This window comes from Ailuropoda melanoleuca, chromosome 3, assembly GCF_002007445.2.
Source record: "Ailuropoda melanoleuca isolate Jingjing chromosome 3, ASM200744v2, whole genome shotgun sequence".
In the NCBI taxonomy this organism is placed as follows: Eukaryota; Metazoa; Chordata; class Mammalia; order Carnivora; family Ursidae; genus Ailuropoda; species Ailuropoda melanoleuca.
In genome coordinates, this window is record NC_048220.1 from 44,441,460 (window position 1) to 44,729,817 (window position 288,358).

The 288,358-nt window shown below is 38.1% G+C and overlaps 2 protein-coding genes across 18 annotated transcripts; both read left to right on the plus strand.

Annotated features, from left to right (window-relative positions):
- Positions 1-14,666: 14,666 nt before the first annotated feature.
- On the plus strand, positions 14,667-139,030 carry ERBIN (erbb2 interacting protein). 11 transcript variants are annotated; one of them, XM_019799719.2, is made up of 28 exons: positions 14,667-14,989; positions 27,335-27,424; positions 56,608-56,655; positions 60,468-60,665; positions 63,696-63,813; positions 76,767-76,845; positions 78,398-78,487; positions 80,212-80,268; positions 84,065-84,128; positions 88,756-88,830; positions 89,452-89,596; positions 90,619-90,691; positions 91,024-91,153; positions 91,466-91,581; positions 92,966-93,035; positions 103,557-103,656; positions 110,432-110,553; positions 111,396-111,569; positions 112,689-112,874; positions 118,793-118,907; positions 120,886-121,069; positions 123,277-124,822; positions 128,742-128,885; positions 131,451-131,570; positions 134,059-134,268; positions 135,321-135,413; positions 136,099-136,173; positions 136,973-139,030. In XM_019799719.2, the coding sequence occupies exons 4-28, from the start codon at positions 60,477-60,479 to the stop codon at positions 137,078-137,080; spliced, it is 4,383 nt and encodes a 1,460-aa protein (XP_019655278.1). In that variant the 5' UTR covers positions 14,667-14,989; positions 27,335-27,424; positions 56,608-56,655; positions 60,468-60,476; the 3' UTR covers positions 137,081-139,030. The 11 variants fall into 11 exon arrangements, with proteins under 11 accessions (XP_019655278.1, XP_011223381.1, XP_011223382.1 ...); XM_011225079.3 differs by lacking the exon at positions 27,335-27,424; XM_011225080.3 differs by lacking the exon at positions 27,335-27,424 and having other exon boundaries at positions 134,140-134,268.
- Positions 139,031-166,515: 27,485 nt separating this feature from the next.
- On the plus strand, positions 166,516-208,254 carry SREK1 (splicing regulatory glutamic acid and lysine rich protein 1). Of its 7 annotated transcripts, none has more exons than XM_011225082.3 (12): positions 166,517-166,849; positions 175,994-176,127; positions 181,817-181,932; positions 186,500-186,664; positions 186,807-186,985; positions 188,179-188,309; positions 189,185-189,299; positions 193,889-194,008; positions 194,369-194,743; positions 198,367-198,462; positions 204,831-204,972; positions 206,074-208,254. In XM_011225082.3, exons 1-12 carry the CDS (start codon positions 166,689-166,691, stop codon positions 206,221-206,223), a joined length of 1,884 nt encoding a protein of 627 aa, XP_011223384.1. In that variant the 5' UTR covers positions 166,517-166,688; the 3' UTR covers positions 206,224-208,254. The 7 variants fall into 7 exon arrangements, with proteins under 7 accessions (XP_034512189.1, XP_011223384.1, XP_034512188.1 ...); XM_002919297.4 differs by having other exon boundaries at positions 166,518-166,849; positions 204,828-204,972; XM_034656298.1 differs by lacking the exon at positions 194,369-194,743 and having other exon boundaries at positions 166,516-166,849.
- The last annotated feature ends 80,104 nt before the right edge of the window (positions 208,255-288,358 follow it).

Genomic DNA, 288,358 nt, shown 5'->3' on the forward strand with positions numbered 1-288,358 from the left:
TTTTCAACACATGAAACATTTTTGTTTCAATACAAAAACAATTTTTAAGTAAAAAAAACGGTATCTGTTCTGGTTACTATTGCTGTGTAACACAATACTCCAACATTTATTGGCTTAAATGCAATAAATATTATATCTCTCATTTTCTCTGGATCAGAAATGTGGGGAGGGCTTGACTAGGCGGTTCCAGCCCTTGTAATTTCTCGTGTGATTGTGGCTGGAACTGTGACAGATGTGGGGAGGGGCAGGCTGGAAGGGGAAGGGAGGCTGGAAGAACTTGAGACTGGCAGGTCAGCAATCTCAATTTCTATTTATAGTCACAGGGCCTCTCTGTGTGATCTTGACATGTGGGCTAATTTGACCTTTCGCATACATGATGGCCTCAGGGAAGACAGAATGTTGAGTTGGTAGCTGATGTCTTCAAAAGCTAGTATTTCAGTGAACAAGGTAGAAGCATATCGCCTTTTAAGCCCTCATCTAGGGAATCACATAGTGTCATTTGCTCTGTTTTTTATTGGTTGAAACTGAATCAAAACTAGCCCATTTACAAGGACAGAGTTCATAGGCTGCACTTTTGGTGAGAGGGATATCAAAGAATTTGTAGATATATATTTTTTACTTTATTTTATTTAAAGATTTATTTATTTATTTTAGAGAAGGGGGAGGGGCAGAGTGAGAGGGAGGCAGTCCCAAGCAGACTCCGTGCTGAGCAGAAATCCTGACATGGGGCTCGATCTCACAATCCCGAGGTCACAACCCCAGCAGAAACCAAGCTTTGGTCACTTAACCAACTGTGCCACCCAGGCACCCCAAAGAATTTGTAGATATATTTTAAAACTACCATCCCATATATCTGAAGAACAGTCCCCAACTCAAAAGACCACAAAAGAATTGATGGTCTGTTTGTAATGGTAGCTCCTAAGTGGGGAGTCTTCTGATTTCTAGGACCACAGAACAGCTGATTCCTCTTGAAATTCTGAAATTGCCATATAAATCATAGATTTCTTTCAAACTTCTTAACTTGGTATCTCTTAAATTACTTTGTGAGCTATAACTTGTGAAATGCCTAGCCTCATACTGGATCCGTAACAGATATTCCACAAATGCTGTTGATATCTAACGTCTGTATGAATTCCTAAAGAAGTTTTTACTGTGTGAGTGCACCATTAATAAATAGCAGTTGCTGCAACTTTGTGATTTTCTGAAAGGCCTGACACAGTTACAATTTGAAGGAGGAGTGAACCTCTGTAGAAATTTATTCTAGGGGCACCTGGCTGGTTCGGTCAGTGGAGCATGCGACTCTTGATCTTAGGATTGTAGGTTCAAGCTCCACACTAGGTGTAGAGATTACTTAAAAATAAAATTAAAAAAACAACAAAGGAAGAAATGTCGAAGTTGGGCAATGGTTGGACATAACATGGAGTGAGTTGTTACATAGGCCAAAGTGCCTATTTTGTTTTTACCTTCTATCAGCTGTCTTTGTCCCCAGATTGCCTTTTTAAAAACTTTCCCGAGCAACAGAAAAATAAGAGCGTCTCCCTTACATGAAGTATGAATGTGTCATGCCAAAGCTTTTTATAGAATACTAATGATGTTTAGAATCCAATCTGTTTTAAAATATTTCTGAAGATTAAGCAAAACATGCACCAGATTTTCAAGTCTATAAGAAACGGCAGATTTTCTTCTTAAATCTTAAAAGTCAAAGATATTATGATATTAGACACCAGTTAATTTGTAATGTAAATTAATGTCTCATTTTAGAAGCTGATAGAAGTGGTAACCAGATAATTACTATAGTTATTCAAAGAAAAATACCGAATATTTTGCTTTCCTTAAAAGGAATTTAATATTTTACTATTCTAATATTTTCCTTTTCCTGAAAATTATAAGTCACATAAACAATGGGTTGATTATAAATTATGCATATTCATTTGTTGAAGTAGCTTATTAATTAATTTTTATTGATGTTACTGTATTACTTAAGAACAATAAAATTACATTGCAGTGTTCAAACTCTTCACTAATATAGATTGTCTACCCTTACAACATTACATAAAATTCAGTGTCTTCACTTTTCCTGTTTAGCAGTCTTTACTTACCTAGGGATATTTGTGGAATTGATATTTATTTAGTTCCACATACCTTAGTCTAATAGCTTAAGAACTCCATGTTCCCAATCAGTCAATTATGATATATCATAGGGCATAAAATTTCATTGGGTCAAAGGCTGTTGACTGAATTCATTTGTGATGTTTACATCACAGGCCAAAAAAAGCCCAAAAAACAAAACAAAAAAACCCTCAAAAACTGTAAACAAATGAGCCTGGATTGATTGACACGTCTCTTTACATTCTCTGTACTGGCTTGTTTACCTTCTAAATCACGTTCTATAAAAAAATGCTTTTTTGGGAGATGATATGTTATTGAAATCAAGAGTAGGGATAAAAAAAGAGAGAGGTACTACGTATATTTTCTTTATTACATTCTTTGTGGAATATGTTCTGGCAAAATAGAAGGCATTACAGAAATCATTTGACTGAGGAAGAAATTCTGCACTGCACAAAACTCTCATTGATGTCAGTGGGAAATCTGTGAATGGAACAAACGTTGAACTTGACCCTGTAATGTTGAAACTGCAATCCTCCCTGCTCTTGGCAGAGCCTGGCTTCCCACCAAAAGGCGTTGTAGTCTGTGCGGGGATTACACAGCGGGTTAAATAGTCTAGTTTTTTGCTTCTTTTGGAGCAACGGATGAAACACATAATACCTTCCTTTAGGGCTATTACATACTTTAAACACAAAAGACTTTAAATGAGTTGGTGAGAAAGTAAAAAGTAGAGTCTATGGATGGAAATTTCTGTTGGTAATGATTTTTAAACTACCTTCTCTGCCAGTGACTCAGAAGCATCAATGAGTCATATATACATTAAAGGAAGAGAAGACTATTGAGATATTAGACACCACCCAGTATGTTGGTATTGAAGCCGTGCGCACTCGGGTTTCATCATACTCCATCAGGCATGCATAAAGAATAATTATCAGCAAGGTTCCAATGGAAATGGTTTTTGGTAAAATGAGATGTGAGGATTACAGATGAGGTTAAGAGAAAACATAGAATCAACACTTCCAAGTAAACTACTGCAGTACCAAATTGGAATGGCTTATTTTTTCTTCAATCCCACCAATAAAGATGTAACTCTAGTTGTCAGTCTAGCACGATCATGGCTGCTACACAAAAATCAGCATTATGTTATGAGGAAAAGGCCTTAAAACCACAGAGTCTTTACAGATATGCTCGGGCACTTTAATAACGTCATTACCAGGGTCCTCTTTTTAATTGTTTGTATTTGGTGGAATATTTTTTTCTTGCGATGTATACTTCGTAAGCCCTTTATTTTCTACAATGTATACACATGGTTTTTATAACAAAGAGAGAAACAAGAAGAAAAGAAAGGGGCAAGCTTTTGTTTTAAATGAGCAGAGGAAGAAGACTAAGAAAACAGGAAGTATTTCAAGATGAAATTAAAACTGCTTTTGTTTTTATTCTACGGAAGGTTGTGAATTATGAAAAAAATCCCCAATGATTGAAAGTGAGAATGTCGGCTTACAAGTGGGTCTGGAAAAGCTACTGGTACAGGCAAGCAAGGTAGTTACAGGACAGCACAGAATTTAATGGTTGGCCTTGACGCTCTGGCTTCAGGTTGCTGGGTTCATATTCCAGCTCTACGAATTCCTACCTAGGTGATCTTGTATAGGCAGGTTATCTATTAACTGGCAATATAACTTACTATGCTGATAAGAAGAGGAGGGAAGTCAGGGCTTGGGAGAAGTTCGTGCAGACCAGGGAGTGCTGCCTGAATCAGCTGTAGAAGTCAGGTATTTGCTTCCACAGGCCCAGGGTGCCTTCAGAGGAGTCCTCTGCCCCATTAGCCTTAGGAGGTCCTGGTACAGCGGGCCCCTGCTTCCCAGAGATGTCAGACTTATTCAGAAACCGAATGGCCTCTAGCAGTTTTCTTTCATTCTTTTTACGTATTCACAAGTACTATGGTTTTGTTATTTTTTTAATGTTATAGATTTGGGGGGTTTCTTTGTTTTGTCTTGAGTTTGTCCGTCATTCTTTTGTTTTTTAATTTTCCCCCTTACATATATATACTCTGTTGCAATCAATCTCATTTTCTGGGTTTTAGGAGGGTTTAAATGTAATTTTTTTGTTTAAGAATTTATTTATTTATTTGTCAGAAAGAGAGAGCACAGTGTGGGGGGGAGCTGCAGAGGGAGAGAGAGAAGCAGGCTCCCCAATGAGTAGATATGGGGCTCAATCCCAGGATCCTGGGATCATGACATGAGCTGAAGGTAGACCCTTAACCGACTGAGCCACCCAGGTGTCTCTTAAATGTAATTTTTTTTCTACTTGCTCTTTTTAGTGATTTCTGACACTTGTTTTCTCTCTCCCTTCATCCATTGTGTTTTCTACAAATTGATTTCAATCTTTTAAAAATATTTTGCTTCGCTTTCTGGTTGTAGGTTTGGTCTATTTTTAAAAATCGTTTTAAGGCTACTTTTTTCTCTTTTTGTCCTACCTGATCCCATTTTTTCCCTGTTGTCTTTGGAACACTTGCCAGGAAGCAAGTCCAAGGAGGTGTGAAGACTGGAGAGAGTTCACATTACAAATAGAGGCCGACTTTCTTCTGCCTCTTCCCCACCCCTATGGTTACTCCAGTACCTGACACCTTGGATCCTTTCACAGGATTCCCCAAGCCCTAACAGAACCTCAGTCTGTAACCCTGACGGAATCTGGGAATTAATTTCAGGGCCTTAAACTCATTACATAAACACAATTTTGATTTGCTAGAACAATTTGCTACCATCTCACACTGTCAGGACTTATTTAAGAACCCCAGTATCTTACAATCCGTGGTTTCCAAGTATATAACCTTACTTTGAGCACAATGTGGCAAATGCATTTGTAGAAGCCTGGTGGCCTGGCCTAGGGAAATATGCCCAAACAGGGGCCCACTAGTGTATGCCCAGCCCTGACCCTTTCCAGTTGGTGCTGTTGAGCTTCCTTATAGACATTCACGGAGAGCAGCAGCACCAGAAAGACCAGTTTCTGGGACCATATTTAAGTTAAGTTATTTTTTTAATTAGTTTATTTATTTGAGAGAGAAAGTGTGCCCATGTGAATGGGGAGAGGGGCAGAGGGAGAGGAAGAGAAGCAGACACAGGGTCCATCTCATGACCCCAGATCATGAGCTGATCTGAAATCAAGAGTGGCCTCTTAACCAACTGAGCCACCGAGGTGCCCCATAAGTTAATTTAATTGCAATTTAGTTGTCATCAGAATGGCCCACTTCCCTTTCTATCAAAGTCATAGGATCACCTTTTGATATAGCCCACTGGGGTTCCTTTTGCTCACTGAGACAGTTGAAAAGGAGCTCTCACCCTAACTATAATAACAATAGCAAAAGCTCACTAGACTTTCAGTTATCTTGTTTTGTTTTATAACAAAGTTTATTTATTTATTTTTGTAACCTCCACACCCAATGTGGGGCTTGAACTCACAAGCCTTAGATCAAGAGTCACATGATCTTGCAACTGAGCCAGCCAGGTGCTCCAAGTATCTTGGTTTTTAAATGAGATTGCTCTCTACCTGCTTTTTTTTTTTTTAATTATGTTATGTTAGTCACCATACAGTGCTTCATTAGTGTTTGATGTAGTGTTCCACAATTCATTGTTTGCATATAACACCCAGTGCTCATTGCAAAATGTGCCCTCCTTAATACCCATCACCAGGCTAACCCATCCCCTCCACTCTAAGACCCTCAGTTTGTTTCCTGGAGTCCATAGTCTCTCATGGTTCATCTCCCCCTCTGATTTTCCCCTTCCTTCTCCTAATGTCCTCCATGCTATTCCTTATGTTCCACATATGAGTGAAACTATAGGATAATTATCTTTCTTTGCTTGACTCATTTCACTTAGCATAATCTCCTCCAGTTCCATCTATGTCGATGCAAATGATGGCTATTCATCTTTTCTGATGGCTGAGTAATATTCCATTGTATATATGAACCACATCTTCTTTATCCATTCATCTGTTGAAGGGCATCTTGGCTCCTTCCACAGTTTGGATATTGTGGACATTGCTGCTATGAACTTTGGGGTGCATGTGCCCCTTCTTTTCACTACATCTGTGTCTTTAGGGTAAATACCCAGTAGTGCAATTGCTGGGTCATAGGGTATCTCTATTTTTAACTTTTGAGGAACCTCCATACTGTTTTCCAACTTGCATTCCCACCAACAGTGTAAGAGGGTTCCCCTTTCTCCACATTATCCTCAACATTTATTGTTTCCTGCCTTGTTAATTTTTGCCATTCTAACTGGTGTAAGGTTGTATCTCAATGTGGTTTTGATTTGAATTTCCCTGATGGCTAATGATATTGAACATTTTTTTCATGTGTTTGTTAGCCATTTGTATGTCTTCATTGGAAAAGTGTCCGTTCATGTCTTCTGCCCATTTTTTGACTTGATTCTTTGTTTTTTGGGTGTTGAGTTTGAGAAGTTCTTTATAGATTTTGGATATCAGACCTTTATGTGTAATGTCATTTGCAAATATCTTCTCCCATTCCGTGGGGCGCCTCTTTGTTTTGTTGACTGTTTCCTTTGCTGTGCAGATGCTTTTTATCTTGATGAAGTCCCAAAAGTTCATTTTTGCTTTTGTTTCTCTTGCCTTTGGAGACATGTCATGAAAGCAGTTACTGTGGCTGATGTCGAAGAGGTTACTGCCTATGTTCTCCTTTAGGATTCTGATGGATTCCTGTCTCACATCGAGGTCTTTCATCCATTTGGAGTTTATCTTTGTGTATGGTGTAAGGGAATGGTCGAGTTTCATTCTTCTGCATATAGCTGTCCAATTTTCCCAGCACGATTTATTGAAGAGACTGTCTTTTTCCCATTGGATATTTTTTCCTGCATTGTCGAAGATTAGTAAACCATAGAGTTAAGGGTCCATATCTGGGCTCTATATTCTGTTCCATTGATCTGTGTGTCTGTTTTTGTGCCAATACCATGCTGTCTTGGTGATCACAGCTTTGTAATAGAGCTTGAAATCAGGCAACATGATGCCCCAGCTTTGTTTTTCTTTTTCTTTTCTTTTCTTTTCTTTTTTCAACATTTCCTTGGCGATTCAGGGTCTTTTCTGGTTCTATACAAATTTGAGGATTGTTCGTTCCAGCTTTTTGAAAAATGTGCTTGGTATTTTGATAGTTGAAAGTATAGATTGCTCTGGGCAGCATAGACATTAGGGAATTGATTCCCTTTACAATAGCACCAAAAACCATACGATACCTAGAAATAAACCTAACCAAAGAGGTAAAGGATCTATACTCTAGAAACTACAGAACACTTATGAAAGAAATTGAAGAAAACACAAAAAGATGGAAAGCATTCCATGCTCACGGATTGGAAGAATAAACATTGTTAAAATCTCTACCTGCTTTTTAAGGCCTTACATATTTCAAATGTTTATCGGCTCTTTGTATTATGTATGTGTGTGTGTATGAACTGTTGATTTATGTCTTTTGTAAATACTTCTATTGGATTATTATTTTGTTCTGGATTTATAAAAGCCTTTTATATATTATAAATATTAGCTATTGTTCCTTATATATGTTGTATTTTTTCTCCAACTGTCATTTGTCTTTTTAACTTTGTTTATAGTGGCTTTTGCCAACAGAAGTTCTATAAATTTATGCAGTTCTGTCAAACTTTTCTTTGGTCGTTTCTGGTTGTTTCATGTTTGGATTACTATGTGGTGGCAGTATGGTATAAAAGAACACATACAGAAATGAGGGAGAACTGTGTTCTAATTATGGTTCTGCCTCTAACCAGTACTATGACTTTGGTCAAGTTTCAAATCTAAGTTCTCTCACCTATAAAATGCAGCTCAACTAGAAACCAGATAACCCACCTCTTAATGCTTAACCCACCCTTCATGCTTATTCAAACACTACTAAAAATGTTCAGATTCTAGAGTTTTAAAAGCTTATTATCTTTAAGTGGGCCAAAGATTCTCCCTAAAATTAACACTTCTAATTTGCCTAGCAACATTTCATGGTGTAAAATCTAGCCAGTGTCTGAATAATAAAGCTTCTGAATTTTGGACAGCTGAATTAGTGACTTGAATTTTTATATAAAACTTGATGAGTTTATACCTACCTTGTCTTTTAGATTATGGACTTTATAGAAAATAGACCCTGCATTTAATATGTAATCTATAGAGCCACTAAGTCAATGGACATAGAATATGGCTTATGATATTTTATTGATGAAAATAATGAAAAGTATTACTACTGAAGTAATAGAAAAAAGACAATTTTTATTTATGTAATATTTATAGTGTGCTTTCATGTACCTCATCTCGTTTGCTGCCCACAATAACCCTATGAGATAGATAAGGAAGGCCTTATCTTTACATTTTATAGATCATGAATAATTGTACAGAGATTAAATCATTTGTCCAAGGTCATCAGCTAGTAAATGCTAATGTCAGTGCCAGAACTTTTCTGAAAGATGACAAGATTGATGACAAAGAACGTATTAGCTAAGGTTTCATTATGACAGAAGACAAACTAGAAATATCAGTTATCTATGAGGTAAAGTGGCTTGAAATCAGGTAAATGAAATAAAATATCAAGAATGAAAAAGAAAAATTACGTCGAAATTATCAAATAAAATATTTGAAAACTATTTCTTCTCTACATATTTATTTCTATGTAAAGAATCACAAATCCTTTGAAAGGAAAGTGACATTTCTTTTTTTTTTTTTTAAGATTTTAGTTACTTATTTGATAGAGAGAGAGAGAGCACAAGTAAGGGAAGCAGCAGGCAGAGGGAGAGGAGAAGCACCTGCTGAGCAGGGAGCCCAACGTGGGGCTTGCAGGGCTCCATCCCAGGGCCCTGGGATCATGACCTGAGCCAAAGGCAGCCACTGAACGACTGAGCCACCCAGGCGCCCCCAGAAAGTGACATTTCTATTAATAGTTTGGCATGACGTATAGCAAGAAATATGAAAAATATACAATAAAAAGTTTTGTTTAAGAAAACATAAACCCTTGGAGGGAGTTTCCAAGGGTAGAATGAAGACAAATTTAGTATCTATTTTAGAGGAAAACTGTAAGATTTAAAAACTAAGAAAACTAAAATACTTCATGACTGATCTGATGGTTGACATTAATTTGATGACAGAAAAACAAAGGGATTGGGCTAGGGAGAACAGAAGATAGAGGAAACATTTTAAAATATGCTATTATTTAGGTCAATATTTTTTAAGGAAAATTTGCACTCAATTCCCAGAAAATACACTTTTTTTCCAATGGAAGAAAGTATGAGTGTTAAAGTATATCCAGAATTATTTCAGAAAATCCAATTCAGAAGTTTCATTTTCCGAATACTGATGAAACAAGATTTAAGTGAGATCTCTCCAGTATTCTGATGATATTGTTGTCATCAACAACAAAGAGATGATTTACTTTGAAATAGGAATGGTATGAAGCTTAGCTAACGAAGTTTTTATGTTACATAGTTGCCATTTAGAGCAGTGCATTTAGCCTCACACTACATCTCAAATTATGCTTCACACTCATGTATTGGCTATTTTCATTCATATTTGATGCTCAACAATTAAAAAAAATACTATAGAAAAATGTAAAGTTCAGTGTGCATTTAAGTAGGAAAACAGCAGTTTTGTTACCTAAGAAAGTTGGTATTTTTTTTTTAAGATTTTATTTATTTATTCGACAGAGATAGAGACAGCCAGCGAGAGAGGGAACACAAGCAGGGGGAGTGGGAGAGGACGAAGCAGGCTCATAGCGGAAGAGCCTGATGTGGGGCTCGATCCCATAACGCCAGGATCACGCCCTGAGCCGAAGGCAGACGCTTAACCGCTGTGCCACCCAGGCGCCCCAAGAAAGATGGTATTCTTAAGTAAAAGCCTCCATTGAAAGGCAAAAAGCAGCAGTATTTAAACTTTTTTGTTGATTAATACTGTTATGATTTAGAAGGAAGCGTGCATGTTGTAATATGATTGACATAGATTATGATTCATACCAGGGAAGATATGAGAGGGGAAGTGATCAGAAGGAAGTAGGAAAGTTGGAAATGATTACGGTGACTATTCGTTTTAGTTGGTCCAGGACAGCCGTGGTTTTACTTTTGTTGTCTCTGTGTAATTGTTATTAATGTGTGCTTTTCCTCTCAAAAGTATTCTAGTTTTAATGATACACTATATGGCCATCTTTGAAATGATGGAAGCATGGTACATGTTATCAGTACATTTTATTTATTTATTTATTTTTAAGATTTTATTTATTTATTTGACAGAGATAGAGACAGCAGCGAGAGAGGGAGCACACGCAGGGGGAGTGGGAGAGGACGAAGCAGGCTCATAGAGGAAGAGCCTGATGTGGGGCTCGATCCCATGACGCCGGGATTACGCCCTGAGCCGAAGGCAGACGCTTAACCGCTGTGCCACCCAGGCGCCCCTATCAGTACATTTTAAAGTGAACTAATAATAGCTAACACTTTTATGTGCCAAACATTGTGCTAAGCAGTTTATGAGCATTGTCCTACGTCATCCTCCAATAATCTATAAGGCAGTTGGTATTATAGTCCCCATTCTAGAGATGAGGAAGCTCAAGTTTATGTTTATAGATGTTCAGGAACTTGCCCAAGGTCACTCAGTAGCCATGTTTCTAGTTCAAGCTGTCTTGTTTCAGAGGACACATAATCACCACACATTATTTATTTTCTCTCCACCTTAAAAAAAAATTCGTAAGACATCTGAAAGAAACTTAATTCTGATAGGCTACAAAATGTATAGGATGGGAAAAAATTATTGAGCATAAACTAAGGCAAAAAATTTGCAAGCTTTTCATAAAGCTTTTCACAAGAGGCAGACTTACCTCTGTTTCAAAAAATATTATTGAAAATATGTCAGAAAGGCGTGCTACGGGAGGGATAATTCCATTCCCAAAGCATTATAAAATCCTTAATTTTGGTTCCTGCATGTACTGCCTCTTTTGAACCCAAGTGTCCTTTTCCCACGCACTTGCTACCCTAACCTCCTGCCCTCTCCCTATCAAGGGGTAAGATGAAGTGAAAATAGGGAAGTCAGTCCTTATTAAAAATACATGTTATAATGCATTTTGATCTAATTGGTCTAATGCTTCTAGACTTAAAAAAAAATCTAACTCTATTCTAGCCCGCAGATTAATTTTCCCCTAATACTACCGTGATAAAGACTTTGGTTTTAGGTAACCAACTTTTCACTTGGTGTTGAGAAAGAAAGATAAGAAGAATGATCACCCTGAGCTTCCCTTTGCCCTCTGCTTTACTTTCTTTTCACAGTGCTTCTGCATAGCTGCCTGGATGGTGCAGGGAAATAACAGGGGGACATTTTTTTAAAACAGTAGATAGGCTCTTTGCTGAGACTTTTTTTTTTTCCCTGATGGATGCTGTGTGCATTCCCTGGAATGCTTAAGACCTTAAGACTTTCCTTCAGATAGGTGGCTTATCTCTAGCAGACAGCAATTCCTCTCCTGGGTGCAGCCATTGGGAAGGGGAATCCCAAAGAAAGAATTCCCTGCCTTTCACAGAGAATTATTTAGGGAATCACAATAGGGAAGATGAAGCTAGGGTATCAAACAAAGTTATTAGCTTTCTCTCTCAGGTGGTCCTGGAGTTCAGTTAATCATTACAGAATCACAGTTAGGTAGGCTTGTTGAAGGTGGGGCTTTAGTTCTCCTTTTAATCATAATTGAAATGTTAAGTCCATCTTAGTTGAACTGTGGGAGGATTTTCAAAGGAAACTAATCTGTAAAGCACAGAACAAGAATGCCTTATAATAAGAGAACAAATGGAAGATTTGGCTATATCTGTATGTGCTGCTCATGTGAGTTAGAACTAAGTAGTCAGTGATGAATAACAAAGATGAATCATTATTTCTGATTACTGAATACCCTGATCATATATCTGTCATTTCACCCTTCTGTATGAGCACAGGCACAGAATTCCTGCTGAAGATACTTTACAAAGGCACCATTAAAGAAATATTTGTCAAAATCGGTAATATTGGTAAGTGTATCCTGGCTTCTAACCTCTTAAGGTCAGTGCTTTGGGGCTCATTCTTGGAGTATACGTAGGACTTATTTAACAATCAAATGGGAGGCACTTCATTGTCTATACTTCTCTTAATATATTTCCCCAAAGGATGGAACCACGTTTCCCTCTCCTACCTTTTCAGCATCAGCATATGCTATCTCTATATTCCCTCCCATCAAAAGCTGCTTTGGGGAAGCAATCTGATGAATTAGGTATAAATGACTAATAAGGCTTAAATATTACCTTTCCCAGGATTATGGCTTTGTGCTAGAGAAATAAACGACTCAAAGGGATTAAGCTCCAGCAGCAAAATTTTAGGTGAGTTGGAGGAGGGTTTTGGTTATAGAAACTTTTCCAGCCTAAATGGTAATCAGCCAGATTGGACCCCAGTAGGAGTTTAAGCAGGGATGGAAAAAGAGGCTGGGGCCAGGTCAGGTCCTAACTTAGGGACTGGTCTGGTCCTATTATTTAGGTTTGGGAGGGGGTGGTGGTGGTGGTTAGGCTTACCTGAATCTATGATGCCGCATTTAAAGGGGTCTTGAACCAACTGAGACTAAAAGAACATTGAAATTCCAGATTCCAGCTGGTCTCATGCTGCTATGGGAGTTACTGCCTCCTGGGATGCTTTAGTAGAGTGACCAATTCAGTTCAGGGCTATGCTACTGAGTCTGGTCAGACCCAAGCCAGTTTTTGAAAGGGGAGCAGGAAATCCTTGTGAGATTAAAAATAGCATAAACAATATACCAACTTTAGATTTTACACAATGGCTAAGATTCGTATTCGCATAAGATGGCTTAACTAGCTTGGTGTTACTATTACACCTGGCTGTCATTTCATTTCCTAGCTGTAGCTATTCTCTCTTACCTCCAGTCCAGCAGAGTAAACCTGAACACTTTGGTACTATTTGGGAACGTTCAGCTTCTGCTCTACCCGAAAGAACTACCTGTGTTAATTCCAGCAGTTCTGGAAGTAGTTAAAATGCTGTCACACTAATAGAATGTCTTGAACACCTTTGGAGTTATTTCAAGTGTTTTCACTAGCGCACAACTCACTTTGGTAAACAATTCTTTGATGGACTTTATGAACTCCTTCCTTTGGGTGCAAGCCAAAAATTATCTATAGGGCATACAGTTCTTTATTCAAACTTGGTAATAATTATCTCTGGAACACAGACGGAAGAACCGAACCAATGACTTCGGGGACACTGAGCTAATTACCATCATTGTACAGGGTTAAGTATAGCAGAGACTGGGGGCGGGGAATGGTTTGTTCCGTATCTGTTACGTTCCTTCTCCGGTAAAACAAGGCCGTCTTGTCTGTTAACATATTTAAAGCAGTAACTGCAAAAACTGTGCAATGTTATGGTTGAAGCGTTTTATGCCATATGTGTTGATGGAATGCTTATGAGTCTCTCTCCGCAATAAACGCAAACCCTGCCAGACTGAATTATTAGGGCCAGCGCAATTCAAGACTGCACCACCGAAACCGCTGGGGTTGGAAGCCTGCGTCGCATTCGGAGTGTGTCCAATGCTTGCTTCTAACAAAGGCACTATCTTGAGGCAATTTCGCGGGCCATTTTCCCCCTCCCAGCGCCAGCTTTGTCTCCTCGCCGGTGTGAGGCTGAGACTTGGAGGAGCCCCAGCGGCTTTGCTGTGCGAGCAAGCTCCGAGCTAGGGCCCGCGTGGGAAGCTCCACCGAGCCACCGCTGTGGTTTCCTGCAAACCGAGCGTGCCATTAGAGGAAGTTGGAGTGCTGCAGTTGAAAGAGATACCTGCAGCCTTAAAATTGGGGCTGGACTTGAACCCTTCGCACCGATTACTGTATTATAAAGAAACTCAATCGGCCGGGACGTAGGAGGCTTGGGGGCTCTTAGTTTCCCCGGCTGGGCGCAGAGGAGTCGGGGTCCGCGTAGTCAGCGTCCCCCACCTCGGGCGGCTGGGGGTGGCAGGCAGGCCTCCCCCGGCCTGGGCCTGAGAGCGGCGAGGTCGTGAGGAGACCCAGCCGCCGCCTGCCCCCACCCCCTGCGCTTCCCGGGGGAGCCACCGCCGCCAGGGAAGAAGAACGAGGAGCGGAGCGAAGGGACGGCGGCGGGAAAACGGGAGAGGGAGGAGAGGAGGGTTCGAGGGCAAGTAGGAAAGGCGGAGAGGGACGGACGGAAGAACGGACGGCCCGACGGACTGCCCGGGGAGGGGGCCGCCATCGAGCTTGCCCGGCCCCTCGGCTCCGGCCCGGGGCGGCGGCGGCGGCGGCGCGGGCGAAGGGCGCGGCAGGCGCTATCGAGACAATAACCCCGCCGCCCGGCTCTGGGGGCGGCGGCGAGGAGGAGCTGGCGGCCTAGCGCGGCCGAGGCTAGCCCAGCGGCCCCGGCGGCATCTTGGTCCCCGCCGGCCGGGTTCCGCCGCCGTCGGGTGTGCGGGGCGCGCCGGGCGCCCGGAGCCCGAGGCTCTCCGCGGACGCCCGCTGCCCTCCCCCTCCCCGGCGCGCGCGGAGCTGGTTTTCCGGGTTCCCCTGGACCGAGCTGGATCCTGCTTCTGCGCCAAGGCAGGAAGTGAGTTTCGCACGGTAATTCCGGGCGGTGTCACGAGTGAAAAGTTTTTTTTCGGCGGAGATCCTAGTTGGGGCTGGGAAACTCCTGTATAACTTGAGACCAGGAAGCCAGCCCGCTTCCCAACCCCCTCCAAAGCCACCTACTCGTCCTACTGCGGGAGGCCACTCCACATCCGCTCTCACCGGAGAGAGAAATTCGGCTGGATCCAAAGTGACTAATGAGGGGAAGGAAATCATGTCAGGCGAAGCCTTGAAAAAGCTGCCCTGAGACACTGCCCGACCGAAAGGTAATTTTCACCAAAAGTGTGTCTAGAAGTTACAAAGGTGTTGGGCCGGGAAAGAGAGGGTACTTTAGGGTTTCTCATTTTTCCCCCAGTTGCCCTAAATTAATATTTTGTAGTGTCGAAGTGGATAGTATGTCAGTTGCTAATTAGTAGAACTGATTCCACCCCCCCTTCTACCATCTGGACTCTGGTTACATTAGAAGAGATTGTAAGAATGCGGTGAGACGAAAAGTTTTAAGCAATAGGAAGAAAGAGTGCCTTTGTTCATCACTAGGTCCAGAAGTCTTAGTTTCCTAAAACATATACAATGTGTATTTTTTATTTATTAATTCCTGAACCTGGCAACTTCTGTTTTGGAAAAAAGTTAGGTCGCTGCAGCGAGGGATTTACTGTTGTTGAGATGGCTGCCACATTTGTTTATACGGTTACCGATTATTTGACTTTTGCTTTAATTGTATATAGAGTTTTTTCTTTCCTTTTTTTTTTTTAAGTTGCAACCCTTAGAAACGTATTTGGTTGGATTTTATAAACAAATAAACTTCAGTAATTGGCTCCTTTCAGACGTTTACAATCTTATGATGCTTGTTTGGTTAATTAATCGAAAGGAAGTATCTGCTTAATTTTTCTTGTGACTGACCTAGGAAGGAGAAGGAGAGAGTATTATGGATAAACAGTTTTAATTAAAAAACAAAAACAAAAGTACACCCGTAAGTAGTCTGATGTGTTTGTTAGGACTTCTCTATAGTTAAGACAGAATATATAGAGAAAGGGAAGTAAAACCCTTAAAATGATTTTTATGGGAGTCTTACTGATTATAATAAATATCAGTCCTTTTAGAATAGTACTTTATTTACATTTTTGTGTTGATGCAAGTGTTTTGGCCGGTTCTGTCTAATAAGTGATAAGGTACCTACTGTGGTGGCAGGAATTAGTGAAGCATGGGAGACATTCCACCAGTCAGAGTTACAAACACTTCTGAACCAATCGGTAGTCCTTAAAGGAAAAACCAGTTTGTTCATAACAAACACAAACGGCTTTTTTGTTGGTGTTTTAGTGTCTTTAATTTTTTTCTCAGTATTCTTGTGGTAGAGGAGGTGCAACATAATACTGTGCTTTTTAATAAATATTAAATAAGTATGGCATCCTGTTGGTAGGTATATCTTAACTATGAATTAATACTGAGTTTGCTCATGCTACCCTATGAAAAATAGTTGGCATTCTTTACTTCAAAGAAAAGATAGCTTTTGAAGAGCGGAATCAAATTATTTCACAGCTTGTTTGTTATGTTAAGTACATTTCAAAATGAGACTCTTCTAGCTATTACTATATATTGTTTTGATTTTTTTCCCTCGGAGAGTACTCTCTGGAGATCCTTTTTAAAAAATTCATTGTTTATTTATTTGTGTTGGTAAGATTGTGAACCATTAAGTCATTCCTATTAAGTCAAAATAGCTTTATGAAGGAATTTAAAGTGTGTAAGTGATCTGCTTTATGATTTGGGGACGTAATATTAAGCATCGAAAGAGGTTATTCTTGGGCATCTGAAAGAGCAGAACAAAATAAATGGCATTGAACTTCAGTTTCCTTATATGGCTTATACTTGGCCTCAGAGCAACAGAGCCTTAATAGAGCAAGTCTTTTATAGAGAATTATCACTTTGTGAAGATGTTTCTTTGCATTAGTAAAGTTTACACGTGAAAAGTATTGTAGCACTTGAAAATGACTCTTTAAATCCGTTTTTAGATAAAGGTTTTGTGGGTTCTTTTTTTTTTTTTTTGCACATCAGTAGTATAAGTTTAGATGCAGAGAGCACACTTTAAAAATGTGAAATGTTCACGTTTGTAGAACGTTTGATTCCTTTTGTACCATCAAGGCAAAATTTACCTTGTGGTTTACTTAGAATTTTGTTACTTCAGTACTAAATTAATTTAATGAATTTTAGGCCTTATACTATTGTCAAACTATACATATAGTCAAGCTTTGTTTAAAATGTGACCATGGGGTTTGAAAAGAGGTTAAAGAAAGGAAAAAATCAGGAAAAATCAGTTGAAATATTCAAATGGCTTTACATTTTGGATTCTTTTTAGTATTCGTCTTCTCTACTTCTTAGTATTGTATGGGTTTTCTTAGATTAAATTGGCAAATGTAGAATACTTGCAAAGCTTTTGTTTACATTGCACAAAATACATATTTAATGCACTATTTGTGGAACGTACTTAGTACTTAGGAGTTTTCAATAGTGATAAACTTAATCCTTCAACTAATTGATTCAAATATTATATTATGAAGTCCTCCTGTTGTTTCAGATCAAGACTTTTCATGTCTGAAAAGCTTACAGTGGTTCAAATATTGAAACCAAATTTTTATTGCCATGCTGTTTCTTAATGAAGCGTTAACTATAGTTAGAGACATTTTATGTATATCATTGGTAAATCTCTAAATTCACTTCTTTTGTAGGTGTTGATACTGAACTCTTGGTAGGAAATGATACCTTTTTTAAGAAACACTTAAAAATTTCAGAAAATTAGGTGCATCTTTCAGCATTTAAGTAATTGTTTATAGGTAACAATTTAGACTTTAAGCTGTTTTGGCTAGGAATAGATTATGGCAGTGTTTATAAAGTATTTGAATTTATGCAGAATTTTAGTGATGATGGATAGCAAAGTAATTCTTCCTCTTGTGAGTGCTTAGCTAGATTCTTTTTAAATACACTTTGTTGCTTGCACTTTTTGTTTTGACGCTTTCACTTGCCTATTTCTCTCTTAGCTGCTTTGTTTTTTTGGGGGGGAACACGTGTGTTGTAAATGCTAAAGAGGTCTTTATCTTTTCCTTTCTTGACAACAATAAATTGTACTTGTGCTTTGTTGGTCAAAATAGGTTATTCAGTTTTTGCATGCAGGCTGTTTGCTCTTGCCATGGAAATGAGTACGTGAATTATGCTTTACAGTACATACTTCTGAATTTTGTAAGGAAAGAGCTCAGCACGTCTGCCTCCAAGTTTTCTTTGATTGACTACACATTTTTTGTTTCTTTCTGGGTGCTTCTCATCACTAACTCTTGAACCGTACTACACCCATTTTTCAGGTTTACCTTTAGTTTTCTCCTCTTAGGTTTTCTAATTGTAAAAGAAGAAATCTAGCTATTATTAGGCTTTATCTTCTAATTTCTTTAGTTTCCTATTTTTATAGTTTGCTTCATTTACTTCCTCTATTTTCTCCATGGTCAGCTGTTGTTTCTTGATTATATGTTGCCCTTCCCCTCTTTTCTAAACTTTGAGTCCATGTTCATCCCCTAAAAAAACTGTTTACAGCATGAATAGAAAAAATTTATTTGCCCCACTTAATTGTAAATATCCCTTTTGCATTTCCACTTAGTTTACATGCCAGTATTGTAACCTGGTACTCATTAATAGATTTTTTATTTATGTTTCCTGAACTTTTTTTTTTTTTAATAGCCCCAGAATTACCTCTGTTAAGTAAGATCAGGTTGTTATGTACTGTTTTGTTAAGACACTACAAACCCCTACACCTCTTTGTTTCATTATGCTTTTGGTTTTTTAAAACACACAAGCTTATATCTCTGTATTTTTCTTCTCCATTTTGTCCCTATCCTTTCTGTCCTGCTCCTCAAGTTAGATGTCTTTTCTCTCAGTGTCCCAAAAATTTTGAAATCACCTTCCTTTGTCTGTTTTTATGAGATAAGCACAGTGGAATTCTGTTACTCACTTTATTCTTGTCACTGGAATTTTTGTTTCAGGTACCGTTGGATGATGGCCTTGCCAGGCTTTATAAATGGTAGTATGTAAGACAGTAGAAAAGATTGTCTAAAAATTAAGTTAATAAAAGAACACTGTTAATCTGGAGAATATCTATGATTTTAGGTATATAGAATGTAGTAGAAAAAGTAGAAAATAATGAAAAAGACAAGTAATCAAAATGGGTGTAATAACATCTGGGCACATCAGTTCTGTGGCCGTCCTTGTTCAGAGCCCATTTACTTTTGTGTACTTAGTGAGTGGTTTCCTGGCTTGTTGCTTTGCTAGAAGGGGTGAGAAAGGTGCTGTAGCAGCATCCTTAAGTTCCCCGGAGGCAATAGGAAAATGGAAAGAAGATTGAATAACTTAGGAAATAGAGTAGTCCTGGACAACTTGCTTTGGGACAGTGTGCCTTATACATTTCATTTGTCCTTAGGAGAATTCACTTTATTATAGCGTAGTATAATTGCAAGTAATAGTTGTAGACCTAAGGCAACTATTCGAAATTTTTTGGTCTTAGGATCCCTTTATACTCTTAAAATTATTAAAAACCCCACAGAGCTTTGTTTTATGTGGGTTATGTTTATTTCCCATATTAGAAATTCTTAAATATCAATTAATTTGTTTAAAAAGCTATAAATCTGGGGTGCCTGGGTGGCTCAGTCAGTTAAGCGTCTGCTTTTGGCTCAGGTCATGATCCCAGGGTCCTGGGATAGAGCCAGAGTTGGGCTCTCTCTCCTTCTGCCCCTTGCCCTGCTTTTGTAAGCTCACGCGTGCTCTCTCTCTCTCTCAAATAAATAAATAATTAATTAAATAAATAAAACCGTAAGTCATTGTATGTTATGACACATGTAATGAAACAACAACTTTTCAAAACAAATCTTTAGCAAAAAGAGGGACATTGTTAAATATTTTTGCAAGTCTCCTATGTCTGCTTAAATAGAAACAGCTTGATTTTCACATCTATTTTTATACTCAGTCTTGTAGTATGTTGTTTTGGTTGAAGTATATGAGGAAAATCCAGGATTATACAGGTAGGTGGTTGGAAAAGGGAGTATTTCCGTCGCTTTTTTATTTTAAAGATAATTGTGGATATTCCTTGATACATCACCAAAGTTTTTTTTTAATAAAGATTTTATTTATTTGTCAGATAGAGAGTGGGCACAAGCATGGGGAGCAGCAGGAAGAGGGAGGAGCAGACTCCCTAGTGAGCAAGGAGCCAATGATCCCACATGACCTGAACCGAAAGCAGACGCTTAACCAACTGAGCCACCGAGGCGTCCCCACACCAAAATTTCTTAAAGGATAGCTGCAGTGTCAAATCTGACACTGTATCAGTGAATGTTTCATTCTTGTTACCTGAAAATCCATTAGTTTATCTTGCACTTTGAATCTTTTACCTGTTTGTGATTTCGTTACATCATGTAATGGTTGTTTGAGAAATACTGGTTCATTGGGTTGTACATTTTCCAAAATTCGATGCATTTCATTAGGTAGTAGCAAATAAAAGAAAAAATTGTTAATATCACCACTAATTTCATCAAAAATTTTTAATATTGTGAAGCTGTCAAATTCAGGGTGGCAGGTAAACATTGTCCACATTTCTAAATTTCACTTGGAAGTTTGAGTATTAATCATTGATAACAAATACTGTTAGTGTTTTTCCCTTGAAGTTGCAGATGTACTTGATTTTTGAGAAACTGTCTGCCAAATTCCTAAGTCTACAAGCATAGTTTGTCATCTCTTCTTTTAGACCGAAATGGTGTTTCATGAGAAAAAGGCTAATTTAGCTCATAATTTGAAGTAATTATACAAGTGCTTTTCCTCAACATTGCCATTCTTTCACATAAAATGTTAAAAAGGCATGTATTAAAGAGTTGACTTTGACTAAAACTATTTTTTACTGCTTTATTAAAGATATTAAGTGAAAGTGGCATTTACAAAGAAATCTGGGAATTAACTATAAAGAACAAACTAGTGGTTGCTGGAGGGGAGGTGGGCAGGGGATGGGGTTAAACAAGTGATGGGGATTAAGGAGGGCACTTAAAATGAGCCCCGATGTTGTAAGTGATGAATCACCGAATTCACCTGAAACTAATCTTGTGCTGTATGTTAACGAGCTGAACTTAAGTAAAAACTTCAGGGGAAAAAAAAAGAAAGAAATCTGGGAATATGCAGTGGTGCTCATATAGCTTGATGCCAGTGCTTTTGCACTAAGGCGCTAGCAGTTTTACCCACTGTATTTTTGCACCATTGCTGTTAATATAATAGGAAAAGGCAAATGATGTTTCAGTATAATTGTGAAAATCGTTTTGATCTGGAAGACTCAGAAAGTATCTGAAGACTTCTAAGGCCCAAGGAGTGCATTTTGCAATTTATGAAGCTTTCATTACTTCCTTTGATTTTGTGTGTGCGCGCGTGTGTTGTGTGTCTGTCTGTCTCTCTCTCTCTTCTGGTGTTATACCTTGAAAGAATCCTGAGGCTTGATATTTTAGCTCATCAATTTGGTCTTCACTTCTTTTCAGTTACTTTATTTAGTGGGGAGGATAGAGTTTCTGGGAACTCTTGCTTTTTCATGGGAGTTTTTTGTGTTTTTGTTTTTGAGAGAGAGAGAGGGATCGAGAGCATGTGTGCGATGGCAGAGGGTGGGTACAGAGCTGAAGAGGGAGAGAGAATCTTAAGCAGGTTCCACGCTCAGTGCAGAGCCAGATGTGGGGCTGGATCTCACAATCCTAAGATCATGACCGGATCTGAAATCGAGAGTCGGATGCTTAACCAACTGAGCTACCCAGGCATCCCAAAGGAGTTAATTTTTAATTTTTAGTTGTATTTTTTATTTACTTGTAACCTTTTGAATCTCTGAGATAAGACTTTTACATTGTCTTCTGTTTCCTCTATTAGCAGTATAGGAGATTTGCTCTTACTGTACTTGGTGTATCCATCACGCTTCTAGTTTCTCCTCAAATGTTAGATTTTCCATTGTGGTTAAAGCTTTGTATTATGGTCCAGATTGTATGGTATTGGTCATTTCATGGTATTCTCCCAGCCCATATGGATCCCTGTTCTTCTGGCTTTAGTATATTTAGTTAGCTGATGGCTTTCTCCTTTAGGGTATGTGGGCAGCTTGTCCTCTTACACGTGTTTCCTGTCCCTCAGGGGATAATATTCCCCTGTTTTCACAGTTATACTGGCCAAGTGTTAGAAATCCCACAGTACAGAGTTGCTTGCTGGAGGCCTTAACTGTGCAGCTGTTCTACTATGGTTTCATTACCTGGCTGACTGCCCAGGGCACACTTCTCCCAATCCTTCTTGCTAAGAAAACGTATTCTTTTTGGAGATTCCACTTTGATTGTTTTGTATATTTGGTTCCTCAGATGTGTTGTATTTTGTTGTCATCCCATCCCTTCCCCCCATTCACTTTGGATTCTCAACAAATTCCGTTCTGTGTTGTCTGTAGATATACTCCTCTCTGGTACTGTTAAAGATTTTTTGTAATTTTTCTTTTATATTAAAAAGTTTAGAATGATAACAAGTATACAGAAAAATTGAAAGCATAGTACAAAAAACTTTTTTGTCCTTGACATATATGGCACTGTGTTGCCCACCTGATCGATACTCCATTACCCCCAAATACTTTAATGTTTATTTCCTACAAACGGGTACATTAAACTGCGTAATGACATCATAACTTTCAAAATTAGGAAGTTAACAAAGACTACATTACCAACACCCAAATTTTAGCAGTGTCCCCCACGTCTTTTAGAGCAAAAAGATCCACATGACAATCTTGCATTACATTTAGTTGTCATGTCTTTCAGTCTCTTAATCTGGAACAGTTTCTGTGTTTACTTTCAAGGACTTGACTCTTTTGAAGATTATAGATCAAGTTATTTTGTAGAATATCCCTTAATTGTATTTCCGTGACGTTGTTATGATTAGATCTTTGATTAGATTTTCATGATTAGATTTACATTTTTATGATTAGATCTTTGGCAAGGTTATCATGGGAGTGATGTTGCATTCTTTTCATTGCTTCTTATCAGGTTGTAGGCGATTTCAGTTGTCCCATTATTGATGGTAGTCATTGATTATGCGATTATGGTTGTAACTACCAGATACCTCCTATGTCAAGGTATTCTTTCCTCACTTGTAAAATTAATAAATATTTGGGGGGTAGGTACTTTGGAACTATGTAAACATTTTGTTCTTTGTTTTTAATTTATTCATTTATTTACATCACCATAAACTATTACATTCACTGGGTTATAATCCATTATCATTTGTTTTGATACTCAGATTGTTCTGGATGTGGCTAGTGAGAACCCCTTCTAGCTGGCTTAATTTCTTTTCTCTTTTTTCTTTTTTTTTTTAAGATTTTTTTATTCATTTATTTGACACAGAGATAGCCAGTGAGAGAGGGAACACAAGCAGGGGGAGTGGGAGAGGAAGAAGCAGGCTCCCAGTGGAGGAGCCTGATGTGGGGCTCGATCCCAGGACCCCGGGATCACGCCCTGAGCCGAAGGCAGACGCTTAACGACTGAGCCACCCAGGCGCCCCAATTTTTTTTTTTTTCTTTTTGATACAGTTCTTCCTCCTTGAGCAATTCTTGTATCCAGAACAATACGGTATTCTAGAGTTACCATTAAACTCACTCCAGTAATTTTTAGTGGAGAATGGTACTTAGAAGCCAAGATCTGGGCACTTCTTGTCTTTGTTGCACTTGGGGTATTGCTGCTCCCAGGCCTTCTTAAGTGCATAAAGCGATGGGATATTTTTATTTGCACACATGTACACGTTCACATTTTTAAGTATATTTCAATAAATATAGAATGGTTTCTCATGATACATCTAATTCTAATTCAGTACCACAGGGTTCATTTTCATGTTTTTCCTTTCCACAGTTGTAATTTATCTCTGATAGTGAGAACTAGTTTTGTTTTTATACTTTTTTTTGGTGAGGGAGATTAGATAAACATTTGTTCCGATATTTTCATACAGAAGTCAAATCCCTGTAGTCAAATTAATTTTCAAAGTATTTCTAAAAGGATACAGTTCTAAAATGTAATATTTGGTACAATACATTTACGTGAAATATTTCATTCCTAATAATCCCAGGTTACTATGTGAAAGGTGGATGGAAAGAATCAGTACTCTTATTGCCTATGTTGGATACGTCCTTGTGGAGGTAATGTTGGAGCTCAGTTTTAGTTGAGTGCAGTAATTTTGATGTAACTGTGTTTTCCACATTGAGGTTATATTGTTAGGATGATTCCAAAGTTTGGCCTGTGTATCTATCCTTGTGATAATGATGTCCTTGGAATTTCAAATCTTAGACTAAATTTAGAATCTGGATTAGATGGGTGGGGATGAAATTATTTCATTTGTATTAGGACCAGTGTAAGAAACCTATAATCTCCCTGCCAGGGCTGTCACTTAGCCTAGAAAAAATTGGTTTGACTTCCCCATCCTTGGAGATTTTGAAGTGATTTAAGAAGTATACGGGCGTGGCTTCCGGGTGTCTCAAGTCAGTTAAGCATCTGCCGGCAGCTCAGGTCATGATCCCAGGGACCTGGGATTGAGCCCTGCATCTGGCTCCCTGCTCAGCGGGAAGCCTGCTTCTCGCTCACCTCTGTCTGCTGCCCTGCCTACTTGTGGTCTCACCCTCTCTCTCTGTCAAATAAATAAATACAATCTTAAAAAAAAAAAGTATACTGGCATTTCTTTTTGTGAATAGAATTAAGATTTGCTTTTAGTCTTCTAGGAAAAGATAAGGATCCTGGCAGCAGCAAATGGATTTTTTGGTTGCCCTGTTAATCTCTGGGGACTTCAAAAGATTTTGTTAATTATCCTGGGACTAACTGCAGAATAACAGAGACTGTGTATAGTAGATGCACTTTGATTAGTCAGAGATACTTGGTATCAACAGAGTGTCTTGTCTGCTCTTGAGAAAACCCTCCCCATGCCAGAAACCCTGGGAGTCTTCTTCCTGACTTTAGTTACTGAAATCAGTACTACTTCTATCAGTTCTTTCTTTGAGGTATCTATAGACTGAGTTATTTTAGGGTAGGCTAGAAAGGCTGGATAAAGTATAAGCAGTGAGAGGCTTTCATAGGCAAAGGGCTGAAACAATTATGTTAATTTTTTTTCTGATATAAAAATTCAAATACAGAAATATATAGCAAATGAAAAATTTCCATAATCCCATCTCCCAGGGATACTTTTATCAGTGCGTTGTGTATTTTTCTGAACACTTCAGTGTGTATTCCATCTTTTCACTGTGCATGTATATGTATGTGTAAGTATTTTTAAATAGAAATGGGAGATATATTTTAATTATATTTAAGGAGATCTAGTAGGTATGTATATGTATTAATTAGCATTATGGTTGTTATACGTGTAATTCTATACAGAGTGTATGTTTATTCTCGACTCTTTGCACATAAATGTTTGCACTTTTATATGATTTTTTTCTGTTGGATAAGTACCCGAAGTGCATTTGCTCTGTATGTAATTCAAATTGATTGATAGAAGCCGACTCCCTCTGAAGATTTTGTATCAATTTATACTTCCACAAATTAGTATGGAAGAGTACTTTTCTAAATGCATTCTTGAACAAATTGGATATTAGCTGTCTTAAAATACTTGTGCATATCTGAGATAGATAATGAAGTATGATAGGTAAGAACATAAGCTTTGGAGTCAGATTGCCTAGATTTAAATCTACTGCTTACTAACTGACGTTGGCAAGTTCATTGTAAGAATTCTTTTAGGAATATTACATTTTTGTGTGCCTTTTGTGTTTCACATGGATTTAATTGGTTTGTTACTTATATGCTGTTTGGTTATATAGTAGTTTAAAATTTGATATAGTCAAATTAATCAATCTTTATGCATTTTGGGGTTTAATGATATTCTTGGAAAGGATTTGTGCCAAGATTATAAATATAATAATGTAAGTTTTTGGCTTAAGGAGTGAAATAATCATCTGGATTTATTCTTAAAATATTTTTATCTAGTTGTATCACCATTTGTTGGGTAAATCACCTATAAAATTCTGTCTTTATCAATGGTAAATTCCCAAATATACTTAATGTCAAGATTTTTGTTTTTTTGTTTTGATAATACTATGCAGTCTTGATTTTTTCCCCTTTATTATAGTATGCTTAATACCTGAAAGTTTCAGCTTATCACTCTATTTTTGTTTTCAAAGATTTATTTATTTGGGAGAGAGAGAGCATGCAGGCACACGCATGCAGGGGGGAAGGTCAGAAGGAGAGGGAGAGAGAAACCCCAGCAGACACTGAGCTGAACATGGAGCCTGGCTGGGGCTTGACCTAACTACCCTAAGATCATGACCTGAGCCAAAATTAAGAGTCAGATGCTTAGCCAACTGAGCCACCCAGGCACCCCTATCACTTTACTTTAAAAAGAATTTTCCAGATGAACTTGAATCATTCTTACTAAATTCTAAATGCTTGTTGGTGTGTTGATTGAGAATCACTTCTCGGCCTTTTGGCTAAGATCAAGTGTGGTGTGTTGGTTGAGAGTGCTTTGAGTTCATAGATTAACTTAGGAAGTAATTGATACCTCTAAAATAGCATATGTCTTTATATAAGGAGGGTAAGTTTTCCATTTATTTAATAGTTTATGCCTTTCAGTGGCTTTTATGATTTTCTTTTTGTCATATCCATGTTTCTTACTAGTATGCTTTTTTTTTTTTAAGATTTTATTTATTTGACAGAGCACAAGTAAGGGGAGCGGTAGACAGAGGTAGAGGGAGAAGCAGGGAGCCCGATGCGGGGCTTGATCCCAGGACCCTGGGCAGACACTTAACTGACTGAGTCACCCAAGTGCCCCTCTAGTAGGCATATTTCTTGTAATTATGAAGAAATGTGTATATTTTTTTCTGTGTTTATTTCCACGAAATTAATGGAGGGAGGGCGAAAGCTGTTGCTGTTGTGAATGAGGCTGTTTCATTAATTGTATTCTTATCTGGATGTTTAATAGAGGAGGGAGATTGATTTTTCATTTGTATCACCCACTGTATTCTGAAGACTTGAAAAAAATTGCTAATAGATTTTTAGTTATGTGCTTAGATCTAGGTATATAATTTGTTGCACTAGTCAAAGTACTTTTTTAATTGAATCATAAATATATTAATTAAATTATATATTCTAATATTTTTGTTATTTAATGTGCATACTAACAAGTAATTAATAACCCATCTTTTTAACTACAAAAATTTTTTGAAGTTTTTCTTTAAATACCAGTTAGTTAACATACAGTGTACTATTAGTTTTAGGTGTACAATATAGGGACTCAGCATTTACATACATCACCCTGTGCTTATCACAAGTGTACTCCTTAATCCCCATCACCTGTTTCACCCATCCCCTCACCCACCTCCCTTCTGGTAACTATTAGTTGTTCTCTGTTAACTGCGAAATTCTTGCCTCAATTTCCTTACATTGTTTGAGACCATCTGCCACTGTTAGGGTAGCAATGTGATTAATTTAATCTTCATTAATGGGGTAGGTAATTTTTATTGCTGCCCAGGACCTCCCGTTTAATCATGCTGTATTTGCTTTCTTTAGCATTGTTTGGCCGTGGAAATGGGAAGGAGCAAAATATAATTTGCTAAACTGAGTGCCATTTGTTAGAGAAGTAAAAATCCTTGGGTTGATGTAAGTAGAAGTTGGTATCTTTTACTATAGTTCTGCCCCTTAATTGCCTCTTGTGAAGGTGTTTTCAAGTAATACTTGAATGGCTTCATGAACCTTCTTGTTTCTTAACTGCTTTTTGATTTAGCTCTGAAAAAAAAAGTTCTAATTAGAAACATTTTCCTTGAATTGCTTAGTACTTAGTATGCTGCATAGTAATAATTATGTATGCCATTAAATGGCAGTTATTTTGGTCCTTTGTTTGATTTATAATAATAAATTCTCTACTTAAGTAGTTTATACACATAATAAATGTTTTTGTCAGTTTACATGTTTTACTGGCCTTGACCTTATCCTTCCTTGTAATATAATTAATAGATAATTTGGGTGTGAATGAAAGATATGTTCCCCAAATGCTGATACTTTCCTCACATTCAGTGGATTTTATCCCTGAAAGTAACTAACTTAGAAAATAGTCTAGTCTAGATAAACACCTTTTTTTTTTTTTTTTAAATTAGCAGAAAAGGAAACTATTGGGCCAGATGGGGAAGTGAAATCCTAGAGGTCATTTAGTTTGTTAGTGATGTAAATGAGGTTTGAAAAATAAATGCAGTTTTCCTGACTGTATTGGTTTTTCTCTCTTTTTTTAAAATTTAAATTCAATTAGCTAACGTGTAGTATACCACTAATTCAGATGTTGGTTTTTCTCTTACACCAACACTTTCCTAGGTATTTTCTGAAGTATACATTTTCTTTAGAATAGCACTGTTTGGGATACCTGGATGGCTCAGTCCGTTAAGTGTCTGCCTTCTGCTCAGGTCATGATCCCAGGGTCCTGGGATGGAGTCCTACATAGAGCTCCCTGCTCAGTGGGGAGCCTGTTTCTCCCTCTGCCTGCCACTCCCCCTGCTTGTGCACACACGCTCTCTCTCTCTCTCTGACAAATAAATAAAATCTTTCAAAAAAGTAGAAAAGCACTGTTTTTTGTGCCAGATGTTTATTTTTTGCCTTTTAATTTTCACCCCTCCCCAGCTTCGTTGAAATATCATTGACATATAACATTGTGTAAGTTTATGGTGTACAGTGTGTTGATTTGATTGCCTCCACTGTGTTAGCTGACACCTTCATCACAGCACATAATTTTTTTCTTAGCAATTTTCAAGTATATAACAATGCATTAACAATAATCTATCACAATGCTGAGCATTAAATCCCCAGAACTGTACTTTTTCCCCCCTCAGAAACATACTTACAACTGAAATCTAGAACAGCAATATTTTCCAAATATTTTTAATAGTTATTATAGAAAAACAAGTTCTGGGTTCATGCAAACGATGAAGCCTTGGACTAATAACCCCCCCACCTTTGGCAGATGCCACTTTGTCATAGCTGATCATTTTTTAAATTTAGAAATAACTGAAATACAGCTCATTTTACAAAAAAAAAAAAAAAAGTTGACATCAGTATTTGAGCCAAGAGGACCTATGGAGAGATTTATCCTAAAGCAGTATGTAATTTGTAATCTCGAATTAAAAAAAAAAAAACCACTGTTTTTGAAGATAATATTTATTTGAGAGAGAGAGAGAGAGAGGACACAAGCAGGCAGAGTAGCAGAGGGAGAGGGAGAAGCCACTGCTCAGGGAGCCCAACACAGGGCTGGATCCCAATATACCCAGATCATGACCTGAGCTGAAAGCAGAGGTTCAAGTGACTGAGCTAATCTCTGTAATCTCAAATTTTTAAAACAAGACAACTTTTTGAGTAGTTTCAGATTTTCAGAAAAATTGAGAAGGAAGTATGGAGTTGCCATCTATTCTATTGCAGTCCTGTTTCCCCTTTAATTGACTGGTACATTTGTTGCAGTTGGTGAACCAATATTGTTAACATTATTAACTCATAGTTTACATTAGGGTTTATTCCTTGTGATGTACATTCTATGGGTTTTGTTTTTTATTATTTTTACATTTTATTTATTTATTTGGCAGAGAGAGCAAGAGCAGGAGCAGGGCAGAGGGAGAGGGAGAAGCAGGCTCTGCAGAGCAGGGAGCTCGATGTGGGGCTTGATCCCAGGTCCCTGGGATCATGACCTGAGCTGAAGGCAGATGCGTAACTGACTGAAGTACCCCCATTCTATGGGTTTTGACTAATGTGTAAGGCCTTGTGTCCACCATTGTTGCTAATGATAGCAGCAGCTTATTCATAATGGACAGTTTACGGATAAGTGAAATTAATGACAGCAATGTTATATAGAATGAGAGGGAGGAACTGGGAATATTCTGAGAATTCTCTCTTATAATACTCTGCATTACTTGAGAAGATCAAATTACATTTTACTGGCATATATGTAGGAATAAGGTAATGCAGAATGTAAAATTACCTGTATTGAATATTTGGAAGCTGATTTTTAAAGAAATGTTAAACTTTTGGTAATTCATCTCCAGTTTCTGGAAAAATAAAATTTAAATGTTGACCTGTTTCATTTCTGAGAAACATGCACAATTATAGATGAACGTGGGCGCATTCTCATCGTTAAATTTTTTAATGATTGTTCTACAACTCCTGCTTGGCTTCTTTGTACACATTGTCATCCATCAAGTCCAACTGAAGAACCACTGTTTCCACAGAAGCTTCCTCAGGTTTTAAGTTTTCCCTTTGGATTTATAACTTAAAATTTTATTTTGAATTGTGGTAAAATACATATAACTTAAAGTTTACTGCTCTAACAATTTTTAAGTGTACAGCTCAATATTAAGTACATATTTTTGTGCATTAATCACCACTGTCCATCTTTAGAACTCTTCATTTTGTATAATTATAACTCTATACGCATTAAACAGTAACTTCCCCTTCCTCCCCTCTTCTTCCCAGCCACTGCCAACCACTATTATACTTTCTGTCTCAATAATTTTGACTAAAGTGCCTCATAAAAATGGAATTGTATGGTGTTTGTCTTTTTGTGTCTAGCTTATTTTACTTACCATAATGTTACAAAGTTCATCCATGTTGGGGTACCTGGTTGACTCAGTTGGTTAAGCGACTGCCTTTGGCTCAGGTCATGATCCTGGAGTCCTTAAGATGGAGTCTCGCACTGGGCTCCCCACTCAGCAGGGAGTCTGCTTCTCCCTATTACCCTCTCCCCTCTCCTGCGCTGTCTCTCACTCAAATAAATAAGATCAAAAAAAAAAAAAAAGGGGGCGCCTGGGTGGCACAGCGGTTAAGCGTCTGCCTTCGGCTCAGGGCGTGCGTGATCCCGGCGTTATGGGTTCGAGCCCCACATCAGGCTCCTCTGCTATGAGCCTGCTTCTTCCTCTCCCACTCCCCCTGCTTGTGTTCCCTCTCTCGCTAGCTGTCTCTATCTCTGTCAAATAAATAAATAAAATCTTTAAAAAAAAAAAAAAAAGTTCATCCATGTTGTAGCATATGTCACAATTTCCTTTTTAAGCCTGAATATTCTATTGTATATACCACATTTTGCTTAACTAATCATCTGTCAGTGGACGCTTGGGTTGCTTCCACATTTTTGCTATTGTAAATAATGCTGCCATAAAAATATGTAGCTCTCTGAGACCCCACTTTTAAATCTTTGGTTACATACCCAGAAATGGAATTGCTGGGTCATATGATAAAATTTTTTTTTTGAGGAACTACTACATTGTTTTCCACAGTGGCTGTACTATTTTACATTCCCACCGACAGTGCACAAGGGGTCAAATTTCAACATATCCGTGGCAACACTTATTTTCTGTTTTGTTTTTGTTTTGGGTAGTAGCCATCTTAATGGGTATGAGGTGGTATCTCATTTTAGTTTTAGTTTAGTTTTTTTTTTTTTTTTTAAAGTAATCACTACATCTGTTGTGGGGCTCAAACTCACAACCCTGAGATCAAGAGTCACATGCTCTACCAGTTGAGCCAGCCAGGTGCCCCTCTCACTGTAGTTTTAATTTGCTTCCCCCTAATGACAAATGATATTGAACATCTTTTCACCAGCTTACTGGCCATAAGCACTTTTCACGTGCCTATTTTATATCTTTGGAGACATGTCTGTTCAAGCCCTTTGTTCATTTTTGAGTCAGGTTGGTTGTTCTTGAGATTTAGGACTTCTCTGTATTCTAGATATTAATCCCTTACCAGATATATGATTTGCACATATATTCTCCAATTTTGTGGATTGCTTTTTTTTTTTTTTTTACCCAGTTGATAGTGGCTTGCTGTACACAGGTTTTTAAATTTTAATGAAGCCCAATTTGTCTGATTTTTTTTTTTTTTTCCTTGCTTCTGCCTTTGCTGTCATAGACAAGAGCTCATTGCCAACTCCAGTGTCCCGGAGCTTTTGTGCTATGTTTTCTTCTAGGAGTTTTAGTTTGGATTTATAACTTTTTAAAAAAGATTTTATTTATTTATTTGAGAGAGAGAGCATGAGTGGTAGGTGGAGAGGGAGCCAGGAGCCCAACTTGGGGCTCGATTCTAGGACCCCAAGATCCTAACTTGAGCTGAAGGCAGACACTTAACCGACTGAGCTACCCAGGCTTCCCTGGATTTATAACTTTTAAAGTACTTAGCTATTTAATTTAAAACTTAAATACTTAAACTGTTTTGTGTTGTTTCTAATTGTTAGTGGATATTTTGGTTAGCCTAACTAAATTTTTCTTTTTAAAATAAAAGTGCTAGCATTCTCTTCTCCCCCAGTTTATAAGTGTTTCATTTCAGGCTTCTTTCTGGAATTAAACCCTTTATGTTGAGATAATTGCAGATTCACATGCAGTTTTAAGAAACACTATAGTGAAATCTTATGTGTTTTTTATGCATTTTTCTCTTGAGCGGCCTCTTGGAGAATTACAGTACAGGGTCACAATCAGAATGTTAAAATGGACCACAAGATACAGAACAGTTCCATCATCACAAGAATCCCTGGTGGTGTCCTTTTATTACTACTGTATCCATGTCCTTCCCATAATCCCCTCCCCTCCATTTTTGTCTTTTCAGAACTGTATAAATGGAGTCATACAGTATGTAACTTTTGGGATTGGCTTTTGCACTCAGCCTAACTTTTCGGAGATTCATCAGAGTTGTTGCTTATAGTGACAGTTCATTCATTTAAGTGGTATTCCACATTATGGACATACTAACATTTTGTTTACCCATTTCACATTGAAGGGCATCAAGGTTGTTTCTCATTTTTGACCATTATGAATAAACCTCTGTGAATGTTTATGTACAGGTTCTTGAATGATGATAAATTTTCATTTTTCTAGGATAAATGTCTAAGTATAATTGTTGTGTTGTGTAGTTTAGTTATATGAGAAACTGTCAAGAATATTTTCCAGAATGGCTGTAGCAGTTTGCATTCTTACCAGTAGTGTGTGACAGATCCATTTTTCAACATCTTCACCAGCATTTTAGTGATGTTACTATTTCTTTCTTTCTTACTATTTTTTATTTTAGCCATTCTTAAGGGTATGTAGTGGTATATCATCCTATTTTTAGTTTGTGTTTCCCGCATGGCTAATGATATTGAACACCTTCTATGTGCTTGTTTATCATTTGTGTATTCTCTTCAGTGAAATGTCTGCTCATGTCTTTTGCCCATTTTCTAATAGGATTTTTTTTTCACTATTGAGTTTTTGAGACTTAATATTCTAAATACTGATCCTTTCTCAGATGGGCGGTTGGCATGTATTTTCTCCCCTTTATTGCTTGTCAGACTGTCCCCTGAGTGTGACATGGGGCTTGATGTGGGGCTAGATCTCAGGACAGTGAGATCATGATATGGTTGCTTAAACATACCAGGTGCCACTGTTAGAGCTCTTTATACTTTAACAGCATTTAAGCACCTGCCTTGTGCTAAGAACTGTCCTAGGCTCAGGGGAGAGGACAAGGAACAAATAAATATATTAAGTCTTTCTTAATTATGTTCCTAGTCTATAAGTAGCCCTACCTTTATTTTGGTAAATGGAGAAACTGAAGTATATAGGGATTCTTTTGCCAGGGTCAGCTGTTCTTTTCAGTCTCTTTACTTAAGCAGTTAGTTTGCTGTGTCGCTTTCTAGCATTTTTTGTTTGGTGATCTCTTTGGATTTTTTAATTTTAAGTAATCTCTATACTCAACGTGGGGCTTGAACTCACAACCATGAGATCAACAGATGCATGCTTTACCCGCTGAGCCAGCCAGGTGCCCCTGATTGGAGATCTTTTCAGATAATAAATAAAAGGGCAGCCTTTAAAAAAAAAAAAGTTTTTCTTTTATTCTTTTATTACATGATAGAATTACTTAAATAAGATCTGTGTTCAATTTGACACTATTTTTAATAGTTCTTTGTAAATATAAGATTTGAAGTTACTTTTAATAGGTTGTAAATACTATAGTTAATAGAAATAGAAAATCACATCCAAGGAAATGAATAAGGAAATAAATAATTTTTAAGTAATTTAGCATGATTGCTGTGGTAGACCAGATTTAGCTAAGCTTCCTGGGAGCCAAGGTTCTCGTTACCCTAAATAAAGAAATGTATCACAAGTTCTGCAGAGGAGACAAAAGATTTTCCTTATAATTCTAAATGATTTATAAAATCTGAATTCCCTTACGTAAGAGCTGTTGAGAAATGAATAGACAATATAGACAATATTGTTGACAACAACTCAATAGCTCATATTCTATAGCTCTCAGGCTCTTTTTCATAATGATTTTTTTGTTTTTTCAATTTTTTTAAAATAGTGATTTTTTTTTAAGAAAAAGAGAAGTGTATAAATACAAAAAGCTCAGTGAAGATGGATTATATGCAAGGATAAGATAATATAATTCAAAAAAAAATATTTTTTTGTGCTCTTACTTGACCTAAGAGTAAAATAGATGTGGCTGGGTATTTTTTATACCCCTCTATCCATCATTGTTTTTATTTGGACTTTTGCTAGCTGGATAGCAGACTATTTCAGGATTTTGTTTTCTAATGAAGGAATGACATATCACAATTCTGTTTCGCTTATTGATGGACTGGAAATCAGTTGAGGAAATGGTATGTTTATTTTTGTATTATGAAAATTGAGAAGTATTTATGTCTTGAGAGAAGGCCATTCCTTCTCTATAAGGTGTTCTTGCCATTATAAAGCTTGTAATTTCCTCAGGAGGCAAGTTTAGATCTGCTCCTGTCGCCTAATGCAAATGCTTTGCTCAGACCACTAAAACATCAAAGAATATCATACAGATGATTTTAGCTTAGGAGGTTTTCAAGATTTCCAGGAGTATAACCATTCAAATGTCTGCTATTAAAAAATCCTCATAGTCCCAGGAAATGTTAAATTTTGATCTGGATGGTGTCCCAGTTTACTTGACTGAATTGCCTTTAAAAATATAAAGAAAAACTCTTCAGCTAATTGAAAGAGGTGACTCTAGAGTGCGGTATTTAACACGTAGTGGTTGCATGTTGGAATATGAATGTCACTGACAGAAATTGTAATTCTTCCAGTTAAGGTACACCCATTCTTTTTTTCGTAATAAGTGTCAGGACTAGCTGTCCTTTTTAAAAATAGAGTTAATTTTTCAGGGCAGTTTTTTAGGTTCACAGCAAAATGGAGTGTAAAGTCCAGAGATTTCCCCCATATACCCCTTGTTTCCACATAGGCAGTTATCAGCATTTCCCACTAGAGTGATACATTTGTTACCATTAATGAACCTACACTGATATGTAATTATTACCCAAAGTCCATCGTTTACTTTAGGGTACATTCTTGGTGTCATACATTCTGTGACTTTGAACAAATGCATGGTGACATGTGTCCTTCATTAGAGTATTATACTGGGCAGTTTCACTGCCCTAAAAATCCTCTGTATTTCTGCCTCTTCATCCATTTCTCCAATTCCTGGAAAGTTCTGATGCATAGTTTTGCTTTTTTCAGCATGTCATATAGTTGGACAATATATATGTATGTATGTTGACTTTTCAGAATGGCTCCTTTTGGGGCGCCTGGGTGACAGCGGTTGAGCGTCTGCCTTCGGCTCAGGGCGTGATCCTGGCGTTATGGGATCGAGCCCCACATCAGGCTCCTCCGCTATGAGCCTGCTTCTTCCTCTCCCACTCCCCCTGCTTTGTGTTCCCTCTCTCGCTGGCTGTCTCTATCTCTGTCGAATAAATAAATACAATCTTTAAAAAAAAAAAAAAAGAACGGCTCCTTTTACTTGGCAGTATGCATTTACAGTTCTTCCACGTCTCTTCATGGCTTGATAGCTTATTTCTTCTTAGCTCAGTATAATCCATTTACTGAATGTACCAGGTTATTTATCTGTTCACCTACTGAAGGACATCTTATTTGCTTCCAAGTAATGACAGTTGTGAATAAAACCTTGTGCAGGTTTTTCTATGGTCGTGTTTCCAGGTCCTTTGGACCAGTATCAAGGAGCACAATTGCTGGATCATGTTGTAAGAGTACATTTAGTTTTCTAAAAAACCACCAAACTGTCTTCCAAAGTGTCTGTAACAATTTTGCATTCCCACTAGCACTGAATAAGAGTTTCACATCCTCAGTAGCATTTGATGGTGTCAGTGTTCCAGGTTTTGGCCATTTTAATAGTTTGCAGTAGTATCTCATTGTTTTAATTTGCGTTTCCCTAATAACATACGATGTGGAGCACCTTTTCATGTGGTTATTTGCCATCTGTGTGCCTTCTTTGGTGAGGTGAATATTAAGATCTTTGGCCCATTTTTATTTATTTTTATAAAGATTTTTATGTATTTATTTATCTGAAAGAGAGAAAGTGTGCACAGGGAGGGAGGGTATGGCAGAGGGGGAAGGAGAAGAAGAGGGGGAGAGGATCTCAAGCTGACTCCACACTGAGCAAAGAGCCCAGGCGCCAGGCTCAATCTCATGACCTGACCTGAAACCAAGAATCGGATGCTTGACTGACTGAGCCACCTAGGTGCTCCGAGAAGTTATTCTGTCAGCGACGTAATTTTTTCCTCTCATCCATTTTGACATAGACAGAATATTTGTATTGAAATTTTAGAATGGTTCCCACCCATAGGCCATGGTATTTTATTGCAAAAGACTCCCAAATCCATATGCATGTAGGAGTTTTCTCAACAGGAACATTGAAAGTGCAATTTATTATTATTTTGGTCCTTGCCATTTGTACACCCATGTTGTCCTTACAGTCACTGTAAATCATTAATGTCATGGAATGCTATTATACATATATATTTTTTTTAAGTAATCTGTATGTACAGCGTTGGGCTTGAACTCATGTCCCCGAGTTGAGTTGTCATGCTCTACTCTATGAGTCAGCCAGTTGTCCATATACTTGGAATCTTAAGACTTTCTTCTTATTTGTCTTGTGTCCTTTGTTTATATTTAAATGTGCATAAAATACCTAATTTAGAGGCATGTCGGAGTTCAATGTATGTTAGTGAACTGGGCATAAAACATGCACTTTTTAATTGCTCCAACAATAATTTTTCACTTTTCCACAGAAAATTTTTAGGAAATTTGTTACTTAACTGAAGTACTTTTCAAAAGTAGTGTTTGAAAAATGAAGGCTGATTTCTTCACATTATAAATTAGATAGGTCCAGCAGGACTTAAGTAGCCAGGACATTTTTACACTAAATATGTGTAGTAGGTGAAGATCTGGGACTTTGAGCCAGCAGGCTGATTTCAGGGACTTTTCATGACCACTTTCCTAATACAACCTAATTAAGCAACATCAGTCCCTCCTCTGTGAAATGGGGATAAAATTAGGGTTAGGGTTAAAACCTACTTCACAGAATTATTTTGAGAAATGAGATTATGTATGTAAGCATTTAACAGAGTACCTGGCACAGAGTAGCTATCAACAAATGCCTGTTTTTTATTTTGTATCATCAAGTAGTGAGACTTAATCCCCAAACCTTAATTTATTTTTTAACTTTTTTTTTTTTTTAAAGATTTTATTTATTAGAGAGAGAGAGAGAGATTGGAGAGAGAGTACGAGTGGAGGGGAAGGGCAGAGGGAGAGGGAGAAACTTGCCCCCGAGTGGGGAGCCGGATGTGGGGCCTGATCCCAGGACCCCCGGATCATGACCTGAGCAGAAGGTAAACACTTAACCAGCTGAGCCACCCAGACACCCCCTAAACCTTAATTTAAATTCTGACTTCTAGACACAGCCATTTCTTAGAATCTTAGGAATGCCAACACTTAGAAGTTTCTAATTCTGTATTGGTTAGATGGACAGTTTATAAAAGTTGGCACTTCAGCAAGATAATGTTTTAAACTGTACATTCTCTATTATAGTGATTTCTTGCTAACATTTGGGATTTCTTCAAAGCCCGAAAACATCATTCTCCATAATAACATAATAACAACAAAGGAAATAGTTTCAAACATCTTCAAATAAAATGTTTATTTTTCGCTTTCTATTAGATTCTTAATGGTGTGCCCTTTTAATTGTCCTTTCTGAACTGCATTTGTCTTGTATCCACCGTTACACTTCTTTCTTTTCTTTTCTTTTTTTTTTTTTTTTAAAGATTTTATTTATTTATTTGACAGGGAGAGAGAGAGAGCAAGTAAGCCACAAGCCGGGGGAACAGCAGAGGGAGAGCAAGAAGCAGGCTCCCTGCTTAGCAGGGAGCCTGATGTGGGACTCGATCCCAGGACCCTGAGATCATGACCTAAGCTGAAGGCAAACGCTTAACTGACTTGACTTAACCACCCAGGTGCCTCTCCTCTGTTGCGTTTCTAAGCCCTTTGAGATCGGAGAACCACATACACTTTTTGTCCCCCCAACACCTTTGTAATAAGGCATTCAGCAAATGGAGAACTAAATGATGTGGTTTTAAAAAGAAGAAAAAATAATGTTTGAATAGTAGAAGCAGCTTAAATTTTCTCCTTTATTATTTTCTATGGGTCTGATGCTATTTTACTTAAAAAATAGATGAGTCTTGCCATTTGCAGCGACATGGATGGAACCAGATAGTGTTAGGCTAAGTGAAGTAAGTCAATCAGAGGACAATTAGCATATGATCTCACTGATATGTGGAATTTAAGAAACAAGGCAGAGAGTCATAGGGGAAGAGAGGAAAAAATAAAGAAGGCAAAACCAGGGAGGGTGACAAACCATAAGAGACTCTTAATCTTAGGAAACAAACAGGGTTGCTGGGGGGCGGTAAGGGGATGGGGTAAATGGGTGATGGGCATGGGGGAGGGTATGTGTTGTAATGAGCAATTAAAAAAAAAGATTAAAAAAACAGATGGGTGTTTGGCTGGCTCAGTCGGAGGAGCATGTGACTCTTGATCTCTCCGGGTCATGAGTTTGAGCCCCACATTGGGTGTAATGATTACTTTAATAAATAAAAACTTGAAAAAAAAGGATGAATTTTTTGCCCTAAGGGATGTTTGGGATGACTTAATAGAATAACAGATGTTATACCTAAAATATTAATCTGAATTCTAAGGCTTTTATCAAGTGGTGGTATTTTTAAGTCTTACTGGTAAATCTTCTGTAACAGGGTGTTAAGACTGATCTTGTTTTCTTTCTTTGGAAGGTTTGTAATGTTTATAATCATACCCAAGCTAAGTTATCCCCAGAGCAAACACATTAGCTTTACAGAAAAATGAGGATTCAAACTGGCTTCTTGTTTTTATTTTGCCAATTCCAACCTTTTTTCTGGTCTTTGCTCGTGGTTTCTTCTTTTCTTGAACCCAGGAAAAAATATACTTAGGAGGAAATTCACCTTAGGAAGTTAGGGCCTTGTCTTCACTATGTGAATTTGCATTTTAATAGAGGTTGATTTTAGAGGGTCCAGAAAATATAGCTAATGAAATTTCAAGCAGTGGCATTTGTGTCCAGGATTCTCAAATCAGGTCATGTGTTTCAACAGGTTTGATTCATTTTCTAGGACAGTGTACACACTGCATAAAAACATATTTTATTTATAGATCACTTCATTTAAAACATCACATAGAGAGCCAAAGAAGTAATTACCACATTGAAGTGGCAGGTGGAATGAGAAGTCTGTAGTAAGGTAAAATACCTCACCCCAGCAAAGGATTTGACTGTCTGGCTTCTTTACCATAGCATAGTGTTTCCAAAGTTCATCCATGTTGTATAATGTATCAGTAGGTAAATCTCTTTTTATAGCTGAATAATATTCCATTGTATGGATATACATTTTGTTTATCCATGAATTAGTTGAGGGGTATTGAATTGTTTCCACTTTTTGGTCACTGTAGATAATACTACTATGAACTTTAGTTACAAGTTTTCCAGAGAGAGTATGTTTTCACTTCTCTGTTATATACCTGTGAGTGGAATTGATGGATCATATGGTAACTGTGTTTAACTTTTTGGAGGAATGCCAAACTTTTTCAAAAGTGACTGTACCAATTTACATTTCTATCTGCAGTGTATGAGGGTTCCAGTTTCTCCACATCTTCCCTGGCGATTGTTATTGTCTGTCTTTTTGATTATAGACATCCTTAGTGCCAGTAGAAGTTTATTTCATTGTAGTTTTGATTTGTGTTACCCTAATGACTGATAATGTTGAACATCTTTTCATGTTTTTATTGACCATTAGTATATCTTTGGAGAAATGCCTCTTCAAATCCTTTGCCTGTTTTTAAGTTTTGTTGTTTGTCTTTTTATTGTTGTAAGAGTTCTTTATGTATTCTGGATACGATTCCCTTACCAGATATGTGATGTACACATGCGTTCTCTCATTCTGTGCGTTGTCTTTTTCACTTGCTTGATAGGGTTGATATTCTTTTAAATTTTATAGTATTTTATTTTTTATTTTATCTTTATTTTTAAAGACTTTATTTATTTAGATGAGAGAGAGCACAAGCCAGGGGAGAGGCAGAGGGAGAGAGAGAAGCAGACTCCCTGCTGAGCAGGGAGCCCGATGAGGGTCTCAATCCCAGGACCCTGGGATCATGACCTGAGCTGAAGACACAAGCTTAACCATCTGAGCCACCCAGGTGCCCTTTCTTTTTAATTTTAATGTTAATGTTTCTAGTATTTATTTTATTTTCATGAACGTGATGTAGATGTTTGGTTTTTTTATTGAGAAATTACTCTGTTTCTAGTTTACTAGGATTTTTGTCAAGAATGAATGTTGTCTTTTATTAGATTCCCTTTTGGCATTGTCAAGAAGATCGATTTTACCTCCTTTTCATCTGTTTGTATGATGTGCTGTTAATAGATTTATTCTCTTAGCATTCCTAGAATTAAAGTCTTACTACTGTATTTGAGTTTCTTTTATATAATTTGGGATTTTTTGAAGTATTCTTGAGTATAGATGGCATATTGATGCAGTATGGTAACTTTGATAGGTATTGTATAAGAATTATATTGAATTTGTAATATGAATTGAGAACTTTTTCATATTTCCTCTGAGCCCCGAATCTTGTGATCAAATTCCATTCTTTTTAAGTTTGTGAGTGCATAGGTGCTTAGTGTCTTTTAGGGTAGTGACTTATTGATAAATCCTTAAGTTTCATCCATGATTTCCTATTTCCTGAAACCATTTCATAATTTATTTTTTTCTAGTAAGTCATGCAAAATTTTAAACATCACTATATGTTGAATTTAGTAAATTATTTTTAAATTACCTTTTTTGTTCTGTAATATATGATAAAGATCTACATTTACTCCAAAATACAGAAATAATTTTTATCTGTGGTATTATATTCCCATTTTGATTCCTACTGGTGTGTTTTCTATCTTTAGACTTGCTGGAAAATTGTCTCTTCTTAATGTTTGCATTCTTCTCCAGGTGACCCTTGAACAGCAGGGGTTTGGGGGTGCTAACCACCGCACAGTCAAAAATTGAAGTATAACTTGAATCCCCCAGAACTTAACCACTAATAGCCTACTCTTGACTGGAAGCATTATTGATAACATAAGTAGTTGATTAACAAAAATTTTGTATATATATGTATTATGTATTGTGTCCTTACAATGAAATAGGCTGGAGAACAGAAAATGGTATTAAGAATATCAAGAAGGGAGCCTGGGTGGCTCAATCGGTTAAGCGTCTGCCTTCAGCTCAGGTCATGATCCCAGGTCCTGGGTTCGAGTCCTGCATTGGGCTCCCTGCTTAGCTGGAAGTCGGCCTCTTCCTCTTCCTTTTCCCTTCCCCTGTCCTCCCTGCACGTGCTCTCTCTTTCTGTCTTTCAAATAAATAAATAAAATCTTGAAAAAATAGAAGTAAAAACTTTCTTTAAAAAAATTATAAGAGAAAATACATTTATAGCACTGTATTGTATTTATTTAAAAAATCCACTTATAAATCCACTTGAATATGTGCAGATCGAACCCATAGTGCTGAAGAGTCAACTGTACTGCCACCAAAACCAGAACTGCCTTGTGGATTCAGTCATCATGTTTACTCTTTCTCTTTTCTGAATGACTAATTCCTGCTTTTTTCTTTATATTCCTCCACTAAATGGAGACATACAGCGGGGAGGTGGATATGTGGTTGATAGTGGTCTGGTCTGCAGTGTAGCAGGCAGTTCTGGTGTGCAGCATCACATCCTCTTGGCTCACCCCTGACTTTAACTGTAGGTGCAAGAAACAGTACCATAACAGTGCAGAGAGTCACCTTAGGATGTCCTTCCCAGTGAAAGGAAGCCCCAGCGATTTCTCTGCTATGGGAAGCCAGCTATTACAGAAAGCAAGCATAGGCTGGTAGCCAGTGAAAGTTAATGTCCGTAGAGGCAACCCTTAATCAGTGGCAAACAGGAGCAGATGGAGAACAGTTTATCTCTCTTCCTATAGGCAGACATTCTAAGAGATTGCCTGTGTGCTTCTCAAGAAGTTTAAGTAGAGTGAGACCCTGTTGTCCTTAGGAATGACTTTGACAATATACCATTCCTTATACTGGCTTTTTCTTCATCTCTGCCTTACTCTTCCTGCTCCCTCAGGTCATTTCTTGGACAGGGAATGTCCTGTACTTAAGTCCTTACTTAAGCCTTTGCTTTTGGGAGAACCCAGACTAGGACAGGTATCATTGGAGTACTTATTATTTAAAGAGTTGATAAGATTTCAACACTCGAAACTGGATGATCATCAAGGATATGGGGAAGAAGACCAAAATCTGTGTTGTTGGTCACTATAATGTTTAAAGTGGTTGGCATTAAAGAGGAGCAACTAGGAAAGGAGACTGAAGCATAACTAGTGGTGTAATAACAAAATTAGGAGCATGTGATGTCTTGGAAACTAAGTAAAGAAAATGTGTAAAGTAGTGGGAACGATGCTCCTAATGAAACGAGTCAGGTGAGATGTGAATTTAGATTGAATTTGACAGAGTGTGGGCCATTGATGAACTAGGAAGAGTACTTTCCATTTAAGTGACAGGGACAGAAGTATGATTAGAGTGGGTTTAAGAACAATTGATGAAATAATTGAGGACCGTGTATGTAGACAACATGTTTGGAATTTTCCTGTAAAGGGGAGCAGAGAAATACGTTGGAGCAGAGAAATACGTTGGTAGCTGGAGAGATATACTAAGGGAGAGGTCCTTTTTTTTTTTTTTTTAAGATTTTATTTATTTATTTGAGAGAGAGAGTGTGCACATGAGCCAGCGGGGAGAAGGAGAAGCAGACTTCCCACTGAGCAGAGAGACGAATGAGGGGCTGGATCCCAGGAGGCAGACACTTAACCAACTGAGCCACCCAGGCCCCCCGAGAGAGGTAATTTTTAACATCAGAGGAAAAATACACCTACTTGGTATAGCATATTGCTGCACATGGTCAAAATCACTTTGTTCTATTCCCAGCAGGGCTTCCCAGATGATGCTTAATGATTTCAAGCATCAAGAAAAAGTTGTTGTTAGTAGTCATTAGCAGAAACTGAGGATATTGGGTGTTACTCTAGCATGGAAATGAATACTAGGAAGTAAAAAAAAAAAATAAAGGAATACACACAAGGAAGTTAATCCACCCACAAGATTGTGTGTTATGAGGAAGAGTTGAGATCTACTCAAGACTGTATGAAGAAGCTATTTCTAGGTTTGAAATAAAGCCGAGATTTACTTTCCCTATCACAATAAGCAACATCACTGTGAATATACATCTGTGATATATACTGCCCCAAATGTCTTTTTTTGCACAGCTTTTATTGGCCTATTGTTGAAAATTGCAGAATCAACTATAGTGTTAGAAACAGTTGAATGAACACACAGACCTCCAGTATTCCTTTTCTGCACCATTTCATCTTCCCAAAGTTTGATTATGAGCCATATTGAGCTGCTCTCTTTCCTGATCCTCCCTGTACTTGCTCCCTTTGATTTTAGAATAATCTAATCTTAGCCTTTCAGAGTTAAGTAAACAAACTCTTTTGGGGATGTTTGCATTTGTAGTCTTATTTCTAATTGCGGAATGAAATACTTATTTTTGTAAAAATAACCAGGCCCTCTTCTTCCATAAATTAATGTCATTTCTCCTAAACTGAGACAGAGGAGAATTCCAGAGACTTTTCCTCTATCTTGACCAAGTTTACTTGACAAAGGAGGGAGTCAGGCTACATATCTTCTGTGGGACTATCTTTTCTATAAATAAAACAGTTTCATCTACACTGGAAATGCCCTGATATTTCTGCTTCTAGTTAGGCAATAGGAGGACACAGAAAACCTTTGGTTCCCTGGTAAGAATAAGAAAAATCTGGAAACAAAGGATCCTGCTTTAAAAAAAAATATGGGGGCGCCTGGGTGGCACAGCGGTTAAGCGTCTGCCTTCGGCTCAGGGCGTGATCCTGGCGTTGTGGGCGAGCCCCACATCAGGCTCCTCTGCTATGAGCCTGCTTCTTCCTCTCCCACTCCCCCTGCCTGTGTTCCCTCTCTCGCTGGCTGTCTCTATCTCTATCTCTGTCGAATAAATAAATAAAATCTTTAAAAAAAAAAATAATAAAATAAAAAAAATATGGCTAGCAAAAATCTGTGAAACCAAGAAAGCCTTAGTGAACTAAATATCACAGATAATGAACCTCTCCTGGGTGAGTCAAGAGTGCGACAGCTTCCCTGCCTGGGGACACGTGACTGGTCAGTATAGGATAGAGAAGCAGACTTGCCGTAAAGACAAAGACTGAAGTGATGAGGATAACTCATCCAGTTTTTTGAATGACATTGTGGGCTTTGTGAAGGGATGGGAATCTGACAAGAGCCCCAAAGGCAAAATAAATCACTAAGCCTGATAATTCCATCCACCTTGAATTTTGTCATGAAGCAACAGTAGAGGAGGAGGTCTTGAAAAGCTCAGAGAAGCGTGTAGTCCTGCAGATTCAGTGGTTCTTGAGTTGTGGGACTCTGCTGGATTCAAATCTAAAAGCAAACTGAACAAAAAAAAACTTGGAACTGCATCCCAAATTCTCTCTACCCCAGATGATGACAAGATCAAAAATGTGGCTGTCTTTGGGGGTAGAAAAGTTGTAAGTTGAAGTGATTACAGATGAAATCAATCTAATTAAAACTGCAACCAGTCCCAGCTCATATAGATTTTTGCTGGGAATATGAATTACCAGTCACCTGTCCTGAGAGAAGAGTGTAGACTTTCTGGGAAATAAAGAAAACTTACCAAAACAATATTGTGCTTAATTTATTAACTTGACTCTTACAGCATCTAGAATACTATGAAAAATTGTGAAACCTACAAAAAAACAGGAAAATGTGATGGCATATTTAAGAGAAAATAGTTAATAAAAGCAGACTTATAGATGACCTAGTTAAGTAGGAGAGAGGGATTTTATTTTATTATTATTATTTTAATGATTTTTTATTATGTTAGTCACCATACAGTACATCCCCGGCTTCCGACGTAAAGCTTGATGATTCATTAGTTGCATATAACACCCAGTGCACCATGCAATTTGTGCCCTCCTTACTACCCATCACCGGTCTATCCCATTCCCCCACCCCTCTCCCCTCTGAGGCCCCCAGTTTGTTTCTCATAGTCCATAGTCTCATGTTTCGTTCCCCCTTCTGGTTACCCCCCCTTTCTTTATCCCTTTCTTCCCCTACCGATCATCCTAGTTCTTATGTTCCATAGATGAGAGAAATCATACGATAGTTGTCTTTCTCTGCTTGACTTATTTCACTTAGCATCTCCTCCAGTGCTGTCCATGTTGCAGCAAATGTTGAGAATTCATTCTTTCTGATAGCTGAGTAATATTCCATTTCATATATGGACCACAACTTCTTAATCCAGTCATCTGTTGAAGGGCATCTCAGCTCCTTCCACGATTTAGCTATTGTGGACATTGCTGCTATGAACATTGGGGTGCATATAGCCCTTCTAGGAGAGAGGGATTTTAAAGCAGTTTACAGGGTAGTATGTGAGGGATTGGGTATTTCAGGAGAGTAAGGCCACCCTGAAAATAAGCCAAATGAACATTGTAGAACTGAGAAAGGCAGTATCTTAAAAACAAAACAAAACAAAACAAAAAAACTGCTCAAATTGGCTTACCAGCAAATTTGTAGTAAGAAACAGACTGAAGAAAACAGTAAATTTGTGAATAAATATGAAATTCTGGTTTCTTGTTTTTATTTTTTTATTTTTTTTTAAAGATTTTATTTATTTATTTGAGAGAGAGCAAGAGATCACAGAGGGAGAGTGAGAGAAAGTAGCAGACTCCCTGCTGAGCAGAGAGCCTGATGCAGGGCTCAATCCCAGGCCCCTGAGACCGGGAACTGAGCCGAAGGCAGATGCTTACCCAACTGAGCCACCCAGGCACCCCTATTTTTTTTATTATCTTTTTTAGATTTATTTATTTTAGAGAGCATGTAAGAGCGGGGGGGGAGGGGCAGAGGAAGAGGAATTGAGAGTCCCAAGCTGGAGCCCAATGTGGGGCTTATTCTCATGACCCTGAGATCATGACCTGAGCTGAAACAAGAGTTGGTTGCTTAACTGACTAAGCCACCCAGGCTCCTGTTTCTTGTTTTCGAATTTATATAACAATTGATAATGTAAAGCAAAAAATACCATGGGATTTATAATATGTGGAAGTAAGATGTATGACAGTAGCTTGAAATATGGGAGGGAATAAATGTAAGTATAAATGATACTCTTAAATTTCTTAGATCATATGTGAAGTGACATAATATTTGAAGGTGGATTATGATGAATTAAGACTGCATATTGTGTATTCCTAGAGCAACCAAAAAACAACAACAACAACAGCAAAGAGGCCATAAAATGAGATAGTATGGGGAAAAATAGCATTATTTGAAGTCAAGAAAAAAGAGGAACAAAGAACAAATAGAAAATAAATAGTAATGAAATAGACTTAAATTAAGACACACCAATAATTATATTAAATATAAATGGTCTAAGCCCACCATCAAAACGTAAAAATTGTCAGATTGGATTAAACAGGAAGACCCAACTGTATGCTTCATACAAGTGGTCACTTTAAAGATAAATTTGGTTAAAAGGAATAGATGGGAAAAGATACATGGTATTAAAACTTACTGAAAGAAAGCTCCTGTGGCTACAATGATAATCAAGCAAAATATATTTCAAGGCAAGGATTGTTAATAGAGAAAAAGAACATCTTAAAATGATAAAAGGATCCACTGATCAAGAAGATATAAGAACCCTAAATGTGTATTCTTCAGTCTATAACAGAGCTTCAAAATACATGAGATAAAAATAGACAATTATAAAAGGAGAAATAGACGTACACTGATGGAGATTTCAGTATTTTCAGTATTCAGTAGGAAAAGAATGCATAAAATGGTAAGGATATAGAAGATGTGAACACCGTCAACCAATTTAACCTAATTAAATTTATAAAACAGTATGCCCAAAAGATGCAGAATATGACATTCAGGCAGACATGAAACACTCAGATAGATGTTTTGTGGGGCTGTCCAAAAGCTTCTGCATATTGCAAAGGCTAGAAATCATAATATATTCTCTGACTACAGTGGAATTCAGTTAGAAATAGTAACAAATTAAGGTTTAATAGGTCTCCAAGTATTGAAACAAAGACGATTCTAAATAACCCATGGGTAAAAGAATAAATCAAATGGAAAAAGCGAAAGCATTTTAAATTAGCAAAGACATATCAAAGTTTATGAAGTACAGCTTAGAGAATTTACGGTTGTAAATCTTGAAGAAGAAAGTATTAGAATCAGTTATTTAATCTTTCCCTAAGAGGAAAAAAGAAATTAAATTCAAAATAAGTGAAAGGCAGAAAACATAGAAAAAACTGAAACTAATGAAATACAGAACATACCCTAAGAAAATGAACAAAGCGTAAAGTTTCCTCTTTGGAAAAACTAATATAGCTGTTAAAGTTAGGAAGATTGATGGCTTAAAATAATAGGAATTTATATTTCTCTTGAGTTTGTGCATCAGCATTGTGGTCTTTTATCCTACGCTGCTCTATGACATCATGTTCTCTGGGCAACATTCAAAGAAGGTGAAGGTGGAGGTTTTGTTTTATTTTATTTATTTAATTTTTTTTTTGATGCAATGTTCCTTGATTCATTATTTACGTATAACACCTAGTGCACCATGCAATAACCTCCTTAATACCCATCACCGGCCTATCCCAGTCCCCATCCTCCTCCCCTCTGAAGCCCTCAGTTTTTTTCCCAGAGTCCGTAGTCTCTCATGGTTCATTCCACCTTCTGTTTACCCCCCCCCATTCTTCCCTTCCTTCTACCGATCTTCCTATTTCTTATGTTCCATAAATGAGTGAAACCATATGATAATTGTCTTTCTCTGCTTGACTTATTTCACTTAACATTAAAGGTGATGGTTTTAAATCTTCTTGAGGCATAGTTACTGTTATTTCCACAACAAAGTGCCATATGAGCAAGTCACAAGATCAGCCCGAATTCAAGTAATGGGGAAATAGACTCAGTCTTTTGATCTTGGGTGGTATAAAACACGGTGGCTGTGTTTCCTTTTTTTCTTTTTCTTATAGAGAGGGAGAGTGAGTACAGGGGCTGGGGGAAAGGATAGAGGGAGAGGGAGAGAAAGAATCTTAAGTGGTCTCCACGCCCAGTGCAACACAGGGCTTAGTCTCACCACCCTGAGATCATGACATGAACTAAAAACAGTTGGATGCTTAACTGACTGAGTCACCCAGGCGCCTCAACATGTTTCTTAAAATTTACACTGGTTAAATCAGAAACAGTGAAGGGTCTAGATTTTCCCCTCTTTCCAAGCTGGTATGTTAACCTGTCAGAAGGCACACAACCTCTAGATGAGAGACAGAGTTTATTACTCATTACAAAAGCAGCATCCAGGGCATGTCTTGTGTCAGTTACCTGAGATTTAATCTTCACAGGGCTACATAGTAAGGATCAGATGGTAACTGCACAGGCAGTAGTATGCATTGCAGAAGAGGAACCCCAAATTGGGAGACTCTGATTTTACATAGCACCACTGGCAATGAGAGTCTGTGTCATTTCCTCTGAAAGCGAGAGACAGAAACCTTATCTTTACTCTGGAATTTAAGCAGATCTTCTTGGGAGAAGATGTTGGACTGTTTTAATTTTGCTAAGCGTTATTATCTTGGAATGTCTCTTTATACAAACATATTAAATTGCCTGTAAATGACATTGCTCAGAGAATTCAGACCGTGCAGAAATGTGAGATGTTCAGGGAGAATTGTTTTCCAATACAGTGTGCTCTCTTGCTCTAATTTACTTTCCTCCCATATACAAAATTCGATCACTCCTCACTTTTTTTTTTAAGATTTTATTTATTTGTTAGAGAGAGAGAGAGAAAGAGAGAGCTCACAAGCAGGGAGAGCAGCAGGCAGAGGGAGAGAAGCAGACTCCTCTGCTGAGCAAGGAGCCTGATTAGGGGCTAGATCCAAACCTGAGCCGAAGGCAGCACTTTAACGAACTGAGCCACCCAGGAGCCCCTCTACTTTTTTTTTTTTTAAATATATATTTAGAGAGAGAGTGAGAGCATGCCAGTGTTGGGAAGAGGAGGAGAGGGAGAGAGAAACTCAGGCAGACTCTGCACTGAGCACAGGGCTTGATCCCACAACCCTGAGATCACACCTGAGCCAAAACAAGAGTTGGTTGCTCAACCAACTGTGCCTTCCAAGTGCCTTGATCACTCATGTCTCCAGAAATTTTATCCCATTAGAGTATCAAGGCTTGAAGTCCAGTGTTTTATCATCTAAATGAGGTCTAAGTACAGATGAAGCTCTGCCATTTGTAATCAGGGAAATGCAAAACAAAAATACAGTGAGCTATTTCTATGCACGTACTACTACGTAAGAAAGACTGGAGAATATCAAGTGTTGGTAAAGATGTAACTGGAACTCTGGAAGTGTTAAATGATAAAACCACTCCCGAAAACAACTTTTTTTTTTTTTTTTAAGATTATATTTATTTATTTGACAGAGACAGCCAGCGAGAGAGGGAACACAAGCAGGGGGAGTGGGAGAGGAAGAAGCAGGCTCATAGAGGAAGAGCCTGATGTGGGGCTCGATCCCATAACGCCGGGATCACGCCCTGAGCCAAAGGCAGATGCCCAACCGCTGTGCCACCCAGGCGCCCCCCGAAAACAACTTTTAAAAGGTACATAATTAAACATAGACTGTGACCCAGCAGTTTCGCTTCCATGTATTTATCCATGAGAACCAAAGCCTGCATTCTTTTAACACTTATACACAGATATTACAGCACTCTCACTCAGGACAGATTCCCTTGGCTAGGGTGTTGATTGGAAAGTAGCACATGGAGACCTCTGCTGCAGTGGTGGAAAGACTCTGTGTGTGTGTGTGTATGTATATATATGTATATATATATGTATGTATGTAACTTTTTGACCCCCTTTACCCATTTCTCCCCCCTACCCCACCCCATGCTTCTGGCAATCTGTTTTCTATATCTAGGAGGCTTTTTGGTTTGTTTTTAGATTCCACGTATAAGAAAGATAAAATGGTATTTGTCATTCTCTGTCTGACATATTTAACTTAGCCTAATATCCATCCATCCAAGTTGTTGCAGATGGCAAGATCTCATTCATTTTATGACTGAATCATATTTATGTGTGTGTGCACTGCAGTGAACATGGGGGTGCATATATCTTTACTGGTTAGTGTTTTTGTTTTCTTCAGATAAACATCCACAAATAGAATTGCTAGATCATATGGCTGGATTTTTTGGGGGGGGGAGGGAACCTCCATATTGTTTTACATAGTGGCTGCACCAATTTACATTCTAAAAGTGCAGAGGGGTTCCCTTTTCTCCACATCTTCACCAATACTTGTTATTTCTCTTCTTTCTGATAATAACCATTCTAAAATGTGAGATGTGATATCTCATTGTTTTGATTTGCATTTCCCTGATGATTAGTGATGTTGAGCATCCTTTCATCTGTTGGCCATCTGTATGTTTTTTTTTTTTTTTTTGGAAAAGTGTCTATTTAAATCTTCCGCCCATTTTTTTAATTGGATTTTTTTGTCATTAAGTTGTATATGTTCTTTATATATTTTGAATATTAGTCCCTTATGACTTGTATATATTTTCTCCCTTTCTGTAGGTTACATTTTCCTTCTGTTGATGGTTTCTTTTGCTGTACCAGAGGCTTATTTAGTATGATGTAGTCCTACTTACTTATTTTTGCTTTTGGTGTCAGATTCAAAAATCATTGCCAAGACCTACGTAAAGAATCTTCTACCTGTGTTTTCTTGTATGAATTTTAAGGTTTTAGGTCTTAGGTTCACCTTTTTTTTTTTTTTTTTAAGATTTTATTTGTTTGCGAGAGAGACCACACACAAGCTGGGGGACAGAGAGGGACAAGCGTACTCAGCTGAGTGCAGAGCATGACATGGGGCTCCATCTCATGGCCCTGAGATCATAACCTGAGCTGAAATCAAGAGTTGGACCCTTAACTGACCAAGCCACCCAGGCACCCCAGGTTCATATCTTTAATCCATTTTGAGTTAATTTTTATGTATGATATAAGATAGCGGTCACGTTTCGTTCTTTTGCCTGTGACTTTAGTTTTCCTACTATCATTCATTGAAGGGACTGTCCTCTACCCCTTGTGTATCCTTGGCTCCTTTGCTGTAAATTAATTGACCATATTTTTTTGAAAAGTGGTATTGGAATTTTGATGGGGATTGTATTGAATCTTTAGATTGCTTTGGGTAGTATAGACATTTTACTGTATTGATTCTTCCAGTTCATGAGTATGGAATAGCTTTTCATTTATTTGTGTCTTGAATTTCCTTCATTAATGTCTTAGAGCCTTTAGAGTTTTCTATATATACTATTGTCATCTATAAATAGTGACAGTTTTACTTTTTCCTTTGCAGTTTGAATGCCTTTTACTTATTTTTCTTGCCTAATTGCTCTGGCTAGGACTAGATAGCTTCACTGGTGAATATTCAAAGAAGACTTAATACTTATCCTTTTTAAACTCTTCAAAAAAAAATAGAAGAGGAGGGAAGTCTTGCCAACTTATTTTATGAGGCTTTCATTACCTTGAGAGCAAAACCAGACAAAGATGCCACAAGAAAAGAAAATTACACAGTTATATTCCTGATAAACATGGATGAAAAATTCCTGAACAAAATATTAGCAAACTGAATTCAGCAGTGCATTAAAAGAATCATATATCATGATCAAGTGAGATTTATTCCAGGGATTCAAGGATGGTTCAACATCCTTAAATCAGTCAGCATGATCTATTGCATTAACAAAATGAAGGATAAAAATCATATAATCATCTTGGTAAATGTGGAAAAAGCATTTGACGAAAGTTCAATATCCAGTTATGATAAAACTTCTCAAGAAAGTGGGTATGGAAGGAACATATGTCAATGTAATAAAAGCCATAGGTGACAGGCCCACAGCTAACATCCTACTCAGTGGTACAAAGCTGAAAGCCTGGGGCGCCTGGGTGGCTTAGTCAGTTAAGCGTCTGCCTTTGGCTTAGGTCTTGATCCCAGGGCCCTGGGATTGAGCCCCACATTGGGCTCCCTGTTCTTTAGAGAGCCTGCTTCTCCCTCTCCCTCTGTCTGCTGCTCCGCCTGCTTGTGCTCTCTTTCTCTGTGTCAAATAAATAAATAAATAAATAAAATCTTAAAAAAAAAAAAAGGCTGAAAGCCTTTCTTTTAAGATCAGGAACGATACAAGGGTGCCCACTCTTGCCACTTGCATTCACCATTGTCATTGCTGTTAGTTACAGAGATGTTTACAGTTTCCAAACTGTAAGAATCTATTTCATCATGTAAGTAATTTGTAGAAATGTAAAAATGGAAATTTCTGCAAATGTGTCACTCTTTAGTAACTTCAATATGTATGTCTACTACTTTATTCAAAAGTTGGATTAGTAGTGCCAATGTTGGAGAAAGTCTAAGCTTTCTACTGGATTAGAATCAGGCCAGTAGGGTTCAGACATTGATGTTAGTCTTATAGCCCTTAGTGTGGAACTTAGCTGTTTGTTGCTGTATATGTTGTAGGCATAGCACATTTTATACATTCAGTTACTGATTTTTGCCCTTCAGGATCACATGCTCTTACATAGCATTTATAATTTTTTTGTTGTGTAAATTTCTTACCTTTCTATTCTTATTTTTTTTGCATATCAGTATTTTCATTGTTTACTATTCATGTCCCTACCTGTAATGGGTCAATAGGGTCCATTAAATGCCTCAGTACTAAGGACAGGTATACCAAATATAGATTAGCAAACATTGTGATAGCCATGATTAAACTAAAATGACCTTAAACAACCACTGAGTGTCACCTAATAGTTGAGGAACCTTTGTTATACGTTTTAACTCTTGAACTCATATAGAAAGATTGCTTCAACATTAAAATTTCTCTCAAATCTACTTGGGTATATCATACTGATAGGAAAATACACTATATTTTTAGATCGATAGGGAAATATACTGTGTTTTTATAGTTTTTTATTTATTTATTTATTCATTTGACACACAAAAACACAGAGAGGCAGGCAGAGAGAGAGGGAGAAGCAGACTCCCCACTGAGCTGGGAGTCCAATGCTGGGCTCCATTGCAGGACCCGGAGATCATGCCTTGAGCCAAACACAGATGTTTAACCATCTGAGCCACCCAGGTGCCCTGTACCATACTATATTTTTAAAAACCTTTATAGTGACTTCACTTTTCAGTTGTTATAGTAATACCCAAGCTGAGAGTTTGTCAAAATAATAGAGAATTGGGAGGGAGAAAAGGTGGTGGTTTGAGCATAGATAGGATAAGATTGACCATGTATTGATGATTGTTGAGAATGTTGGACAAAAAGAATTGCATCAGCATTTTAAGATGGAGACTTTTGAGTTTTATATCTAATCTCCAAAATAAGAATCTCCAGAGGGGCACCTGGGTGGCTGGATTGGTTAAGCATCCAACTCTGGATTTCCGCTCAGGTCGTGATCTCTGGATCAAGCCCCTAGTTAGGCTCCATGCTCAGGGTGGAGCCTGATGGTCCTCTCCCTCTGCCCTTCCCCCCACTCTCATGCTCGCTCGCTTGCTCACTCTCTCAAACAAACAAACAAACAAACAAATAAATAAATAAAAATCTTGAGGGAAGAAAGAATCTCTAGAAAGAAGGCACAATAATCTGTATTTTTGAGAAATACCCTTTGTGAGTTTTATTTGGCTAGTTAAACCATTGCACTCAGGTATGTTTTTTGTTTTCCTCCTCATGAGCAGCTTTTTTATTGGTGGGACATCTTGCTAGGACAGTCTATGAATTGTTGCCCAAATCTCTTCATAAAAATTTACCAGTGGACTCTGCTAACTAGATTATTCCTATCTGTTTACAGATCAGATGTTGTGACTCCTGATTCATATTCTACTCTTGCTACTGCTCTCTTTTTCTAATGTCTTTTATAGCCGAACTACCTGAATTATCTGTATTTGCTATTATCAGGTTATCCTCTTTTTTCTTGAATTGCCTCCAAACATTGTTTTGTTTCTACCACTCCACATTAAATGACCTTGTTAAGATAATAAGTGACCTTTGCTACATAGTGGTAATTCCAAATTCTTATTAACATAGTTGATAACGTCTTCCTCCTTGAAACATTTTCACTTTATTTTTACAGTATCATTTTCTTTTTTTTTTAACAGAGAATCTTTTTTTTTTTTTTAAGATTTTTTATTTAATTATTTGACAGAGATAGAGACAGCCAGCGAGAGAGGGAACACAAGCAGGGGGAGTGGGAGAGGAAGAAGCAGGCTCATAGCGGAGGAGCCTGATGTGGGGCTCGATCCCATAACGCCGGGATCACGCCCTGAGCCGAAGGCAGACGCTTAACCGCTGTGCCACCCAGGTGCCCCATCATTTTCTTTTCTTGACTCACTGACTGCTTCTCTTCAGTGTCCTTTTTGGCTCTATCCTTATTTTCTGATCTCTTATTTTTGTATTATCCCAGGGTTTAATCAGTGAACCTATTCTCTTTTGTGTCTGTGCTCATGCTCCTCATGCTTTCATGTAATTTCATTGCTTTAACTAACATCTCTAGGCAGATGACTTGCAAATTTTTATCCTCAGCTTAGAGCTGTCCCCACATCTCTGAATGCCTACCAAAGATCCTGCTAGGACATCTTTCAGGTATTTTAAACTTCCATTTCTAAATACAGTTTTCGCATATCTCTTCTCTCCAACCTGCTCTTCCGTTGCCATGTTCTGTTTCAGCCTATTGGCAATTCCATTCTACCAGATTATTACTAACATAGGAGTATGTTGAATAATTTCATGGCCATCTCTGTTTGCCATATGCACAGGTATTTTTTTGTGGCATGTATTATATGTAGCATTTGTTGGGGAAGGTTAAACAACTCAGTAGTACTGAAACCATTTGGCAAAGAGAAAAATAGCCCAATAAATTTAGGGTAATTGTAAAATTTTGAAGTACATATTTATTAATATTACCGAAATTTTTAATAAAAAGATTATGATGTGTATACTTTTTATTAATGTTACTGTTTTGAGTTTAGGCTGTTTCACTTTGTAATATGTAGTACATAATTTTCACTTTGCAATATGTCTGTAGGTACAGAAAACTTCATGATGGTTTAAATAAATGGGAAATTTAGTTTTCTTATATACCAAGAAATCCAGAAGAAGTCAGCAGTTAGCATTGGTCCAGTTGCTCAGCAGTGCTTTTAGAGATCCCTAACTTGTTTTGTTTTTCTACTTTGTCAGCCTTATTAGTTGTTTTTTTTTTTTTAAGATTTTATTTATTTATTCGACAGAGATAGAGACAGCTAGCGAGAGAGGAAACACAAGCAGGGGGAGCGGGAGAGGAAGAAGGAGGCTCATAGCGGAGGAGCCTGATGTGGGGCTCGATCCCATAACACCGGGATCTTGCCCTGAGCCAAAGGCAGACGCTTAACCGCTGTGCCACCCAGGCACCCCCAGCCTTATTAGTTGTTTTTTAATACTCACACTTGTTGACTTATGGTCATAGGATTGTTGTTGCAGCAGTAAACATGTTTACATCTATCCCTGAATAAGGAAAACAAGTGTTTGCCCATAACCAACCCCATTCCATCCCCAAAGCAGACTTAATATGTCACTGATCTCAACTGTGTCCTCCAACCCCTTGAGCCTTTCAATTCTGGATATTTAGCTGGGTCCATTACCACCCCAAAGAAAGTAAAATTTCCATAAAGGGAAGAATAGAATCTGATCAGCCGTTACCATTGTCTGCTTCACAGAACCATCCGAAACTATGAAATTTAGGGGGCCTGGGTGGCTCGGTTGGTTAGCTGTCAGACTCCTGGTCTGGGCTCAGGTCATGATCTTGCAGTCATGAGATTGAGCCCCGAGTCGGACTTTACGCTCAGCACAGAGTCCGCTTCAGATTCTCTCTCCCTCTATCTTTCTCCCTCAGCCTGCTCGCTCTAACTTGCTCTCTCAAATAAATAAATAAAATCTTTTTTAAAAAACTACTAAATTTAAATATAATTGGTGATTTGAATTTATGTGCTTGGAAAAACTTTTATTATTTCTCAGTAGGTTCAAATAAATGGGGTTTTAATGTTAGGTGGGTATTATTTGATCTAGATGAGGGTTCACCATAGCTTATGAATATATTAAAAACAATCCAGTGACTGGTTAAGAAGCTAGCTATGTATTTAGAAGTTAGCATATTCGTGTGTTTACAGTAGTGAGTTTTAGAGAATTATAATTTACATTTTGAGGCAAATAAGAATTTAGAAGAGATGATCGCTTAAAGTCATAAAGATCTATTTTTATTGTTAATTTTGTTTCTTTATTTTGGTCTCCATAGGATGTTGGCTCAATTAAGAAACATCAGGGAGATAAATTCAACCCAGTGGTAAGTAGCTTTAATTTCTTTTTTTTAGAAAGTGTCTGGCTTAATGTTATGTCTTTTTTTTCTTAGTTGGCTTCTCTTTCTCCATTTTATAACTATTTTTATGTCTCCCGTGTTAAGTCTGGTTTATAAAGTGGCTCTTACTTATCATAACACTAAAATTCTAATGAACATTCCCCATGTTGATCACTTCCTTTTGAGAACAGGCCAGGCTCCCTTGGTTTACTTCCATATAATGTGTAACGGAGGATCTCTTTGGTTGTTATTATGCATTTATTTCTCTTTCATACGGTATTTTCTTCCTGTACCCTCAATAATTAAGTTCCCCCTCCTTTCCTATCAATCAGCAGTTTTAGTCTGCTAAATTAGGGTCCATTTTTATATTGGCTTGAGGCCCACTGAATTTAATCGAAGATCTAAACTGCTCTCTTCATAGCCTCTGTCAACAGGAAATTTTTACGTAAGATGTAAACTGTTTCCTAGAGTATCTAATTTCGTTTTCTGAATTCATTGTCTCTTCTGAGAAGTTTTACAATTTCTGACCATCTGTCTGTTTGCAACATGATGTGTTTATGGTTAGCACTACAAAAAAACCTTGGAGGTTATCTTAGCTTCATTAACAATTACTGTCTTGTAAATTGCCTTATGCTTCAAGTGTGCCGCACAGATGATAAGGTCTAAAACGAATCCACTCTTCTAAATTACATATATTTGGTAGTAAACATTCCATGCCCTTTATTCTCAGCTAGCAATTATACTCCCAAATCCATTTTGATTCAGGAATTTTTAGGCCATATCTTTCAAGTTCTTGGGTACTGTCATATAAATATAAGCATACAATGTTTATAATTTGATGAACCAGAATATTTTCAGACATCGAACCAACACTGTCCCACAGAACTTTCTGTACCGATAGAAATGTTCTCTGTCTTCTCTTACTGAGTATTGTAGCCACTAGCACACATGGTGCTGTTGAGCTTTTAAAATGGGCTTAGAGTGAGAAACTAGATGTTTAATTTTATTTGATCTAAATTGAATTTTAAGTTGAAAGTGGTTAAATTAAAATGGCCACATGTCTAGTGGCTACCATATTGGATGTTTTTAAGTGTCCTCTTAACCCATTATCAGTTGAAATCTTAGAATCTCTTGACGTTGAAATCTTAAAATCTCTTGAGCAAGAAATTTCATATTCATTTTTGGAATCTTTTATTTTGGGGATCTCAGACACACACGGATAAGCTAAATTCCCCCTTAGCAATGAAATTCTTATTAGATCAACAAAACTGTGTATTCTTATGAGTAAAACACACTTACATACAAATAAGGATTACTAATTAACATTCAGTAAACTTTTTTGGATATTTCTTTGTTGACAGAGTTTTTTTGTTTTTGTTGAAGTACAATGGACATACATATTATATTAGTTCAGGAGTACAGCATAATGGTGATTCAGTATATGTATGTATTGCTAAGTGTCCACAACAATAAATCTAATTAACATCCATCACCGTATATAGTTTCAAATTGTTTTTCTTGGAATGAGAACTTTTAAGATCTCCTCTTTTAGCAATTTTCAAATATGCAGTACAATATTATTACTATTAACTGTAATCACCATGTTGTGTGTTATATTCCCGTAAGACAAAGATTTTATGTAGAAACTTTTATGTTTGACGTCGTAGTGTAGGGAAGGAAAGATTTTTCCTTGACCTTTTTAGGGTCTTTGGCTGGGTCTGAAAATTAATGTGACAAAAACAGTTTAACAGGAGAAAGCATGCAAATTTATTTCAGACAAGTTTTAAGAGGCACAGGAGCCTTTATGAGGGGTAAGGATGTAAAGAAACCATTAAAACTTAGCATATTTATGCTAGATTTGATGAAGAGTGTAGACTTGTACAGATACGATAGGTCAGAGTATGAGTTAAGTGTAGTAAACTGGGGGAAGTTTAGTAAAGCCCATTTATTAGGATTCTTCTCCATTCTTGAGAGATTGGGGTGCTCTTTCCTCCAGGTATAAGGAAGGCACATCTCACATGAGGATTTTATGACCTATTTCAGTGGAGAAGTAAAAGGGGAGGCCAGCATGACCTTCCTGCTTCTGCTGTTTTCTCACATTCCTTCAGTTGAAAGTATTCAGTATGTGAAGGTACCATACTTTGGAGTAGTACGGTCTGAACCACATCAGTATTTTAATTTTGTAAACCCTAAAGAAGTGCCTAGTAAAGGCCTATTGATATTTTGATCATTTTGAGAACCTGAGTTCAAGTATATCATTATGTATTGAGAAGTAGTATAATGCAGTAAGAGCACAGAATCAGTTTCTTTATGGAAAAATAGGGATAATAGTACATGTCTTAGATATACGAGGATGAAATGAGAATATACATGTATTTTATCTAAAAAACTTAGCACAGCGCCTGGCACATGCTGATTGACTAAGAATAGTCCTATTTTTAAAAAGATTGCAAGGGAAATACTTAGCTGTCAAACACCTTAAGAATATCATATAATTTGAAATAGAAGTTGGTAGCAGTGCCTTGCAGAGCCATATTGAAGCCTGAGGCAAAAGAAAAAAATTGGTAATACCAATCCTGTCTTTATTTAAGAATTAGTCATTTTGTTCATAAACAGATTATTTTTCAGTGATTTTAATTTTAAAAATAATGCATTAAAATATTTAATTTGATTACTGAGTTTTTTGGTGCTTCCTTCTATTTTGTGCTTGAGGCAGTTTCCCTCACTGGCTTCAACATAGTCTTGGTCCTGGTTAGAAGTATTGTTACTCTAATTGTCTTGTGATTAAGGCAAGGATTTATATTTTACAAAGAGTTGTTAACTGATTAGCAGTCATTCTTATTTATTGAAGTAGGCTTTTCTTTGGTAATATAATCTTAGACTAGTTGGAATTAACCTATGGATAGGTTAAAATTAGCCTGGAGAATTTTCACTAATTCAGAATTAAACCTTTTTCCCGTTTAGTTTGAAACAGTGAAGTCTGTATATACTTTATTGAAGCAAGTTTATTCTCTAATGTGTAACCTTACACAAATATAGGACCTATAAGCTCTTCAGAAAAATTAAAAGACCAATATTTAATTGAAACAAAGTACCCTTGGCATGTATTGGAATTTTGATGTGGAAGAGCCTTGGAAAGTTAAAGGGGTGATGATTCTGATGGCTCATTAAGGGAGACCTGAAAGTATCTTTGCGATTCTACTTCCTACTCAAAACTGGGTATAGTTAAATTCTTTTTTTAATATGTATATAAAAATTTATTTATTTTTGAGAGAGAGAGAGAGAATATGAAAAGGGGGAGCAGAAGGAGAGGGACAAGCAGATTCCCTGCTGAGTAGGGAGCCCAACATGGGGCTCTATCCCAGCACCCTGGGATCATGACCTGAGCCAAAGGCAGATGCTTAACCAACTGAGCAACCCAGGTGCCCCCAAATTCTTAATTAAAAAATAGCTCTTACCCAGAAATTAAAGAAATGTCTTTGTTGCATTAGGGTTTTTCTAGTTTAGAATAAGCAAGACTCATAAAGCATGATTCTTATAGAAGCATATAAATAGGTATTTAACATCATTTTTTAAAGTACAGAAGTACTTGAGTTTCATTTGAAATTCAGTATATATAAATTTATATAAATTTTGACAGTAAATGTTTAAATGTATTCCATTGGATGAGTATAAAGAAGGAGGTACTTATCTTTGATATATAGATTGTGATAAAGGAATTTTAATTATTTTTATTTTGAAAAATTTTTGGTTATAATATGTATGTTTTAACTAAGTTTATTTTTATTTGAATATTGCAGTGTCTAAAAATGACTACAAAACGAAGTTTGTTTGTGCGGTTGGTACCATGTCGTTGTCTACGAGGGGAAGAGGAGACTGTCACTACTCTTGATTATTCTCATTGCAGTTTGGAACAGGTTCCCAAAGAGATTTTTACTTTTGAGAAAACTTTGGAGGAGCTCTATTTAGATGCTAATCAGATTGAAGAGCTTCCAAAGGTATGTTAATACTGTCTTTTAAGAATTGTCTTTGGTTATTTTTATGCAAGAAATTTGATATCCCCACTGTTGCCGTAATGCTGCCAATATATTTGTGTATCCATTGTTTGCTTTTTTTTTCCCCTTGGTTTAATTTTATCTTGTGGAGTACAACAGAATCAAAAAAAATTTTTTTAAAGATTTATTTATTTGAGTGAGAGAGCGTGTGAGCAGAAGAGGGGCAGAGGGAGAGCGAGAAAGAATCTCAGGTACTGTCTGTGCTGAGCGTGGAGCCCTACAGAGGGCTCGATCTCACAACCCTGATATCCCGACCTGAGCCAAAACCAAGAGAGTCAGATGCTTAACCAGCTGCACTACCAGGCACCCCCAAAATTTTTTAAAATAGAATTTTAATCTTTGTTTCTTCAAGTTAATTGCTTGAGTGAGCAAGTAAGTTAAAATTTTATATTTAATGTCCATTTTTTATAGCCCCTATGTTTGGTAAGACTACATGATTTCTGCAGCCAATAATAGATTTAGCTAGACAAAAATTGAAATTCATGTTTTCTTTTTCTAGTTTTCATAAGACATTGGTCTACATTATTGTAATTGAGAAGGATAAATTGTCCTTTTGGTTGTCACCTAATAATTTTGTTATTAAGCAGGTTTTTAGAGGTAGTATTCTGTTTGCTCCATTTCAGTTGGTTTGGAAAGGTTTTGGAGGATCTAACATTTCTGAAATCTAAGAACAACTAGAAGGAGGAAAGTTGTTTTGTTGCCATGAAATATCCTCACATTATCAGTCCCTTTGCTAAAATTTTTCAGTGGCTACTTTTTTTTCCCTTAAAAATCCTTCTTCATTCTCAGTTCATTTTCTTGTTTATTATGGAAAAGCTGCAGTACCTTTTTTTTTTTCTCCCAAATTTTTATTTAAATTCTTGTTAGTTAACATCTAGTGTAATACTGGTTTCATGTAATACATCTAGTGTACTACTGGTTTCAGGAGTAGAATTTAGTGATTCATCACTTACGTTTAACATCCAGTGCTCAACATGAGAAGTTCCCTCCTTAATGCCCGTCACCCACTTAGCCTCCTTAATACCCGTCACCCACCTCCCCTCCAGCAACCCTCAGTTTGTGCAGTAGTTGTAATTTGTTAGAATGTTTTACTACTCATACAGTAGTGTTTATCAAAACTGGATGGAGATGTGTTCGTGGCTCATAAATATGTGTGGCATTTCCAAAAAATGAACTATTATTTGCCCTGGTGGATTTAGAAAATAAAAATAGAGAACATCCAGTTAAATTATAATTTTTAGATGAATAATGAATATTTTTTTAGTATAAGTGTGTTTTATGCAGTAAATAGGACATACTTCTAGTAAAAATTACTCATTATTGGGGCACCTGGGTGGCTCAGTTGGTTAAGCACCTGCCTACAGCTCAGGTGATGATCCCAGAATCCTGGGATCAAGCCTCCCCCCCTGCTCAGTGGGGAGCCTGCTTCTCCCTCTCCCGCTCCTCCTGCTTGTGGTCTCTTTGTCATATAAATAAATATTTTTTAAAAATTATTCATTTTTTATCTGAAATCCAAATTTAATCAGGCATCCTGTATTTCATCTGGCAATCCTAACTGAAACAGAACGGAAAGTACAATGTGTTGCATATGTCCATTGCTGCATGAAATATATGTGTTAAGTTTCTGTGTCTGTGTGTATACATACTGGGTGGCAGTGCTTTGAAAAAGACTTTTCCTTTGGTGGCTAGTAGTAAAAACATTTGGAAAGCCAGTGCCATCCAGGGTTGTCTTATAAAGAAATCTGTATATGGCTGTGGGTAAAATATTAAAGATTGTGAGTTGCATACTTATGAATTACTTCCCTAGCTTGTAGTAAGGTGCTTTGTAATTTACTGTTTCCTTATATATTGTTCTTTAGAAAGTAATTTTATCTTACTTAGGTTGTTCTGGAGAACTTGGAAGTCTAAGATTAGTCCCTTTCTGTAATAAGCACTAGTAGGGTCTCAGCCTGGTGATTGAGTAGAAAAGAGAGAGGTTTGCTGTGATAGTGCAGATAACTGAATCACTTACACTTCTTTCAGTTTTTGGAAGAATGCTCTTCTTAAAAAGAGCTTATTCAGAGTCATCCTGATAAACAGTTTTTTTGTTTGGCTTTCTAAACACTTTACTTTTTAGAAATAGTTTCAGATTCATAGCAAAATTGAGATTTCTCATATACCTACACTATCCCCACACATGCATAGCTTCCACCATTGTCAACATCTCTGTCAGAGTGGTACTTACATTGAAATTGATGAACCTATGTTGAAAAATAATCATCACCCAAAGTACATAGTTTATAGTATGGTTCACGCTTGGTGTCGTACATTATATGAGTCTGGACAAATGTATAATGAAATATATCCGTGACTTGGTATCATACAGAGTATTTTCATTGCCCTAAAAATTCTCTTAGCTCCATACAGTTTTTTGGTGTGGAATGTAGAAGTGACCCATTTACCGACACTTTTGGTTAAATATATTTTATTTTAAATACATTTTGTTATTGTGATTTTAGCATAGGAATGTATTTGTTCCTTTATTTTTTTTTTGTCCTCCCAAATCAGAATTAAATATTTTGAGTCCTTCTAAATCAATTGTACGTATTTGGGTTTAATTTATGTAAATTTTCATTTTGGAATAAGGGTGCTTGAAATACAAGTTCCAAAGTTTGCCATATTTAATAGCCACTTATTTTTCACTACTTTAACAAAGAATACAACGTATAGTTATTCTTACTGAGTGCATTTTGCTTGGGGCAGAATTATGAGGATGTAAATGATTAAGTAGTTCAATTGTGTTCAGATCCATAATAGCATGGAACAATAAGATCCATAATAGCATGAAACAATAAGAGATCTTTCCTGGTATTTATGTGAGTATAATTCATTCAGTTTAACCACACTAATAATATTTATTTGTGTAAAGGTTAATAAATGAAATATTTAGGGAAACTTAAATAATCAAAATCCTTTCTTCTCTTGTTTCAATAGCAACTTTTTAACTGTCAGTCTCTACACAAACTGAGTTTGCCAGACAATGATTTAACGACATTACCAGCATCTATTGCAAATCTCATTAATCTCAGGGAACTGGATGTCAGCAAGAATGGTAAGATTTTTTCCCCTGGCTTTCTGTGCTTAGGAATATGTAATTTTGTTATGATTTCTATTGTGTGTTAACAAACAAAAATACAAAATTAAAAACTGTTATCATATTAACTTTCATATATATAAAACTTATACATACGATGGTTTAAAGCAATGTGGAGATAAATGCAAAAACTTTTAAATGACCTTTTAATTAAAATGCTGTGGATACATGCATGTATATACTTATGTATCCTTAAGTTTATATATTTATATATATTCATTGTCCTATTGTTTGTAATGATGAGAAACTATTAACAACTGTAGTGTCCACTGTTGATTATGCTATTTGTATATAGCCATAAAGGAAAGTTAAATGTAGCTTCATCAATACTGGCATGAAATATTTACGTTATAGTGGTAAATGTTTAAAAAAAAGTTGTGCAACATTATAAATACTGAACATCATTGAATATTTATTGAAAGACCACCTTTTGCCGGGTACTGTATTAGGATCTAGGATTACAGTTAATGATGAGAAATAAAAGGACATGGTCAGTGTTCTCTTGCTGCATATAATCTAGTTTAGTTTGATATACACTGAAGACAGTGTGGTATATTCTAAAATGTTAAGTGCTTACCTGGTCCGATAGAGAGAGAGGTAGAGACTTGAAAATTAGAATGAACATGTATTTCTTACATAATTACAAAAAAAAAATCACAAGAGAGTAAATACTAAATGGTCTGCCAAGAGATAAGACTTCAACAAACACTAAATACTGTTATATTCAAATAATTCTTTATAACATTTGGAAAAAATTTTATAAACAAGTCCCAAAAAGTTAGTGCAGTAGCACCAGTAAATGGCTAGCAATCATATTCCATAGCTTTTGGTTGCATAGTTGTTTTTTGTCGTGATGATATGAATATACAGGAGTGATCTATCTATCATATCAGTTCTACATTTTAGGACTTGCTATGAAAACCACTTTAGGACTGATTAAGATAATCACCCTCTTTTCACAATTAGTAATTAACATTTAATGAATTTACAACTGTGCTTACCCATTTCTATAAAAAAAATTACTCTAAATAAATAAAATAAATATATGTGTTTATTGCATGCCTTCATTTACTAAACCCTAATTATTTTAGTTGTGGGCAATCAATATCAAATAATTGTATATTTTGTAAAAAGGTCATCAATTTAATACTTCTGTTTTAAGGATTAAATCCTTTTTAAGGAGGTGTAATGTGTTCACAATTCATTCTAGGTTCAGGGAAGGTTATAGTGGTTAGTGCTGTACTGGGTGTTAGTTGTCAATAGCCAATAAATTTTAGTTTAAAACTTGTAATTTTTTAAACTTCTGTTGAAACATTTAATTTTCAGGTTAAAAATTTTCTATTATTTGGAGGCACCTGGGTTGCTCAGTCATTCGAACCTTGATCTCAGGGCTTGGTCTCAGGTCTTGATCTCAGGGTTGTGAGTTCATGCCCCATGTTGAGTGTGGAACCTACTTAAAAGAATTTTTTTTTCCTGTGACATGAAAAATTTGTGTTTTTTTAAAATAAATTTAGAATTTAATTACTATTTAGATTAGATTCATTTATATCCTGTTTTCTTCCAATTTATTTCAAAAATTTCATAGCCTAATAAAAAGCTTACATAAAAATTGACAGAACACTCATGGATTCACTCACTTTTAGCATTTTGCCATGTTTGCTTTTTTTCTCTTTTAAAAATATATATGAATTTAAATATGTTCAGGGAAAAGATATGTTGTTGCTTATATAAAATTTCTCTTTGGTAAACCTATTTAAAATTTTAAGTTGCAGACATGAACGTTAAGTATTGGAAGAAGCATGTCCCAAGAACAAGGATATCTTTACACATAACCACAATATCATTATCACCTTCAAGAAATTTGACATCACATTTTCCCTGTTGCTTAAAAACGCCCTTTTTAGCTATTTCCCCTCCGTCCCCCAGTTAAAGATCACATAGCATTCAATGATGTCTTTTCAATCTTTTAAAATCAGGAACAGTTTGCCCATCTTTTTGTGTGTTTCATGACATTGCCATTTTGAAGAGTCAGGTCAATTGATTTTTAATTTGTGTGACTTTTCCCCTCATGATTTTATTTAGGTTAAAAAGATTTCTTCTTTGAAACTTCTCTTTAAGGGCAGTTTGAAATGAGTTTCAATCCTTGGTGCTTTTTTAGAGTGACAAGTATTGATAAATTTCAAAGAACTTAATCCACTGTCATTGTAGCTCTCCCATGTGCTGATAGTTAAGTCAACTCCATAGTATTACAGAAGTATGAAATTGTGATATTAGAGGTCATCAAGTTTAATATTCCATCCCAAAGGAGTGTTTTCTACTTTTTTGATTTTTTTAAAATGGAAAATGTTAAAGTATAAGGGAAGAGATCTGAAATAACCTTGAATATTGCTAATACAATTGTATGCACCTGGGAAAGGCTGGCAAACTGCTACCACTATTCATGGTATGAAAATAATACTTGGCTCAGTAATGAACATGCTTGCATGGATCTCCTGAAAAATACATTAACTCTGGATTTATTGCTATGAATTGAGGATGATGCAATTATGGTGCAGCACCATCCTTAATATCTTACACTTCCATGCAACTTCTTAAAGAATAGTGTGTTTTAATTATGACAACCTATTGGTTGTTTCTCTTTTTTTATTCTAGTTTCAGCAGTTTTTTTGTTGATTATATCGAAAACCTGTTTTATGTGATTGCATTAAGCCTGTGTTTTTGAGGAGTTGGAAATAATTTGTACATGGTGAGAAGATTTAAGATAAGCACTCAAGTATTCTGCCCAGAAAGAGAATGACATTAGTGATTGCTGTCAGTGAAACCTTAAAATGTATTTTCACTAAAAATTAAATTGGTTTATCTATTTTTTCTTCTATTTCTTTTATGCTTTTTATCTATCAGTCCCTTGCCTTTTTTTTTGTTTGCTTGGTTTTTTTTCTTTTTGTCTTAAACTCATATCTAAATGTACCTGCTCTGAAATGTAAATTAGTTTAATTTGCTCTTCCTTTTGTGGCTAAAGTTTTGCTTTATTGTTAGTTTTTTAAAGAAATAAAAAGTCACCACGCTGCTGTCCCAAGTCATTGCAAAAAGCAACTAGTGTTTGAGAAATAATCATTTCTTGTGTTCAAATGCCTATCCTTCTTGAGAAGACTAATGAGGATGATGATTAAAACATTCTGCTAGGTGTTGATTGGGAAAGCTGGTAGGGAAAGGGAGATAAAAGAAATGAAGACTAACCTAGTTGTTAATTCATCTGTCTGAGCACAGAAAATAGAAAGCCAGGAAATTATAAGGCAGAGAAACCAGCAAGAATAGCTCAGATAGTTCTGATAGGGGAATGCTAGAGAGGTTAAATAAGGCCTTTCTTTTTAATTGAGTCAAAAAGCCCTGGAAGAATGAATTGAAAGTTTGTGGTGAAAACAGAAAGCAGTTCATTGAACCTGAGAAGATCTGATGATTAGGGACCAACTGCTAGAAAAGGCTCTTCAGTTTAAGCTCAAAGAAGTTAAATTGATTATGAGGAAAATTAGTCACTGTATTTTTCTCGTGTGTTTTCAGATTTCTGAAATTGCTAATGTGCTTAATAGTTAAGTTGAGCTCTTTCAATAAATCAGTTTGTTCAAGATCATGAAAGAAGAAAAACCATGTGTTAAACTAACGTAAAACTTAAAAATATTTAGACCAGTGATCACTGGTCACTGCCAGCTATGTTAATAATGTAGACTGTAACTGGGGTGTTCACTCACTATACCTTACCATAGGCCTTATCTCTAGTGTTACACCTGGTCAAATCATACATCTGTTACCCCTTGGCCAGTGTAGTTATTTATGAGTTTGCAATTCCTGGTTTAGACTGTTTTGACTGGAACTCACTGTTATATTCTGTACTGTTTATTACCATAGCCTTTCAAGTGCAGAAACAGCAAGGAACCAGTATTAACTTATATTCTGTAATTAATATAACAAGTATTGATGCCCTCCCAGCAGAGATCACCAGGAACTCACCTGTGGTTGAACAGTTCGGGTTTATTACTTGATGCAGTGAACAAAAACCCATACTAAAGGGTTAAAAAAAAAAAAAAAGACTTCTTATAACATTTGGTGATATGGGGGAGGGTTTAAGAATATGAGGTTTTGCTCTGGATGGTGTCAAGAAGTAGGGGTAGTTCTATGATTGGGAATTTTTTTTTTTTTTTTTTTAAGATTTATTTAGAGAGAGAGAGTGGGAGTAAAGGGAGTGGTAGAGGGAAATAGTCTTCAAGCAGACTCCCTGCTTATTTCAGAGCCCGTGAGGTCCCATGAGATCACAACCTCAGCTGAAATCAAGAGTTGGACACTCAACCGACTCAGCCACCCAGGGACCCCTATGGTTGGGAATTTTAATTTTAATTTTATCTGTAGCGAGGGTAGATTAGAATAAGTCTAAAGTTGTAATAGACAGAGAAACAGCAGTCATTCAATAGTTAGGAGAAGGGGTTGTTTGGTATTTTGTATTTTGGACAATGTTCACATTTGTTCAGACATGATTATAGTTGACCCTTGAATGATGTGGTGGTTAGGAGCGTCACCCCCTACACTGTTGAAAGTTTGTGTGTAACTTTTAACTCCCCCTCCCCCACCATCTTAACTATACTCACAGCCTACTGTTGACTAGAACTCTTACCCCAACATATATATATTATATAAATAACATACAACATATGTTGTAGTATGTTGTATGTATTATATATTATATTCTTACAATAAAGTAAGCTAGACAAAGTAAGTAAAGTAAGCTAGATTACTGTAGTCATAAAATACATTTACAGTACTGTAAAAAAAAAATTCATGGTTAAGTGGACTTGCACCATTCAAACCCATGTTGTTTAAAGGTTAACTGTATGTATTTGCTTTTGTTTTGATATTTCATGGTCAAAGAATGGCCTGGTCTGATGTTGATACTCTTTGAAATCATGTAGTTCAACAAGAGAATACCAAGATGTCCCTTTGAATGCCAAGTAGCTAGCCATGACCAGGGCAGCTCCTAAATGTCAGGAAGTATATTCTCTTTCCCATCAGTAAAGAAAAGAGTTCTTCTGTAATTAAGCAATAGTAGTACAAAGAGGAAAGCCACATTTTGTAATATCTAATCTAGTGTTTTCATTTTATTAAGTTTGAGCAACAAAGTCTTATAAAAATGGTCTGTTGCAAAGAACGAACACTGTTAGATTCAAGTGAGAATGAAAAAGGGGAAGATACTTGGAATTGTTAGAGAATTAAGTCACTTATGATAGGGGCGCCTGGGTGGCACAGCGGTTAAGTGTCTGCCTTCAGCTCAGGGCGTGATCTCGGCGTTATGGGATCGAGCCCCACATCAGGCTCCTCCGCTGTGAGCCTGCTTCTTCCTCTCCCACTCCCCCTGCTTGTGTGCCCTCTCTCGCTGGCTGTCTCTATCTCTGTCAAATAAATAAATAAAATCTTTAGGGGAAAAAAAAAGTCACTCATGATAAAATTCAGGTTCTGCATACGTTAAGGATAAAATGAGTCATCTTTGAAGACTGGCTAATACAAGCATTGAGAGTAGGCCTCACTAAGAAAGTGACATGAACAAAGACTTCAGAAGTTAGCCATGTAGATATCTGAGTTAAGAATGTACCAGAAAGAGGGAACAGTCCATGTAAAGTTGGTAAGGTGCGAGTGTCCATAGTATGTGTGCGAAACAGAAGACCATGGAAGCTAAAACATAGTAAGCAAGATGGGAGAGTGAGAGGAGTAGAGGTCAGAGAGATAGAGCATTGTAAGCATTAGTATGTTCTTTGACATTCACTCTAAATGACATGGAATCATTTGGAAAGCTCTGAGCAGATCGATCAGAGCATGATCTGATTTGTGTTTTAAAGACTTGACTGGCTATATGTAGAAACATTGTGGGTACAGTTGGGCTGCTATTTCAGTGATCTCTGGTGATAGTGATAGAAGCAGTGAGATGGGGAGAGACTCTAAATGTACTTGAAGGTTGAATTGACAGTATTTTAAGATGGACTGAATGTGGGACATGAGATAAGAGATAAAGATGACCTCAGTCATATTGGTCTATGCAAGTGGAAGGATAGAGTTGCTGACAGCCAAGATGGGGTCATCTGTGGGAGTTGTAATTTTTAGTGGAAAAGATCAGGTCATTTTTGGACGTGTTATATTTGAAATAAGATATCTATTTATTCACAGGGGTCCGGAGTTTTCAGTCAAGAGGGAACTCTGCTAGCTATACATATGCGGGAGTTGTCAGCATATAGATGGTATATAAAGCCCAGAGGTTTGATATAATCACTAAGGGCAAGAGTGTGAAAGAAAAGAGACCAAAAGAATGAGTCCTAGTGGCAACTCAACATTAAGAGACCTGGAAGAAGAGGAGAAAGGTACAGAAGATCCTGAGAAGAAAGACTACTGAGGAAGGAAAGAAATGAGTAGGATGAAAATACTTTTCTTTGCTACATTTTAGCTTCTCAAGAAAAGGAACCCTGTCTTAGTATTTATAGTCTATAATAGTGTTTTACGTTGTATGTAGTTGGTACATATTTGCTGAATATTGCAGAGTATAGGTAATTTCAGTTTGGGCCATGTTTTGTTAGAGATACCCAAGCAATACCTAAAGGGCATTTGAAAATTCTTGTTTGGAGTTAAGGGGAGGGCAAGGAACCAGAGATACAGATTTAGAACCTGTAGGAATTAAAGTCATAGTAAATACAATGCTAGCAGTTTGTAAAAGAAAACTCAATAAGTATTTCAAAATACTCCTTTAAGGAAAAATTATTACTGTATATCTGAAAGCTGGAGATGATTTAGAATTACTTATTTCACAGATACTGGTTACTTTTTGTATACCTCATGCTACAGAATAAAGTACTTTAAATTTTTTAAAATATTAAGTATATGTTTGTATTTGTGGAAGATGATAAAAGCATTACTTTCCATTAAATATTAAAATTATAGAAATCTAATACAGAACTCTCGAAATTATTCTTTCTCCATATAAAAGTTTAGATCAGTAGAACATACTGTACTCATTGGTCCTTACATAGACTTTATCATGTACTAAAAATATTATAGCTCTTGGGTAATATTTTTTATGTAGATGATTTCATGATACTTTAAAGTCTTAAAAACCAAAGAAATGAGATATTCAGCTAAATTTTTTGAAATGAAGTGGGGTGCTAGTGAAAACCGTGGAATGTCCTTCCCTTGTTCTTCCTCTAAATGTGGAATGTTTTATTTTAAAAGATGTGTTTGGTAAGAATAATGCATCGTGGGGGCACCTGGGTGGCTCAGATGGTTAAGCGTCTGCCTGTGGCTTAGGTCGTGGTCCCAGGGTCCTGGGATGGAGCCCCACATCGGGCGCTCTGCTCAGTAGGGAGCCTGCTTTTTCCTTTCCCTCTGCCTGCTGCTCCCCCTGCTTGTGTGAGTGCTCATTCTCTGTCAAATGAATACATCTTAAAAAAAAAAAAAAAAAAAAAAGAATATACCACAACCAAGTGGGACCCACTCCAGATATCCAAAGCTCCTTCAATATTTGAAAATTAATCCGTGTACTTCACCACATCAGTAGGCATATAACTAATTCCGTTCTTTAGTGTTTACATAAGAGAAATGAAATATATGTTTAGAGAGTGATTTTTTTTTTAAGCAGATGTTCATAGTACATTTATCATAATAATCCATACTCACTGCCTTTTTTGCCCTTTTTCCTCCATGTCTCCCACTTCTGGCCCCTGAGTACCAAATCTGCCCTGGGACCCCTGCTGCTACCCCCATACACATTATTTAAAGTATTAGGTCAGTTTAGCAAAGGGGTACTGTATTAATGTATTAGAGTTATTTTAGTGTATCCTATAGAATTACCACTTGAGACAAATTATTTGTTATTTAAAGGACAGATAAGCATTTAACTTCTGAAGACTACAAATATTTTGTATGTAAATGAATGAGAGAAAAGAAGAAGGAACAAAATTAGTGTAAAAAATATGGATGTTATTGGTAGTAAATCAAATTTAGCAAATGTTTGCTGTTCAAAGACAATATACTGAACAGAAAATCAAATCAACCTAAACAAAACCTTCGAACGGTAATAGAAGAAACACATAAACTATTAAGTAATTCATTGTGTACGTACCCTAAAATGTGTAATTGAAATATTAAATTTCTAGGTAAAAGGGATGCTTTATAGCTCGGTAGTTCCAATTTTGCGACTTCGAACAGGGTTTTTAAGTTTTTATTACCATTAATAAGAAAATTCTTCTGTCCCGCATCCCTCTTAAAGCAACATCTCTCATATTCCTGTTACCATCATTTTATTAAAAAGTGGCTTTTCACTCAAAAAGAATGAATACTATAAAGCCACTAAGTTTTTATTTTTTTTTAAAGATTGTGTTTATTTATTTGAGAGATAGAAAGCAACAGAAAATGAGCAGGGGGAGGGCAGAGGGAGAAGCAGACTCCTCGCTGAGCAGGGAGCCAGATGCGGGGCTTGATCCCAGGACCCTGGGATCGTAACCTGAGCTGAAGGCAGACGCTTAACTATCTGAGCCACCCAGGCACCTCTAAAGCCACTAAATTTTAAAACTTAGATGAAATGAAAAGTAAATTTGCAAAATCAACTCAAGCAGAAAACTTGAAAAGACCAGTGAATACAATATTAAATTGGATAGTCAGAAAAACCACCAAACCTACTTTAAAGAGCAAATTTGGCTAAACCTTCATGGAATTGGGGTTATCCCTAATTTATAAAAACTATTCTATAGATTAGAGTGTGGGGGAAAGTACACAACTCTGTAAGCGTAAAATACAACTTTGATAACAAAATTAGATAAAGACTAAATCACAATGTTGGGATCCTGTGTTGGGGTGACAGGAATTTCTCTGCCATAGATCTCATCCTCTATCAGGGTGGCCCAAACCATCTCAGCCATGTTTCTCACAGAACAATAAGAGGACCCTGACAACTAGTGGAAATTAGTCATAGAGCTTATTTAAACCCTCAATTTCATCAACTTGGCTAATGTTTCAGTGGCCAAAGCAGAATACATGGCTGAGCCCAGAATCGGGAGATAGGGAAATTATACTTAATATTTTGATGGGAGTAGTTGAAGGATCACATTGTAGAGAGTGGTATAGGAAGTGAGTCCATTAATGCAGCCGCTCTATGACACATACCTAGAAATGAACTTTATAGAAAACGTGCAGTACAACCTAAATGGAATAAAGCATAAAACTATGGAATAGATATGTAGAAGGATCTAAAAGGAAAGACTGTCAGGAAACATAATCATGAAAGAGTCTGAAATATGACAGAGGTGCCTCTAAAAATCAATGGAATAAGAAAAATATCTTGTTAGCATTGGAACAGTGGTTTTATATGGGAAATAGAAAAAAAAAGAGCCTTACTTCATAGTACGTACTAAAATAAATTGCAAATTAATTAAGGATAATATGAAAAACAAAAAAGTTAAAATTATTGGAAAATGTAGGAGAATATTTTTGTGACTTCGAGATAGGAAAGAGATCTTATTCAAGATATAAAGAGCACAGTAGGGGGACTTGGATGCTTCAGTTGGTTAAGTGTCCAACTCTTGATTTTGGCTCAGATCAGGATCTCACTGTCACGAGATTGAGCCCGATGTCCGGGCTCTGTGGGGAGCGTGGAGCCTTCTTAGGATTCTCTCTCTCCCTCTCCTTCCTTTTCTCTCTCTCTCTCTAATAAATAAATTAATTTTTAAAAAGCACAGTGGTAAAGGAATAAAATTTCTGTATGACTAAATAAATAATACATGACAAGCTGTGAGAAAAATTTGATATACTAGTATTTCTAAAGAATGCTTACAATCAATAATGAAAGAATAATAGAAGACGTATGTGCAATACAGGGAGTTCAAAGAGGAAGAAATAAAAATCATCAATAAACACATGAAAATGTATTGAATATCACTAGAAAATATCAAGAATATCTAGCTTTAATTTAAATATACATTTATTTATATTATTGCTGGTGAAGTTCAACCCCTTATATTGGCATGTGAAGACAATAGCAAATGTTGACAAGAATATGTATAAATAGGTATTGTGTGAAAGTTGGTATTGCCACTCTGGAAAAGATTTGGAAGTATCTAGTGACATTTATAACTCTGTGCCATGTCCTGTTCGGCTAGTGAAAAAGAGAGGCAAAGTTTTTCCCCCAGAGAGCATGTCTTCTTAGCGATATGGTGGTAAACCTCTAAAGATAGGTAAATATATGTTAGCCTGCTTGACATTGTCCCATGTATTCTCAGTTATGTTGATATTTTTCATTCTACTTTTTCGCTGTGTTTCAGATTGGTTAATTTCTGTTGCCATGTCTTCTGGCTGACTGAAATTTTCTCCTACAGTGGCTAATCTTTTTTTTTTTTTCTTAAGATTTTATTTGAGAGAGAGAAAGAGCATGAGGGGGAGGGGAAGACAGAGAGGGATAAGCAGACTTCCCACTGAGCACAGAGCCCAATGAGGGACTCAATCTCAGGAACCTGAGACCATGATCTGAGCGGAAGTTGGACACTAAACCCACTGAGCCACCCAGGCACCCCAGTCTTCTTTCAATCCTGTCCTGTATTTTTCATTTAGATACAATATTTTATTTGTGAAGTTTCCATTTATTTCTTAAGTTTAACCTTTTCCTCTTCACCATTTTCATTTTTTTCCCCTTTAAGTACACTAACTGTTTTAAAGTTCTTTTCTTTTGTCTCTAAGTCTGTTTCTAGTAACTGAACAGTGGTAATCTTTTATAGTGGAATATTTCAAGCATTTGCAGAAGCAGAATATAATAAATCTGGTGTACCTATCATCAACCAACTTCAGCATATATCTAGTATATTGACTACCTCCTAGCATACCTTCATCCGTACCTCCTACTTTGCCATCCCTCATAGTTTTTGTTAAGATTTTATTTATTTATTTATTTATTTATTTATTTATTTATTTATTTATTTATGAGAGCGAGAGTGAATGGGGTGGGGAAGGGCAGAGGGAAACGGAGAGAGGGAATCTCAAGCACACTCTGTGCTGAGTGTGGAGCCCCACATTCACAACCCTGAGATCATGACCTGAGCTGAAACCAAAAGTTGGCTGCTTAACTGACTGAGCCACTCAGGTGCCTCTTCACTTCTGATTATTTTAAAGCAAGTAATGAACAACCTCTTTCATATATAAGTATTTCGAGATGAAACCACTCTATTGTCATACTTGAAGAAAAACAGCTAACAGTAATTCCTTAATATCATTCGAGATCCATTATTGTTTATATTTGCTAATTTGAAGATTTATATGAACTCTATAAATTCCAGCAAAAGTAGAAGTTCCTAAAACTGAAATTGAAAAAATGAGTTATCTTGACTGTTAGAGAAATTGAATTTGTAATAACAATGGTAATAAAACCTTCCCTTTAGGAGTCATTGAGCCCAGATTTCTTTAGTTGAATTTTTATTGAGGTAATTGTAAATTCACATACAGTTGTAACAAAAATTGCAGAGTTGTTACCTAGTTTCCCCAGTGGTAATGTTTTGTAATATTCTAGAACAAGAGAGATATTGACATTGATAGTCCCCCAATTGTACTCTTGGGTCTCCTCTTAGCTGGGTAGTTAGTTCCTCAGTCTTCCTTTGTCTTTTTTGACCTTGATGGTTTTAAAGTTTACTGGCTAGCTATATAGTAAAATTTCCCTAAATTTGGATTTGTTTGATGTTTGTTTATGATTAAGCAAAGAATATGTTTTTGGCACGAATAAGACAATACTGGTATTGCATCTCTTCCCAGTGCATCTTAGATTTGGTGACACATGATGTTGCTAACTGGTGATGCTAACTTTGAAGCAATTTAAGATGGTGCCTTTGATATTTCTTTACTGTAATTGCTTTTTTCCTTTTGCAATTAATAAGTATCTTTTTGGGAGAAACATTGAAAATATATTAGTATCCTATTTTTCATCATTATTTTACCCACTGATACTAACATTTGCTGATGAGTTTTAACTGAACAGTTATTACTGTAGTATTTGCCAATTGGTGATTTTGCATCACTAATTTTTGGTCACCTGAAATTCTGTGTTTGGCACCGTGGTAAACTTGCTTACCTAGAATGATACAGTAATGAAGTTGAAAGAAGTTTAAATGATCCTTTAATGTCAACTAAGTTGAATAGTCATGCCGTGTTAGTACAGGAAGGAGTCTTAAAAACAGAATTTTTATAATATTTTAAAAAGCTTTTAGCATTCTTTTAGTCTGGATTATAACATTGCTACTTGACATTTGTGGGTTATTGTTAGTTCATAAATTATTGTTACTATATTTTTGCTGAGATAGTTTGAGGAAATAAGAGTAAGTGCTTAGAAAGTTTACTGTAATCTGGCTTGTTCCAGCATTTATATGGTATTTTACTGAAGTATTGGTCAGCAACTGCTGTCATGCATATCTGCTGGCATATCAAATGTAGATTTTCTCCTACTTCTACCTTCAGCTTTGTTCTCAGCTTTGTCATTTTATATGTATGCTAGAGCCCAGCATTAAAAAAAATAATGCATCTTTTTATGTCAGAAAACCAGAAAGACTACTTAAATGTTCTGTATTTTATATTCTTAACATCATCAAATAGAGAAGGCACTAATATTCAGAGCTAAGAGAAGAAAAGGGAGGTAAAACTAATAATTGGCAGTTATAAAGAGGCACATGAACAAAAGATGAAAGAGAAAAGAGAAATTGTTATAGAGTTCTGTTTGGCTGATGGCAGTTTGTCTAGATCCTAGTTAGTTGGTAAATTTTGAATCTGCAAGGTAAACAGTAATGAATTTTGTTGTCATTTTATCCTTTGTAATAGATCCTTTTAATTTGATTATTAATTATCTGTTCACTTTATAGGAATACAGGAGTTTCCAGAAAATATAAAAAATTGTAAAGTTTTGACAGTTGTGGAGGCCAGTGTAAACCCTATTTCCAAGTAAGTTCTTAGTTGAATTACAAGTTAATTTTGTGAATAAAACAGCTTTGAATTAGTAGTAGAAAATCACTTTCTGTATTTTTAATGAGTAATTGGTATCAACCTTGAATCTATACAAAGTTTCAGTTTTGGATTAAAATGAAACCTTTTAAATCATTTTTCTAAGCCCATATTTTACAAAGGTAAATTAGACATCCAAACAGATAATGCGAGCATTTTGCTCCAGGTCTCATAGTTTGTGTCAGAAATGAGGCTAGAATCCAGGTCTCTTCCCTCAGTGATACTTGCACTGTGTAAGGATATCTTCACTCACAAATCAGCTGTGTAGCACACTAAAACTTTCAAAAATACTAAAACTGAAAGATCAGGAAGGTAAGAGCAACAAAAAGAAAAACCATGTGATTGGTGGCACCATATACTAGAGGTCATAAATGTTCTTTTATGATGGTGATGGCTATAAATAGAACGAATGCTTTCCTGACACCGGAACTGTTAAGTTTTGCAAAAATGGAATGGTGATGCAAATATGAGCAGTAGAGCCTGGCTTAGTAGAGCTAAGTCAAAAACTGAAACCAGCTTTCATGTATTACAGTACAGTATTTAATGAGTATTTTCAAACACTGATCTGTTGTGGTAGATAAAGGAATGTGACATAGGGGAGAAACAAGATGAGTCAAAGACTGAGAGGTCTCACTGCAAGAGAACCTTGTACTTTTTAAAATCCAGGAAAAACATGTACTGATGATGTTTTATCTTTAGCTAAAAATATTGCTCTAGCATCCAGTTGTAGATCTAGAATTTCTTTGTAAACCAGAGGAAATAAAGGGAAAGCTAATACATGTAGGTTCTCAGATGGCTTTAAAACGTCCTTCAGCTTTTTGTATCATTTCTTCTCATTTGCTTATTATAAAATTATGCAGTCTTTATTTGGTTATTTAAGGGCCAGATGTTGAAATTGAAAATAATTCTAAACTAGTGGTTCTCAAATGGGAATGATTTTGCTCCCAAGGGTCATTTGGCAAATTCTGAAGACAATTTTGGGCTTTAAAACCTATGGTGGTGGGTGGTGCTACTGGCTTCTAGTGGATAAAGGCCAGGGTTGCTGCTAAACGCTGCAGTGCAGAAGACAGCCTCCTCACTACAAAGAATTATCCAGCCCCAAAAGTCAATACTGTCAAGGTTTGGAATTCCTTATGTAGTCCTTTGGATTGGTATAGATAAGGCAAATTTCATTAGTGCCTGCTGATGCGATAGTTACGTCCTAAATACATTTCTGTGTATTGTGGTTCATTCATAGTTGAACTTTTTGTGCACGTTTTATCCTCTTGAGACAAATACTGTCTGATTTCCTATTTACAAAGAGAAGAAGTTATAAACATTGAAACAGGTAAATTATTACAAAAAGGAAATCTCAGTTTGAGGGTCCCTCATTAAAGTAAAAAGGTGTTAACCTGTTAAGAACATGTGTTGGTTAGACAGATTCTTAGAGAGATTCTATGAGACTGAAATTCTGTATATTAATTTAACTTAAATTCTGATATATTTTATATAGGCTTCCTGATGGATTTTCTCAGCTGTTAAACCTAACCCAGTTATATCTAAATGATGCTTTCCTTGAGTTCTTGCCAGCTAATTTTGGCAGGTAAATTACAGTTTCTCTTAAAACCTTTTCTTGTTAGTGCTTATAAAGTTTACAAAACTACAAGTTGCTTTAGTTATACTATTAATTACACTTTCATAGGCTCTTCTTTTGTAACTATTTCCAAGCCTTGTGGTTTTAATAGTTTTTTCAGAACTTGTTATTTGTCTTTGAATTTATTTTCCCAAGTAAATAATAAGCAGTGAGTATTTAGAAGAAGGTAATTTACTACTTGAATTGGTTTTTTGTAACAATGCAAAAAATAGTTTAAGTGTGGGTAATTTCTATATATTTGGGACACAGAATGCTTTATTCTTAGCATTTATCACATTTGAAAATGATCTAATTATTGATTTATCTGTCTTCTCCACTAGAATCAAAATTCTGGAGAAAAGAAAGTGTGTTTCTGGGGACCACCCCATTGGCCCACTCCCACAAATATCTGAACATAGAGTAATTCTTGGCCATAGTTTGAGTGATTTTTTTAAAAATGAAAAGATGAATCAGTGAATGACTAATAGGTATCAAATTATTATTGTTTTAAAACTAATTAGTAGAGTAAGTGCTTTTCAGTGACATGTTAATTTTAGTCATCTTTTTGTCTATAAATAAAGATAAATACTGTATGATCACCCTTATATGAGGAATCTCAAAACAAAACCTGAGCTTCATAGATACAGAGAACAGATTGGTGGTTGCCAGGGGTGAAGGTAGGCAATATGGGTAAAAGGTGGTCAAAAAGTACAAATTTCCAGTTATAAATTGTGAGGATGTAATGTATAGGATGGTGACTATAGTCAGCAATACTGGATTGTGTATTCAGGAGTTGCTAAGAAAGTAGATTCTAAAAGTTCTCATCATAAAAAAAAAAATTGTGGTAACAATGGTGATGGATGTTAACTATATTGATTATAGTGATCATTTCACAGTATATACATATATACATTATGTTGGATACCTGAAACTAATAATGTTATATGTCATTTACATTTCAATTAAGAAATAAAGAATTCTGGGCATTGTTGTAGCTCAGTGACTGTCCTGTGGGGAGCCACATTATCGTTCTTCTTATATTATATACATACATATATACGTATGTGTATATGTGTAGTAATGCATATATATTATATATATATAAATATGTAAAAAGTGTACTTTTCAGATTCCTTTTCTGTATCTGGTATTTGGACCACTTTTTTATGCAAATATATTTGACACATAACATTATGTAAATTTAAGGTATACAGCATGTTGATTTGATACATTTATATATTGGAGTATGATTGACATTGTGGCATTAGAGTTAGCAGCTCTAGACCACCTAATCTTCTCATTTTCTCTTAATTTTATTGGAATATGCATCATTTAAGGGCTAGAGGATTTCTCCTTTATTATGTCCCCTTAGGCTCTCTTGTTCTTTTTTCTCTTGGAGCTGGGCTCTGAAGTTGAATTATTGTTCTCTAATCTACTAATGGCTAATATTTTGGGGAGGTGTGTTTGCATGAAATGCTGTAGGATTGATATTTAGGGACAAACAATTTGTGCTTTAAATGTGTTTAGAAGTGTTTAAACCCCCCCCCACACACACACACTAGTTCTGAGGAGCAGAAATAGTCTTTTCTTACTTTGTAATTAGGTTGCTTTAAAACTTCAGATCATGACATCACTTTGGTAATTAAATTTATTATCTTTGTCATAGATGATTGATTTGTTATCTTGTTTTCCAGATTAACTAAACTCCAGATATTAGAACTTAGAGAAAACCAGTTGAAAATGTTGCCCAAGTAAGTAAAAGTGCTATTCTTTCTAAAATAAGAATTTTTAATTTTTTTGAAGATTTTATTTTTAAGTAATCTCTTCACCCAGTATGGGGCTCGACCTTATAATCCCCAAGATTGAGAGTCACAGACTCTACTGACTGAGCCAGCCAGGTACCCCAAGAATTTTTAATTCTTAAGTCCTTAGAGAAATGTTAACTTTGTAATATCTAAAATATGAGTGAAAATTATTTTTAAGAGACTGACATTTGTGGTCCAATTTTAATTAGTGGTATTGAATATAAAACTTTCACATCTGTGGTTGGTATAGTAATTTCATAGCCTTCTGAAACTTGGTCTTGTATGACAAATATCAAAATGTGTCTGTAAAGCCCACTAGTCCCATATAGAGGTCCCAGTTCATATACTAGAACTCTTAGATAGTATTCATTAGTGAGATCTCTAGGGTCTTCATGTGAAGTCTGATAACTGCAATTCTAAGAATTTGTCCAGTTTTATAGTCTGTTGTATATTAGAAGTGGGGTGGAGGGCCCCCTACTGGTAAGATAACATCAAGAAGAGATGGCACTCCAAGAGCAAATAGATAAAAACTAAAACAGATCTACACACCAAATACACTGTAGTCTGTGTCCATTAATTGAAAAAATACATTAAAACTTCCTGAATTCATTGTTAACGTTTTTACAGTGTAGGCATTAGCAAACTACCATCTTGTTAGATATGGCCCACTGTTTATTTGTGTAAATAAAGTTTCATTGAAAACACATTTATTCATTTACATATTGTCTGTGGCTCCTTTTGCTCTATAGTGTGTTAATGTCAAGTAATTGTTACAAAGACTGTTTACAAAGGCCTAAATTATTTATTCTCTGATCCTTTACAGAAAACTTTGCTGATTTCTGTTGTGATTGATTTGCCAAGAGTTAATTATTACCTTTTAAGGGAGATATCTCCAGTTCCCAAGGAGTTAGTTTTGCTTACTCAACTTCTGTGGCATCTTATTTGTATCTGTTATGAAATTTACCACATTTGTCTTATTTTTTTTATACATTTTACTCCCGTTTTTACCTGACCAACTTACATGCATGCACACATGTATCTGTAACCTTCCTGATGAATGTAATTCTTGGAGGACAAAGAGCATATCTAATTTTGATTCCCAGAAGACGTTATTTATTAGCTGATAATTGTTCAGTGCAGAAATGATTGGTGGTTGTGAGTGTAAATTAAAATGGGAATTATGATCCATATTGAATTCAAAAAGGTTTAAATACTTTACAGATGTGGTACTGGCATTGATGACTCCTTAGTTCAAACTGACTGCTTTCTAAGAGATTTGAATAAGATGTAAATTGCTTACTGATATAGCTAAGCGTATAATTAATATGGTTTATCTGATACCATAATTTTAACTCATTATTTTATCTCCTTATTTAACTTTAAATTGGGCTCTGTTTGATGTGTTTTCAAATATAATTCTTTATGCTCTCTTTTTAAGACTTGTGATTAAAACTTTTGACACCTCACAAACTATTAAGAGGCAGTAGTATTAAATGTTATGAAAGTCATGAGCATTCAGGTTATGTGAGCGAACCTTTTTATAATCAAAGATGAGAGCAGTGGGAAAGCTCTTTTAGATATGTAGCTAAGTGAAATTTAATGCCACCTAAGTACTAGAGGGCACAGGGCAAGGAACACAAAAGATATGTTTTTGCCCTCTGTGACATAAGAAGAGATGATAAAAAGGAGTCAAATACAAAGAAATTTTAGAGGTAAACAGGAAAAAATTTGAGGGATATATTGTTTTTAATGTCTCCTTGAAGTAGGAAGCTGGATCTTAAGTGAAAAGACTTGAAAATGAAAACGTGCAATTTTGTCTTGGACTTTTGAGGTATCTTAGTAGAACTTAAGTTGCCAGTATAAACTAATGCAAGTTGAGATGGAGACGTTTGAGGATTTTACACTATATTTCTTTTTTTGTTACATACACAATGTCATTCACTTTTTCCTGGATCAGTTTTAAAACTTCACTTTCTAAAGATGTTATTCATAATTGTATTTTTCCAGTGCACCATTTCTTTTTTGTACTCTTGTATTACTTACCCTTTTTTGGAGTGTTTAACTGCTCTGTGTGGACTTTCAGTGTTCTTTTGTCATTTTAAGAATACTCCTCACACCTCTCTACTTTTCTCAGTTTACCTGGGATAGTATTATGGACATAATTTAACATGATAGTATCTCATCTTTCTTCAGAAAGATCCTGGAAATACCTTTTGCTTGAAATACCTTTTGCTTTTTAAGAAGCAAACTACAACTGACTTAGAGATTTTCTGGACAAAGAGAGCTATGAGTAAGGGAAACAGAATTAGAGTACTTCATAGTACCTGAGAGTAGGCCCTTAATAAGTTTAAGTTAAATAAAGCAGCTTTGAGAAAAATTGGTGTTGTGAAATAAGTTAAAGGAATGTTGACAGAATGGCATACTTAAAATGGAAGTGTTGGGAAAAATTAGCTTCCTCTAATGTTAGGTCAGTAACATAGTGGCGTTGGAATTGTGTGTGTTCTTTTATTTGTATATTTATTATTTTTTAAAGATTTTTTATTTATTTGAGAGAGAGAAAGAGACACACGCGCGTCCACAAGTACAGGGGAGGGACAAAGGGGGAGGGAGAAGCAGACTCGGGCTTGATTGATTGATGGATCGCTGGACCCTGGGATCAGGATCTGAGCCGAAAGCAGTTGCTTAAACAACTGAGCCACCCAGGCGCCCTCAGTTATGTGTGTTCCTATGTTTGTTAGTTTTTTCACTGAAAAACCAGAGAAATGTTTTAAGTGAGTTTTATTTTACTTTTTCTAATTTGTTAAATTTCCAGAGAAGATAGAAATAGTCTTTGTTCTTGTGTCTTAATTTAAGGAGCCTGTTGGTTTTTAATTATGTTAATTTTAAGTCATTAGCATATTAATATATGGATAATATGATGAGAACTGTATTTTGCTTTCATTTTGACATATCCTAAAAAATTACAGCACAAAGTTCTTTATCTGGGTAGCTGGTAGTACCTCAATCTATCAAATTCTAGGTTTCTCTAAAAATAACAATGTACGAATGCATATATGTGTTTGAATTAATTAGTTTAGGTTTTTAAAATGCCATATTGAAGGAGAGATAAAAGCACAATTTAGTTTATTTCATCATGAAATGAGTTTTTGTACATTTTTCAAGTTGCTGTAGTTGCAGAGAAATATTGGTAGTAAGTTGGAAGTGAAAAGTGAACTTTACTCATATTTATGATTCTTATAAAACTTTGAGTTGTATTGAAATTAATTTGGAAATCTGGTAAGAAATGTCATATTTACTATTCTTAGAATTTTGAGTATTTTCAGAATTAAGCTGTCTTGAAGTTTTACAAATATATAACCAGTCTTGAAAAATGGTATTAATTACTATGTAGCTGCCAAACAGTCTAATTCATTAGTTGATTGGTATTATATGAAAATTTATTCTGTGAAAAAAATGAAAAGCAGGTACTCATATTATGGTCTGTATGTTTAAGTTTACTATGGCTACTTATGAATAGAAATGAAGACCTGATGAGAAGCCAAAGTTAGAGAATAATTCATAACTTACTTTATTTAGAAATTAAATAAAGAATATTTTTCTGAGAAATTACATTTATTTTGTCAATATGGTGAAACCTGTACATTAGATATTTCATAAGAATGTTTAACACTATTACTTTTGAAAACTTCCATTTAATTGATATTTTTGTATATTCAATTCTTCATTAATCCCTTGTGCATAGAACCATGAATAGACTGACCCAACTGGAAAGACTGGATTTGGGAAGTAATGAATTCACAGAAGTGGTAAGTTCATACCAGTCTCTATCCAGAGGTCTTAAATTTGATTGAGCACATGTGAAAATTAATGTATTTATTTATTAGCATTTTTAAATATAAAATAGGTTAAAGACATATACATATTTTTGGGAAAAAAGATGTGAAAGTTCTTAACCGGGAATATTAAGCAGACAGAAATATCTGACAGTAGTGAGAATAAAATGTAAAATAAATGAGAAACCCATGGAAAAGGTAACTAAAAGTTTTATGCACAGTAAGTAGACAATTTCAGAGATTATTAGGGAAAAACAAAGTTTCATCAGCCTAGAATGAATAAGAAAAAGTAATTCTGAGTCAAAAGTAGCTCCTTGAGGGTATTGCTCAGGAATTTATCCAGTGATAAACGGGGTGCCTGGGTGGCACAGCGGTTAAGCATCTGCCTTTGGCTCAGGGTGTGATCCTGGCATTATGGGATCGAGCCCCACATCAGGCTCCTCTGCTAGGAGCCTGCTTCTTCCTCTCCCACTCCCCCTGCTTGTGTTCCCTCTCTCGCTGGCTGTCTCTATCTCTGTCAGATAAATAAATTAAAAAAAAATCTTAAAAAAAATTCTCTTAAAAAAAGGAATTTATTCAATGATAAAATATTTTTCTATAATTTTACTTAATAGCTAAAGGGAAAACATTGCTTGAAAGAACTGTTATTTTTCAGTTGGTAATAAGACCTCTGAATTGTTTCTGTTTTGTATGCGAAGTGTGCTTTGATAGGGAATCAAAAGGGAAAGGGATATGTAAGTAGATTTTTGTCTTTAGTGAGTTCTCCAAAAGAACTCAGAAAATAAGGTAGATATTTTTTCTGAAGAGGAATTCATTGGCTTGAATATCATCATCATTAAATTTTGTTCCATTATATTTATAAGTGTGGTTTTTAAAATTATGGTAGATTTCAAATGATAGTCTTTTTTTTTTAAAAGATTTATTTCTTTATCTGAGAGAGAAAGAGCTAGCTCATGGGGTGGTGGGGGGGTAGAGGGTCAGAGGGAGAGGAAGAGAGAATCTCAAGCAAACTCTGCACTGAATGCAGAGCCTGAGGCAGGGCTAGAGATCACTTCCTGAGCCCAAACCAAGAGTCTGACTCTTTAACTGACTGTTCCCCCCAGGTGCCCCTAGTCTTTTTTTTTTTTTTTTAATTCTAGTATAATTAACATACAGTGTTATATTAGTTTCAGGTATACAATATGGTGATCAACAACTTACACAGTACTCAGTGTTCATCAAGAGCACTCCCAATCTCCTTCACCTATTACACCCATCCCCCACCAACCTCCCCTCTGGTAACTATCACTTTGTTCTCTGTAGTTGAGAATCTGATCCTTGGTTTGTCTCTTTTTTTCCTTGTTCATTTATTGTGTTTCTTGAATACCACATATGAGTGAAATCATATGGTGTTTCTTTTTCTCTGACAGACTTCATTCGCTTAGCATTACACTCTCTAGAGCCATTCATGTTGCAAATAGCAAGAGCTCATTCTTTTTTATGGCTGAGTAGTATTGCATTACACACACACACACACACCACATCTTTTTTTTTTTTTCAAAGATTTTATTTATTTATAGAGAGAGAAAGAGAGAGAGTGAGCTCAAGCAGGGGGAGGGGAATGGGAGATGGAGAAGCAGACTCCCCTGCTGAGCAGGGAGCCAGATGCGGAGCTCAGTCCCAGAACCCTGAGATCATGACCTGAGCCTAAGGCAGACATTTAACCAACTGAGCCACCCAGGTAGGTGCCCATACCACATCTTCTTTATCCATTCATTTATCAGTGGACCCTGGGCTGCTTCCATATTTTGGCCATTGTAAATATTGCTGCCATAAACAGGGTGCATATCTTTTCGAATTAGTGTTTTCATATTCTTCGGATAAATACTCAGGAGTGGAATTCCTGGATCATATTTTTAATTTTTTAAGGAACCTCTATACTGTTTTCCACAGTGACTGCACCAGTTTGCATTCCTACCAACAGTGCAGGAGGGTTCCTTTTTCTCCACATCCTCGTTAACACCTGATGTTTCTTGTGTTGTTGATTTTAGCCATTCTGACAGGTGTGAGGTGATATCTCATTGTGGTTTTGATTTGCATTGCCCTGATGATGCGTGATGTTGAGCATCTTTTCTTGTGTCTGCTGTCAAATGATAATCTAAGAACAAGAATTTCTCAGTATTCTCAGCTTCATGATTGCCCTGTGGGTGTTAAACATTTGCTCATCAAATAGAGTAAATTTACAGCTCAAGTCAGTGGAAGAGCATGGTGGTTTTGGCTTATTTTTTTTTCTAAAATACACTTGCATATTCTGTATTAATTTAATTGAAGATGTTTTATGACGGGTTTTATTGTGTGTTGTGGAAGTTTTTAACCCATTGTGAAAAAATAAATGCACTGTGCTTTCTAACTTGTTAAGCTGTTGTACTCTTAAGGTTTTTAAAAGTATTAATCTACATCCATATTAACTGTTTGAAAAATCTTAATAATTCTATGAATCAGTAACATTCAGAATCATTAATTTTTGTACCATTTCGGTCTGCAATATTATACATTTTTTAAAAACTCACCCTTAGAATGATTAACAGGTAAAGCACAAAAAAATATTTCTTTTAGTCCAAGATACACCTAGAATTCTTACCTATATTTATACGTTAGCAGTAAATCTGAATGATGTGACTTTTATTTATTGTGTTATTATGTTGGTTGGATATGATGATACTCTATGCCATCATAGTGTCAGTGACTGCACAGAGGTTTGTGTGGTGACAGAAATACCTTTGAAGGATGCATTCAGTAGAGCCTGCAAGGGCAAATGCCCAAGATCAAATTTTATCTCAATACCAGCGTCCACTGCAACCCTCTGATTAATTTTTTGGTTATCAACAGCATTAAAAACAATATTTCATTATATAATTGCTAAGAGTCTAAAATAACAGCATGTACATATCATGTGATTATGCCTTGGTTTATTTACCTTTCCCTTATTATTGGACAGTTAAGTTGTTTTTTCTTTATTTTTCTCCCTCCTAGTCATCAGGGAATATCTTTGTCCTTTTCATAAAAGGCTAAATCTTTTTATTTTAAAATAGACTTTATTTTTTAGAGCAGTTTTAGGTTCACTGCAAATTTTAGCAGAAGGGTAGGTACAGAGATTTCTTATATACACCCTTCTCACACGAGCGTAACTTCCCCCATTATCAACACCCCCCACCAGAGTGGTACATTTGTTACACTTGATGAACCTACATTAACACATCATAATTACCTGAGATCCATAGTTTACATTAGGTTTTACTTCTGGTGTTGTACATTCTGTGGGTTTGGACAAATGTATAATGATATATAGTGTCATAGAGAATAGTTAATTGATAATAAGTAATTAATGATGAATTAGTTTTCTTAATTCTTTTTTTTAAAATTTTATTTATTCATTTGACAGAGAGAGAGACAGCCAGTGAGAGAGGGAACACAGGCAGGGGGAGTGGGAGAGGAAGAAGCAGGCTTCTCAGCGGAGGAGCCTGATGTGGGGCTCGATCCCAGAATGCTGGGATCACGCCCTGAGCCGAAGGCAGACACTTAATGACTGCGCCACCTACGCGCCCCTAGTTTTCTTAATTCTTAATTGATTCCCCCCCATTTTATTTGTTTATTTATAATTTAAATTTATTTAATTAACATACAGTGTATTATTAGTTTCAGAGGTAGAGTTCAGTGATTCATCAGTCTCATATAATACCTAGTGCTCATTACATCACATTCTCTCCTTAAATGTCCATCACCCAGTTACCCCATCCCCCATCCCCCTCCCCTCCAGCAATCCTTAGTTTCCTATGATTAAGAGTCTCTTAGGGTTTGTCTCACTCTCTGATTTCATCTTGTTGTATTTTTCCGTCCCTTTCCCTATGATCCTCTCTTTTGTTTCTTAAATTCCACATATGAGTGAGATCATATGATAATTGTCTTTCCCTGATGACTTATTTCACTTAGCATAATACCCACTAGTTCCATCCATGGCATTGCAAATTACAAGATTTCATTTATTTGATGGCTGAGTAGTATTCCATTGTCTATCTATATACCACATCTTCTTTACCCATTCATCTGTTGATGGGCATCTGGGCTCTTTCTATAGTTTGGCTTTGTGGCCATTGCTGCTGTGTAAACATTGGGACGCAGGTGCCCCTTAGAATCGCTACATTTGTATCTTTGGGGTAGATAACCTAGTAGTGCCATTGCTGGGTCGTGAGGAAAAGGCTGAATCTTTTTACAGATAATGATTGAGAGTATCTTTTTATTGTACTCTTGAAAGCAATGGGACTTATTTTTATTTCTTTATTAGCTTTATAAATACTTGAGCCTGTTGTGTAATCAAAAGCTTAAATGAGTTTTATGCAATCTACTCTTCTGGAATGCTTACCTTTGAGTTCTCTTTTAGTAGTACCACTGTGGTAACTATAATACAGTGAAAAGTCTAGAATCTTGGCTCCACTCCATGCCACCCCCCCCGTTATTTATTGTTTTAAACCAGAAGTTACCATTACAAGTTCCCTAGAGCTTCTTTTGACAAAAAAATTCAAGTAAATTATTGAATCCCTCCACTCCCTTCTTATCCAAACAGCCTGAAGTACTTGAGCAACTAAGTGGATTGAAAGAATTTTGGATGGATGGTAATAGACTGACTTTTATTCCAGGGGTATGTATATCAAATTTTAAATGGCTTCTCTTATTGCAATCTGTTCTTTGCAGTTTTATGAATTGTACATTTTCAGATTCCTTTTTTAAAAGGATGATTATTAATAGATAGAAGCAAATAGCTTTTTTTTTTTTTAACTATCAATACATTCTTGAGTAAAATCAGAAAATTACCATAGTAAACTTTGTAAAATAGACTCTTTTTAATTTCCTGGACCTGGAGTGTGTCCTTCCCTATGGTTGCAATTGAGTTTATATCCTAATTCATTTTGTCGAGAATTGTTAAAGTGGTATATTTTCTATGTAGTTTCTGTCTTATCGAGTGACATTTATTTATTCCCATACCAAAACCTAAGAATCCCTGTATGCCCTACTGCCCTAGCCAGTGGTGATAGCTGAGTTCCCAAAGAAAAGTGTATGTCCATTGTCGCCCTACTAGGCTCTTAGGAGGAGCTCCTGGCTTTATTACTGAATACATTTCTTATGGCATTTAATAAAAAATTGAATCTTTTTTCTCACATAAACATTTCATTATGAATTATAACTTGGTATTGAGTTTATTACCTAAACTAGCCATAAATTCACTTAATATAGTCCTTAGATTTCCTTTTTTTACTTACAGTTTATTGGTAGTTTGAAACAGCTCACATATTTGGATGTTTCCAAAAATAATATTGAAATGATTGAAGAAGGAATTTCAGCATGTGAAAACCTTCAAGATCTCTTGTTATCAAGCAATTCACTTCAACAGCTGCCTGAGACTATTGGTTTGTACTGCTTTCTAATTCATGTAATTAGTTTTTAGTGATGTAAAATATCAGAAATTACATTTTTGCCATTGTTTCACTCAAAGTTTTCATAAATCAGATTTTGTTATGAGCTAGTTTTATTGTACTTCCAGTCACAAATCTTACTTGAATTTTTTCCTCATGTGATAAGTTACACATTTTACTTCTTGGTTGACATTCCTATATTTTTCTTTAAGGAAATGTCATTTTTATCACTATAATAAAATTTAAACTCTTTAAAAAGAGGTTAATTTATCCAAACTTTAACTCCTATTCATAGCCCTTATCTAGTAACTTTTTTCATTCTTCATTTTAGCCTCACAGATGAGAAAACAAACCAGTTTAGCAAATCCCCTGAGATTCTATATTTGTGTAGTTGCTCTTAGTCTGATGATGCTTCAAGGAAATTGAATTGTTTTGAGTCAAGAACCAAAAACATAAATCTTGCCATCTTCATGATGTTTGAACATAAAAACCAAAAAAAAATTTTATATATTTATTGAGCTACATACCTGTTTAAGCTCAGTTTACATTTTGCAAGTTCTATAATTTATTCATAAACACTTTTAGTTTTAAATTAAACTCCATTTTTTATTATTTTAGTATTTAGAATACACAGAATAGTTTGCCATATACCCATGAATTTTATACACCTACCATTCCTTTTTGTTTGTGCTCACTTGTGCCATGGCATTGTTTTAAGGAGCAGGGCTACATCTGTGAACAAAGCAGGCAGAAGTCCCTACTTTAATGAAGCTTACATTTTAACAGGAGTAAAATAGATAAATATACACTAAGGTTAAAAAGTGATATATTGGTAAAAATTGAAAATATAGGGTAAGGGAGTACAGAGTTATGAGGTCAGGTTGATTTCTCTTTTAGATAGGTTGATTAAGAAAGTTCTGTATGATTCATGTCAAATGTAATATGTGTTCACATTGACTTTTGGTTGAATTCTAGTTCAAGCTGGAAAATTGTATATTTTTTCTTCCCTCAAATAGGTTCATTGAAGAATGTAACAACTCTTAAAATAGATGAAAATCAATTAATGTATCTTCCAGACTCTATAGGAGGGTAAGATTTTTCTGCATCGATAGACTTTACTTTCATTCAGGCTTTATATGTTTATGTTTAAATACAGTATGTATATATTTCATTCAACCATATATATTTTCAGATAAGTGCATAAATAGCATCTAAAGGAGATTCTATAAGCATTTAAATAAGTAATTGGTTACAGGTTGGGTAGGTTTTTTATAAAAGTAGTCTTATTTTTATTGTTAATCTTAGTGGAAATAGAGTTTTTCTAGATTTGTTAAAGGCAAGTTCAAATGTTTACACATTCTTAAATTTTGGATTCTATATAGGAAACTTTTTAAAAATAATGTGTTTTCTGTTTTAATTAGGTTAGTATCAATAGAAGAACTGGACTGTAGCTTCAATGAAGTTGAAGCTTTGCCTTCATCTATTGGGCAGCTTACTAATATGAGAACCTTTGCTGCAGATCATAATTATTTACAACAGCTACCCCCAGAGGTATTGTATTTTAAATTTGCTTTGAATTTTTTTCATATTATTTATTATAGCCACCCAGTATGGTTTTATCTGTTTTCTTTAGAAATAATTATGTAACTCTGTTATCTATTTTCTAAATAATAATTAGCTATACTGATGTACAGAGATACCTAAATTCTTTATACATGAAAATTAATAATTGAAAAGAGAAAATATATTTCCTTTTATAAGTGAGGAGACTGTTTTCATAACTTGGAACTAATATTTTACTTCTGTCTGTCTGTTAAGCAGTAGACCAGAATTTTGATCCCCAGTTTTATGTTTCTTTTTCAGATTGGAAGCTGGAAAAATATAACTGTGCTGTTTCTCCATTCCAATAAACTTGAGACACTTCCAGAGGAAATGGGTGATATGCAAAAATTAAAAGTCATCAACTTAAGTGACAATAGGTTTGTAATAATGTTGGTTTATAAAAGACGTTGATGGATGAAATTTAAGTTTCATTATTTGGTAGAAAAATGGCATGTTATTTTCATATGTATTTTTGGTTTTTAAATAGAATTTTCATTTGAAAGAATGACCTGATTTTACCTGTGTTTTTTATACTGTGGTTATTTGTCATAGTTCATTTTGTGTCGACTTCAGCTATATAACTTACAGCTTGAGCTATATAGCTGTCCTTTCCTTATAATCACCTTTTTTATTTCTAAAGTCGTTATCTTCACCTTAATACTGCTGCTGAATGAAGCAGCTTTTCATCTAATCTACTCCCTGTATTTTTCTAAGCAGAGATGTGATTAGGCACCCATTCACATAGCTTGGGCAACACAGTCAGGGTGCAGAGCAAATAGAGCACTAGAGTTACTAAATTGGAATAATGTTTAAATTAAGAACAGACTGTCCGTAATTTTTCTTGAGGTAAAGATACTAATAATGATAAAAGAATGTTTGCAGAGCATTTACAAAGTTTTCAAAACAACACTATGGAATAGTATAATAGATAATTGTCATTTTATGAGGAGAAAATTGAAACTCAAATTTAAGGTGACTCATTTAGCTTGTAAAGTAGAGCTTTAATGTAAGCCCAGCTTTCTGACTAATTAGGGTATTTGGACTGTTCCATTTTATTTGAGAATAACCACTACCTTTTTTTAAAATTCAGTCCTCATTTCTGCACATACTTTGTACCCCAAAGCTAGAGCCCTAGGTTCTGGCAGATTGCCTTGGAAGATGGCATAGCAGAGTGGATAGGCATAATAAGATAGAAGGTTTGAGTAAACATTCTTTTTAAATAGGTGCTGTTCTAATTTGGCATTCTGATGAGTTGTTAGTATTACTTTGTTTTTTATTCATTATAATGTTTAAATAGTCTTTGGAATGTGGAAGTGCTGGCGCACCACAGAATATAGAACAGTGCAGTTTTTATAACAAACTATCACTAAGGCTTCCTGTAGTTCCTTCTAAATACAAATAAAATATCCAAAGCAATGTTATGAGATATTGCTTAATGTGTTCTTGTCTTTGCATTAAAGTAGGGATGGTTAACATTTTTTCCTAGCAGATAATTCTTTGGGGGGTTATTAGATTATCCATTTTTCTGCTAGCTGAATTGATTCAATTGAAGAATTATTTTTTTAAAGTGAATTCTTATTAAACTGAGTAGTATTTTGTCTTATATCTTATGTCAAAGAACTATATTGGGTTCTCTCCTAAATTAAATATTTTTCTCCTATTTTCATAGTCGGTAGTACATTATTGTTTAGAAGGCCATTAGGTTTTGCTCTTTACATTTTAACATTTGTCATTTTAATTTTGTTTGCATTTTCTCCACAGATTAAAGAATTTGCCCTTTAGTTTTACAAAGTTACAACAGTTGACTGCTATGTGGCTCTCAGATAATCAGGTAGGCATTCTGATTTTGTAAATTACTGGAATTCCAATTATGTTATATGATTATGCATAATAATTTACATGGGCTCATTTAAGAGCCGTTATATTCTGGTATACATTTTAAAATATATATAAGAAAAATCTTGGAAAATATTTAGATAAAGATATTTTTGTGCAGTTTGTGTAGATTCAAAACAATGAATCCTATTGGACTTGTCTAATTTCTCCTGAATCTGTAAAATATATATTAAGAAATCAGACTCAATATTCTCTAACTTCTTAAAGTTTTTATAGTGATCCTCTGTGGCATGTATCTATAGACATTTAATAAACAATTTAAATTATGCTTCTTATCAAACACTTTTGCACACCTTAAAGAAATGTTTCTGAGGAACTAAGAGTTATTCCTTGGACTTTTCTTTGATTGATAAACATTGAAGGCTTACAATAGGTCATGAACTGATCTGGGAGCTTGACATATATTGGTGAAACAAACAGCATCTTCTTATATTCTCATTGAACTTACATTTTTAAGAGAGTTAGAGAGAAACAAGTAATTATGTAATAATATGCCAGAGCTACAAAGAAAAACAACTTGACAGGCATTAGAAGAGTAGCAGGGCAAGAGTAAACATCTTATTTTAAATATGGTGATTTAGGAAGTATCTTTCTCTAAGGAAGGGAACCAGTAGATCAGATGCTCACATGAAATTAGGAGTGAGCCATGCATAGACTAGTGCAGTGAGTTGGGAGAGGAGGTACATTTAAATATTAAGAGTAAATTTCCCAATATTAGAATGAGCTTGGTGTAACTGAGGAATAGATAAAAGCCCTGATGTTTGGAATACAGTGAGCAAGGAAGAGAATTGAGTAAGATTAGATCAGAGAGGAAAACTGGAACTAGGTGACATAGGGTCTTGTAGGCCATACTAACCAGTTGGGATTTTACTCTGAATTAGATAGAAATCTATTGAAGTATTTCCTGCTAGGGAATGGCAAGAGATATTGTACATTTTTAAAAGATCGTTTTGACACTTGTGTGAGGAATGGACCATAGTTGGGTGCTAAGGTTATGGGTGGAATATTCTGTTTTGGAAGGGGAAAGTTCAGTAGGGAGGCTGTTGGAGTAGTTTAGAAGGAGGTGTTGTTGGGTTTCAACTTTTGTGATAATAATGGAGATGGTGAAAAGGAATGTAGGAATGTCAGGTATTGGCTGGAGATCAAATTTGAGAGTCAGCTTCATACAAATGTTCCATTTAGCACTATGGACTTGCATAAAATTGCTAGGGAGAGAGGGTAGAGAAGAAAAGAAGATCAAAGACTAAGCGCAGGGAAGAGAGTCTCCCCAAAAGGAGAATAAGAATCAGCCAACCAGGAGAGTGTGTTATCTGGAGAGTCATATGAAGAAAGTGCTTCAGGAAAGATCATCTGTGCCACATGTTGCTGATGGGTCAGGTAGATGAGAACTTCTAATTGGCTATTAGGTTTGTCAAGGTAGAAGTAGTTACTGACCTTGGGAAGAGTACATAGTTTTAGCAAAACGGTGGGGATGAGATACTGATTTCAGTGTATAACAGTGCATGGGAGGCAGAAAGGTCAGGACAGTGAATCTATCTTAGTACCTTAGGTAAGTTTCCATTTGGACAGTTAATAGTTAAGTCTCTCTGTATTTGCCTTGGTCTTAGAATTAAATGTTCGTATTTTATCCTTGCAAATATTAGGTATCATTCATCTGTGAAAAACATTGGCAAATGTTTTGAGTTTAATTTGAAATGTCTTAGTATTAGAATTCATAGTTTAGATTGTTGTAAACCTTCTACTTTAATTGATAAGAAATCTCCTGTATAATGTTGCCAAAATAATAGATTTTAGGTCCTAAACAAAATAAGGGTTATCTTACTATCTGTAAGTGTGAGGAAAAAAATTTTTTTCCATATCTATTCTTGGGTATTTCTAACTGGCAAATTTTTTTTAACATAATATACAGTTTGCCCATCCTTTTAATACATTAATGCTAAGTATTCAACTTTGAGCAATATCTTATAATACATTATCTAAAGCTGTATTTTCCCAAGGTTTTGGATACACTAGTCTCATAAGATATTCTTAAGTTCCATAGTTAAATTTTCTTGGGAGGCTGTATTATAGCCTTCTTTTGGATTATATTAACAACCCTTAAGTGTTAACTATAGTAAAGAAACCCACTTGTCTATATTTCAGGATTCTCCAAACTTCTTAAACAAGATCCCTTTTCTTACCTAATTCTTATTAATATCCTAAAAGCCTTACATTGTTGTCATTCCACACTTACAAATCATTGTAGTATTTCCTTTTTCTGTAAGTTAAGAAAATAATAAAATGATACCTTTGCTTTTATTACAGCTTGAACACAGTGATTACTGCACCATCATTAAGTGTGTCAGTTCACGTATATATGGAACTCTTAATTTTCTCATCTCTCTTAATTGAATATTTACCTGTGAAACATTTTGAAATTTTGCATCTGGATTCTCAAAACATTGCTGGGCCTTGGCTTATGCCAGATACTTATTATAGTTATGAGACATAGCTCCTGCTCTTGAGGACTCAGACTTTTAGTATAATAGCACTATCTTGGTAAAATCAATACCAGCAAATTATGCCAGATGACTCATTTTAGTGAAATTATCTAGTATCTAAGACAGTTTCTTCATATTTACAATGTTCTCTCATTTTCTTCTCTTTGTTCCATGTCAGTTAATTACTTTAAAAAAACAAAAATTGTATTGCGGCCACTTGGGTGGCTCAGTCGGTTGAGCATCTAGCTCTTGATTTGGGCTCAGGTCATGATCTCAGGGTCATGAGATCAAGCCCCAGGTAGGTCTCTGCTCAGCGGGAATCTGCTTAAGATTCTCTCTCTCCCTTTCCTTCTCCCCCTCTCCCCACTTGTGCTTGTTCTCTCTCTCTGTTTCTCTCAAATAAGAAATCTTTTTAAAAAATTGTGGGGCACCTGGGTGGCTCAGTCAGTTAAGCATCTGCCTTCAACTTAGGTCATGATCTCAGGGCCCTGGGATCGAGTCCCACGTTGGGCCCCCTGCTCAGTAGGGAGTCTGCTTTTCCCTCTCTCTCTCTGCCCCTCCCCCATGCTTGTGTGTGTTCTCTCTCTTTCTTTCTCTCTCATAGTCTTTAAAAAATAAATTGTGGGGGGGGGTTGTATTCTTTCTCAAAGTTAGACAAATTTTTAATAAAGAGGTAAATAATGAAGCATTCTGTGTAGCTATAAAACCTCCCTTACAGTATGAAGCAGTCATTTTGCTGTGAAGGAACAACTTATAGGGGAGGTTTGCGAAAGTAGTCTGATTATGAATTATCAAAATAAATTGCTCTTGGATATTTCACTGACCATGTAGGGAATATACCTGTATGCAGTACATGGAGATACATAATTTTTCTTGAGTCTGTGAAGTCTTAGAACAGTTGATTCATGGGGCGCCTGGGTGGCACAGCGGTTGAGCGTCTGCCTTCGGCTCAGGGCGTGATCCTGGCGTTGTGGGATCGAGCCACATCAGGCTCCTCTGCTATGAGCCTGCTTCTTCNCCCCCCCCTCCCCCTGCTTGTGTTCCCTCTCTCGCTGGCTGTCTCTGTCTCTGTCAAATAAATAAATAAAATCTTTAAAAAAAAAAAAAAAGAACAGTTGATTCATTTTCTCCTTTTCATTCAGGAAACATTTATTGAACAACTGCTTTGTGCCAGGCTATGATGGGCCAAGTTAGGATATTAAGAGGGTCATTGTAATACACTGTAATAAAAGGCTTGGTGGTACCAGGCTTCAGGATCAAAGAGGGGGAGCATAACCTGGGGATGTAAATGCAGGTTTCTGAGTGGAGGAGATGCCTGTGATGACTAACTACTTCTCAAAAGAATAATAGGAATTAAACAAAGAAAGGGGAGGAAAATTCTGGTCAGAAGGAATATCATAAACCCAAGCACTCTTTTTTTTTTTTTTTTTAAGATTTTTTTAATTTATTTGACAGAGAGACAGCCAGTGAGAGAGACAGCCAGTGAGAGAGAGACAAGCAGGGGGAGTGGGAGAGGAAGAAGCAGGCTCCTAGCAGAGGAGCCTGATGTGGGGCTCGATCCCAGAACGCCGGGACCACGCCCTGAGCCAAAGGCAGACGCCTAACGACTGAGCCACCCAGGCGCCCTGAAACCCAAGCACTCTTTGGTGAAGAAGTCTGATGTACTCAGTAACTGTACAAGTGGTTCATTGTGACTAGAATATAACCTTTGAGTGGAAGAGTAGGAAATGAGGCCAGAGAGGTAGACAGGTACCAGGTCATGGAGAATCTTGTATGCCATGCAGAGGAACTTGCTTTATATTTCAAGAATGATGAATAGAATTTTTTTTTAAAAGATTCTTTATTTATTTATTTGACAGAGATAGAGACAGCCAGTGAGAGAGGGAACACAAGCAGGGGGAGTGGAGAGGAAGAAGCAGGCTTATAGCAGAGGAGCCTGATGTGGGGCTCGATCCCATAACGCCGGGATCACGCCCTGAGCCGAAGGCAGACGCTTAACTGCTGTGCCACCCAGGCGCTCCAGAATTTTTTTTTTTAACTTGCATGTTAACTCTGATAAATTATGAGTGGCTTCTGAAAGATTGTTTTAAGAATTCAGAAGTCTTGGGGCGCCTGGGTGGCTCAGTCGTTAAGCATCTGCCTTTGGCTCAGGGCATGATCCCGGCATTCTGGGATCGAGCCCCACATCAGGCTCCTCCGCTGGAAGCCTGCTGCTTCCTCTCCCACTCCCCCTGTTTGTGTTCCCTCTCTTGCTGGCTGTCTCTATCTCTGTCAAATAAATAAAATCTTAAAAAAAAAAATTCGTAAGTCTTATTCAGGCTCAGTGGAAAATTGCTGTGATTAGGGTGACTGTAATTTATTGTCCATGCTAGGACACTTCTGATAGTGAAAGGGGCTTTATGATAATTATGTCAGATTCAGCATGTGTAAAATGCAAATGTCCCAGGCAAGTTGGGCGTTCGGTCATCATAGTCAAATCAGTTATTCATATATGCCATCAGTATAAGAGGAAGAAGTGATCCTGTGATACATGTCAACCCTACTGTAGTTGATGGTGAATCAGTATAACATGAACAAGGAAGTAGTAGGATCAAATTGTTATTTTGGAAAGCTTTTAGGCTGCATTGTGAAAGATGGATTTAGCAGGGGTGATGGTACCAGGTGTGAAGGCAGGAGAGACTGGTTGGAGGGCATTGCCACATTCAAGGCAAAAGAAAATGTTGGCTTGAAGTAAGATATAGTAACTGGGCCAGGGAATAGAGGGTGTATTTAAGGCATAATTTAAAAGGCTGCATCAGTAGAGTATATGAAGAACGCATGTGTGTGAGAAGAAAGGAAGTAAAAGCAAAGATGAGCCTCAGAGATGTGGCTGGAGTGACTCGCTGGATATTGGTACAATAATCAAGATGAGAAACTGCAACAGAAAGAAATAGGTTTATGGGAAGATATTAAGTTCCAGTTAGACATGTTAAGTTTGAATTACCTTTGATATATCTGGTTAGGTACCTAGAGAATAATTCTAGTAGCCATGATCCCCGCTCCCCCTGACCCGACATTGTTCTATATTGTGGTTTCTGTGCTCTTGGTTTCTCTATTCTTTTAATTTCGAACCTCCTGGGATTTCTCAAAACTGCCCCTGAAGGCACAATTTCCTTTTCTCCAGGACCATTATAGACCTATTCCATTTGGGTTTTTTTAATTAAGAAAAATTTTTTTGAAGATTTCTGTCCAAGAAGATATATAGGAGCTCAGCCCATCATCTTAATCACTTTTTTCAGGGAGTGGTTTCATAGCTTTTATTATTTTCTCAAAAGGGATTCTATGAATTTATTATTTAATTGTTAGGGATGGATGAATCCTGTGGAATACTAACATACATACATACATGTATTTATTTATGTATTTATTACTAACATTTAAGAGGCAGGTAGATTGATGGGCATAGAAAGAGTGGCCATAGAGGGAGAAGAAAAACTATATGACAGTAGATTCAAGTTAAGGATGAGGCAACTGGCTTAAAGGAAGAAGTTGTAATACTGTTGGAGGGGGTGAATTCAAATGAAATCTGGAAAATATGCATTATATTTTGGCAAGTTAAAACTTGCCAACTTATTTCGACGATAGCTAATGTAGTTTTAGAGGTGTACATCAAAAACCCAATTATGCAATTTAAGAAATGAATAAATGAGAGAATGGAACCATAGAGTTGTTGATTAAGCTTTTAAGAAGGTGGGATGAGAAAGAAAAGGAGTAGTAGAAAATAAACTGGTAGCTGGGGCAGTGTAAGAAGGAATCCTTTAGTATTAGAGAACATTTTTATAGGTTGTTGCAAGGAGGCTGTGTGGAAAATGAGATTAAGAATATGAGAGGGAGTTGGATAACTGGTGTGTGACTGATAGAATTTTAAACTGTGGTAGAGGGACGCCTGGGTGGCTCAGTTGGTTAAGCATCTGCCTTCGGCTCGGGTCATGATCCTGGGGTCCTGGAATCAAGCCCCACGTCGGGCTCCTTGCTCATCGGGGAGCCTGCTTCTCCCTCTCCCTGCTGCTCCCACTGCTTGTGCACACTCCCTCTTTCTCTCTCTCTCTCTCTGACAAATAAATAAAATATTTAAAAAAAATAAAACTGTGGCAGGAATTATTATCCTTTTGAAGGCAGCTTGGTCTGATGTTTGTGAGAGGGAGAGCCAATAATGTTTGTGTTGAAATTCTTAGAATGTAGCCGTTTCCAACCAGTTGTTAAATCCTATTTTTGTTTTTTGGATTTTATTAAATCTTTTAGGAAATAGTATCTTCAAAATATAATTTAGGAAACATGGAAGGGTTTTCAGGCAACATTGAGATTCCTGTTGAAGTTGGTTATCACAAACTCGTAGTTAAACTAATTTGCTCAATTGTGTGATACAGAGAAAGCACACGATTGGTATGATTGTGGGTTGCAGCTTTGCCATCAAGGTGTAAAAGAAAGACAATACAGCAAGGAGGTCTTGGTAATTGGCCGGAAAATGGTTATAATGAGATCCAGTGAGGTACAAAGAGAGAAGCAAAGATGAGAAAGAATGACGGTGATAAAGTTGGAAGTTCAAGGGAGTGTCAGCCTTGGTGAAATTGACTAGCAAGTGTCGAACACTGGAGAGAGAGCACTGCATGGTGTCTGTCTTAGCATTCTCTACTGGTTGTCCTTGTGATTGACCACTCCTCAGTTTCCTTTTCAGGAATTTTTCTTCGGCCAGTCTTTTATATGTTGGTGGCTCATGTACTGGAGGGTCTTCTTTAGTTTCTTTTCCTATACTTTCCTCTAGGAAGGATGCAATTACTCCCTGTATGCCCGTTATTCCTAACAGTTATCCTCAGCTCAGTTCTTTTTCCTGAACTGCACAATCATTGTCTACTTAACATTGCCACCTAGATGTCTCAAAATCAGATAGCTCAAAAGTGAACATTCCATCCTGTGCTCCAAATCTTTTTCTTTTCCTGGGTTCCCTGGATCAGTAAAACATACTTGCTAGAGACAAAGACTTAGGTGTATAATTCTTAACTACTGTTCATCATATAGTGTATCATCTTTTACTTAGACCTGCACTGTCCAGTACATTAGGCACTACTGTCATGTGTGTAGTCCAAATTGAGATGTGCTCTCAGCGTAAAATACACACTGGATTTTGTATATGTAGTATAAACAAAGGAAGTAAAATATCACATTGCAATTTTTATTGATCACACATCAAAATTATATTTTAAATATATAGGATATGTTAAATTTAATGCATTATCAAAATTTAACTTATTTTTGCTTTTTAAATACCTGCACCTGCCAAAAATTTATAAACTATCTATGGTTCTCATTTTAGTCTCACTTTTGTATTTATGCTGGACGGTGTTGACTTGGACTATTGAGATTCCTAACAGGTCTCTGCCTCCAGTGTTGGCACCCCTTCCAATCTCATATCACCCTTATTTCATTCTGAACCACACTACAAATGTCCTTTTATCTGGTTCCAGCACTAATCTATTTTAAAACCTTTTCATGACTTTTCCTTTCTCCATATTGTATCCTTCAAGACCTTGCTCATCCTCTGTCTTCATCTCTATCCCTTACACCTTCATTTTCATATCCCCAGATGAGTTCTGCTGTCTTGGAACATTCTCTCCCCCCCTTCTTACCTGGCTAAAGCCTATTCATCATGTAGGAAGTTATTCTCTCAGGAATGCTTTCCTAATCACTCAAGTTTGTGATAAGTGAACACCTCCTATGTGTTCTGTTAACTCCCTGTACCCTCTCCAGCCTGTACTTAAATCGTGTTGTAATGTCTCATTTTGTTATCCCTATCTTTCCTCTCATGTATTATAAGCTCTCCCAAATCAGTAACCATTGTATACCTGGTGCCTATCATGGTACTTTGGCATATAAAGGGCAAATATAAGCAGATATTTGTTGAATGAGTGATTTTAGATTTCAGAGAATGAATATTTATTGGATATATTGTGGGAATTATGGAAAGGGAGTAGAATGAATATCTGAAGTGAAATAGGAATAGAGTGGTGCCTGGCTGGCTCAGTCAGAAGAGCATGAGACTTTTGATCTCAGGGTCATGAGTTCATGCTCCATTTTGGGTTAGAGATTACTAAAAAAAATAATAAATTTTAAAAAAGAAATTAGGAATAGAGATCACTAGAATTAGATGTTTTAGGGAATGGGGAGGGTTGGTAAATAGTTCTGAGTTTCTTTTTCTCCATAAATAGCAGATGATTAGTTTTCTTATAACATCTTTGTTAAAATATAATTCACTTACCATACAATTCACCCATTTTAAAGTGTACAATTGAATGCTTTTTAATATATTTATAGAATTGTGCAGTTATTGCCACAGTTAGTTTTAGAACCATTTCAGGGGTGATTTGTTGTTTGTTTGTTTGTTTTAAAGATTTTATTTCCTTGAGAGAGAGAGGGCACAAACAGGGGCAGCGGCAGAAGGAGAGGGAGAAGGAGGCTCCCCACTGAGCAGGAAGCCCAACACAGAGCTCAATCCCAGGACCCTGGGATCATGATCTGAGCCAAAGTTGGACGTTTAACTGAGCCACCCAGGCACCCTGGGGTGATTTGTTTTTAAAAGCCTCCAAATAATTTTGTTATGTTCATCTAAGTAGACTGCTTTCCCCTTTCTCATGTACTTCTCATCTGCTAAGACATCAGTGGGTTAAGAGAATGACCATGTCATTTACATTTTATTGAATTATCCATGACTATGGAAAGTTTGTCATAAAAGAATCAAGAATAGATGGGAGGTAATATAGATGGGAGGTCAGTGGATATTAGGAAAGAAGATAGAATGGCATAGGCAGAGTTCAGATTGGTAGAGGCAAAGTTGAATATCCCTCAAAAGAACAGGTATTTATACTTGAAGAGATAAGTGCGATGATCTCCTGGCATTTGTAAGCTCTAAATCTACCCCCTAACCCAGGGTTTATGAGCTGTGGGAGAACAAGCACCCCTGTATTTGAGAAGACTTACGGGGAGCACTGTCTTTGGGGAAGGAATAGATCTACCATTTCTGTCATCTGAGGAGGTCAAGGAAAGTTTCCAGTGAAGATGTTCGAGATGTAGGGCAGTTTGTTTACCACAGAAAAATTGAGGGGCATGGAGGAAATGTTTGAATAGGAGTAAGATTATAGGATGGAATTAGCTAGCTGCAGTTTTTTCACAAAAGTCTGAAGATTTAATTGATAGGGTGGCAGGTGAAGGAGAGATTGGGTAGTTCCCCTCCCTGTTTGGAGTTGACCAAGGCTTGGATTGGTAGGATTTTAGGTTAATAGGCTGGCAAAAGTAATTAGTTATATTAAGAATAAATTGAAAACACTTTATAACCAGTTAGGAAAGAAGACTTAAGAAAAAACGAGGTCTAAATAACCTTTATAATTTATAAAGGTTTACAGTTTCACCACTGAGTAATTTGTGGTACCGTTAATGGAGACAAGAGACAGAAGAGAGAAGCAGGTTACAACTTAATACTTGTTTTAAATACTCTCTTTTCAGCTAGAATTAACCTGTAGATAACTAGACTAAACCTTCTAAACCGTTTCTATAAAAGCCTCTTCCCAAAGAGAAAAGGACATAAAGGGGGCACAGTAATGTAAAATGGAAAGGCTTGTTTTATAGCTTTATTAAATCACTGTGATAAGTAATTATTGGATTATGGGTGTACTTGGTATGTGAGATGTTTTTAAATTGTATTGATAATCAGTGATAATTACAATACAGTATGAGTTTTGTTGTATACTAAAAACTAAATTTTTTGTTAAGATTCTTATAAGGTTTCAAATCAATGCTTAAACGTTTTTTATGTGTATATAAGCTTGTTTTTCTAATCTACACATTGGTACTTTTAGAAAAAGCGGTGAGTACTTATTCAGAAGAATTGTTGGATATGTATTTGCTTTAGGATTATTGAAAAGTAAACATTTATTTTCTTTCCCTAGTCCAAACCCCTGATACCTCTTCAAAAAGAGACTGATTCAGAGACCCAGAAAATGGTGCTTACTAACTACATGTTCCCTCAGCAGCCAAGGACTGAGGATGGTAGGAGCTCAAGAATTTCTTTTCTTTTAAAAATTTAAATACTAACTAATCACAGCATGGGTGTGAAGTGAATTTTAAGTCTCATAGACTTTTACTAGCTTGAAGGGAATTTGGAGAATTGGTCAATAAATTTCTGAAAATGAGAAAATAAGTATCTCAGGGTTATAGATGGTTGAAGTTAGAGGTACATGTAGACCATATGCTTCCTTAAGTGATTCCTTGAAATTAAACAGTCAACTTTATCTGTTACAGATCTATTCTTTAGCTAAATGTTAGGAATGCATGTCAAGTGTTATGGAATTATGAGTATTGAACCAGGAAATATTTTGTTCACTTCTTTTGTTGTAGACTAAATACTACCCTTGGATCTGCATACCAGATAAGGATAATTTGTAGAATTCTGATTAAAAAGTTATTTCTAAATTCTTATGTTTTGCCTATAAAGGGGAATAAATATGCTTTACTATTGTACACGCATGTTTTTCAACAGTTTTGGTATAAAAGCCTTTTAGACTAAGGAGCAAATTGTTTTTAATACATGTTGTTATATGTCTGTGTGTAATGTATATTTTATGGTACACCTAAAAATATATTGTTATGTGTATATTTTTCTGAAACCAGTGAAAATCTTTATGGCCCAAAGTTATTTATAAATTAACTCTCAATACATAAAAACACTGCAGAAAAAAATCTAAATTAACCATTAATTTTAATTTATAAAATATACCACAAGCAAGTTAAATAAATTCTTGAGCTTCAGTTTCCTTATCTTGGAATAATGATAATAGTATCCGTTTTGCAGGGTTTTTGTGCAGATGAGAAGCACTTGATGTAAAGTGCTTAGTACAATGACAGAATCAAATTGGCTGTTATTATTCTTACATTGTTTTGGCAGGTTTAGCAAACAGTTTTGAAACACTTAAATAGATTAAAAACTAAAATCATTTAACTTTTCTGTTCCATTGTTGGTGATAGAGAACTCATTTATCTATGCTAATTATTTCTTATTCTTTGCAAGAAGGAATAAAAGACTTCCTTTGCTTGTTAAGTTATCATTTCATGCGAATTATTTAATGAGATTTATTTGGGTGAAGCAAAACTATTTAGCTTTTGAATTGAATTAAAAGTTAAGGGGCGCCTGGGTGGCGCAGTCATTAAGCGTCTGCCCTTGGGCTCAGGGCGTGATCCCAGTGTTCTGGGATCTAGCCCCACATCAGGCTACTCCGTTGGGAGCCTGTTTCTTCCTCTCCCACTCCCCCTGCCTGTGTTCCCTCTCTTGCTGGCTGTCTCTCTGTCAAATAAATAAATAAAATCTTAAAAAAAAAAATGTTAAGACTTGTGAGAAGTCAGATGTGAATAGCTTTCTTCATTGGGGATCTATAGTTAATGCTTAGAAAATAGGTTTGTAAGCACAATCCCTCTTTCATATATTTAAATCAATCCCCAGTTTCCATATTTAGTAATATAGTTTGGAAATGTATTCATAACAAAATGTAGAATACTTAATTTTAGGTAGTGTTGAGTATTGTTTTATGCAGGTACTCTATATGTGTATTAGAAGTTTAGAAGAGCAGGGGCACCTGGCTCGCTCATTTGGTAGAGCATGTGACTCTCGATCTCAGGGTCATGAATTCAAGCCCCTCATTGGGCATAGAAGTTACAAAGGAAAAAAAAGAAATTAAGAAGTTCAAAATAGATATACCAACTCTGGCTTATGCCCTTATTTGTGCATTTTGGGGAATTATAGTGAATATTTGGATACATCAGTAGGTGTTTTTTTTCTTTGTTTGCCATAGTCACTGGGACTTACGTCTCAATTTTCTACTTAAACTGTGAAGATGATTTCTAATAGTATTACAGTCAGCTACATAATATATTCAAATACTTGTTCTTTTATGTGGGAAGATAGAATGCTAATACTCAAAATATTTGTGAGGAAAGAGAATAAATTCTTAGTGCAGAGAAGAGACTTTAATGTCCTGTTGCATGGGTTAGCAAATTATGTAAGTAAAGAACCATTTAATAAATATTGTAGTCTTTGTAGACCATACTTTCCTGTTGCGGCTACTTGATGCTGCCTGTTTCGTGCAAAAACAGTCATAGACAGTGTGTTAACAAATGAGCATAGGTGTGTTCTATTAAAATTTTATGAGCAGAGAAATTTAAATTGCATGTAATTTTCATGTGTCATGAAATTGTTTATGTTTTGGGTGTTTTGCCCCAACATTTTAAAACCATTCTTAGGTTGTAAGCTATACAGAAATGGTAAGTGAGCCAGATTTAATAGCTTTTTGTCCCTGTCCTAAAAGGTAGAAAAAGGAAATTGGGAAAATTCATTCTTATTCTCATTTTGCCCCTTTTATTTCAGAAAAGTAATAAAAACTGGTAATTATTAGAAATCCAATACAGTTATCATACTGAAGGAAGATTCTCAAACATAATTACTTTTTCCTTTGTGATGGAACCGGTCTCCAAAAGACATATTTAATCTTTAATATTTTTATTATATTAATGTGTTATTAGTGTTTTGTCTACTGCTTTTGTTACTGCCACATAGAGACTTCAGAATGTTATTTTCCTTTTATTTTAACTAACACTAAAATAACCAAACATGATTCCAACAATGAATAAAACTAGGCAAGGGTATATAGTATTTTTTATTTGAGTAATGGACTAAACTGTTGTGGGTTTTTTTTTAAGACTTTATTTATTTATTTCAGAGAGAGAGAGAGAGTGAGCATGAGCGGGGTGAAGGGCAGAGGGAGGAGCTGAGCAGAGAGCCCAGTGCGGGGCTCAATCCCTGTACTCAGGGGATCATGACCTGAGCCTAAGGCTGATGCTTAACTGACTGAGCCACCCAGGTGCCCCTGAACTAAACTGCTAAATACACAATTTTGAGGTGCCATTGAAGGCCCTTCCAGGAAACAATCAGATAAATACATTGTATCATGGCACTTTTTGTTCCAATAAGAGTGATTGACACACTGTGGCCCATGGGCTGTATCTGACCTGCTACCTGTTTTTTGTGTGGCCCACAAGCTAAGAATAGTTTTTACAGGTGAATATTTATGTCAGTTTGATGATAGTCAATGCCAGTTAAGCAAAATTTTACTCCAACAGTAAGAACTTCAGTCTTCTCATTTGCTATATAACAAAAAGTGGTACTCAATTACTAGTATATTTTAAATTTATTGCTAATCTTTGGAAATTTGATTTCTCTCCTAAGTACCTACTGTAGTATCCTTGATTTTGTCTCTTGGTTCACAAAACTTAACATATTTATTATCTAACCATTTACAGAATGGTGACTCCTGCTCAGAACTGTTCTAATCATGTGTATACTCATGCCTTGATCTCTCTCACTGTCTTCTCTTTTCATGATTCAAATTTACCTGGCCTCCTATCATTTCTATCATTTTAATTTATTCCCTGTTTGTTTCTAAAAGGTCATAGTTCAGGTAAGAAATGTATTTGTGATATAAAGAGTAGAAGTAGCAAAATAAAATCTTACCCCTTTGAATGTTTGGTATGAGAAACATATTTTAGAGTAGAAGAGTCTTAAAAGGAAAAGTCTGAGACACACTTAAAATATGCTGAGTCCTTGGGGCACCTGGCTGGCTCAGTCGGAAGAGCATGTGACTCTTGATCTCAGGGTTGTGAGTTTGAGCCCCACCTTGGCTAAAGAGATCACTTAAATAAAACTTAAAAAAAATAATATTCTGAGTCCTCTTAGAGTTTACACATTTCTCAAGGTATTTCACTGTAGGTATTATTACAAGGAAAGCACTGTAACATACTGCATTTAAAATACTGAATCAGAAACTACATTGACATGGCCAGGTGGGTGAATTTTTTTTCAAATGCAAGAAAAGCTTTTTCCTTTATCATAGTGCCTCAAAGAAATAAACAAGTCAGAAAATACAATGTTCTTGCCTTGGAGGTTTATACAGTTTTAGGGGAATAGATACTTGGTTCACATTTAATTCATTCCATTTTTATCGAGCACCTATGTGCCAAGCAGTGGGTTAGATCTAAGTATTTAAAGATAAAAATCCTTGCTTCAAGACGCTCATATTCTGTGGTGCCTGGCTGGTTCAGTCAGTAGAGTATGTCACTCTTGATCTCAGGGTTGTGAGTTTGAGGCCCACATTGGGTATAGAGATTACCTAAACTCTTAAAAAAAAAAAAAACAACACCAAAACAGCAGCAGCTCGCTTTCTAAAGGGAGATAATGATGGATAAGTTTGAAAGAGAAGGCATGGTATTTTGGTCCTACTTAGAGGAATCAGTGTTGAATGAGAAGTATGCATCCATATAATAATTGTAGCTGGGGAAAACTGGTTGTTGCAGGGGTCAGGGAGTTATCAGTCTGAGTCTTTTGATTGCATTTCTTTACTCATTGAAGTCAAAGAGAAGTTTCCTCTAGAGGTCAGGGGAAGGGCCTTTGAAGACAGTGATTTGTAGTGGGAGATCAACTAGAAATAAATAGAAGGATTCCTGTGCAGCACTGAAGATGGAGCAAAGATGAGGGAATACCATAAATTTGTAATGGTTCTGAACAACAAGGTGATGTCACTTTTCTCTGATAGAAGTGAGCAGTTCCAGAGCAGAGAAGGTAGGTGATTGAAGTAGCACATTATGGGTTTTGTTGGATGGGTATAAGCTGAGGAAAAGGGGCAAGAAATGTGAGAGTGGTTAAAATAATATATCATCAAACCTAAGCCGAATAGAAAAGAAAGCAAAACCTAGAGTGGTTTTACAGGAAGAATAAGAGTGATAGTAAGGAACTCAAAGTGTACCAGCAATAATAAGGAAGTGAATGATTTGAAAGGATGAGTGTAGTGGTCAAGGAGGAACGTTTACAGAAACTTACTTCTTGAGTGTGACCACAGTTATGAATCACGTTGGTGAAGTACAAATGGACATTGAAATTGAGACCTGTGAAATTGTAGTGTTGTGGGGTAATCACACATTGTTACCATTCTAGATTGGCAGGTTTTAGGTGGAGAGAAAGGCTGTTAGGCAAATACTAGAGTCTGCAGTGAATATCCCAGGGTGATCAGGTCTAGTGGCATCTAAAATGCAGAGAAAGTAGTAGTATTGCTTGATGCAGTGAATCTCAAAAGATGTGAGATTTATACTAAAGGGTAGAAAGTGTAGCCGATCAGAAGTTGACAAGAATGAGAGGCATAGTAAAAGTTACTTTCCTTGGGGTTCTGAAAAAATTCTGGTGTAAGATTGCTTTGGCATGATGTAAAAACACTTAAGAGATTTCTCAGCTAGGCTGGTGATTGAAATTACTGGTTAAGATGGGGGGGGGGATTTTCTGAGTCCTGGAAATAGGGTTTGTTGCAAACTGCTTGGCTCTGCTTGCCTTTCCAAGTATACCACAAAAGTCAATAGGGATTCCTAGGAATTTGAACCACCTTCCACAAACAAACAAAAACAAACTTTCTAATTCATTAACTATTAACGCCACAAAGTTATTTTTAAAAAAATTCTTGAGCCACGTATTGAAGACAAGAAAAAGCAGAAGACAGAAACTCAGTTCTCCTTGTTTGTGTTTGGTTTTGTGGCATTCTTTGTTTGTATATGATATTAAAGAAGGGTAAGAAGCCCACAATAAGGACTAAAAGTTAATGATAATTATGCTACTTTTGCATAAATATTCAAATTGACCACATATGGGTATTCCAGGTATTTCATTTTTTCCATTAACTAATTTTGAGTGCTTTTACTCCCTTTTGTTTTGAGCAGGTGTAGTCATTTTTGTTTAGTGGGCAGAAAACAGTTGTGATTTTATCTTGTATTGCACAACCTTCTGTATGGTGATACATGATAGTCAAAATGGATTAATTTTTAAAGCTTAGATTTTTTTTACCTGCCTAATAAGTGAAAACATGCAACAGTTGCTGAATCTTTACCTTCAATATTATAATGCATAGCAGATATGTAGTGTTGCATTTATATTAGATTTTCAATTTTCCTTACATTTTGATATAGAAAGTATCTTGCAAGCACTTTATTTACTTAGTAAAGCTGTATGTAAAGTATAATGTATAATGCAAAAATGTAATTACGCGGCATCAGGGTAATCTTTTTTAACCAAAATAACTCGCTTTGTCTTTGTCTCCTCATCCCGCATATGTAATGAACAATATTGGAATTGGGGAGATTATTCTGAATGCAAAAACTTGGATGAAATAATTTATATATTACCATGTTATATATGTGCTGCCAAAGGTAGCACTGTTGCCGTGCTGCTTTTTGTGGGGAACTGCACAAAATCACTATCTACTTAGAGTTGTAATTGTTAGATTCTTTTCAGGAACCCTCCTGGTAAGAAGGCAATTTAGCTTTAGGGAAGAAAAGATATATGGTTAATATTGTAAAGAAATATTAGGGGGTAGCTGGATGGCTCGGTTGGTTGGTTGTCTGCCTTTGGCTCAGGTCATGACCCCAGGGTCCTGGAATCAAGCCCTGCGTCACTCCCCACTCGCGGGGCCTGCTTCTCCCTCTTCCTCTGCCTGCCACTCCCCCTACTCGTGGTATCCCCCCCTCTCAAATGGATAAATAAAATCTTTAAAAAAAAAAAAAAAGAAAGAAATACTAGAATCACAGCCTAGTTGTTAATGTAACATTTAATGCTGCTGGCATTGACCACTCTTGACATACCTTAATGTTTATAACTCAAGAAAATTATGAGCAAGTAATGTTTTTCATAATTACAGTAAAATATAGATTTTTTTTTTGTTTTTTGTTTGTTTTTCTCTAGTTATGTTCATATCAGATAATGAAAGTTTTAATCCTTCACTGTGGGAGGAACAGAGGAAACAGCGGGCTCAAGTGGCATTTGACTGTGATGAAGACAAAGATGAAAGGGAGGCACCTCCCAGGGTGAGTCCTGTTCTTCCTTCAGGTTTGAAACAGGTCTGCTGATATTTATTTGATGCTATTTACCTTACTGTGCTGTTTTGGGAGATACAGAGAAATACTGGTTTCATTCCTTGCCCTCAAGGCACTTAAAGTTTTATTGATCCTACACAAATGTCATGTGAAATAATTTGAGAACAGTATAAAACTGTGTTATTATAAGCCAAATTTCATAATATAAAGATAAGAGAAAAATACATGATTGTTTTCCCTCTTCCCTTTCTTTAATGATTTATTATTTAGATTCTAGGGATCAAGAACTCTGTTATGAACATGTTTTTCTTTATGGGATTGAGAATCTGTGTTGCAGTGACAGAAGTAGTAAATAATTCATTTCCAAATTACTTGTGGATGTAATTATTTTTCCCTTATATAAACTAGCTGAATCCCAGAAAATGACAATTAGACTGACTTTGAAAGTATTTGGTTCCTGCCATTAAAAGACAACATACAAATGTAGGAATTTTATATGTGTCTGGGTAAATAGCTGGAAAACATAACTGTTTCAAAGCCAAGTGATAGTGTTGTCAGTATCCACACCATAAATCTTAAAATGGAATACATATAAGTCTGCTAAAAAAAGCATTCCAAACATTAGTTAAATATGTAACTGTGAAGTCTTTCACTGTTGATAAAACCATACTTTTATTGTGTTTAAAATGCTTTCAATAGCCTGTCATCTGTGTTTAAAGTTACCCCAGGAGCCAGATAATCAACACAATTAAGATGGATTATAGATTAAATTCTGAGGTTGGTGTTAGAAATATTTATCCATATTTCAAATTTTACTTATTTTATTTCTCTAGGAGGGAAATTTAAAGAGATATCCAACACCATACCCAGATGAGCTTAAGAATATGGTCAAAACTGTTCAAACCATTGTACATAGATTAAAAGATGAAGAGACTTGTGAAGATTCTGGAAAAGATCTGAAACCACATGAAGATCAGCAAGTTGTAAATAATGATGTGGGTGTGAAGGTTAGAAAACTCAAAATAATTGACTAAAACTTATTTCAAGCTTTTTAAAACTTTAAAATAATAATTGATACAATGGTCCTTTTTGTATACACGATAATGTCCTCTCAAATTTAGGGTGGTGTTCTCAGCCACCTGAAGTAAAAGCTGGAATAATAGCAAACTCTCTAATTGCTGTTATTACACTTCAGTATGGTTACAGACGTTCCATGTGGGCAGGATAGCGTCAATATAGGTTTTAAAAAATCTTGCCTGGGGGCGCCTGGGTGGCTCAGTAGTTAAGCGTCTGCCTTTTGCTCAGGGCGTGATCCTGGCGTTCTGGGATCAAGCCCCACATCAGGCTCGTCCATTGGGAGCCTGCTTCTTCCTCTCTCACTCCCCCTGCTTGTGTTCCCTCTCTCGCTGTCTGTCTCTGTCAAATAAATAAATAATCTTTAAAAAAAAAAAAAAAAATCTTGCCTGAACCAAGAATAAGATAAGGAATGTCAGAAAATTCATTGTTACAGAAATACTTTTTTCCCCATGATAACATTGATCCACTCTACCCAATTCTAATTTTAAATGTAATTGCTATGCAGACTATTTCCTTGGGATGTTTCAGAAACCTACACAGATCCTTAAAGTGTGTGTTCCTTCAATGGACTTTACCCCCCATACTATATTACAGAAACCAAAGTTTTCTCATGTCACTAGAATTACTATACATTCCACAATCAGCAGAAAACATTCTAACCATCCTGAGTTTGAGCGTGCTAAGTGATTCACTCATGAACACCAGGTTTGCAGCTTAAGAGGTGAAATGTAGCCTCAGCTAAATTATAAAGTTTAATGTGGCTCATGAACCTTTGGGGGCCACCTGCTCCTCAAATGAGCATATATGGCCTAAATATATATATACTATATATATATATAATATATATATATACACTAAATATAAATATACCAAATATATATATTTAGTAATCTCTACACCCTTTGTGGGGCTTGAACCCATGATCAGGAGTCACACACTCTTCCTACTGAACCAACCAGGCTCCCCTACTTTTAAATTCTAATCCGAACTATAGTACAAAAATAGATATAGAGCTTTAAGGAATATGAGTTGTCTTTTCTTTTACATAGACTTCAGAAAGTACCACTCCAGTAAGAATCAAAGCTGATGAAAGAGAAAAGTATATGATAGGAAACTCTTTACAGAAGACAAGTGAATCTGAAGCTGAGATTAGTCCTGGGAGTCTACCTGTGACTACAAATATGAAAGCCTCGGAGAATTTGAAGCATATTGTTAATCACGATGATGTTTTTGAGGTACTGCTTTGTGATTATTCTCTGGCACACTCATAACAACTTTGAAGAATTTAGTATTTCATTGTTGCTAACTAAAGATAGAAAACTGATACCAAAAGCAGAAAATAATGCTCATTTGAGAAATTTCATGGTATTTACTTTATCACTCATTTATCACTTTGAACTTAAAATTTTATACCTGTATTGCACTCAAATATTTACTATGTAAATTAGATTGTGGTGGTTCTATTCTAATTCTTTAAAATACATCATCTCAATTGTTTAACAATAAAAAGGTTGCCATAGGTATATTTAAATTATTTCACTTATGTAAGCATTTATCGTTGGTTGTGCAATATTTTTTTTCCTTGAATGTCTGAGACTTTTTTCTTTTTTTAATTTCAGTATGGTTAGCATACAGTGTTATATTAGTTTCAGGTGTACAATATAGTGATTCAGCAATTCTGTACTTAATTGAGTACTCATCAAGAGCACTCTTAATCCCATCACCTATTCACCCATCCCCCACCTCTGGTAACCATCAGTTTGTTCTCTATAGTTGAGAGTCTGATTCTTAGTTTGTCTCTTTTTTTCTTTGTTCATTTGTTTTGTTTCTTGAATTCCACATATGAGTGAAATCATGTAGTATTTGTCTTTTTCTGACTGACTTCACTTAGCATTATACTTTCTAGAGCCATCCTTGTTGTTGCAAATGGCAAGATTTCATTCTGTTTGATGGCTGAGTAATATTCCAGTATATCTGTCTGTCTATGGCAAGATAGATAGCTACACACACACACACACACACACACACACACACACACACACACCTTCTTTATTCATTCATCTCTCGATGGACACTTGGGCTGCTTCCATATTTTGACTGTTGTAATTGATGCTGCCATAAACATCAGGGTGCATATATCTTTTCAAAATAGTGTTTTCATATTCTTTGGGTAAATACCCAATAGTAGAATTACTGGATCATATGGTAATTCTATTTTTAATTTTTTTGAGGAACCTCCACACCGTTTTCCACAATGGCTGTACCAGTTTGCATTCCCACCAGCAGTGCAAGATGGTTCCTTTTCTCCACATCTTCACCAACACTTATTGTTTCTTGGTTTTGATTTTAGCCTTTCTGACAGTTCTGAGGTGATACTTCATTGTGATTTTGATTTACATTACCTTGATAATGAGTGATGTTGAGCACCTATTCGTGTGTCTGTTGGCCCTCTCTTTGTCTTCTTGGAGAAATGTCTGTTCATGTTTTCTGCCCATTTTTAAATTGGATTATTTGTTTTTTGGGGTTGAGTTTTTTAAGTTTTTTATATATTTTGGATACTAACCCTTTATCAGATGTGTCATTTGCAAGTATCTTCTCCCATTCAGTAAGTTGTCTTTTAGTTTTATTGATTGGTTCCTTTGCTGTGGAGAAGTTTTTTTATTTTGATGTAGTCCCCATGGTTTATTTTTGCTTTTGTTTCCCTTGCCTCTGGAAACACGTCTAGAAAAATGTTCTGGGCCACCTGGCTGGCTCAGTCAGTAGAGCATGTGACTTTTGATCTCAGGTTTGTGAGTTTGAGCCCCACATTGGGTGTCGAGATGACATAAAAATAAAATCTTGAAAAAAGAAAAAAAAGAAAGAAAAATGTTCCTATGACCATTGACAGAGAAATTACTGCCTGTGCTCTCTTCTAGGATTTTTATAGTTTCGGGTCTCACAATTAGGTCCTTAATCCATTTTGAGTTTATTTTTGTGTATGGTGTAAGAAAGGGGTCCACTTCCATTGTTTTGCATGTTGCTGTCCAGTTTTCCAAACACCATTTGTTGAAGAGACATTCTTTTTCCCTTTGGATATTCTTTCCTGCTTTGTCAAGGATTAATTGACCATATATGATCATGGATTTATTTATGGGCTCTATTCTGTTCCATTGATCAGTGTTTCTGTTTTTGTGCCAGTACTACACTGTTTTGAATACTACACCTTTGTAGTATATCTTGAAATCTGTGATTTTGATACCTCCAGTTTTGTTTTTATTTTGTTTTAAGTAGACTCCACGCCTAATGTGGGGCTTGAATTCAGTGGCTACTAGTCTACTGAAAGTTGTTAACCTTGGGGCGCCTGGGTGGCACAGTGGTTAAGCGTCTGCCTTCGGCTCAGGGCGTGATCCCGGTGTTGTGGGATCGAGCCCCATCAGGCTCCTCTGCTGTGAGCCTGCTTCTTCCTCTCCCATTCCCCCTGCTTGTGTTCCCTCTCTCGCTGGCTGTCTCTATCTCTGTCAAATAAATAAATAAAATCTTTAAAAAAAAAAAAAAAGTTGTTAACCTTCACTGCAGTTACTTTTCAAATGTTTGTTACCCCCAAAAGAAAGGCAGTACTTCTTAGCCATCTCCCCACAACCACTCCATCCCCCTGAGCACTACCATCTTATCTACTGATTATCTGCCTCTATAGATTTGACCATTAATATTCCATTGTATCATTAATGATGGACATTTTGGTTATTTCCACATCTTGACTATAGTGCATAAGGCCACTGTGAATACTTGGATACAAGTTTTTGTGTCAGTAAATATTTTCTTTTTTTTCTTGGATATATACCTAGGGGTAGAACTTTGAATCATATAGTAACTGTTCACCTGTTTGAGAAAATGCCAGTTTTCCAGAAGTAGCTGCACTTTTTTTTTTTTGCTTCCCCTCATATACTGCTGGAGATAATGTCAAATGGTAAAGCTCTAACTTTACAAAATTAAATTCTGAAGTGTTTTTGATTTATAGCTATATTTTCCACTATGTATCCACTAGGTATAAGTGGCTATTTAAATTAAGTAAATAAAGGTAAGAGCTCTGCTTCTTAGTTTTACTAGTCTACATTACAAATGATCACTAGCTATGTCTGGCCACCATGTTGAACTGCACAGACAGAGCATTTCTATCATTATAGAAAGTTCTTTTAGAGAGCACTGGTATATAGAAAAGGTGATATTGTGGGTTCATAGTAGCATCTTTATTCCTGAAAAATTTAAATATATTCAAAGCACATCTGTCTTGAAGATTATCCTTTAAGCTGGTATTCACTGCAAGAAAGAAACCTCGTGGCTTGTGAATGTACTTTAAATGGATCACATCATTCAATACACTTATTAAATACGTTGGACCTAATATAACATAGTCTGTGAAAAGGTTATTAGGTTTGCCCTAGTGAACTTAATACTTTATTTTGTATGATTTCTATGTGTAAGGCACTGTGTTTGGAGCTATGGTGGCAGAATAGATATATGGGTATATAGATATGATCAAGGTTAGACGGTGCTTAGTATATAAGAAAAGTACTAAGGAATAAAAATACTAAGTGCTACATAAATTTAGAAAAGAGATATTTTCTGGCTAGGAACAACCGAGATGCTTTGGGATCAAGGGGCTGTTTAACTTGTACTTGGAGTATTTCATCCAGCAGAAATAGGAGAACTGAATAAAATATGGAAGGAATAATGATAGCAAAAGAGTGTGCTTGAGAAATGTAGAAAAAAGCATGTTCCATCTATCTGAGTTTATCAGGGGTGGTAGAAAGAAACAAAATTAGTCCAATAGTTTGACTCCTGATGATGAGGCTCTGGAAAGCCATGCTGAAAAGTTTGGATTTAGTGTTCTGTAGTCTTTGAGGAGCCACTGAAGGCCTTTTAGCAGAGCAGTACTTGTGATAGAGCTATGTATTAGGGTTATCTGGCAACAGCTACTGAATCTTCCCAAGTTTGAGGGCTTTTAGAATAAAAATACTAGAAAATGTGGACTGGAACTTAATTTTAAGAACATAAGAGATTTAGTATGTAAATATCCCTGACTATAAGAAGTGGAGAAGAGGGAATAGTCACATAACTTTGGTTGAATAGGATGATGATGCCATTAACTGAACTTGGGTGTTAAGGGAATAAGCAGGCTTTGAAGGACTAGTTTGTTTTCAAATATCTGGTAGTTGAATGCTTAACAGGACCATCCATTAGACGTATTCAGTAGGTCACTGGAAATGTGTATCTTTAGCTCGGAAGAGAAATGCAAGCTAGATCATAAATTGAAGAATTATCTACATTAAACATAACATTGAAGAAAATGCAATCCAAAGGGAAAGAGTGAGGAAGGATAAAATAAGAGCTAACTTTGGGTACATTAATTGACTTGAGCACAGGAAACAGAAAGGTGAGAGGAAATGTAGGAGGCTGTAGCTCCCAGATGCCAGGTGTAGTATAGGAAGAAGTCTGCTCAGCAGTTGAAAGTACTGCATGTATCAAAATTAGGACAGACCATTTGCCCTTCCTTCTCCTGTTCTCTCATTCTTTGCATTCATTCTGTCATTAGGTCCTGTTCATTCCAAAATTCCTGTCATGGTCTCTTTATCAGCCATCACTGGCATTGCCTAAGGATAAACGTTTTTTTCTTCAGAACTGTTAGGATAGCCAGATCCGTTTATGCTGGTCTCTTTCTCTTCCTGTACATTCTTAATATCAGAGTTACCATTTTGAAAGATAATCTGATGTGTGTTCCTGGCTTGACAACTTCCAGTAGTGACCAGCGCATACCTGAGTCCATACTCAAGAGCATAACCTTTCCCTCTTCAATCCAGTCTAATTTTTCTGTCTCCTGCCAGTTATCTGAGCTCTAGCTACATGGAGTTGGCATGCTCTGCATACCTTCTCTTATTTCCATGCTTTAATTTGTGCAGAATGTCATTTCTCTCTTACCTCACCCCTCGCTTCTGTTCCTTCCTTCTTTCTTTCTCTTCCTGTTCTACTAATTAGAAGTGTCTTTTCATTGTAGTACAGTCCTGAACAGGGTTTGGCAAACTGTGGCCTGTAACCTGTATCTGGCCCCCTACCTGTCATTGTATGGCTTGCAAGCTAAGAACAGCTTTTACATTATTAAATATTGAATAAAAATCAGAGTTAGAAGACTCTTTCATGACACGTGGAAAATTAGATGAAATTCAATTTTCCTGGCACACAACCACAGTCGTTTTTTACATGTTGTCTGTGGCTATTTGTGTGCCACAATGGCAGAGTTGGGTAGTTGGAAAAGAGACTTAAGGCTCTCCAAGTGTAACATATTTACGATCTGGCCTTTTTGCTGAAATAGTTTTCTGACCCTAGGCCATATCTTTATTATGCCACTTACAAGTAATGGAAAGTCTTAGTACTTTTAACAGAACAATGTTTAAGACTTTTTATTTATTTTCATCATATTATTTATTTATTTTCATCATTAGGAATAATAATTTAATCTGCAAAAGCTCTGTTTTTTTATATACAGTATTTGTGATGTTAAAATATTTCTATAAATAGTTGTTTACTACTAGGTCCTTTTGTTTGCTACCCCCTTTCACTTATAGCACTCAATAGCAGATAATCTGGGACTGTTGTCAAATATTAGAGCAAAATTCATGGAGAATAATAAATTCTATCTTCAAATTGGTCAAAAATTGCCATTAACTCATTTTAATGTAAGAGCACCTCAGTCCTTCTGACTCCTTGCAACTTGATAATCTTGGAGGAGATAAATGTGAGAATTAGGAAGAGACTTTTGGTTGGAACACCTTCTCTAAACTGAGTTTTTCAAAGACAGAGATTGTGTTTCATTCAATTTTGTTTTTCTAGCACTTGGCGTAGTACCAGCCACATATTAATCATTAATACACTTGAGCTAAGACCTACCATGGAATATTATCCCATAGCCACTTTGACTATGGGATAATTGTTAATAATTACCGTAATTTTATTACCATATCTTGAAAAACTTAAATCATATATTAGTTTTAGTTACTATTACCATAAAAAGGTTTTTCATCCATGTTCTGAATATTCTTTTCCCTTTGAAGTTCTTATGATTTAATATCTATTCATTTAAAGAAACCAAAATTTATTTACTTTTTTTTCTTTAAATTAGGAATCTGAAGATCTTTCTTCTGATGAAGAGATGAAAATGGCAGAGATGCGACCACCATTAATTGAAAGCTCTATCAACCAGCCGAAAGTGGTAGCTCTTAGTAATAACAAAAAAGGTTAGATGTTGAAAGTACTAGGAATAGAAATGGGCTGAATTTATCAGATTTATAAATTTTTTTGAAATAAATTTCATTAAATGTCATTATTTTATTTAAAACACTTTTTCAAAACAGTTTTTAAAATAAGCCTTTCTAAAAGGTCTATTCCTTCTTCTTGTTTTTAAATAAGAATCTTAGTAGATATTTTCTCTTCCCTCATGCAAGGTTATGTATAAGGGCGTGGGCTTTATAGGCAGACAAGCCTGCATTTTGATTCCGTTTCTGCTGCTTATTTGCTGGGTAATCCTTGAGCTTAATTTTATGCATATGAACTTACCTAACTTGACATACATTGAGGCTAATGAAGGAATTTGTGAGTATCAAATGTGCTAGATTATTCAGTATTCAGATCACAGTACTTGATGTAAAATAGTGCTTGTTGTTCTTTTATCTGTCCTGGAAATCTTTTTAAACCTTCCTCACACCCAGCCATTTTTTTCATGTAACAGAATCTCAGACTCTTAGAAATGAAGGGGAACTTGAAGAATATCTATCCCTTCCTTTCATGCTTCCCTCATTACTCCCCCCTAGTGTCCGAATGTGTCTATATTATCTCTACCAAATATTCATCCAGTCTTTGCCTTTATGGCATTAATGAAACTTATGTCAAGGTGGCTTCTATATAGTTTGTGTTTCATAATAATAGTGGTAGTGATATTTGAGTACTTACTAGTTGCTGCTTACTATGCTAAATATTTTACATGTTACTATCTGTCACAAGGAGGTGGAAGAAGAAGAGTATCTAGGAAAGAACTTACCTGCCATCTTGCTTAACAGTATTTTAAAAATTAAGACTCCAGCACCCAAATACCTTCAAGTTGAATCTAGAAAGCCCCATGTGCTATTATTGTCAATTGTAAAGAATCCAGACTACTTGAACTGTGCTCCTAAGATATTTGGAACAGAAAAAATATCTTTAATTCATATAATCTCCTATGACTGTGTCAATATATATGCTTCCTATGATTTGGGTAGAATTGCATTAAAAACAGTCTCCAGGGTTGTAAAGATACTATGTTACTATCTTTTTTCATTTTGTTTTTAAGTAAGCTCTTTGCCCAGCTTGGGGTTTGAACTCATGACCTTGAGATCAAGAATTGCATGCCCCACCGAATGAGGTAGCCAGACGCCCCAAGTTACTGTCTTTTTATCATTACTTTAAAAAAAAATAATACTTTTTAATAGTACCTGCCTATAATGGAATATTAATATTGTCTGTTTCTGTTTATATAAAAAACAAAAGCCGTCTCATATATTGATCATTTTTCATATGCACTTTAAAATGGTTTAAGAATAGCAAAAGAGAGCTCACCTTGTGCAACTTCTTGATTTGTTTGGTGCCTTTTTTTTTTAATTGACTATTGCTCATTTTTATTTTCAAAACAGATGAAAACAGCTCCACACTTGTATGAAATAATTTCTTCCCCAGATAAATTTACAGATTTAGGCTGTGAACTGTATTGTTTATTCTTTATTATTATAACTTTTTAAAGTTGTGAATGAGGGGGCACCTGGCTGGCCCAGTTGGTAGAGATGTGACTCTTGATCTCTAGCTTGTGAGTTCAAGCCCCACGTTGGGTATAGAGCTTACTGAAAAAAATACAGTGAATGAGTGCAAGAGCCATACTCACTAAAACTAATTGATGGCCTTAGAAAAACATTGTATAATATAATCTTGTCAGTAGTTAAAACTAAAACTTTCAGTAATCTTAACATAGATTATATTTGTCAAAAACTTAATGGCATCACAAGTTTTAAATTATTTAATCTTTGTGTGTATTAGGACTGAATTTTCAGAAGTGCCTTTGTTTATTTTATAATCCATAGAATTCTTTATATATTGAACCAGGACAATAAATGCCATGTGTCATCACTGCAAAGTATTAAACGCAAATCCTTAGTGACTTTATCAACGACTTAAATTTTTTTGTTTCAGATGGTGCAAAGGATACAGATTCTTTATCAGATGAAGTTACACACAATAGCAATCAGAATAACAGCAACTGTTCTTCTCCATCTCGGATGTCTGATTCAGTTTCTCTTAATACTGATAGTAGTCAAGATACCTCACTCTGCTCTCCAATGAAACAAACTCATATTGGTATTAATTCCAAAATCAGGTTTGTGAACATCTTAGCAGAATCATTTATTTGTACAATAGAGATAATAAGGCAAATAAATATATATGACTAAAACAAAGCAGATTTCACAAATTAATATTATAGAAGTAGTGCAGGTAGTATATGATTTCTTTTCCATTTTATTACTACCTATTTAGCTTTGCTACATTTCCATTTATGTTAGCTTTTTAAGTGGGGAAGAAAAGGAGCATCTGGCTGGCTCAATTGGAAGAGCATGTGACTCTTGATTTCAAAGTCATGGGTTTGAGCCTCACATGGGGTGTAGAGATTACTAAAAAAATAAATAACCTTAAAAAAAATAAATGGGGAAGAAAGGATTTAAAATATTCTAATTCTCTTCATTAAAAAGTTGGACAGTGTTATGGTATTTTTAGATATGACAACATAAACTGCTTGTTTGCAGTAATTCAAGTTGAAATGGGTATTTTTTAGATTCTCATTTTTGGGGGGTGCCATTAAAGGGCATTCATTTTTAATTACTTTTGTGTCTGAATCACACTTAAATTTGTAGGTCAGACTATCTAAACAAGACTTAATTCCTACAGGCTAAAATTAGCTGAAGTTAAAACAACTATTATTTGGGCTTTCAAACTACTTGGCTATCAAAATAACGTGTGTTGTTTTACCTTCATGTTAATGTATCAGCTAGGTGCTTATTAGAAAGATTTGGGTTACTACTGAACCCAAAGTTTATTGTACGGATATTATTGACTACTTCTTAGAGTAAAATGGTTCTTAAATTCCAGGCACAGTTAAGTCAAATTTTGTTTGTCTTGATTCATATTGTTGTAAAAGGAAGATGAATTTTATGTTGCAAGATGAGTTTAGCTATTGCATACTTGTAATTATGATTAATTATTTATATCTGTTCTCTGAATTGGAGGCTATGACCTAGTGTGGTAGTGTAATAATTTTTATAATCTCTTAGATGTTAAGATAATGATTAATTTCTTGAATAATAAAATGTTACCAATATTTTGTTGAGAAGTAGTTTAGTGTTATATAAATCATGTTTTTTGTGTAATAAAGGCTGTCAAAGGGATATAGCCACACCTTTGTTGTTTTTGTTTTGTTTATTTTTTTTAAGATTTTATTTATTCATTTGAGAGAGAGAGAGAGAGAGTGCATACAAGCAGGGGGAGAGGGAGAAGCAGGTTCCCTGCTGAGGAAGCTGGGAGCCTGATATGGGGCTCGATCCGAGGACCTGGAGATCATGACCAGAGCCGAATTCAGACTCCTAACCATCTAAGCCACCCAGGCACCTCCCCCCTACGTTGTATTTTTAATAATGATTATAGTCTGTTACCTAGTGGGAAGATCAATACTAAGGAATATTTGTTAAACATAACTTGAATATTTATACAGGAGGGCACAAATATGTCTTCATATTTGTGTGAAATATAAGTAGGTTTATTTCCACCAGGCAGAAATAAAATGTTTTCTGTAACTTTGAGATAGCACATTTATAAATATTTGACAAATACAGTAAGATAACTTAGAAGAGTGATTAGACTTAGTTTTGCTTTTGATCTTCAGATTTTTTTCAGTGCTGCATTATTTATTTTATTTTACTTTTTAAATTACTGTACAGTAAAATTGACTTTTTTGAGTTCTGGAAGTTTGTTGTTTTTTTTTTTTTTTTTAGTATAGCCTACTTTCTTTACATTTTTTGTAGAACTCTAATTGTTTAATTCTGAGCTTTTTGCAATTTCCTTATATATTTAAATCTAATAATAACTATTCAGTTAATATGACTAACTTTGGTTAATAATGTAAGGTTCAGAATTATTTGTAAAAATATTCTGTGCTTTTTGCTCACCTATTCAAATTACTGGCTTTCATGTGTCTGTCCATCTTTTAAGCATTTCCTCTTTTAGCACATTCATGAAAAGGTGCTATTATAAGTCCATTTTTCTTCACTGTTTACTTCTGTTAAACTTTATTCTGACAAAGCGATTGGTGATATTATCTATGAATTTTAGTTGTTTTGTTTTCATTTAATGTGAATCTATATTATTTGATTATTACAATAATATTTTAATATTATTCCTTACTAATAAATGACTTTCATCTTTGACTCCCATCAGGTCTTTTAACTTTTTGTATCTACACATTAACTTAGTTGTTAATGTTTCTTATTACTAAGAAACTGAACTTTATGTTTGTGATAAAATTCTTTGTTTTAGGCAAGAAGATGAAAATTTTAACAGCCTTTTACAAAATGGAGATATTTTAAATCATTCAACAGAAAAAAAATTCCAGGTTTGTGATAAAAAAGATTTTAACTTACCTGAATATGATTTGAATATTGAAGAACGATTGGTTCTTATTGAGAAAGGTGTTGACTCAATGGCCACATCTGATGAATCTCACAGATTAGACCATATCAATATGAATCTTAATAAACTCGTAACTAATGATACATTTCAACCAGATATAGTGGAAAGATCAAAGACACAGGATATAGTGCTTGGAACAGACTTTATAAGCATTAATGCTAAAGGAGAAGCTGAGCCCTTGGAAAATGGAAATAAGTATCCTAATCTGGAATGTGTAAATAAGGTAAATGGACATTCTGAGGAAACTCCACAGTCTCCTGGGGGGACTGAACCACATGTCACTGATTCTACCGTTGATGTGGGTATTTCCAAAAGCACTGAAGATCTCTCTCCTCAGAGAAGTGGGCCAATTGGATCTGTTGTGAAATCTCATAGTATAACTAATATGGAGACTGGAGGGTTAAAAATCTATGACATTCTTAGTGACAATGGACCACAGCAGCCAAGTGCAACAATTAAAGTAACATCCACTGTCGATGGAAAAAATATTGTCAGGAGCAAGTCTGCTACACTTTTGTATGATCAACCATTGCAAGTATTTACTGGTTCTTCTTCATCTTCTGATTTAATATCAGGTACAAAGGCAATTTTCAAGTTTGATTCAAATCATAATCCTGAAGAGCCAAATATAATAAGAGGCCCCGCAGCAAGTGGCCCACAATCTACACCTCAAATATATAGTCCTCCACAATATAATATCCAGTACAGTAGCAGTGCTGCAGTCAAGGACACTTTGTGGCACACCAAACAAAATCCCCAAATAGATCACGTTGGTTTTCCTCCTCAGCGCCTTCCTAGATCAGAGAGCACAGAAAGTCACAGTTACGCTAAACATTCTGCCAATATGAATTTCTCTAACCATAACAATGTTCGAGCTAATACTGGATACCATTTACATCAGAGACTTGGTCCAGGAAGACACGGGGAAATGTGGGCCGTCTCACCAAATGACCGACTCGTTCCTGGAGCAACTCGAGCTACGATTCAGCGACAAAGTAGTGTGTCCTCTGCAGCTTCTGTAAATCTTGGTGAATCAGGTCCCACAAGGAGGGCCCAAATTCCTGAAGGAGATTATTTATCATACAGAGAGTTACATTCAGCGGGAAGAACTCCAATGATGTCAGGATCACAGAGACCTCTTTCTGCACGAACATATAGCATCGATGGTCCAAATGCATCAAGGCCTCAGAGTGCTCGACCCTCCATTAGTGAAATACCAGAGAGAACTATGTCTGTTAGTGATTTTAATTATTCACGGACTAGTCCTTCAAAAAGACCAAATGCAAGGGTTGGTTCTGAACATTCTTTATTAGATCCTTCAGGAAAAAGTAAAGTTCCTCATGATTGGCGAGAACAAGTACTACGACACATCGAGGCCAAAAAGTTAGAAAAGGTAATTAAATATGAATTTTTCATTTTCCTCTCTATGAACTTATTTTTCTTAAAAATATTTGGTATTCTTTGTTTCTTAAACAAGGTAAAACAAGATATTCTGAAGTACTGAATATATACTTGTATTTGAGGAGTTTTTTCTTGGTACTTAAAATAGAGTTCAAGTCTAGACTTAGCCAGACAAAACAACTGAGATGGTAGGATATGTTTCTTTTCTGTCTCTTATTCCCCAGTGTTTTCTAATGAGCTGAAATTCATTTCATATGTTTATGTGTATATCTCTTTTAGATTGTGCCATACTTACTGTAAATAATGCATGCATATACATGTGTACCTCTGTTTAGCATTTTCTGACCTCCTGCTCTCATCTGTTAATAATTATTGGTTATTTAAGTATGTGTACAAAAATAGTTTTACTGTATAATTAGCAGAATAACAAGAAATATAAATGTAAATATCTTATCTAAGAATTTTTTTCCCAGTTAATGTTCTAAGACTAACACTGTCACTGACACAGATGGCTTTTGGCATGGCATTTACTCTTGACTTTTCTGAACTGCATTTCTGACCTGTCTGAACTCACGTGTCTGTGCCGCTAATGAAGTTTGGAAAACATTGGTAAAATAACAAGATCATGTTCAGTTTGTAACTTAATGGGTAAAGGTCAGTTTTTGAAAGGAGTTAAAAATTTTTTAAATTATTGTGTACAACTGATAAATTAGTGTCATAGTTCTGTGGCTCAAGTGTATAAAGCATGCTCTTTAAGATTTAGCTTCCTGTCTCTCAGTGGGTTTTACCCAAGAATTTTCTTATCTTTGTTCATTAAATATATGTTTTTTAAAACAGCTAAGTGTATACAACCTCAATTAGTCATTTAAAAAACTTCCACAGGTCTGATTTTTCAAAAATGAATGCCTAAAATATGATTAGTACCGTATTACATCAATTCACATTGAACCTCCGCCTGTAATTGTTAGCTCTTTTCAATACTATCCTCTCACCTTTAAATAGCTGAGCATCTAATGGCCTTAGGCAATCTCATTCTTATCCATTTTGTCTCAGCTGTAACTGTACGTTTTGTTGAGGCTCTTTGAACTTGTTTGCTTTTTCTAAGGAATTTGGAAATTTCTTAAGTAGAGGAATGCCATAGCTGTTTTATAAATAAACTTCTGGAAATAGTATGGAACTAGAAGGAGGAAGGGCTATAGTTTTGTTTTGGGTTTTTTAGGTTTTGTTTTTGTGTGTGTTTGTGTTGGAGGAGGAAGAGGCTGTAGGTAGTTAAGTTGATAGAGTTATGAGGGTCTTGAGTGGTCCAGAAAATAAATGAGAAATGTATTGATGGAATTGAGACCAGTGAAAGAATTCAAGAGACAGTTTCGAAACAGACTCTAGAATAGTTTACTTGTGATTAGAATAGTCCTCTCATAAGTCTTTGAGAAAAAGGAATTAAGCTTGAGTGACGCCTTGAATAACTGGTTGTTGGGAATGCCAACATAGAAAAAGAAGAGCAGATTAGAATGAAGAGAGGAGTTTGGTTATCATTGTATTCTGAGTAGTTGCCATCTCCGGCAGCTGTTCTCCCCCGTTACTGCCCTTTCTGATGGAGATGTGCCTAGACTTGAGTAAATAGGAGGCAAGTAGCAACCACCCCATTGTTCATTGTACCTCTCAGCTTTTTATATTTAGAAATCGGCCATTCAGTTACTTCAAGAGTACATGACAGTAGTTTCCCAGTTGTGCCTACCGGTAATTTAGAGGGGAGGATTAGGCCAGTGAAACTAAGAAAAGCTTGTGAGGACAGAGAGCAATATGATTTAGACTACAAACTTGAAAGCATTGGTTAACAATGGTGGAGGGTGATGGAAAATCTGTTTGCTCCTCTGTAATTGCTTTTCCTCCCCCAAACATAATTCATATGGCCTGGTAGACGTTTGAAAAATACCCTTAGGGGATTTCACAATGCCTGCCCCACCTCTAGAGGTAAGTCCCCAAATCAGAAGTTGCTACTTTTCTCAGCTTAGTTGCTTAGCATTAATACAAAAATGGTAAGTTATTGCAGCTTACTTGGTTTTTAAACCTTCCAGTAGTAACCTCTCCTTCCCTCCCCTGCAACAAACTGTACCTGGAATCCAGACATATAAATAGATCTCACCTCATGCTTCTCAAGACTTATTTAATTAAACTAATAATTCTGGTAAGAAGCACTCCACCAGAATACCATTAACATAACATAATTTCCACATTCAGTTGCTGTTCTACAACTATTAGCATGTAATGAACAGCACTGCCCAGGATATATTCCTTAATTGAGCTCTGCACAAATGTGTTGTGTTGTGACAGGGTGCAGTTTTATGTAGATGTCTATGCACAGGCCTGAATTCAAAACCGTACCTGTTCTGAGCTTCAGCCTTCTTAGTCAGTGACATAGTTAACAAAAACTTTATATATGTTCAACAGAAGAAGCTTTGTTCCAGGCTGTACATAGAATTTAAAAGGGTCATTTGGACCACTCAAGAACATGTTAAAACTATGTGTAACATATCAGTGTGTGTTATATTTCTGTGTATGTGTGGTTGTGTGTATAGTTTCTTTATTTTTACATTTTAATCAAATGTTTATGGAACCTCTGAATTGCCTCTGCCAAATCCTTATTGTCTGTGAAATGGTCTGGGAAAGTACAGGCTTGGCCTATTACGTTTACCTTTTTCTTTAGCCATTACTTTGGAATCCACAAAATGACTAAAAGTAGTGTACATTGTAATTTTATAGATCCCTTTCATTCTGGAATGGCACATTAATATTTCTTGGTATTAGAGATCAACTTCATAATCTGGAGAAGGCATATATATTCCCTAGGAATAATATAGAAATGCTTGTTATGATATTTCTATATTTCTTGATAGCAAGCCATGCTCAAAATGTGGTTGCTCTCAGTTTGACATAAGAACATCAATATTTAGGGACATGACAAGAAGCATCCACTTGAAAGAAAAGCATATTACAGCTCTGGGAATTAATAAGCAGAAACAATGAAAACCAGGCATTGTGTTTATTGAGTACATTTTTCAGGCAGCTCTGCGATTAGTGATAAGGGATTCATCATTGTAAGGATTCCATCAGTGGTTCTTCAAGTTTAAGCAGCAAATGCCACTACTAACTCCTAAAATGTAATCTTAAGTACCTATTTATTTGAATGGGAGAATTTTTTTACATGTACATTGTCTTAACTTTTTTCCTGGTAACTGTAGAGCAGTGGGAGCCTTTTAAGTGTTATAGCCTAAAACTTTGTGTATATGTTCAACTTTTTTCTAATATAAGACATGTTTCTAAATGCAGAAGGTAATTTATTTTTTTAGAAATTACAGTGCCCAACAGCCAGTTTTGTTTTGCAGATTTGTTTTGTGCTATGTATATATAGATGTTTAAACTCTCCATTTATTTAATAATATAGAATTGATTTCTATAAAATGAAGCAGACTTTAGAAATCCATTTTGACTTAGAAATAACTAGTTGGTAAAATTTATCTTTATAGAGAAATTAGCTTGTGTTATATATATAACTACGTATGTACACATACATCTAGGTATGGCATCAGTTCTTTTCTGACAAACTTCTATTAAGGTGCTTTAGGAGTAAAGGAAATGATAGCATTATAAAAGCACTGTATGTTTGTACTTTCTTCTTTAGTGTTTAAAACATGTGAATGGTTGATTTACATGTACTTTATGTGTATATGTGTATGTTGTCATGTAAATATATCGTAAATAGTGCCAATTTCTTGCAGTGGCACTGAAAATTTGATGCATGATATTCCTGCGTGGTATTGGGGTTACTTATAAATACGTCTTTGTACATAACATGTCTTGTGAATTTTGCATGCTACACTAATCTCTGTTAAATCTATCCCCTCTTTATTCAGAGCATGCTGTCAAGGTCCTTTAATTCCAATTTTACTGCTGTAAGCAACTTTCACTATGGCAGCTCTAGGGATCTGCATGGCAGCCAAGGCAGCCTTGCCTTGAGTGTTGCAGACGGAAGAGGTTCTGGTGGGCACATTTTTCGAGTGAGTACCTGCAGTAGACCAGTACTTTTAGTACATAGAGGGGAAAAAAAACACCCCCGCTTTAATGTTTCACATTTCTAGAAAATAAGTTTTTACAGTGGGTTAGATATCTTGATTACATTCTAGTTCTTCCATGGCTTAGTCCTAAAACTCTCTGCAAAACTGATTTAGTATTTATCTCTCAAGTTTCTTCGGTTATAAGCTAAGGGTGTAGTATACTCTTGTTTATGTAAATAGGGATGAGCAATTGGAATAACTTAGTGGTTTTTTAAAAATTATTGTGCTTTGTGGTGTTTTCTCTTAATAAAATGAGCTAGTCTCCAGAGGTCATGGTTTTAAGGCTGTGCTATATATAGTTCATAGAAGTGTTACGGGGAAGAATAATTTTTAGTTCAGTGATTTAGAATTGGCAAATGAGAAGCACTACCTGGAAGTAAGTTTAATCACAATTCACTGAATATGATTAAATGTAAGGCTGGAGAAATTGTAGTAAGTACCAATGAAAAGGCAAAAACCCAAATTCTTTATTACACATGTTTCAGCATAGTCATTAATGATGAAGAAGGAAGGTTTATTCTTTTAATGAAAGTTAAGGATAGATGATAAGAATGGCAGAGAAGGAGAAAGAACAGAACAACTCTGGTATGGCTCTATTTTAAGATTTTTCTCTTCGTAACAACTTAAGGTGGTAGCCTGGCCTCTAAATAAATATTTATTTCTCCCCCTTTCCTTCCATTCTGAAAAGATTTTTCTCCTCTTATAGCATTATTTTGTCTCCTCCCCATAGTTTTATTTCCATATTGATTCTTACTTCTGGATCCTTACTTTTTCCTGAGGGTCCTCATCACCACCCCCTTTTTAATACCTGTTGGCTTTTGCATTGTTGTGTTCTAGGACAAGAGTGGTCTCCTGGATTCACTTTGCTGTGGCTGGACCTCACCTTTCTTGCTCTGCCCTCTGTTTTTCTATGTTAGAGTCATTGCAATTGTTTTGTAATTTATCACTTTGAAATGGGGAGAGAAGAGTGATAACTAATTAAGCCCTGCATTTCTGGTACTCATTCCAACTAAAACCACAGAGTGAAGACCAGGGGCTTTTATTAACTCAAGGGTAATCTTTATTGTCATCTAGGACAATTGTTCTTTCCAAATTCTTATACAGTAATAGATTTGCTTATTATTCTTAAACTTAGAGCCTTTGAGTTTGTTGCATTTTGCTTTTTCATTCATAATATCCTTGTTCTTTGAAAGACTAAATAAACAGTTATATATTCAGACTTGAATTTAAACTTCAGGCTATGACCTAAGTTGATACTATGCATTCTGAAAGCACATCTCAAAAATGGGGAAGGAAGGCAAAATATTCATTGCATAAATACACAAAATTAGATCAAACCAAATCTAAAATTGCTAATCAATGCTTTGAACCAGTAACTAACTGCACATGTTAGCTCTGTTGCAGATAAAGTTTCTAAGATTAAAACACAAGCCCTTAGGCTTATGTGTATCCTGTGGCATATCGTAATGAAGTAGATTTCAGATTATTTTTCAGAATGATGATGTAGTATACATATCTGTGTTGCTAGCTACATATTGTTTTGAAAGTAACAATAGTGCTATTTATCACAGTGCCTTTAGATTTCAAAAATGTAGCTAGGTGTGTTTAGAACTGAATTAAAATGAAAAGTAGTATGGGCATCTTGCTTCCTTGTGTTTTATAAAAATATTCAGAGACAATGAGCTACTGAGTTTGTTTTTTCTCTAAAGCTATCAGTGAGGTAAACTATAAGGATATTATTGACATACAAAAATATGAACTCTAGTTAATTTTTAAAGTGTTTCACCAACCATTGGTTTTAAAAATACGGAGCTCTCCAATACTAGTATGATAGCATTAAGCAAAAGTGAATTTTATAAGACTGTGTATTTGTTGGTACTGCCCATCATTAATAATAAAATCCTGGGTGGCACTGTGCTGTTAAAAGAATAGCAGTTATTTTTCTTTCTTTCTTTTTTTTTTTTTTTACAAAAAAAACAAAACAAAACAACACAACCCCAAAACAAAAAAACAAACAAAAACCCTTTTTGTAGTACTCAACAGGAGTAAATTTTAGTTGCTCTTAAAATTTGGGACTTTTAACTTTCGTTAATAGCTAAATTGTTCACAGTGTTAAAAGCTAGGTATTACTAGAAATAAAACTAAAAGCATTACAAAGAAATAGCTAAACAGTGTATATTAAAGGTACTAATATTTTATCTGTTTTATTGAGATATAATTGGCATATCACATGGTGTTAGTCCAAAGTATACATCATAATAATTATATATATATATGTGTATATATATATATATATAGTGAAATGATTACCACAGCAAGTTTAGTTCATGTCCATCATAAAGGTACTAATATTGATGGCAGCTATGATCATAATGTTTGACTTGGTTCTTCATCTTTCCACTACCTAGTAATATTTTTTCCTAATCTCCTTTCGAGTGTCATCTTCATTTTGGTTTCACATCTGAAAGAGCATTATTTGTTTACTTTTTATTTTCCCCTCATTTGAAGCATCCCCAGACATCCTGTCCAGGAGATCCTTGTCAAGATGATATATTCATTTCAGGACAGCCGAACTACTCGTCAGCTACACTTAGTCACAAAGATGTTCCTCCAGACAGCTTGATGAAAGTAGGTGTTCAGGAAATAAATGAAGACATCTCTTTGAATTTGTTTTACAGCTTTTGAACTGGAAATAACATATATGCTTTAACACTGAAAGTAATTTTTTGAGGACTTTTCCTCCTTGATTAGTAAAGATTTTTAAAAAAACTAATTGGGAAATATGAAATAGATTTTTATTCTGTTATTTCTATCGGTCTTTATTCTATTACTACTTAGTTTAGTACATGATTTTTTACCACAGTAGAAAATGATTTTATTGTTATATTTGGATTTCTCTACTGTCATCTGCTTATTTTATTGTTTAAATAAGAGGCTTTTTAGCATCCTGATAGTAAACCTTTTGGAGAATTAAAGATGAACTTGTCTTAAATTCTTCATTTGAGGATGTTTTACTATTATTAAAGGCATTTAAAAATACTTTAAATGTGATTAGAAATCACCTTGAAAGACTTTTGTATGTGGTAGACTAGATGATGATCGTATTCTTAATACTTTTGTAACTAAAGCATCCCTTAGAGAGCTTACTTTTCTGTCACCAATACCAGATACATAATTCTTTAATATTCTCTCTCAGCCGTTCTTTCTCATAATTAATTCCATATTCCTAGTATAACTAGATACATTTTTTGAAGCATACTTAGGTATTCTATGAAAACTTCCACATTGTTTTTGAGAGTAGGAACCCAGCCATGTAACATAAGTTCATACATAACTATTTATTTTACCCTTTTTTTCTGTTTTTCTTTTAATTAAGCTATGTTATTCAGTTTCTTTTTCTTTTTAATATCCATTTTGTAGTTTAGGTTACTGGGTTGTTTCATACTTTTATTCTCCTGAGCCATCTGCTAATGTTAGCTTAATATATTCCATGGTTAACATTGATGTAAACAGGCACAACCAAGAATCTAGGTATCAGGCAGTCTTAGCATAGGTCAGAAGTAATTATTGTTTGGAAAATTTTCCCCAGGAGAAAAGTATTGAATCTGCACGCACATAGGAATAAATGATACAAGCTTGGAGAAAGCGAGTGTAGCCCACAGAGTTGTGCATAAGTAATAAAGTGACAACACAACCATTTAAAGGCTCCTGGCGGATTAATTGCTTCAAATCTACAATGTTCAAGTAGTAAACAATCACAGTTTTTTTGGGTTTTTTTTGTTTTTGTTTTTTTAAGATATAGGGATAATAGAGTACCTCATTCACTTTTTCTCCAGCCAAGGTAAGATTTGTCATAGAGTGATAGTATCTTTGTGCCCTGTTAGGAAGCACCTGTTGAAAAAAAAAAAGAAAGAAAAGAAAAGAAAACACCTGTTGGAAACTTTGTAATTCAGAATTAACCAAGTTCTGAAGTATAACATCACGAAAAAGATAACTTTTTTTAAAGTAAAAACCTTCACCAAGGCCAGACTTCTTTGTTTCCTTCAGCAAGTTTCATGTAACAAGAGCATGTAGTTCTAAAACAATTACCATAATCTTTTCCCAAACTTTTCTACTTTGGGATAATTTTAGGAGAATGGAGCTCAATATCTCTCAAAGTTTTTCTGTAATTCACTTGTGAATAAGATCACCTTTTTATTAATAATCAGCAATGAAGTTTTAAATGACTGAATAGCTGAAAAGCTTTCCCCCTTCTTTACAGCAGTCTCTGTATTGCAAATATTTATAATACAAATGTAAACTTATTTTTCAGATAGTTTCCTAATACTAACGTAACAGATGTTAGCTGCATTTGCACAAGGGTGATTTTAAGTCTAAAATTCAGATTCAGTCTCTAAATGATGAGAAGCATTAAAACAAGGATAATTCTTTAACAACAAAATAATTATCTCAGATTTTTTGTGTAGCTTGGGAAAAGTAAAATAGAATGTCAAAGTTTCATTTTTGTGACTACTGTTTTATGGAACTAACATTTAGAGAGTTTAAAAGTTGCTAACTGGTACACACACCCGAGGAATAAATTAGTTTTCTACTGTATAGCTGTGTTGACTTGTTAATTCTGGAATGAAAAAAATAAAAGTAGAAAATGCAGTCAGATTAGGAAAAAATCCTCTCTCAGAAATTGCTACTTTTGTTTGGAAGAAAACGTGAACAAATGCCTCTTCTGTGTGTATGTGAGGTGGGAAAATTTACCCTTTTACTGGGCTTAAATTTTAAAATTTTGACATAATCATTTTAACACTTGGTTACTGTAAGAAAGATAAGTCCGTGCATATTGAACAGAAAAGCAGATAATTTTAAATGTAGATAGGATTTCCTTTCATTTGAAAACTTTAAAGAGTGAGAATCTATCTACAAGCAGTCAGGCAAGTTTAGAATTGATAGCTTTTTTTCTTTTAAAACTGTAAAATTAGAAAAAATAGTATAAGTGGCTTGATACTGTGTGATTTAGAATGTTTAAACTCTAGTGCTTTTGTAATGCTCCAAGAACAAAATCCAAATATTTGTAATGAGACGTTATTGTTGGTCATTTTAAGACACTTCGTGTTTTTCTTAGATGCCTTTGATTAATGGACAGATGGGCCAGCCCCTCAGGCCTCAGGCAAATTATAGTCAAATACATCACCCCCTTCCTCAGGCTTCTGTGGCAAGGCATCCCTCTAGAGAACAACTAATTGATTACTTGATGCTGAAGGTGGCCCACCAGCCTCCATATACACAACCCCATTGTCCTCCTAGACAAGGCCATGAACTGGCAAGGCAAGAGGTAAGAATAATCAAGAATATTTGAAATATGAAACTAAGTTCTTAATGTACTTTATAGGTTATTTAACTATTAGCAATAAATCCATATAGAATTTTAACATAGTTTTCACCAATTTGTTGAAAGGTTTGGTTTCACGTTAGGTTTGTAGGGTGTCAAACTTAATGGTTTATCTTGACTTTGTGATCCCCTGTGTTCTGATTAATTGACAGCAGTGTTTTGGATGTGATTTTTTTTTTTCCCTAAGGTGGTTGTTTATACAAAACCATTTGATGATACTCCAGTAATTAGACCTTCTTCAGGAATATGATTAGTAGACCATGAAACTTGACTGGCAAATTATGGTTTATTATTGTTATTTGTTACTGAGAGTTTGAAATTTGGCTATAGTCTCCAAACTACTTCGAGAATTAAGTCTTACAAAGTACTTAAAAAGTGACTAATCATACATTTATATATTTTGATAGTTAATACTGTTAGAAACTTAGGCAGAGAATGTGTGCTTTATTCATTTTGATTTTGTCTCTGGGGAAAGGGAGTACTTTGTAACAAGTTTAGTTCTTGATCTCTTTTTATAAAGTGGCTATAAAAAATACTATCAGTTGATCATCAGTGCCAATGTCTGCAAGCATATAAACAGTTTCAGGAAATGAGGAGTTGATACCTAACAACCACCCAGGGATTTTTAAATATCTTATGAAACACCCAATAAACAGAGATACTGTGTAATTTAGATGTTTTACAAACGGAAACTGATAATAACTGTGTGTGCTCTGTATCATTAAAATCCATGATATCTAAAAAAAATAGCATCAATAGTAATTGGTTGCCTATCCTTGGAAAATAGCAGTAGATGAAGTTAGGAGCTATGCTTTATAATCCCAGCTGTGCCTTTAACTCACTAACTCATTAACATAATATTCCATGTCATAGTTTCCCTTCATCTGCCCAAATATTTATTTTAGATGAATCTTTATATATTTTACCAGTAGTTAAATACTGTGTTGTAGCTTTTTCTGAGATATTAGTAATAGTTTATTTTCATATTGATTCAGATTCGAGTGAGAGTTGAAAAGGATCCAGAACTTGGATTTAGCATATCAGGAGGTGTTGGGGGCAGAGGAAATCCATTCAGACCTGAAGACGATGTGAGTTTGTTTATATGTTCTTGAGATACCGATAAGTTTTTATTCACTACTTAATGCCTCTTGTACATAAGTAAAAATCTAACAGATACTTCTATAAATCTAGACAGATACCATCTTTTTTATTTTTCTTTGTATCGTTCAGCTTTTTGTTTGGAAATGTAATCACTTCAAATTAATGGTTTGAGGAAAACAAATTAAATCCCATTTTAAATGTTCATCATATTGTGAAGTGATTTTTAAATTTGGTTATTACTTTTCTGCACGTCTGTACTTTAAGAGAAGTCACTATACTCAAGTCAGAATTACCAGCACCAAAAATAACAGTGGGGGGGCGCCTGGGTGGCACAGCGGTTGGGTGTCTGCCTTTGGCTCAGGGTGTGATCCCGGTGTTATGGGATCGAGCCCCACATCAGGCTCCTCCGCTAGGAGCCTGCTTCTTCCTCTCCCACTCCCACTGCTTGTGTTTCCTCTCTCGCTGGCTGTTTCTATCTGTCGAATAAATAAATAAAATCTTTAAAAAAAAAAAATAACAGTGGGTTGTAACAATATTCAGAGAAGACAGGGAGAAAACTTGTACTGTGATTCAAATATTTACATATTGTCGAAGAAAAATTGTTCCTTGTTACTCTGTCATCGATGCATACTGTTTTCCCTTAAGTGTTTATCTTCTTTGTTGTTATTAAAGGGTATATTTGTAACAAGGGTACAGCCTGAAGGACCAGCATCAAAATTGTTACAACCAGGTGATAAAATTATTCAGGTAACTAAGATATATCTTTTTATTATTTTCTTAATTTCTCATTTTATACGATCTGCTTTCCCATCAAGTAATTATTAAATGCCAGATTTTGAAAAAAATCATTTTGTGAAGTTTCTCATTAAGTATTTGTGGATGAAAATAGTGGCATTTTTTATAGGCCACCCTCTAAATTTTCATAGTTTAAGATATTTCTTCCTAGAACCTTGGAAAATCGTGGATACTTTTGAACACATGTTTGATGATATATCGTAGCATTTTGTTGAAGTTCAGGAATGTTAACTTCTTTAAGATGGTGAAAGAATCTTTTTGTTACGAGAATGAAAGAATTTCACTCATGTGAAGCACTTAGAACTGTGTGTCTAGTGTATAGTAAGACTTCAATAAATGTTAAGCCTAAATTATAAGAAATGTAGTGTTCATCTGCTGGCCCAAGGCAATAGGAAGGGTAGTCCTTGCCCTCTGCTAACCTTGCGTCTTGGTGACCTCATCTACACCGTTAGCACATACACATAACGCCATGCCTGGCACTGTGTCTTAGCCAGGTGCTTCCTAACATTGGGTGCTACCTAAGAATCATCTGAAAATGTAAGCAAGGTACAGGTTCCTGGGTCCCATCTTCAGAGATTTTAATTTCATAGATGTGGGGTAGGGCCCAGGAGTCTACATGATGTTTTAAATTGCCAGAATGATTCTTATTTTCTGTCAGGTTTGTGCACTACTAGTAGAAATTTAAATGTACAGATGCAAATAAATTACTATGAAATGTTTTTCTTAAAGACATTTTTCTTCTTTCTTCTAGGCTAATGGCTACAGTTTTATCAATATTGAACATGGACAAGCAGTGTCCTTGCTAAAAACTTTCCAGAACACAGTAGAACTCATCATTGTACGAGAGGTTTCCTCATAAGAATTGTGGACAGAAAAAGAGGGAAGGCAGCAAGATTTATTGGAAGATATTTGCAGGAGAAATTAATATTTTGACTATTTTTATATGTAAAGAAGAACTCAAAAATTTATGTTCTAATTTGTACATTAATGAAATAATGGAACTTGTGGTTAGAGGGAAAGAACCACTGTACAGTATATAGGGGAGACTGTTGAATTCATACCATATAAAAGTTCTTGTTAGGTTTTTAAACATAGCAATCAAGGCTACAAAAACATACGTTGTTTTTGTATAGATTGTAGGTTTATTTTTGGATTTCATACACATGACTGAACTCTGTGCAAGGCTCTAGTTAGCCTTGATTGTAGCCCAGAGACAGATGGCAGAGCTTTCTGTCTCATAGCTTTTGTGCCCTTATTTTTATTCAACTCGTATTAATGTTTTTCTGCTGAAACTACTTTTTTTTTTAATGCGGGCAAGAGATTTGAAGTGTTGGTTTTTGCTATGTGCATATTGAATTGAAGAGTGAGTAGGTGAAGGTGGTGCTGGTGGGTTCACTTTCCAAGGCCAGATTAAAACAATTCCTATAAAAATCTGGAAGCAAAGATGGAAAAAACAGCTGTTAATGTGTTTTTATTAATAAAATAATGCAATAAAAATATAATGTCTTTTTAAAGAAATAAAAAAGACAATAATTGCATTTTATGAGCTCTACAGGATCTCTTCTTGTCATAGCCATTGACAGTACATTTGCTACTGGTGATTCAGTTTTTAATTTTTTAGTCACAGGAAATTTTTAATTCTTCTGTAGATGCATGTCCATGCATTTTTTGTGATATGGAAATCTCTTGATTTTTTGCAAATGGTGGTCCTTGCAGTCTGTTTTATAATTAGTATTCCATTTTAATCTTAATTTATAATTTTTATTTTAAGCAGCAAATGAAACTAAAATGGCCAGTTTTAAGATTGTGTTGTTATAACACAAAGTGTAAGCAGATTTAGGAAAGCCTCTCGATTTTGTTTGGTCTCACATTGCCTTGGTAAAGTAAAAGGAAACAGTACGCATGGAGCTAGGAAACCAAAGCAAGTTTGTGAAATTGGCACAGTGATAGAGAATTGCTGTGGAGAGTTGTAGAGCAAAGGGATGGGTCCTTGAGGCCTGCCAGTTTGTAAAGGTGTTCAAATAAAGGGCTGTTCCTACAGGTAACATTAAATGTGAACTCGACACTTCAGAGTCTTTAAAGGGTTTCTAAGTGTTTCAGTGTGTTAGAATAGTGTTTTACCACCAGCTGCCTTTGTTCCTCGTTAGTGTAACAAATATTTCATAGATGTTTATTAATTTGTTTATACAAACCATAATTTTGTTTCTGTTCTGTCTTTGTAATTCAGTAAAATTTGAGTAACATGCAATGGTAAGAATTAATGCATGGTTATTTGGACCAGAAAAAAGTGCCACAGAAGACCAATAACTGTTTTTAGTCGAGGCTGGTCTGGAGCCTTTCGTTAGAGCAATATTCAGTTATTGCAATTCATTTTTAATTACTAAGAAATATAATTTTGAAATTTTTAATCTGTTATGCTTTGTTCTTCAACCTTGTTTTAATTAAGACTTTTATAGGACTAGCAAAAACGTCAATTTACATTATTTTTGCAAAAAAAAGTTGGACTCGTTCCTTTCTTGCTAGTCAGAGTTAAATAGGCAGTAATTTTCAAAAGATGTGAACTCAAATATTGCACTTCTTTCAAGATGTTATCATTTGGTTATTGTACTGTATAGTTTTAATAATATTGATTGAAACCCTTTAACAACTCTTTGTAAATTTTAACTCATTTTAGTTGTTTTTCAGTACTATTTACATAGGAATTGATTTTTATGGATATAGTAGAAGAAATGTGCTGTATTTTGATAAAATTCATTTACTGTATGTGTGTTGTAATCTCTAAAAAAAATAATGACAAACAGCTTCTTAAGCCTCGGTGTTCCCTTTATTCATAGTTTATTTTAAAATATTAATTTTGGCACATCGTTTTTTGTTTATTTCAATTTTTCAGTCACATTCTACTTTTAGTAAGTACTTAATACATAAAATAGATATAATTGTGACATTTTCAACTACTTTTATCTCACATCAGATACAGAAACATAATTTTGGAAAAGGAAATTAGCCAAAAAAAAAAGATTGATCAGTGATCTAACCTTAAGCTAATTGTCTGCATATCATATTGATACATTATAAGTGCAGCAAGTATTACATGCACTAGTATTTTATTGTCCTCTAGTTAGTTAAAAAAATTTTTTTTAGTGTTCTTATAACACATATAGTTGAGTAAGAGAGTTAGTTACCAAGGAGGAGTAACGTGATAGATTATATAGCAAAAAATTAATAGCAAAAAAGTTTTGCACTTTAATTAAATAGCCATAATTTTCTTCTAAAATATTGGAAAATTAAAATGAAATAAGAGCTCTTTGTTCAGATTTTTGTTTTGGTTGGTAATGATAAGGTTTCAAAATTTGAATGGAAAATTAAATCTTCTGAGGAAGTGAAGACGTTTTTAGTTTACATATTGTTGAGTAATTTGTAGTCAAGGCCCATACCCATAACTGACATTATTTAAATATTATGTAGCAAACAATCAAAACCAAAACTCTCTCATTTTTAGTGATAGTGTTTAAAATTGACCACTCTAAAATTTTAAAGCATTAAAAATTATATGTTCAGAATAATTTATTCTGTACAGAATTCTTTATACAAACTGAAATTTTATGCTGATTCACGAGGGGAATCATCATCTAAACCCATAAAAGTCCAAAGTTTCTTACATATTTATTATGTAAATATTTTTCTGACCTCTTTGGACTTGAAGTTGTGTATACACTGGGAAAAAAAAAATTTAAGACTTTATTTTTAAGTGATCCCTATACTCAACGTGGGGCTCGAACTTACAACCCCAAGATCAAAAGTCCCATGCTCCACTGACAGAGCCAGCCAGACACCCCTGAAAAATTCTTTAAACACATACACTGGCATAAACAGAACTAACCTTGTAAGTATTACTTTGTTGTGCTTAAAGGGAAATCCCATTAGCAGCTATGTAATATTTTTATCAGTCAGCATTTGTATATCATTCCAAATGTTTTTGCTTATTTAGAATGCTTGAAGTTAAACACTGAGAATAGGTAGTAAACTTATGCAGTTTAAAGTTGTGAGATTTATTTTATGAAATTCAGGGCGAGAAAAATTGTCATAGAAAGATACACACCAAATTTTTTGGCACTTGTATTTCTGGGTATGGAGGAAGTGTAGTTTACCTTAAATTACTGTTTTTTTTTACTTCTAAAGGAAGCCATTGGAATGGGAAATGTTTTCCACTTAGTTCAAGATTGGTGAGAAGTCAAATCTATTTGAAAGGCTATTTTTTTCATTCCTTCTGTTGAAATTCTTATTAGCTTATTCTTTTGGTTTAATGTATAGTAAACAGATATGAAATAGACTTAAATCAAAATAATTTTTATGTTTCATCAAAAATATTAATACACATAGTTGATGTCCAAGGGAATAAGATACCATTTGTCTCTTAAAAGGTAATCTAGATTGTATGGGCAGCCTGTTCCAAGTTTTAGGGATTCCCCTTGTTCTTTCTTTGTTTTTAAAGTAAACCCCATGCCCAAAGTAGGGCTCGAACTCATAACTCTGAGATCAAGAGTCTGTTGCTCTATCGCCTGAGCCAGATGCCCCTACCCATTTGGTGGGAGAAGGGGAGAGGGGGAGAGAGAATCTTTTTTTTTTTTTTTTAAGATTTTATTTATTTGAGAGAGAGAGTGAGTGAGAAAGAGCACAGGAGCAGGGGCAGAGGGAGAAGCAGCAGCAGGCTCCCCACTGAGCAGGGAGCCCAGCACAGGGCCCGATTCCAGGACCCTGGGATCATGACCTGAGCTGAAGGCAGCCGCTTAACTGAGCCACCCAGGCGCCCTAAGAGAGAGAATCTTAAGCCGACTCCATGCTCAATGTGGAACCCTTCCCAGGGTTCAGCCTCAGGAACCTGAGATCATGACCTGCGCAGAAATCAGGAGGATGTTTAGGAGCCACCCAGGCGCCCCTACCTCTCCCCTTGTTTCTTAATAGACAGTTCAGAAAACATTGTCCGTTTTATACCTAAAGCTGCAGTTTCTTTGCCTCTGCAGAATTTTTAGTCCCAGGGGATAGCATAGTCATTTACAGTTTTGGAAAACTTAAAGGACAATGCTATCTTTTTTTTTTTTTAGGATTATGCATTCTCTAAACAGACAATTTTTTAGGAAAAACACTTCAGTAGAATCTCCTCAGGTTTTATTTTAAAGAACAATTAAGTTACTCCTAAAACCTTTGTGTAGGATTGTTAGGGAAAACAATAATTCTGATAATTTCCTTTTCATATAACAATTAGACAGTTATGATCTCCCTTGGGATTTCATGTGGTCCATACAGCTTCTTAATCAGCCCTTAATCTAATTATAGGATGAAATATGAGACGCTCGCATATCACCAGTAAAGGAAGAAGTCCGTACTCTAAAATTAGACCACCCTCCGCTATGATTTTTATTTTGCATGAAAAGATGTTAAAGTCTACACATATTTTTCCTGAACTGATGTTCCTTAAATCTAATCAAACCAATTTTGTTCCTTCAAGGCACAGCTTTAGAAGGATCTTTTTTCTTTAATGTGTTGTTCTTCCCAACTATCTTCCCAATGAACTTCCTTGTCAGAAAAACTAAAGAAAACTACACTAAGCATTGAAGAAAAATAAATGCACAGAACATGGACTTTTAGGATGGATGATTCAGAAGCCTCATCTTCATGAAAAGCAAAACCTAATACTCTGAGAACTAATGCTATCCCAGAATGGATATTAAAATGTCTTTCACGTATAGATCATCCTTCAAGAGCATTCAAGTTCCTAAGAATAGGAGGAACCATGTGCAGGCTCGGCTATCACAGTAAACTGCCCAAGTTCGTACCCTGGCGCGTCCTTCAAGCTCCTCCTATCCACATCCCTAGAAGTGACAGAAAAGACGATTATTTCATACTACGGTAGGTCAAAGTATTGTTTAATCACAGTTTGGAGAAATAAAAGTGCATTGGATAGATAGATTTTAAGGAATTCTTTGAAATCCTAGGACACACAGGGCCGGAGAATTCTACCATGAAAGGTGAATCTGGCTTCAGGGATGCTTCAGAAGTAGAGACAGAATAAAAGATCAAGAAGGAGTTCTAGGTAACGCTGGGAGTACTGTATCATAAGAGGTTGGTTATAATCACTACCTTTTTTATGCCAAGCACTATGCAGGAGGTGATGTATGCGAGTGATGATATTAGAAGGGGAAATCAGTACCAGCCATTTTACCAGGCTTACCCGATGTCCTGTCCTTCCTTTTGCCATCATTAGGGAAAATAGTTTGTGGTAAGCAAATAACATTCCCATGTAAGTTCATATTAAGACGAGAGCAATACTTACTGAACATTTGAAGAAAAGCAACACCATGAAAAGAGTCACCAAACAGAAGTACCATTATTTAAAGAAATTGTTATTTCAAAATGGTATCTTCTCAGGGATAAACAAGAATATTGAATTTGCAAGATCAACGGTTAGGGAAGCATTTAAATATCTTTTTTAGTTTATTTATTTGACAGAGCACAAGCAGGGGAAGCAGCAGGCAGAGGGAGAGGGAGAAGCAGGCTCACTGAGCAGGAAGCCCAATGCAGGGCTCCATGCGGGGCTGGATCCCAGGATCCTGGAATCATGACCTGAGCTGAAGTAGATGCCTAATGACTGAGCCACTCAGAAACCCCGCATTTAAATATCTTTATAATGGAAAGTAGAATTTGTCACAAATTCAGTAGTTGTGCTGAAGAATAGGAAGGATATACCAAAGAGCAAATCTGCGAGCTCTTTAGATGAGGATTCCATAAACGAGCCAAAAAAAATAGAAAATAGAAACAAGACATGAAAGAAAAGTCTCCTGCTCCAACATGGATCTAATAGGAGTTCAAGGGAGAAAGGAGGGTATGGGTACACAGTGAAGGGGGGAAAAATTAAAAACCTCAAGGAAATGTCCTAGACCTGAAGCACAGAATAAGTCTTCAGACCAAATGGGTCCATTCATGGCCTAACGAAAACTATAAACATGCACACTAGCTATGTCTTCACAAAGTTTCAGATAAGCTACTAAGTTTTAAAAGATCCTAAAAGAGTATCTTACGTTCCAAAATGTTAAAGGCAGTTATTTGCAAAGTGAACAAAATCAGAACTTTAATGACCCACTTTGGATTCAGGGATATTTAAAGTTTTTCATGTCAGAGGGCAAAATAAAGACAGTTTCATAAATTCAAATTCTCAAAATTAATCTCCCACTGAGCCTCAACAAGAGAGAGGAATATATTTGAACCAAAACCAGGGAGTATATTGGAAGAAAATGAGAAATCTCAAAAATAGATGTGGGATCCGAGGAACAATGACCAAAACCAGATGTAGTGGAGCGAAAGTAATGTGGTTAGTGTTGATTGTAAGTAAGAATATGGTTGTAAAATACTAGATCGCTACAAATGAGAGGAGAATTCCACTTTTTCTAAAAGAAACTATACATATTGGTTAATTCCAAGTTCTTAGGGTAAAATCTAGTTAGAATTTATAGGGTGAAAAATCATTATCAAAAGAAGAGTGTTAGGGTGCCTGGGTGGCTTAGTTAAACGTCTGGCTTCGGCTCAGGTCATGATCCCAGGGTGCTGGGATCGAGCCCCGCATTGGTCTTGCTCTGCGGGCGAGCCTGCTTCTCCCTCTGCCTACCTCTCTGCCTGCTTGTGCTCTCTCTGTCTCTGTTAAATAAATAAATACATAAATACATACATACTATACATACATACATACGTAAAATCTTAATAAGAATAGTGTTGGTATTTTCTATTTAATAAATGCAACAGACTATAGATTTTTATTATGTGATGCATATACACAGCGTGAATCAACCATGTTTGATTCAGCCATTTTTCCAGTGATGAAGACCTGTGAGGTCTCTACCACACCTCCCTGCTTTCATAAACACCACAGTGGTGAGTATCCTCATTTATGTCATTTTTCGAACTTCTGAAAATTTCTCTAGAATACATACCTAGGAGTACAATTGCCAGGTCTCAGATACTGACTTGCACAGAGCACTGCCAATGTACTTCCTGGGAAGTCTGCACCAGTTTACACTTTCATTGGCTAGACATGAATCTCATTCCGCACATACTGGCAGACAGTTGTGACTTTATAACTTTTGCATGTTTAATGAATATAATGTATTCTGAGATTGTTTTATTTTCCGTTCCTTTGATTACTGGTGTGTTTGACTAGTACATACACTTGTTAGCCGTTCTGTAATTTTCCTATTCCCTTTCCCCATTCTTCTGATGTTTTCAAGACCAATTTGTAGGAGTTCCTTTTCTATTCCAGATACTACTTTCCTGTTTTTTTTAGAATCACCAGTATCCTAGTTCACAGTCTGTTTACTTTTGTTTATGATATCCTTTGTTTAAAAAAAATGTTTAACATAATATATCATTTATGCTTCTTTGTTCTTAAGTCTTCTCCGTATCTGAGTCAAAAAACTATTTTCCCACATTGACTTCTATTGGTTAGATATATTTACTATTAATATTTAGATTTTAATCCATCTAGAGTTCATTATATATGTCACAAATTTGGAATCAAACTCCATGTTTTCTCTACAAGGCTCAAGAAGTCTACTCTTTTCTATTGATCTTCAATGTGATGTTTATTATATATCAAGTACTTTCTATAGTGTTCTCTTAGCCTGTTTTTTGTTCCTGTGTATCATTTTTTTTCATCAAGTTTGAAAGTTTTATAATGAAACACCTATCACCTCGATTCTTCCATTAACATTTTTCTATGTTTGCTTTTATGTACTGTTACTTTGATAACTGAAAATGTGTATCTACCTCAGTCTCTTAAAGCATCGACCCTCCAGCTCTGCCGAATTAGAGTCAGCAGGAAGGCTTGTCGGGCCGGACCCACAGGGCTTTTGATTGAAGCAGGTCTGTGCCCAAGAATTTCTATTTCTAGCCACATTCCCAGGGATGCTTGATACTTATGGTCTGGAGATAACACTGAGAGAGAATCATTGTCTTACAGGCTAAGTCTTGACTCTTTACTCCTGTTTTCAAAACTGGTTTAGGTATATGCAGACTTTTATTTTTTCTCGTGCATTTCAGAGGAATTTTATTGGCATCTAAGTCATTGGGAAAATGCACTGAATTTTGTCCTTCCTTCACTCCCTTTTTAATTCCAGAAACTGCCCTTCATAGTTCCTCCATTTTCACAAGAGCCTCACACTAAATGTGATCTCATAGTCTCTGTCATGTAGATGCTGTTTGAACCGCAGGCATCTGTGAGTTTTAGTCACATTTCAGAGGAAATCCCAGGTTGACATTATTACTGTCCATAGCCTCTCCTGACACCCACATGGCTACCTCTGCAGAGAAAGTCAACTTCTGCCTCCAGACACTCCTCCTCCTGCCTTCTTTTTCATTCATTGTCACTGTGGGTAAGACATAGGCCACCCATTCGCCCCTCCCAAGCTGTCTTGAATTCCAGATCTACCAAATAGCTAGGACTATTTGTGTGAACTTAGAACGTTCCTTAACATTTCTGTGCCTTGTTTCCCAGTCTGAGGAATAGGGATAGTAATAGTGACTAGTAAATAAGTTGATGGTTGACAATAAACCCTCAAGTTATTTAAAAAAAGTGTAAGTATAAAAAAAAGACAAATTCCCTTTCATAATGTATTTTTATAGCTAGTATCAGAGAGGGCGGGGTAATAAAATGGAGGAGATACAGAAATAGATATTTTGAGAGACCGATAGACAGGCAGACAGATACCAGGCCTTGCCTAAAAGACTTGACTCAAGAAAGATGTTTTCCTGTTGACCTTGAAGGGGTAGTCATACTGTGTGAACTGCCTATGGAGAGAGGCAACCTCTAGGAGCTGAGGGCTTCAGTTCTACAACTGCAAGGAACCGAATTCTGCTAACAGCCTGAATGAGCTTGGAAGAGGACCCCAAGCTCCAGATAAAGATGCAGCCCAGGTGCATTGAGTGCAGCCTGTGGGACCCCGAGCAGAGGTTCCAGCCAAGCCGTGCCTGGACTGCTGACCAACAGGAGCTCTGGGATCATGTACATGTGTAGTTTTAAACTGCTAAGTTCGTAGTCACAGCAATAGAAATCGAATGCAACTAGCACATTCATTTTCTACTTTTCCTCCCCATGACTCCTCTAATTCTAACTAATAGAGCTGGACCTATCGAAGAGCCTAAAACATTGACTTTGGCTTTGTGCCTACAACATTTCCAAAGACCCTCTCCCAGACCCCACTCCACTCCCTTGGATCAGACCCTCTTGATTAATATTGGCCCTAGTGGTACTTATATTTTGTAATAGGGAAAACACCCCATTCCCTGCCTTCAAACCTGGAAACATCCAGAATGTCATCTGAAAAGGATGGGTGATGAACAGGACCTCTGATATGATGCAAAGGATTTTATTCTAAGGACAATAGTAAGTGACATAAATGATTTGAACTTTAAAAAGATCACTGTGTTGTATGTAAAATGGGTGGGGTAGCAGTGGCTGGGCTTAGGGGAAAAAAAGCTTAGAATTAGCACACCATTAAAAGGTTCTTGCAAAACCCAGAATAGGGATGACATTGGCATCTGCCAAGGTACTGGAAAAGGACTTTTCAGGAAGGGAATCTGTAGATAGGACAATAGGACATACTTAAGAAGCACCAGGGAGATAGGATGCAGATGGGGTGGGGGTGGGCTGAGGCAGTTAGGGAGGAGGGACGAAGGGTTATTTACAGGTTCTGGCTGTAGTTGGAAGACAGGTGGTGATGCCACTAGTTGAAATCGGGGATAATAAATTCTGATGTGCGCTTGCTTTGTTTGGAGCATTTGGAAATGCCCACCAGGTATTCAGGGAAAAGTAATGGGAGAAAGAGAAAGATTCAGAAGCCTTCTGTTTAATGATAAATAAAAAAATATTAACTAGTCAATAAATAAAGTCATGATGATAAGTGGATACAAGGAGACAGTCCTCATCATACCTTTTCTGAACTCTGAACTTGCCTATTTGATATTTAAAACTTACACAACTTACAACTTACAGTTTATAACTTAGAGTATTTATTCTCATATTGTCATGTGTATTATTTGGTCTCATTTCTGAAACTATTGGAAATTCCTTGATGCAAGCATCTCTGATGTCCACTCTGATGTACTGGGTCTGCAGTAAGTACTCAACATCATATAAAGGACCATTTGTTTTCCCACAATGGAATTTTACACTTTATCCACACATGAAGAGAGTCAGGAAGAGAGAAAAAGAAAGACAGAGACAGAAACAGTGGAGAAGTCAAGAGGTCAGACATAAATGGGAAGTTTGTGTAGGGTCTATTAGGCCATTGAAAGGATCACTTGTGTTTTACTTGAGAGAGAGGGTATAAAAAGAAAATAACAAATGCCACGAAGAGCGGTCCAGGAGGAACATAGGATTTCACAGGAAAACCCATGCTGACTTGCAGTATAATCAGCTTTGAAAACAAAAGGTTTGTTATGTACATATTAAAGTACTCAGCAGTTGAGTTCAATAAATATTTGTGGATGATGAATAAATTATGAATGTGCTGTTCAGATGGTGACATAGTTTCATACAAATAGCAACATTTCACATTAGCAATATTTCCAGGCATGAACATACATTCACTGAAAAACTGACATCAGCCAACTGTCAAAAGTGAATCCTAAATTGGCTGCTTGGCCCCATAGGAGGTTATAATGAAGCTGTTCATGGCTTGAAGAAAAAGTAGTTAAGATGTCTTCCGGCTGGCAAATCCTGGATGGCACTTCTTTAATTGATTGAGGTATTATCAGCACCGTATGCTAGAGCATTAGCCAGCTCCTCTGCCGACAGTCAGACTTGCCTACTCTTTGCCAAAAATCCCATCTGCTCTCCATCCTCAGTTTCTTCACAACCCAACAGCACGTTTGTTATCTCTAGGAACAAAGGCAAAAACATTGCTACTTCAGTCATCCTAGTCATGGTTTAAAAATGAATTGGATTTAATGGGTTAAGTTTTTCAAGTATTATTTATCGCTACATCAGGCAATCGCACAGATGTCAGGGTATAGAACATCAGCTTTTCTACCTCGGTATTTTTGTACTGTGTTAGGAAAATGGTACACAGCTGTACATAATCTTCCATTCCAAATATAATTATTTGTGCTATAGCTTTGTATATACTACTAATAAGCTAAGAATTTCTTTTATCAAGCATTTATTATATTATGAAAGATACTGGCAAAAACCAATTTATTGAAACTTTTAAAAAGAAGGAAGGATTCTACCGGATTAGTATCTTAGAAAAAATCAAACCTTTGCTTTTTTGTATTTGATAGTCTGTGGGCATTTTTAATTTTGGTCAATAACAAAAAAAATCACTAAATTTTTTCATCACTCTGAAAATCCAGAAAAAAGAAATTTTCTATAACTGTAAGAAATAATCTGGTTATTATTTAATCACAGACAACTTCTATAAGCCTATATTGTCTAGTTTGCATTAAGCTCTGCTAAATATGAAAGAAACAGGGTATAAATTAAAATACCATTTTTTGAATTGTTGTCATTAGACAAAAATGGGATTACCGATGTCATCAAAACTTACAAGGTTATTTTGGTGTCCATGGAAGTACTATATGTAAAAGCAAAAACTGGTAGCAACCCAAATAAGCAATAATATGAGAATAATTAATTAAATAAAGCAGGTACTTGGTCTGTATAATTTTTTTAATGATAACTAGAAATACAGGAAGACAAAATAGAAAAATGATTATGATAAATATAATGTTAAGTAGAAAAGGCAATTTAGGGGCTCCTGGGTAGTCAGTCGTTAAGTGTCTGCCTTCGGCTCAGGGAGTGATCCTGGCATTCTGGAATCAAGCCCCGCATCAGACTCCCCCCACTGGGAGCCTGCTTATTCCTTTCCCACTCCCGCTGCTTGTGTTCCCTCTCTCGCTGGCTCTCTCTCTCCGTGTCAAATAAATAAATTTTAAAAAATCTTAAAAAAAAAAAAGAAAAGGCAATTTATAAAAATATATGTACCTTATGATCGCCACTGCAGAAGCCTTATAATAAAGATTGGCGTGGTAGCTTTATGGAATGTCTTTGCCCTATTATCAAACTTGTTGTAATTGTTATGTTGTCTGTCTAAATTTTAAGGGAAAAAAGTGATCTTGGGTCATTCTCAAATACAATAGCAAATATTTGGCCAATAGCAAACTGTAGATAAGTATTAAAGCAGGTATTTTGGCCCTAAATGGTGAAGTAGGAGAGCCCAACTGCATCCTTCCCCAAAGATCAACAATTAGACAGCTATCCATGAGCAAAAGCAGCTCTGGAGTCTACTTAAGAAATTTTAGCAACACGCTGGAACAAAAGACCTAAGAATAACTGCATAAGATGAAGAGGAAGACAGTTTCATTTTTCCTGCATCATCCCATCCTCCAAGTCAGCATTGTTCAGTGTCAAGAGGAAATTTCCTAGCTACGAAGAGTTCCTCTCACCAGCAAAGGAAGAGTGGGGTGAGCGACCAGGTTCCCCAGCCTTTTGGGGCACTGCATGAAGGTCCCACTTTGGTTTCATTCCACCTAGATGGGCAAAGCTGAGCTATAAAGGTGGCTAGGAACAAGGAATAAAAGCAGGTGTTACCAGTAGCAGCCACACAGCAGGAATCATGGTGTTCACTGCCTGCTCTGCAGACAAAATCAGCATATTTCGCCACCGAAGAAACTAACAGCTAGTATATTCACTGGGGACACGCTGCAGATTTTACTAGCTTTTGCCCCACAGATACTTGCTTTCTATACCAGCTGCTTGAGACCCTCCATTCCATGTATGCCTTACAGAACCTGGGAACCACAGTGGTAACCAGCTCAGGACACTGCAGCTTTGTGAGTGAAGGCACAAGCCTTGACACTGGCAGCTAATACCTACTACCATGTACCTCCTTGCTAGCCCCTCTAGTTTTGCACTTGCATGCTGCTGACCTGACATTTGTCACCAGCCTCCAACGCAGTGTACATGCCCAGGGGAAGACTGTGCAGATAAGAGAGAGCACATCAATAACCAGGGCATCAACAGTTGCTTGTGGGTGTGGATCAGGCCCTGACTTCAGTCGGTTAAGCATTTGCCTTTGGCTCAGGGCATGATTCCAGGGTCATGGGATCAAGCCCCGCATCTTGTAGGACTCTCTGCTCAGCGGGGAGCCTGCTTTTCCCCCTCCCTGCTGTTTCCCCTGCTTGCACACTCTCTCTCTAATAAATAAAATCTTAAAAAAAAAAAAAAAAGAGAAACAGAGACCAGAAAAGCAAGGAAAAAAATAGGGGCACCTGGGTGGTTCAGTTGGTTAAGCATCTGCCTTTGGCTAAGGCCACGATCCCACAGTCCTGGGATCAACCCAGCACTGAGCCGGAATCAGGCTCCCTGATCAGCGAGGGAGCCTGCCTCTTCCTTTCCCTCTTCCTCTCCCTCACCGTTCCCCCTTCCTCTGCTCTCTTGCTCATTCTCTGTCAAATAAATAAAATCTTAAAAAAATAAAATAAAAAAGATCAGTGAAACCATGGACTGCTTTTTTTCCCTGAAAAGTAAAGAAAACTGACATTTAGCTAGACTAAGAAAAAAAGAGAGAAGACCCCAATAAATAAAATCAGAGATGAAAGGGGAGCTATTACAACTGATGCCGAAGGAATACAAAGGATCCTAAGAGACTATACTGAACAGTCATACACTAGCAAATGATAACAGAAAAAAAATAGATACATTTTTGGAAACATACAGCCTACCAAGACTGAATCAGGAAGTAGAACATCTGAACAGACCTGCAACTAGCAAAGAGACTGAATCAGTAATCTAAAACCTTCCAGTATGTAAAGCTCAGACCAAGTGATTTCACTGAAAAATTCTACCAAACATTTAAAGAAGAACTAATACCAATCCTTCTCAATGTATTCCAAAAAATGGAAAAGAAGGCAACACTTTAATTTTGCAATGTCATCATTACCCTGATACCAAAACTGGAGAAGGATACAACATGACAAGATAGTTAATTACAGGCCAATATCCCTGATGAACATAGCTGCAAAAATTCTCAAAATATTAGCAAACTGAATTCAACAGAACTTAAAGGGATCCCATACCATGATCAAATGGGATTTATCCCTGGGATGTAAAAATGGTTCAACCTGTGCAAATCAAAAAATGATATACCACATCAGCAGAATGAAAAATGATTTTTTGGATATGACACTTAAAGGACAAGCAACAAAATAAAGTGCGACTACCTCAAATGAAAAAGCTTTTGCACAGCAGAAGAAATAATCAACAAAATGAAAAGGCAACCTATGTACTGGGAGAAAATATTTGTAAATCATATATCTAAAAATATTTGTAAACCATATATCCAAAATATATAGGGAATTCAAACAACTCAATAGCAAAAACAAGCAAAAACAAACAACGCAATCTGATTAAAAAATGGGCCCAGGAACTGAGGGTTTTTTTTGTTTTTTTTGTTTTTTTTTTTTTAAGATTTTGTTTTATTTATTTGACAGAGACAGCCAGCGAGAGAGGGAACACAAGCAGGGGGAGTGGGAGAGGAAGAAGCAGGCTCCTAGCACAGGAGCCTTGATGTGGGGCTCGATCCCAGAACACTGGGATCACGCCCTGAGCCAAAGGCAGACGCTTAACGACTGTGCCACCCAGGTGCCCCAAAAAATGGGCCCAGGAACTGAAATGACATTTTCCCAAAGAAGAAATTCAAATGGCCAACAGGTACATAAAAAGTTACTTCACTTCAGTAATCATCCAGAAAACCACAATGAGGTATTACCCCACACCTGTCAGAATGGCTGTCATTAACAAGACAAGAGATTATTAATGCTGGCAAGGATGTGGAAGAAAGGGAACCTTGTTCATTGTGGGGGGAATGTTAACTGGCGCAGCTACTGTAGAAAAGAGTATGGAGGTTCCTCAAAAAGTTAAAAATAGAACTACCCCATGATCTAACAATTCCACTCCTGGGTATATACCCAAAAGAAATGAAATTAGGATCTTGAAAAGATGTTTGCATTCCCATGTTTGTTGCACCATTTTTCACAATAGCTAAGATATGGAAATAACCTAAATATCTGTTAATGGATAAATGGATGAAGATGTGAGATATATATGTTATTCAGTCATGAAAAAGAAGAAAACACTTCAATTTGTGACAATATGGGTGGACCTTGAGGGCATGGTGCTAAGTGAAATAAGTCAGATAAAGACAAATACTGTGTGACTTCATTTACATGTAGAATCTAAAAAACCCAAACACCTAGAAACAGAGAGTAGAGCGGTGGTTACCAGGGGCTGAGGGGGTGTGGGAAATGGGGAGATGTTGGTGAAAGGGTATAAACTTCCAGTTATCACATGAATAACTTGTGGGGATCTAATGTACAACGTGGTGATTATAGTTAATTACACTGTATTATACACTTGCAAGTTGCCCAGTTTTTTTTAATGTTAAAATGCAAATTTATTTTTTGATAGTAAATAGCGTAATCCTTGAAAATCAGAATACTTAAAGGAAAAGAGCATAATAACTTAAGTTTTAAACATCTACATGAAAGAACCATTGCAAAGTTTGACAAAAATACACACTCAGAACATATGATTAGGGATGCCTGGGTGGCTCATTCAGTTAAGCATCTGCCTTCGGCTCTGGTCATAATGGGGGGTGGTCCTGGGATCCAGTCCCCTATGAGCTCCTTGCACAGAGGGGAGCCTGCGTCTCCCTCTCCCTCAGCCTGCAGCTCCCCCTGCTTGTGTTCTTTCTCTCTCTCTTTCTGACAAATAAAGAAAATCTTAAAAAAAAAAAAAAGAACATATAGAATACCTAAAAAAATGAAAACAAAAAATGAAAGCAGCCAGTGCATATAATTGGAAACCAAGTATGATATTTAAGGTAGCTCTTTTGAAAAGGATTAAAATATTCCTATAAATATGCTTTTGAATTTAACGTGTAAGAATGTAATTTGCCGTACTAAATGGTTTTTCTTAACCTTCTCCAATATTATTTATATTTTTAGTTTATCTGTAAGGTAATCAATATATTCCATTTTGGAATTCAACTTGATCTTTTGAATGTTTGTACAAACACCCTTTGTGAAACATAAGGTGACCTTTGGTTTACTATTATCTAATTACAAGCCTGAGGGGATTCTGCCATATGTCATTGAAGTTGTTTTTCCCTAGATTTTTCACTAGATCATAGGTCCTCTCTGACCTGATTGTTTGTAGTAAAGATCCCTGAGGCAGTTTCTGAACTACAAAAAAAAAAAAAAAAAGTATTGAATTTGGTTTAATTGTGTTTCATAAGATCCTTGAACACAGCTAAATACTAACCTGATTCTAAGAAGTCTCAGGTTGGATACCCGTGTATTGAATTAAAATGTGGCCCTGTTCCATCTCTGGCATGGTGATCAGCATGTGCGTGATACATATAACCTTCACAAGCATCTAGAGTACATGGAGTCAGTTTTCATTTTTATTTTTATGTTCTCAATTTAATAACCCAATAATGAGAGAGACAGCAACTACTACTTACTGGTGTATCATTGGTAAAACATTTTCCAAGCGTTCCTTACTGTCATTCAATTTGGTAGATGATTTTTCAAATGTAACAAATATCTTCTTAGCAAAATATTTTAAACAAATTTACTGAACTAATAAATGGTGAGTCCCTTAAGATCAGAGACTTATTCATTTTTTTGTTTCCTGTTGGCAGGATAGCAAAAGATCTAAAAGCTGAATTATAACAAAAACCAGTCCCAACCCACCTCTGAGAGGGACAAGCAATATGGGACCGCTCTAAAGCAGCATACCAAAGGTTTTGAAAACTGAACTCACATTGGAACCATGTATGTATGTATGTAAATACATTTTTTGCAGTGTTCTAATAGGATCCAAGCTCTCACAACTCACAATACAAGATTCAACATATCTAGGATACAACCCAAAATTACTTGATGTGATGGGGTAAATACTGATGTTCCTCGCCTCAATTCATATGTTGAAATCCTAACTCCCAAGGTGGTGGTATCCGAAGTGGGGCCTTCAGGATGTAAAGCTCCTATTTTGAGGCTAGAGAAAGCTTCCTTGTGCCCTGATTGTCGTGTGAGGTTGTAGTAAGGAGATGGTCTATGAAACAAGAAGCAGGCCTGCACCAGACATCACATCTGCAACTGGATCAATTCTTTTCCTGTTATCAAGTAATGACTCTTTCCTTTGTTACCTGATTCTGGTATTCATTGAGTTTTTTTATTCCAAACGTTGTATTTTCAGTTCCAAAATGTCTATCTAGTTCTATGTTTTGGTTTCTGTTTCTCTGCTAAGAACTATCTTTTCATTCATTTCAAGAGCTCTAACCTTTAACTCATAACATATAGTTATAACAGCTGGTAAAAACTTCATCTGCTAATTTCAGTACATATGTCATCTCAGGGTTGACATCTATTGATTATCTTTTCCCTTTAAGAATTGAGAACATTTATCTGGTTCTTTATACATCAAGTGTCTTAGTCCGTTCAGGCTGCTATAACAAAAATACCATAGACTGGTATTTAAACTTTAAACAACAGAAATTTATTTCTCACAGTTCTGGAGCTGTAAATCCAAGATCATTATACTAGCCAATTCCATTTCTGGTGAGGACTGTCTTCCTTGCTTGTAGATGGCTGCAAGTTAAACCCAAAGGAAGAGAAAGGAAATCAGAACATCAGAACCATTAATTAAATAGAAAACAGATAGGGGTGCCTGGGTGGCTCAGTTGGTTAAGCATTCAGGTGTTATCTCAGGGTTGAGTTCAAGCATTGAGCTCCACACTGAGCATGGAGCCTGCTTCAAACAAACAAACAAAACCAAATACATTTTTTTTTTTAAGATTTCATGTATTTGAGAGAGGGAGAGGGAGAGGGAGAAACAGACTCCCCCGCTGAGCAGGAAGCCCGACATGAGGCTTGATCCCAGGACCCCAGGATCATGACCTGAGCCGAAGGCAGACGCTTAACGACTGCGCCACCCAGGCGCCCCTCAACAAATGTTTTTTAAGTAAATCTCTCTGTGCTTTAGTTTCTTTATTTGTAAGTTATGGAAAATTTCGTCTGTAATGCAAGACATTTTTAGAGCTTGGTCATGTGGCTGCTACCTCCTTAGGAGTCTCACAGTAATGACAGTTATTTATCATGAAATTATTCCCAGAGGTGAATAAATGTCCTTTTCAAAGTGTACTGGCAGAGACTTCCAGCCATGGCCGGGTGAAGAGGTTGGCAAATGCTCTTTCCCACAAACAACTAAACAAAATTGTCAGAACCAGCCATTTCAAGGTTCTGGGAAATTGACTAAAGGCAAACAAAATGAGAAGTGCTTATTAATGCGCTGAATTTTAAGAGCAGTGTGAGTCTGTGGGGATCTTGCCTGGGGCTGCTCCTATTCCCATCCTACCCCTTGCTCCAATGGCAATAGTGTTCTACCAGGGTGGAGCTGGCTGTGGAGCTGGCTGTGGAAAGTACAACTTACTGACAGATAGAGGAACTGATTTGTACCAAAAAGCAGAAAGTACCACTCAGTAATGTGGTCAGCAAAAGTGGCACATATGCTAAGACATGCACAGGCGGAGCCCACCATCTTAGGTTAGGGTTCTAGTTGGGGGAGTGGCTAGCAAGAAAAATAATGGGGACACATCCTGGCACTGAGAGAGCCATAGAGTGGCTAGACAAACTCTTCACACATCTCTGGCTGTCTGATGGGCTGCGAGCAGGTGCAGGACAGACCTGAGAGGGACTGGGAAGAAGTAAAAGCTGAACAAGAAGTAAAAGCTGAACAAGACTCAATAAATTCCTGAATTTTGAATGTATTCCTAAACCCACAAATCCATTGGCAGGGGTTGGGAATCTTCCTGGTTTGAAGTCAGTGCCTCGCTGTTGGGCAATACACACAGAGGGGCACACTTAGGGAACAAGTCAAAAAGTAAGAATTGAGGGGCGCCTGGGTGGCACAGCGGTTAAGCGTCTGCCTTCGGCTCAGGGCGTGATCCTGGCATTATGGGATCGAGCCCCACGTCAGGCTCCTCCGCTGTGAGCCTGCTTCTTCCTCTCCCACTCCCCCTGCTTGTGTTCCCTCTCTCGCTGGCTGTCTGTATCTCTGTCGAATAAATAAATAAAATCTTTTTTTTAAAAAAGTAAGAATTGAAAACAAAAACAAAAATAGAAACAAAAAAGTGAGCAGGGACATTAATGGCCACAAAACATAGGAGAGACATTTTTATTGTATCTTGGCTAGAAATTCACCCTTGATATTGTCAGCTCTGTGAAAAAGAATGCTATTGAAATGATTGCTTAAATATTATTTAAATTGAGCCTTTAAAACATTTTTTCTTTGCTAGATGGCACAATGCTAAACTACTTTAGTAGAGAGCAGTGAATAATCACTGCAACAGGAGAGGATTTCCCTTGTTAATTTCCCTTGCTAATCCTCGTCCTTTGTGGGCAGCTCCTGAAGAGAATACATGGTGTCCCCAGAGTCCAGCTCCTACAGTGTACGTGGTTGTCCACTACCACGCTTCCGCAGCATGGATAGCTTCTCCGCTACTGGGATACTGCAAAGCGTGTTATGTCAGCATATAAAAGCCTTGAATACTAGCACTATCAACCAACCAGACCTAAGTGACATTTACAGAACACTCCATGTGACTGCAACAGAATACACATTTTTTTTCAAGTGCGCATAGAACAATTTCCAGGACAGAACATATGTTACGCTGTAAAATGTGTCTCAATAAATTTAAAAGAACTGAAATCATTCATGGTATGTTTTCCAACCACAATAATTAAATTATAAATCTGTAACAAAAAGAAATTTATAGTATTGTGCTTCTGGTGAGACATTTAGCTCTGAATAGCTTTTCTGAACACTCTAAAAAGAGTATTCCCTACAGTGCTTAGAGGAAAATATATAGCACTGAATGATTGTATTAGTAAACAAAAAGTCTCAAATCAATATTGTAAGCTTCTGCTTTAAGAAAGCAGAAAATAAGAGCAGATCAATTGCAAGCAGGCAGAAGTGAGAAAATGATAAAATCAGAATGGAAATCTATAAAACAAAAACCAGAAACAAATTAGAGAAAAATCAATAAAACAAAAAGATGCTTCTTTGAAAAGATCAACAAAATTCATGAACCTTTAGCCAGACCGACAAAGAAAATGAGAAAGTATAAATTACCAATATCAGGATTGAAAGAGGAAACATTAGTACTGACCTTTCAGAAATTGAAAGAATGAGGATTATTTGAATACCTTTTGATAAACTAAACAAATGATAAAACTTAGATGAAATGGATAAATTCCTAAAAAGACAAAAACTAACATAACAATTTTAAGAGGTAGCAAATTCAGATAGATCTATAAGAAATAAAAATTTAGCTACTTAATGAAAAATATTCCCATAAAGAAAAGCCTGAACTAATGTAACATTGTGTGTTTACTATTCTTCAATAGAAAGAAAGAAAGAAAGAAAGAAAGAAAAAAAGAAAGAAAGAAAGAAAAAAGAAAGAGAAAAAGAAAGAAGGAAAGAACAAAGGAAAGAAAGAAAGAGAGAGAGGAAGAAAGAAAGAAAGAAAGAAAGAAAGAAAGAAAGAAAGAAAGAAAGAAAGAAAAAGAAAGAAAGAGAAAAAGAAAAGATCCCAGGGGCAGATGGCTTCACAGGTGAATTCTAATTAAAGAAGAAATCATGTCATTCCTACAGAGCTCCTTCACAAAATAGAGAAAGAAGGAACACTTCCCAACTCAAGCAACATCACAGCCAGCCAGATAAATACATTGTGAAAAAAGAAAACCAAAACCCATATCCCTCATTAAAACAAATCCTTAATAAAATATTAGCAAGTCAAATCTAGCAACATACAAAAAGGGTTACATAACATGACCAGTGAAATTTATCCTAGAAATACCATGATCATCTCAGTAGATGGAGAAACAAGCATTTAAAAAATCCAGGAGCCATGCATAATGAAAACTCTGAACAATCTAGGAATGTAATGGAACTTTCCTTGCCTAATAAGAGTCTCTTAAAAAAACCTAGCCAACCTCATAGTTAATGGTAAATGACCGCTTCTTCCAAGGATCAGGAATAAGACAAGGATGCCTGTTCTCATCAGTTCTACTCAAAATTGTACTGGAGGCTCTAGTCAGGCCATTAAGAAAAGAAAAAAATAAAGGCATACATCTTAGAAGGAAGAAAAATAAAATTGCTCTTATTGAAAGATGACATCATCTTGCATATAGAAAATTGAGAGTAATCAACAGCAAAAAAAACCTATTAGAAATAGTTTAGCATGGGGCGCCTGGGTGGCACAGTCATTAAGCGTCTGCCTTCGGCTCAGGGCGTGACCCCAGCGTTCTGTGATTGAGCCCCACATCAGGCTCTTCCGCTGGGAGCCTGCTTCTTCCTCTCCCACTCCCCCTGCTTGTGTTCCCTCTCTTGCTGGCTGTCTCTATCTCTGTCAAATAAATAAAATCTTAAAAAAAAAAAAAGTTTAGCAAGGTCTCAAGATACAAGAACATATAATTTTATATCTATATGCCAGCAAAGAACAGTCCAAAAATGAAATTAAGAAACCCATCCTATTTCCAATAACACCAAAAAGAATAAAATACTTCGAAATACATTTTAAAAGAAGTACAAAAACACTACAAAACACTGCTGAGAGAAAGTGGTGAGGATCTAATTAAACAGAGAGAAATTCTAGATGCATGGAATGGAAATCTCAGGATTGTTAAAATGACAATTCCTCCAAAACTGACCTATAGAGTCTGTACAATCCTTATCACAATCCCACCAGGTATTTGTTTTGTTTTTTGTTTTTGTAGAAATGTATAAGCTGATCCTAAAGTTTAGAAGGAAGTGAAAAGGACCTAGAATAGTTAAAGACTCTTAGGAAAGCCATCAAATTTGGATGGCTCACATTACTCAATTTCAAAACTTATTATGAATATAGTAATTAAGACAGTGTGGTATATAGATGAGTAGAACAGAATTTATAGTCCAGAAATAAACTTATGGTCAATTGAATTCTGACAAAGGTGCTCAGATAATGCAATGGGGAATGTATAGTCCTTTCATCAAATGGTGCTAAAACAAATTGATATCATATGAAGAAGAAGAAAGAGAAGGAGGAGAAGGAGGAGGAGAAGCAAAGGAGGAACAGTGACGAGAACAATGACTCTTACCTAACACAACACAAAATTTAACTAAGGATGGATCAGAGACCTAAATGGAAGAAATAAAACTAAAAATTTCCAGGAAAAAAAAATACAGGAGAAAATCTTTGTGGGGTGCCAGCTGGCTTAGTTGGTAGAGCATGGGACTCTTGATCTTGGGGTCATTAGTTCAAGCCCCATGTTGGGTGTAGAGCCTATTTAAAAAAAAGAAGAAGAAGAAGAAAATCTTTGTGACCTTGGGTTAAGCAAAGATTTCTTAGATGTGACAATAAAAACAAAAAATAAAACATTGATAATTTGGATTTCATTAAAATAAAGAACTTTTATTCTTTAAAAGACACTATTAAGGGGTGCCTAGGTGGTTCATTCAGTTACACCTCTGCCTTCAGTTCAGGTCACGATCCCAAAGTCCTGAGATCGAGCTCTGCTTTGGGCTCCCTGTTCAGTGGGGAGCCTGCTTCTCCTTCTCCCTCTGTCTCTCCCCCTGCTTGTGCTTTCTCACTGCTCTCTGTCAAATTAATAAATAAAATCTTTAGGAGAAAAAAGACACTATTAAAAAATGAACACACAAGTCACAGATGAAGAAGAAATATTTGCGAGTCAGGTCTGATAATAGATTTGTATCCAGGATCATAAAGAACTCCTTCAACTCTTTGAAGAGACAAATGACCTCATTAAAAATGATGAAAGATTTGAATATTTGAATAGTTGTATCATCAGAGAAGATATGTGAATGGCTAGTTAGCTCATCGTAAATTGTTCAACATTATTAGTGTATTAGAGCAATCAAAATTAAAACCATGATGAGATGCCAGCACATACACACTAGCATGGCTATAATCAAAAAGGTTGATAATACTAAGTGTTGATAAAGATGTGGAACATTTGTAACTCTCATATTGCTGATAGGAATGTAAAATGGTACAGCCTCTTTGAAAACCAGTTTGCCAGTTTCTTGAAAAGTTAAACAAACTTAACATATGATCCAGCTATTCTACTCCTAGATATTTACCCAAAAGAAATGAGGTTTGTACATGAATGTTCATAGTAGCATTATTCATAATAGTCCCAAATTGGAAACAGCCCAAATGTCCACCAACTGTTGAGCAAATCAACAAAATGTTGAATACTCATACAACACTCTGCGATTTGGCACTAAAAAGGAATAAGAATACCGATACACTCCAATATGCATGAACCTCAAAAACATTAGGCTCGGTGATAGAAGTTAGATACCCACGATTATGTATCATATGACTACATTTATATATAATTTCCAACAAAGCCAAATGTACAGAAACAGAGAGTGGATCAGTGATTGTCAAAAACTGGGGAATCACTGGAGTTGATTTACCCTATTGGCAACACTCTTTAAAAAATATTTATTTAAGATAGAGAGAGAGAGGGAAACAGAGCATGTGTGTGCACACGCAGTGGGTGTGACAGCAGGCTGGGGAGTCAAGCAGACTCCCTGCTCAGTGGGAGCTGGAGGTAGGCTGGGTTCCAGCACCCTGAGATCATGACCTGAGCTGAAACCGAGTCACTTAACTGAGCCACCAGGCACCCCTTGGCAACACTCTTCAGATGGTCTATGAATGTCTCCTGCCAAAGTTCCCAGAACTGCTCTGGTCAGTTCCTTTCCTAAGATTTCCACGTGCAGTTCTTCCCAAAATTCTATTAAATATCTTAGTTGTCTTCGTACACATGTTCTGATTTCTTAGAGTAGCCAAAGCCTGCTGTAAATCCTAGTCTTACTTCTTCCAAAGATTTGGTTGTGCAATTGTTTCTTCTACTTCATGAGATAACCTCGCCATCATTGCCTATACTTTCCCTTCCGTTTAAGCTATCTGGAGTAACTTTTTAGTAATTAAAAAAAATTATGCCAAATGATAAGTTTTCAGAATCAGCCCACTAGAGACATCATGAATGAACTGAGAGTTCTGGATTCTACAAGAAGAGGGTGATGTGGTTAAGCACAGGAAAAACTCAGAGTTTCTGCTTCATTTCTGGAAGAGTCCTATTTCAAAACACTCTGCACACGAACACACATATACACACACATAGTGCACTCGTGCATGCAAAGCTCTCACTCCGCTTCTGATTCTCTCTGGTCATTAAGCTTCCTCCCAGTGCTTTCTTGCTGTATTCAGTCTACAATCAGCACTCCTCCTTCAAAGACAGGACTACTCAAAGATCTTTCCTTACTTGATGTTACTTCTAAATTATTCTCTGTCAAAAATTCCTTTAGAATTCCATAGAGTAGATTCACTGCAGATCTCATTTGTTCAAAAAGCAAAACAAGACCAAAGGCACCACAGCCTCTTGTAAGTACGATCCACACTCTCTACGTAGCTTCACAGATCAAACATTTTCTTCCTGTGGCTGGACTCCTAAAACTGCTCCCTCCAGAGTCCAATTCCAGATTCTAGATCTAAGAATTGTGTACAATTTTAACGTATATCTTTCTTTTTTATTGTCATTAATTTGTTTACTGGAGTTTAACTTTCTTATTTTTGGTTTCTGTTTTGCTGTTATGGCCCTGAACCTAATTGTGAGGAACCTTCTCTGCACCTAACGTTTGTCCTGGTTATCTTCCTGTTTTAGAAGGTGTTGGTAGGCAGATGAAACTAAGAGGCCTAAGTGATGAAGAAATATCTGCAAATGGGAGCCATGAAAACGATTACAGAGGTTGGAGACAGAACATGGTATAAAGGCTGGAATCCTAAAGCCTATCTGAAAATGCTTCCAGTGCAGAGCAGTTTGGCATTGACCAAAATGGCAGGGCTGGGACAGGCCCAGGGTTAGGAAGTTTTGCTGGAAGAGTCACAGAGGAATCAAGAGAAGTGATGCTGTGCCCTTTGCTTCTCTAAACTGGTTCATATAGCTTTTGTCTCAATAGTCACATTGTATCTACCAATGGGCACATTTTGTCCCTGATTTTGTCATCTCTACAGAATGTGATACTTTTCAGCATTCTTTCCTCCCCACGCCTCACTTTTTCCTTATTAGGGTTTTTTCCTCCCTTAACTTCGGTGACTAGCCCACCCCTGGTTTTCCTCCTGCCTTGATTTGGTTTGGGTTATTTGTTGTTTTTATCCCTTTAATGTTACCCACTGCGCTTCCTCTACACATGTGCCTGGCGTAACTGTATCTACTTTCGAGCTTAAATTACATACTGTATCTTAGTTCTAGATATTTTCTCTCAACTTTATTTCAGAAACTTGTCCATAATGGACCTCAATATGTTTTTGCTCATTCCTCACAAAGCTGTCTTTCCTTCCTATTTTTGGTCCTAAATTATGGCACTATTACACAATCCCCCAGGCCAGAAACAAATTCCTCCCTCTGCCTTACCATCAACAGATTAGGAAATGTACTAAGTACTGCTTTTATGACCTTCTAAACCAGGGGTTCTGAAAGTGGGGTTCTTAGATCACCAGCAGCAGCAGCATTTGGGAACTTGTTAGAAACTTAAATTTTCAGGCCCCACTCCAGACCTACTTGGGATGAAGCCAGCAGTCTGTTTTAACATTCCCTCTAGGTGACTTTGATGTATACTGAAGTCTGAGGACTGCTATTCTAAACTTGTGACTGCTAAGTCTAGGGATCCATGGTTGGGCTTCAAGAAGACCAAAAAAACACCTGTAATTGTGTCTAAAACTGAATGTATGTCCATTTATATTTTTCCAAGTGGGTAGCCTTTATTCATTTTATTTTCAAATGGGTCAGTCCTTCCCAAAATTGGGACTATTCCTTGCTTTCTGTCATTACCACCACTTACCCTTTTTTTTTTTCAAAGATTTTATTTATTTATTCGACAGAGATAGAGACAGCCAGCGAGAGAGGGAACACAAGCAGGGAGTGGGAGAGGAAGAAGCAGGCTCATGGCGGAGGAGCCTGATGTGGGGCTCGATCCCATAACGCTGGGATCACGCCCTGAGCCGAAGGCAGACGCTTAACTGCTGTGCCACCCAGGCGCCCCACCACTTACCCTTTGATCCAGTTCTTTTGCCTCTAGTCTCCATCCTTTTCCTTTTTTTTTTTTTTTTAAGATTTTATTTATTTGACAGAGAGAGAGAGAGACAGCCAGCGAGAGAGGGGAACACAAGCAGGGGGAGTGGGAGAGGAAGAAGCAGGCTCCCAGCAGAAGAGCCTGATGCGGGGCTCGATCCCAGATCGCCTGGATCACGCCCTGAGCCAAAGACAGACGCTTAATGACTGAACCACCCAGGCGCCCCTCCTTTTTTTTTTTTTTTAAAGATTTTATTTATTTATTTGACAGAGAGACAGCCAGCGACAGAGGGAACACAAGCAGGGGGAGTGGGAGAGGAGGAAGCAGGCTCCCAACGGAAGAGCCTGATGTGGGGCTCGATCCCAGATCGCAGGGATCACGCCCTGAGCCGAAGGCAGATGCTTAACGACTGCACTACCCAGGTGCCCCAAGATTTTTTATTTATTTATTTGAGAGAGACAGCAAGAGCACTAGCCGGGGGGAGGGCAGTGGCAGAAGGAGAGGGACAAGCAGATTCCCTGCTGAGCAGGGAGCCTGACATGGGGCTCCATCCCAGGACCCTGGGATCATGACCTGAGCTGCAGGCAGATGCTCAACTGATTGAGCAAACCCAGGCTCCCCTAGTCTCCACCCTTTTCAATGCATCTTCATGTTGCAGTGACAATGATCATTCTAAAACATGAACCTCATCTGGTCATTCTCCTGATCAAAGGTCTTCAATGGCTCTCAATAGTGTATAAAGTGTATAATAAAGTAACCTCTTACCACAACCAACAGCACCTTTCTTCAAAGCTTATTCTTTTCCATGCATCTCCAGCCATCCTTTGGTCTAGCAGGAATAAATTTTGAATATTCTGAACCTCACTTGGGCTGCCATACCTCTCTGCATTTGTATATTCTGCATACTCTGTCTGGAATGCCCTTCAATGCCTTCCCCCCACTGTCCCCCAGCCTGGCTAATTCCTGTTTCTTTAAGATTCAGCACAAACAACATCCCTTCTAGGAAGTCTTCCATTAGGACTAAGCTTAAGTTGCCCTCCTATATACACCCAATTTTGTCTGTGCTTATCCCTCTGGTAGTAGTTCTCAAATTTCACTTAGGACCCCTTTACACTCTTAGAAATTGAGGACCCTGAGAGATTTATGGGATTTCTATCCATATTTACATTAGAAATTAAATCCAAGAAACTTAGTATTTTAAAACCTATTATATATTAATGTAAATGATATATTTTTATAAAATATTTCCCAAAAAAGAATTTGAAAAGAGCGGCATTGTTTTACATTTTTCAAACCTCTTTAATGTCTGGCTTAATAGAAGACGGCTGGATTCTCATATCTGTGCATTCAATCTGTTGTGATATATTTTGGTTGAAACATTTGAAGAAAATCTGGTCTCACACAGATAAGGAGTGGGAAAAGGGAAAACTATTTTCATAGCCTTTCTAGATAATTCTAGATATTCTTCTTTGATACCACACCGAACTTGACATATGGTAGTTTCTTAGAGTGCAGTTGCAGTGTGGACTGGATCTGAAACTGTATCAATTAACTTTTTGTATTCGGCTACATCAAAATCCATGAGTCTCTCTACCACTTGGATGACTCACCTTGATTTTGTAATAGCATGCATTGGCTATTTTGAAAATAGTTGTTGGTTGAGTTGTAGAGATCTTTCAAATGTTCACACATTTCATTATATAATGTCAAAAAATACATGTGTTAATATCACTGGTATTTTTTAGTGGAAAAGTACCTTAAAGCTGTAGCTTAAGGAGGTGTATACAAGTTTTACAAAATTTGTATTTTTGTGTGAATACTCAATCACACAAGTGCTTTTTCTGGAAACAACCCTACTTGGACATGCAATGTAAGTATTTACCATTCCTCCCCACACATTAACAAGATGTATATGCTAGGGTGAACATTTAATGAAATTAATTTTTACTCCTTTGTCAAGGACATTCTTAGATTAGTTTATTGAAACAATCTTACATTTTGTATGCTGTGATTGCAAGGAGGTGAAGAATACAAAATACCACTATGAGTGCAGTTTGGCACCATGGCCTTGATTCCTCTGAAGGTGCAGCAGTTTAATCTAGTATTGCTTTTACACCATGAGTGCAAATGCTAACAAAGTGAAGAAGGTCAACAAAGTCTTAGCATTACACTGAAAATTGTTTTGGCCTTGCAGACCCACCCAAAGGGCCTCCAGGACCCACCCTCAGCAGGGTTCTGGGGATGGCATTTTGGGAGCAGCTGTCCAGTAGCACATACTTAGTTGTCCCTCATTAGGTTGCAAGTTCTATGTGGACCGTCTGTAGCTTTTTTTTTTTTTTTAAGATTTCATTTATTTATTTGACACACACACACACACACAGCACAAGCAGGGGGAGCGGGAGTGGGAGAAGTAGGCTCCCCACCGAGCAGGGAGTCCATTCGGGGCTCTATCCCAGGACCGAGCCAAAATCAGCCGCCTAACCGACCAAGCTACCCAGGCGCCCCTGTAACTTTTATGTGCCCTTGTCTAACAGTGTCTGGAACGTAAGGCTCAATAAATATTAGTATCTGCGGAAGTGAGCCATTCAATGACAAGTTATAGACAACGATCGCACAGGCTTCATCTTACTCCTTTCTTAATCAGAACTTAACGTTTGTTTTCTAAATATCCTTTTTTTAAAAAATTAGGGCGCCTGCCAATGTTTTCAATAGTTGGGGCGGCGGGGGGAGCGGCCTACACGTGATCACGACACGCTATAGTTTGGTCAAGCATTAATCTGTGATGCCGGAGAGTCATTCCTCCTTCCCAACCCCGCACCAGCAGGCCAGGCCTCTTGGTTCCCCAGTTCTACGTAGATTTAAAAACGGAAAGAGCTGGGTCTCTTACGTTTTGAGAACAGAAATTTGATTCAGTTGAAGCGGGGGGAAAAAATCGATAAAAATCCTGACGTAGAGAAGTCTGACTAGAGCTACGGCACCGAGACCCGGGAGCCCTAGGCTACAGCCTCCGCCTACTCCCCGGGTTGCCGAAGCGACGCTTCCGGCCGGCGCGCGCAGCCCCGGGAGCAGGGGAGCTGTGGAATGGGCGGCTAGACCTGCCCGCCGCCGTGAATTCGCCAGCGGGAGCGCGCTCGCGGCCGCGCGTGCTTCGCTTTCCCGGCTCCGTCGTTGACGCGTCGTAGACGTTGGGGAGCGGAGACAGCAGCAGCGGGTCGGGATGAACAGCGGTGGCGGCTTCGGTTTGGCTCTAGGCTTCGGCCTTACCCCTACGGCGGTGATTCAGGTGACCAATCTGTCGTCGGCGGTGACCAGCGAGCAGATGCGGACGCTTTTTTCCTTCCTAGGAGAAATCGAGGAGCTGCGGCTTTACCCCCCAGAGTAAGTGCTCGAGCTCGGCTGGGGGAGGGGCGCGGGCGCCATAGAGACCTCGGGCACCGAGGCGTGGGGGAGAGCGCGGACGGGGGCGCGCGGTGCCCGTCATGTGACCGCCCGGGCTTACCTTGGTGCCCATGTTTGATTAGGGCACCCGGGCGCGGGGTCCCGAGGTCCTGCTCTCCTTGTTAGTTAGGCTGCGGAGGTTAACCTCTGCACCGAGCCCTTAGAATTTAGAGGAGTAGTTTTTTTTCGTGCATCCCCGATTTGTGGTCTCCGTCGGGTCTTCGTATTCAGTGCCTCCCCCTTTTCCTTTTTCTTCCCGAACTTAAGATGGCCGCAGGTGGGCCCGGAATAGTCCTCATGGCAAACGCCTGTTAGCATTTTTGCAATGTGAAAATTGCGGATACCGCGCCGGGGAAACCGTCCACTTGTTAGGGCCTTAGTGTCAGGCCGTTGTTACTGATGAGAAAGCCTGCGGCGCGTGACAGGTTGGAATTAGGGCTGTATTTGTTGCCCAGGGCGGTGTTCACAAATTTAGCATCTTCTTGGTTAATCTGACCGAGCCCATCCATGTTGTTAAAGATCATGCCTATTCGCCCTTTTGGCAGCGGATTAAAATTTCCGCTTTGAAGGTCACACTGTCCTAAGCCTTTCATAAAAAGTATTAGTCGGTGCAGGATTATCCCTGCTGTATGCTTTAAAAGTCTGTCTCTATTTAAAAGTCTACAGCTTGCGGCCACTTCCCAAGTACTGTATTTTGAAGTAAGATTTCCCTTGTATAGTACTATCTACTCAAAATTTGTAAGGGATGTGGGTTGTTCACATTATTACACGCACTTTTTTTTTTTTAAAGGTAGAGCTTAGAATCTTAAAATCTCAGTATTTTATTCATTTTGTCAATATCCTTTGAAGGAAGGGCTAGTAGTTGGCAGGATTTCTTTACCTCAAAAAAAAAAAAAACCCACCTGTATTTGACTTTTTGGTTTATTTCATAACGATGCATGTAGACCTATTTTTCTTTCGGTTTCTATCTGTAAGTATATCGCATTGCCACAGCATAGATATTGGTAAAAGTTGGTATCTGGATTTTTAAATTTTACTTCTTAAAGTTTTTTTCCCTCTCCTTTTTGTTTTTAAATATTTAATGTATACGAAAAAGTTGAAACAGTAACACCCACGTTTCCCTCACCTGTATTCCTTCTTTGCCAGTTGAGTTCTTTCTGTCTCCCCCTCTAGCTGTCTACACCCTCTGCACTTAAACTCCCTCTTTCTTCCCATCTTTTTCAAAGTAGTTGCAGACACCATGACTTTATTCCTTAACATTTAAGTATGGATCTCTTCTAGAAGAGGTACATTGCCCTACATTACCACAATACTATTAACATGTTTAAGAAATTTAACATCGGTAATGTATAACAAGTAGTTCATACTTAAATTTTCCCAGTTATTATAATCATGTGTTTTTTCCTTTTCTTTTTTTGGTCTAGGATATAATCTGAAACCACCCATTTTATTTGGTTGTTACCTCCTTTAATCCAGAACAGTCCCCTGTCACCTTTTTAAAAATCTATCGTGACATTCATTTTGTCTTGTAGTATGTTTTGTACAATGATTTTTTTTTGAAGATTTTATTTATTCATTTGACAGAGATAGAGACGGCCAGCGAGAGAGGGAACACAAACAGGGGGAGTGGGAGAGGGAGAAGCAGGCCTCCAGCGGAGGAGCCTGATGTGGGGCTCTGATCCCAGAACCCCGGGATCACGCCCTGAGCCAAAGGCAGACGCTTAACGACTGAGCCACCCAGGCACCCCTTGTACAATGATTCTTAATCTGGGCTATTATAAATTGTTTCTACATGATAAGATTCAGATAATACATTTTTGTCAAGAATACTTCATAAGTGCATGGATATACATATTTATTGACCAGCCACAGCATTTATAGTTTGAATATGTTATTTAACTTTTGAAAATGCTTTCTGCTATCTCTTCATTTCGGCATTCTAACTTTTTTTTTTTTTAAGAATTGAAAAGTGTTTGGAAGAGTGCTATACCCTTAAGAATTGAAATCAAGCAGTAAAATATTTTGTACATTAACTTTTGTAAACTAACGTTGCTTTCAAGGTTGTAGTAATAAGGTGTCTCATATGTAGAAGAAATACGTCACAGAATATTATTCAACGCCAACATATTACCACTTTCATAGTTAAAACCAGGGTATGGGTGGCTGTATGCTACCAGTTATTATCTGACACAGTAATGGGCTGGTTTTTGAAATCAGATGTTAATTACTTGGAGTTTAAAAGTCGAAGAGAATAAAAAGCTATTTACTTAAGCATGGTGAAGTTAGTGTGTCACAAACTAATACGTTTTGCAAAATTGTAACATAAACAGAGCCCATATGGGCCCTGCAGAATTCTTAATCAGTTTTTCCTTAAGTGTAATCCCTTATTACTGTTTTTCGAAAATATTGCCATGCTTTACTAACAGCGTGTTTTCTGCTCTGTAATGAAGTTGTCGTAACCTGGTTTTTATATTAAAGATGTATTTGCAAATTGGAGCTGAAATGGACAACAGTGCAATAGTAGTAGCTGTATTGAAGATAGAAAACTGTTTTGCAGTGTCTCGGAACTTTATGTACTTTATGATTAATGTTTGGAAGCTGAGTTGAATTTCATTTGTTTTAAATTTGGAAATAAATTTCTTTAAAAGAGTGTGTGGGGGGGGTAGCGCAGTCGTTAAGCATCTGCCTCAGGGCGTGATCCCGGCGTTCCGGGATCGAGTCCCACATCGGGCTCCTCCGCTGGGAGCCTGCTTCTTCCTCTCCCACTCCCCTGCTTTGTTCCCTCTCTCGCTGGCTGTCTTTCTGTCAAAATAAATAAATAAAATCTTAAAAAAAAAATAAAAGTGTGAAAACAGTTTTTCATTAATCTTTCAAGAATTCATTTGCTAATATGAAAATTCACATTTTAAATTGAACTCTTTTGGAATGAGGCTGTGATTCAGTTTCTTTTTAAACATCAATAATTAGTGTGAACGTTCATTATGTATGTTAAAAAAATTTTTTTAAAGATTTTATTTGACAGAGAGAGAGACAGTGAGGGAGGGAACACAAGCAGGGGGAGTGGGAGAGGGAAAAGGCGGCCTCCCGCTGAACAGGGAGCCTGATGGGGGCTCCATCCCAGGACTCTGGGATCATGACCTGAGCTGAAGGCAGACGGTTAATGACTGAGCCACCCAGACTCCCCATGTTAAAAATTCTTAATTGTGCTCTTTTTTTGTGTGCAGGATGATAAATACCCAGAATTTTTGTTTTCACTTGTTTCACGACAAACGAAGACCATGTCATGAAATCCTTTTGACGGCAGTAAGAAACTTTGGTAGTTTTCTAGTCACTTTTTTTTTTTTTAGGTGTACTGTACATATAGAAAAGTTTCGGTAAAAATACAGCTTGATGAATTTCCACAAAGTGAACACACCTGTGAAATCAGTACCCACATCGGGCTTATCTGCACCCTAGCATTTTCCCAGTGTCCCCTTTCAAGTGACTAAAACCGGAAGGGTAATCCTGTCCTGATTTCTAACAGCATTTGTCACATTAACACCTGTGTTGATTTTTTTGGTTGCTGGTTTTCTTCACTTCTCTGGTCTTCAAAAGTATTAATAAGCAAGGAAAAATGTGTCAACTACTTATTTATTTAGTTAAAAAAATTAATAGACCCAATATAGCAATTTTATGAGAAATACAGAAAAAGAAACACCACTTAATGATCCTCTTTCCATTTCCATATATTTGCCTGCAGTCCTTTTTATATGTGCTTATTTTAATGTAAATTTCAAAGGATTTATACACTGATGGTGAACTTTTTTCATTCAATGTGTAATAAGTATTTTTTCATATTTCTTTGTCTTATTTAATAATATTTAAAAGGCTGTAATTATGTCTTAAGTGTTTTTCAAATTCTGTCATTGGCTATATTGGTTCCTTTGTTTTGGTGTTTTAAGTCAGTGGATTTTAGCTGGAAACATTTGAAAATGTGTCTTTGATTGTTTGCATTGATGGGAGTGCCATCTGGTATTTGGTGGGCAAGTGTCAGTAATTCATAAGATCTTAACATAAGGAAAAATTGTGCCATCCAGAGTACGCTAGAGCCCTGCTGAGAAGTCCTGTTATAAAGTATGTGTCAGTTAATATTTTTATACATAAGTTTGTGTACTTTGTCCATGCTTTCGATTATATCCTTTTTGATCCTACAGTAAAAGACTAGATATATTAGTACCACTTGACTTTTTAAAAAAGATTGTACTGTGCCATCACCGTGTTTAATGAAAAACAAAATAACCAATTAGGGCCTAGAAAATTTAACTGATGCTCAAAAAGTTGGTTCTGTAATTTCTGTATTAAACTCCTAGTCGGAAATTCTGATTTTTTGGAAAAACGATTCTAGAAAGTTTTATATTTGAAAAAAGAAAATTTGTTTCAACAAATGAGGTGAAAGTAAAATTTGCTATTTTTGGCTACTGCTGCTTTCCTTAGAAGCGTTTGGAATATGCAACACCCTTTTAAAAATTAAAACTCTAGGTCAAAATTACACTTAAAAATGATAATTCTATTTAATTAAAAAAAGTAAATCTATTTAAAAGTTTAGATGTATTAGAACGAAAGCCGTAAATATAAAATTTGGAAACAATAATTTATAAATAAATACACATTTGTTGAGAAATTCATCTTCTGTATTTAGGCTTGCCACTGTATTGTATTTTAGATGGTAATGTTCATAATAAAATAGTGTTAAATGTAAGTTGATCTCTATCCTGTATTTTAAGAAAGGTAAATGGAGATGAAGATAAAGAAAATTCTTTAGAGCAGTGGTATAGCTATGCCTATTGTCCACACGCCTATGATAATGCTTGGTCTGCACAGATCAGCCTTTTCTTAACCAGTTCTGGGCTTCTCAAGTCTTGGTAGTCTATTATAACATGAAGTTGCTTTACCATCCAGTCTCATATTTCCTTTTCCTCTGGGTGTTTTAAATTTGAAATGATGTGCGTTTAAGTAGGGGTATTGCAAAATGTGTTTTTAGTTTTCAAAGGTGATCATTTAGGTTTCCATTCTTTCACAAAAGTATCTGTCCATTTAGGGAGTGTAGTTTCAGTGGTGGTTCGTTAGGCTCTTGAAGATTTCAGTGCTAAAAGAGAGTGTACTTGTAATTGCTAGGGCTTTAGTAGCTCATTGTTATTACAGGGTTTTTTCAGGGGGGGTTGGTTGCAAAAGACAGAAACAGCGCTATCCAATTTAGCTCGAGAAGAGATAAAATTATTAAGAAGATGGATATTTTCCTAAATTGAAATAAAGACTGTAGTACAAATAGGCCTCATGGGAACTGGGACTGGAAACCAGAAAGATAATCAGCATCGAAGGCGACTATCTGCCTTTTCTCAGAGGCTTTATTGTCTGCTCAGTTTGTTTCCGTGTATCTGCTCTATTTTCTTTGCAGACTTACTTTGTACTCAGTGTTTTGGCATCTGGCCCAAGCCCTGAGTCTAAGTGACTTTTCAGCCCAAGAGAGAGAATCTGATTATTTAAGTTGATTTGATCAAACCACCCAAATTATACGTTGTTGGTTAGCCAGTAAAATGGGTCCTTATGTCATGTGGCAAATCAATTGTGTCTAGAGGCTTCCAAAATCTGTTGAGGGTTTCACTTAAGAAAACTGATAGGGCTGTGCTAAAAGTGTATAGAATGTCCTGGTAGCACATAGAGGAGAGGTTTTTAATCACTTTGATATCTTAAAGTAGCTTTCCAGAAGACTTGGAAACTTGAGTCTTGAAGAAAAGTGAAATTACCACTCAAAAAGGGAAGTAGGATATCATAGGCAAATGGAAAAACATGTACAAAGATGGCCCAGATATTCAGAATGTGTTCTGGAAACCACAAGTATTTCTAATGCTTGGATTTTGGGGAGCATTTAGATGATAAAGTAAGAACAGAAGGGTGTCTTTGAGGAAATTGAAGCAGTGGAATGACATGACAAAATTTACAGTTTTGAAGGATCACTCTGGCAGCTTTTGTGAAAGACCATTTTTAAGGAATTGGGATTGGAGTCACTGTGATTGGTTAGGAGCCATTGTAATAATCTGGGTGAGAAATGATGAGGGCCTGAATTATGATCTGATAGAATGATAAAAGAATTAATGTGACAAATATTTGGGATGTAGTCTTCACAGGATTAAATGACCAATTGGATGAAGAGGGAAGGGTCAAGGATGGAAATAGCCCCGAATCTTACTGGTTTTGTAAAAACAGATAATTTCTTATGCTAAACTTGTGGAGTAGGGAACTCTACTCATTGTGGTCACTCACTTTAGGAAGAAGCCAGTGTAGCAGCCACCCATTTCTCAAATGTTGCTGGTCACTGTGTTAGAGGAAAAGAGCCAAGCAATGACCCTTTAAGCTCCTGAATATCAGTTGTGCTCATAATCAGTTGGCCAAAACAAGTTGCTTGGGCACACCTGACTTCAAAGAACAAAGAAATGGAATTTTACCACATAGCCAGAAGAAATTTGGAAGTATTCAGTGAATGGTGCTAATGATGGTTACATTTAATGACACTTAGATTTATGACTTGAGTAATATGGTGGTATTTTTAACTGAGGGATGAAATATAGGACAGAGACCAGGATTGGTGAGGAAGAAGGATGATGAATTTATTTTAGACTCAGTAACTTTTTGGGGGTGGGCCTTGTGACGATCAAGGTATAATTTTCCAGCAGACACTTGGATCTGGGAGTCTAAAGCTCAAGAGAGGCCTAAATTGGAAATTTGGTAATGTAAAGGTGAGTTAAGTGTGGATACGACTGTTTTTACCTCAGTGACAAATTAATAAAGTGCTTGACTTCGATACTTGTGTGGGGAGGTGGGGAGTAAGCATTATTGAAGTGGGCCTGTTGAGGCCTGAATTGGATAGCCTTAGGCAGGAGTGAATTGAGTTGGGTTGGGTGAGAAAGAGGTAGTTTCCTTTTGTCAACTTTTATTAGCCTGACTAGTTATGGTAATAATAATATAAATAGTTTCAAGTTCTAAATACTAATATGTTTTGGTAATAGCATAAATATTTATGTTTAACCATTATCAAGATGGAGTTGTTGCTTTATGTGAAGACTTTTATTTTAAAAATGGCTAATATTTGGAAATGTTCATTAAATAGTACATTAAAATACTTTTAAAATTCTTTTTTTTTTCTTTTTTTGAGAGAGAGAGGGAGAGGGAAGGAGAGAATCTCAAGCAGGCTTCATGTCTAGTGCGGAACCTGACGTGGGGCTCAGTCTCACAACCCTGAGATCATGACCAGAGCACAAATCAAGAGTTGGACACTTAACCGACTGAACCACCCAGGCACCCCAACATGCTTTTAAAATTCTTGATTAGTTGAGTGATTCAGATTGTACGAGATTTGAATTTAGATAGACTTTAAGTCTCACCTTTGCCATTAACTAGGGCTAGGATTATGGTCAACTTTATTGACTGATTTGTAAACTAAATTATTGCTACTGCACAAGGCAAAGATGATATTTTTCAGATGAACTCACTTTTTTCTTAGTGTGAAAAATCAGTGCTTTAAAGGAGTGTATATGTTCTTTATTAGGTATATATTTAGTTTGGGTATTTTTTTTTCTTGCTAAAGACAGTTTTGTACTTTAATTGAAAATAATCTTGGACAGATTGACAAAATGATCAGTGAATATAGTATATTTTCCAGTCTAACAAAATAGATTCATATTCTGGAAAAACTGCTTTCATCTGTGCTGTGTGGTGTTTTTTTTTTTGTTTTGTTTTGTTTTTTACTCTATATAGGCCTACCTAGATTAAGCTGAATCTGGTACGATTTAGAAGAGTATGCTTTTCATATAAAATACGTAAAATTTTGTTTGTAAAATCTTTTTTTTTTTTTTTATTATTTATTTATTCGACAGAGAGAGAGACAGCCAGCGAGAGAGGGAACATAAGCAGGGGGAGTGGGAGAGGAAGAAGCAGGCTCATAGCAGAAGAGCCTGATGTGGGGCTCGATCCCAGATCGCTGGGATCACGCCCTGAGCTGAAGGCAGACGCTTAACCACTGTGTCACCCAGGCGCCCGTTTGTAAAATCTTTTGTCTGGAAAATCACAATGCTGCCTAGCTTGAAGCAGTCTCTAGTACATGTGAAAGACCTTAATTTTTAATTCTGTGTTATCTATTTAGAAGACTCTGGCGAAGTTTTTAGTGATCTAAAACCTGGGGAGTCACATCAGGAAGGGTTGAAAGTGGTTACAAAATTTGAAGTCATGAGGATTGGGACTTTGATAAAGTGATTTTGCTTATAGATGATAGACTGGTTGAACATTTTTGAGTTAAATCTGCTTTTTTCCCATTTCACTGCCATTAAGAACTCATCAATTTACATTTCCAGTTTTTACAAATAAGAGTATAGGCCTTCCTAGATTGCTGTCAACTTTTGCAGACAAATCACCATGAAAAGACTTAAGTTTTGCTTGGCCCAGCCACTCTGGAAAACAGTAAGAAGGTTTCTCAAGAAGTTAAAACTAGAACTACTCTTCCACCCAGCAATTGCACTACTAGGTATTTACCCAAAGAATACAAGAATACTAAGTCAAAGGGATACATGCGCTCCGAAATTCATAGCCAAAATGTGAAAACAGCCCAAGTGTCCATTGACTGGATAAAGAAGATGTGTATAAATACAATGGAATATTACTCAGCCATAAGAAAATGAAATCTTGCTATTTGCAATGGCATTGATGGAGTTAGTATTTTACTACACCCAATAAGTCAGGGAAAGACAAATACCATATGATGTCACTCATGTGAAATTGTAAGAAACAGAACAAATGAGCATGTGGGGGGGGAGAAAGAGGGAGGCAAACCAAGAAACAGACTCTTAATTACGGGGAACAAACATGGTAACTAACTGGAATTTAAATAAAAACTTGAAAATGTAAAACTTTTTTTATGTTAATGATCCTTAGTAATAAAAATTCTTGTCTTGATTATGTAAGATTATATAAAGATCTAAGAAAGAAATTTCAGATGAAAATGACAAAACCAGCCAAATGTTTATTAGTCCAATTGTTGTTCTTTTTATCTTGCAGCAACGCACCTCTTGCTTTTTCTTCCAAAGTATGTTATGTTAAGTTTCGTGACCCATCAAGTGTTGGCGTGGCCCAGCATCTAACTAACACGGTTTTTATTGACAGAGCTCTGATAGTTGTACCTTGTGCAGAAGGTTGGTATCTCATGTGTTTTTTTCCTATTATTTTAATCTCTGTCCTGTGTGTTACTACCTTTGGCTTTACTAGAAATTGGTAGGTAGGTAGTTCACTGTGTGTGTGTGTGTGTGTGTGTGTGTAAGAATGAAATTTGGAGAAGGAAAAATTTTTTATGTAATTATAAAATATAATGGTTAATTTATTACTTATGTATGCTTGAGATTCAATAGCCAACCATTTAAAAAAATTCATGAATTAGTCCTTGTTTGCTTTGGCTTTCTATAGTCAACTTGCAAGTTGTAAACAAAGCTTTCTGAAATTAAAATATTTAATTGGTAGGGGAAATTATTTTAAATGTATAAATAAGTGAGGCTTTGCCCCTGTGTATACAATATTAATGATATCACATAAATAAAAACTGCATTTTGCCAAATTGGGGTTAAGTGGTATTTATGTTTATAAGAAAAATACTTATAATTCAGTCTCCAGAGTATCCTCCTAAGGTAGTTCACCTTGTCATTGAGACCATTATTGCATATTCATTGTGATTGCTGTGCAACTGGAATTTATATTCTTCTTTTAATGACTTGCTTTTCTTGGGGGGTGGGATGGGTAATTGAAGAAAAATCATGGAAAGTAATTTTCCGAAGTTTCGATCAATAGTTGTTGAAGGGAACAAGGCCAAAAACATTATAGTTATTAAATAAATTTAAGACTTAACCTGCTTTAAGAGCTAATTATTATTAATACTTATTTTTTTAGTTATTTCTGTTTACAGAGCCATTCACATATAATAGGCTGTTCTGAATTTGACAGTTCTGGTGTGTAGTTTACTTTTATTTAGGGTACACGCTGTGGCGTGTGTACATGGGTTTTAGAATAGGTTATTATAATTTAAATGTCCTTAAAATGTGTTTTCCCTGCTGGATGGTGGTAACTGTTTAACAACGTAAAAAATTTACCTGGAACAACTTAAGGAGCTTTCATATGTAATGTTTTAAAGCCTCTTTTAAAAACCGGGCTAATATTAAAATAACTTGATATATGGTACACAGTGCTGCACTTTCAAAGTTTGATGCTTATTTCAGAATGCCTATTCTGGGATGTCAAAAACATTATAGTTAGATACAGTAGGTACCATTCTTTTGGTTTTGAAGTCCCAGAATAGGACATTCTGGATTTTTTTTCAGATGAATTTGAAAGTATTTTTCCCATGCCTGGTTAGAATGGAGTAGGTAAAATAAAAAAAGGATTAAAGTTAATTATTTGCTGAATCTGTCCTTATCTATTGATCTGTAAGGGGACAGTGAGTCCAGAATTGGCGAGCAAGGTGAGAAAAGAGCTGGTAAATGGTTTAGTTCTGCATACCAAGTTCATACCAGTTTCACACCAGGTAAACTGCATGGGAAAAAAGAAATCAGAAGGTTTATTAAATGGGAATATTAATCACATCAGAAAACTATGCCACCAACAGTGAAGGATCTTGTATTATGTTAGCTCATTACTGAATTGGAAGGAAGAATTTTTATCATTGTTGCTTAGTTGGAATCTTGGTATATTTCCATAGAATTTTTCATATATTTGAAAAGCCCAAACTGATTTGTCATAAGTGTTCAAGGTTATGGGCATGTAGAAGTTCTCTTTTTTGTCTGTTTTACTTAATAGAGCTTAATAAATACACATTTATTATAATAGCTCTCGAATATTTTTAATATTACCGTTTTGAGACAGTTTCTCTGGTTTTGAACATGAAAGTTTAAGTACATTTTTATTGCAGTTTAGTTTTAAGTAAGTATTTTAGAACACTGATAAAATATTTGGTCTTAGAGAAACATTCAGATACACATTTTTCATTAGTTTAACTAAATACCACCGAATAACCTTATAGAATCTGAGGAATGTTACAGTGAGCTGTTGAACTGATTATGCACTGCAAGCAAAGTAATCATATGTGTTCTACTGGAAAAGATAGCAAAGTGGGTTTGAAATAAACCAAAGGAAAGAGTTCCAGTGGAGTAAGTTCTGTTAGAGGAGATGGGGTGCTGTAAGCATTCTTCTATTTACTTCACTGGTTGCATTCTTTCTTTGATGTTATAGAAACAGCATTGTGAAAGAAATGAGAAAAACATAGAAACAATTTTAAGAAAAGTTTTTTCATTTTCTTTCAGTGTGCTGTTTTTGTAATGCAGTTTTGTAACAAGATCCTAAGCTCTATAACTAATGTTTGATGTGTAAGAGTTTCATACGTATTAAGCATTAGCTATTGTTAATAAAACATGCCATTTCAAAATAAAATATGCTTTCATTATACTTGTCCAGATATGACCTCTTTTTGTTGTTGCGTGCATCTCAGATTTCTTTTTTGTAAATGTTAACACTTAGAAAAAGATAAGGTCAAACATAACAAGGGTGTCAAGCCTAATCATCAGTCATAACTTTATGTCCACATTTTCTGGTAGATGGATTTTGACTATTAATTTGGTTTTGTATGTTTTCTCTATGTGATATTTGTGCATTATTAGATGACTAGACTGGCCAAGGCAGACCTGTTACACTTGCCTGAGTTAGGCATTGTTTGCCATGCCACTAAACCTGCCGACAAGTGAAACCTTCATTGGGGAAATGAGATCGGAGTCTGAACCGCAGAAGATGGACGCCCTGTCTCTGTTTTTTATTGTTTTACTTTAATTTCATTTCTTTTTCTTTATTTTGTCCCTTTTTTTGTTTTTGTTTTTGTTTTTGTTTTGTTAAATCTCTTTCACTTTAACTTGTGAGCTGGTTTTCCAGTTCTTTGTAAATGGTATTCCATTAAGGGTTCATAACATTGCTTTGCAGATTATATTGGAAGATGATTAGCAGAGCTCAATCTTAGAGTGAAATAAATTTTCATAGTAAACTAGGATACAGTGTTGTGAAGCTCAGCGTGAGTCTTAATTGGTGTTTATAGACTGCACAGTACATTTTGTTCTGGAAACACTAAAACACTGATAGAATTCTTAGGAACATTTTCTGACCTCGTTGCAACGTTTTTTCAATTTTTCTCCCAAATCTACATCTTTCATAAGAACCAACTGTTAGCTTCTAATTTTCATCCTTCCCCCTTAGAATTTTAGGCATACAGAATCCTCAAGGAAAAGTAATTTCTTAGAATAATCTAGGGGTAGAGGAAAAGCAGAGACATTCACTTTTTTGAGTTATTTACTATAGATAATAACTTACTTCCTTGGCTTACAAAGACTTTTACTTGCCTGTGTGGGGAATGGATATTTGAGAAACTGGTTGAAAACTTACTTGGTGTGTGTATTTCTCTGCTTGAATTTTTTGAAATATTTTCAGGTATTACTAGCTTCTGAATGGATTCTGAGGTTAGGACTAGCATTTTAATTTTAATACTCTGAGAGATGTTTTTCTTCTCAGTTGTCTTTGAGGAGTATAGTTTGGGAAAAATGCTCAATGCTTGTTTGTTTTATATTTTTGTATATACTCTGGTAGTATTTGGAGGGTAAATTTGATAGAATTCTATCTTGGGAGTTAAGCAATGGAACTTTTTTCTTAAAGTATCTTTAATGGTAATTAGAATAAGAAAAAAATGTGCTTACAGTTAGACTTAATGTTTATAATAGTTTATTACTACCGTGAGAGGCTTTGAGAGTCAGACAATCTATTGATATTTTTTTTAAGCCAAAAGTGGAAGTGTAATGTTAAGTATTCATCTTTTGGCCTGTGTTGAATACTTTTTATTTTGTGTAGTCTTTCTACACTGTCTTTTATGGGCAGTTTTGCTTATTTAATTGACAAGTAATCTTAAATTGGGGGCATTAATAAATTGAAACTTTTAGTTTTTTGGGTGCATAAATTAGGGTGACAAAGCATAAGATTTACATAACAGGACCTCAGTTGATTTGTCAAGATGTGTTCAGATTTTATAAGCATTAAAAATAATACCTATTTATAAGAGATAAAATGGGTCTGGTTGCAGTCTAAATAGCTTAGTATATATAGGTGGGTATACAGATACATGTGTTAATATCAGTAACTAATAAATTTAAAAAATTGTTATTTGATGTCTTCAGTAAGGCCTACCTACCTTTTATTTATGCATGTTAAAAAATCTGTGCTTGTGCAGAATTTACACTGAAATAATAAAATAACTGTTTTTGAAATTAGTAAATTAATGTAGACTTAGATGTTGCAAAATTTAGGAAAAAGTAGACATTTGTTAAAGCTAATCAAATGTAATTTTTCTGTTCCTATCAATAAGGTGTGACCATTATTTAAAGCAAAATTTAAAAGCTATCTTGAATTCCATCCATGTTTAGAGGTATATTCAGATAATATTGTTTAGAGATTTATCCCTCCACATCTGGTTGTTTTAAGTAGAATTTGTACTTCTAAAATCCAGCATGGTGCTTTTGAAAACTTACTCCATATGCTATTTCCAATTTAGTGTAACTTTGTACACTGTGTTTTAATTATTTTTTGAGGACTCCATAATGGAAATGTATAGCCAACTACCACGTAACTATAAGTAGTACTTTTAAAATAGATACATGTAATCAACTTTTTTAAGAAATAATTTTAGCGGGGGCAGTAAGAGAGGACACAAAAGGAAAATGTGTGAAAGTTGCAGTTTGTATCAAAGTTAATTGATTAGAGTTTAGTAATTAAATATGGCAAATTGATGAACTTTAGAGTAAATTTTTCATTTTTTAGTTGTAGGGATTTTTTTTTCTTTTCAGTGTCTAAGATTATTTTAGTGTTACTGTCATTTTTATTAGGCAATTAAGATGTTTATAAGCAAGACATTTAGGCATTAACCACCCCTCTTCAGATAAGTATACGTAAATTGGTTCTAAAATTCAGAACTTTAAGAAGTTTCCTGAGACAGAACTTTTTTCGTTAGTGATTCTCAAAAATTTTAGTAGTTTCCCAAGGCATATTCTTTGGAATTGGATTCTTTTAGGCATCTCTGAGCTAGTTGGTGAGATGTTTTTTTAACTGGATGGGTGTAGGCTTCCTTTTAAATTGAAGCTGATTACATGGAGTAGGCTTTTGTTTTTTTCTGTCTACTTGAAATTGAATGGAATTTATTGGAAGGTTATCAAAACTGTTTGCATCACTAGTAGGTAGTTTTAGTAACCAGGATAGGGGCACTCATTAAGGAACAAATTTCAATTCGCACATATTTGTTTTTTTTTTTTCTTTTTTTTGACTAATTTGGTTATTTGCCATTTCTGGGGATTAAACTTTAAAAAATGTTCTTCTTTTCTGTATCTGATGTTCTGTGTGCTATTAGTGATGCAGCCAACACGAACGGTTGTCATGTGTAACACAACTTTCGATCACCGCGAAAACACCGTCCTGGGAAAGCGTCCATGCTTGATATCGTTTGGTTCATGAACATTAAGTTTCCAGTACAGGTGACCCATAGCTCAAAGTGTTAAATAATTGTCTACATTATTCAATTTTTAAAATAATATTCCATTAATGAGATTGTTAGTCTTTGAAGTTTTGCTCACTTTTATTTTTCCTAGTAGAGCAGGATAAAAGGAAAGACTTAAGTTCTTATTTATTTCTTTGTACAGATCTGATAGATTGATTCATTTATTATTATTATTTTTTAAGTGCAAGGGTAATTGTAAAATCATAGTGTAAAGTTTGTGTGGTGTTTCTGCTTTCCATAATGTTTGGAACTTGCCTCTGCAGGTAAAATTCCAGAGGAATCCAAAGCTCTCTCTTTATTGGCTCCTGCTCCAACCATGACAAGTCTAATGCCTGGTGCAGGCTTGCTTCCCATACCGACCCCAAATCCCTTGACTACAGTAAGTAGTACACACCCTCATCTGAAAGAGATTTATGTTGAATTGTGTAATCATTTGAAAAAGAGCTTAGAAAATTATTTGTTTTGAATCTTTTTTTTTTAATTAAAAGGATTCAAAATGTCTACTTAATTTTTCTACTTGATGTCTACTTAATTTTTCCCCCCACGTCATCACTGACTTAAACTGACTTTTGGAATTACTTCTGAAGTAGTTGGGCATTCATTTAAATTTGAGAACTAAAATAGATTATTCGTTAGAGAGTCAGTTATTGAAACTCAACATTTTAGATCATATGGGGAATTGAAAAATCTAGGTAGTTCAAGAGGATCAGATCTACTAAAGTAAAATAAAATAAAATGATCCACAGCTTTGTAATGGGAAAAGATATCTGAGAGAAACATTTGTCTGGTACTGAGAAAATGTAACAAGGTAAAAACGTGGTAAAAATATTTTTTCATTAACTACGTACAATTAAATAGGAATTTGATACCTCCTTTGTGATTTCTAAGAGGGGTTAGAAAATATTGCTCTTACTGGGCTCTTGTCCTATTTATTTTAAAGAAGGGTCATTTTTCTTTAAAAATGAATGTAAGACAAAATATAAACCTCACCTTACTTGCAAGTTGTAGCTTAGCTTTGTGGTATTGGATTATTAGGGAGTGAACTAATATTAGCTTTATGATAGTAGTTAATTTTAATACTTTTTTCTTTCTATTTTTCTTTTTTAAAGATTTTATTTTATTTTTTTTAAAGATTTTATTTTTATTTATTTGACAGAGATAGAGACAGCCAGCGAGAGAGGGAACACAAGCAGGGGGAGTGGGAGAGGAAGAAGCAGGCTCATAGCAGAAGAGCCTGATGTGGGGCTCGATCCCATAATGCTGGGATCATGCCCTGAGCTGAAGGCAGACACCTAACCGCTGTGCCACCCAGGCGCCCCTAAAGATTTTATTTTTAAACACCGAGTATGGGGCTTGAACTCACAGCCCTGAGATCAAGAGTTGCATGCTTTACCAACTGAGCCAGCCATGCCCTCTGCCCCACCTTTTTTTAATTAAAAACATTTTTTTAAAGATTTTATTTATTTATTTGAGAGAGGGAGCATGGGGGGGGTCAGAGGGAGAAGCAGACTCCCTGCTAAGCAGGGAACCCGATGCGGGACTCAGTCCTGGGACTCCAGGATCATGACCTGAGCTGAAGGCAGTCGCCCAAACAGCTGAGCTACACAGGCACCCCCCCTTTTTTTTAAAGTAAGTTCTACCCCCGCTGTGGGGCTTGAGCTCACCTGGAGATCAAAGGTCTCAGGCTCTACTGACTAAGCCAGCCAGGCGCCCCTTTGATGGTAGTTAATTTACCAAAGTTATAAAAATGGTCTATGAAACTTTGAAGTGTAAAATTGTAGCTCTTTTTTTTACATGATACTGTACTGCCGGAGACCTGCATTGTGATCACTTGGGAAAATGCTTTCTATTTAAAATTTTTTTTGGTTAGGGGAGTGTTTTGTTTATGTATGTATGTATGTTTGTATGGGGGGGGTAGAAAGAGAGGGGGAGGGGCAGAGGGAGAGAGAATCTTAAGCAGGTTCCACACCCAGCGTGATGCCTGGCATAGGGCTTGATCTCACAACCCCAAGATGATGACCTGAGCCCAAATCAAGAGTTGGACACTTAACTGACTGAACCACACAGATTACCCTCCTTTTATTTTAAAGATATTTAAATAAAATATTTTATTTCAAAATATTTATTTTAGAGAGAGAAAGAGTATAAGTGGGGGGAGGGGCAGAGGAAGAGAGAGAATCTCAAGTGGACTCCAAGCTGAGTGAGGAGCCCTGAGACAGGTCTCAATCTCATGATTCTGAGATCATGACCTGAGCCGAATGAGCCACCCAGGCATCCCAGGAAAATACTTGTAATTCGACATCTGATCGTTTGAGTTAAGCTTTTTAGAAATTCTCTAGAAAATTTTATTTTGGTTATGTCCTGGTATAATTTAACATGTTAATTCCTGGATCACTCTCTTTTTTTCAGAAAGTATTGTTTTGCTATCTTCTTTGAGGGGAAATGGTTTTCTCTAAATTCAGCTGTAGACATGTATTATTTTGAAATTTAATTTATAAAGAACAATTTGAATTAGAAAAAGGGACAGGTTGGCCCATTGTGACTTGATTCCTGCTTACCTCTCTGACCTTTTTCCTACCTGTTTTCCTGGTGTACTCTACTTTAGCCATATTGGCTTTGTGGTTTTTTAGACGTTCCAAGCATTTTTTTTGCTTTAGGGCTTTTGTACTTACTCATCCTTTGCTTATTAGAACATTTCATTTTCAGGGAGGCCATGATTTCTATGTCAGAAGGCAAAAGGGTAACTAAATACTTAGGTTTCTTACCAGGGCTAGAAAGTAGACTAATCAATCACAAGAAGAGTAATTGTATCATTACAGAGCATCTGCATTCAGTAGAACTTTCTGCTATGCTGAAAATGTCTATATCTGCACTATTGAGTGTGGTAGCCACTGGCACCGTGTGCCTATTGAGCACTTGAAATGTGTCCCTGAATTTTAATTAAAATTCACATAGCTATATGGGATTAGTGACTACCATATTAAATAGTATAGGTATAGCAGAATGGTGTAGTAAAAAGAAGAGATAGGAAAAAGTTTCTGAAAAAGAGCTGAATGATCTTTAAGTTTGAGAAGCAGCAAAGGGGTTGGATTAGATGATTTGGAAAAGCCCATTCTGTGTATGTGTGTGTGTGTGTGTGTATGTATAGTGTACCAGTGGAGAAAATTTGCAGGTCAGAGGGATTGACAACTGGGAGTACCTGGAAAGGCTTCTTGAATGCTTTAAATCCATGCAAAACTAATAAATAATGAGTCATATTTGTGATTTAACTTAATGGTATGTAATAATTTTCTTGCACAGTAAAAAATAAATGTAATGACCTTCAAGCATCTGTGTACCTTATACCTTAGAAGATAAGGTGTAGGGGGAAAAAGGAGCATCAATACGTAAGCAATAACTATGGAGAAAAACTAGGCTCAGAGGGTGGTAGCCTTGCTTCATAGACCACTCACCCATTTTTGAATTAAGACATTTCGTACAACTTTATGATAACTTGAAGCAGTGATGCTGTGCAACAAATCTAAGATCTAAGATACCACAGATTGTAGTGAGTACTATGAAGAAAAAAACAGTGATGTGGTACAGAGTGAGTGAAGCTTTATATATAAAGTCAGGGAAAGCCTTTTGGAGGGGATGGGTGACCTGATGCTTGAAGGATTTGGCTGGCAGAAGCTGAGGAAGAGTTTTTTGGCAAAAGCCCTCAGGTGGGAAAAACTTGTGTCTTCGAGGTACAGAATGACAGTATAGTTGATGCTTAGGAAATGGGGCTGGTGGTAGTGTTTTGAGATACTGGAGGGTTAGGTCGTGTACTGATTATAGGGCTTTTGTGCCATGGAAAGGAATTTGAATCTTACTCAAAAGGTAAATAGAAGCCATTGATTAGCTTTAAGCAACGTAAGACATAATTTGACATTTTAAAAAGATCATACACAGGCCTCTGTGGCAAGTGTAAGTGATACTTGTTTCATCAACTTATGTTTTCATCTTTAGGAAGTGTTTTTACATAGAATTTGTTCAGTATTAGTTTTGTAACATTATATAGTTAGTGCTCAAACTTTACTTTCTTTTTTTGGACAGGGAGAGAGAGAGAGCAAAGGGAGGGGTTGGGAGGGGCAGAGAGAGAATGTTAAGCAGGCTCCATGCCCAGCGCAGAGCCTGATGGGGAGCTCTGTCTCACAATCCTGAGCTGAAATAAAGAGTCCGATGCTTAACTGACTGGGCCACCCAGGTGTCCCAGTGCTCAAAATTTTCTTAAATCGCATAAATGGAAATGAAAGTGGTAGTTTTTTTCCCCTTGGATTGTCTTCTCGTTAATTCTGTAAAGTCTTCTGTTTTCAAATATTGAAATCTTTTATCTTTCCTAGTTGAACTTCACATTAAAAACATACTCCTTAATGCTTGAACTAAAAACTGAATTTAGTAATGTTATGAAAAGTCATTCAAAGGTTTTGTCCTGTTTCCATCAAAGTATATGTAAGTTCAGTTTTTCGGGTTTCTTTTCTTAGGTAAACTTTGTCCCTGTTTCAGTTTTAGTCCGTGCATAGTAGTACCTTGCTTTTACCACTTAGTACCGGAGTAGCTTTGGGAAAATCACTTAACTTCTGTAAGTCTTTTTCTTTATCTGTGAAATTGGCATAATATTCATACAGCAACTTTATAGGGCATAACTGCTGTGAATAATGAGAATTGACTGTTCATTTTTAGTTTCAAGTTTGAAAGTAGTTAAAATACCCAGATAGTTAAGAATTATGTTGTATTTCTAATTAATGCAGAACTACTGTGACCTCCTTCTCAATAATTCAGACATATACCTGGCTTAAAGTTAGTACTCCCTAGTAACCTTCCATTCTTGTTGAGTTGATCGTTTTCTTTTTAAGGTTAAAGAATAGTAATCTTTGATACTAACAGAAAATATGTGTTGTTCTTTCTTTTTTTTAAATTTATAGTTGGGTGTTTCCCTTAGCAGTTTGGGAGCTATACCAGCAGCAGCACTAGACCCCAACATTGCAACACTTGGAGAGATACCACAGCCACCACTTATGGGAAATGTGGATCCTTCCAAAATTGATGAAATTAGGAGAACAGTCTATGTTGGCAATTTGAATTCCCAGGTAACTAATTTAAGAAAAAACTGGGCGATAGGACCTCTTACTCTTTCCCCCTCCTTCAAAGTGGTAGCGACTGATAAAGTAATATTTACCTAATTTTTTAAAAAAGAATATACTTTATTAAAGCATGACTTTGTTTCTTCAGACAACAACAGCTGATCAACTACTTGAATTTTTTAAACAAGTTGGAGAAGTGAAGTTTGTGCGGATGGCAGGTGATGAGACTCAGCCAACTCGGTTTGCTTTTGTGGAATTTGCAGACCAAAATTCTGTACCAAGGGCCCTTGCTTTTAATGGAGTTATGTTTGGAGACAGGCCACTGAAGTAAGAAACCCTAAACAAAGAAATTTTAATGATTTTGGAAAGACTTAAAGTATTTCTGATGTAATTAAGGCTTTTTCTTTTCTTTTTAATAGTAATTGGCAATTTGTGGAAAGGAAGACTTTGTGTTAAGTATAAATGAAATACATGAGTTACTTACTATTTTAGCCTTTAAAGTTGTATTTGAAAACATATTTTCTATTTTATAAGATCTAATTTGATATTAACATTATTTATATACCCTATATAATGATTATAGGTCTTTTCCCATAAGCTCTAATAAAGCACGTTGGGCTTGCATTATGACTAGACTAATGGATGCTTGAACATACAAGATGGACTTAGAGTAATACTGTAATAAGAATTTTGGTAAATCTAAAATTGCAGAAGGAAAATAATATTAAGTACCCAGAAGTGTTTTAAATCATACATTTTGAGTTTTAATATTTTCTCATATCCTTGTTTGCAAAATGAAAAATTGGTATGGACTTTACATACTCAAGACCAGAAATTCTGTTTCTTGCAGATTATTGAGGCAGCAGTTTTATCTGAATTTCATAGGTAATTGCCTTAGTTATACAGCTTGATCAGGATTCAGCTATGAAAGTATAAAATATCTCTTATTAGCGAATGCTTGTCTTCTCAGTGTGAAGGGGATAAAGTGAGACTCACCACATTCATTTATGTGCATTAGAGAAACCACTTCTGACCTAGTAGGGAAGAGTTTTATCAGGTGCCTCCCATATTTGAAGCTATATCTGACTCACCATGGTCCAGGGTTGATTAAAATTGTGCACATATACAGCCTTTCCTGCATTCTCCCAGCGTGTACAGATTTCAGTGAAGTCTTAGAATTCAAGATGAGAAATGATGCATTTTAATATTGGTGTCAGCATTTTAATTGATTATAATTCTAAGTTGTGTGGAAAAGCACTTGTCCTGGTATATTCAAGTTGTTAAAGAGTCAGCTAGGGCTCAGTTTTTCTTTCTTCTTTCCTTGCTTTTGGCTCTTTTAGCAAGAGATAAAGATGGGTGGTAATGAGATTAATCATGGTTTTGATTATTCTGTATTTAGCTGTATCATTCTTAATGTGCTTTCCAGATGTCAGATTTATAAATAAGTGTATCATAAACATTTGTTTCATGTTTTGTAAAATATGGTGTGTATTTGTGATATGCTAATATTTTTAATTTAGAATTAATCACTCCAACAATGCAATAGTAAAACCCCCTGAGATGACACCTCAGGCTGCAGCTAAGGAGTTAGAAGAAGTAATGAAGCGAGTACGAGAGGCTCAGTCCTTTATCTCAGCAGCCATTGAACCAGGTAAGGCCACAGTGTTGTTACATAGGTCACAGTTTAAGATCATAGAACGGTAGAACTGGAAGGAATTTTAGAAATTATCTTGTTTAGTCGCTTCATTTTACAAACAAGAAGACTGAAACTCGAGAAAGAGTAAGTGACTTACTAGTGTCAGAGGTTAAAGAACTGGTTAGCACAAATGTTGTGTTTTCCCATGATACTGAATTGAGGCACATTAGCTTCAGTTAATCAGTTCTTTATGTTTTTGTAGCAAAGTCAGTGCTCACGCTGATTGGCTTAAAGCAAAGTGTATATGTTATTGTGAGGCTAAAAATCAGAATAAATATAAAAAATGTTATGATCAAGCAGGTTCACTTTCCTTCTAAGATTTCATTTTAAAAAAGGAAAGAGAGCCCATGATCGGCAAAATACAAAGACTGTTGAGCAAGGTAAAGGAACACCTATTCAGATTTCTGTGTTGCTTACTGAAAGTTAAAAATCCAATCTCAAAATGTGTAGGTGGTTTACAGTTGAACAAATTTACTACATTAGCACTCAGAATTTAGGCTTCACTGCTAGCAAAATAAATGGAGAGGAGATTTAAAATCACTGTCATAGGAATTACAGACGTGTTATAATCGTACATTATGGCAGCAACAAAATATTACGAACAGCTGTTTATAATCATCTGGTTTATATGTACTGCTGCAGGGTGGCTGCATTCAACGAGTTTATGCAATGACTTTCTTGGATGTTTCTGAAGGATAATTGCACAGGAGGAGGATGTACAGAGAGTAGGCCCCTTGCACTATATGTGGTACATTCCACTTGTGCCTGATTATTAACTGGGATCTTTAATTGTTCTGAGCTTACACTGCAAAGTGGTTTTTTCCTCCCAGAGTCTGGAAAGAGCAATGAAAGAAAAGGCGGTCGATCTCGTTCCCACACTCGTTCAAAATCCAGGTCTAGCTCAAAATCCCATTCTAGACGAAAAAGGTCACAGTCAAAACACAGGTGAGAATTTCTATCATATTTAAAAATTTTTTGGTCTTGTATTTAAAATAGTTAAGATTTTCTTAGTTTTTGTTTACAGAGTTTAGAAACTTCAGCAGAGTTCCCCAGGAGTTATGCTTATCATTAAATGTTGCTTTAATTATAATTGGCTAAGAATGAAATTTTATCTAATTAATATATAATTTTTATTATCTCAATTTTCAGTTTTAGAAGATGGTTTTCTATCTTAAGGTCTTTATTGCTGATTCTTCTAAGAATAAACTAGTCTTTATACAACTGGTAGAAACTTTTCATTCTTTTTCTTGAAGCCAAGTGAGGTGCTTTAAATCTTTGGTATTCTCAATGGTAAGAGCCTCCTGCACCCACTTTGGGACCTGAAACACAGCAGTAACTGCAGCTTTAGCTCCAGCTATTGTATTATGCTTAAGCTCTGTTTGTGCTCTGTTTATCTTACTTTGGAACATAGTTCTGTCTTTTTAATTTTCTTTTAAATCTGTTGTGGGGGCGCCTGGGTGGCTCAGTAGGTTAAGCCTCTGCCTTCAGCTCAGGGTCCTGGGATCGAGCCCTACAGTGGGCTCCCTGCTCCGTGGGGAGCCTGCTTCTCTCTCTCCCACCCCCTGCTTACGTGCTCTCTGTGTCAAATAAATAAATAAAATCTAAAAGAAAATAAATAATAAATAAAAAATCTGTTGTGTTGTACTTAGTGTGAAGTGGACCACAAAATGTGAATTTGAAACAATTTGATTGGAAGTGCCCTAAGAATCGAGTTTAAAATGGAAAATTTACTGTCGTCTTCAAGATATGGAGGGAGGTGTTACTGAAATATGAGAATGTGTATAGTGAATCCTAATTGCGTGTTAATATGTACATACATCCTTAGGTCTAAAGAGAAGAGGTGAAGCGTGTGTGTGCACAGTGTGTGTGGTGGTATTAGGGAATGAGGACAATTTGAGCGGAGGGGAAAAGGGAACAGGTATGCTGTAAGTTGAACCTCATCAGCAAGCTCAGTTTAGTCTATTTTTCTATGATACCAAGGAAATTGAAGCAGTGAGATAGGAAAAAATGTTCTTTGTTTGACTCTAGTAAACTATACTTCTAGCTGTTTATTGGCATATACTTTTCCATAAATTTGAATTTGTAAGGTCTCTTTTGGGATATGGTTTTACTGTCTCCTTCCAAGGTCATCCAGTAAGGCAAGTTCAGATCCAAGTGAAGGGAGATGTTGCATGTACAAGGAAGAAGAGCAACAGAAGCCAGAGTTGGAGAAGGAAAGTGGTATAGAAGCAGTGGTGCTAGATTGTGGGTGTTTCTACAGGTTGACAGGATGTGGTGAAGGTAAAGCAGATAAAGGAAATATAAAGTTGAGCTCAAGAGTAATTACTTCTTTTCTGAGGAGGAAAGAGACCAATGACCTGAATCTCATTTTGTTTTGATTACAAGAGCCGTGCTCCAAATCTAATACCTTAGTGGGTTTCTAAGGCTGGAAAAAAGCAAAACTTGATTTCCTTGATAATTTCTGTGAAAATGTATCTCTTGGAGCAAATTTATTCAACTGTCTGCTTTAAGGTGCTTGCTTTTATCATATTAGGTATATTTGGTTATTTTCCCCTTCCAGGGGTTAGTAGGTGAAGGATTTTTCAGTCAAAAATGAAATTTGTTAATTACTGTTCTTAGTCATGAGAATGCTTTCCTGTAGGTTTGTCTAATAACTGTGTAGCATTAGAAATTACTTTTGGCATACGCACATACATGTAACACTCTCATATATTTATGTAGTGTGTAAATTTATACTATTTTTATACATGTATAAAAACACATGTAGCCTTTACTGAATTCATAAAGAAATACAAAAGAAGAAATGTTCTTTTTAAGGGGGAAAAAAATCCCTTAACTGAAAACATTTGACTTAAGGATCTTGGTAAGAAAGGCACTTCCCTGGAAGGGAGGGGAATGGCAGGCATTTCCTGGCTTCCCCTGCTAGTGGGATTTGATGCTCTCAGCTCTGGCTCTGCCCCACTAGACTTATTAGCAGGAGTGTGAGTTTCAGGAGCCTTTAGTCTTGAAGGCCCACCCTTTTCTACTTTCTCAGCATTCTCAGATGCTTCTGGAGCCTCCCTCCAGCCCCTGTCCTTTCCCTGTTCCTTCCCTTTGGATAGTAGGAGTCAGGAAGGGGTTTCTTGTCACTGTGATCTTGGCTAGGACTGGGGAGATGTATTTTGACTTTGCTCAAATTTTTATATGTGTTTTTTTCAAAGGACAGTGTTAGAAAAGGTGGGTAGTACTGTAATTATTATATTTTAAAGTTAGGTAACCTTGACAGACCAGCATGGGAACTATAAGACATTTTATAATATTTTAATGGGAAACAGCGGGCTTAGAGTTGAACTTTGATGAGACATGATGGTAAGTTGCCCTGTATTTACAGTTTAATTTATAAATGTGGTTTTGCACATTATACTGAACTGAGATCTCCTAATGATAACTCAAGTCTTTCTCTCTGGTTGAATTAGATTTGCTCTTGACTTGAAGCTTTTAACATTCCTAATCAGAACACTTATTTGGAGGTGACTGGTGATATAGGGACATGAAACTATTTAATGTCAAAATTAAAATACAGTGATTACTCTTGGGACTTTCAAACTCTGAGGACCTGTAGAGTAAGGTGGGAAGCCAAGTGATCAGTGTTATTTAAAATTAATTCTTACTTACTAAGGCTATACTTAATTTTTTAAAAGGCGTTTCTTTGCTTAAGGTTAGAAAGCAGTGTTTGAGGAAAACAAAATTACTGTGTATATTTTTAGCAGGGTTAACTAGAACAGAAATGTAAAGACTTTCTAATAAGTATATAGAAGCAAAGACCTTATAAAACATTCCCCTTATGTGGATGTCTGTAAATGGATTAAAAATGTCTTTTAAGTTTTGCAGTTTTGCCTTAATATCTACCGCTTGACCCTGTCTCTCTTGGGTTATTAGTAATAAAGATTTCAACAAACTTTGTCTTATCTTCTTGTATTAAGAATATGGTATGAAGGTAAATATAAAATTTTTAAAGCCATTAAATGAGTGGTTCAGTTGAGTATTAGCTGTTGGGAAACATTCTAACTGGAAAATGTGTTTAAGAAACAGGATTTCGTTATTAATTGAAAATTGTCTCAAGATTTTTCTGGCTTCCTAGCATACCACAAGCATTTTAATTGTATGTATTTCTTTTATAGATCTTTGTTTTAACTTAACTCATGAAAACATGACTGTCAAGATGAATTTTAATTATATAAAGCATACTTGTGGAAGTTCATTTGATCTCCTTGGAATAAATAAAGCTGTAACTTAAAGTTTTCATTTATGTTATTTGTTACTCCTGATCTTGAGAGTTAAGAATTTTGAACAATTACTGTGTGCCCGAGACTGCTAGGTAGTCTTTCATTCGTCATCTGATTCAGTCCTCATGACAGCCCTAGGCGATGTAGGTACGATTTTCCAACCTTGTAGATGAAGACCAGGCTTAGAGAGGATCAGTGAGTAGCCAGAGTTCTCACAGCTAGTAAATGACAGAGCTGAGTGTCAGAGCCAGATTGTTTTTCTCCAGAGCTGGTGAGTCTGGTGAGTCTCGTCACTTTGTTATTTGTGCGCATTCAGATTTGTTGTATTTTAATGGTTACGAGGATAAAAGTCACGTTATATAAGCATTATTTCAGTGGGAATAAGGAGCCTAGAGAATTTCAGAATTGGAGTAACCATTATTTTTCCTGAAAGAATTCCAGTAATTAGGGGCACCTGGGTGGCTCAGTTGGTTAAGTGTCTGCCTTCGGCTCAGGTCACGATCCCAGGGTCCTGGGATCGAGCCTCATAGTGGGCTCCCTGCTCAGCTGGCAGTCTGCTTCTCCCTCTCCCTCTGCCCTACCCTCCCCCGCCCCCCCCCATGCTCACACAAATAAAATTTTTTTTAAAAAAAGTCTAATAGCTATGTTTATATAGTTATGAAATCAAGAGGTCTTGCAAATCCAGCATTTAATTATCTATAGCTTCAACTCATGAGTAATATTCATTTTCCTATCACACTAGCAGTGTAATTAGTACTGTGCTTCCTTATACATTCTTAATGTATGTTATGACAGACATCACATAGCCAGTTATGACAGACATCACACAGCCAGTTAGAGAAACTCTTGAGCCAGAAAACCACTATTTCTTGTCAAAGTATAACCACAAGCAGTTCAATTACATGCAAGTCAAGAGTTAAATTTAATTTATGGTTTAAAAACTTGTTCTATGGGAGAAGTCATACAGCAACAGGCATATAATAATTAGCACAGGAAAGCCACACTTCAAAATAGCAGTTTCAGTCTGGCGTAGAAAATAATTTCTTTCTCTGTCTTTGTGTTCTGAGAATGAACTGGTTGGTAAAGTTGCCAATAAATAATTTATTGCAAATAATCTGAGGCATTATGTAATAGAGAATTTTAAAATATTGATAAATTCTGTTGGGGGATAGGTTTTTAAAATTTTCTCACTTGAAAGACATCTTAAATTTTTAAAAATTGAAATTCTAAGCGTAAGTTTTGACATTCTAACAACTTGTTTTTCTTTAGGAGTAGATCCCATAATAGATCACGTTCAAGACAAAAAGACAGACGTAGGTCTAAGAGCCCACATAAAAAACGCTCTAAGTCAAGGGAGAGACGGAAGTCAAGGAGTCGTTCGCGTTCACGGTGAGTTTTGGGGAAATTAGCGGTAATTTTTTTGTGGCTTCATTTGTTAAAAAATTGTGTTTTAGGTTTTTAATGAGAGACATTAAACTTTTTTCTGATTGTTTTAGAGTGATAATATTGATTGCCATCGATTTGAATCTGATTAGAATGATTCATGAGGTTTCTAAAATACGTAATTAAACTGGATGACTGTTTCATCTAATAGCTTCATGTACACCTGGGTTATATAGAAATTAATGTGATGTATTATAAGCTAGTATAAATTTTTTTGGGTTGATAATTGTTGAGGAAAGGGAGGTCCTTTTTGGGGAGTAGAATAATTTTAGTTGTGAATTCATTTATTTATTTTTGTTTTTAAAGGGACAAGAGAAAAGACACCCGAGAAAAGATCAAGGAAAAGGAAAGAGTGAAAGAAAAAGATAGAGAAAAAGAAAGGGAAAAAGAGAGAGATAGGGAGAAGGAACGTGAAAAAGAAAAGGAACGGGGTAAAAACAAAGATAAAGACCGGGATAAAGAACGGGAAAAGGACCGGGATAAAGACAAGGAAAAGGACAGAGAGAGAGAGCGGGAAAAAGAACATGACAAGGAGCGAGACAAGGAAAAGGAACAGGACAAAGAAAAGGAACGAGACAAGGACAGATCCAAAGAGATAGATGAGAAAAGAAAGAAGGATAAAAAATCCAGAACACCACCCAGAAGTTATAATGCATCAAGAAGATCTCGTAGTTCCAGCAGGTTTGATAATGTTTAATATTTTTACTGAGGGGTTTACTGGTGACAAATGAAAATGTAAATTTTAACCAAGTAGGAAGAGATTATTCTACGTAAGTGTGAACAGTACAATAATACCAGCACATTGCCCTCTAATTGCAGAGTAAACATTTCTCTAGTATAGTGCTTGCCACAGTATTGAACCTATGAGGTGGAAGAGATGATAATTGGGCAAAGTTGTTTGAAAAGTTTTAACTATCCTTTGTAATCCCTGGTGCCGGCAGTGGCTGCTGCTGCTGCTGCTGATTTTCTTAGAAGATGAAATGGCAAGGACAGGTTTTTCTTTTTTTCTTCCCTTTTTATTAAATGGAAGAATTTACCTCTTGGTAAATTTTAATATGGAGAATGATTATTAAAATTGCATTTAAGTTGTCTTTGCTGTATTTTGTTGAGTGCGTGATGGTGAATTTTGGTTTTCCTTGATCTGTCAATGTTAAGGTTTTACCTTTTTTCTTAGGACTGTTCCCGCTATTAATAAGTACACTACCACCAGGTGGCAGCAGGTTGCCATAGTAACCGCTGCAAAAAGAGGACATAGGACCTTCCTTGATTCAAGATCTAAACCCATATCTATTACTCCACATGATACAATAACTGAATTAATGGAGGTTCTTAACTTGTTTTAAGCTAGATCTTAAAAGTACTAAACAGGGGCGCCTGGGTGGCACAGCGGTTAAGCGTCTGCCTTCGGCTCAGGGCGTGATCCCGGCGTTATGGGATCGAGCCCCACATCAGGCTCCACTGCTATGGGCCTGCTTCTTCCTCTCCCAGTCCCCCTGCTTGTGTTCCCTCTCTCGCTGGCTGTCTCTATCTCTGTCAAATAAATAAATAAAAAATCTTTAAAAAAAAAAAAAAGTACTAAACAAAACACCTATTTTAGCAAGTTTTATGGCTATTTTAAACGTGTTTTTTCATAGAAGATAATTGGAGATGAATGTGTATTTCCTGTGTTTCTAACTTTGTGTTTCCATAGCTTGTTCTTAATACTAGTCTTTGGTTAGGTAATACACGATAATTGCAGGCATTTGTTGAATGCTTTACCAACTGCCAGATTTTGTCTCAGCACAGTTTTTCATGACTAACCTTATTTAATCTTCACAGTAAATCTGTGAGAAGACTATTATTATCATGGTTTCATAGTATGACAATACCACAGCTTAGGGGAAATTTTCTGTCTGCTCTGCACTTCATATTAGAAGTACAGTAGCTCTTTCTCTTCTTTTTAAGAGATTAAGTTTAATTGGGAATTCTCTAATCAGTACTTGGTACCCGCTTTAAGAAACTGCCGCAGAAACATAAAGTTGAAAGCAACAGTGTTGCTTAAAGTAAACAGATCACTGCCTTATTTCAGCACATTGAACCCGAAACTGAAGAATTAACATAGCCTCATTGCTGTGGACATCAGTCAAGCCTTGAACTGTTCTTTACTGCACAGTGATTTTATTGTCTGTCACACCTTCGTGTTTATGTCATCGTTTAGTTATTGCCCTTCATAACACAAAACAGTGTTTTGATTCCTTTTAAATTCAGTTGAATTTACGTTTTGAATGACTTTGAAATGTTTAATTTCTAACAGGGCCATTTTAAGTTGCTTGACATTTAAAGCAGTTCAGATGTTTACATTCATTCCTACATATATTCTTAACTAACCTCTGGGGCCTGGGGAAGAAATGCTGAGTAACATTAGTTTCTAAAGGTTCAGAAGTTTGGCATGTTTTGTGCTTTCATAGGAGCTTGGTGAAGAGTTACACTTTGTCATCTTTCAGCATTTTTCTGTTTTTCATGTGCTCTGATGTGTTTCATAAACGGGAAACGTTTTAATGGCTCAGAAAAATAGAGTACTTGGTATTCTTTCTTTCAGCATTGTCCTGTAATCTACATTTTTAAAGAACATTTTCCTATTTAAGCAACTTTCAGGGTTTACAGTAACTAGCAATAAAGCTAGTGTGAGGAGAAAGAGAAAATATAGGCACTGAGTATGTGCAAGAGACTGTGCGTGGTACTTTATAGGTTTCATCCTAAATCCTTGTAACAACACTATCAAGCTGGAGTTACTAACTCTATTCTGCAGTTGGAAAAACTGAAACTCAGATTAAGTAACGTGACCCTAGTTATGCAGCTGGTAAGGTGTGGAACTAGTATTTAAACCTAAATCTAACTGCAGTTCCTTATACTACCGCTGACTGCCTCTTTCTCAACTAATAGACATTCTTAATTGCTGTCTATCCAGCCTTAGCTCTCATTATCATCATCTGTTAGTTACTCACTATCCACCTGTACATAGTGCTTCCTGAACAAAAAGTTAAACAGAACTGGTCAGGGTGGAACCATTTTGTGTAAACAGAGTCTAAGATACATTGATATTCTCATGCTATGAAAAAAGTATGATACTTATGCTGAACTGTTACAGAATGCCATTGACTGTGAATGGAATATCTTTACCTAATTTTCACATAAGAAGGTATAATTTTGGGGTGCCTTGGAAATAAAATCGGGTAATGGAGGAGAGAACTTTAGGTAGAATTGGAATTGATGGTGTTTTCAAAGCTCTTGGCTATTTTGGCCTTAACATATACTGTATGTACCACATCTGAGCATTGTCTAATATTTATTTTATAATGAAAAATGTAAGCAAAATGCTTCTTTAGCCTCAGATATTCTTACTGAGGTGGTATGAAAAACTTGGATTCTGGGGATTTGGTTCTTTCACCTATATGGCCACTAATTATTAGAGCTCCTTGTGAGATCATTGGACACATTAATCATTTTAAGTATGTCCTCCTACCTCATCCCCTGAATTATGGACATCTTGAAATTCATTTTTTTTCAGTTGTGACCATGCTTATAAATGAAGTAATTTTGAGTATGCATCATTTGCTAACACGTTAAACAAAATAGTTTTTAATAATACTAAACACTGTTAATCAATTCAGTAGTTACTTTTTATTTCGTATTTAAGCCCCAGGTTTTAACTATTTTACTTCTGTCTAAGCAACTTGTGCACTCAGTTTTAAATGAATAGAGCTATAAAATGGTAGGAAGTTGTAGGATAAAACAATTTTTCTGTAAAACAGATTAATGTAAATGCTTTTTTAGAGACATTCTGAGTGCTTAGATTTGGAAAGTTCACATTTTGCAAGCCAACTTAATCCTTTATAAAATAATCCACAGTGGGGCAGCAAGGAGCTAGAGGCAGGACAAAGGATCTGGTTAAGCAAAACATGTTTTAGATGCTGGAGAAGAACCTACTTGAGAGAATCTGAAATACCCATTAATATTTTTTCTGTTTAGGAAATTATTGTTCAAATAAACCAGATGAAAAGGAGTCTTCTTCCTTTTCTGTTACGAAACCTTAGAACATATTTTCATGTCTGTAAAATTTATGGTTTAAAATTTGACCTGCACTAACATTAGATAATAGAACGAATATTAGATAATAGAACATGTTCTTAAAGGACATAAGTTTAAACTGGTCTTAAAGACTACTGTTCACTTGAGAGCGTTAAGGACCCTTTTGCTTTTGTGTATTTGAATTGCCCTTTTTTAAAAATTGCTATATTTTTAAATGATATATTTTTGACTTTCAGGGAAAGGCGTAGGAGGAGGAGCAGGAGTTCTTCCAGATCACCAAGAACATCAAAAACTATAAAAAGGAAATCTTCTCGATCTCCATCTCCTAGGAGGTAGGTTGAAAGCGTGTGCTAAATCCAGGGATGGAGCGGGGGAAGAAAAATTTTCTTTTGGATCTATTTTTAAACTTTATATTTTGAATGAGTAACATGTTATACATTTGTGTGTTTCAGAAATCCCAACAGTATAAAAAGTTATACATCAGTAGGTCTTAACTTCACCTATGCAGTCATCTACTCTGTGTCCATAAGTAGTGACTTCGCTTTTTTGTATTGTATATCCTTCTAGATTTGTGTAGAGATATACAAGATGGAAATGTATAGTTTCTTTTTGTATTTCTTATGCAAAAGGTAGCACAAAAAACACACTGTTCTGCCCTTGTTTTTTGTCACCCAAATGCCTGAAGATCTTTACATATTCATCCGTGAGTGCCGCTTCATTCTTTTTTAGAACTGCATGGGCTTCCATTGTGTGGTAGTACCTTGGTTTATTTAACCAGCCTGCAGTAGAATCAGTTTGCTTAATTTTCCTATTATAAATTAGACAGTACTGTAATGAATAGCTTTGGACTTACCTTCGCAGGTATGTGGGGAAATTCCAGAAGTGGTAGGTATTGTGTCAGAGGTTAAGTGTGTTTTATAATTTTGAGAGGTGTTTCTTTATTGCCTGCCATAAAGATAGCCAGCAATTTGCACTTCAACTGGCTGTGTCTGTTGAGAGTGTCTGTTTTCTGTCAGCTATAACGTATTATGTTACTACAGTTGTGGATTTTTGTCTGTCTGATAGATGAGAAATGGTATCAGTATATAGTAATTTTAGTTGCATTTCTCTTAAGATGAAGGTGACTTTCTCTTCATATATTTGAAGGCCATTTGTATTTCCTTTTCTGTGAATTGTTGGTATATTTTGCCCATTTTTTTGTGGGGTCTGCTCTTTGTTTTAAGAATATTCTTATTTCCAGGGGCTCTTTTTGTACTAGCGTGATTATTTATTTATTTTAGTCTTGTTATTTTGTTTTTGTTTTGTTTTGTTTTTGGGGGGTTTTTTTTGGTAACTCTACCCCCAGCATGGTGCTTGAACTCACGGCCCTGAGATTAAGAGTAGCATGCTCTCCTGAGTCAGCCAGGTGCCCCTGTTGTATTAGGGAGATTATACTTAAGTGATTTGATACAAGGTATCATTCCTACTTTGTCATTTCTTTTCAGAAAATGTTATGAGACTTGATTTTACAAAGGATTTTTTTTTAAATAATTTCCCAAGTTTTCTCTTTCCTTTTTTTTTTTTTTTTTAAAGTAAACTCTATACCCAGCGTGGAGCTCAAACTCAAAACCCTGAGATTGAGTGTCACATGCTTTACTGACTGAGCCAGCCAGGCACCCTTCAAATTTTTCCTTCTATGACTTCTGGATTTTGAGTCATACAAAGTTAGAAAGGTCTTTTCTATTCCAAGATTATATTAGAATGCCCCCCATTGTTTCTTCTTGTACTTTTATGGTTTTACTTATTGCATTGAAGTCTTTGATCCATTAGGAGTTCATCCTTATGTATGGTATGGCATGTGAGTCCAATTTTGTTTTTCCGTATGCTTTTCTTTTGATCAGTACCATTTATTAAAAACTCAATTTTTCTAACATTGATTTGCTATATTGCCTTTTCAGGTACTAAATATTTCTTTTTGTGTTTGGGTCTATTTCTGGGCCTTTGCTGCTGGGTTGGTTTGAGTGATGATTCATGTACCAATGCCCCAGTTATTCAAATGGTATAGTATTTTTTTAACATTTAGTAAGGCTGATTGTCCCCCACACTTCTGTTTTTTGAGCATTCCTGATTTTTTGTCTGTTTATTTTTCCATTTGAAAATAAGAGTCAATTGTTTAGGTTCTAGAAATAAAATCTGGTGATGATTTGTATTACAGTTGTATTATTTCATTAATTAAACTAGGGAAAATTGATAAATAGATATTATTAATAAAGCTTTATGATGGTGAGTCTTTCTATCCAGCCTCTTTTTTACTTATTTAAGTCATCCATAGTGTTTTTTAGGAATACTTCAGTGTTTCTTTCTTACAGATTTTATGCATCCTCTAAGTGTCTTCCTAGATACTTCGTTGTTGTTGTTGCTCTTGTTAATGAAGTCTTTCATTATGTCCTCTCATTGGAGGTTGGGTTTGTGCTGCAAAGGAAGGTTTTTACATTCTGTGTGTTTATTTTTCATTCCATCACCTTAATGATCATTCATAGTTTTTCAGTTGGTTTTCTGTGGTTTTCTAGGCATAGAAAAGAGAAATTTACAAAAACCTTTGCCAAAGTGTAAAGAGGAGAATGTTTTTTCTCAGCAGAGGTCAGGTCTTATGTATATTTGCTTTGTGGGTTATTGTTTTGAGGTGAGAATAATGGAAGCCATACGATACTGTAGTTGTGGGCCACATATATTTTTATTTTATTTATTTATTTATTTTTTTAAATTTATTCGACAGAGATAGAGACAGCCAGCGAGAGAGGGAACACAAGCAGGGGGAGTGGGAGAGGAAGAAGCAGGCTCATAGCGGAGGAGCCTGATGTGGGGCTCGATCCCATAACGCCGGGATCACGCCCTGAGCCGAAGGCAGACGCTTAACCGCTGTGCCACCCAGGCGCCCCCACATATATTTTTAATACTTCACTCATGAAAGTTAAAACTTTCCACAGTTATGAACTCAAACTAGATAAAAAGATGTGTTTACAAAGTCACTTCTTGTCTGTTCCTTCTACATTGCACCCCATCCACCCTCTGTAAGTGATGAATTTTTTATCCTTCCTGTGTTTCTTTTTGCAAAATTAAGCAGATACATTGATTAGAATGTCTCCTTCTTCCTTCACGAAAGATAGCATACATTACGTATAGTGTGTGTGTGCGTGTGTGTGTGTGTGTGTGTGTGAGAGAGAGAGAGACTGTAGCCCCACCTACACCTTGGGTTTATTTATTTATTTAAAAGATTGTATTTATTTATTTGGCAGAGGGAAAAAGCACAGGCTGGGGGAGCGGCAGGGAGAGGGAGAGAGGGAGAAGCGGGCTCCCCGCTGATCAGAGAGCCCGATGCAGGGCTCCATCCCAGGACCCCGGGACCATGACCCGAGCCAAAGGCAGATGCTTAACCAACTGAGCCACTCAGGCGCCCCTTGGGTTTTGTTTTTTAAATTGAGAAATAACCCACGTGTCATAAAATTCACTTTGTGTACTTCAGTGGTTTTTAGTTAGGTTCACAGTATTGTCAACCATCACTGCTACTTAATTCCAGAACATTTTTTTCACGTGAAGACCCATACCCATAAGCGGTTACTCTTCCTCACTCCTGGGAGCCACTAGTCTAACTTACTGTCTCTGTGGATTTGCCTGTTCCGGATACTCATAGATGGACTCATGCAGTATGCGTAGTGTTTTGTATCTGTCTTCTTTGACTAAATAATGTTTTCAAGGTTCATGTTGTAGTGTGTATCAGTACTTGTGTGAATAATATTCCACTGAATGGATAAAACCATGTTTTATTTATCCATTCCTTAGTTAGTAAACTTTTAGTATTTTTCCATTTTTTAGCTGTTATAAGTAATGCTTGGAACAGTCATGTACAGGTTTTTGTGTGGACATGTGTTTTCATTTCTCTGGGGCACATGCCTAAGGAGTGGTAACTGTTGAGTCCTATGGTACTGTCTCTTTATCTTTTTTTTTTTCCATCAGTATGCTGAGCAGTGAGTCAATTAATTAATTAATTAATTTTCTAAGTAATCTCTATACTCAGGGTGGCACTCAGACTCACAACCCTGAGACCAAGAGTTACCAGCTGTACCAGCTGAACCAGCCAGGTGCCCCTCTCTTTATCTTTTTAGAAACTGCCGAACTGTTTTCCCAAGCACGTTTGTCGTTCTGCCTTCCCACCTGTGCTTCCCTCCTATGCTAGGACTCCACAATTTCTCCACTTGCTCAGCAACACTTGTTATTGTCTGCCTCTAATTATAGCCATTCTGCTGAGTCCGTAGTGGTATCTCATTGTGGTTTTGATATGTGTTTTTCTAACGAGTAATGATGTTAAACATCTTTTTGTGTGCTTATTTGATCATTTGATATATCTTATTCGTATATCATTTGTATTTCACATGCGTTTTCAAGTTTTTTGCCTATTTCCAAATTGGGTTATTTGCATTTTGTTAAGTTGCCAAGAGTTCTTTAAATCCTGTATATATCTCGTACCAGTTACATGATTTGCAAATATCTCTCCTATTTTGTGGGTTGTCTTCTCATTTTCTTGATAGTATTCTTTGATGCACAAAAGTTCTTAATTTTGATGAAGTCATATTTAGCTGTTTTTTCCTTTTGATGCCTGTGCTTTTGGTGTCAGATCCAAGAAATCATTGCCAAATGCAATCTCATGAAGATTTTCTCCTATGTTTTCTTCTAAGAATTTTATAGTTTTAGCATATACATTTAGGTCTTTGATCCATTTTGAGTTAACTTTTTATTTTTTATTTTTATTTTTTTTTATTTATTTTTTTTTTAAAGATTTTTTATTTATTCATTCGACAGAGATAGAGACAGCCAGAGAGAGAGGGAACACAAGCAGGGGGAGTGGGAGAGGAAGAAGCAGGCTCACAGCAGAGGAGCCTGACATGGGGCTCGATCCCAGAACGCTGGGATGACGCCCTGAGCCGAAGGCAGACGCTTAACCGCCGTGCCACCCAGGCGCCCCTTGAGTTAACTTTTTAATATGGTATAAGATCACGGTCCAACTTCATTCTTCTGCATGTGGATAGCCAGTTTTCCCAGTATCATTTGTTGAAAAGATTGTCCTTTCCCCATTGAATGGGTCTTGACATCTTTGTTAGAAATCATTTGAACCATATATGTGGGAGTTTATTTCTGGGTCTTCTGGATTATTCCACTGGTTTATTTTCTGTCCTTATATAAAACTGTACTGTTTTGATGACTGTACCTTTGTTTAGTAAGTTTTGAAATTGAGAATGCTGTGCCTTCTAACTTTGTTCTTTTTAAGATTGTTTTGGCTATTTGATGTCCTTCAAGATTCTGTATGCATTTCAGGATGGGTTTTTGTATTTCTGTAACAACAACAGTGGGATTTTGATAGGGGTTGCATTCAGTCTCTAGGTGGCTTTGGTACTATTACCATTTGAACAATATAATAAGTCTTCCAATCCATAAACATGGATGTCTTCCTATTTATTTGTCTTCATCTTTTCAGCAATTTTTTGCCTCCTTGGTTTAAATTTATTCCTAAGAATTTTACTCAGTTTGATGTGATTGTTCCTGTGACATTTAAAAATTATGTAGAAAGATATATGCATATGTTGCAAATACATCATTTTTCTTTTGAATATGGTAATGTCTTTTTTTTTTCCTTGCAAAGGTTTATGTAGGCAAATTTATCAGTCATTTATTGTACCTGAATTTTTAGTTATGGTTAAAAAATCTTTTCACCCAGATAGTAAAATTTACCCATGTTTTCTTTTAGCACTTGTATTTTATTTTAAAAATTTAGGTCTCTCATCCATTTAGACTTAGTTGTATATTGTGGAATGAGATCTGAGATGTTGATCCAGTTTTATCACTTAACAAATAATAATCCAGTTGTCTCCAAACCTTTTATTTTATAAAAGACCATCTTTTCCTCAATGATTTGAGATGCCATCTTTGTTATACTAAATTTTCATTTGTTTGCTCAGTGTCTTTATTTGTTTTCTTGGTCTTTGTCTTTATTTTTGAATTATTATTAAGAGAAAAATGCTTAGAATTCCACGTTAAGGCTACTTTTTAAAGTAGAAGGTGTTAAGCTTCTGATTGGAAATGCACTGTTTTTTCCCTCTAATTCTAAAGGTATGTTGTTTTTATAAATGGAACCTGTTCGTGTAGTCTCAACTTTTAATCTTGAATTGGTGTGATTTTTTGTAATGGTGAATGACGGGGGCAGTAGCACAGAGTATTTGAAATTCCAAGGTTTTCTCGTAGGCAGTCATTCATTCCTCCCTGGGAGCTGCCTCTAATTCTTTAACCTTTTCATTCCTTTCTGCTTATTCATTTTTTGCCTTGAAAAGATGGGTAAAAAAAAAAAACAACCCGTATATTTGGTTTTATTTTAACCTCATTACAGTTGATAAATAAATTTTGAACAAATCACTTGAAATTATACCAAATGGTGTTTTATGTGAACACATGGTGGCCTCTGCAAAAAAAGACTTGGGCATCTTTAAAAAATTAATTGGGGTATGGGGTGGAGCATATGGAGCTACAGGACTGTTAATGTTACTTGGTCAAACCAGATTACTTATATGCTTACTTATAGTGCATTAGTGTTAGGTAAGACTTTTGTCAATGACATAGTAGGTCTTTAATGTCTTAGAAGTTAACTGACATTTTATCACTATTTTTATAGCAGAAATAAGAAGGATAAAAAGAGAGAAAAAGAAAGGGACCACATTAGTGAAAGGAGAGAGAGAGAACGTTCAAGCTCTACAAGAAAGAGTTCTAATGACCGAGATGGAAAGGAAAAGTTGGAGAAGAACAATACTTCACTTAAAGTAAGTAGCAGTCATTCAGTGTTTAGGCTTTGAATAATTAATAATTGGGATTGTTTTTTTACATAGAACTAGATTTAGACCAAAAGCTTTTTGAGGGCTGTGGTATCTTGTATGTCTTTGGTATCCTTTAATATTTGTTCAGTTGATAACTTTTTTAAGCTGAACTTTTGAAGGGATGACGTAAGAGCTAACTGAAACTCAGACAGATGCATTCCTTACTTTAGGGAGTCCTAGAATGACATACAATAAGATTGTTTACATGCAACATGTATTTGATTTTATATGAAGATTTCTGGTTGAGAGTTTTTTGTCCTCAATAAATATATATATATATATATTCCTGAAAAAGATTTGTTTCAGCAAATTTGACAAAAGTTCTGTCATCATTGGTTTTGTGATGTATACTGAAATCAGTAGGTTTGTTGAATTAGAATAATTAATGGAATACCAAATTCCACCAAGTAAGGGTGTTATTTGGGATAAATATTTAACTACTTATGAATTACATTAATTGCTTTGTTACTCCAGTAAGTGTATTTGTATTTGGAAATCAGTTATGAGTTCTGGAGCTTTCAGCTTATAATTTTATTTATTCTCATATTGGTAGGGGTTTATCATCATCAGTAACATTGATAATGTCTCTTGAGCATTGCTATGTGTCAGGCATTGTTCCATATGTTCTCATGTAATGCTCCTTTAAGCTGAGGGCAGAATTAGAGTGTTCTTGAGCAGTCTTTGCTACGACGAGTAGTGATTTCTTTTTCTACATCCTCTGAATTTTGCTTCTTTGGTATCCAGATTACAAATCTATTCTGGCGTCTTTGGGAGCTGTTTAACTCTTTCAGCATATCTGCCCCACTTTTTCAATTCAGTAACATTTACTGAACACTTCTTAGACTTTATTTTCAACTATTTTATTCTAATTTAATTTACAATTTCCACCTTTTATGAGGAGTACCGAGGACATACTGATACGTTTGCTTATCTTATTCATATGAACTTAGTTACTAAGTTTACAGAAATATATATTTTAGCCATAACTGGATGTAATAGTAGGCAGCTCTTGAGAAAATTAAATGTGTGGCTTAATATTCATTGTAGGAGAAGGAACACAGTAAAGAACCAGATTCAAGCGTGGGCAAAGAAGTAGATGACAAGGATGCACCAAGGACTGAGGAAAACCAAGTACAGCAAAATGGGAATTGTCAGCCAAATGAAGAGAACCTCTCTACCAAAACAGAAGCAGTATAGGACTGACAAGTGCACCTCTAAACACACGCTGGAATAAAATCCAAAGCTTTTAATTCTCTCAACAAGATGTTAAACAGTGAAGAAATCCAGTTGAGCATAAAGATACAAACTAACAGCTTTTTTAGTTGTTAGGTGACTTTGTGGCCATCTTGTTATGGAGTAAGAAGATAAAGCATGGGCATCGTGAAAATAACAGGTGTTACCCAAACTCCTCGTCTTCTAGAATCTGTGCATTTCTGTGGTGGCTGACACACTTGTCATGTGGTTTGTTAGTGTTTGCCAAGAACCATTACAAATAAATGGGACATCAAAGATCCAAATTTGTATTATCCATAAAGACTGGAGATAAGCGTTGGAAGCTCTTTTAAAAAATGGTAGTTGCTGAATTTTGTATTGTTTTACTTTTTTTTTTTAATTTCAATATATACAGATTTGATGATGTGCTTGAAATCGGTGCAATTATATACACACCCTTGTAAGTGCAGAGTATGTAAGAAGTTTTAACATTTACTTCACAGGATTTACGGTGATTGTGTTAAATTCTCACTATTGTGTTTTCTTTTGCTCACTGTTTAGGACAACAGTTTTTTGTTAAAATAGTTTTACAGACTAAAATTGCTTAAATAAGTGGATTAACAAACAACTGACAATGCATGCTCTTGTTCTCTTTCAATAGGAAGAGCACCCGTGTTGAATACTAATAATAATGTATTAGTATTCAGTGTGTAGAATCATTGGGTCTCCCCACAAAGTAAGCATTTCTTTTTGAACTTTCTTGACATTTCCAAGCTTATTATGAATAATATTGCAGTGTGTGTTGTCAGCTGTAGGTGGCAAAGGTGCCATTATAAAAAGAAAACTGGGTTTTCAAAATGGGCTATGGGAGCACAAGCTGAAGCTTTAGTGCCTTCTACAATGTGGTATGCTGTTTTCTAAAATTTTATACGTGCTAGTCATTCTTAGTTCATATGGAACATAGTTGGATATTCCATTCACTCCCATAGAGAAGTGTGCAAGTGGTATGTCAGGAGAGCTGCTTACACAGTTCCCCTAACATGAGGGAAGTTCTGTTTTCAAGAATGACTTTAGAGCTTAAAACAACAATGCAGTTTTGGGACCATCAGTTTTATACTGTGATAATTGAAAATGAAGCATGTTCTTACTTTACTTAAAGCAAACACTTTCATTGTCTCCATTGGATGGCCTTAATTATTACCTCTTAATCATCTTCTCGTAAATGATGTGCAGAAATTCTATGTAAAGGAGAACACATGAGGTTATTTGTTTTAAGGATATGTTTACTTGAGTTTAAAATATAGGTCATCCGTTACTCTTAAGGCTCACTTTCTGCAAGAAGTATGCAAGTAGTAAAATGACAGCATTGCTAATATTTTCCCCCAAAGCCATAACTCATAGTTTCAGAAATCTTTTCATTATTGTTTTGTTCCCCCCAAAGTTATACCTTTTAATTAGCATGTTATTAAAAAAATCAAGTATAATTATTTTAATGCAATCTAATACAATCAAATTATTCCATTGCCTTACCTCATGGGAAGAGTTACTTATAGATTTAAAAAACTGAGTAGCACATCAGTTACTTGGTTTCAACTTGAGTTTTCTTTTAATGTTAATACTATTGAAACTTAAGTATTTGGTAGAGAATGGAAAGAATTGCCCTTATTACAATGAAGCCTGGTTTGATTATGAAGCTGCTTAATTACTCTTCATGTGTTCAGAATTACTGTGTTTTTTTTCCTTTTTCTCACTGTGTACATTAAAATTTTTGAAAATGCTTTACTATGTAAAGTATAGATGGTCATTTTAATCATTCAGCCACATACGGTTGGCTGGTAAACAGCTTATTCTGATACAAGAATGCTTGGGTGCATATGGAAAGATTGTGAAGGAGTGTGTGATTTGCATCAACAGCTGTCTTATTTATAATATGTAAGTAGAATAGAGCAAATGTTGTTTGAATCTTTGTTATTTTTAGTACCATTTCTCTAATAAAGCTAAGTATTTTAGAGGAAAGTATTTGTTTATGCATTTCAAAACAGCATCTTAGTTTATCATGTTTATCTTATTTTAGTTGGCATAGAGATTGTTTCGACATGGAGAGTGAATGTGTGGTGTCTATAAAACAATCATTTAAAGTTTGAGTTATTTCTTGTACTCTGGACTCTTAAATGTTTTCTGTGTTGGCAGTTAACACACTTAATTTTAGGTTCTTGCTGCTAATTATTTTTCCTGCTGGTGATATTCAGCTTTAAAATAATGATAACTTCTTTTAAAAGACTGATTTGTAAAAGTTGGACATGAATTGAATAGGAATACAAGAGATCCAGAGAAAGTGAAAAAATGTTCTTAAATGGGCTTATGGAAGCAAAGCTTTCTAGGACCTGGAGGTATTGTTGGAGTGAGTGTGAGTGTGTGTGCGCGTGTGTGCATGAGAGAGATTGAGAGAGAGAGAGGGAGAGAAAGAATTTTTCTTTGTTCACTTATAAGAGCCTGGTAGGTTTCCATTTATTTGTTATTTCCTTTCAAGGCATTTTGTTTTTTCTTTAAGGCTATTCTTTTTCAACCCAGATAGATGTTGTCAGGAAAACTTGAGGTAAGGCCAAGAAGACAGCCATTTTATACTTGATCCCTTCTATAATTATCTTTTTTAAGCTTGATTATACAGAGAGTACACTCTGTTCCTTAATTGTGTTGCTATTCATCATTTTAGACAAATTCTGTTGATGCTCTTGTTCTTTTCAGCAATGCATAATGAATTATTTATATTAAGATGGGCCCTCACAGTAAACTGGCTAGTTTCATATGTGAAAACAAGTATAAATCCTTAACTTCTGCAGTTGTCTCATTATTCTTCATCTAATCTAATTAATTTATAATTGTAAACACTATTCAGCTTGTGATATTGCTCAGAATTCTTATATTCAAGGGGTTCTATATATGCTGTGTTGATCTTCAGAAATGTCAGAGGCTAAAATTTTGAAATGCTCAAAAATAAGAACTCATGTTTAGAATCCTTCCTTTTTTTTTTTTTTTTTTTAAAGATTTTATTTATTTATTCGACAGAGATAGAGACAGCCAGCGAGAGAGGGAACACAAGCAGGGGGAGTGGGAGAGGAAGAAGCAGGCTCATAGCAGAGGAGCCTGATGTGGGGCTCGATCCCACAACGCCGGGATCACGCCCTGAGCCGAAGGCAGACGCTTAACCGCTGTGCCACCCAGGCGCCCCTAGAATCCTTCCTTTTTTGTGAAGAAAATAACTTCATTTGTGATATTAGTTATTTCCAGGACCTCATTCATTCCTATATATATGTTGCTGTCTTTATGTTAAAACTTAAAGCCCTTAATCCATATCAACTCTGAGGATATTAATTTTAAGAGTTACAGTATGTAATAACAGGCTTTTAAACATTTAAAAAACCTATTAGAAATAATATGATTTGATTTAAATCTTTTTTTTTAGTAGTTGAATTAGCTTAAAATGAGTCCTTTTGGAGGAATGCATTGAATAACTTAACATTTCAATGAGTCATAATATTTTCACTAAAAGATAATATCTGATTTTAACTAGGTGAGTTATGAGGTAGAGCCATTTCCACAAAGTATGTTCTTTATGTGCTAATTTTTTCATTTTCATTACTTACACACTTAGTATTCTCATGTTTAACTAGTGTAGTATTCATTTAAAATTGTTTATTTTCAAACTTCAAAAGTTAGTGCTCTTAAAAGGGCTAAATTATATTTCTGGAAGCAGTAGTCCAGTATAATGTAATAAAATCTTTTAAAATAAAATTGACTTCCCTACTAAATTTTGGGTTTATGGATGAATTTGTTTTTCTTAAATCTTCTATTGGTGACTCTGCCTGAAGATTGATACATTATTTAAAAAATAAAAGCTGGAGCTATTATTTTTGGCCTCTATTCAGGTTGGTAATAAGTAATAACTAGATTTCTTTCCATTCTATTTTAAAGTATTTTTATAGTTCCTAGCAACTGATTTATTATAACTATTAGTTTATATTTAATATAGTATTTCTTAATATCTTGTTTTTAAAAGCAAGGTTTTAGTTTGTTGCCTAATTTTTAAATTTACTTTGTATCCAGCTAACATTTTAATTTTGAAAATTGCTGACTTTTGGGAAACTTCACATATTTTATTGCTGACTTTTGGGAAACTTCACATATTTTACTGCTAAGATTTATTTTGCTGGGATTGGAATGGAATAATATAGTTTTCTCCACTCTTGATTAACTTTTATTTGCTAGATAGATAATTTCTTGACTATATGTGCAAGTTCAAATTTATGAAAATCATACTGAAGGAATTAGAGTTGAAGGGATGGAGTTCTGCCAATCTGAGGTGGTGTGGCAGGCAGCAGAACTCCCCGATTTCCACAGAAGATGACACTTGGGTGTATTGTGTAGTTGTGTAGGTAGATCAGTTTAATAGTTAAATATTACTCTCCTGAATCTTACAGTAGTGTTCTTTACATAATGCTATGGATTACTAAGGGAAGAGTTTAAAATGTGAACATAAAGATGCTGCATTAGGTGGTGTATATTTATGTGAGTAGGACTCCTTCTAAGTGGTACTAGTAAAGATTTATCAAATGATGCTGCTATTGTGTTGCTATATTTTTAATAAAACGAAAATCTTCAAATCTCATCACTGTTGAGTAGTAATTTCACCTATTTTTGAGACATTTGCATATTTACAGCTTTTTTTAAATAACTGAAAGGTGGTAGTCTCTTCCAGAGTTTTGTCTGTCATGTCTTTCTGGTTTTGGTTTATAAAGGCCATGCTGGCCTAACAGGCTGAGTGGGAAAGTGTTGATTGCCTCCTCTGCCGTTTTCTGCAGGACTGGGTATCAGATTGTCATTACTACTTCCGTAAGCGTTAAGTGGAATTTCACAGTAAAGCCAACCTGAGCCTGGAATTTCCTTCTTACATTACAAATCAATATTAGAAGTAGACTTAGGGTTATTCAGGTGAGTTGTTCTTGAGTAAGCTTTGGCTCTGTGCATCTTCAGAGGAATTTGTTGTGAAATCTGTTGGCAGGAAGTTGGAAATTCCCTTGTATTTTAAAAAAGTAAGATACATAGTGATAATCTCGTAATGATAACATGTCTTTTTAAAATCAGTTTTATTGATTTAAAAGGAATCAGATCAGATTTTGTTTCCATCAGCATTTCCTCTGTTGTTTTTCTGTTTTTTATTTCTGCTCTTTATTATTTCTTCCACTTATTTCAGGTGTAGTTTGCTCTTTTTCTAGTTTAAAATGCAAGCTGGAGTCACTGACTTGAGGCCTTCTTTTCTGATACTGGTATTTTAATGCTACGAATTTCCTTCTAAGCACTGTGTTAGCTTCATTCCAACGAATTTTGATAATGTTGTGTCTTTGTTTTCATTCAATTCACAATACTTCTTAATTCTCTATTTGGCATTGTCTTTGATCCATGGGTAATTTTCAGTGTGTGTGATTTAGTGTCCAAATATTTGGGCAAATATTTAGTGTCCAAAGATCTTTGTTGCTGACTTCTAACCTAATTACATTTTGGTTAGTAAATAGTTTGTATGATTTGATTCCTTTTAAAAAATATTCTAAGAGTTGCTTTATGGCTCACGATACATCTTCATAAGTGTACCATATTCATGTGAAAAGAATGTATCTTATGGCTCTGTTGAGTGAAATAATCTGTAATGCCAATTAGGTCATGTTGGCTGATGGCAGTGGTCAAGTTTTCTGTATCCTTACTAAGATTTTCTGTCTATTGTTGCTATCATTTAATGTTGGGATCTTGAAATCCCCAAGTGGGTTGTGGATTTGTCTATTTTTCATTTTAGTTCTGACTGGTTTTGCTTTATGTATTTTGAACTCTATTAGTAATTCATAAATGTTTAGGATTCTTATGTCCTCATGTTGAACTGACATTCATCGTTATTTAGTTACCCTTTTAATTCCTGGTAATAGTCTTTGCTTTAAAATCTTATGTTAATACTAGCAGTCCAGTTAAAAACTTAAAAAAACCCACGTATTAGCATAGTATTATCTTTTCTTATCCTTTTACTTGAGACTTGCTGGTGTTTTTATATTTAAAGTGTCCATCTTGTGGGCAGCATACAGTTTGGTTTTGCCTTTTTCTTTTCTTTCTTTTTTTTTTTTTTAATCCAGTATGCCAACCTATGCCTTAGTTGGGAGTGTTAAGACCAGTTGCACTGAATGTGAATATTGATGTCATTGTGTTTAAACCTACCATCTTGAGTTTTATCTCCCTTTTTCTCTTTATCTGCCTTCCTTTGAATTTTGTTTATTATTCCATTTCCTCCTCTCTTTTTTGGCTCTTGGCTATAATACTTTGTTTTAAATTTTAAGAGTTTTTAGGGTTTATTGTGTGTAAATTTTCTTTAAAAAAATTTTTTTTTTAATTTGAGAGCGAGCAAGAGGGAGCATGAGTTGGGGGGGCGTGGGGAGTGGCAGAGGTCAGATGTAGAAGCAGACTCCCCGCTGAGCAGGGACTCCTGCGTGGGGCTCCGTCCCAGGACCTGGAGATGATGACCTGTGCCAAAGGCAGATGCTTAACCTACTAAGCCACCTACACGCCCCTATGGTGTATGAATTTTCATTTATCGCATTCTAGTCTTAAGTAATGTACCACTTCATTTATAGTGTAAGAACTTTACAGTAATCTTACTTTTCCTACGCCCAGTTTGTGCATTTTTTTTTTTTAAGATTTTATTTATTTGTCAGAGAGTGCACAAGCAGGGGGAGCAGCAGGCAGAGGGAGAAGCAGACTCCCAGCTGAGCGGGAAGCCTGATCTGGGGCTCGATCCCAGAATCCTGGGATCATGACTCAAGCCAAAGGCAAATGCTTAACTGACCGAGCAACCCAGGCACCCCCTAAGTTTATTTATTTTTAGGTAATCTCTCCATCCAATGTGGGGCTTGAACTCGACCCCAAGATCAAGAGTCACATGCTTTAGGGGCGCTTGGGTGGCTCAGTTGGTTATGTGTCTGACTCTTGATTTTGGCTCAGGTCATGATCTCAGGGTTGTGAGGTTGAGTCCTGCGTTAGGTTCCCTGCTGGGTGTGGAGCCTGCTTAAGATTCTCTCTCTCCCTCTCCCACTGTCCACGCCCCTCCTCCACTACTTCTCTAAATAAAAAAAAAGGGAAAAAAAGAGTCACATGCTCTTCCGACTGAGCCAGCCAGTCACCCCTTCTGACTACTTTTAAGATTTACACCTTTCATTCATTTTAATCAATTTGACTGATAGGCCTTGGTATTGTTTTGTTTCAGTGTTGTGGTTCCTTGAGCTTCTTGGGTTATATGTTTTGAGTTTTTGTTAAATTTGGAAAATTTCCAGCTATTATTTCTTCACATGTTTTCTTTCTCCTCCCAACTTTGTAGTCTCCTGTTAATGCATATTGTCACTTGAAGATGTCCCACAGCTTAATCTCTGAAAAAAAGAGCTTTGTGTGTGTGTTTGTGTGTGTTTCACTTTGGAAAGTTCTCTTTATCTCTGAGATTGGTATTTTCTTCTGTAGAGTCTAATCTGTTCATTTTGTCTAAAGTATATGTTTTTTAAAAGATTTATTTATTTGAAAGAGAGAGAGCAGGGGTAGGGCGGGGGAGATGGAGAGAGAAACTCAAGCAGACTCCACGACATGGGGCTTGATCCCCCTGAGATCACTGCCTGAACTGAAAGCAGGAGTTGGGTGCTTACTCAACTGTGCCACCCAGGTGCCCCTAAGTATATCTTTTTAAAAAATTACCTCAGTGGCACCTAGGTGGCTCAGCCAGTTAAGCATCTGCCTTTGGCTCAGGTCATGATCCCAGGGTCGTGGGATCAATCCCTGCGTCAGGCTCCTTGCTCAGTGCGGAGCCTCCTTCTCCCTCTCCCTCTGCCTGCCACTCCCCCTGCTTGTATGTGTGCAGGCTCTCTCTCTGTCAAATAAATAAAATCTTTAAAAAAAATAATCTCAGATACTGTATTTTATAACTCCAGAAGTTCAATTTAAGTCATTTTTTGTATCTTCCATGTGTATTTTACATGTTAAAATATAAAGGTAATTTAAGCATATAAAAATGGGAAGTCTGCTGTTAGCCTTTCTAACCTACTGACTTGGCTGCATACTTTTTTGCCGATTCTGTGTATTCTCTACAAAAAAAAAAATTGATTAAAAGTCTTGGAAAAGATCCATGCAAGCAGTGTGTCTTTAGGCTTAAACTTTATTATTTTCACAGTAAATCCATCTTAGGGCCTCTTCAAGTGAAGGAGAAGGACAAGATCTGGAAGGATGGAGGCTTCATTCCAGGCTCATTAGACTGTTGTCAAGTGCAGTGTGGCCACTGACAACCAATGAAGGAGGTAGTGTTTGCAAAGACTGATTTCTTGGTATATCATAAAAGCTCATTTTCTTAAAGATTCCATGAAGCCACTCTGCCAGGAGCTTGGACCCAGTGGATCTCCTGTGCCTCCAGGGTCAGGCAGCCTGGCCTCCCACGTGGCGCAGGAGTAGATGGGGCAGGGTGAGGGCATGGGAGAGGTCTCCCATTATCACTTGAGCTGAATCTGTGGTGCGTGCTTTTATCTTAGTTGTCCTAACTTTAAGCTCCTACTAATTGCATGGTGTGAGAGCAAGCCAGTATCAGAGACTTGGATAGGGGTTAAACTGAGACACATCCTAGTCAGCATCGTGTGATAATGAAACAGATCATGACACTAACTGTGACTAAGCTACTGCTAGCAACTTAGATTGTTGTCATGTGTAGCATATTGTGATAAAAGGGTGACTAGAATTTTGAAATTCTATACCCAGTCTGTTTGGTTTTGGAGTTCTCTGGTTTCATGTGCATGGAGGCTCTTTATCAGTTTGTAAGAATAAGTGATAATAAAGTCATAAATTAATAGCAATAATAATTATATTCTGTAACTGCTTTCTCTGAAACAAGAAAGGAATCTGGCATCCTCTCCACAGAAACTATGAAACCCAGGCAGGTGACAGCAGGGCTGCGGTGAACTCCCTGGTGCCTTTGTGTGGATTAGTGATGCAAACTCAGGGTGCCTGCCTGGCAAATGGAGCTCGGATGAGTTCAGTCTCCCTCGTCTCCCGGACTGGGCATTCTTGTGCCATAAACAGACTGCACAATTGTCTGTGGGGTCCCAGTGACAGGAGGCGGCCTCAAGAAGTCTCCCTCCAGCCACCACATCTGGCTGGCTTGTTCAGGTATGGGCACAGAGATCAGTGAGACTTTTATTGGCTCAAAAAAAAGATGAAAGCCTAACTATGAAATCCTGAGCTGATATAAATACGCTGCAGAGAAATAAGGAAATGTCCACACACAACATTATTTTAGAACTTGAAAGGATTTGGGAAATGATTGAGTTCTTCCCTTCTTGCCCTTTAATGGGTGAGGATCCCAAAGCTCAGAGGAAGTGAGTAGCCCCACGTTCACCAGGGGTAAGCAGCGAGTCTGGACAGGGCCTGAATGACCCAATACTTGACCATCAGTAATTTTCTATCCAATATTTACTGTTTTTTTTTTAAGATTTTATTTATTTATTTGACAGAGACAGCCAGCAAGAGAGGGAATACAAGGCAGGTGGAGTGGGAGAGCAGGCTCCCAGCAGAGGAGCCTGACGTGGGGCTCGATCCCAGGACTCCGGGATCCCGCCCTGAGCTGAAGGCAGACGCTTAACGACTGCACCACCCAGGCGCCCCATAACTACTGTTTTAAAGTTTGGATAGTTTTTTTCCCCTCCAAAATGCTGCTTTACATTTTAAAACCCATCTCAAAAATGGAGATAAAAAGATAAGTTTTCTGATTCAATGAGTACAGGACTGCCAGGCATCATCATTTAAAGTATTTGGAAAAATACAATTTTCATTTCCGTGGAGTTATGGCTTCTGGCAGTAATAATTCCATTACTCTTGATGAACCAACTGAGACTTCCGAGTTAATGCAGTTTGTGTTCAGAGATGTCCTGAAAGGCTGATGTAACTTCATTATAAGTACCTGACTTTTAAAAGCACTACAGCTATTAAACAATGAGAACATCTTCTAACATCACTGTAATAGGATTTTCTGTTCTTTCAGGTCAGGTGGCAAAAGTTTAATGAGCAATTTAATTGCTTGAAGAATTAAATATGTCTTATTTTTTGCTGCAGGGGTTGGAGTAACATTGGTTCGGATTAGATATTAGAGTTTGGGTGAGAGTTTTTACCTTTGGGGAAGAAAACCCGTGTTAGAAATCATCTCCAGGTTATCCAAATCCTATACTGGGCCTAACTTCACTTCACTGATTACTCTTCATAAAATTCACAAAACTTTGAGCTACACTGTATTTTAGAAATTTTTACCCTTTCCTTAACTTTCCTCAACCACAAACCCAGGTGGCTTAAAACAATAGGAAGTCATCCTCTGAGAATGAGTTCAGAGGCTGAAAGTCTGGGATCAAGGTGCTGGCAGCACATGCTCTCTCTGCAGGCTTCAGGGAACAGTGTCCTATGCCTTTCTTTTAGCTGCCGGGGCTGCAGGCAGTCCTTGGCTCCACCGCTCCAGTCATTGGTCTGTTACCTGGCATCCTCCCTCTATGTGTCCTGAGTCTCCTCTTATAAAGACACTAGTCATATTGCATAAAAGGTCATTATTAGGCCACTATGACCTCATCTTAACTAATTCTATCTGCAACAACCCTATTTGTGACTAAATTCACACCCACAGGTACCAGGGGTTGGGAAATGAACACATCTTTTTGGGGGACGCAATTCTACCTACTACAGCATGCAACCTTATTACTTCTATGAAACTACAGAAACACTACAGGTAGTCCCTTAATTACTCTATCTTCCTGTGGGGTTCTTTGAGTTAGGTGAAAGTGGGGTGCAAGGAATCATTTACATCAATCATTGTCCCTCCAAGGTTTTAGTCTCATGGAAAAACTGATGATAAATAAGTCAACTGATAGGTATTCATTAGAGAAAAATCAGTATGCATAAGACACAGTTTACATAGTGTGGTCAGGGGAGGCCTCTCTGAGGATTTACATTTGAACTGAGGCAGCTATGGGAAAGGTATGGAGAAAAGCATCCCAGGCGTAGGCAACAGCAAATACTCAGGCTCCAAGGTGGGAAAGAGTTCAGAACTCCAGGTGCTGAAGGAACCAAGAGGGGGAGATGAGGGAAGATGAGATCAAAGACGTAGGCAGGCTCCTTCACCAGCAATGAGGAGCTCCCAAAGCTTTCGACAGCAACACTGCAGCTAAGAAATGTGAGTACACAGATTCATATATATATATCTGGATGGTAAAAGGATAGTAGGTAGTAGTGAGATTTTTAGTTACATTTTGGAGGTGGCATCTCAGGATGCTAATGTACCTTGTGCGGGAGGGTGAAGGAATTCAGGGCGATGCTCATTGTTTTGGCTTGAGCAATTGTGTCGAAGGCAGTGCCAGTAAGTGAAATGGTGAAGAACAGGGAAAGAAAAGGATTTTGCTGGAGAGGGAGGGACTATAAATACACAGTTCAGTGTTTGACATATTCCATTTCAGACACCAATAAGTCACGGATATGTTGCCTAGTGGATACATCGCTGAAGCTCAGAGACGAGATCTGGGCTGACAATATAAATTTGAAAGTTGATGACTATATATAGATAGAATTTAAAGCCATGAGAAATAGATAAGATTTGAGGAAAGGGAGTAGAGAAGGAGAGTATTTGGGAGCAAGCCTTAAGAAACTGATAACAAGCCATGCAATCGCTACGTGTGTTACTTACCATTATTTGGGCCTGGCATAGTGCACAGCATGGATGCTACAAGGTGCAGTGAGCCAAGACTTGAAAGCCGGCCGAGCAGTGTGGGAATCCTAGCCATGATCTGTCCTACCTGTGTTGCTGCAGCAAGTCGTTTAATCTCTGTGCTTCTGTTTCCATATGTGCAAAGTGGTAATGGCACTACCTATTTCACAGGGTAGATGGGTACACTTCACTCCATACATGTTGATTTTCTGTCCCTTTCCTTATGGGCATGTTTCAGGGCTGGGACCGTGGGGAGGAGAGAGGGCAAAAGAAAAAAAGATGCTTTAGAACAACTTGAACTTATTTAGGGCTTTGCTTAACAGCATGCAAACAAATATCACATTATATAGGTATTAATTTAATAGCATGAGGGCTTCCTCCTCTGTCGAGGAATTGTGTGTTCCTTACACCTCTGTTGGTGTGAATTGGGAGACCCCAACCTTGTTGCCTCCTGGGTCAGTCTCATTTTCTGTGTGCTGTATGCTTGCTGGGATTCTATTTAATGATATTTATTTCTCTAAGAGAGCTCCTGAATGCAAGTCAATTTCTTCATCTGGGACCCAAAGGAAGGAAGACATCAAAGGCAATTTTGACTCCCCTGGACTTTTGGTTTATATGCTTCAAGTACCTAAGGGAGCCATGTGACTATTGCTTATTTATTTAAAAGCCACCGGTAATAAAATAGATCACAGTTACTGTTCCTGTTTGGCAGGTGGTCTCTGAGTCCACACAAGACAGTGAAGTTCATATGGTAACTGAGTCCTTGCTCAGGTATTAACAAAACTCCGAACCCACAGAGTCAGCATCGTGGCTGTATTTGGGATGAAAGGAGGTGAGAATATAATTTTAACATACTTCTCTGGTTATTCTTCTGCAGATTAGAATTTGAGACCCATTTCTGTATGCTGAGGAGAAAGCTGTTATCCATATTAGATCCCTAAAACAATAATTTATTCCATCAGCTATTATCACTAAATGAAGCTGACATGCAGAGTGCATTCTATGTGAAGCCCATCTGACTTAGGAAGTGGATGATGGCCTCTGCTCTTGCAACTCCAAGAGTCTTGCAACCATGAGTTCCTAACATTTTTTGAACCATGACAAACTGGGCACAAATTAAATCTCAGGGTACAGTAAAATATAGAAGCAAAATACAGTAATAACAAATCACATTTTCAACCTAAAAAACAAAGCTTATTATTTAAGGGAAGTCTTTTTCACGAAACAGTTTTTTGAAATGTGAATTACTCATTAAGGTTTTTGTTCTGTGTTTGTGTGTGTTTCACTTTTATAGAAGACAGGCAATCCCACCTCCCTTTGACATTCACAAACATGTCCCCACCGGCCCCCTGCCCCCTACTCAGAGCTGTCCTCTGCAGCCACAGTGGTTTCACATGTGGTTGATTACACAGCACGAGGGGGTCCCCTTCAAAGAGCAGTCATCATAGGTTTGGCAATGTTCTGGCAGATATAAGGCAGGTGTCTTGAGGAAGGAGTGCCTTTCTCTTGACGACACACAGGCTCTGTGTGACCCAGCAGTGCTGCTGCCCCATGGGTCTCTAACACCCAAGTCTCAGAAGTGAGTTTCCTTCCAGTATGATAACCTTAGTTTCAGTGTGAGTATACACTTCTGTATTGGGGTTTGGCATGCTCTTGGGAGATGGACTTGGAGCAAATCTCTGGTCTGTTTGTCTCCTATACCTTCTTTGTGACTTCTGTGAATTGTTGACCTACTTCCTTCTGACCTTCTTCCTAATTGGCTTCTCCAACCAAGTGTGCTGCCTCAGTTTGACCCCATAGTAGTCCCTTCATTAGTCTTGTTCTTGTCCCCATTTTGTATAAGAAAGTCCCGTGACACTGCTATGATTGTGTGGATTCGGAAATGCTCCTGGATGTCTATGGAGCTTCAGTTCCATGCCGGCTCTGTAACTATCTAGTCCAACACTGTTGTTTCCACCTCTGGGCCCACCTTCTCCCAAAGAACCAAGATCCCGACACTGAACCTTTGCTGTGCCGCAGTCTGGAGAATACTCTCCCCCACAAGTACACTTCTATTGGGCCAACCTTGCCAACTCTACCTTGAAATTCTGGGGAATAGAAATGTTTTAAAAACAAATATGTGTGTTTTAATTACTTCATTTAGATTGGAAATACAGTCATGTTTCAAAATTCAAAGCTACAAAATCATACAATTTCTTTCCCCACAGCTTGTATAATTTGTTTCTCGTGTGTGTTTCCAGAGATATATTTTTTAAAAGATTTATTTATTTATTTGAGCGGGGGAGGTACAGAGGGGCAGAGGGAGAGAAAATCTCAAGCCCAATGTGGGGCTTGATCTCACGACCCTGAGATCAGGCCTGAGCTGAAACCAAGAGTCAGACGCCCAGCTGACTTTGCCACCTGGTACCCCCACAGATACTTTATTTCTATGCAAGCAAATGAGTTTATTTTCTTCCATTTTTATACAATTAGTAGCTTATCACACACACAGCTCTGGACTTTGGCTTTTCTCACTTAATATTAGAATGAAAATTTTCTCTGCCTCATTTCTGTCACAGCCTGAAGGTGAAGAAGTGTTCCTTGTCTACAGAAAGCATCTAAGTGGCTTGGTGAATGGATACCAGGCATCACTGAGTGAGCAAAGCTGTGCCCCAGGTCAGGACAGGGAGCTAATGTATGGGGGGAAATGAAATTCTAGAGGACCAGGCTCGTTTTTCAGAAAGTCTCAGGGAGAAGGTGGACGTTGGCTGGGGTCTAAAGGCGACGGGGGAGAAAGCATGTCTTTCATTACCTTCTTGCCTTTCTCAGGTGACGGAGGCCAGCTGGACAGTAAGACCCTGAACCTTCCCCAGGAGCTGGCAAGCCATTTTCTTCTCAGGAGATTTGGATTCAGGCACCCTCTGGTGATGAGCTCCAGGTTGGGGCACTTCAAATATCTCAGGGCCTCAAATTCTTCATTCCTGGGCTTGAAAAAATAAAGGCTGTTTGTGAGGCGAGGCATTTCAAGGGGTAACTGGCTAGTGTAAACAAAGGCACCAGGAGCTGGTCCAGTTATTTTCCCCTGAGGTTCAGTAACCCAAAGTGTCTCTTAAAAACCCACCTTGCTGGTCCAGGGTGACCTAAGACATCTTCAGAAGATGTTAAGCTACTGAAATCAAAACCACAGAGATGATCACTTAAATATAAGGAGCAAGTCTCCTTTGCTTCTTTCAGTCCGAATAGCTCTCAAACCAGCCTGACCCTTGTTCGCGCGCGTGCGTGTGTGTGCGTGCGCGCGTGCGTAAGTGCGTGCTGAAGGGCTTCTCTGAGGTAAAGCGGAGGTCATGAGCCGAGACGGAGCTGAGCTGTCCAAATTGGTTTCGGCTGAGGGCCTTTGTTAGTGGAGGCCGCGCTCCTGCTATCTGTCTTATTTTTTTCATTTTCTTATCGAACTCATTTCTTGAGCTTGGGGCCTCAAAAATAACAAGCTTTTAAAATGACTGAGTATGCTCTCGGGCTCCGCAGAGCCCAACACCCCTGCTTCGTGTTCTAAGTGGAATGCCGGGCCCTCGTTTTCCAGACAAGTCCACTAGAACATGTCTAGAGGGATGTCTGTTAACGTTCTCGGGTTGGGGGGGAGGAGGGACATGAAGGTCAGGAGGGCAGGAAAGGCGAGGGTCCGAGGTGTGGGGGAATGCTCGTAGGTAATGGCTAAATTCTCAAGCATTCCTGAGCAAGCTTCAGATGTACTTAAGTTTGAACTTGCTGAGCAAAGGCCTTTTGGTAAGGGACACATGCTCTGCTTCATACTCTCTTGGACCATGGTATGGACACCTGTGGGAAACGGCCAGGCGCTTGGGCAGGCCTGGCCTCACCGGAGAGTTCCGTCTTCCTTACGAGCTGCCCCATCTAGATTTGCTCTAGACCAGAACCAGAGTCAGAGTGGAGCACAGCCCAGTGGCGCAGAGGAAATACTGCACTCGCCGAAAGAACTACGGGAACTAAGCCCTAAAGTGTCTGCTGGACCTGGGGGTTGTGTGTGGATGGAGCACGGAGGTTTGACCTGGGGCTGTAGAGAACAGAGGATGGATGGGAAGGGGAAGATTGATAGGGGAGCCCCTCCTGGCAGAGACATCTGGGCCAGTCCTGCCAGGCCTCCAGCTTACTCTCTGAGACAGGGACAGAGTGGCGGCCTACAGTTAAGCAGCTGCAAAGCAGAGCTGCTGAGCAGGGTGCTGGGGAAGGACTCCGGAGCACAGGGGACCAGGAGTGTCAGAAAGGATTTATTTGGTGAGGCCACAAAATGTACCCCTAACTATGTTCCTTAAGAGAACTAGAGCACACTCCCTTCACCAAGCTGATAAAGGAGGGCCCTGGGGAGGAGGGGCTGGGCATTCTTGAGAAGCTCAGGGAAGGCTGCAGGTGACAGGGTGACATGCTGCCATTGAATGGCCACTCCGATATCAAGGACGATAGAATCACCAAATGGCAGATGCAAAGTGGATGAAACTAACCTAAAAGGCGGGGGGAAAAAGTGAACACTGGTGAATAATGATAAAGATTGGACTTGACCTTAAGAAAGCTCCCCTCTTTCCATGGACCATCATCCAGCAGGAGCTCAGTTCAGAAAATGGTAAGCAGTAGCCCTAACTCCTATGCCTACTACCCCCACGTCCTGGTCAGTATGTGAACCTTGCTCAAAGATGTGAGAAATTTCCACCCTCATGGCTGCCACCTTGATTCAGGCCCTCAACACACTCTCCCAGGAGCCTCTCAGCTCCCCCCTCCTTCTGACCTTTGCACACAGTGGTCTTGCCAAACTCAAAGCTGCTCATGCCTCTCCTTTGCATGGAAACTGTCAACGGCTCTCTCTTGTCCTCAGAGCAAAGGCTTATGCCGGGGTGTGGTGGGGTGGTGGTGGTATACAGGTGGGGTGACTGAGCTGGCCCCTCCCACTGCTCCGAGTTCCCTTTCTAGACCTTCCAGGCTGCTCTGCTCCACTCCTCTGCCCCATTCCCTTAGCCTCCAATGTCTGTTCCTCTTGTTCTTGTTGGTCTGGTCCACACTCCGTCCCCTTTCAAGTCTCAGCACGAGCAGCTTCTCCATGGATTCTTCCTGAGGCCCCAGAGAGAACTAACCATGTCTGTCATGTGCCCCCACTGTACCCCCTTCATCTCCCTCTCAGAGCGAACCTGTTGTGTCCCAAGTCACCAGCTCAAGGTAGAAAAAAATCACAATGCCTTTCCTTTACGATGTATATTTTTGCCATGTATACGCAACATTGACACAATGCCCATGGATACTGTTATTACAAATGGAAACCTGCTTATTTTATACAACATCAAAATGTTGCCATTGTAAAGCAAAAGCTCTCTTCCTTCTCTGTGAATCAGTGTTGACAGTTGATGTGCAGCCTTCTGGATGTTATTCCACACACATACGAAGTTCATGTATTTATCATGCCGAGCCCCTATCTCGTGGCCTGGGGCAAGTTCATTCTGCATTCCACCTCTCCTCCAATATTCAGTCTGAGATGAGCTTCGTGAGTCTGATGGGGTCACAGGCTTGCAGAGAAAACAGGGAACCCTGGTCTTTTCAGCAGGGCCCCGGGTGCTCTGGTGCTGTCGCTATTTGGTTGTCAGGATAAAGGCACAAGAACCACTCTCTCCCAGTGCTGTGCTCTTCCGTGTTCTACCATGGCAAGCACCTGCCCTCTGGTTACCTAGGGGGTCAAACTCAGACGTGAGCCCCCGGGGCTGGAGGGACCCTCCCCCATGCCTGACCACTGCAGTCTGCCCCTCGCACTGCCACTGGACTCCTCTTTGTAACTCTCATTTCTGATCAGTCCTCTTACCTGAAAAGCAGTCCCAGTCCCCCTGTTGTCTAAATAATATAGTGCCAACCTCCGATGCTGACTTGCGAGGCCCTCCATGACATAGCCCTGTGGTAGACCGTGTTAACTGTGACTTTTGTCTTCCCTCTGCTCATCTCCCTTATTCCGGGGACAGGCCCTGTTCTGTGGCAGTAGGGTGGGCCTATAACTCAGGCCTGGCCCCCCACTGCTCCCCATTCACAAGGACCCAGCGACTGGCACAGGGAGAGGCTAGTAAGTGTCAAGGTCAGTCAGATTGAGCTATGGCTCCAGGCAAGGGAGATGCTCTCCCACCTGAGTTGTCAGATGAGGGGATGTGCACTTGCACCCGCTGCTGGTGGTTTTTCCTTGACCACCTGGAGGAAGTTGGCCTGTGAAGGGAATGGCCAACACCCATTGGTGAGTATGGCTGAGGGAAGGGGACAGGGACAAATGGAGGGCCTTTTTAGTGCTTGGGTCCAATCATACCTGAGTCTAGCAGCAGCCCTGGATGTTCCAGTTATGAGAACCAATGAATTCCCTTTTTTTTGACTCAGCAAATTTGAATTGGGTTTCTGTTCCTTTCACTGGAAGAGTGCCTTCAAAATGCAGGCTCTATCCATCTTTACATCCCATGCTCTCTTTTCTTCTTTGAATGTACACCCTGTGCTGTAGTCAAACTCATTTCCCCACGACTTGGTCCCCTTTCCTGTGCCCTGGCCTTCTCAACTTGGAATATCACCTGGTCCCTATCCCCTCCAGTCCCATTTCTCCAAGCCCAAATCCACGTCTGCAATGCCCAGGGCATTGGGCCTCCTCCATGCAAAGTTCTCTCAGATATTGTCTTAGTCTGCTTGGGCTGATATAACAAAACACCACAGACTGGCTGGCTTATAAAAACAGATATTTATTTCTCACAGTTCTGGAGGTTGGCAAGTCCAAGATCAAGGTGCCAGCATGGTCAGGTGCAGGCTCTTTTCCTGGCTCGTAGCCAGTACCTTCTCACTGTGTCTTCACTGGGTAGAAGAGGCTGGGTCTCTCTGGAGCCTGTTGTATAAGGGCACTAATCCCGCTCATCAGCGCTCCACCCTCACAGCCAAAGTCCCACCACCTAATACCATCATCTTTGAGGGGGGTAGGATTTCAACATACGAATTTTGGGGAGGACACATTCAGACCGTAGTAGACATCATAGATAGTTGAATGGTTAGATACTATTTCTTTCTGTGTGCCCTGCAGCTTGGCCTAAAACATTCCAAGGTAACATGCCTGTTATGGTGCTCAGAGAGCTGTGGCCTTTCAGAAGTGGATATGCTGTGCTCCAATGGGGCTGCCCACACAGCCCCCAGACAAGAGAAGCATCACACCATTTATCATAAAAATTGATTTTTCTCCGACATGTATTGCTAAGATATATCCATCTTACTTTGAACCTGGAATGTGTTGCAGCACAAAAATCACAATAAGCATTCAGCTGCAAGGTCGGTCGAAGGTACTGATCCTCAGAAACATAAATTCTTTCTCTCTGATCTTAGAATCAAGAGTGGTTTGCAGTTTGCACAAAGCTCTCTCCAACTCTCTCAGCCTTTTCTTGCATGTTATTTGGGAAGAGGTTTAAGAGCTGTAGTCAAGACCTACCAGTTCACAAACATTTTATTATCTTGTACTTCTTTGGATTATGGGTTCAACTCAATTTCAGAATAAACCAAACCAGCCCAATTTTTTCAGCTATAGAATCAGAGGATTAAAGTAGAAGCACATTACTAAGGTCATTCCAGCTCGGATTCTATGAGCCCAGAACATGCTTCAGGAGAGACACAACTTAGCAGAACCTAAGAAGTCTAATTATTGTAAACGAAACAGGCACACAAATCGGAGTAACACAATGAGACTGTTTCCTCTTCTGTTAAGGGGGGGATAATATTATCTGCCTCACAGGGTTTTGGTCAGAATTAGAAATAACATTTGTAAAGGGTTATAATTAGTGTCATATCTGACAGAAGATACCTAATAGATGGTTGCTGGTATTTTTATTAATAATACCAGTTATTGTGTATTACAGAGACTCACAGATAGTTATAAACCAAATGCTAAGGGGATGCCATGGAAGGAGGCGAGAGAGACTTGATGAAGTCTTCACGGATTGAAGAAGGAAGGATGGGTGGATGAAGTTGGGTTTTGGCAGGTGAAAGTGAGGATAGGCTTTTGGCATAGGACTTGCTCTGTTTTGGAGAACATTGTCCCTGCCCCTGATTCCTATCCAGAGCTTGAATGTCTCCCTCATTAATTAAGTTCTTATTCTAATATCACCACCATGCAAATCCCTTTACTTTCCTCCCCTTATGCAAGAGTGATCTTCTCTATTACATCTACATCTGACAAAACCCCATCAGACAATGTTACAATTTTTGTGTTCAACTGCCATCCATATTTTAAAGAGCTCAAGAGGAGAGTAATCGACTGTTATATTTACCAGATAGTTACCATTTTGTTTCTCTTCCTTTGTTCTGAAGATGCAAGTTTCCTTCTGATACTGTTTCCCCACTGTTTGAAGAACTTTCTAAAGCAGTTCTTTCAGAGCAGGTGTGCACACATGAATTCTCTTACTTTCTCTTCGTGTGAGAATGCCTTCTGTCCTGAGGGATGTTATCCTGGATATAGAATCCTGACAGTTCTTTTCTTTCAGACTTAAAAAGTATTTTCCTCTTCTTTCCAGCCTCCGGGGCCTCTGAGGAGAAACCTGTACTTATTCAAATCCTTGTTCTCTTACAGCTTTCACCATGTTTTCTTTGCCTTTAGTTTCCTGCAGCTTGATTATGTGTCTGGGTGGGTTTCCTTGGGTTTATCCTGTTGGAATTGCTGGGCTTCTTGAATTGGTAGGTTTGTGTCTTTCACCAAAATCAGAAAATTTTCAGCCATTGTTTTTTCAAAAAAAGTTTTTTACACCCCACCCTTTACTTCTCCTGTGACTCTGATGACATGAGTGTTTTTAGACCTTTTGGTAATGTCCCGAGGCCTCTGAAGTAACCCACAGATTCATTTTTTTTTCATCTTTTATTCTCTTTGTTGCTCAGATTGTATAATTTCTACTGGTATGTCCTTATGTGCACTGACTCTTTCCTCTGTCTTCTCCATTCTGCTAATAAGCCCCTCCAATCAATTTTATTTGAAGTTTTCCATTCAGCTCTTGTTTCTCTCTTCTGTGTCCTTGCTGACACTTTCTTTTGTTCATTTCAAGAATGCTCACCCTTACTTGGTGATGGAATTTTGTAATAGCTCCTGTAAAGTCCAAATCAGAAAACTCTAACAACCACATGGTGGTTTTTGTTTTGTTTTGTTTTGTTTTGAATTGAGTTGTATGAGTTCTTTATATATTTTAGATATTATTCCCTTATTAAAGATATCAGTCACAGATATCTTCTCCATTTCAGTAGGTTGCCTTTTCATTTTGTTGATGGTTTCCTTTGCTGCAGAAAAGCTTTTTTGTAGTAGTCCCTTGCCTGAGGAGACAGATCCTGAAAAGTACTGCTAAGGCTGATGTCCAAGAGATTACAGGCTGCAAGTTCTTTCTCTCTCTTTCTTTTTAAAAAGATTTTATTTATTTATTTGAGAGAGAGAGACAGAGCACAAGCAGGTGGAGGGGCAGAGGGAGAAGCCGACTTCCCACTGAGCAGGGAGCTGGACTTGGGGACTTGATCCTAGGACTCCAGGAACATGACCTGGGCCGAAGGTAGGTGCTTAACGGTTGAGCCCCCAGGCACTCCCAGGCGGCAAGTTCTTCACCAGTCTTTTGTGAATAGCTTTGCGGTGCTGTTCAGATCTGCCCCAGTGTGTGCCATCAGCCTGACGCTTGGGTAGTGGTTTATTCTTTAGTTCAGCTCTCAAAGTCGTTGTTAGGCTGGTTAGGATTAAGTCTGAGCACCTGCAGCTTGGCAGTGAGTCCAGGGCTCATCAACAACTTGATGGGATGATTTTCCAAGCTCCTTTCTCTCTGTGATTGCTTCAGTTCTCCATTTTCCCAGGGAGTTGTCTTTTTGGTACCACCCTCAGAAAGTTATGGCTTTATTTACCCTGCTCTATGGTGCACTCCCACAATTGCATGGGCCTAGTGGACCGAACACCAAGGGGACACACGGAGAAAAAAGCAATGGGATCTGGTCTATTCTTTTGGGAATACAGCTCTTCAAAAGAGTAGAAGGTTCTTCTCTGATGTGGCCACGGGCCTTTGCCAGCATGGTCACTACCAGGAGAACTGTTTACTGCTCCTGGAGCCATCTGTCTGCTGATGTCCACTGTGGCTCCCTCCATGGGCCCCCAGTGCCTACAGTCCAGGCAGGGGCATACTGGAGATAAATAAAATGGTAAGCTCTCCACAGGGTCAGGGGTACTTCCAATGTCGATCTTCTTCCGCAGTCCTCCTGCTTCTCTGTGCTTCCAGAGTCCTCAAATAGCTGGTCCCCATGTTATGTCCAGGTTTTGTAACTGCATTCAGTTGGGGAGGGACGGGGTGGACCTGCTTATCCCATTTTCCCCAGAACAGAAGCCCTACTACTTGGAACTAAACATTGTCAGTATTTTGGTCTTTTCTTCTAGTATATATTCTTTGTGAACATATACACAAACCTGGAATCAAAGTTTGTGTATAGTTTAGTAGTTTACTTTTTAAAATATCATTGTGAGACTTTTCCCAAATATTAGCATAGGAGTAAAATATTTTAAATCTGATTCCAAAGTGTTATATATTTATTGTTGAAGTATTGGGTAAAGGAGAAAATCTTAAACAATAAATTAAAAAGGACATGTAGTCCTGTGATCAGAAATAACTTGAAGTATTTTGATGTACACCCTTCCAGTCTTCTGAATATTTTCTGGATGTAAATTGCTGTACGTACTACTTTGAGACTCTCTCTTAACTTGATAAGATTGTGAATATTTCTGTACTATTTAATAATCTTCAGCATATTTTGAAGGGCTGCATTGTAAGCCATTACATGGATGTACCAGAATATAGCATAATATATTTAAGTAACTAGACATTGTGGTAAATTTAAGTTGGTCATACTCTTTCTTTTTACAGGGAAAAAAAATTAATCAACATTTTTAGCGTTCATAGAAATGACTCTTTCACTCATCTCTCCTTTAATTCTTAGGATAAATCCTAGCATATTATTGCTGGGCCAGACATTTTATACTTATTGCAAGTTGTCCTTGAAAGAGACAGTACCTATTTAGAATACTAACATACCTCTGCACTTATGCCAGATTAGGTATTGTTAGTTAAATGTATATTCTAATCTGATAGGTTAAAATAGGCCATTAATCACTTCCATTTAATTCCTATTTTGTATATATGATTGAAAATATTTTATGATTGAATAATATTTCACAATGTGATGAAGCATTCTTTCATTATTGGACATTTTTTGTGCTGTTCTACATAATTGTCCCACAAATGTATGTCTCTATCTTTATCAATAATATTGGTGTATCTGTATCTATCATCTACCTAGTATAGCTTTTCCCACAACTCTATCTCTTTTTTTTTTAAATTTATTTTTGCGAGAGAGAGGGTGCGAGCATGAACAGGGCAGGAAGTGGGAGGGAGGGCCAGAGGGAGAAGAAGACTCCCCACTGAGCAGGGAGCCCAATGCTGGACTCGATCCCAGGACCCTAAGATCATGACCTGAGCCGAAGGCAGACGCTTAACTGACTGAGCTGCCCAGGCAACCAGCTATATCTCTTTAATATAGATTTAATGAATGAGTTTATTGTTACTGGGCCAGAGATTATTCAATTTTACATGTATATATATTATACATATACATATATAGAGAGAGAGAGAGAAAGAGAGAGAGAGAGAGAGAGAAGCCAGAAGGCTATTTCAAAATCTAGAAGTGAACACAGGGACTTGGATCAGAATGCTAGCAGTGGCTGCAGGGGGCAAAGTAAGAACGTAGATGCATCTGGAATATAGAGCCCATAGATTTCCTCGTACACTGGATGTGGGGGTGGTGAGGGAAGGTCTCCACAGTGTGGACAGAGAGACCTTTCTAAAGTGTAAATTTAAAATGTAAATGGCTTAAAACCCTGCGAGAGCTCCCCCTCATTCGCCATGAATAAATGTCGAGGTAAAATTTTAACAGAAACGTCGGGCCTTCCATAATCCAGCCTGAGGCTGTTCTCACCCCGCCATTTTGTGTTTTACACACCAGCCACGAGGAACTGTTGACTTCTCCCCTTGCATCTCCACACCCTCTATGACTCAGCACACACATTTTTTTCCCCCTCTAAAGTCTTTCCCAATTCTAGGTATGTTAGTTTCCTGTTTCTGCTGAACAAACTGACACAACCTTTGTGGCTTAAAACAACAGAATTGTGTTCTCTCCTGGGTCTGGAAGCCAGAGTCCAGTCAAGGTGTTGACAGGGCTGCACTCCCTTTGGAGGCTCTGGGGGAGAACTATTCCTTCACTTTTCCAACTTTTGGTGGCTCCTGCCATTCCAAGGCTTGTGGCTGTATCATTCAATCTCTTCTGTCCTCACATGGCCTTCTCTTCCGCGTGTCTGTGCCAAATCTCCCTCTGCCTCCTTCTTACAATTAGGATCATCCAGGATGATATCCGCATGTCCAGATCCTTAGCTCAGTCCCATCTGCAAAGGCCCTTTTTCCTTATAAGGTGGCATTTCCAGGCCCCAGGGTTTGGGGCTTGCCACCTTTGAGCAGCCATTGGCTGCACTTGTCGGAGGCCCTTAGCGAGGTGAGTTCCAGCACTGTGTTCATTCCTCTGCAGCAGTTACTCACTCGTCGACCTGTTTTTATGCGGGTGTTCACACACAGGTCTTCCCTCTACCCTCTGATCCCCTCACAGCCGGGGAACGCGCGCTGTTACCCAAGTTCCCCTCACAGCTGATGGTCTGGGCACAGTGATGTGTGAGTGAAGGAAGATTCAAGCAGCAGGGCTGTAAATGCTGTGAGCTCTTGAGACTTAATCATCTTAGGAAAATTAAAGTAGGATTGGACTCCTCAGACATCTGCTCAGTGGCTTTCGTGTGTCTTTCTGTTTTCTTTTCACGTCCAGCATTTGTATTAGGTTATCTCCACTCAACAAACCTGCTCGGTCTGGCCTTGGGCCCAGTTACAGCCCTTGATAAACACAGGTATCATTGGCTGGAAGGAGAATATATGTTTTCCTTTAGCTGTTCGATGGAATCTCAAATTTGGTATCTTTGAGGTTATCTGGGGGGCTACAGAGGTTGGTCATGCTGCCTATTTGGGACATCGGATCTCTCAGGATTATAAGTGAGGGTAGCAGGACATCCCAACCATGGTCCTTCCTTTGTTATGCAGGTAGTCATGGCATTGTGTCAGGAGGTGAGTGGAGACATCAGTGCATTTCTTGGAAGTTACTCTGACTTTGGCATGTAAGAAATTTGTGCATTCCCCTGTCTATTTGTGTTAGGATTTAGCTGGGGCATTGGTTGGCTTACATGGTATGTGACACGAAGTCAAAATAACTCTCAAGTTTCTGCTTGCCAAATGGTTTCTGATTTTATTTACATTTCCCAGGACTTAGTCATGCACGGGTACAAGGAGAATAGCTTCTTGTGGCTAAAAAGCAAATCAGTGTTGTTTTTCTGTAACAGGCTTAATTGGTCCAGAAAAGGCACAGTATTTTATTTTCTGCCTTGAAAATTAGTTTCCTATCATTTTCTCTTTATGTTCCTTTGATTATTATTTTTTAATTTTATTTTTTAATTTAAATTCAATTAACTAACATATGATGTATTATTCATTTCAGAGGTACAGTGTTCCTTTGATTATCGTGAGTGATATTTGCAGACAACAGTGCCCTACTTTGCTATATTCAGTAAATCAAATTTATTATTAACCTATGTTGACAGACACCAGACACGCTCAGACATGATGCTGGTTAAAATCATATGTATTTTAAGATCCCTCTGGGGCAAACTGCTGCACATTTTAAAATTCTTGAGCAAAGCCTGGATAAATTTCCCCAGCTGTTAAGGAAAGGCAATGATTTGAATTAATCATCTGCCTGAACGCTGAGTCCTGAATGAACTCTGTTTTTTTACTTATATCCTTCCTTCAATCCTGGCAGCTTGTCCCCCGTGTCCCTGAGGCAGCCCAAGCCCAAGGACCAGGGATCTCGCTGGTGAGGAAACCCATGTATTGACAAGGAGGCATCCGACGGGGAAACTGAAGCTGAAGGAGAGGGGCAGCGGAAGAAAGCTGTAGGGAAGCTCTTTCAGCTGGGTTCACGTGGGTCCCTCTAAACTTGCTGTCACTTCTGATATCTTTGCCGCAACTCTCACTGGACCAGGTGTCGTGGGCTCTGCTCTGCGGCCCGTGCTGTGCGCGTGGAAGGCCCAGGATGAACATGAAAGCAGAGTGCTCCGTCAGAGCAGGGGGAGCAGGGCAGGAAGGGCCGGGGCATCAAAGAGCCTTCTTGGAGCCAAGGCCACCGAGCTGGGTTCACTCTAAACGAGGGCCCGCACTTACCGCCTACGAGTACCCTGTGAGCCGGCCCTACTCCCCACCGAGCTGCCAGTTCCGCAGCCTCTCACCTGGCTCCCGCCTGTGCCCAGCCAGGCCCTCTTCCAGGGCTCTCGGTGATGGGTTAAATGAGAGGCCTGCCCGGAGAGGCATGTGCATTTTCATAGTGCATGTTTCAAACGAATCTAATTTTTACTCTCCTTTTGTAAATGGTGTTACTGAAATATAATGTGCATGCAGCAAACTACCCAAGTTTTGAGTGTACAGCCTGAAGTCTTCAGAGGTCAAGTCCCAACCCCGATCAAAGCTATATGTCAGCAGCACCTTGTGCCACGGCCAGATCATCCTGTTGTCGAAGGTAACTAATTGGTCTTCTGATTTCCGTGACCACAGCTTCGTTTTACCCAGGGTCGATGGCAGTGTAAGGTGTATACTTTTTTGGGGTCTGGTTTCATGTGTTTTAGGGTAGGTCTTTTAGCGTTATGCATGTTATTGCTAGTAGGATTTGTTCTTTTCCCTTCCTTTTCATTTCATGTCATTGTATGGTATTCCATTTTGTGGGGAAAAAAAAACCCAAAACAAACCCTCACAATTTATTCATTCTCTCGTTGATGAACATTTGGGTCAATTTTGGTTCCTATGGATAGACTTGTATGAATATTCTTTTTTTTTTAAAGATTTTATTTATTTATTTGACAGAGATAGAGACAGCCAGCGAGAGAGGGAACACAAGCAGGGGGAGTGGGAGAGGAAGAAGCAGGCTCCTAGCGGAGGAGCCTGATGTGGGGCTTGATCCCATAACGCCGGGATCACGCCCTGAGCCAAAGGCAGACGCTTAACCGCTGTGCCACCCAGGCGCCCCTAGACTTGTATGAATATTCTTAAACATGTTCTTTCACCTGCATATGTGCGTTGCTTTTGGGGATGTATCTAGGAGTGGAATTGCTGGGCCACACGGTGTGTCTGTGTTCATTCGAGTTGATGTGGACAATTGGTTCTCTACCCATTTGCATTTCTACCAGTGGTGTATGAGTCCCAGCAACTCCACACCTCGCTAATCCGTGGTATAGTCAGGTTTTAAAACTGTGTTTGTTTTGATTTTCTCCATGCTAGGGGGTAGGTAATGGTGTCTCATCATGGCTTGAATTTGCATTTCCGTGGCGACTAGTGCTGTTGAGTATCTTTTCATAGTCCTACCGCCCATTCCTATAACCTCTTTTGTGTGGTGCCTGTGTAGTGGAGAGTAGATTTCTGTCTGTCTATCCACATATCACAAACAAAAACCCCCATAGATTTACTATTTTATAGGTACTTAATTTTTTTAAAGCACAATTGGGATAAAGTAGCACATGCTTGTGATGGATTGATAGAAAATTGGCCCTAGTTCTCCATCTCCATCTCTCCATGTATTCAGAACCTTTGTAGTATGATTTGGCAAATCCCCCATCAAGAGGCAATGCCAGTTTCCCCCCAGTGGGGAAATGTCGTGGGGTCCTGGCTTTGTGTTCACCTGGTTTTCTTCATGGCTTCAATATGGCTGCCAGTTAGCCAAAGGACAACACACTTCCTTATTTTTCCCTGAGGAAAGAGAAGATTATCTCCCCTACATTGAATATAGCCCCCTCCCTTCAGTATAAATAGGTTGTCTAAGTTCATGGCTTATTCACAGACCCGTAACAGTGGCTGGGAGAATACCCAACAAGGATTCTCTTATTTCAATCAGGACTCTCGCTTGGCAGTTGAAAATTGGATGATTAAGTTTATAACATAATTGAGATTTGAGCAGGAAGGAGGAAAGGGGGAAAAGAGGTTGGACAGGTCACTGACAGCAGTCACTCCAGGCACTTCTAGGCATACCTCAAATTGGATGCCATTTCCCAATTTGTAGTCATAAAAAAATTTGTAGCCATTTTCAGTGTAGTCTGAAATAATGGATGGTCTTTGGATCCAGCTCCACCTTGATTTGGATCAAGGCTCTGCTTTTTATCATCTGAAGCATCTACTGTAGCTTATTCAACTTCTTTAAGCCTCAGGTTCCCTATCTGTAAAATAGGAATAATATCTATCTTGTTTGGTGATTAGTAGGTTCTTAATAAATGGTATTTATCATTATGACCACTCATAAATCAGTTCATAATTCCAATTTCCTGTTTTTTTCTCAACAAGACATTTGAGTCCATTTCTGTTTAATGTGCTACTTTATATGACTTGCTTTGAGGGCAGTTTTATTTATTTATTTATTTATTTATTTATTTATTATTTATTTATTTATTATTTTCTTTTAAGATTTTATTTTTAAGTAATTTCCATACCAACCGTGGGGCTTGAATTCAAAACCCTGAGATCAAGAGTTGCATGCTGTACTGACTGAGGCAGCCAGGCACCCTTTGGCCAGTGTTAAACACTGACCTGGCTTTTCTTCCTAATAATACTCCCATTTTCACTTCCCCTACCGTTCTCTTTTTCTTGTATGCTTATGACTTTGGGTGTTTTCTGCACTTTATACATGAATGGCATTGATCCCATCCCTCCCTTCCTACCCCCACCATTGAATTATGGCTGACTTTAAGTTTTGAGGGTTAGCATTTACAAAAAGATGATTCTCTCTGTGGTAAAGTTGCCAACTCTCTAACACACGTTAAATCATCTTTTGGTTTTATAATAAAAACCAACTGCCTTTTCTCATTTGAAACTAATATAAGCGGAGTTCTTTAATTTGTCTCACCTCACACTTGTAGGTGAAGCCGAGCTCCTCTCAGACTTTGCCTGTTTGTGTGTGTGCTCTTTTTCCCCCAACATGACACAAGGCATTTTGTTGTTCTGACAGTGAGGAATGAGTGTCATAGGCAGGAAGACTGAGAAGCAGAAAGTCTCCTTGTGCTTTCAGTCTGGGCCGATGAACTGGGGCCTCCACACAGGGCAGAGCAGTCAGCGCTAACACTTGGGCTATGACCAAGTGTAGTGTTTCTGAGCCTGCAGCCATGATGGCCTAGTCTCGAGCTGAGGCAGAGTTTTGCTTTCCCTTCTAGTGATGGAAGTGATTGCCTCCCCATTTATCCAGACAGTATGTGAGCCATCTGGACCTCCAGAACATGCCACAACGTAGGGATATGGTGTCATTGTTAATCATGGGTTACCTTTACTCAAAGCCAATGTGACACCTCCAATGTTTTCTGAAGCATTTGGATATTCTTGCCATCATTGTGTTCATTTTTTTCTCAAGGGAGGTGCCTCGTTAGGCCCTCAGTTTGGAAGGTGGTATAGACTAATGATTAAGCATGTAGGCTCAAAGCAGCCTACCCAGGTTACTAGCTGTAACCTGAAATGAGATGGTGTGGGAACCCTCAACTTTGTGGCTGTGTCAGACAGAGTGGGTACCCTGGGTTCCCAGTACTTGCAACCTGCTGTCTTGTGGGACAGAGCCCTTAAACTTGTGGGGTCTGATGTTAACTTCTAATAGTTTGTGTCAGAGTTGAGCTGAACTGTGGGACACCCACCCAGTTGGAGCTGGAGTGCTGGAGAACTGGTTGTCAGTGTAGAAAAAGCCCACACATTTGATGTGAGAAGTGTTGTGAGTGAAATCAGCCCCTGCTGCTGCAGAGGATGGTGTGAAAATCAGGGAGGTCCAGCTTGCTGCCTGGCCTGCAGTATACTCCCCACAAGTGTTAGTGTTTATACGGGGTAGGATTTTTTTTAACCATAATTAGAACAACTTACGAAAGGATTATACCTGCTTATTCACTTGGGTATTATTGTTTTGTTTCATTTTTCCCAGTTGTAAAGTTGACTTCTTTTCAAGCATTCAGCATATAGTCCATTTCTTGACACTGTGTTTTGGAGACCAGTCTACACCACTCATTTCTTTGTGGGATGGGATTGAACCCACAACCCTGAGATCAAGAGTTGCATGCTCCCCCGACTGAGCCAGCTGGGTGCCCTGGTGTTGATACTTTCGAAGGATTATGGAAAAACACACCTTTGTAGATTAATAGAGAAAAACAGCCCTTCTAATTAGCTGAAACCCTGTTTGTGTGTTGGTTTGAAATGTCCATTTTCCTGTCCTGGCTTCTCTTCTAGGGAAGGAACTCTGGTTCAATGTGCTCCTCTCCTGCGGGCTGGCACGGGGTGCTCTGTACTGGGTTCTCCCTGCAGTGGGAAGGGCTGAGGGCAAGCCCAGGCAGGGGTGAGAGGGCAGCACTTATTCTCCTGGGGGTCTCGCTGGACTGTGGGGACGGAGTGTGTCTGTGCAGAGGCTGTTTGGCCTGGTCAGATGGTGGTGGAGATACAGGTGTGGCCTGCTTGAGTGCCGTAAGGCAATGAAACTGCATTTGGCACGTGACCTGAATAAGTCATCTCGTCATATGGGCTCTGGGATGAAATTAAGTGGTGGAAATCATGCTGCTCTTTGTCTCTAAAATGGCCAGAAGGCCTTGTTTGGCTGCCTTGTGTTCTGTTTGCACAGTAGCTTTGCAGACTGAACATTTCTAGGAAGGACCCCCAGGGTGGAGTTGGTGGGGGGCTCCACCCAGAATGGGGTCCAGCCCTCCGCGTCTGTGTGGTCAGGAGGATGTAATCCTGCAACACTGCTGTGTTGAGAAGACAGGTCCACACAGCTGCAGAAGTGTGCCTAAGGGAAGAAAGAGTTTTCCTGCTACACGACCCTGAGAGGCTGTGGCTGAGGTCCCTCCGATCATGGACGGGATCTCCTTCGTTCTATCCCCTGTGCCCAAGGCCACCAAGAGGGCACTGACCTGCCTCAGCATGACAGGGCCAGGACGTGGAGGGGAGCTCCTGGATGGCGCGTGCGTGGGAAGCATCTTGAAGTGTTGGGGCTGAGGGCTCTGGATGTCTCCAGCAGGCCTCCCCAGCTGCTGCATGCATGGGAACCACACGCAGCTCTTGGGAGAACGTGGTTTTGGCCTCAGGAGGTCTGGGAGGAAGTCTGAGGCTCTGCGTTCCTCTCTCCTGTAGCAGCTGCTGCTGGTTCTGGGACTACACTGAGAAGTCAGGGTCTCGAGCAGAGGGTCTCAGAGTGTGGCACCACCAGCAGCGCCCCTCCCCCCCCCCGCCTCCCCAGGGAACCTGCTACAAGCGCAGATGCGTGTGCTTGGCCCCAGGTGCATTGAAACGGGAACTCTGGAAGTGTGCCAGCAGCCGGTGTTTTAACAAGCCCAGCAGTTGATTCTGATGTTTGCTCAAGTTTGAGAACCACTGCCCACTTTATCATTCTGATGTCGCCCACTTTATCATTCTGATGTCACCAATGTACGTTTTCTCAGAAACAACAGAGGGAAACTTAGAATATTCATGTGTCTGTGTAACAGCCAAGTTTGAAGGGAAAGCCTCTCGAGCTGGTCACATGTAACCACTCCTGACATTACTGCTCCACACGTGGCTCTTTCTGTGTGGCTGGTAGCTGTGCATAAAGAGGAGGCCAACAGTTTTTTGTAATTACAAAAGAAGTCCTTGTTCACTTTTGAAAACTCGCAGAATACTGAACATTATAACCGCAAAAGTTAAGCTTCCCCTCTGACTCCCTCTCATTTCTTGTGGGAAGTAACCACGGCTCACAATTTGCCATGTAATATCAGACCTTTTTTTTGGCACAACAGGTCATTGTGCCCACACATACACAATTGAGGGCCCGTTTTTAAATACAAATATTAGAGTGCCCTGCATCTTGTTCTCCGGTTTGTTCGGTGCATCTCACTGTCTCCCACAGGGGTGTGGAAATGTCTGAGAACCATAGGCCACAGGGCAGCCAGCTCTGTGATCACCCCGTGTCGATGTGAAGGCAGGCTGCCGGGGCTCTGCCCCCCACAGAGCTCCTGAGGGGGAGCGGGGCGTGAAGGTTCCTCTGCTTTGGCAGGGCTGTGCTCTGTCCACGACCCTTCTCCCTCCGCACGTTGCCCCAGAGAGAGGTGCTTAGAATGCATGTGCCTCACCATCTGCCTCTCCTTCCTCTGTCCTCCTTCCCGTACCCACTTGTTGGGAAGGACAAACCTGTCTCCTCGTTTTCCCATTTAATAGGAACCAGTGTGGGGTCCTATCTCAAGTGCCTTCTACACTGTAAAAGAAGCTTGCTCTGAATTGGCTGGCTAGGTCCCCATGAAGACGCAGTGATTGTTCCAGGTGGCAGTACTCCAGCTGCTTAGTCTTAACACACACAGACTGGAAACATGTTGTGGGATGGACTAGACGAGGAGACTCCAGGCTGAGCTGCCAGAACTCCCAGAACAACACTGCAGAATTAGCCTTCTAAGGGTGCTGCTGCCTCTGCTGGGAGATCAGGAAACCCTGATCAGGAAACCCTGCCTCAGCCAGCAGCACGTCCCCACACATAGGCCCTGTGCTCTACCAATGAGGATTTGCACGTCTCCTGTGCTGTGTCTGCTCGGTGGAGGCCAGGTAACAGGAGGATCCCGAGATCTAAGGGGATCAGGGAATGAGTCTCGTTTTCCAGCCTCCAACGTGTGCAGCAAGGCCATGGGGGTAGAATGGTCAAGTGTGAGGCAGTCTCCAGTATCTACAACAGAAGAGTTGATGACCAGCTAAAACAGGGACAAAACTATGTGGGTTTAATACTTCCCTGATACTGTTAACATCATAATGCCACAGCTACCATGTCCTTAATACCCATGGGTTTAAACTCTTCTAAAACTCTTAAAGTCTCTGATACTCCTTTGGTTCAAAAGTTTGCCAGGCATTAGGTAAAGTGATGTGTCCTTTCATTGTCCTCCACCTTGGTAAAGTGATGTGTCCTTTCATTGTCCTCCACTGAACGAACGCTCAATACTGACACCCCCAGGCCAGAATTAGCTGCTAAGGGGAGCTCAACATGAAAACAGAGCAATGCCTGGGCCCCAGGGGTTGTGCAGTCTAGCGGGCTTAGAGGAGCCACCTGCAAATCCCAACAGTCACTACTGAGCACCTATGGTGTGCAACGTAGTGGCTGTTGTACGCATGTCATTTCATTTATATCTCATCACAGCCGTGCCAGATAAAGGTTATTTGTCCCTTTTGACACATGAGCACTGTGAATTCCAAAGGGGTTGGGTAGTTGTCCATGGCACAGCTAGCACGTGGCATGGCTGGGATTTGAACCCTGAACTGGCTTCAGTCAAAGTCGATGCACTTTTCACTGTATCCCACTGCTTCCTGTAATTGCCTAGGACTTGGAACACAAGGACACATTCAGCCTAACTGCATTTTTACAGATTTGAACCACGGTTAGCAAGTTATGGCCCATGGGTCAAATCTAGTCTGTTATCTGTTTTTTTTTTTTCTTCTTCTTCTTCTTCTTTTTTTTTTTTTTGTAAATAGAGTTTTATTGGAGCACAGCTGTGCCTCTTCATCTGTATATTGTCTGAGTCTGCTTTTGTGTTACAATAGCAGAGATGAGTAGTTGAGAGAGAGACCAAGTAGCCTGAAGACCTGAAATATTTATTATCTGGCCTTTTACAAAGTTTGCCCTGATTTAAACAATGCCAAGCAGTCTCCTGTTTATCCTTAATCTTTAAAACAAGGGCACAACAAACTTGTCATGTGAGAATTTCACATTTGCAGTTGTGTCTCTTTGTGAGCTAGCGTGTGCATACTCTGTGTAAGACTGGGTGGTCCCTTAGTGCAGAACCCGTGGCCTTGGATAAATGCGTACTCAGGTCCTGGTTCCACTATTTACTTGCTCTGTGGCCTTTGAGAAATTGCCTTATCTGCCTACATCTATTCTCATTTATTCATTCACTGATTCGAAAATGTTTATTGAATACTAGTTACTGTGTACCACTGTCCTACGCATTGGAGACTTAGCAAAAAGAAACACAAAAACTTGTGCCTTGGTGAAGTTGGCGCTCCACCAGCTGGAGGCAGACACTGAAGAAAGAAGTAAGGTTCACAGCATGAAGAGGACAGTTAAGTGTCATGAAGAGGAAACATCAAAAAAAGGGGACAGGGTGGGGAGAGAGGGTGAAGAGGGGTTGTAATTTTAAGTTGGGTGGTTAGGGAAGGCCTCGATGAGGCAATCTGAGTAAGGAACAGAAGGAGAGAGGAGAGTTAGGTAAGACCGTCTGCAAGAAAATATTTTCACTTGAGGTGAGAGAAAGAGCGAGGCATAAGCAGGTCTGATATTTTGAAGAAATAGCAAGGAAGTCAGAGAGACTGGAGCAGAATAAACAAAGGGGTACAGCCAGGAAGAGGTCCGAGAGGAGCTCTTTTTACTTTTAATGTGACAGAAAGCCAGCAGAGAGCTTTTGAGGAGAGAAGGCCACAACCTGATGTACTTTTTTGTTTGTTTGTTTTGTTTTGGTGCAAAATGGTGGTTTTATTAAAGCACGGGGACAGGACCCATGGGCAGAAAGAGCTGCCCTGATGTATGTTTTAAATGGTCTACTTTGGGTACTACTATGTTGAGAAGAGACTGGAGGTGAGGAGTAGAGCTCCTGTATAGACAAGGGTAGAGCAGTGGGACCACTTGGGGGGCTGCTGCCAAAATCTTGGTGAGAGGTGACAGTGGTGTCCATATGGGCAGTCATGGTGAGTTGGTGAGATGTGGTTGGATTCCGAAAAAAATATAAATATAAATGTGTATATATATATATATATATATGTATATATATTTTTTTTTTTTTGAGAGAGAGAGTGTGAGAGAGAGCAAGTGTGAACAGGAGGGAGGGGCAGAGGGAGAGGGAAAGAGCGAATCTTAAGCAGGCTCCACACTCAGCTCAGAGCCTGATGTGGGGCTTGATCTCACGACCCTGAGATCAAGACCTGAGCAGAAATCAAGTCAGATGCTTAACTGACTGAGCCACCCAGGTGCCCCGGATTCCAGAAATATTTTGAAAGTAGATCCTCTGGGATTTCTTCACAGACTGGATGTGGGGTATGAGAAAATGGTCCACATGTCTGGAAGGATGGGGTTGCCAAGTTTGAGATGGCCATTAGGCAAGTGGGGATATTAAACAAGCAGTGGGATATATGAATGAAATACTTGAAACCAGTGTCATGGAGAGGATGCTATTATTGGAAACGACAACGTCCAGGGTATGACCATAGGAATGAGTGGCTGAGGTAGGGTGGAGGACAAGAGCTTTAGGATGTGAAAAGGCAGCCTGTTGGTAAGATCATCCTTGAGAGGGTGCTTGGGTGGCTCAGTTGGTTAAGCGCCTGCCTTAGGCTCAGGTCATGATCCCAGGGTCCTGGAATCGAGTCGCACATCAAGCTCCTTGCTCAGTGGGGAGCCTGCTTCTCCCTCTGCCTGCTGCTCCCCCTGCTTGTTCTCTCTCTCTCTGACAAATAAATAAATAAAATCTTTAAAAAAAAAAAAGATCGTCCTTGAGGATATTAAAATCACCAAGGATTTTGAAGAGAGTACTATTAGAGAAAGTGACAGTGAGATGTAATCTTAGAGGAATGAGGGATGATGTTGGGGCTCGGTAGATAACTGTTACCAGGAGGGGTAGTGGGTGGGAACAGGGTGATGGCATAAGATTGAAGCCAAGGTTGGAGGATGTAGGGAGAAGAAAGGTCTAGCAGTGGCAGTGAGGAGCACAGGACAGCTACCCCATCTCTAGTGCAGGGGTGTAAGGGTTGAGAGGGAGAAAACGGCTACCACTTGAAAGGGTTGCAGGAGGAGTGGTCTCCTCAGCTTATTGTCAGAGCAAGAGGTAAAGGAAATGGTCCTGGAGGAGGCTGAGAACAGATATTTCGCTGAGGACTGTTATGTGATCCAGCAGGTAGAGTAGAGAGTTCAGAGGTGGGGGGTGAGTGATGGCAGGTGACAGGGCGCGAAAAGGAAATTCCAGATGTTTTGGGGCCTTGGGCTTCTTGTGCTGGCTGCTGTAGCAGGAGAAAGGACCTGTGGTCCCAAGGCAGCGGGTGGTAGCCAGGTGGGAGTCGTGGCAGGGGGCAGGAGCACTGTGTGTGCTGCCCGGGCCTGCGGAGTTCCGAGGCTCTGGCTTGGCTCCAGCTGATGAAGGTGCCCCGGTGCAGGGGGAAGGTCTTCCTTGGTGTGTAGAATGCTCTCTGGTCTCCCAGGGAGGCAGGGAGGTCACAGGAAGGAACAGAGGAAACCCAATCTAGTTTAGTAAAAAGGGCTTGCTGGAAGACCCCTCATGGGCCCCAGGGCTGCCTGGACCTCGGCAGTGGGAGTTGGCGGCTCCTTTCTTTGGTCTGCTGCTAAGACTCAGCAACCAGCTTTGAGCCTTGCTCTCAGGTCCAGTTTGGGGTTTTGACTGGTTCAACCGACAGAGTCAGGTGGTACTACTGTGTTTCCAGGGGAGCCACCTCCCTGGATGGTGGGGCAAAGATGGGGGGGTTCAAAGAGGTGAGAACATGAAGGTGAACAGAATGGACACTCATTGAAGTGTTTAATTCATTAAACTTAAGGTTCTCATCTGTAAGAGTGGGATCATAATAGCATGTGTCTCATTCGGTTGAGGTGCAGATGAAACGAGCTCCTATATAGACAACACTTAGCACAGTGTCTGGTATCTAGTTGGCACTCTGTACCTGATTGCCATCATTTTTATAATCATGGCATCTAATAATTTGTTGTGGTCCTGAGGGACACACTTGACTTGTTCCTGCTGTGAGTGAATCTTTCAGGTTGTGAGAAAGCTGGGAAGAAGGCCTGTGTGTGTGTGTTTATGGGGTGGGGGGGGCAGGATGGGAATCATGGGGTCTGGCTAGGTCCCCAGCAGGACTCCTAGCAATGGGCATTGACATTTCAATGTGGCTTTATTGTTCTTTACATGTGTCTGAAAGGGCATTGTGTTTCTATTGGTATTTTATTGCTTTTTATGGAGGAATCCTATCCTGTAGAGACTCGCTTGAATATGGGGACCCCTGATGGTCTGGGGACTCATTCTCAGCTAATGCCAAGGGTCTCAGTGGGTCTCCTTTCGGTGCCGTCTGCTACCGGCTGCCATGGTGGTCCCTTCATCTCCCTGACCTTCACAGCTGACCTCCACTAGCTTGCTTTTGTTTGGCTTCTCACTCAGTTTCTATTAGGACAGATCTTGAACGTGAGCGGCTGTGCATTCAACCCCTTGGAAAAGAATTTTAGTTCTTTTATTTAGTTATTTAGGATTTATTGGCTTATGTATCTATCTGAGCACTTGTGGATAAATGCGGGCACAATGCATAGGTGTGCCCTTTATTGTGTGCTTTAAAGAGATCATGAATGTATTGATGGAAGCTGTGTGATAAGAAAAATGTGGTGTGTGGCGGCATATTTTTGGTTCCTACTGAGAAATCCTGAGGACACCTAAGTGCGCGGAGTCTGTAATGTATTACTGGAAAGGAGATGATTGTAATTCAGATCACAGTGATTTGCAGCTACTGCAAGGTCACTGAGACCCTTTCTGTGATCTCCCAGTTGGCCCAGGTTGCTGAGAATGCTAAGCTGTGGATATCAAATGCTGATTTTTCTGATTTCTTGCTTTATTGCTGTGGATCTTGCTGTAAAACGGGCACAATTTTGGGGCAATAAACTGCTGTGGAATTGAGGAGCCAAAGTCCCAAGGCATTTTTGACACGAGTCATAAATAACACACAATTGTAACTCAGGGAATATATGACTATAGGCATTCCCTGGGCATATTACTGATGATATTATTTGATCAGTTTCTTCCAATTTATCCTATCAGATGTCTGAAAAAAGTAGATAAGTGACCGAAGACAGGAGTTTTGAAATAGATGGTTTTTAAAAAGGGGCATTTTTATGCCTTCCCTCTAGTGACAGACCAAGTTTCTGAAGCTAAGTGACTTTTCCTCATTTTTACGAATGACAAATGCTGAGCTTCCCATAAAATCTCTTATCGGTACTTGTATTCAATTACTCCTGTTCTTGAATGGGACATGGTGTATACTGGTTGGTTCTCTTTAGAATGTCATAGGGTTTAGTCACTTCACTTTCTCTTGTTTTGAAGGATTTCATGGCAGAATGCATACTTTATTACTTGAAGTGGATTTTAAAGATATATGGTGAAACCCTGCATTATTGTTATTATAAAATAAAGTGATTGAATTTGCCCGATTCTTGGAACAGGACAATTTTAAAAGTTATCTTCAGTTATCAACTTAAATTGCAAAGAACCATCTTTTTATTGTGTGGAACGATCCACTAGGGTGATCATGACGTAAACATTGGATTTTATGTAGGGGAAGATTTTGATTATCACAGACCGTAAAACGTAGTGCCCAGAGTCTCTGATTAGCTTAATTCTAGACTGAAAAATAAAGAGCAAATCTGCTTTATTCTGTGTTCTGACACTCTGTGTGAGATCCCATTTCTCAGCCTTGCTGGGTCATGTGATTTGAACAGCTCCTGGGTCACAGTGGGGTGACTTACCAAGCAAGCAGTTCTCTGTCAAGACCTGAGAAGGAATGGAGAGTGTTTACAAATGTATATTTGGTGCAGGATCTGACTGTGGAGTCAGGATGCCCCTTCACAAGTGGGCCAGGCCAGTTTTCCTGTTCTTTGTCAAAGCCGGTGCCAGTGTGTGCACTGAGATTACAATAACCCTGGGTATCCAGCAACCATTTACCTCACACAGACATGCCAGGCCACCCCCATCAAGAGAGCATGGGCTAATTCCAAGTCTAACTCTGAGCTCCTGCCCCAAGAAAACAGCTGCTGGTTTTTGTTTTTGCTTTATTTTAATTTTAAATTTATTTAATAATTGCATATTTTTTTAAATTTAAATTTTAGATAGTTAGTATACAGTGCAATAATGGTTTCTGGAGTGGAATTCAGTGATTCATCACTTACATACAACACCCAGGGCTCATCACAACAAGTGCCCTCCTTAATGCCCATCACCCATCTAGCCCATCCCTCACCCACCTCCCTCTGGAAATCCTCGTTTTGTTCTTTATCATTAAGAGTCTCTTATGGCTTGTTTCCCTCTCTCCTTTTTTTTCTTTCCCCCCTTTCCCATATGTTCATCTGTTTTCTTTTTTAAGTTCTACATATGAGTGAGATTGTATGATATCTGTCTTTCTCTGACTGACTTATTTCACTTAGCATAATACACTCTAGCTCCATCCTGTCCTTGCAAATGGCAAGATTTCATTCTTTTCGATGGCTGAGTAATATTCCATTGTGTGTGTGTGTGTGTGTGTGTGTGTGTGTGCGTGCGCCACATCTTCTTTATCCATTCATCAGCAGATGGATACTTGGGCTCTCTCCACAGTTTGGCTGTTGTTGATAATGCTGCTATAAACACTGGGGTGCATGTATCTTTTTGAATCTGTATTTTTAAAATCTTTTTAAAAAATTATTTATTTATTTGACAGAGAGACAGAGAGCGAGAGAGCACAAGCAGCAGGAGTGGCAAAGGGAGAGGGAGAAGAGTGCCCCCGCTGAGCAGGGAGTTCAATGTGGGGCTCAATCCCAGGACCCTGGGATCATGACCTTAGCAAAAGACAGATGCTTAACTGACTGAGCCACCCAGGCGCCCCTGTATTTTTTAATCTTTTGGGTAAATACCTAGTAGTACAATTGCTGGATCATATGGTAGTTCTGTTTTTAACAGTTTGAGGAACCTCCATACTGCTGTCCACAGTGGCTGCACCAGTTTGGATTCCCACCAACAGTGCAAGTGAGGGGCGCCTGGGTGGCACAGCGGTTAAGCGTCTGCCTTCGGCTCAGGGCGTGATCCCGGCGTTATGGGATCGAGCCCCACATCAGGCTCCTCTGCTATGAGCCTGCTTCTTCCTCTCCCACTCCCCCTGCTTGTGTTCCCTCTCTTCGCTGGCTGTCTCTATCTCTGTCGAATAAATAAATAAAATCTTAAAAAAAAAAAAACAACAGTGCAAGTGAATTCCCCTTTCTTTGCATCCTTGCCAACACCTGTTGTTTCTTGTGTTGTTAATTTTAGCCCTTGTGACAGGTGTGAGATGGTATCTCTTTGTGGTTTTGACTTGTATCTCCCTGATGATGAGTGATGTTGAGACAGCTGCTGTTTGTACAAGACTTGGCATCCCTTCCCCAAAGCAAGGTATTTTAATCCCCATGGATCTGTTAGTATCTACATGGAGAGCTTCAAGACCATTGCTTTCATTTTTTCCATTTTCTCATCTCCATTCCTTTGCACAGGCTTTTTCCTCTGCCTGGAACACCCTTCTCACAGCCCTTCCCCTGGCTAATTTCTACTTGTCTTTCAGAGCTCAGGTTAGAGGTCTCTTCCTTAGGAGCCCCCAGCTTGACTTAGATGCATTTCTAGCGCCCTCTTCTTCTTTTAGTGGAGCCCTTCCTGCCCTGTCTTGGAATTTTGGTTTGAGTTACTGTCTCCACCACTAGGCTACAAATTTGTTCTTAGTATTTTTAAAAAATTATTTCTTCTTTATATTTCAATTTTCCATTCACATTGATTTAATTTGGTGTAAAATGTAAGGTAGAGGTCAACTTAAGGAAGAACCCTTCCCTTAATCTTTTCCTTACCTACATCAGGAAGATCACTACATACTCATCCAGCATTTGTCAAGGGACTACTGGGTATCGGCCGCTGGTAGTTGATGTTGGGGATGAGAAATGCGTGATACTGCTCCTGACCTCAAGAAGCTTATATTCAGATGGAAAAGACCTAAATACAAATAAACAGTCATTAGACCATATGAAATTGCCATTTTTACAGGCCAAGAATGGTCAAATACTGGCAATTTCATGTGGTTTAATCCAATACAAAATAAACACAATGTCTTAGCTTGACTTTCTCAGAACATGGAGCCTGAGACAGACACGTGCGTGTAAGCAGATCATTTGGAGATGATTCAAGGGAGCAGTAGAAAGGGAGGGACCAAAGGAGTGGATGCTTGTGGAGCTGGCCACTGCCTCAGCCATTGGCACTCAGGTCACTGGAACTTCTAAGGACCTTGATGAAAAGTGAGTCGGTACGTCCTGCACAGGGGATGAAAAGGGCAACTTTATCCTTGGGTAGCCCCAGTGTTCACCTCCCCTGTATTTCTTCCATTTGGCTCATGCGTGTGTCTAGTGGGTTTCTATAGGTGTTCCATTCTTGGTATCAGAGAAGGCCTGGGCCAGGCAGTGAGGGGCAAGCAGTGTGGGCTGAGGAGGGGAGTGGTTATATCACACCTGTGTGTAGCTGGTTGAAGTGGGGTTGGCGCTAGTAGGTGCAGCAGTGGCTGGAGTAAGAGACGGAGCTGAGACCGTGGGAAGGGATGCTGGGTCCAAACAGCAGTAGTGGTACATCTGAGGACGGGTGGCTAATTCTGTGGAAGTTTGGCTGGGAGCGAGAAGAGCCTAGTGACCAGGGAAGCAGAAGAAGGGAGGGTTGAGCAGAGCATTCCAGGACCCCTGGGTACCCTCCAGGTGGAAGGGGGCTGGGAATGGGCATTCCAGGTAGAGGGAGCAGTGTGGGCACAGGCCCAGAGGCACAGAACCTGCTACATCTGGAGAACTTGAAGTTGATTGATATGGCTGCGTTATGAGGCCTGGGAGTGAGAGGACGGATGTGGCTGGAGAGATAGGTAGGGGGAGATCAAGAAGCTGTTTGGGAGTTGTATTACTTTGCTTGCTTGGCCACCACAAAATACCACAAACTGGGTGGTTTGAATAATAGAAATTTATTGTCTCCGAGTCCTGGGGGTCACAAGTCCAAGATCAAGGTGTTGGCAGGATTGGTTCCTTCTGAAGGATATGAGGGAGAATCTGCTCCCAGCCTCTCCCCTAACTTCTGGTGGTTTGCTGCAGTGTCTGGCATTCTTTGTTGAACCATCATCCCGATCTCTGCCTCTGTCTTCACACAGTGTCCTCCTGTTTGTGTGCCTGTGTTCAGATGTCCCCTTTCTATAAGGATGCCAGTCTTATTGAGTTAGCACCCACCCTAATGATCTCTTTAAAGATCTTATCTCAAAAATGAGGTTATATTCTGAGGTCCTGGGGGGTTAAGACATCGACATATGAAGTTGGGGGAGGGGCACAATTCAATCCATAGCAGGAGGGAAATCAGATAACGTGTTGTGGGTCAGAAGTTGAACCAAGCAGGCCCTCCTGGACTCTGCTGAGCTATTCTTGCTCCCTGTCTCCCCCACACTTTGCCATGGGCCCTGGGGGCTGAGTGCTACTTCTGTGCTGGGACTTGTTTACCGCCCCCCCGCCCCCAAACTCTGTGACATTCAGCATGGCACAGCAGTTACATGGGGCTGGATATTTGAACAAAGCGTTTAGAAAATGTCTTTGAACATCTGAATTTGCAACATCTTTCCCAGGCTAAATCACTATGTTTCAAATTTTATCCCTTGGAGTTGTCATAACCCTTTCACTAGAGTGTGTGTGTGTGTGTGTGTGTGTGTGTGTGTGTGTGTTGTTAAGGAAGGTTGGTGTCAATGAGCTCGGGCTTTTTTGGTTAGGAACTGAGGAGATACAGGAAAGTTTTCAGGCAAGAGTGGCATGATGAGTGTTTTTGAGAGATCATTCTGAAAGCAGGTTGAAGAAGGGATTTGAAGAAGTCAAAACTGGAGGCAGGAGGCCCAGGCAGATGTCTCAGGCAGTGATTCAGATGAGGAACAATCAGAGCATAAACTAAGGCATGGGTGTATGGTAGAGTCCCTGGGAGCTTGCAGAATATCTGTGTTCAAATCCCACCTCAGACCAACTAAACCATAGTCTGGAAGCAGGACCCAGATACTGGCCCAGTTTTGTTAATGCTCTCTTGGTGATTCCATTGTGAGGCCAAGACTGTGAACCCTGGACCTAAGGCAAGGCAATGGGTAAGGTTAATAGCAGATATAGATGGTAAGGAAGTATAACTACAGGTTTTGGCAGTCAATTCAGTGAAGGACTGACGGGGAGGACAAATATGGAGGGTGAGTCTGGTGTTCTTGCTTAATTGGTCATTACTATAGCTACTAGATACACATTATGAATTTCTAAAGAATTAAAGCATTCGGAGGTATACTAATACCAAAATTATATTAAAGGTGATTTAATCATTGATTCAGAAGGCATTTGGGATTTTCCAGTATCTGTGTGGCCCTGTTCTGTGAGTAACTGAGTTTCTGTTCAGCACTGCACTAGATGTCCGTGTAGAAGGACGGTTTGGAGCACAAATGACTGCCATCTCCATTTTCCCATGGTGCGTTTCACTTACCCTTCTGTCCTGCTTGGAAACCTTTAGGGACCCACCCATGTTTAGTAAATTTCACATGCCTTGCCTGGAAATTAAGACAGGATGCTTCCACCCATCCCTTAAATAAACCCATTGCTCAAACTATTTTCTGTGGGTTTTAGAATATCTTACTATAAATTAGTATCTTTATTAGGTGTGTGATATGCATCAGCTACTGAAGCATTTATTTCTTTATTTTAAAGATTTTATTTATTTATTTGAGAGAGAGTGACAGAGAGAGCACAATTGGGGGAAGGGCAGAAGGAGGGGGAGAAGCAGACTCCCCGCTGAGCAGGGAGCACAGTGCAAAGCTCCATCCCAGGACCCTGAGATCATGACCTGAGCCAAAGTCAGACGCTTAATTGACTGAGCCACCCAGGTGCCCCAGGCACTGTCTGAGGCATTTAAAACTGTATTCTTCCTAATTCTCATAACAGCACGGTATGGTTGGCTTTATCATCTATCTTACATGTGACAACACTGAGGCTCACTAATGTTATGCAGCCCCCTTAAGTTCGCCTAGTTAGTAAATAGCAGAACTGGGATTTGAACCCAGGACTATAACTCACATTATTCCTACCACACAACACTATCGCCTTTGCTGTAAGTGTATCAGCTTCTGCCATTTTGCACATGCTGTTACTTCTTCCTGATGTGGCCTTCCTCCAGTGGTGTGCTGGTGAATGTTTCATCACTGGCTTTCTCACTGTAGTTCTGCTGTGGGTATTGATTGACATATTTTTTTACATAAATAAGTGTTTAGTAAAACGTTAACTGTTCATCGATAGCATGAGGGACTTTGCTGAATCACGTAACATTTTTCAAGTGTTGGAAGATTTCTTCAAGTTTTTGGTGCCATTCACGATGTAACAACTACCAACATGATTTTTTTTTTAAGATTTTATTTTTAAGTAATCTCTACACCGAGAACAGGGCTTAAACTCACAACCCTGAGACCTATAGTCGCTTGCTCTTCCAACTGAGCCAGCCAGGCACCCTCCCCAATATGATATATTTTAAAGTTGAATCTGCATTATTAAGATTTTTCCATTACTTTCTTAAGTCTAAACAACCAACAAAGCAATAGATCAAACCCTGATTCGTAGCATTTGCAGATTTCTGCTATGTAAATGCTCCCAGCATGGAAGAAATTTGGAAGAGCTGTGCAGTAGCACATTATATAATATTATATATATGTTATGTATATAGTATATATTAATGCTGTGTATTCTTATATAACATGTCTACCATATAGATATAATAGATGTAAATATCCTGAAGAGCATAGATTACAGTAAAATGCAGTAAAATAATTAGGAAGCAATGAGTTCTGCATGTTTATTTAGATAATGTTCAATACTATATTAATTTTATATTATCTATTATAATATTAAATCATATATTATACATATAAATTAATTTATAAGGTATAATTTATTTAATTTTAAGATTTTATAATTTATTTTTTAGTAATGGCTGCATTTAACAATTGGCTGACGGTATTCCTGAAAAATGTAACCACCAGATCTAAGAGACTGTGTGAGCTGGCTCCCACACACCCCTGCTTTTCTTTTCCACTGACCCAGATTGAACCCAGTCTGCAAGGTCTTGCCAAAACTCCAGCTTGCTACAAAACCTTCCAAGTACCCCATCAGGTCTTCCTGCCCATAAATCCTTCAGTCCTTTTAGTTGATACCAATCCTGAACACCTATCTGATGTGATTGTTTAATTCCATCTTGTATTTTTAGCAGGTCTGTTTCATCAACCATATGCTCAACTCTCCAAGGGCGGGAAGCTTGCGTAGTACCTTCGGACTTTCTGACAGTACTTAGCAGCATCTTTGCACATGAAGCCCTTGATATTATGCTGTTGGTTTAGCTGCTTTTTGGAAGTTACCCAGAGGCAGTTGTATCATCTCCATTTGTCACCATCTCCTAAAGAGGAGCACAAAAATACCAGTCTGGTTCCAGGCAAATGGGAGTTGATTGTGTTTGCATAGCTCACACGCCATTGACTTTGGGATTGCAAAACTCACTAAGTGTGACCTTGGCACACACTGTTCACATCTTCAGACTCTCTTTCTTTGAAAAGATCATCCTCAGAGTCCTTGGCAGCTCACATCCAAGCATATTACTGTATGGCATCACTTGCTTCCCCTGAGTCACCACATCCTTTTCTTATGCGGGAGTTCTAGCTACCTGTTGAATTTTGAATGAAAACTCAACAAACAGAAGCTCTGCGCTGAATTCTATATTTTGTTCCTTGCTGGGCTTCCATGAATATAAAACACCAACACAAAGGGGAGAGTCAGCAGTTAGAGATCAACACCATCCATATTTAATGGAAAGGGAGCCCGACCCCATAGGTGGGAAAAACCATGTTAGAAGAAGGCCAAGTTCAGTAACTTGCGCATGCTTATAGAGTGAGCTTCTGGCAAAAAAAAAAGGAAGAATATCTATTTTATAACAAATTTTCCTGATCTATAGTATCATCATTTTAGTTCCTAAGGAGAAAAAAAAAATGCAAACAAGTGAGGGATTAACTAATGATTGGTAATCAGATTTCCTTCACCTACAATGGGGTACAAAAGTGGGGACAGGGATTCACATCCTTCACCAAGAACCTAAGCTCTATGTGACTGGGCTGGCCCACTGCTCACCAGTCCCTTCCTTTAGAAGAAGACCCTGAAACCCTCACAGTTCCTACCCTCTACCAGAAAGTCAAGGTTTGCAGGGCAGAGATGCCTGGAGCCAGAAGCACAGCGGTCTCCCTGCCCATTACCAGGTGTGTGGCTCCCGATGTAGGACCCACAGTGGCTCTTGGCAAGGCTGTCTTATGAGGATGTCTCAGCAGTTTCTTCCCTGCTCCTCAGTGGTTTTCGACTTCTTTCTTTCTTTTTTTTTTTTTTTTAATTTTATTTTATTATATTGTGTTAATCACCATACAGTACCCCCAGATTCCAGATTCCGATGTAAAGTTTGATGCTTCATTAGTTGCGTATAACACCCAGTGCACCATGCAATACGTGCCCTCCCTACTACCCATCACCAGGCTATCCCCTTCCCCCACCCCCTCCCCTCTGAAGTCCTCAGTTTGCCTCTCACAGTCCATAGTCTCTCATGTTTCATTCCCCCCTCTGATTACCCCCCTTTTCTTTATCCCTTTCTTCCCCTACCGATCCTCCTAGTTCTTATGTTCCATAGATGAGAGAAATCATATGATAATTGTCTTTCTCTGCTTGACTTATTTCACTTAGCATTATCTCCTCCAGTGCCGTCCATGTTGCAGCAAATGTTGAGAATTCGTTCTTTCTGATAGCTGAGTAATATTCCATTGTATATATGGACCACAGCTTCTTAATCCAGTCATCTGTTGAAGGGCATCTCGGCTCCTTCCATGATTTGGCTATTGTGGACAATGCAGCTATGAACATTGGGGTGCATATGGCCCTTCTCTTTACTACGTCTGTATCTTTGGGGTAAACACCCAGTAGTGCAATGGCTGGGTCATAGGGTAGTTCAATTTTTAACTTTTTAAGGGACCTCCACACTGTTTTCCAGAGTGGCTGTACCAACTTGCATTCCCACCAACAATGTAGGAGGGATCCCCTTTCTCCACATCCTCTCCAACAATTGTTGTTTCTTGCCTTGTCTATTTTTGCCATTTGTAACTGGCGTAAGGTGGTATCTCAGTGTGGTTTTGATTTGAATTTCCCTGATGGCTAATGATTTTGAACATTTTTTCTGAGCAACTCCTCTGGCGGCAGCATGATCAGTAGCGGTAGCTTCAGTTATAGCACCTGTACCTCTCAATAGCTGTGGCTTCCAGAATCCCCTTCAGGGTTCCTGGGACCTCTGTTATGTCTCCAGACTCTCCAACAGTTGCCACGTCTCTCTGCAGCCTGGCAGACATCACCCTTTTTTCTGAATCAAATATGCAAATCAATACATTCTTATAATACCTACATCAACAAATATAAATCATGGAGTCTCATGGGACATCTGGGTGGTTAAGAGTCCGACTCGTGGTTTCAGCTCAGGTCATGATCTCAGGGTCGTGAGATCAAACCCCATGTTGGGCTCCCTGATCAGCACAGAGTCTGCTTAAGATCCTCTCTCTCCCTCTGCCTTTCCCCACCCACTATCAAATAAATAAACATTTAAATACAAACATGGAGTCTCACCATTGTCCCCTATTCCTATTTACACATATTCCTTTTGCACTGGGTATATAAGCATCAATGAATATCTATCCAGAAAGATCTAGGAAGTTCCCCACCTACACTCAGTGGGGCTATGGGTTGCATTCTTGTTCTTACTACTGCTTCCTCATTTAAATAGTTTTCCATTTACTCATTCATTCAACCACCCACTTGATATTTATTGAGTACCTGCTATGTGCCAGGGACCATGCCCTGGAGAATTAGACCTAGTGCTCCTATTCAAGGTGCTCACAGTCTAATAATAATTGTTATTATAACATCATCAACAATCAAAAATACTTATGAAGTGCTTAGTATGTGTCATTCCTCAGTATCAAAGGGTAAATACTCTCATTCTTCCCCACTTTCAAGTGAGAAACCAAGGCATGGAGAGATACGGCTGCCGACGTTCGCACAGCAAGTCAAGTAAACAGGCTGTCTCTGTTTCATGTCGTAGCCTGGGAGGCAGGGAGTTCCCCGCGCAGAGAGAATACGCACAAGTTACGTGTGATTCAAACCTAACCTGGTTATACACTCACACCCCCACCTCATTCTAGGATTTTCTAGAGGTAACACCATTTAAAAAAGAAAAAACATGTTTTTAAGAGAAACTAACAGGAAAGCAGTAACAATTAAATGGAAAAGGAGCCCTCTAAAATGGGAAAGACATTCAGCTTTAGGATTAACATAACCTTTACATGTGTCTCCATCCCTTCTGAACTCAACCCTATTTCTGGAGAAAGGGTCTTTATAGTGTTGAATTCAAAACAGTCAAAAGGATCTGTGATTGCTTAGAAGCTGTCAGGAAACCTCAAAGTAGAAAAGACCAGGCACATGGAGCCCATTTCCCTGCATCTGGGGGAAGGGTTTCTGCGGACCCCAAGGGGAGACCTGAGGCAACAGTGCTGCCGGACTCCGGGGTATCTGCAGGGTAGTGCCCCCTCGCCAGGATGCTGCTTTAATTGAGCAGCTCTTTGCATGTGAAGCGATGCCAGATCTCCTTGTGCCAATTTCTCAAGAACTGAAGAGGGCATTTGAACATAAATCAGATGGCCAACAGTATGAGATGCTTCATCAATACACACCGTGGCGATAGCCACGTGATACCACATCCCTCATAAGCTCTGTCAGCTCAGAAAAGCAAAGAAAAAGTCAGTACAGTGCAAACCCCCTGCCCCCACCTCCCCAGGTTTCATGAGATCAAAAGAAATCCTTAGACTGACCTGTTCAGCCAGTTGGTTTGCTGTCCTGTAGCGATGGCAGCCGTGGTTGGTTTCTGTCTTTTGGGTGATAATCTGCTTTGGTGATCAGCTGAGAACACTTGCTCTGAGAGCCGAATCCTGGTGGTATTTCTCCACACCCGTCTGGTGCATGATAGAAGTTTTTCCTGTCAGCAAGAACAGAAGATGATGCCAAAAGGAAAGCTTAATGAGCTCTTGGCAGTCATTCTATACTTATTTCTAGAAGAAAGGGCTTAGGTTCCAGTGTGGTTTTGCAAAGCAATAATTCTTTGTTGGCTTCTTCATAGCCATACTTTTCCTAACTATAGGGAAATGTTGACAGTAAATCTCTTTAAGTAATACAAGGCATTTAATGAAAATTTTTTGTTTGAGGCTAAGAGATTTGGGGGGGGGTGCCAATTTTTTTTTTTTTTTTGCCTTCATTTCTTCAATTATTCTCTTTCCTTTTCTCTCTCTCTTCTCCTTTGGGAACTCCCATTGTGCATCTGCTCGTATGATTGATGGTGTCCAACAGGTATCTTAGATTTTTTTTTCATTTTTCTTCGTTCTTTTTTCTCTTATTTTCTCAGACTGCATAATCTCAATTGACCTATCTTTAAGTAGTAGAATTTTAATTCCAGTTATTGTACTTTTCAGCTCCAGAATTTGTTTCCTTTGAATAATTTCTCTCTTTATTGATATTTTCCTTTTGGTCAGACACTGTCCTCATGATATCCTTTAGCTCTTTGAACACATTTAAAATGGCTGACTCAGAGTCTTTTCCCAGTAACTCCAGTGTCTGGGCTACCTCAGAGACAGTTTCTATGGAGTGTATTTCCCCCCCGTGTATGGACCATATTTTCTTGTTTCCTTCCATATCTCACAATGTTTAGATGAAAACTGGATAGGTTGAGCATTGTAATGTGTGACTTTGGAAATAAGATTCTCCATCTTCCCCAGGGTTTGTTGTTTCTGCTTGCTTTTTTTGGTTGTTTTTTAGGGGCTTTTCTGAGCCAGAGTTTAAGTCTATATTTTTGTCATTTGTGACCCCTGAAGTTTCTCTTCTGTTAGCCTCGTGGTCAGGTAGTGAGTAGATGCAGATTTCCTTCAATGTTTGGAAGTAAAATATTTCCAAGTTTTTGCACAGGGGCTCTGTGTGTGTTGGGGTGCACCTTCAGTCCTCAGCCAGGTCTGTAACCCTGCTCTAGTCGTCACTTCCTGCTTGTGCAGAGAGTCCGGATCAGCCAGAAGCAAGGATGGAAGGTCTTCTCAGGTCTTTCCCAAATGCGTGCACAGTCCTGTTTGTGTGTGTGTGGCTTTCCAGATTATCAGGAATATATTGGAACTTTTTAAAGCCCTTATGCCCCAAGGGTCATATTTCCCAGGCTTTCCTCCATGCTTTTTATTTTTTTTAATTTTTAAAAAGTTTTTATTTATTTAGGGGTGCCTTGGTGGCTTAGTTGTTAAGCGTCTGCCTTCAGCTCAGGGTGTGATCCTGGAGTCCTGGGATCGAGCCCCATTTTGGGCTCCTCTGCTGGGAGTCTGCTTCTTCTTCTCCCACTCCCCCTGCCTGTGTTCCCTCTCTCGCTGGCTGTCTCTCTCTCTGTTAAATGAATAAATAGGGTCTTTAAAAAAAAAAGAATTAAAAAAAGAAGTTTTTATTTGTTTAAATAATCTCTACCTCTAACATGGGGCTCAAACTCATGACCCCAAGATCAAGAGTCCCATGCTCTTCCAACTGAGCCAGCCAGGCACCCCTATTCTGTACTTTTTAATCTATTGTTTGTTCCAGTTGTAAATTGTACATGTTTTTACAACATTGTAAATGTTTTGACAAATGCCCCTTGGGTAGTGGTTATAGTGCTGGGTGTGTTCCAGTTAGGGGAGATAAAACATGCCCTTTGAGGGGCACCTGGGGGGCTCAGTCAGTTAGGCATTTGACTTCAGCTCAGGTCATGATCTCAGGGTCCTGGGATAGAGCCCCCACATTGGGCTCCCCGCTCACTGGGGAGTCTGCTTCTCTCTCTCCCTCTGCTACTCTCCCTATCCTCGCTTGTGCTCCCTCTCTCTCAAATAAATAAATAAATCTTAAAAAAAGAAAACAAAACAAAAAACATACCCTTTGAGTGGGCCCTCCATGGAAGCACCAGATAGATCACCAAGGACAATTCTTTGCAAATGAGAATGGTTCTGCTCTCTCCAGTAGCAGCAGCAGTACTGGGAGGGTGGGCTATTACTTTCAAGGCGACTGTTAAGCTGAGGACAGGCAATGGGACCAGAGTAAATTAAAATGCCCCAGAGCTCAATGTTTTTACTGAGATTCAGCCCTTTTTGTTGACTGAGTGCCTCCAAAGTTATAGCCAGCTATTGGTTCATTTCTAGAGTTCCAAAAAAAGTTGATTGTGACGTTTTTTGGCCAGTGTTTTAGTTGCTTTCACGGAGTGCGTGAAACTCCTGCAGTTTCTAATGCTGACATTTTCACTAGCAGCACCTTGCCTGCTTTTCTCACAGGGTTGTTGGACCTTATTCTTGTGTTCTTAGAAGTTCTTTCTTTTTTAGAGATACTAATGTTTTGTGATCTTAGCAATAAATACTTTTTTGCCCAGTTCATCTTTTGGTATTTTACTTTGTTCATGGTGTTTTGACCTCTACAATAGTTTTTGGTTATTATGTTATCAAATTTATTAACCTTTTCTATGGATTTGAGCCATCGTGAGAAAAATTGCCCCCCTCTCTCTAATTCCAGAGCTGTTTACATATGTTTTTTTAAGGTACTTCTATATGTTTATGTTTTACCTGTAAATCTCTAATCCATTTGGATTTTAATATGGTGTGTAGTGTAAAAAATAGATCCAGTTTTATCTTTTCACATAGTCAGCCAGTCCCACTGTTAGCATGTATTTTTTCTCTCTGACTTGAGATGCACGATACCATGTGCAGTTAGCCCTAGGTCTGGATTTTCTATTCTGTTCCGTTGGCTTCTCTAGTCATGTGCCAATGCCATGCTTTTAACTTACAGCTGCTTTATTTCTTTTCTTTTCTTTTTTTTTTTTTTTAAGATTTTATTTATTTATGCGACAGAGAGACAGCCAGCGAGAGAGGGAACACAGCAGGGGGAGTGGGAGAGGAAGAAGCAGGCTTCCAGCGGAGGAGCCCGATGTGGGACTCGTGTGACTCGATCCCAGAACGCCGGGATCATGCCCTGAGCCGAAGGCAGACGCTTAACGACTGCGCCACCCAGGCGCCCCACAGCTGCTTTATTTCATATATGCTAGTTCCCTGTCCTCCTCATGCTGTTTTTCTTTTTTTAGGTTTTCTTCCCCTGGTTATTATTGTTTATTCTTATTCCAAATAAACTTTGTAGCGCACTTACTTTGTGCCAGACAAAAATTCTAATATTTTATACTGTAATTGTGTTAAATTTATATATTGCCTTCATGATAACAGGAATGCCAAAGCATGCTACATTTCTGTACTTTTTCAAGTCACCTTTTGGGACGTAAAGGAATGCTTTGTAGTTTTCCCCATACAGATTTTTGGCATTTCTTATTAAATTTGCACCTATGTATTTTGATATCATAAATGGGACATTCTCTCCCGTTCTAACTGGTTCTTCTTTGTATATATAAAGCCTATTAATTTTGGTACATAGATTTTATAATCTGCTATTTTATTATTATATATAATAGTTTTTCCATGGGTTCTTTTGGGTTTTCCAAATATAAAATAATATCAGCTGCTGAGATATTATGTTTTGGTGGTTTTAGCAAGGACTGGAAGAGCTCCCTTGTGAGAGAGTTCTGGACATCACTATTTATTAATAAGACCTATACACCAAGGTAACCCCTCGTACACTTCGGTATTTCTTATGGTGTTACTATGATTTTAGGCCTAAACTGTCCTCTGCCAGACAATTAAAAAATGGCATTATCAGGATCCTTTGTGTCTACAAATACACATGCATAAACACAACAAAGACACACACAGTCTGTTTTGCTTTTGAGAAACAAATGCGTGCTCAGAGCTGAAGGTGTTCTACCCCATGAGGTTAGCAGCTTAAATCAGGGCATTATGTTGAAAATGACCACCAACCCCTCACTGTGGTTTGCCAAAACTGAAATAATAATTCCTGGCCTCGTGCTGAAGCTCTTTACTTTCTCAGTGCAATAATGTGCTTCACATTCGTTTTTACTCTACTGTTGCTCCTCTGGCACTGCGTGGGGCCATGGCGATCCCATTCCTTCCCAGAAAACAGGGCTCAGTGGGCCAGTCAGCTGGCTCAGGGAGGAGCAGGGATTAGAACTCAGATTTTCTGTCTCAATGTCTCTTCTTCCCAACATAGTCAAATACCTGCAAACCCTTTTGTTGCTATTAAAGCCCATTTCTTACCTTCCCTCCAAGGAATCCGGAACAGCTGCTCAGCATCCCCTATTATAATAACTCTTCATATGTATGAATCCTGTGATTTTGTTCCCTTCCAGTTTCCCCTTCGGCAGGTTAAATCGCCCCGATTCTGTTCCTCATAGAGTTTATCTCCCACCTCTTTTGTCAGTTTTAACAAAGAGGTTGTGACTCTTGGGTCCCTGCTCAACAGAGCTCTTCCTCATTATTTTGTAACCTTTATACCTCCTTCCAGGGAGAGTTAAATAAAGCCTGTGGATTTTTGATATGAATGTCTGGCAGGCTCATGCTCACACAGAAAGGTTTCCAGCAAGGCTCGCTGATGAAAGCCTCACTCCAGTGACTGAGTCTCATTCATGACAGATGAAAGGCAGCAGCTTATTCCAAAACCCACAAATGGGGACAGTGCCCACAGGAAGGTCCAAATTCCAGAGCAAGTCCTGTTTTGGCAGGAGGAGATAGGTTGTAATGAGAATATTTAGAAACTAGGAACCACTGACTAATTATTTCAGGTGAATAATTCATTTTTTGGAAAGACACTGTTCTTCCAGCTTGTTAATCATGTGTAAAAATTATCCTTGACCTAAAATTTCATTATTGCACCTGAGCCAGCCTGAAAATTAGAGAAATTAAGTAGCATAAAATATAAGTAGTAAAAAGGAGAGTAAACCTTGAGAGTTAACAGCTCTGTGATGTTCTGGATGTTAAAGCATGAAGCATGTCAAACACGCTTCTGTGGTATTTAAAAAATGGCGCCTTGGGGCGCCTGGGTGGCACAGCCGTTGAGCGTCTGCCTTCGGCTCAGGGTGTGATCCCGGTGTGATGGGATCAAGCCCCACATCTGGCTCCTCTGCTATGGGCCTGCTTCTTCCTCTCCCACTCCCCTGCTTGTGTTCCCTCTCTCGCTGGCTGTCTCTATCTCTGTCCAATAAATAAATAAAATCTTTAAAAAAAAATGGCGCCTGATGCTCCTTCTCTTTGGGCAATCCCAGGTTCTCTTCCTGGCCCCTTCTCTCTGCACCCACAAAGAAGGTGCCAGATTTGGATGATAGGAGGGTGTGCCATCTATCAACCAGGTTTTTTGCTTTTGTTCTTTCTAGGAGCCATAAGTGGGTCTCACGGTCCTTCAGAGAGCCTTGGTCTAGGAGCCAGAGAAACACGGTCCTGTGTTACATGAGCACCTTCTCCCTGTTTGTGAACAAAGGCCCTCTGTAGCTGAGCGCTGACCTCTGTCTTGGATCCCCCACCGAGCCCTTTAGGGAAATGTAGGAACGACTGGCTTCTGAAAGGAAGATGCTCCTCAAGACTAGCGTCAGCCCAGGTCAAACAGAGCGTGAGGGAGGGCTGTGAGGAAGTCCCTATTGTGCTCCTCACCTTAGAGTGAGGCACTGAGAATGATATCGATTCATGATTTGTTTGAAAAGAATTTGGATAATGGAAAGGGAGAACTTTCCAGAAAGGAGAAATGTGGCGAAGGGGTAAAGTTGCGAATGATGAGCCTAAGTGAGGACAAGGGTCTTCCTCGCCTGGTGTGATGCAGTGAGATTGGCTCTCAGCAGCATGATGAGGAGGGCGGGGCCTCTGCTGCCTCTTGAGCAGGGGAGGGACATCGATAAAAGTGGCATTTTGGAGGAAGGATGTGATGATTGTGTGCAGCATGGCGTGAGGGGCCACAGTGGGAAGGAAGGGAGAGGGTGACACCAACATCTGCGATGAAGGGAATTTGCTCTGACCTGGGACAGCAGAAAGTGCGGTGGTGTGGAGCAAACTGGTCTGAGCAATAAAATGATTACATTTGAATCCTCGTTCTGCTTTTAACCAGCTGGATAACATCAATAAAGTGCTTCCCTGAGACTCCAAGTTGGAGTTTCAAACTGGATGTGGCCTGTGCATTAATTTTCAGCTGCAGCTGCGTCTACTTTGAGAACACAATGCTTTGGTTTCCACAGTCCCCACCACTCCCTATTGCTTCACACTCACTGGCCCCTCTCTGTGTACAACTTCTGCTCTCAGTCCTGTTAAAGTAGCTATATTTATGTTGGCCTGGTTTGCTGTTGCCCACTTTAGGTTACAAGTTCTTAGAGATAGGAAACTATTGGACTTACTTCCTTCTAGCAGAATGTGAAGGGCAAATTAGTAAGTAATAGTTATGAGTTGATGATATTCAAGAATGAACATAGACCCTCTTTCCCCTTTGCTTCTTCTCTACTGTCTGGGGAAATCTACAGCAGTTAAAAAGCACGATTGGGGAAACATCCTAAGGTTAGATTCTATTTTACCTCTACTTATCCTGCTCAATTTGGACCTTTCATATGTTTAGAGCCACAGATGCATAAGTACCTGTTTACAAGGAAACCACTTCTGGCCCTTTTGTTAATTTAGGACAGTGACTTGGGGGTTATCAGTACGAGAGACTCAACGTCAAAGCAGTGAAGGAGGGAAGCCTAGAATTAATCAGGCTCAACACCTTTATTTTGCAGAAGAAAGAACTGAGGTCCAGACAGGGCAAGGGACTCGCTTGGTGCCCCATCTCCATGATGGGAGCCCACTGTGCTCTCTGGCTTCTCTGGCTCAGTGTTCACATAATATTCGTAAGAGGCTATATACTGCTTGGGACTTGGTTGAAGACATTGATCTAAAGGTAATTACGTCTTTTAGATTGAATACCTATATGGAGTTGTTAAAATTGCATTTTCAAAAATGGGGGTAGTGATGTGTTTTTAAAGAACTAAAACCATCTGTATACTAGGCTTATTTTCCCAGAAGACTTAAGAATCAAGTCACAGAAACCAGATGATTAAAAAAATGTAAAGATTAATTCCATTATCATATAATTCCAAGTATTTAAATCCTATTTTTGAGATCATCATTTAGTTATGGTAAATGTTTTTTTGCTTCCATTTTCTTTATCTTATTTAATATGAGTCATTTTATTGTTCTCCAGAGGGTATAACTTTTAAATGAGTTAAAATGTTATATCACATTTTCCTTTATAACATGAAATTTAATTATATTGCATTTAATTCAGTTAAGTGTTCATTTTCAGACTCAATTTGTAAGTATTTTTCAAGTTACTGGAAAGAGAACTTCTTTTTCCTCCTCATTCTTCTTTCCTTGACTTTTCCTTCTCTTCTTCCTTCCGTTCTCTCTCCTAAAGTAAATTCTTCAGCATTGTCTGCTGCTCCCAGTTTTTCCAAGTTGTGGCACCTTGGAGCTCGGAGCAGCTGGCAAGGTGCTCCTGTCTGGGGGCTCCTGACCTGTGGTTTGCTTACACATGTGAAGCCCTAGGGGGGCTTTTGTGGGAGCTTTTACAGGGAACCTTGAAACTGTTTGCAAAATTCTGTGTCATATGCATTTCTCCGGTAAGAGGGTCTGTACTGTCATCAAATTCTCAGAGATGTCCTTGACTGCAAAGGTTAAGTGTCATTGTTGAGAAAAGCAATGCCCAAGAAGTGAAAACGACTCCTCCAGGCCACATGGTGATGGAGCAAGGAGTACACTCTGGGTCTGCGGACTTCTAGTACAAGGCTTTTTCTGCTATATTACAAAAGCAGGTTTGGTTTCAATTTCAATGGAGTCAGTGTACATACAGTCTTTATATCTTTTTTTTAAAGCTTTTATTTATTTAACAGAGAGAGAGAGAGCACAAGCAGGGGGAGTGGCAGGCAGAGGGAGAAGGAGAAGCAGTCGCCTCACCGAGTAGGAAGCCCGAGGTGGGGCTCGATCCCAGGACCATGGGATCATGAGCCCAAGGCAGATGCCTAACTGACTGAGCCACCCAAGTGTCTCTCTTTATGTCCTCTTAAATCTGTGTACCATGGGTGGCTAAGGAATTAGAAATCAATTACCAATGAAATCAGAATAATTAAAACATCTTAGTGACCAACCCAAACCAAAATGCTCTCTAAATTTCAAGTGCTCAAATTCCTTTCATACAAAATTTCACCTACTCCCAGTGTGCAGGTATCATATACATCTGAGGACAAAGCAAATGAGAGGGGGAGGGAGGGAGAAAGAGGCAGGCGGTGGGTCACCAGGGTTGGGGGTGTGGAGTGAGAGTAATCCAGGGAAAGAATACTAAAAGCTTCCAAATGAGCTAGTCCTTTCTCTTCCCTAACTTGTAATGGATAATGGGGACACCATCGCTTGGGAGAACCCAGGATTTGTTGAAATTTCCAAAGTATTAGCTCTGCCATTGCTCTCGGTCAAGTAAGTTCATCAGAAGAGAGAATTGCAACACCCCTGCAATTGATGGTGGTGAGTAGGGACACTGGACATCCCTGCAGGAACCACCATGCACCAAGTACTCTCTTGTGAAGTCTGCAGGCACCAGGCTGCCCATAGGTAAAGCTGGAAGAGGACAGTGTTTGCACAGCACTCAAATCACCTGTCCTGTGACCTTCCTCACTGATTCCTCACGCTGGGGGGAGGGGGGTGCCGTGAGCCCTCCTGTGGGCTGCATGACCTGAGAAGGATCTTTTCTTCTGGTTTCCATGTTTCCTTTTCACTGTTTTATCTTCATTTTTAGCTTCATTGTCCGCATTAATGTAAATTACCATTTTTTTCAGGTACAATTATCAACTCTTCCCCAAACGTTCTGGTAGTGGCCAGCTCATTGATTGTTAACAACCATGAATGGACTTTAATTTCTCTGTGAGCAGAGGTGTGGTCTTCAGTATGCAGGGAAAGGTGCTTTTTCTCACCAGGGGTGATAAAGATGATGGTTTAATCTTTTTTTTTTTTTTGCCTCATGCTCTTATAAAATAGAATCAAATCATGCCCAGACAGTTTAACCATACCTCTCATAATGGTGGCTGTAATTCTTTGGGTTCTGTTTTATTAGCAATATTTAAAAATCTGCAGAAACTCAGATTGACATCTCTTTCCAAATAACAATTTTTTTTAAATAAAATAAAGGAAAGGAAGAAAGGAAGACAAAGTTAATTGAGTCTGTGACAGAGGCTATTTGGGCAAGGGTGTGTTACTGCCCGCTGCTTGAGAGAGGGCCAGAGAAGCTGCAGAGGGGATGCTGTCCCTGAGCCTGGGCTACTGAGTGCACACCCTTGAGTGAAGTGCTAGTGAGACATCAGGTTGGTTCCAAGGAAGGTGTTGAGATTAGGTCTGCCCTGGGAACTTTCAAGTCTGGTTTTTTTCCTGCTTTGCTCCTGAGACTGCTTGGACCTCAAGGTTATCGGGACCTCCATGGCTGATGTGCTGGGGGCTTTTAAATCTGCTGGGCTCCTCAGTTACCCTCCCCTTTGGCATTTGGAAGCGAAAGTAACACAGTTGTTCTCCTCCACTGAATTTGCCATCTTTCTCTGGGCTTTCAGGGGGAGGCAGTGATTTTTGGCAATACTAAGGTCTCAGCAGCAAACAGAGGCATCTCTTTGAACTGTCTGCAATTTAGCAACATTTACTAAGCCTCTGGCTATGGTGGCAACCATATGGTGTCATGTTCTGGAGCATACAGCATTTGGTGGCAGCCTACTATCCTCAAGGGGGGCATAGGGATGAGTTTTTAATACAACAAGACCATGATTTTGCCTGTGGGAATGACCATCTGCCAGCATACATTTCCTGGGTGGAATGGGGGAACAGGATGGTACATAGCAGGCAGTCTTAAGCACTTGTGTTTCCTTGGCTCGTGGACTTAGGATCTGAGTTTGAAAGTTAGGTATCACCCTGTGAACTTCCCAACATATGGATGGCCACTGTGATATATGAGTAAATCTAAGCACCTGATGGCAGAAACTTCTTTGAGTGACTTCCAGAGATTTTTTTGGCAGAAGCTTCTTTGATGGATTTCCAGAGATTTTTTGCATCATTGACATCAAAATCAGATGGAAGGGAATCTTGAACAGCTTGGTAGCAACTGTCCGTGTGTGTGTGTGTGTGTGTGTGTGTGTGTGTGTGTGAAGAACCTTGGATCTTGATATTGAAAGGATACCCTATAAACTTTCAGGGGCCATGTTTTGGGGGGAAGCCAGTGAATACTTCGACTTATGGTTTATTTTTTACCAAAATTCCCGAATATCCAGTATAATATGACTGCTTATGCCCCCAACCCAAACTAGACAACCTGGTAACAGAATCTGGGAGGGATTGACAGTAATGATAAAGTAGATGGGTTGGACTAGGAAAGATGACTCAAGCTTTAGTTGTTTCCAAAGCAGACTGTCTGAAAAAAATGTCAAGAGATATTACATATCCCACCATCCTTTATCCTCTCTCTATATGAACTTAGGTCTTATATAACTTGAAAATGATCAGTTCTACTTTTTTGTCTCCCTCTTTGAGGCTGGAAGAGTATGTATTTTTCCCCAGGTGTCTCCTTTCCCAACTTTGTATATCTAGGCAGACCCTGAAAATCTAAAAAATTATCTGAGCATGAAGTGTGTGTGTGTGTGTATGTGCATGTACATATAATATGTGAATAAAGTACTAGTTTAGGAGGAGATACAGGAAGTGCATGTTAGGAATTCCAGTGTCCCATGTCCTTCATTAGTTCAAGTGTGAGAGAACAAGGAAAAAGAGTTATGAAGTAGATACCTCCATAACAAGTCAGTGATCATTAGATGAAAACCCATACAAAATCAAGAATTAGCCTGAGAGATTGGCATATCACACTGTCCATTGACAAACTCTAAGGCTAGATAGATGTTTCATTCAAGGAAGAGAAAACAATGACATGGAGCACATGAAAAGAAGTGTGTGGAGCCAAGGAAGGGATACACGACCTGGACAACTCAGAGAAAAGCATACCTTTAATATCATCTCCCACAGAACTTGGAGGAAAATTTCACAAGACTTCTTGACATTCTTGAAATAGTTCAAGAGGACTTGACCTCTATGAATCAGGAGAGAAAGCCAGAAGTGAAAAAGAGCTGCAGTGAAAAGGCAGCTGGATAAGATAAAAAGGCAGCTAGATGAATCGAGAGAGGATTGCTCACAGCTGGAATGCCTTTGCAGAATTCACAATTACATTGAAAGCAGCAAGAGCAGAATTGAGGTGAAAAAAAAAGCTGAATTAAAGTGTCCCACAGTCTTTTGTAAAGGGAATATATACTATGAAATTAACAATAATCCAGATTTTAAAGTCCGTATGATATTAATAAAAAAAACCCTGAAAGAATGGAAGAAAGAATGTACTTCATTTCTTATTTCAAATAGAGGTGACTGAAAAAAATACAATATTCTCTTGGTTCTGACAGAGAAATGTAGGCAAAAGAATTATTTGCAGAGGTATTAGATTATTTAGTGCAATAAAAAACAAACTAATTTCTAGAACTCGAGCATACAAATCAAAACCAACTGAACATAGGACAGAAGAAAAAAAAAGAATCAAGATAGTAAAAGACTTAAAACTAAATTAACACCAAGAAAGCATAGAATACTGTGATAAAAATAAGAACAACCAGCTCAGTTGCAAATGATAAATATAAATTGGATAAAATATCCTCATTAAAAGAAGTAGAGTTTCATACTGAGTCAGAAAACAGAATCCAACCTTATGCTATTAAAAAGCAGTAGACCTAAAACAAAGTGAAGCAAGTGCTTAAATGTAAAAGGATAAGTGTAGGGATATTAGATAATTGAACAAATTAAAAGCAGGTGATAATGTAATATAATAAGATAGAATTTAAGGAGCCAATTAAATGAGATTAAATAAGATTATGGGGCCTTCTATGTTAATAAAACAAATTATTGTCAAAAATATATAGCTGTCATGAACTCTTATGAACCAAATAATATTGCTTCAAAATATACAAAGCAAATAATATTAGAAATAATGTAGAAAGATAATCTGAACAGTATCACTAATATATATATCTATATCAGAGTATATATATATCTATATCAGAGTATATATATATTCTTTTTAAGTAACCATAAAAATATTATTAAAATCATCTCAAATAGATCTTAAAGTAAATACATTTTATAAAGACTAAAAATTAATAGAACAGTATCTCCAACCAGTAACAGACATTATAAAACACTTTCCTAAATATCTTTGAGGCCAAGTAGAAATAAAAACTGCCAGTAAATATAGAATAAATAAGCATTGTCTCAGAGTCTCATTTTTTTCTTGATTAGAATGTTCTACTTCGTAGGATATTGTGGAATCTTTTTCTCTTAATGAATATCATTAAGAAAATGCTAGAACAGTTATGTTCTTAGAATGGTTTAAATAAGTCTAAATAAATGTTTAAATGGCTTAAGTATTCTTATATGCAGGGATCTCCTGAAATTTCTAAATATATCTTCTAATTTTCCTACAATGCCCCTCCCCATTAAGAAAATTACTTCTTTCAATGCAGAAATAAAATAAAACAGACAAAATTCAATCTTCCAAATAAACAAAAGCAAAAAACAAAACAGTGAAACAAAACAAATCAAAACAAAATCCAACTAAACAAAAACCAACCTTGAAAACATACTGAAACACAACACACTATCACCACCACCACCACTACTGTATCCTGAGATCAAGAACTACTTCTTTAAAAAGGTTTATTTATTTGAGAGAGAGAGAGAGTGTGTGTGTGCGCGCGCGCGCGCGCGTGCTCTGGGGGTGGGGAGGGGCGGGGGCGGGGGAAGGGACAGAGGGAGAGGAAGAGAAGCAGACTCCCTGCTGAGCTGGGGAACTCATCTGGGGCTTGATCCCATGACCCCAAAATCATGGCCCCAGCTGAAACCAATAATCTGATGCTTAACCAACTGAGCCACCCAGCTGCCCCATGACTATGAACTTTCTGAAGTGCACATCCTTTCACGTCTCAAGCTTGTGTGGTGCCAACAGCCCCTGATTGTTTATTTGCATTACTTGCCTGGCCTTATACATTTGAATTTGCCATCCTTGATAAAGGCGAAGAGTTTAAAAAGAGATTCTTATTATCTTCGTTTGGGGTAAAAGCTAGTATGTGGGAGTTTGCACTCAAGGAATCCGCGGTGGGCAGGGCTGGAGCTGTCTCCTCCGTGGGCAATATGTTCAGGCGCAGCCAGCTTCGTATCCACGGCAGAGCGGCTGTGCCAAATAGTTCTAAGGAAGTGGGGCTGTTCAATCTTGATTGGGAGGTGAGCCAACTACATCTTCCTAAAGCAAAATAGAGAAATGGAAGGAAGATTATGCAGTAATGGGTTATAGATTTATGAGGATGGTTTTAATGTTTTCTGTAGGCACTGGTATTCTGAGGTTTCTAAATATATCTTTTAGGTAGTTTTAGTTCCTAGGTATGCTTGCATTCTTTCATTTATATTTGCCTCATTTAAAAAAGGATTTGAGGTGGTTACTACCAAAAGGTGGAGAACAGTTTGCCCCAGAAATAAGCAAAAAAGAAGTTTAATAATAATTAAAAGAGACATTTAATAATAATAATAATAATAATAATTTTATTTTAATAATAAGACTGACTAGAATCCAGTTTGCTTTTTGTTAGCACCTGTACCAGTAATTCTAAACGATATCAGTGACAAAATATTCCTCCATGCCAAGATGGATGACTATATCATTTACTTTAAATACAAACAGTATTTGTATCTACTTAAAATAAGTGTTTGTTTCAAATCATGCTTCAAAATTGTGTATCATTTCCTGTAAATTGTAATATAGTTAGTGTCAATGCTTGATTTGTAATACAGATTTATTTTCAGTGCAAAACATGTGTGCTATGCCTGTAAAATAATGGGTCACATTCCCATAGGATTCAATCCATGACTTGATTGGATAAATTACCTGGATAAGCTGCTTTTCTCTTCAGACTATTCATCAGCCATTACCAATAGCCTAGCCCTAGTTGCTCAGTTTAAGTCAGAGGAACTAGAAAAAAATAGAATTCTTGGTATATGCTAGTGTTTCAAGCCTGCACTTTAAAAAAGACAGGAAACAGCACCCAAATTTACATTTTTTTGAAAAGTTGCCATGTATATATAGTGACAAATAGAGCCAACATTCTATCATGTGTAGACTTGGTAAAGTATTGGTTGAATGATTTTTCTTCCTAAAATGGTACATACCTGTAATTTATCATCTGTATGGATTTAGTCCCCTTTAAATTAGCCCTTGAGCCAAGTCCACGTATGTTCTCATTAGTTCTCCTTCATCAGATCGGGATTTTTATCTTCCCTTGAGGTAAGCTAATGTCACCTTTTGTTAATACAGTACAGTTGGCCCTTGAACAATGATGGGGTTAAGGGGATCAACCCCTGAGCATTTGAAAATCCATGTATAACTTTTGACTCCCCCAAAACTTAACTATTAATAGCCTAATGTTGACAAGAAGTCTCACCCATAATATAAACAGTCAACTAACACATATTTTATATGTTACATATATCATAGACTATATTCATACAATAGAGTAAGCTAGAGAAAAGAAAATGTTATTAAGAAAATCATAAAGAAGATGGGACATCTGAGTGGCTCAGTCAGTTATGCATCTGCCTTTGGCTCAGGTCATGATCCCAGGGTGCTGGGATTGGGCTCCATGTGGGGCCCCTGGCTCGGTGAGGAGCCTGCTTCTCCCTCTCCCTCTGATGCTCCCCCTGCTTGTGCTCTCTCTCTCTCTGTCAAATAAATAAGTGAGGTCTTAAAAAGAAAGGAAAAAAACTCATATGGAAGAGATACATTGACAGTACTGTACTGTCCTTATTAAAAAAAAAACAAAAAATTTTGTGTAAGTGGCCCTCTGAAGTTCAAACCCGTGCTGTTCAGGGGTCAACTGTATTTGGTAGGTGTTTCATTTATGCTCTCTCTTTCATGAGAGAATGGTGAAGACTGCAAACTGAAAGCTTTTTCACTCTTCGGTGTCTTGTTTTCAAGAGTTAGGAAGCAGGCTGCTAGGAAGGCAGGATGATTGTAGAGAGCAAAATGGAGTCTCTCACGTCAATCAGGGGCCTGTGTCAGGCAATGATGTGAGCAGTTAAGGTACCACTGCTAGGAGATGTCACTGAACCCATGTCAGCTGATGCCCCAGAACTGATAACCAGAACTGAAGGAGGTCTGCAGGGACCCAGAACCGGTGAAATCCCTTTAATAAGGGAGCATTTTGGCAGCAGACTATGAGACTCTTCAGACCTGACCCCTCGATGTCCAACCACTTAAAAAAGACAACTGCCACTGAAGGTTCTGCCCAATGGATCTCGGAACAGAACCAAGAGCCTTCGCTGCTGTAACCGAAGAAACAGTCAGTGCTGAGAGCTGACCTGACCAGACGGAGGCCTCATGTCAACTGCACGCCCACAGACTGACTTCACGTTTGGTTCATTCACTTCCTGCGCCCTTCTGTTAGTTTGTTTGTTGTGTAGCTTGTCTTCTGTCCTGCTCTGTGTGTTGTGTAAGAAGCCCAGTTTAATCGCATGACGAACTGTCACTGAGTTTCGAATCCTGAACTTGCTTTATCATTGTGATTTAACTTTGCTTTATGATTGAATAAAGCTGACATTGTGGGAAGACACAACTTCCATGCGCACCTTGGTGGCATGCTCGTGACGATGGTGTAGTCTCAGGTTTAGGACTGAAGGTGTTGTCCCCACCAGTTATAGAAGCTGAAGAGAGGTTTATTCCTTTGCTGTCAATTCAGTGTCCTTCTTGTGAGTTGGTCTATTCCCATCAGGCAATGAAAGAGACTCAGGATAAAACAGAAATCAGTTCAGAGCACTCAAGGATCCTTTGTGTGGTGTTATTCAAGCTCTTGTTGGAAGGAAGAGTGAAATTGCTTGCTTTGCTCAGACTCACAGCGCGAGGATGGTGTGGCCCACAGTCACTCCAGCACTGAGGGAAAGCAGGGAGCTAGCAGGCTGTGCCAGTCCTTGTTGCTGCGGCCCGTCAGTCACCCTGATCACGCACGCCACAGGGAAGGCTTGACGTCTGAGCCCAGTTGTTCCTGGGTAACCTGTACAGATTGTTCACAAGGGCTTTGGAAATGTTCACACAGAAGTGCGGTGAGGAGAGTGATTCATCTGAGAAAGGAAACAGAGGAACCACTGAGAAGCAGCCATTTTATAGTTTACAAAGGATTAAATTTAAACAAGTTTTGGAAGGACCACAAAAGACTGGCATTGGCATATAGAAATTGCTGATTCTCAGAAGGAAAAAGAGGTCTGAAGGTTTGTAAACACCTCTTTAGGGTGTAATTATGAATGTGACTTGGTGTATCTACTATATTCTTGTAGATATATTCAAATCCATAATAAATTTTCGTTGGTCACGTCTCTTTTCTTAATGCTCATGTCACAGCCCTTGAAAAATTAGTTCCCTAACGTTGTCAGACAACCAAATCCTCAAGCAAGTGGCACAGCAAGGGTTATATTGAAACTATTTAAAAACTGGCAGCCCAGGCGCCAATCAGTCCAAACAGAGTCCTGATGCATCAGTACAGATGTGTGCACATGGCCCTGGTGGTCTTGAGGTCTGGGCTGACAGTGGACACTTTAGAAGGTCTTTGTTAGTTCGTCCGCTGCAAGAGGAAACACGTACGCTCACGTGTGCTTGCACGCACTCCCCCTTCCCCACCAACATGCTGTCGGAAGTGAGATTTATCAGAATCAGATTAAGGGTCAAACCAAGGCAGTGATCCGAAAAAAGGCACCAAAAGATCCCTGGAATAAAAGCGAAATACTGTACCACTTAACTCAGGGCTCTGTACATGAGCAAAGTTTAAATTCATTCCCTTTATTGAAATAAACAGTACCCTTAAGTCAAAGCATAAGGCCCTGATCTATTTCTATTGAGAACTTGTGGATCGTGCGAGAGTCGCGGTGCAAAGGGACATGGCACCCCCAGCTCTGTTACCTGCCAGTTGATCATTGCCGGAAGTCTAGATCCAGTTCTGTGAGAAACTGGAAGTGGAGAAACCAGGGTGTATTGCTCTGTACTAGCTTTGGTAACGATGGCCACGGAAGTCAGAGACTCCCAATAGTTGTTACCAGTACACTGAGATGTCTCAAACGGCCGCGTGTGTGCTGCAAGATATTGTTACCGCCAGCCTGAAGGTGGTGGGGCAGGACCTGCAGGGACAGGACCTTCTGAGCCCTCATCTGGGGCTCCTGGGAGGCAGTGCAAGGGGAGCAGAGTCTCATGGTTGCCCTGTGGTCTCATTGTGGGGCCAGCATGATAAGCAACACACAGCACTCATGGGTCTAGGTTGATGTGCTGTGTGAGCGCGGAGTCCTACCACCCAGAGACCTTCTTTAGCAGCCAGCTGTTGAGTATACTCCGTGTGGACAGCCGCCTACGGAATTGCTGGAGAATTTGTGTTTCTTATGCCCAAGACATAGGTGGTTGGAGGTAGGGGAGATGCAGAGGTTGGATAAGTTTCCTCGGGGGCTTAGCTCCAGGTCCTGGCTCAGCATTAGTTTAAGTATATGTATTAGTTTTCTATTGCAGCTGTAACACGTTGCCACAAACTTAGTGGCTTAAACAATAGCACAGATTTATTTACTTAAGAAGGAATATAAATGTTTTATTATACTCATCCTTGAGCAAACAATATCTTTACATTTATTTAAATCCTGTTTTGTGTCACTTAGTGGACTTTGCTTCTTTAGATTTCTTTCTTTCTTTTTAACAGCTTATTAAAGGATTTGTTGCATACCATAAAAGTCACCTGTTCCGGTATACAAGTCAATGGTGCTTCGTAAATTAATAAAATTATGCAACTATTACTACAATCCAGTTTCGAACATTTCCATCACTTCGGAAAGATCTGTCTGACCATTTGGGCTCTTTCCCTGTCTCAGTCCAGTCCCAGGTGTCCACGAATCTACCTTCTCTTTATGGATTGTCATCAAAATAGAAGCATACAATATAATCACACCGATTTATTATCTTACAGTTCTAGAGGTGAGAAGTCGGAGATGGCTTTCACTGGACCAAAATCAAGATGCTGGCAGGGTTGTATTCCTTGTGGAGGCTCTGGGAGAAACCTGTTTCTTGATCTTTTCCAGCTTCTCGAGGCCCTTGCCTTCCTTTGCTCATGACCCCTTCCTTCATCTTCAAAGCCAACAACATGGCATTTTCAAATCTCTCTCTGACTCTACCCTTGGTTTCTCTTGTCACGTCTTCTCTGACTCCAACTTTCCTGCCTCCTACTTTTCCTTGTAAGGACCCTGGGGACTACCTTGAGTTCACATGCATAACCAGGATCATCCTTCCAGCTGAAGACCCTTAATTTTAATCACATTCATAAGTTCCCTTTGTCATGTGAAGTAACGTAGTCATAGGCTCTAGGGAGTGCAACACAGACAAGTTCAGGGATTTGTTATTCAGCCTACCACACAGATGATGGCTACCTTGTCTGTTTTGCAGCTGTTTGGCCTTCAAGGATGACATTCATGCCCTCCAAGTTAGAGTGTTATCATTATTTTTGGAATCCTTGATGTGAAAATTTCATTGGATTAAAAATCCATTCCCATCGTTAAATACATTTCAGTATTATATTGCCAATGAAAAGAAAGAAGAGTGGTTAGATTTTTTTAAGTGTAGTTTTCACTGTTGTGAATTTTTCAAGGGTGATAAAAATGGGTTTAAAATTTACATTACAATTATGTGAACAAAATTTCTCACATGACTCATGAATTTGAAGGGTCATCATTGAAAATTCTTTTTTTTAAAGATTTTATTTATTTATTTTTGAGAGAGAGAGAGAAGAGAGAGCCCATGAGTGAGAGGAGGGGCAGAGGGAGAAGCAGGCTCCCCACTGAGCAGGGAGCCTGATGTGGGACTCGAAGGCAGACAGTTAACTGACTGAGCCACCCAGGCATATGAAAATTCTTGATTAGGAACTGTGTGTAGCCGTTTCAGTCTTAGAATCTGATATAAGAAGGTTAGTTTGCTACCTTCATGGACATAGCTCAAGGTTCTAATTAAAAAATGTCAAAAAATGTTGGGGGAAGTTTAATTCAAGTTCAGTACTTAATCTCTTCCCTAATATTTTATATCTTCTTTTTATCATGATTATATATATAAAACAAAGAAAATATAATGAGGTTTTTATTTACGCCACGTTCCAAGGAGTTATGCCTAAATCTCCCCCAGATTATCTCAGCATACCATACAAATATTCTCATTTTCTATGGGTGGATAGTGTAAAAAAAGTTGGGAGAATGATTGTGAGTGACCTGATCCTTTGCGATTGTGTGGGACCAGCTCAAAACAGTTTAAAAGGAAAAATTACAGAACAATAGGCGATTCCAATACAAGATCAATTGTAATGTTTAGAACACACAATACATCCCTTAATTTGGCCATAGAGACCTACATAGCTTTTATTCACAGAATTTCAGCCATTCCCCATCCTTACTAGGACGCGTTGAACAAATTCTTACAGGCTGTCATTTGAAGGAGTGCCTAACTATTAGCCTTCCGTGGGTGTCCCATATCTGAGTCTTTACAAGTCAGTGTTGGAAGTTCCCTGAGATTCATCTTGGTTATAAAAGAAATCGACAAGTTCCAAAGAAGCTGACTCAAAGTGTCTGAAGAAATAAATATTTTAGTAAGGATTGCATGGATACATTTATTTTTATTAAGAAAACCAGCTGAAATAGTCCATACACCCACGTCCTGTAACGGTGACCCCCATTTCTAACACTCACGGGCATGGAAGCAGGGAAGAGAGTGCTGCCCAGGGAACCCCGTGAGGGAGAGTCCAAGAGCTAGTGTGGGTGGCTGGTGGAGAGAAGTTGTAGGGAGGGAGTCACGTGGTCTGGCCTCCCTCTGCTTTAGTCACTTGTCCTCACGTGGCCTCTTCTCTGTCCTGCATCCCTCCTCCAGCCCTATCATTCCCCCACCTCCAGGATATGGAAACTGGGGCACCACACACAGCTTTTGTTCCCACCCTACCTTGCAGCATAAAAAGGCGAACTCCAGATAGTTCTTCCTTGCTTGGAGCTGACGCTACTTTGTTCTAGTTTTCAGTTCCTTTTCTTTACTGTCTGGTCTTACCGTCTATCCCCCTGCCGTGGTCGATGGTTCTGAGGACGGGTACAGTTCTCTCATTCCCCAGAGACTCAGAAGGACAGATCCCCGAGGGGCGACGTTTCAGTACTTGATTTATAGTAAGCGCTTAACAAACTCCGCACTGAGTGGATGGGTAAGTGAAGAGATGTGTTTTCTGAAACCGATTAGGTTACATATTAAATCTGGAGAGAGGGTGAACAGAAACAGAAATTTACCGAAGGTGAAATCCTTCTGATTTACCTTTTTTATCTTGTACTTTTAGAATTTAATCGCTTTTATTGAAAAAGTTACTTATGCTCATTGCATACATCTTTATGAGTTACAGGAAAGTATACACTATAAAATAAAGATTGTGTCTATCGCCTGTCCCAGAAGCAATCACTGCTAACATTAGTGTATATTTGCTAGACTTTTTTCTAGGTACCACACCGACAGAAATATACCCACACTAATTTTTTTTAATTTTACAAAAACTAGGTGCTGTGATCTCATTTGTAAGATGTTTTATAAGATGTAACTCATAGTAATATAAATATAACAGTGCATTAAAATGTCTTGTTAATATAGATCCACCACCATCCTTATATTTCTAAGGAGTTTATATTTACACACATAAAGTAAAACATAAATATTAAAAACAGAAATAAAATAAACTTAACATAAATAAATGTGTATATATGTGTATATACATATTTGTCTGTACACACACACACATTTAAAAAACTCATACTTCTAGGTCCCAATCACCGGTCTGTTGCTTGACTCACCTGAGGCGTGAGGTTCAGACAGGCTGGGGCATTTCTAGACCTCTCTCCTTTGTGGGCCCTTGAATGAGTTAATTGCCTACCTCATACTGTTGTGTACCTCACAGGGTTACTGTGAAGGTTAAGGAGGTGAGATGTACACAATGTCTGTCATAACTCCAGATGCTAATAGTGATTATCCAGTAAATGTGAATTCTTTCCCCTTTGAGTTCTGAAATGAGAATGGTTCATGTATCTAGGCTTCCTAGGTTTTTTTAAGTGGAAAAATATCCATTTTATAAATGGATGAACTGAAATGACTGATAATCTAATCATTACATCAGAATGAATAGGGCAAGGCCTCACCGCAGAATCTTGGCGGCCGGCGTGAGGGCCTGGAGGCACCCAGGTGGCCGGCCGAGAGTTCATTGCAGCAGCAAGACGGTCTGCCACACCTCCGTCTCTTTATTCTCTCCTACACCTGCATAGGCACTCAGTTCCAAACACGTCATTTTCTAACACGGAGGGCAGCAAGCAATACTTTCTCAAAAGCCCATGCTGCTGAGTGAGTCTCGCCTTCAGCTTTTCTCAGCCCTCAAAAGGCTGGAGTTGTGTGGGGCAGAGACACCCAGCAGAAGGACCCAGGGCACAGGTTTCCTACAAAGCCCAGCAGTCTCTGAGTATCCCAGCACCCCCACAGACACACACCCTGAAGTCAGCATCATCTGTGACAAATATTTAAGCTCCAGTCTGCAGTTGGTCTCTAGGTATAATAAATGAGGTGGCAGAAGGTTTTAGGTTAAAAGGCCTAAATCCATTTAACGCCTGGATGGACATCAGAATTAGGTGACAGATGAATCACGTGAAAGCTGAGGCAAGAAACCATCTCTTGCTGAGGTGAATATGAGCGCTGAGATGCTGATCTCTGGGTCATTTCTTTTATAGTCCTCACGTTTCTGGGGACGCTGTAAGTGCCCACCTGGTAAATGTTTGTTAATTTATTGTGCTGAGGATTTTAGAATTAGATAAAGGGTTCTCTAATTTAAAAATGTGGAAGACAAGTTATAAGTATGTGTGGTGTACGAAGAGCTCTGCAGTTGCAGGTGGGGAAGGAATTCAGGGATCGTGTGAGCGGCTCTCTTAGATGAGGGGTGAGAGGGGTGAGAATAGCCTCGCCTAACCCATGGTCAGAGTACTCTGTCCTCCAGGCCTGGTGCCTCTATCCCCTGAGTATACCCATGCCTGGGGAGCCCACAATATTGCCTAACTTCAGTTTGGAGATACATGAACAAAAGCAAAGAGGCCTAGGCTTTGGCAGAAGTTTGCCAAAGGACTGGTGCCTAGTGTCAGGATTTCTAGACTCTTGTATCCTGGGTGGCAGTGGAAAGGGGGCGAGGAGGGGACAAAAATGGCAAGGCCCCCTTTCTGCCTTTTCCGTGACTACTTTCTCCCTTGGCTATTTCCCATCTATTTATTCAACAAACATTACACAGTGCTGGGAGCTTTGTAGAAGCCTGCAGGACAAAGTAGCCCTGCACACGTCCCCATACCCAGTGTGGCCAGCAGATGGTAGGAGAGGCAGTGCTTACAGTCTAGAAGGGGGTCACTGACATGGAGGCTGGGACCTGAAGGATGGTGGGAGTTGCTGGGCAGAGTGCCTGAGTGGGAGGAATTGAGGTGGCTGGAGAGGGAGGAGTATTCCAGCAGAGGTCTGGAAGGGAGGCAACAAGCATGGCATGTTCTATCAGTGACTCAAGGTCCTTCTGTCGGCTAATCCACAAACCAGGGGTGGGTGTGGTGGAGAGCAGTAAACAGAGGTCAGAAACCGTCAGGAGACTGGAGGTGATTCTTTCCCTTTCTTTGCTTTCCTCCCTCCCTCCCTCCCTCCCTTCTTCCCTTCCTTCTTTCCTACCTACACACCTACTTTAAAACCTCTCAGTTGATATGAACTTCCTCTAGCATGGAAACATGGAGACTCAAAAGCACCAAATCCACACGCCCCCGCCAAGCACTCTCAGACATGGCAAGTGGCAGTTTTCTCTGCCTCGTGGAGTGGATCTCCAATGCTTGTGTGCCTCAGAATTCCTTGACGGGCTTGTTAACACAGATTGTAAGACCCACCTCTGGAGTTCCAGTTTCACTGTATCTGATGGTTAAACCCATGAATTTGCATTTCTATCAAGTTCCAAGGTGCTACTGCTTTGGATGGGTGGACCATTTTAGGGCAATTGTCATTTTAAGGCCATTTGCCAGACCTTTATTGGCCCTGTGCTGGCTTCAGAGATGGAGAGAGAGAGAGTGAGGCATATGGAAGAATTATTAAGTGGAGAAAGGCTGACAAGTACAAGACTTATGAAGGGGCATGCATGAATTGTTGGCGGGCGTCATGGGGACACAGAGGGCTTGTGTGCGAAAGGATGGTGGACGGTTTGGCCCCTGCATCCTCAGTAGGAAGCACCTGTGACCACAGTGGCTCCTGGCTGTGCTTCATAGAGCTGCCATTGCTGAGTTGTGTTGGGTCATCTTGGTTATTTACCTCTCTGTACCTCAGTTTACTTAACTATAACATGGGAATAATACCCATCGAATAGGGTTTACATTTTTTTATTAATAGGCTTTTTAAAGTTTTAGATTCACAGAAAAATTGTACAGAAAGTACAATGAGTTTTCATGTACCTCTTTCTCTCCCCACTTATGTTTTACAGTTCTATGGGTTTGACAAGTGCATGTTATGTGTCCATCATTGCAGTTTATCATATAGAGCCGTGTCACCCCCCTAAAATTCACCTGTGCTTCATGTATGCATCCCTCCCCGCCACTACCCCCCCCAGCAACCACTGATCTCTTGACTGTCTCCACAGTTTTGCCTTTTCCAGAAAGGCATATGGTTGGAATCACACATTGTGTAAACTTTTTGGACTGGCTCTTTTCAGCACTACGCATTTCAGTTCCTCCGTGTCTGTTCATTGCTTGATAGCTCATTTCTTCTTATCTGAATAATATTCAGTTGTAAGGATCCCCCAGTTTGCTCACCCATTCACCTGTCGAGAGGACATCTTGTTTGCATCCAACTTTTGATGTTTATGAATAAAGCTACTGTAAACATCGTGGGCACATTTTTGTGTGCATCAGCTTTCAAGTCATTTAGGTGAATACCTAGGAGCATGATTGCTGGACAATGTGGTAAGTCTATATTGAGCTTTGTGAGAGAGTGCCCGACTGTCTTCCAAAGTAGCTGTACCATTTTGCCTTCTTCCCAGCAATGAATGAAAGTTCCTCTTGCTCCCCATCCTCACCAGAATCTCGTGTTGTCAGTATTTGGGGTTTGAGCCACTCATAGGGTTTTTATATGGATTGAATAGAATAACAAACGTAAAGCCCTGAGCAAGGTGCCTGGTACGGAGGCAGAGCTCAGTATCTAGAAGCCATTCCTACTGGTTTCAGTTCTTTTCCTCCTGTCCCCATGCCTTTCTGCTTTTCTTGGCCTGTTTCAATCCCCGGTTTTCTCTGAGGCAGAGCTTTGATCTTTAATCCCTGAAAACCCTCTGCTCCCCTCTCTGCCTGTCTGTCCTCCTTCGAAGACCTCCTGTCCCTTCTAATTAAACCTGCAACATCTCATACTTCCAGAATCACCTTGAGGGTTGTTTTAGTTCTGTAGAGAAACAGAACCAGTAGGGTGTGTGTGGTGTGTGTGTGTGTGTGTGTGTGTGTGTGTGTGTGTGTGTGGAGAGAAAGAGAGGGAGAGGGAGATTTATTTTAAGGAATTGACTCATATGATTATGGAGTCTGGCAAGTCCACAATCTCCAGGCGGGAGGCCAGGAGAAGAGCCAGTGTTACAGGTGAAGTCCAAGGTCATCTACTGGTGGAATTCCTTCTTGCTTGGGGGAGGTCAGTCTTTTTGGTCTATTCAGACCTTCAGCTGATTAGATGAGGCCCACCCACACTAGGGAATGCAATCTGCTTTACTCAGAGTCCATTGATTTAAATGTGAATCTCATTCAAAAACCACCTTCACAGAAGCATCCAGAATAATGTTTGAATAGGCATGTGCACACTGTGGTCCAGACAAGTCCCAAAAAGATGAACCATCCCAGGTATGTTGCTGGTATTTTGAAATTCACTTAGAAGCATTTAGAAATTGGGAACCTTATTCTGCACTTCTCATGTCTCGGGCAGCTCTCACACTCTACCAGCTTCCAAAAGGGGCTCAGTAAATGTTGGCTGTGAGGAAGCTGGAGGGAAGAAATTATTTAACTAGCAAGTTTCAGACTGGGTGTTGGGGAGATGAGGCAGGAAGGTGTAAGGTGACTCTTCCACCACCAGGGGGACCACTGAAGCTGAGGTGCTCCTGCCTGGAGGACTTCATTGACAGGTTAATTTTGAGTTACATGAAAAATTTAAACAAGTGTTAGAGATAATGGTATTTCTGAATGCAGCAGAAAACAACTTACTAACCTTTATGGTTTTGACTACCTTTATTTCCCCTGCCTCCTTCTATCCTTTTATTCCTTCTTCGAAAGGAATATAAAATGGTAATGATCTGAAAATATATGTGCAGATGTCCATGTTTTCCAAGGAGGCAGATCTTTGTAATTATTGCTTTGTGGGTTGTTAGAAACTGATCACCAGTGTAAAGTACTGGGAGTCTGTGCTCAGGCAATGTCTTTATATAACATTTATATAATAGCTCAAGACCTCCCTCCCTCTAGAGTTCTCTTCCCCAACCTCATTTCTGCTTCTTCCATGTGGGGACTCCACAGCACAAGTGGAGAAAGTAAATAAGCAAAAGTCAAGGAGAATTGTATTATACAGGGTATTGCCTACGTGTGATGATTAATCATATGTGTCAACTTGCCTAGGCCCATGGTACCTAGATATTTGGTCAAACATGTCTGGATGTTACTGTGAAGGTATTTTTTGGATGAGATTAACATTTCAATTGGCAGACTTTGAGTAAAGAAGATTATCTTCCATAATGTGGGTGGGTCTCATCCAATCAGTTGATGGTCTTAAGGACAAGACTGAAATTCCCCAAGGAAGAAAGAAGTCAGCTCCAAACTGCATTTGGATTCAAGCTGCAGCATTAACTCTTCCCTAGGTCTCCAGCATGCTGACCTATCCTGCAGATTTTGGACTTGGACCTCCATAATTACATGGGCTGATTCTTTTTTTTTTTTTAAGATTTATTTATTTACGTGAGAGACAGCCAGCGAGAGAGGGAACACAGCAGGGGAATGGGAGAGGAAGAAACAGGCTCCCAGCGGAGGAGCCCGATGTGGGACTCGATCCCGGAACGCCGGGATCACGCCCTGAGCCGAAGGCAGACGCTTAACGACTGCCTACCCAGGAGCCCCACATGGGCTGATTCTTAAAGTCAACTCCCTTCTCTCTCTCTCTTTAGATATATATACAGAACCAGTAGGAAGGGTGTCCTTCCTATAGGTTCTGTTTCTCTGGAGAACCTTGACTGTCACCCTGTGGTCAGATGGATGTTGGCTCACAAAAAAAGGACTGACACATTTAGTGTGATCAGTCCTGCCTTTGGGAGCCACAACCTACAGCAAATCCTGCAGAATCACACCTTCAGAAATACAAGGCTTCTTTGCCGGAATGAGTTGTAGTTGGAAGGAGCAAAGACTTAGAGTCAGAAAGCCTGGGTTTGAGAGCTTGCTGTGGTAGTTAGGTGTGATCTTGGGTGGGCCATTTAACTTCTCTGAATCTCAGTGTCCTCATTTCTAAAGTGATAATATACTTAAAATTTTTTTCAAGAAAAGGAGCATCTGGGTGGCTCAGTCGGTTGACCATCTGACTCTTGATCTCATCTCGGGTGTTGATCTCAGGGTCGTGAGTTCAAGCCCTGTGTTGGGCTCCACACTGGGTGTGGAGCTTAGTAACTAACTAACTAACTAGATAAAGTGATGATAGTTATGTTACCTTCCTGGGCTACCAGAGCAATTAAATGAACTACCATTTGTGAATATACCAGTATTATTATTGAGCTGTTTCATTTTACTAATGGGGAAACTGAGACTCATTGATATTAAGTAATTTATTGAAAATCAGAATTTAAAGGCCTAAAGTTTTGTCTTTTCTCTCAGTGCCATGTTGGTGACCCGTCAGCGACGATAGTCATAATGTTTCCCGAGCAATTGTTGTGCATGAGAAACTGTGCTAAGTGCTTTGTATCCATTCTGCCCTCGGCCGAACCTTATGGAGTTGGTACCCGTGTCAGCTTCCACTCCACATATAACAAATTATCACAGAGTTACCAGCTTAAAACAGCACCCATTTATCATCTTACACTTCTGTAGGGCAGAAGTCTGGCCACCACAGGGGTGGGTCTTCTGCTCAGGGTCCTATAAACCTGAAATCAAGGTAACAGCAGGGCTGCGTTCCTTTCTAGAGGTTCTGGGGAAGCATCGTCTTTGAAGCTTGTTCAGGTTGTTTGTCAAATTTGTTTGTTGTTTGGCTTATGGGGCGGAGATGCTCATTGTCTTGCTGGCTGTCAGCTAGAGCTACTTTCAGTACTCAGTGCTGCCACATTCCTTGCCTCCGGCTCTTACAGGCAGTTCACAGTCTGGTTCTGGTTTCTTCTTCCCGGCCCCGCAAAAATGTATGTCTTTGACTTCGTCCTCTGACCAGCTGGAGAAAATGCTGTTTTAAAAGTACTCACCTGACTAAACCAGGCTCACCAAGTTTATCTCCCTCTCTTAAAATCAGCTGTGCCATATCACATAACCCAATTGTGGGAATCAAATCCATCATAGTCACATTTCTGGAGGTTTTACAGGGCGTGTACAGAGGGAGTGTGGATGTTGGGGGCATCTTGGAATTCTGCCTGTTGGTTAACATTTCCATTTTAAAGGTCAAGAAACTGGGACCAGAAGGATTAAGCAAACTGTGCAAGGTTACATGGCACTAAGTGGAAAAGGCAGAAATCCAAATGCATGCTCATACACACTCTGTTACATGCATCTTGCTGCTGCCAAGACCTCTCCCTGGAGTCCCTTGCCGCTCTTGAGAAGACACTGCTCTCTGATCATGAGGAGATAAATAGTACTGGGTCTGCCAAATACATCCTTGTTAGAGATGGCTAGATATCCGTAATCACCAAAGTTTATCCAATAAACGGTATTGTCCTTGAGTATGTTTCTCTTGGTTACTATGATGCCTTAGGTCAGTTAAAACATTTTGGGGCCTTTAAATGATGTCACAAATCCCGGAAATGTCAGACAACCTGCAAGAGTTGATTATGTCAAATGGCCTTTTTACCCTTCTTAAAAAGGTGTTGTGTGGGTGCTGGTGTATTTTGCTTCCACGCAGGGAAGGCATGTGCGTTGCTGTGTACACAGTTCTCTCCCCCTCTCCCTCCACTTTCAAGGAGTCATTGTGAGAACAGCAGGTGGATAGCCAGAGACAAAGACACCTAAGCAGGGCTCGTGATTCATGACACTTTATCACGTGGTCACACACCTGCCATTTGCTGCTTCGTGATCCCCCTGCCCTCCCTTCTGACGGGGAGCATCTGGCCCTGCATGCCAGGAGTGGGAATGTATGCGGCTGGCTAAGTGGGGTTGTAATTTCCACAAGGTTGTATGCCTAGTGCTCAGAGGTGAAATAAGCAGGAAGGTATCATGCTTGCATTTTATGATCTTTCTTTGCTATTGGCCTCTCAAAGAGATGAGGGAGTTGGATGAAATAATCATAACCACCCACACATTGGCTTTAGCATCCCCTACCTTGAAGATGATCCTTGAACGGTACGACTTTAGTGCTTTCACTTAAACCCCCAAACTTTTGTACAGAAAACAGGAAAAGAGGCCGTTCTTTGTTTGGAACTCATGGCTGACCAGGGACATGGCATTAGTGTGAGGATGGGGATGAGCAAGACTGTCATAGAGACAGGTTCTCGACACCTCAGAGAAGCACATTCCGAAACAAGATGTATGGTTTGTAGCAACCTGACATCTTTCCATATTAGGTCTGGGAAGCAACCTTCCTCTGGGATGTTCCCCTCTTACTCCTTGGGAAGATGTGCTCAGGAAAATGAGGAAAATTCAGACTCCATTAACATTGTAACACTCTGTGCTCTCGTTGTAAGAATGCCGAGAGGGACAAGTGGATTTATTTGACTTATTTGCTGGGGAAGCTCAAACCACCCAACTGTGCCTTTCTAGCTCCGTTGATAGGCATCCCAGAGACGCATCTCAGGATTTGTTAAAAAAAGAAAGGTGGGAGTGGGGCGCCTGGTAAGTGCAGTTGGTGGAGTGTCCAACTCTAGCTTTCTACTCAGGTCGTGATCTCAGGGTCGAGAGAATGAGCCCACGTCCGGCACCACGTTCTGCACAGAGTATGCTTGGATTTCTCTCTCCCTCTCCCTCTCCCTCTGCCCATCCCCCTGCTTGCACTTTCTCTTCCTCTAAAATGAATAAATAAATCTTTAAGACAAAGGTGAGTGGTGGGAGTGGGGAAAGCATGGAAGGCATGGCGCAGAAAATGGAAGACATGCCTGTGTATGGACTAACCAGCAATGTACAGGGAAAAGTGAGCAACTCTTTTGAGTGCTCCTTTGAACTCCATGCATCTGTGTGACTGCCTAGTACGGAGGAATGCATTGTGTCTCCCCCCCCTGCAGGTGTTACCTGTGTGATTTGACCCCGGCCTCCTTATTGGTCTGAGCTCTTCTACTTGGACCTTATGATTCCTGTGCACAAACACAGGAAGTGGTCTTGGACATTCCTAGGCTATTTTGTCATTCTTGATGTAATTCTAAATGGCATGGGTGGAGAAGTGCCACACTCCCCCTTCCATGTTCTCCTCTCTTCCGTGGGGGCTTGAAGCCTGCAAACCACACTCTCTCCCTGTTGGCTCTGTCAGTGTTCTCCGAGAAGGAGATGGAACGTCTGGAGGAGGAAGGGAGCCATCTTTTCGGATGGCTTTCTTTGGGTACAACTGTCTTCTCCTTCATGCTCCTCGAGCCCCACCACACCTTTTCCCTTTGGTCCTTCCAGTGTTTCTACCACTTCCATACCCAGCGCCCTCCATTAGATCTTTATCCCCAAAACCTCCCCAGAGGTTTCATTTTCCTGCATGAGTGCTGATCCAGGCCATCATTCTGACCAAGCTAACACCATTCTGAACTGGGGGCCCATGTTTGCTTGCTTTTATTCTCTTAGCTTCCAGGTTTAGCTTGACAACTCTGTCGACTCTTCCTTTAATGATTAAGAACCATTAACATTATTATTTCAGGGTTAACTTTCTTTTTTAAGGCAAACAATCAAGAGAGTGATGGACGTATCAATAACCTGTCATTGTGAAGCCAGGGAAGAAAGCAGAGGGAAGTAAACAGTGATAAGAATTTGCTCCTGCCTCCGTTCTGACATGCCTATAATTGCCAGCGGGCCAGCCAGTAGACAAGCTTTGTCCCAATGTGACTGGATCTGTCAGTTGAGGTTATTGTGTGGGCTACTGGAGCTGACGCCGATTGCTCTGCCAATTTCCCTTAACCTATACTCTATTTCAAAGTCAGATGGGATGTGGGGTGTGAATATGGTTTACTTGTAAAGAACCAATCAGGGCATCAGTGATTAAGTGGTGCATTTTTTTTTAAAGATTTTATTTATTTATTTGACAGAGACAGCCAGCGAGAGAGGGAACACAAGCAGGGGGAGTGGGAGAGGAAGAAGCAGGCTCCCAGCGGAGAAGCCTGATGTGGGGCTTGATCCCATAAGCTGGGATCACGCCCTGAGCCGAAGGCAGATGCTTAACGACTGCGCCACCCAGGCGCCCCTAAGTGGTGCATTTTTTAAATGCACATTATATATATTATCTTGAGTACATGTTTCAGGTGAGATAATTTTATGATGAGTAAGAGCAGCAGCATAGAGACCTCGAGAGAACTTAAACAAGAAAGATGTTTATGGGGCTATGTGAATGGAAGTCCAGAGATGGGGCAGACTTCAGTGCTGGCTTAATCCAGGGGCTCTTGCTCCATTTTCCTGAGATGCTCTTGGCTTTGCTTGCCTCTATGGGTGGCCTTCCTGGGCTGGCTGTGTTTGGCCATGTCTGGAGTAAGAGAACAACGGATGCTTTTGAAAGTTTGAGAAGACTCCAGAAAATCTTTTCTAATATCATGCTTGGCCAAATTCAGCCATATGCCTTTGTGGAGCCAATCACTGGAAAGGGGTGGGAATGACATTACCTTTGTGGCATTGTGGAGCTGGGAATGAAGTCAGATCTCCCACACGGGCTGCAGGGGGGAGGCATATTTCCTTGAAGGAAATCAGGTTTCTGTTAGGGAGGAAGAAGAGTGGGCAAGAGATACTTGAATAATGAAGACTGTGGGAGAGCAAAGTGGTTTTCACAGGTCTTTTACTACTCGGACTCTGAAAAATCTCTCCACATTATTGATTTAACTGATACCTTACACTCTTTATTCATTCAACAAACACTTATTGAGCCATTAAATCTGTGCTTGGTACTATGCCAAATGCTGGAGATACAAAGAATAATAAAAATAGCATTCCATCCCTTGAGGATTTTATAGTCTAGTGGAGGAGACATATGGGGAACAAAAGTATAATGAGAGAGATATGAGAAAGTTGTTGAATAGAAATAAAGCTAAGTTTTATGAAGACTCAGAGGAAGGAGCAACTAAATCTGTGGGGAAGGAGGCTCAGGGGAGAATGGAAGTCTGGGAAGATGGGCACCCCTGTCAGAAGGAACAGGATATGCCATGGTATAAAGGCATAGGAGAGGGTGGAAACTTCCAAAGGTGTGACTGCTTGTACCGGAAACACTGTGAGCATGGGAGGGATGGTGAGGGCTGATGCCCTAGGATCCAAGTTGTGGAGAGACTTGGACTCCATCCTGTACATGATGGGGACTCAGAAAATTTAGTAGGCAGGAGGGCCACAAGATAGGACCGGGAAGACTGTCCTGGCTTTGGTGCAGATAGCGAATTGGAGGAAGCACGCCTGAAGTGGGGGGGTGGTTTCACCAGCCAAGTGAGAAACAAAAGAGTCTAAGGGCCTGCACTAGGGCAGGGACAGAGGGACACATTAGAGGAATCAACAGGTGCTGGTGTCTGCCTGTGTGGAGGGGGTAGGAGGGAGGAGGTTGGGAAGAGAGGGGAGAGACAACGGGTCAAAGATGAGAGGAGCCCAGAACATCCACTTGGGTGTCCATATGGTGACGGTGTCAGTAATTGAGATGGGGAGCCCAGGAGGAGGAGAAGCAGGTCTGGACGAACCCTGTTTGGGGTGTGTTGAGGACAAAAATGCCTGCAGTACATCCAAGAGTCTGAGGATCAGGAGAGGGCTCTGGCGGTGAACACAGGGTGGGAGATTTGAGATAGATGGGCAGGAAAGGCTATTTGGGGGAGGAAACATTCAAACAGATACCTGCATGGAATCACAGAGCGTGCCATACAGATATTTCACACAAATAGCTAGTCAGTTCTCCAGCTGCTTTTCCTAATAGTTGCAGAGTCATGGAGCTGAGAAGATGGGAGAAGATGTTCACCGACAGCTAAATGCTTAACTTCCCCACCCCACCCCCCGCGAGTCTGTGGGTAGCAATCTGTCCATCTGTGAATGCCAGTGAGGCTGTTGGCCCTGAAGTTGTGCGTGCAGGAGATGGCAGGATTCCCCACTCTCCAGCCCTGCCTCTTGGTTCTCCCTCCCACACCTAATTTGGCAGACAGCACTCCAGGTCTTCCCTGGGCCTTGGCTGTGGTCTAGATCTGGCTGCAGGTAGCTCTGCTTGGTACAGATACCGCTCCTCAACACTAGGGGGCTCTCCCAAGAACCTGAATCAGCCTGCATGACATCTAGGGCACGGTGTCCTCTGAGGATGGTTTATTGCAGGAGTGTGATACAAGGGATTGAAGCATTATACAGCTTCTTCCAGCTCGAATTATACTTTTAATTTGATATAAAAGACACTGCATCCAATAAATTCAATGACAAAGACATGAAAATTTCATAAAAGTCTCATTTTTCTTCTTTACCTATCTTGATCTTGAATTATTTGTTGAGTGAATGAATGAATGAATGAATGAGCACTTATGCAAAATCCCAGGAGAATTTTAAGAAACGGCTGAGAATGGGCAGTAAAGCAAATGCTGTTTTCCTCTACTTGAGGCAAATCCCATCGGAGTGTTATCTTTTACTTGAAATGACCCTTGTTCCTGTCACTGCTGATTTACACAGAGACCTTCACTGGCTTCTTGGTAATAAAGCCCCCATAGGAATAGGTGTCTCAGAAGCTGAAGCTGGTGGCCATTCGCACACTTTAAGTTTTTGAAGACACATCGGAAATGTA

What these genes read in the sequence shown, in the direction of transcription:
- ERBIN (XM_019799719.2), top strand. Translation starts at nt 60,477, where the DNA reads ATGACTACAAAACGAAGTTTGTTTGTGCGGTTGGTACCATGTCGTTGT. An exon ending in TTGCCAGCTAATTTTGGCAG is followed by an intron (nt 78,488 to 80,211) that starts GTAAATTACAGT and finishes CTTGTTTTCCAG; the next exon opens with ATTAACTAAACTCCAGATAT. An exon ending in CTCCAGACAGCTTGATGAAA is followed by an intron (nt 131,571 to 134,058) that starts GTAGGTGTTCAG and finishes TGTTTTTCTTAG; the next exon opens with ATGCCTTTGATTAATGGACA.
- SREK1 (XM_002919297.4), top strand. Translation starts at nt 166,689, where the DNA reads ATGAACAGCGGTGGCGGCTTCGGTTTGGCTCTAGGCTTCGGCCTTACC. An exon ending in TTGGCAATTTGAATTCCCAG is followed by an intron (nt 186,665 to 186,806) that starts GTAACTAATTTA and finishes TTGTTTCTTCAG; the next exon opens with ACAACAACAGCTGATCAACT. An exon ending in TTTGGAGACAGGCCACTGAA is followed by an intron (nt 186,986 to 188,178) that starts GTAAGAAACCCT and finishes TTTTTAATTTAG; the next exon opens with AATTAATCACTCCAACAATG.